Raw genomic sequence first — 288358 nt, 5'->3', positions numbered from 1 at the left:
TTGGGGAGGGAGGGTCTGGTGTTAGGGAGGGGGCGCACTGCACCGTTTTCAACGTACAGGGTGATCAGACGGTTGCACATGGCCGCGAGACACGCAAGTAACACCTTGTGGAAGGCTGACAAGTATAAATAATAAAACATGGACACAGACAATGTCAGTGTTAGTTATGATATCATATCCTCGCCCGTACCAGCAACTATTACACCATAATCTATGCATGTCGCAATATTAACTTATAATGTAATGTTTCAGCTTGATATTAATTTTCTGTAACCAATATAGCAGGCGTAATGATGTCTCATATCATCCTCTGGAATTACATCAAGCTTATTCAGAGGATAACAGTCGCGAAATATTAGTTCTATGTATTTGGCGTGGTCCAGTGGATAGAGTGTCTGCCCGGAGAGCGGAAGGTCAGGGTTCGATTCCCGGCCGCGTCATACCTAAAGGCCTATAAAGATCATGGAGGTTTGCATAAGGGAGGAAACAAGGACTGGTCGGATCGGAGACATTGTCCTGTTAACTTGTGACACGGTATCTTAGTGGGCTAGCACACACGCACGCGCGCACACGCACACGCACACGCACACGCACACGCACATGTGCGTAGTATAGTAGATTTACGCAAAGTGTGTACATCGGTCCATGAACGCAACACAGTTCAATTCTTCTCATAAGGAAATAGTTCAACAATAATAACTTCACAGACTGCATATTAAATCAGAAACACAAAAAATGTACACAACGATACGAAATCGGTGACATTCTTCAGCACAGCAATGCCACACAAGCCCCGGCCACTCTATTATCAACCAATCAAACAGTTTCGTGGCCTAATTCTTTTATTTTTATCGAACCGAAAACGAAAAAACAATTACTGGGTTAGCAGCCAAATGACATGGAATCACTTGCAATTTATCTATTATGTACATGTGAATCCAAGATTACCTTAGCAGCCAAGAGACAAGGTATCAGGTTAACACACGGCAGTCATTACGACGTCTAGACCATGGGTAAATGAGTACCAGGCTCTGTATCAGTGTCTCTCGTTAAGTATATGAAGCGTAATACAGTATCAGGCATGGCTGCGATAGACGTGATTATCTTATCGGCACCTAGGACATCTAAGAGACTTACGGTCGACCTGTTTAGGAACTGAACACGAAACTGGTATTATTAGAACCATGTGTTTCTTATAACGTCAGCCTCGAACACCTGTAGCAGCCAGAAGGCGCCGCAATCTCACTATGCAGACCGATGACAGTAATATTATTTATGATTTTACAGGTGAGGTGAGGTGAAATGGGGTTTAACGTCGCGTCCAAGATTATTGCACTTATATAGCAACGTGCATGCTCGTGTATGTATGTGTGTGGCTGCTTGTTCTAGTCCGGACTGATGCCGATTTATAGTGCTAGCTCACTGAGATACCATGCCGCAGTTCAACATGAATACCCCACTCAGGCATAGTATACTGACTCCAAGCCGACCAGTCCTTGTTTTAGCCCCTTAATGCCGAGCGCCAGACAGGGAAACAACAAGTACCATCTTTGAACGTCTTTTGGTATGAACCCCGGGAACTTTTGGGATAGAACCCCGGACCTTCCGCTCTCCAGGCGGACGCTCTACCATTAGACCACGGAGGCGGTCTATGATTTTACAGAAGTAAAACAGCAGGACAGAAGAAAGTATACACTTGGTATAAAATAAATGAAATAAAAGTATCGAATTGACAAAAAAAACAAGCTGAAAACTGTCGCCGAAATACTGCAAACTTAAGTTTCAAAACGCGCTCGCCGCCTCCGTTGTCTTGTGGTAGAGCGTCCGGCCGGAGATCGGAAGGTCTGGGGTTCGATCTCCGGCCGCGTCATACCAAAAGACGTTCAAAGATGGTACTTGTTGTTACCCTGTCTTGCGCTCGACATCAAGGGGCTTAAACAAGGACTGGTCGGCTCGGAGTCAGTATTCTGTGTCTGAGTGGGGTATTCATGTTAAACTGCGGCATGGTATCTCAGTGAGCTAGCACTATAAATCTGCATCAGTCCGGACTAGTACAAGCAGCCACAGACACACACGTGCATGCACGTCGCTATATAAGTGCAATAATCTTGGACGCGACGTTAAACCCAATTTCACCTCACCTCAAAACACGCTCATGATTTCCGTGTTCCCATCCAGTCACCATTTTGTGGTTGTGTAAATTTTAGCAAACATTGGTTTAAACTTTCTTTTTCCCGGCTGTTTATATTTTTGTCGAATTGTAAATGATTTCAAAAATGATTTAGTTATATATACTGTATATGTTTGAACCAGGATGGCAAAAAAGACATGTATTGGCGATCATTGGAGAAATGCTCTAGTGGCCAGTGGTCTAAATTCCACAAATCGCTGCGCATTACTGAGTTTGAGCCTGGATTTGTCTGTACCACTTCCGAAGATTTTACATAAGTAGTCGCATTCGTCACCACTCGCTCCTTTCCGTAATCTGCGAAAATACGAACCAATCAGAATGCGCGTATGACTTCAAGTACTTTGGTCGAATAATCCCTTAGGAATAATTTGTTATTTTACATATGTCTTGCATTTACAAACATACCCAAGATACAATTAAATGTGTTTAATCATAACTGTATAACACTGTAAATCCCGATGTGTTTGCAATAGCATCTTGAATATATATGATATATGGGGGAAATATACGTGAAACATTACGCAACGCGTTGGCAATTCTTTTGGCTATGTCCTTTTGCGCCTAGACGGAACCCAGTCCCAAAAAAGGGGAACGAGGGGGGCACGAGTCGCTATTCGGCTTGTCGCGGAATAACACGAGTTAGTTACGAATGAAGTAGTAAGCGTCTACTGCCTCTGTTCCGTCCCTTCCATACGATGCTGATGCGCTGTTGGATCATTGAATACTTTTCAAAGCGGTGTTAATCCACTTGGTCCTGTGTACAACACACAGATCACGCATCAGGTGAAGTTAAGTTGGTGGCGAAGAGTAGGTGGATGGGGACCGTGTTCGGTAATTTTACCCCTGAGAGTTTCTGGGGCTCCAGTGTGAGGTCTACTGGTGTGACTTTGTTCGAAATATGTCTCTGTTCACCCAGCAGTGAATGGGTACCCGGTAGGATGAGATGGTAATGTGACTGTTAACCTTATAGCACCTCACAGGCTAGCTTGGGTTGGATACTCCCCCAGGAGCTGAGAATAAACATCGATTGCCCACTGATCGACTGACTGGGGTAATGATGCTGCACTTGTGATGTGTGGTGTTCATTTAGCGCATTATAGATATGCACGTTATTATTATTATTAATAATATTATTATTAATATTACTATCATTATTATTATTGTTGTTGTTGTCAGTAGTAGTAATTGTAACTCATGTTCTTCAAATCTCAAAGATTTAACACACCTGTTAAGTTTTTAATATATGAACATAAAAGTAAATAATTATCAAAATTCATAAATCCCGCATAAAATCATGTATGCTACGTGTGTTTGTTATTCAAGGGAGCATATACCTCGTCTCACAATGGATGGGCATACTACGCGACAGTGTCCCTTCTAAGGTTCCATACATTTGAGATCAAAGACTTAACTCCGACTCTTTGGGACAAGGCAGGTGACGTGGTACCGGGAGTGATGATGGGTCTGAGCAGGAGACGGAATGGCCCTGGGGACATGTGTAAGTTGGACTGTTGGTGTGACAGACAGACAAAAGGGTTGGATTCCCCAGATACGAACTGTCAATCCAAGTTATGCCACCTTCGTCTGCGTGTGCAGGTTCAGACGCGTACCACGCAGATCACTTTATGTTCCTGTTGCGGCGGGGTCCTTCACGCCGGCAGCGTTGTAGTGGGTGGCAGCGTTGTAGTGGGCGACACTGTGGCAGGGACGACTGCACTAACGTTGAGGTCCTCTGAGAAGCTGAGGCTATCTGGCTACGAGACTAGTGCTTTCAATATATGGCTACCCAGGATTCGAGGCTGTTTTTTATAGGATATGGCAACCATGCTAGTGTTTATGGATACCGAAATACGAGGCTAGGTTTTACAGGATATGGCTACCAGGCTAGTGTTTATGGATACCGAAATTCGAGGCTATTTTTTACAGGATATGGCTACCTGGCTAGTGTTTATGGATACCGAAATTCGAGGCTAGTTTTTACAGGATATGGCTACCAGGCTAGTGTTTATGGATACCGAAATACGAGGCTAGGTTTTACAGGATATGGCTACCAGGCTAGTGTTTATGGATACCGAAATACGAGGCTAGTTTTTACAGGATATGGCTACCAGGCTAGTGTTTATGGATACCGAAATTCGAGGCTATTTTTTACAGGATATGGCTACCTGGCTACGAGAAGGTGCTTTTAGGAATTGGCTACCAAGCTACGAGGCTAGCTTTTTTCAGAATATAGCTACAAGACTACGAGACCACTGTTAACATGCTAGTGCTACGAGACTAGTGTTAACAGGCCAATGCTAACAGACAAGTGCCAACAGGTTAGTGATACAAGACTAGGACCAACAGGCTACCAGACTAGTGGTAACAAGTTACCATGTCAATGCCATCAGACTACCAGGCTGGTGTCACCTGGCTTGCCAGAACAACTCCGTTACTCTTATAAGGTTACTGCTGGTAAAAGGAGTTTTCATATTAATTACATACTCCGCCGATGTCCTTTGAATCAATGAGACACCAACAGATTACCCCTTGGGGATCCGACTCGCGTTCACTCTGCTGGATGTATTCAGCTGAGCAGTAATGGCTTGTTTTGTAGGAAAACACATAGAATTAATAGCTATTCCTCTCAATGGGAAGAGTGGATGGTATGTTACACGCAGACATATTGCACCGGTGCCTTTACTTCCTCCTGACAGAAGGCGTTGTGCACCTGGAGCCAGGTCCGTATATAACCTGGACAGACGACCCATTTCACCTGATACAGACCTGTCCTTAACCTGGACAGATGACACATAGTACCTGGAGCCAGATCTGTACTTAACCTGGACAGACGACACATTGTACCTTGCGCTAGACCTGTACTTAGCCTCGACAAATGACACATTGAACCTGGAGTCAGATCTGTACTTAACCTGGACAAACGACACATTGTACCTGGAGCCCGATCTGTACTTAACCTGGACAAACGACACATTGTACCTGGAGCCCGATCTGTACTTAACCTGGACAGACGACACATTATACCTGGAGCCAGATCTGTACTTAACATGGACAAACGACACATTGTACCTGGAGCCAGATCTGTACTTAACCTGGACAAACGACACATTGCACCTTCAGCTCAGATCAACAATGAACCCAGCAGACGACACATTGCACCTCCAGCTCAGATCAACAATAAACCCAGCAGACGACACATTGCACCTTCAGCTCAAATCAACAATGAACCCGGCAGACGACACATTGCACCTTCAGCTCAGATCACCAATGAACCCGGCAGACGACACATTGCACCTTCAGTTCAGATAAAAAATAAACCCGGCAGACGAGATATTGACCACTATGTAGGCACTGTTCATATGTCAGAGGGAGGAGTCATGACATATGTCACATGTATTTGAGGAAGGGGCCAGGGGCCAGGGGCCATTAGAAACATAAAGTGAGGTGTCGGCAAAATATGATACAGTCCTTAGACTGCGCCCCCATAAGCCCCTATACTGAAATGTTTGTTTGTTTGTTGTCGAACGCCGCACTCAGCAATATTCCAGCTATATGACAGCGGTCTGTAAATAATCGAGTCTGGATCAGACAATCCAGTGATTGACATGAACATCGATCAACCAAGTCAGCGAGCCTGGCCACCCGATCCCCTTAGTCGCTTGTTTGTAACACCTTATATATCACTTTATTGCTGGGACTGTCTGTTATTCTAGATGCTTCTCAAAGCAATATTTGCTTTCACAGACAACTAGGACGATTCCGTAGGATTTAATGACTGTCGCAAAGGTGCAATTAGACCATTAGAAATCCATACATAGACACAATCATTATAATGTGCAATGTGGATAAAAAGAGATATGTGTCAAATTACGCATCACCCTACGTAGAAATACTTTAACTAATCTAAACAGTTATATTCCTGGGCCTCGTTCCTTAAAGCGATCTTAGCGCTACGATGGCCGTAAGCCCACGTTAAAGTATACGATCGCCTTAACGCTAAAATCGCTTTGAGGAGCGGGGCCGAGGAATGTAACTGTTTAGTTTCGTGAACACGTGATACTAAAATCCGTCACGGTTACACTAAAACCAACCCCATTTCTAAAGCGAAAACGAATTGCAAATGACCAAGAAGACTTTAAATCCTCCTTGATCATCTGTCGAGATTTTAAAAACAGCGACACATCACTTTCCGATACATGGAAGAACACTCTCCGCTGACGGTGACCTACTATTATCTTCTGCCCTCATTCGGAGGGTCCGCGCTTGTCGTCAGGGTATCTAATTAAACGCAGGAACACCTTTGGACCATCTCTCAATGTCCAGCTCGATATAACATGATTATTCTATGCGCTTCGTTAAGTCTGTACATGTAGAGGGAACATCTAGGCCTCCTAGAACCAAGGTCACACTGAATCAAGCCTTGATGGACCAATGCTGACAAGGAAGTGGAGTACGGTAAGTAGACGGTCTCAGAGACACTCAACCGGGGCCAAGAGTTGAAAGAAAATGCCAGTCTATCGTTAACTGAGAAGCGCGGCCGTAAAATAGACCTATCTATTGCATCTGGCGGTAATGGGTGATCGATAACTATGTAGGTTCTACTGCTCCACCAGAACAACAAACAGACGTGTTCTTCAGGAGCATATTTTGTGCCAATTCTGAAGGCATCGGGTTCTGAATGGACCACGGTGTTAGGACTCTTGGTTGGAGGGTCAGGCATTACAAGCAATTTGGACGTACCTTGTCGGAGTACGTTTGTGGGTAGTTGTAAGAAACTGATCAAGTTGTAGTTTTGAGTCCTTTTGTAAATGACATGATTGTTTAACTTTGGAGTGTTGTACACGGTAAGAGGGGTATACAAAATTGTGGTTTATGCGCTCTTTGTGAAGTACGGATCTCCGTGTGCGTTATGGTGCGTATGCGTATGCGTGTGCGTGTAACGGCCTTACGTATCTTGGTAGATGAAGAAAACAAGCCTAATTTTACACGTGGAATGAAATACAGTAAACTACGGTTATAACGAACTCAAAGGGGCCACTTATTTTAGTTCGTTATAACCGTAGTTCGATATAAGCATATGTAAAACATATATATATATATATATATATATATATATATATATATATATATATACAGCAAATGGCCTGGACAAAGAATAAGTTCGTCATATCCGTCAGTTCGTTACAAACGTGTTCGTTATAAACGTAGTTTACTGTAACCGTAAGGCACTGTTGACATTTAAGTAACGTGTAACTCATTCTGTTTAACCACAGATTTAGAAAAGCTGTATCATTAACACCTCTTCGCGCCAGACAGATCATTAACAACTATTCGTAATGCATCACGATATCACAGCATTATTCTAAATAAATCGACAAATAATAAGATTTGCTTAAATGCAGATTGAAAACTACAGGTACAAGTTTCCTTGAAACACCGAACGTCAATTGTACTCTGTTCCATCGACACCCGTGAAGATTCCGGGGTAGATTAGGTCTTCAGCAACCCATGCTTGTCGTAAAAAGTGACTATGCTTGTCGAAAAAGGCGACTAACGGGATCGGGTGGTCAGGCTCGCTGACTTGGTTGATGCATTTCATGAACCCAATTGAGTGGATAGATGCTCATGATATTAATCACTGGAATGTCTGGTCCAGACTGGATTATTTACAGACCGCCGTCATACAGCTGGAATATTGCTGAGTGCGGCGTTAAACAACAAACCAACCAACCAACCGTTCCATCGACCGCAGCCATGTACCCCGTGCGAGGTATTATTTACTAGATATATCCACGCTCTTTAGAGCATTATTGAATATTAATAATTCGTCTCTCCAAGGAGCAATTTCCAGTGCACAACATGTGGATTATCAGCCTCTCAATGCAGAAATTGTCTTTATCTAGCGGACGTTTCCCCGGGGAAATGTCAAGTCTCGAAACAAGCTCAAGACATGAAAATTATATGTGTGAGCGGTCACCAGTATTCTCCCCCGAAGCAGTATTCGGTCTAAACAGTGGTCACTGTCAGTGGTCAAACTGGATTCAATAAACTATATTTGCTAATTCTCACATGAATTAACCTCGTGGTCATGTTCTACAGGCTGAGTGTGAGAGTTTAGCCACTGGGGAAGAAAGGGAATACGTATTTGTGGGTGACGTGCAACGTTGCCAGATCGTGAATCAATGGTTCAGTGTGATATTACTGACGGATAAACGGCAGAGATAAAGCAAACATTTGATCTAAGTTACCATCAGGCCCGTTCGATGAATTCACAATGGCGAGAGGACGGAGACAGGATAGTGTTTGGATATCATTCTGTAAATTGTATTCGTAGTTTTTTGACAATGATGACTCGTATCAGATGATTCTTCATTTGACCCCTGGCTGTCTTCAGCATTCAAACACTCGAGTGAGGTGAGGTGAGGTGGGGTGAGGTGAGGTGAGGTGAGGTGAGGTGAGGTGAGGTGAGGTGAGGTGAGGTGAGGTGAGGTGAAATTGGGTTTAACGTCGCGTCCAAGATTATTGCACTTAAATAGCGACGTACATGCACGTGTGTGTGTGGCTGCCTGTGCTAGTCCGGACTGATGCCTATTTATAGTGCTAGCCCACAGAAATACCATGCCGCAGTATAACATGAATACCCCACTCAGACACAGTATACTGACTCCGACCCGACCAGTCCTTGTTTTAGCCCCTTAATGCCGAGAGCCAGACAGGGTAAAAACAAGTACCATCTCTTAACGTCTTTTGGTATGATGCGGCCGGGGATCGAACCCCAGACCTTCCGCTCTCCGATCGGACGCTCTACAAGACCACGGAGGCGGTCCTCGCTCGTTGGGAGTAGCAATGAAAAATCATTCTCTTGTCCGTGTATGGAATCCAATTAAACTGTGTCAACGAGACAATGTCTCTTCTTGAATTCCATACCTTTAGGGTTTAGGTTTTCCTTTTGAGTTTTAGGTAAATAAACATAAATAAATATTAAAGGATATAATATACATAAGTTCAGCAAACGCCGATGTGTTTGAACTTGAAATTAATCATGTACAGTATATCAATATTATACATGGTATGTTATTGTGTACCCTAGATTTATACAATGTACTGCCCAATGGATAGGATTAGATTGGGTGGTCAAGTGGTCAATTACACCTCAATTCGACGTGAAGAGTTGTGTCCCTTAGGTGTCAGGATACGCGTATTGGGGGTTCGAATCTTAGAGTGAGTGTGATGATCACTGGCTTGTCAGCACCATACCCCTGCTCATTGGTTTCACTTAGTGGTTCCTCTCACATGACGCTGGGGGACGGTGGGGTCGCATAGAGGTTAAAGCGTTCGATCGTCGCCTGAAGGCCTGGGTTCGATTCCCAAATGGATACAATGTGTGAAGCCCATTTCTGGTGTCCCCGCCGTGATATTGCTGGAATGTGTCTAAAAGCAACGTTAAGCCAAACTCACCCACAAGACGCCGACATTAAACTTAAATATTGATAATTAACTCACTCAGGACTAGATCATGTTTTGAAAGACTCTGTTCTGCTGATCATCTGAATAGAAATCTTAAATCAGAACAGTCGAGGAAACCAGAGTGTTGCGCTAACAATATGATAAAACTATTTGACATCGTAATCAAACATGATAAAATCACCACCAATAATATATGCTTCGTGTTATAACCGGGGACACAAGGAGGCTCAGGCGTCAAAATTCACTAAACAGAGTAGTTTCCCTTTCTGCATGCGGGGCTCCGCTAATCATTGGTTCGAATCCCAGATTCGCCGCTTCTGTCAGTTCCAAACCCGTTGGTTTCGCCAAAGTAAAAAACGCCCAGCATCTGTATCACTTGGGGCTTGACCTCCACATCAAGATGACACGCCGAGATGTAACTAAAATATTTAAAAGAAGCGTTTTTAATTGTGGTAACACAGTCACTCTTGTAATACCTACCCGTGAAGATCCAGGTTAGAATTTGTCCCCAGCAACCTATGTTGGTCGTAAGATGCGACTAAATGGATCGGGTGGTCAGACTCGGTGATTTGGTTGATGGCATCCCTGACATCTTCCCGAGTCAAGGGCATTAACTGACTATAAACGTCCAATATCCAGCCTTGCCGAACTAGGCTGAAGTTACATTCTGGCTGGACTAACGAGTCGATGCATAGACCAATCACAGATTTTTTTCCAAATCTTTTCATGTTCTGTTTCAATGTGATCAAGTGATTTGAAACACTTCGCGAGGTAAGACCCTTTTTATCACAATGTAGATCTTAGATTAGATATAGATTATCGATGAGATCGTCTTGACTGGGCGCCGCCATTTTGTTTGAAGCAAATGCAAGTGATATGAGAGATGGAATCTGATTGGTCAAGAGGGGGCATTAAAGGGACATAACTCGTAATAGCCACTCGTGACCAACTCGTGTTATTCCGGAACAAGCCCCTCTCATGGCCATTTTTGCGACGGGGTTCCGCCTTAGCGCAAACGGGCATACCTAAAACAATTGTCAACTCGTTGCGTAATGGTTCACATATATTTCCCCATATATTGTATGTATTTCAGATGCAATTTAAAGCACATCGGGATATGCGGAATTATAGTGTATTATTGAACACATTTAACTGTGTCTTGGGTATATTTTTAGATGCAAGACATATGTAAAATCAAAAATTATTTCTGAGAGATTCTTTGACGAAGAACGTGAAATCATTTGCGCATTTTGATTGGTTCGTCGTATTTTCGCACATAACATTCATCGATAGGGGGACGAGTCTTCTTGCAGGTTACGGAAAGGGGCGAGTGGTAACGAGTGTAGAGGCGCTACAATCGAGCCTGGAACGTCAAGCGTAGTTCGGCAATAGTGGAAACTGGACTTTTACAGTCAGTTAACTCCCTTGCCTCAGGAAGATGTACCCATACGGCGTAGATTGGTGCTCACAATATCGATCACTGGCTTCTCTGGTCTAGACGCAGCCGTCATATAGACGGGAATATCGTTGAATGCAGCGTTAAACAGTAAACAAACCGATCATGTACTATCTGAACTGAACCTCATTATCCATGAACATATTCCCTCGAAATCAATGTCACATGACGTCATACATCATTATCAAAAAGACAAAATATACTTGTTAAACAAACAACTGACAAAAAACGGAACGCGTTACACTCCAAACATATTGGATGTATCACAAACACTGTCGAGATGTACTGTTTACAGTTCGTTACATTTATTCGGACAATTCGATCCAACCGCTGATGTGAAAAAAAGATCGAATGGAAGCGATCTGTCAGTGTCCAATACGTCACTTCCGGGTTGGTGTAGTTTACCCACGATCTAAACCAAAGCAGGGTCGAAACACCTAGCTAATGAACAAAAATATCATTTTGTCCACAACGGGAAACGAAATCGATGAAAATGGGTATGGTGTTTTGCCGACTCGTATTCAGCTCTGAAATTAAACAATGTCTAACGTTACACTTTATAAATCGATTTCGGTTAAAAATAACTCGGTTAAGCGTGATAGTACTCCGTTATTTGTATTGCACGCATTATTTTCTCCCCCAGCGCTATGATTTGACACGTCTTCTTCTAAACATAGAAATGTTTCATTAAAGCACGGTGAAAATACATGTAATTAATAATAGCAGAGATTGTTTTGTGTTTCTAGGCGATTTATTCATATTTGTTGGATGGTGAACTACGAAGAGAAGAAATGGAAGCTCCGTTATGTTAGTGGTAATGTGTGTGTATCACACATTTGTCAGCTAACTAACGTTCCCTAGTGAAGGAGGTGTTTCTCCCTCCCTCCCTCCCTCCCTCCGTCGTCGGAGCATTTCTTCATCCTTCTGTCTATCTCGCCGACAGCCATGTCAAATGGTGAATCTGTTGTAATCGGATAAAAAGGATAAGGGCTTTTGGCCCATTGGGGCTGTCAAATTTTTAAATTGTGAAACATTGATATGAGTGAGTGAGTTGGGTTTAACGCCGTTTTTAACAGTATTCCAGTTATGTCACGGCGTGTCAGCTTAATGTGGGAGGAAAGCCCGAAGTGATGCAGGTCTCAGACGTTTACCTCTTCGGTGAAACCAACGAGCACTACTGATATGAAATATGTTCAAATGGCTGGCAGCTATCCTTCTTTCCTTCTTTCTCTTGCACTGTGTGGACTTCTGACATGAGAGAATGAGTATGGTTTTACGCCGCTTTTAGAAATATTCCAGCAATATCACGGCAGGGGACACCAGAAAAAGGCTTCACACATTGTACCATGTGGGGATTCAAACCTCAGGTCTTCCTCCTACATTAGGCTGACACACAGTGATATAACTGGAATACTGTTAAAAGCAGCGTTAAACCCAACTCACTCACTCATTTTGGAATATCTACAAATTCCATCTATACTGTCAGTGTAAGTCTCAAATATGTCGTCTATGCTAATATTATTTCAGGTCATTCGGCAGTACGTGGAATCTATTGGAACTATTTGTTTAACCTCTTGGAAGTCAGGGGTGAAAAATGTCAAGCGTTGAATTGCCCAGTGTCACAATGTCATATTCTGTATCTGTGCGTATGGATATCACCCTGTATATCCAGAGAGTAATAAATCCTGGACGTCTGACTGTAATGGGTTTACTGTGTGACGCGGGAATTCTCCTACAGCCCTGCGTGCGTCATCACAGCGGCGACCACGGTCGCCAACCAAGCTTAATTGTCTCGCCTAACTATCGCTGCAGCTAACCCCCATTATCTCCTCGTCCCTACATCCATCCATCTATCCATCCGTCTGTCTGCCGCCCTTTTACCCTTCATCTATCGTCCATCTATCAAATTATTAACCTACACCTATCTAAAAGCAAGAAAAAGATATATTCGTCCGTCTGTCCTTCCATCTGTTTCTTCATGTCTCTTTCTTTGTCCGACCGTCTGTCTCTGTACGTCCGTCCTTCCTCCTGTCCGACCATTATCTCCGTCCGTCGATCCCTCTTTGCATCCGTCTCTTTCTGTCCCTCTATCCAACGTCTCTTTCTCTGTCCGATCATCTGTCTTTCTGTCAGTCCTTCTGTCTCTCTGTTCGACCGTCTGTCGCTCCGCCACGCCATGGGTTCATGTCATCCATCCGTTATTACTTCACCCCTCCATCTTCCATCATTCATCCACATCTCCATCCAGTCAGCTGTGCAGCATATAGTCATCCATCGCTTGTTCACTGCCTACTTCATAAAAGTGAACCCCGTTAATCCGAACGATATGGTTCAAAGCTATAAACCCGTGAAGACCCGTGGCAGAATAGGTCTGCCGTAATCCATGCTTGGCATGAAAGGCGACTATGCTTGTCGTAAAAGACGACTAACGGGATCGGGTGGTCAGGCTCACTGACTTGGTTGATGCATGTCATCGGATCCCAATTGCGTAGATCGATGCTCATAACATCGATCACTAGATTGTCTGGTCCATACTCGATTATTTACAGACCGCCGTCATATATTGCTGAGTGGGGCGTTAAACAACAAACAAACAAAGCGATTGGCCAGTTTCCGGATTACGTCACGGCTATAGGGGTCATGACCCCATGGGTATTTGTAAGCATACATAGTAAGGTGAGGTTTTGGACTAACAGGGGTTCGCTTTAGGTCGTATGTACGTAGTTTTCACTGAACGATACTGGAATGGTTCCAAAGTTTGATTTCCTGATGCCATTACGAAGAAGAGCAATATAGAAGAGATGTCATAACGCAGAGGTGATATAGATACGAGGTGCCATTACTAAGAGATGCAAAAGATACGAGGTGCCATTACTAAGAGGTACAATAGATACGAGGTGCCATTACTAAGAGGTGCAATAGATGCGAGGTGTCACTACTAAGAGGTGCAATAGATATGAGGTGTCACTATTAAGAGGCGCAATATAGAGGAGATTTCATAGCTAATATGCGCAAAAGATAGGAGGAGCCATTACTAAGTGGTGCAATAGATACAAGGTGCCATTACTAAGATGTGCAATAGATACGAGGTGTCACAACTAAGAAGTGCAATAGATACGAAGTGTCACTACTAAGTGGTGCCATAGATACGAGGTGCCATTACTAAGAGGTGCAATAGATACAAGTTGCCATTACTAAGAGGTGCAATAGATACGAGGTGCCATTACTAAGAGGTGCAATAGATACAGCGAAGAGATGCCATAACATAGCCCTGCATTGCATTCTGTAGACAGGAAACTGTAGTTTACGTTAACCTCTGTTCATCAATGAGTGTTATTTAAGTGTTATGCTTTCTGCACGTGGTGTTTCTATCAATGAACGTTAAGGTGGGAGTGAAGGGAGTATGTGAAGCAAATTAGACCCTGAACTTCATCATCTCCTTGGCTGCTCAACACATCTCCCATTTAACGCAGTTTATTTCAGGATCACACATTAACCCTAAAAAAGTCAAAATTATACGAACAGATGCGGTGGTTCATGTGTGTTCAGTTAAAGAAAGAGATCCAGGTCAAGTGGCCAAAGGTGTGCAGAGTTGCGTCCCTTGGCCGTGTCAGGATTCGCTCGTCATGGGTTGGTATCGCCATATGATTTTGTCAACACCATATACGTTTACTGTATAGAGGTAAACCTCTACACACTGACAGGACTTTTCCCCACATTAAAGCGCAGTTGGTTAATGGTAAAATCGGTACCTCGAATACTCTTCAAGGCAGCGCAACACACTAATATACTGGAGGCACTGGTAGCCCAGTCGTCTGAGGCTCCGCAATTCACTGTGCAGAGTTGCGTCCCTTGGGCAAACCAGAAACCTATGATCGTGGGTTTGAATCCCATTTCGCCACAATCATATTTCCAGTTTTGTCAGCACCAAAACGTTCTCGTGAGTTTCACCAAAGTAGTAAACGTCACAGATCTGCATCACTTTAGGCTTTCCTCCCACATTAAGCTGACACGCCGTGATATAACTGGAATACTGTTAAAAACGTCTTTAAACTCAATTCACTCACTCACTCACTCACTAATATTAACAACTGATCACCATGACACCATTGACATTTAGGAATGAAACCCAAGTTCAATTGCCTTTCTGTCATTTTCAAGAACTAACAAAAAAACGTTCTAATAACCGAGACGTCTAGGCGAAGCGTGGTGTTTTCATTTAATTATGATATCATGCTTTGTTTTAATTAATCTACATACAGCCACAACGGAATGAAAAAACACCTGTAGTCGTTAAACCGCCCCCGGGGGAAAAACCACGGCCTCAAAATCCCATTTTAATTACAAGTACAATGCTGTTGTACTGAGTCCGATGTAACAGGAGAACACGCCATTAATCTTTGATGCGGATGCCCTCCCCAGATATTAACGTGACCACCACAACACTCTATTTCCGTTTTTACCCAATTTCGGCTTATTGGGGTCAGGACGTTGGTTTGAACCCAGACTATAAGGCGAGAGCGGTTCATACTTTAAGTGGATGTGAGTGAGTATGGTTTTACGCCTCTTTTAGCAATATTCCAGCAATAACACGGCGGGGGACACCAGAAATGGGCTTCACACATTGTACCCTTGTCGGGAATCGAACCCGGGTCTTCGGCGTGACGAGCGAACGCTTTAACCACTGGCCTACCCCACCGCCCCTTAAAGGGTGTAAGGGTGTCCGATGTTGAACATACTGCCATTCTACATGTGCTTTACCAAAATAATATTGAAATTGCTAAAAAGTGGAATTTCTGAAAAAGTCTTTTCGCGCCAGGGTTTATTCGTCCATCTCGATCATCCCTTATCTCGATACTACGGTTAAATGGTAATACTCAGAAGCTTCTGTGATCTCCTGATTATCATTTAAGTCGTTCGTGTTAAAAGAATCAATATGAATCGTATTGAAATGAGAAACGACAGAGTTCGGTAGAATTACATCTACAAAATGTTGAGATCCAGAGTTCAAATAGGTCCCCAGTAACTTTTGCTTTTCGTGAAAGGGGAGTAAATATATCAAGCTCGCTGACTTTGTTGATTGCGTGTCCTCGTCCCCCGTGTTGGGAGTTGCTCGTGATATCAATCACCGGTTCGTCTGGTCCAGGTTTGTTGGGTTGCAGGTCGATGCGTTAAAGCTGAAAAAATTGCTGAGTGCAGCGATAAACAACAAACAAGTATATACACTTCGGATTAATTGCCTTCCGGTTTCATAGTTTGTTGTTTAATGCTGCACTCAGCAATATACCAGCAACATAACGGTCGACTGTAAATAATTGAGTATGGACCAGACAATCCAGTGAGTGACATCATGAGCATCGATAGACGCAATTGCGATTCGGTTACATGAATCAACCAAGTCAGCGAGTCTGACCCCCCGATCCCGTTAGTCGCCTTTCACAAGTATATTCGCCTTTTACGGCAAGCATGGGTTACTGAAGACCAACTCCAACCATCTTCATCTGATGTCATAGACATGACATTGTGATATATATTCATCTTCAGAATGAGTTTTGACGCCACTTCTTACAATATTCCTGTTCGTTTGTTTCTTTAACGCAGCTCTCAGCAATATTCCAGCTATAGGACGATGGCCTGTAAATAACTGAGTCTCAACCAGACGATCCATCGATTGATATTGTGAGCAACGAGCCTGACCCCCCGATCCGTTAAAACGCCTTTTACGACCAGCACTGGTTGCTTGGCACCCCTCATAATCCAGACACCTCATGGGGTCAATATCCTGTACTAGGGCAGGGGGCGGCGCGGGGACGGCACGGGGACCACGGGGTCGGGGGAGGGACTCGTCGGGACGATTGAACGCTTAAAATACAACCATAGGCTATCCAACCACGCTGATTATTCAGATGTTTTTTAACAATATTTATATTCACATAAGACAATGCCTATAAAATTGTATAGGTGTGATATATCTGTCACCATGACACAACAATGAACAGAGCAAACTCCGTGGGTGTCAGTCCAGGTTCAGTCGCCCAGTTTGTCACACCAATCATTATGTCTGTCCTTGGCAAAAACACACATTACATGATCAATCTATGCACGTCGTCAACTTGCGCAAGATACTCCATCTGAGACGGAATCCCGCCTCACACAATCCTTCAAAGTATCTGACCCCACATCAAGCTATCTCAATAATACCACCCATATGACGTCGCGCAGAGAGCTCCGGGAACCAGCTTAACGTCACACACTCCTCTGACGTCAAAATCTCGCACTGGCGCCCTGAAAACTGAAGATAATAAGAAATGCGTTGAATGGCGCGTTGAACGGAAGACTGACGCGCGGCACGATATGAAAACCCGTCTGTCGTTAGATCACCAGGCAACACTGTCAAGGGGTACGGGCCGACTTCTGAGCATTTCGTTAAATGGATTTCGCGATCAAATAAGGTACTGGAATGTAATTTCTGTTTGTTTAGCGGATCAAAAAGCGCCTGGTCACTTGCAGTCAGTAATCAGCGCTTCAAACGAAACGTGCCTAGCTTCCTTATGATATGTCTTTCGTGAGGAACATGACATTTCTTAATTGACCAAATTTAAAAGTTTTCTTACGAGAAGGAAAATCGAGTAAAATTGCAAAAAACAGCAAGATGAATGTGGCTTTGATTTAGACGAATATAAAGCGAGTTAGAAAATGTCACTGGTGGCTTTCTTTAGCGTTTTCCCGTCACGGAATTCCTTTTTTCTGAAATGAAAGTGAATTATTTAATATTTCCGTATTGCGTGAAGACACATACGCTGCCTTTGTTGAACGATGACAATGACCTTTGGTAGAAAAGTGCTAAGTTTGTATTATTAAAAACGTTTTATAGAAACACCGTTCCAAATTTTACAGACATGATTTGGTAATTATTCCAACTTTACAATCAGCAAATGTTTTTCAGCCTTATTCACAAAACCAATATCCTGGAACAAAATAGGATCAAGAGCGATTATCAATCATTCGTTATGATAAACGTACAGTACTAATAGGGTGCTAAGGCTTACTGATTGTAGATGATTGAGTGAGTGAGTTGTGTTTAATGCCGCAAAAATATATCACGAAGTGATGCGGCTTTTAGACGTTTACCACTTTAGCGAAACCCGCTGACAAACTTAGAAACGTAATCAGAGCGGATCGGGATTCGAACCCACGATCACAGGATTCTAGTACGCCCAAGGGACACAACTCTTCACAGCGAATTGCGACGACTGGGCCACTCACCCCAAATACTACATTAAGCGAATATTTTGTAATTTCCTGTTTCACGCTAAGTTGATAAATAGCTCTTCAAGTAGATTTAAGGTTATTTATGCTATGGTAATAGTTCACTTCTCGTATCGTGACATTCCCTCGAGTACCTGGGAGCGAATTCGGTTTAAGGTCGGTGAACTGTAATGAATATATATCACCGTGTGTCAGTTTATTGTGGGAGGAAATCCCAGGGGACTCAAAACGCACTGGTGGCACCGGTGCTGGCAGACCACGCGTTATAACCGGGGCATATCATGAATTCGAACGACCTGCTGATCCAGGCACTGCTAAGGGACACAACTCTTGCGCCGCCACCACCGGGCCAAGAACATGACATTGGTGAGTGTCCTATTTTCAAAAACAGTTAACAATAATTTGTAACTGGAAAGAAAACCGTTTTTTGTCGCGAAATATGTAGTCCGGGCTGAAATAGATATTCTCCTCCACGCCCACATCCATTCACCATTTTGTTTAAAGTAACCTATTTCCTTAGCGATGGTGAAGGCATACTGTAAAGTGTCCTTGATAATAATGTGTTTATGAATAATGCGCCAAATCAGTCAGTCCCAGGCAGTGGATCTAAGCGTTACATCATTATCCCAGACAGTGGAACAATGTGAACTCGATTTTCATTCTCAACTCCCTGGGAGGTATGCAACCCAAACAGCCTGTGGGGCGCCAGAAGGTTGACACCCATCTCATCCTACCGGGAACCCATTCCTGTTTGAAGCATGTTTTGAATAAAGTCAGTTGCCTGAGTATAGTATTATTGTATTTACTTTTAAGTTTGTTTGTTGTTTAACGCCGCACTCAGAAATATTCCAGCCATATGACGGCGGTCTGTAAATAATCGAGTCTGGACCAGACAATCCAGTGATTGACATCATGTGCATCGATCTCCGCAACTTGGATACGATGACATGCATCAACCAAGTTAGCGAGTCTGACCAACCGATCCCGTTAGTCGCCTTTTACGACAAGCATAGTCGCCTTTTACGGCAAGCATGGGTTGATGAAGACCTGATATAACCCGGATCATCACAGGTGTATTTACTGTTAACATGGAAACAATACCCACTGAAAGGCCTGTCCACGTGGCCCCGTACAGGGTTGTTGCGTCACGATGTCATGAAGACGCAAAACAAAAAGAAGAAATGTTAACCAATAAACTAAAAATCATGAGAACGGTACGATGATGACAGACCGGATATCCTAACAAGCGGATCCTGGAACGGCCACGCCTCAGACCACATGGCCCTCCTTGATCCCCGGACATTTATTCAGTGATGCGTCGTTACATATATATACAAATATATACTCTTCGGAGTATTTTCAAATACAATATAACTTTCATAAAATTATAAATAATGTTCAACATGATTATTGTGTTCACCAGCAATGCAATGCATTGTTAAATAAACACGGTATCAGCAAGAACAACCAACTCCTCTATCTCAGCTGGCAGAGTATCGATTAAGCGAAGACAGCTGCTATTATTACCTTACACATTACTTAAGTCGTATAGTGAGTGCGTTGTACTTCTACCGCCAACTGTATTTGAAACATATTAATTTCATTTTTTCTGTCTAATTTGACAGAGCGACCGTGCGAACAGCTCCCATGAGAGTAGCTTCAACGTCGATGGGTGCGCGCTGGTAGAAATGAATGAGGTTCCGCGTAGAACAGACGTCATCTTTGGTCTCTTCACCACCTGCTGGTGTGATGCAATGCACGTTGACCTCGTTGAATGTTACTGGGTCAAAAAGTTCTTGTCTTTACAACCTCGCTTCCACCGAGAAGACGATCCATAGCGTCTTATTTCACGTCGTGATTAAGTCTGTTAGCTTTGAAAGCATATTCGGGTCGGTGGCCCAGTGGTTAAAGCGTTCGCTCGTCACACCGAAGGCCCGGGTTCTATTCCCCACAAGGGTACAATGTGTGAAGCCATTTCTGGTGTCCCCCGCCGTGAATTTGCTGGACTATTGCTAAAAGCGACGTTAAGCCATACCAGAATATTTTAGATAACGTTAGTCCGGCAACACCAAATTAGCTTTTATTTAGAATTAATAATTAGCAAATGCCACCAGGTTTAGAGTGAGTGGGTGAGTTGGGTTTAACGCCGCTTTGAACATTATATCACGGTGTGTCAGGTAATGTAGGAGGAAAGCCCGAAGTGATGCAGGTCTCAGACGTTTACCACTTCGGTGAAACCCAAGAGCACGGGTATGGTGCTGACAAACCTAGAAACATAATCATGGTGAACCGGGATTCGAACCAACCATCATAGTTTTCTGTCGTACCCAAGGGATGCAACTCTGCACAGCGAATCGCGGCGCCTTAGACGACTGGGCCACCCGTGCCCCCTCGAGGTTTAGAAAGTAACATGCTGGTCACGAGGAATCAAGTTTGTTTGTTTGTTCCTATCGCCGCACTCGGCAATATACCAGTGACATGACGGTGGTCTGTAAATAATCGAGTCTGGACAAGACAATCACGTGATTGACATTATAAGCATCGATCCACACAATTGGGATACGATGACTTGCATCAACCAAGTCAGCCAGCCTGACACCCGATCCCGTTCAACGCCTTTTACGACAAGCATGGGTTGCTGAAGGTCAATATTCTAACCCGAGTCTTCAAACGAGAAAGTTTGTAACTTCCAGACGTGGTCAACATTAATTCTTGAGGGACAGATACTCTAATTCTCGGCTGCGAGAAGGTTATTCATGTGGGTATCCTGATCTGATGCGCAAACGCCAGCTGAAGTCTATATGACGTCACATTAAATCGTGACGTCAACAATGGGCAGCGTTATTCGTTCGTATTCGTTGACATAATAATGAGCCTCTTCTCAAACACTTAAAACAATGGCTCGAACTAAACAATCGGTATGAAGCAAAACGATATCCCGCTCAGTGAGAATATACAGAAAATCATTCAGCCATGTCCACGAAATCTAGTCAACAGGTCCAATTATTTTAAAATTAATTACAGTAAACTACGTTTATAACGAACACGCTTATAACGAACTGACGGATATAACCAAATGTGTTTTGATCCCGCCCATTTGCGGTATATTTGCTGTTTATATGCTGTATATATGCTTATTACAAACTACGGTTATAACGAACTAAAATTAATGGTCCCTTTCAGTTCGTTTACTGTATTTATTTAGTTTTGTTGACGTCATCTGTAATAATCAGCAACAGTTTCGTTCCTTGTAACGCCGGACTATTCCAGCTATGCATGTCAACCTTCGAGACCAGAAAATCCAGTGATTATCATGATGAGCAACGATCTGCACTCTACGTCGACCGAGTCAAGGAGTCTAATCCTGTGATCCATTAAGTCATCCTGTACATCAAACAGGTTGTAGCTAGGATGCCAATTCTAGCCTGAATTCCCACGGGGACGAACCATATGGTACAGTAGTGTCGGCTAGCCTGAATTCATAATTAAGCCGTTAAATAATCCACTGCAAAAACGGAATAGCATATTGAACAAAAAATATAAGCATCACAAATACAACATATTTATTACCCATTTTCCACCAAAAACACTAGGCCTCAATGATTTCAATAACGGAAAAGCAAATCATCGAATTTTTAACCTTACCATAAAGTTATAATGAATGACTTCGTTTAGACTTAATAATTTCGATTGATTCGTAATTTAGTCTCCACAAGTTATTTCTCAAGTAATACGACGATCGGAATGTGCTGCCATTTCCTTCATCCCGTTTCAAGGTTGAATTGTTTAATGTGAAAAAATATCGAGTGTTCATAACAAATTAATCAACAGTTCTTTTGATGTTTAATACCAGGCGGAGTGGGTCGGGCCAAACCAACAAAGGCAGTCAGTCGTGGCTAAATCGGGTGCTGTAAGCGGGCCTTCCCTTGGCCTGTAAACCACGAGACGATCTTCATCTGCTTTACAGCTCAGATCCTGGTGAGTTTATGTGGAGAGGAAACATCGACTTCCTCTGATGTCATCACCCGACACGAGAATTGAAATAAAGATTATGGCTAGATTACGTAGAGATCCACAACCACCACCCCACCCCGACCCCCACAACCACAACCACAACCACAACCACAACCACCACCCCCACCCCAACAATTAATCCGTAATTTAAACTCAACAAATCTCTTCTTTTTGTCCCATATAATACATGTTGGTACATAAACAATTTCAATGAGAAGATAGCACTGATATCGTTCGTTAACTGGTCTTTCAGCTGTCTTGAGGTAACCTATAACAGCAATCGTGTTCTTTTTATACGCAGGGGTGAGATGAATTGGGGTTTAACGCCGCGTTCAAGATTACTGCACTTATATAGCGTGTGTGGCATCAATTATGCACACTGGATAAACGAGCCTCCACTAGCTTGTATGAGCCACGAGAGGCCCTACGGTCTTGAGCGCCGCAATTCGCTGTGCAGAGTTGCGCCCCTTAGTCATGCCAGGAACCTATGATCGTGGCCTTTCCTCCCACGCTAAGCTGACACGCCGTGATATAACTAGATTACTGTGGCGTAACTGTTCAAAGCGGCGTTAAATCAAACTCACTCACGCACTCACCAGTCTCAGACTTGCTCGGAACAATATCAGAAACATTCGCGGTCCTTCTTTTCTAGAACGGACTGTGTGTCAAGATTAGACCCCTGCCGTCACGTTTTTACTAATATTGACCAGCCGTATTTGTGTTCGAAAATAGAACGAGACATCTTACACCACACTCTCCTTGTGAAGATATATGATGGTGTTTGATGCCTTCTCAGAGGTGAGCTATTATCGTGCTTTTCTACCGTCTAATCAAGAACTAAGCGAAATATCAGTCGCTGTAGATAAGAGCAACAGGCCGCGCCACGCAAACATTGAGATAACACAAATTAACACATACAGAATATGTGCTTGTATCAGAAGTCGATAGGAAAACAGTAGGTCGTTAGCAGTGCATATCGCTTGCTGATACTTTCCAAATGTTAGCCATGTTGATTATATCGGTGGCTGATAGGGAAATTACACCTCATATATGTTCTGTAACGATCCTGGGATGCAGTCCGCTTGTTCAGTTGGAACCCGCTTGTGCCGAATGAATGTCGGCTAATAATGATAACATTAGTCGTATTGTAACTCGTAGCATACATTGTACTTCAGTTTGACTTAATGGACATTTTCTTCTCTCATTTTGTTAGCGTGTCCATGTGGCATTTAAGAAATCAAGTTATTTGGTTGAATAAAGATTCCATTGTTTAAATTCTCACAAAATGCATGCATTGGTCGTGTAGGTTCGTGATATGTTTCTTCCAAATGTTTGGGATCGTGTATTGTCTAATGTTTGTGATAGTGTATTGTCCAGTGTATGTGGTAGTATATTGTCCAATGTTTGTGATAGTGTATTGTCCAATATTTGTGATAGTGAATTGTCCAATATTTGTGATAGTGAATTGTCGAATATATATGATAGTGTATTGTCGAATGTTTGTTATTGTGAATTGTCCAATGTTTGTGATAATGAATTGTCCAATGTTTGTGATAGTGAATTGTCCAATGTTTGTGATAGTGTATTGTCCAATGTTTGTGATAATGAATTGTCCAATGTTTGTGATAGTGCATTGTCCAATATTTGTGATAATGAATTGTCCAATGTTTGTGTTAGTGAATTGTCCAATGTTTGTGATAGTGTATTGTCCAATGTTTGTGATAGTGTATTGTGCAATATTTGTGATTGTGAATTGTCCAATGTTTGTGATAGTGAATTGTCCAATGTTTGTGATAATGAATTGTCCAATGTTTGTGTTAGTGAATTGTCCAATGTTTGTGATAGTGTATTGTCCAATGTTTGTGATAGTGTATTGTCCAATGTTTGTGATAGTGTATTGTCCAATGTTTGTGATTGTGTATTGTCCAATGTTTGTGATAGTGTATTGTCCAATGTTTGTGATAGTGAATTGTCCAATGTTTGTGATAGTGTATTGTCCAATGTTTGTGATAGTGTATTGTGCAATATTTGTGATTGTGAATTGTCCAATGTTTGTGATAGTGAATTGTCCAATGTTTGTGATAATGAATTGTCCAATGTTTGTGTTAGTGAATTCTCCAATGTTTGTGATAGTGTATTGTCCAATGTTTGTAATAGTGTATTGTCCAATGTTTGTGATAGTGAATTGTCCAATGTTTGTGATAGTGTATTGTCCAATGTTTGTGATAGTGAATTGTCCAATGTTTGTGATAGTGTATTGTCCAATGTTTGTGATAGTGAATTGTCCAATGTTTGTGATAGTGTATTGTCCAATGTTTGTGATAGTGTATTGTGCAATATTTGTGATTGTGAATTGTCAAATGTTTGTGATAGTGAATTGTCCAATGTTTATGATAATGTATTGTTCAATGTTTATGATAATGTATTGTTCAATGTTTATGATAGTATATTGTCCAGTGTTTATGATAGTGTATTGTCCAATGTTTATGATAATGTATAGTCCAATGTTTATGATAATGTATTGCCCAATGTTTATGATAATGTATTGTTCAATGTTTATGATAATGTATTGTTCAATGTTTATGATAGTGAATTGTCCAATGTTTATGATAATGTATTGTCCAATGTTTATGACAGTGTAATGTTCAATATTTTTGATAGTGTATTGTCCAGTGTTTATGATAGTGTATTGTTTAATGTTTATGATAATGTATTGTTCAATGTTTATGATAGTGTATTGTTCAACCTTTTATGATAGTATATTGTCCAGTGTTTATGATAGTGTATTGTTCAATGTTTATGATAGTATATTGTCCAGTGTTTATGATAGTGTATTGTTCAATGTTTATGATAGTATATTGTCCAGTGTTTATGATAGTGTATTTCCAATGTTTATGATAGTGTGTTGTTCAATGAAGTGTAATGTCTATGGTTCCAAGGATGGGTCTGAATTAATCACATGTGAGTCGGACAGTGCCAATTATGGTTTGTGTGTTCGGCCAATAATAGCCTTAACAGCAGAGTTTGCTGAATCCTAACACGATTACCAACACCAGCTGGGGAATAAGCAGATAACGTTGGCATATAGCATTGACTTAACCATAAATACTACATATTACACGTGTAATAAGATATGTATATACGACCTAACTGATACACATCTCGTAATGAAAAGGTTAATGTTTGGGAATGGAATGTGTTGCTGCAATATCAAGATATTTTCATAGATAGCACACTATGTTTACTCATTCGTGGGAAAGGGTGGCCCATGCGTCGAAGTATCCTTAATGCGATGTGTAGAGGTACGTCCCTTCCATGCTAGAAATCTTCTGATCGTGGTTTAAATCCATGATACGCCGCGATAAAAGCATTGATTTGTAAGCACCATATCCTGCTCGTGGGTTTCACTTAAGAGGGAATATCACTCTGGGATTTACTCTGCAAGCGTATGCACCTTGATTTAATTGTATACTGTTCAGAGCAGCGTCACACCAACTCACTCAACCACTCTCACGCCTACATTCACCGCGTGGGGATTCCGGGTTAGAATTACTGGCCACAAGAGGCGTCTAAAGGGATCGGATGGTCAGGTTAAGTGTATTGGTGGATTTCGTGTCATCGAACTCCAATGGCGCGCGTCGTTGCTCACAATATCAATCACTTGTATATTTACAGAAGGACGTCATAAAACTGTAATATTGCTGAGCGAAGCGTTACACGGCAAACACAAACGCATGCGCGCACAACACACACACACAACGCACGCACGCACGCACGCACGCACACACACACATTTCAGTGTATTTTAAGGGATGGGCGATAAAAGAACTTCGACATTTATAAGACCATCTTCAGGTTTTTAGTTTTTTAGTTTTTTAGTTCGATTCCAATTAAGTAAAAGGATAATTACACCCATTCCCCAATGGCTGACATTTAGTCTCAACTGCCACTGATTGTAACTGTTTCGTTCAAACGGGCATATTATTAAGGCGACGTGGAATACCACTGCTTCCCCTACAACTATCATTAAGCAAGACAAGAGGATGAGCTTGTCGTCTTGAACTGAATCAACATTTTCACAAGGTCATGCATTCATGTTTTTCAACCTTACAACGGTATGGCTCGGAGTACCAAACGTTCCGAATCAGCGTCATGCTACAACGAAGTGTGTAGGATGCATTCTTAATGCAATAGAGTATATCCGGCGTAAAACACGTGCATAATATATAAACTGGCACAATCAATTATGACTGAACTTTTGTTGCAATTTGTGAATGAGTATGGCTTTACGACGCTTTTAGCAATATGTATGCAATATCACCGCGGGGGACACCAGAAATGGGCTTCATTCATTGTACGCTTGACTAACATCTATTCTCTGAAATGAAAAAAAACCCAGTTGTTAAATGTTAGGTATAAAATATAATTAAAAGGAGCCTGGAGACTTTCTTCATTTTCAGATGCAGAAATCTAGACTTGCCAAATATCATAGACTTGTGTGGGTTGCCATTGGATATTTTTGTTTCAGGGTCTGTATTACAGATTAATTGTATCGAACCCGGAGCCTCGGCGTGACGAGCTATCGGTTTAACCACTAGACTATCCCACCGCCCCTTTAGTAGGTTATCACAAAAATTGCATATGGATTTTTCCGAAATTTGTCAATCAATTATTATCGTGAAAGCAAAGCAAAAACTTTTCACTGGTAATGAAAATAATTTTCACAAATACTTACACTCATTCGCAAACATGTCAATCAATTTAAAAGAAGTTATCATCTGAACGCAATCGAAGCTAATAAAAAAGAAATATATTTCATTAACTATTACGTTTATGAGCAAAATATTCTCGATTTTTTTCACATATTCAGTAGTCATTTAAAAAGGTGTATCGTCTTTTGAACCCACCAGGAAGGGTCAAGGCATAATTGACCTCAAGGTCAACAAGCGCGTGGCGATGAACGCTGAGCTTCGAAGCGTGTGATGGCGGACGACGCGGCTACTCAACTGTGGTGCCGTGTCCGTCTCGATCTTCAGGCTGGGCTGCCTCCACACATGAAACCTTCTTATTATGAGGCCCTGGGCTCAGATTCAGGTGGGTTATGTATGCTTCGGGAGTGGCAGCTTATTTATTATCCGATTTATTAGAATGTTTGCGGTATAAAGATTCTGATTTACGTGTCCATTGACGCAGGCAGTGGAGGGATCCGCGGAATGTCTAAACGCAGTGCGCCCAGTCGATGATCATTTGGAGACGTCCGTTAGATTCTGACTGTTTATGAAGCGGTTTCAATCTTACATCAAAACACTGCAATCACTACCATAGATCGTGTTGGAAATCAAAGAGAAGATGGTGTTTTGTAATAGGCATTTGAAAGAGGCCGCGGGAAAAGAACTGTGTGTAAGGGGAGGGGGGGGGGGGGGGGGGGGGGGGGGGGGAATGGAGGATGGGGGAGGGGTATGGAGGATGGGGGGGGGGGGTTGATGCAGAGGATGGATGTACAGTTTCATATATGTTATAACGCGAATTGATTCGGGCGGCCATGAATATGGAGTGAGGTCAGAATTCAAAGTAAGAGAGAGTTTGAATATGTGAGTTTGCTGTGTTGTACTAGACTGATGCCGATTCATAGTGCTAGCTCACTGAGATACCATGCCGCAGTTTAACATGAACACCCCACTCAGACACAGTATCCAGATTTGGAACCGACCAGTCCTTTCTTAAGCCTCTCAATGCCGAGCGCCAGACAGGGTAACAACAAGTACCATCTTTTAACGTCTTTTGGTATGACGCGGCCGAGGATCGAACCCCGGGCCTTCAGGCTCTCCGGGCGGACGCTCTACCACTAGACCACGGAGGCGGTCTCTGTAAGACAAGAATACCATAAGGCCATTTGTGTACTTTCTGCAAGAGAGTGATGCCGAAGTTCCCCACGCGCCTCTGTGTTTACAATGTCCACAAATATCATATGTCCTCAAATTTGCGGATGTTATTGGCTATTTGAAACGTGGAAAATTCATTTGAAAACCACCGGAGTCCATCTCCTTGGTCCATCTTCGGTGGTTCACAGGGAACAAAAAGCAGCCCGCTATCTGTCAGGCACTTGGCACCCGTTCTGTAGATGATTAAGCCATTATCTGGGGGATTTCTTTACTTTTACAAAACCTTAATAAAAGCTGAAACCTCTCATATCGATCGTGCCCAACTCGCCAGGCATAAGTCTCGATGTCAGTGCTGTTAACAAGTAGTCGAAATGCGGTGTTACTTCAGACCTACTTGAGTCAAATTAGCTCCAATTGAGACTCGTCATGAAGATGCTGTGCATCTCCCCTTGGCTCGTGTGGATTGCATTACGCAACGAAAAGTGTCCATATCTAAACTGGGGCTAACAGCTTCACGTCACTTCAAACGTCAAAATTCAAACCAGCAAGCAGAGGACAGAAGTCTCTCACGGGTGGAGAGCAGGGTGGGGGAGATAGGAGGGTCAGAGAAAGGTTTCAAAGAGAGGGTTTTTTCGGAGAGAGAGGTTCGGAGAGAGGGTTTAGAAGGGGGTTCAGAGAGAGATTTCAGAGATGGGGTTCGGAGGGAGGGTTCAGAGAGGGTTCAGAGAGGGGTTTAAGATGAGGAGGTTCAGGTAGGGGTTCGGAGAGAGGGGGGTTTCAGAAACGGGGGTTTGGAGAGAGGGGTTTTAGAGTGGGGTTCAGGGAGAGATTTCAGAGACGGGTCAGAGAGGGGGTTTTGATGAGGGTGTTCGGAAAGAGGGGGATTAGGGAGGGAGTTTCAGAGACTGGGCTCGGAGAGGGGTTTTAGAGGGTGGTTCAGGGAGGGGTTTGAGATACGGGGGTTTGGAGAGAGGGTTCAGGGATGCGTTTTAGAGAGGATTTCCGGGGTGGGTTCTGAGAGAGGGGGTTCAGGGAGAGGTTTGAGAGACGGGATTCGGAGAGGGGTTTTAGATGAGGGGGTTCAGGGAGGGGTTCGGAAAGAGGAGGATTAGGGAGGGAGTTTCAGAGATGGGGGTTCCGAGAGGAGTTTTAGAGGGGGTGTTCAGGCATGGGTTCGGAGAGAGGGGGTTCATGGAGGGGTTTGAGAGGCGGGGGTTTGGAGAGAAGGCTCAGAAAGGGCTTTCAGAGCGGGTTCCAAGATGGGGTTAAGAGGGAGGAGAGTGGAGACAGACAGTACAGACAGTTAGTTATGGGCATCAGGTCTGAAGTTCAATCAGATTGAAACGAGATTGTTGTCATCTATTGTTTTCTCTTCCCATTAGGTATCTGGGGCGTGGTGTGGCAGTGAAAGCCATGGCCAATTAGTGGGAAGCCGTTGTTGCGATTGTAAACAGTGTCCTACGTGTTTCTTACATTGTCCCGTGTGTTCAAAGTTAATTACATTCATTAGCAAGAAGGTCATTGGCCATAAGAACATCAACCCCTACAGGTCATACCTACTTGACCCAGGTCACCATTGTGAAGCCCAAACAGACACCGGATGTTACGTACTGTCCTAACACCCAAGTTTCCTCAGATCTGACAACAATCTACCTCAGGTCGGAACTCTCTCTTAAGATCTGAACACCAGGTTCCCCAGGTCTGAACACTAGCTTCCTCATATCTGAATACCATCTTTCTCACGTCTGTACATCGGTTTCGTCAGAAAGGACCACCTCATCAAACAAATTTAAAAACCCGCATTCCTTAGATCTGAACACCGCCTTACTCAGATCTGAACTCCGCCTTACTCAGATCTGAACACCGCCTTACTCAGATCTGAACACCGCCTTACTCAGATCTGAATACCAGTTTCATAGGATGCCAGGAAGAACCAGAGCCAGCTTGCACAAATCGATCTTATCACTACGACTATCCTAAGTCTATGTTAAAGTATGGGAGTTACGATCATCGAAGCTCTAAGAACGCTTTGTGCAATTGGGCCCAGGAACCTCTCCGCCCCACCCAGTCTTCCAGCCACCATCGTCTAGTGTTCCTGTAGGGTAACGGAAGACCTTCAGCTGAATACCCATGGCGTGTTAAACTTAGCATCTCGTGAACACCTTAAGAAAGCAGAGTGGTCGTCATTGATTCGAGCTGATACTGTCGCGTGTCGTGATGCGGACGAGGAGGGGATTTGCTTCATTCATCAGTTCCGACACTGCTGTCAATATGCAGGATTTATACAAGCCGTGGATGAGGTCAAGCTTCATTAGTCCAGCTACACCAGTGGGGGGCCGGCCGAGGACATTCAACCATTACAATCGTTGAAATTCGGTGATGTTCGGCTCAGACGATGATACTCAAAGCCGGCCTTTACTCTCACCATAGCCCTGTAAACGTGCTGTTCCATTAAGCAATATTAGGGCAAAGTCGTAGCAAAGAGTAAAGGGACTTTTCACCAACTCGATATATTAATGGCATCGTTTGGATGTATGTTAAGTATTAATCATGTTTTGTCCTGTCTTAAGGATAATTTGCAAAGATGTGAATCCAGTATCTTTCCTACACTTCCGTACGCGGGGACTTCCTTAGCGTCGGCATAATGGAACGTATCTATTCCTACGTACAAGTTAATGGCACATCTAGGGACAAGAAAACACGTGGACTTGAATACACACCACTGAGATACCATGCCGCAGTTTAACATGAATACTGGGGGCACGGCTGGCCCAGTCATCAAGGCGCCGCGATTCGCTGTGCAGAGTTGAGTCCCTTGGGCATGCCAGAAACCTATGATTGTGGGTTCGAATCCCGGTTCGCCCCGATTATGTTTCTAGGTTTGTCAGCACCATACCCAAGCTCGTGGGTTTCACCGAAGCGCTAAACGTCTGAGACCTGCATCACTTCGGGCTTTCCTCCCACATTAAGCTGACACACTGCGATATAATTGGAATACTGTTAAAAGCGGCGTTAAACCCAACTCACTCACTAACATGAATACTCCACTCAGAGACAGTATACTGACTTTGAGCCTACCAGTCCCTTAATGCCGTGCGCCAGACAGGGTAACAACAAGTACCATCTTTTAACGTCTTTCATATGACGCGGCTGGGAATCGAACCCCGGATCTTCCGCTCTCCGGGCGGACGCACTACCACTAGACCACGGAGGCGGTCCCTTTGGATTAAGAACTGCTTTTTTCATAAAAGGGTATTTGCTGGCGTGAATGATATGCCGCTTTATGTAAATATATATCATCACACGACACGAATTGTTATCCTATATGTTTCAGTTTTATCTTCAGGGAGATAAAATATATGACATTGTATATATTTGCCATCCAAGGAGGATTAGAATATCTGTCACATGTTGGGTCAAGATTTCTCACCTATGGGGGAACACGATGGTCACTGGTCACGATATCCAAGGATGGCCTCTTTCTGGAGTTGTCGGGAGTGGCCCCGAGGGAGTTCCTTCTGAACTGGTCCGACAACAACTGTCAGATACTCAGCTGCACATGAAATACTGGCTTGTGTGTACGGGCCACCATCTTCCGGGGCAAGACAGTCTACTAGCCTATATCAAAATCTAGTTTAAAGAGATTTATCATTACTCCTTAAAGAATCTAGCTATCTGACGGGCCTGGCGCCGACATGCAAATAAAAGTATCTTCCCGAGGCAAGGGTGTCCAAAGATCTAAATTGTAGTTAACAAGTCAGAGTTTTATCGTTACCTCTTAAAGAATCTACTTATTTTACTGGCCTGGTGCCGACTTGTAAGGAACGTACAAGTCTGCTGGCCGAACTGTCTAGTTTAAAGAGTTTTGTCATTACTTCCTAAAGATATCTAGCTATCTTACAGGCCTGGTGGCGACATGCAAATAAACGCGGCAAAACCCTTTCCATATTCATATGAAATCTCCATCGTACCATTCCGACTGCATGTATTTATGGATCACTATCAAATGGTGATGATATCAGGTGTCAGGTGAGCGTATCCTTCCCCACAGGTGGCAATCGGCACAAACACATGCAAAGGCAAGTAAATTGTTCACCTGAAAGAAAACAAGAACACGGGAACATATGGTACAAGTCAAAATAGAGCATTGCATGGGACATCACTGATTCCTCACATTCTCCACTTTACTCCGGCCTCAGATCTCTATTTCTATATCAGATATATATAAACACAGGAGAAGTAGAATATCTGTTACATACTGGGTCAAGATTTCTCACTTATGGGGGAACACGATGGTCACCGGTCACGATATCCAAGGATGGCCTCTTTCTGGAGGCGTCGGGAGTGGCCCCGAGGGAGTTCTTTCTGAACTGGTCCAACAACAACTGTCAGATACTCAGCTGCACATTAAATACTGGCTTGTGTATACGGGCGACCATCTTCCGTGGCAAGGGCGTCCGAAGTCTAGTTATTAAGTCAGAGGTGTATCGTTACACCTTAAAGAATTCAGCTATTTGACTGGCCTGGCGCCGACCTGTAAGGCGCATACAAGTCAGCTGAACGGACTGTACAGATATCCTGACGTCATTATATTTGACGTCATCATATCAGCTGACAATTGACGCTGTTCGCACCTTCAGTTACATATATACAGAGAATTAATGGCGGCCATAAGATAGAAATTATTGTCACAGATATTTCACCGAAAATAATTCTTTGTAACTTGTTTACTGGTAATGACAAATTTGTTAATAACGAAGTGCACGGGATTTTCAAGTGAGTGAGTAAAAGTTATTTAATGCCCCATTCTGCAATATTCCATCCTTATGGCGACGGACTGTAAATAATTGAGACTTGAGCAGGCAATTCAGTGATAAAAGGATGAGGAACATTTGTTCTAATGTAACTTTGTTCGCTGTATTTATTTGTCTATATGTGCCCTGTATATATTTGTCTCTATGTGCCCTGTATATATTTGTCTCTATGTGCCCTGTATATATTTGTCTCTATGTGCCCTGTATATATTTGTCTCTATGTGCCCTGTATATATTTGTCTCTATGTGCCCTGTATATATTTGTCTCTATGTGCCCTGTATATATTTGTCTCTATGTGCCCTGTTTATATTTGTCTCTATGTGCCCTGTATATATTTGTCTATATGTATCCTGTATTTATTTGTCTATATGTGTCCTGCATATACTGTCTACATACGAGTCTCGCAATAAATCCGGACTCGTCTTTAATTAAACCCCGCGATCAAGCCGAAGTTTACGTTATCAGCTTTTCGACTGAAGCCATAATACAAACGCATTTTTTAATTGTTTAGTTACAGTGATTGTTCGAGTTCGCTAAGCTTGAGGTCATGTACGTTGACGTGGAAACTTGCACGTGTATATTCATGACATTGGCTGGAACTTCTGAACGCTGGTCAACCTTTTAGCACTAGAGCACCACGAATCTCAGCCCCTGAGAATGGCGATCGTTACCTTCTATTGATCCTATAGCTAACCTAGTTCGTTTTTCACCGTCCATGATTAGGATGCGTTTATGCAAATATCGGGAAAACTGCATGTTGGTCAGTTTATTTGAGTGAGTGAGTGAGTGAGCATGGTTTAACGCCGCTTTTAGCAATATCACGGCGGGGGACACCAGAAATGGGCTTCACACATTGTACCCATGTCGGGAATCGAGCCCGGGTCTTCGGCGTGACGAGCGAACGCTTTAACCACTAGGCTACCCGACCGCCCAGTTTGTTTGAAGGATGAAATGAAAACACGCATCTTCCACTGAGATGCCGTGTGATAAAGGGTTGTCTCCCCTTGTCAGTCTCAGAGAAGCCCACGGTTTTGGATACCCAGTAAATTACATTTCATATTTCTCATTAAACTTCCCAGAAAAGCATCAAACGGATATTGCCACCTTCGTGCACATTCACGCAGTTCGGGCTGCTTGTCAACTGAGCAGATGAGCTGGTCTTTGAAAACATTTGACGCAAAGGCATGACTAAGAACCTTGCGTCATTGTTAATCTTACCGATCTGCTCTCACAGAATGATCCCAATATCTAGCCTGGATTGTCAGAGTAAAGATTTACCCGCTAGGCCACTGGGTGTATGTTACTGGTCAATAAATTGCAAGTGATTTCGTGGCATTTGATCGGCAAACAGAAAAAAATGCGTTTATGTTTTCATAACCCTTCCCCACCGACCCACCCCCCATAAAAAAATAGATCACACCCACATACGGACTATGGTTTCCTGATTGGCTGATAATATACTAACGGAGAAAAAATGCTATGCTTCATATAAACTTTTATAAAAGTACAATTATTCTGATATTAGGTAATGCATCTTTCAATACATATTCATGAAAACATCACCTCGACTTAAGGTCGTTATTCGGGGCACGGGTGGCCCAGTCGTCTAAGGCGCCGCGATTCGCTGTGCAGAGTTGAGTCCCTTGGGCACGCCAGAAACCTATGATTATGAGTTCGAATCCCGGTTCGCCCCGATTATGTTTCTAGGTTTGTCAGCACCATACCCGTGCTCGTGGTTTTCACCGAAGTGGTAAACGTCTGAGACCTGCATCACTTAGGGCTTTCCTCCCACATTAAGCTGACACGCCGCGATATAATTGGAATACTGTTAAAAAGTGGCGTTAAACCCAACTCACTCACTCACTTACTACTGAGTAACGGCGTTAAACTCAACACACTCACTCACTCGAAGCTGCCCTTATGTGCACCAGGTTCCTGTTAGTTAAAGAAGCCCTTCAATGCAAGCAGGCTTGACTCAATAAGAATCAGTGATAATCAACAATGTATGCATCTCCCGTCTGAGGAACGGTTGCGTTGTGTTGAATGTTCACACATGCGTTTCACATAAATCTTTCCCATACAATCCTATTTCCTGTGCCATTTGAGCCGAAGATGCTTCAGCGGAGGAAGTCCCTGAGGTCTTTACTCCGGCCTCAGATCTCTATTTCTATATCAGATATATATAATCACAGGAGTAATAGAATATCTGTCACATGTTGGGTCAAGATTTCTCACTTATGGGGGAACACGATGGTCACCGGTCACGATATCAAGGATGGCCTCTTTCTGGAGGTGTCGGGAGTGGCCCCGAGGGAGTTCCTTCTGAACTGGTCCAACAACAACTGTCAGATACTCAGCTGCACACTAAATTCTGGCTTGTGCGTACGGGCGACCATCTTCCGGGACAAGACAGTCCACTAGCCTATATAAAAGTCTAGTTTAAAGAGTTTTATCATAACTCCTTAAAGAATCTAGCTATCTGACGGGCCTGGCGCCGACATGCAAATAAAAGTATCTTCCCGAGGCAAGGGTGTCCAAAGGTCTAAAGTGTAGTTAACAAGTCAGAGTTTTATCGTTACCTCTTAAAGAATCTACTTATTTGACTGGCCTGGTGCCGATTTGTAAGGAACGTACAAGTCTGCTGGCCGAACTGTCTAGTTTAAAGAGTTTTGTCATTACTTCCTAAAGATATCTAGCTATCTTACAGGCCTGGTGACGACATGCAAATAAACGCGGCAAAACCCTTCCATATTCATAGGAAGTCTCCATCGTACCATTCCGACTGCATGTATTTATGGATCACTATCAAATGGTGATGATATCAGGTGTCAGGTGAGCGTATCCTTCCCCACAGGTGGCAATCGGCACAAACACATGCAAAGGCAAGTAAATTGTTCACCTGAAAGAAAACAAGAACACGGGAACATATGGTACAAGTCAAAATAGAGCATTGCATGGGACATCACTGATTCCTCACATTCTCCACTTGTCAACCATAGAAGCTTTTGAAAGCTTTACTGAGGCTTTGAATGTTGTAACTCTTGAGCAAGAGTCGGATGACTTGGTAGAACGAACATACTCGATTGAACCTCAAAAGTTGTGAAATGTGGACACCAAAGGGTTGAGCACTGCTCGACATATATAAACATACAAGTCGGCTGGCTGGACTGTGCGGATATCCATACGTCATCTGTCAAGGGACACTGTTCGCACCTCCAGTGACCACACAGAGAATTGATGGCGATCAAAAGATGGATCTTGTCACAAATATTTCACCGAAAATAAGTACTTGTAACTTGTGTACTGGTGATGACACATGTATTAATAGCGTATTTTCGTGTGAGTTAGTGAATGTTATTTAATACCACATTCTGCAATATTCCAGCTTTATGGTGACGGACTGTAAATAGTTGAGACTTTAGCAGGCAAATCAGTGACTGAAAACATGAACAACGATCATTATCAAGGCAAGACGACTGAGTGAGTTGGGTTTAACACTACTTTGAATAGTATTCGTTATATCAGGCGTCAACTTAACGTGGTAGGTTAGCCCGATGTGATGCAGGTCTCAGACGTTTACTAAGTCACGGTGCCAAACCACCCGCTCAATTTTGTAGCTTCTGAGGAACATCATAGTCTAACACCAATCCCTACTGGGGCCACAAGTACCATGTTAACCACATCTTCCCGAGGCAAGAGAGTTAACTGACTACAAAAGTCAAGTTTCCACCCTTGCTAAATTTCGTGACCCGATCATAGCGACACCAGCGGCTATTACGAGTTATGTCCCGTCCTAGGTCCCTCCTATTGACCAAATAGAATCCACCTCTCGTATTACTTGTTGTGCTTCAAACACAATGGCGGTGCCCAGTCAAGACGATCTCATCGATAATCAAGATCTTTATTGTAATAAAACAGGTCTTAGTTAGGGCGTCAGATCGTTTCAGCACATTGATAAAAAACATGAAAAGATTTGGAGAATATCTGTCAACGCCCAGTTGATAGTACACATGGTTTGCAAATCCTGCAGTCGACGGATATGTGCACGTTGAAATCCATGTTGTTTACGAACCGGGTGTCTCGATCGTTGTGCGATTTAGATAGGACTTAGTCCTGGCAAAATGTAACTACGTAATTCCCGCCTAGTTCGGCAAGGCTGGAAACTGGACTGTTACATTCAGTTAACTCCCTTGCCTCGGGAAGATGTCTGAACCAACCTTCCGTTCTCTGGGCAGAACCTCCACTCACTGTGCCATCACAAGTGGCCCAGGCAGGCTAAGAATACCAGTGATTGGTAACATTAACGATCCAGGCCATTGGGTCAGCAAACAGCTAAACCACCAGCCTGACCACACCATCCAATAGTGTCACTTCTTAGGACCATTCGTCACCACTCGCCCCTTTCCGTAACCTGCAAGACGATCTTCGGCTTGTCCCGGAATAACACGAGTTGGTCACGAATGCTCTTAGAACAAAAAATAGATTCCTGGGGACATTTTGTAACCCAATCCGCACTTCGACCCTACATATATATAATGGGTGACAGTGACTATATCATACAATTTTCATAAAAAAACAACAACAACAAAATCTGTTGTATATTTTACTTCTGTCAACAAGCACCACCAACAAAGACGTTTATGTCACAGACACTGAAAAGACATACGATACAAAACATACATGATAATCAAGTTTGGAATAAATCTGAATTGATATAAATAGATGAGAAAATTCAAGTCAAAACAACCATATAGTCTATGGACCCATATCCAACAACATCTCAGGATGAGGCTACATTTGACCAAGGAAAATCACAAAATTCCTTCAAGGGATTCAGATTGCTATGTTTTTACTAAAACAGAATGACAGATTTCTCACATGGGTGACCAATTCTGCCAGCAGGATCAGAATGTGCCATTACAATGTGAAGATCTGTCTGTTTCATATGGAATGTTGTGTCAACATGAACAGGTTAAACAGGGAGTCATATCAAGTGCAGTGGGCCACTAACAGTTTCCTGAAGAATAATGATTGATGCAAATGATAAAAGAATACTTTTACATTTTTAAACATATGAATAGAGCTTTTCCATACAGTTGCAGTTTTTTAAAGTACTTGGATAATTGGAAATCCAAACTTTGTGTTTGAACATAAATATATTCACTTTCTTCAGGGTTGCTTTACTAATTGCTGTTGGGACTGAAGTAGTGACATATGGGAAGGGAAGTAACCCTTTGACATGTATAAAAAGAAACTTTTGTGCTTGTTTTCAGCATTTCACCCAAACTATGATGTGTTAGATCAATTCAACCATTGGGGGGCAGGGGTGTGGGCAGGAGAAGGACCTTTGGCAGTAATAGGTCAGGATCTTGGAACAGTAATGGGGGCAGGGGCGGGATCAGGATCTTGGGACAGTAATGGGGGCAGGGGCAGGATCAGGATCTTGGGACAGTAATGGGGGCAGGGGCAGGATCAGGATCTTGGGACGGTAATGGGGGCAGGGGCAGGATCAGGATCTTGGGACAGTAATGGGGGCAGGGGCAGGATCAGGATCTTGGGACGGTAATGGGGGCAGGGGCAGGATCAGGATCTTGGGACAATAATGGGGGCGGGGGGCATGGGCAGGATCTTGGGACAGTAATGGGGGCAGGGGCAGGATCAGGATCTTGGGACGGTAATGGGGGCAGGGGCAGGATCAGGATCTTGGGACAATAATGGGGGCGGGGGGCATGGGCAGGATCTTGGGACAGTAATGGGGGCAGGGGCAGGATCAGGATCTTGGGACAATAATGGGGGCGGGGGGCATGGGCAGGATCTTGGGACAGTAATGGTGGCAGAGCCAGGGCCAGGATCTTGGGACAGTAATGGGGGCAGGGGCATGGGCAGGATCTTGGGGCAGTAATGGGGGCAGGAGCTGAAGATGGCTGGCATCAGGGGCTTGGGCACTACTGGTAGGGAATGGGAGCAGGCCGGGGTACGGGCAGGATCAGGAACTTGGGCCAAAATGGGAGCAGGAGTAGTGGCAGGAGTATGAGTGTGGATAGGGGCGGGGTAAGGTGCGGCTGAGGGGTGGAGGGGATTTGGTGGCAGCTGCTTCTCAATGAGTATCCCAATTGCTAACATTTCATGAACAAGAAACGTGTGTCAGCAACAGTAAGTGTCCTCTGAACCACACAATTGTAGCTACAGTTCTAACTAAACATGAACAACATGAAATTTCTGATTACATAATGAAGTCAAACTCTTACATATAAAACATATCTCAATACCATGCAGCTGGCAGCCACTGACCCTTCTCACAGATGTATTGTATTTCCCAGTATGATTACACCGAGTCCTGGCCTCATCAGCGATGCCAATGACACTAATCACTCCCATTAATGACTGCTTTAAAAATCATAGTTAATGAAATAATAGCAGATAATAAATGCTACATGACTGAAAGCACTTACCCAGGCTTGCACAGAGTCTGTTGTCAGATACAATGAAATGAACTGCTTAGATGGTGTCCCTGTTCAGATGGATCCTAAACAATACGGGTATTATCCTGCTCCCCTCCCACTGAGGGGCACTTCAGCATCCGTGAAAACTGCTGACACATCACATTTATAACAGTACAGTTGACCATTCCTGACATTTCTCATGTGAAAAAAAATAAATATAGGTCACAAATAAGCAACAGCTGCAAATGTTTGCAAAATGTTCGCTAGGACCAATCATCTGAATATTCACGCATATGCTTGTCAAACAAATGTCGGTTTTGATCACACAGTTCATGATGCATACAGTATCATGAACTTTACTAATCATTACGCATGCTTGTTAATTGAGTGGAATAATAATAGAGCTGAAACAAACATTTGTGAGAGAACTATTTAGTCCTTTCAGTAACAGTAATCAACAGATTCATCACTTAGCATAATAAAGGTCTCGAACACGCTCTGGTTTGGAACTCAGATTTATTTACCTTGACCTGGAATGGGAAATAGAGGAAAAGAAATAAATTGCCAAATAAGATCAAGGATGTTCAAAATATTACTGCCAAAAGTTTCTGATATTTGGGTAGAAAGTTACATTTTGAAATACATGATGGAAAAGTACTTTGTTACGAAAAAAACATGAGTATTTTTGTATTGAATAGTACAGGATATTAGTGATTAACAGCAAGCATTGTTTGTCATATGGTTCCAGAAGTTAGAGTGGGTGAGTCTGGGTTTTACGCTGCTTTTAGCAATATTCCAGCAATATCACGGCAGGGGACACCAGACATGGGCTTCACACATTGTACCCATGTCTGGAATCAAATCCGGGTCTTCGGCGTGACGAGCAAAAGCTTTAACCACTAGGCTACCTGACTGCCCCTCTAGAAGCTAGAAAAAATAAGACCTGATGATCTTGAACTAGTAGCCCTTGCCTGTTTCTTTGCTAAATGATAGATGGCCAAGTTAGTCTTCCGACCTTGGTTTTGAAGAGTAGAGTAGGATAATATAACACTATTTTTTAGAAAGGTTGAAATTCTTCACCACAATTTTAATTATGGTTGTTGAGATTAACTTATCCAACAGTGCTTGAAGTGTTTTACATTCAGCTAGCCCTTTGAACATTTTAGCTGGCTGAGTTTTACAGGATGAATGTGTCCCATGGGCTGAACAAAAAGTGTAACATTGACTGACATATATAGATCTGAACAGTGATATCTGGTTATACAATGTAACTTCCATGGTAGGACCTGGTTTGTAATAAATAACACAATTAACAGACCACAACTGGTTACATATCTTGTTGGGAAATCCTTTTTGTGTCTGGAACTCTTTAATAAAAAGATACAGAACAGGAGACACCTGCAAACAGACCATTCTAAATCACTAAAGGTTGCCATGGCTACATGTCTATCACTGGGATTGTTATTTTGAAGGTATTCCAGGATTATTTTTTCATTCAGATAACAAGTTTACGGCTTTGGTGACCCAAAAGCCCATAATTGTTGCTAGTTGGTTTAGAAAGACAAATAATACAAAATAAGAAAAGAAGAGACATTTGACAATTATTTTAAAGCTGGTTCTGTTTTACAGTTAGCTGCTGTCGAAGGAATGTGAACCATAATTTACATCTATATGAAGAACAATTACCATTTACACATTGATATGGCTCCTTGAACTGCTTTTGTTTGTTTGTTGTTTAATGTCACACTTGGCAACATGACAGTGGTCTGTAAATAATCAAATCTGAACCAGACAATCCTGTGATTGACATCATTAGCATCAAGCTACGCAATTGGGATAAGATAACATGCATCAACCAAGTCAGAGAGCCAGACCACCTGATCCCGCAAGTCGCCCCTTATGACAAGCATGGGTTGGTGAAGACCAAGTTTAACCAAGATCTTCACACGGAAGAACTACTTTTGAGTTGGCAATTAAAATCCTGATAGACACACAAGTTTATGTTCCTCTAGATTTTTACACCATGTGAGTGTGTATACAAATATGACAATCTGAGGACTACTTTTACAACCAACACTAAACTCAATGCCCTCCCAAGTGAAAACACTTTTTTCTATTATTTATTTAGAGTCAATTTGGGAATTCAAATAAATTAACAAAACAAATTTCCTACCATGTTAAATTTTGGGCCAAACATTTTGTAAACCAACAAAAGGCCTACACTGATGTTTTTCCCTTTCTTCCCAATGAGGTATCTTTTACAAAGAGGTTTACAGTGGCTGATAATGGACAATTTCTCTTCAATATGAAACCTCCTGCGATCTCTCGCAAATATCTGATTTCTTCCACCTTGTCTTGACATTACAATCACAACTTGCCCCAAACCACAAGTAAACAACTGCTGCATTCATGGTTGCAGTGAAACATTGCCATTTCCACTGCTACAAGTGGCCTTTTTTCGAACAAAACCTTGAATTAAAATCCTCTTTTTACATGAATGAACAGCACATTTAACATTCAACACCATTCCCCTTCACAACCAAAGCAGAAAATTCAAATTTATGTTGGAAGCAATCTTTAGAAATCAATTTCCCTTGTGAAATGTTGCACAGTCATTTATTTTGCAAGTTTTTTGTCTTTGGTTGGTTCGCTTGTAAGAAAGCTATTTTTTGGCATGGCTAAACCAGAGCTAAAATGAGCGTACGGCTAATTGGTAAAGACTCCCTTCTCTCAGAAGGAGGTCCTCAATCAATAGGAGAATCTGTCTTCCAGTTTATTATCATCAAAAAACCCACTGGTTGTCCTTGCTAATCAACTGAGAATCTTCAGGATGGACTACAGGAGTGACAAAAAGCTGCCTAGGCCAAACCGTGCTCAAACAAAATCACAGTTATTGTGTTAGGTATATTTCTGTAGTGGCGTACAAGGACTTCTTATCCTTAAGATTACAGAATATTTGAACTATTCAGTTCACTAATCTGTGCAGACTGCTTATAAATATGAAAAGGCCTTTGTCATATAAGGCAGTAAGGTGAAATGGGGTTTAACTTTGCGTTTCAAATATATTTCACTAATATTGAGATGTGCATGCACGTGTGAGTGTATCAGCTTGTACTCGTCTGGACTTACACCAGTTTTGAGCTAGCCCACTGAATTAACATTGATAGTCCACTCAGACACAGTATACTGACTCCAAGTCAACAAGTCCTTGGTCCCGTATCGCACTGATCGCTCTCCAAATAGCTGTGAGGCCCGTCCCTCAGTATATGGTTTCTTTGTTAGTTTGTTGTTAATGCCGCACTCAGCAATATTCCAGCTATATGATGAAGGTCTGTAAAAAATCCAGTCTGGACCCGTCAATCCAGTGAATGATATCATGAGCATCGATCCACACAAATGGGATACCCTTACATGCATCAACCAAGTCAATGAGCCTTACCTGATCCCGACGATCGCCTCTTAAAACAAGCATAGTCACCTCTTACGACAAGCATATATGGTCTCATATGATGTCTCCCGATGACCCAAATAGATATGATGTCATCCTGCTGTGATGAGTGAGTAAGTCTGGTTTTACGCCACTTTCAGCAATATTCCAGCAATATCACGGCGGGGGACACCACAAATGGGTTTCACTACTTGTACCCATGACAGGAATGGAACCTGGGTCTTCAACGAGCAAATGCTTTAACCACAAGTCTACCCGACCACCCCTCCTGCTATGCTGAGCTGATGACATGAAGCAATGCTGCTGTTATGTTTATTAACTGCTGTTGTCCTGTATTGTATTGTGAAACGGGATTTGAACCCACAATCATAGGTTTCTGGCGTGCCAAGGGGACGCAACTCTGCACAGTGAATTGTGATACCTTAGACGACCCAGGTCTTCTGCAATATGAGCGAACGCTTAACATTCCAGATATTAACCCCCTACATAGATCCGAATCCTAGCATGGCTCTCAACATTACTTTAAGATGCTGAGTAGGTACACTGAACATATACTATAGATCATTACTGTGCTTCTTTGAAGCTAAAAATAAAAAAAAAAGTGAAAAAAACATAAAAAGTGTGCAAATGTCTGCTTGCAATATTAAGATTTTGGGACACATTTGAGATTCATGAAGCTGCAGAAAGAGCAAGTGAAGCTGAGGTGAGGAAAGTCGATGCACTTTGACTACGCGGAACGATGAAGTAGAGCGACAGGAGTCGATGCACTCCGAGCACAAAGAATGAAGAAGGCTGGGGAGAGGGAGGTGCCACATCAAGACAACATCGTTCCATTTGTATCTAATTATCCTGACACAACATTTTTCATTTTTACGCCAGCTATGCACAAGTAATCGAACGCTGTGACAGGCTCCACTCATCTGTGAGCTTGCTCGGACTGTAAATGAACAAAGGTGATGGGCTTGTGTATGCCTGAATTGGGCAGAGATACTTAATGCTAAACCAGATCACCTCAGCTTCACTACATAATCAGTTTCACACATCGCTTTCCTCTGATGGGAATTCATCACACTAGAGACACTGTATGCTAGTCTTTCATTTTGATTCTCAAATCGGATTAAATCATTTCCACTGTGTTTATTTATAACTATAGATAGACTTGAGTATGAAATTAATCCCTAAAAATGTTATTAAGTATTCTTAAGGAATATTCTGATAGTACATTTAACATCAAAACAAATATTTCAAAAATTGAACTTTGTTTGATGATAGAATTATCAGATTGATTCTTATTTGTGGAGTTTCATGAAAGAATACTGATTATTTTGAGGAAGCAAAACTATGACAAAGAGATAGACATGCTGATCACAATAGGAAACACTTCTTACATTAAAGTACTGGACATAAGTTAGTCACTAAAATTAATATTTCAATTTCAAGAGAGTAAGTAAGTATGAGGAAGAGCTTTGAACAATATTTCAGTCACATCACAGCACATCAAGTGTTGAGTCACTCTAGTGTACCTCACCAGTATAGATGTGACAGTTCAAGGATCATAGTCAAGGGTGTTACAGTGCTGACAGTTGAAGGATCATAGCTTAGGGTGTTGCAGTGCTGACAGTTCAAGGATCAAAGCTTAGGTTGTTACAGTGCTGACAGTTCAAGGATCAAAGCTTAGGTTGTTACAGTGCTGACAGTTCAAGGATCAAAGCTTAGGGTGTTGCAGTGCTGACAGTTCAAGGATCATAGCTTAGGATTGTGCTGACAGTTCAAGGATCATAGCCAAGGGTGTTACAGTTCAAGGATCATAGCCAAAGGTGTTACAGTGCTGACAGTTCAAGGATCATAGCCAAGGGTGTTACAGTGCTGACAGTTCAAGGATCATAGCCAAGGGTGTTACAGTGCTGACAGTTCAAGGATCAAAGCTTAGGGTGTTGCAGTGCTGACAGTTCCAGGATCATAGCCAAGGGTGTTACAGTGCTGACAGTTCAAGGATCATAGCCAAGGGTGTTGCAGTGCTGACAGTTCAAGGATCATAGCTTAGGGTGTTGCAGTGCTGACAGTTCAAGGATCAAAGCTTAGGGTGTTGCAGTGCTGACAGTTCAAGAATCATAGCCAAGGGTTTTACAGTGCTGACACTTCAAGGATCAAAGCTTAGGGTGTTGCAGTGCTGACAGTTCAAGGATCATAGCTTAGGGTGTTACAGTGCTGACAGTTCAAGGATCATAGCCAAGGGTGTTACAGTGCTGACAGTTCAAGGATCAAAGCTTAGGTTGTTACAGTGCTGACAGTTCAAGGATCAAAGCTTAGGTTGTTACAGTGCTGACAGTTCAAGGATCATAGCCAAGGGTGTTACAGTGCTGACAGTTCAAGGATCATAGCCAACGATTGTGCTGACAGTTCAAGGATCATAGCCAAGGGTGTTACAGTGCTGACAGTTCAAGGATCAAAGCTTAGGGTGCTGCAGTGCTGACAGTTCAAGGATCATAGCCAAGGGTGTTACAGTGCTGACAGTTCAAGGATCATAGCTTAGGGTTTTACAGTGCTGACACTTCAAGGATCAAAGCTTAGGGTGTTGCAGTGCTGACAGTTCAAGGATCATAGCTTAGGGTGTTACAGTGCTGACAGTTCAAGGATCATAGCCAAGGGTGTTACAGTGCTGACAGTTCAAGGATCATAGCCAAGGGTGTTACAGTGCTGACACTTCAAGGATCATAGCTTAGGGTGTTGCAGTGCTGACACTTCAAGGATTATAGCTTAGGGTGTTACAGTGCTGACAGTTCAAGGATCATAGCTTAGGGTGTTACAGTGCTGACAGTTCAAGGATCATAGCCAAGGATTGTGCTGATAGTTCAAGGATCATAGCCAAGGGTGTTACAGTGCTGACAGTTCAAGGATCATAGCCAAGGATTGTCCTGACAGTTCAAGGATCACAGCCAAGGGTGTTACAGTGCTGACAGTTCAAGGATCATAGCCAAGGATTGTGCTGACAGTTCAAGGATCATAGCCAAGATTGTTACAGTGCTGACACTTCAAGGATCATAGCTTAGGGTGTTACAGTGCTGACAGTTCAAGGATCATAGCTTAGGGTGTTGCAGTGCTGACAGTTCAAGGATCATAGCCAAGGGTGTTACAGTGCTGACATTTCAAGGATCATAGCCAAGGATTGTGCTGACAGTTCAAGGATCATAGCTTAGGGTGTTGCAGTGCTGACAGTTCAAGGATCATAGCCAAGGGTGTTACAGTGCTGACAGTTCAAGGATCATAGCCAAGGATTGTGCTGACAGTTCAAGGATCATAGCTTAGGGTGTTACAGTGCTGACAGTTCAAGGATCATAGCCAAGGGTGTTACAGTGCTGACAGTTCAAGGATCATAGCTTAGGGTGTTGCAGTGCTGACAGTTCAAGGATCATAGCCGAGGGTGTTACAGTGCTGACAGTTCAAGGATCATAGCTTAGGGTGTTGCAGTGCTGACAGTTCAAGGATCATAGCTTAGGGTGTTACAGTGCTGACAGTTCAAGGATCATAGCTTAGGGTGTTGCAGTGCTGACAGTTCAAGGATCATAGCCAAGGGTTTTACAGTGCTGACAGTTCAAGGATCATAGCCAAGGATTGTGCTGACAGTTCAAGGATCATAGCTTAGGGTGTTACAGTGCTGACAGTTCAAGGATCATAGCTTAGTTTGTTACAGTGCTGACAGTTCAAGGATCATAGCTTAGGGTTTTACAGTGCTGACACTTCAAGGATCATAGCTTAGGGTGTTACAGTGCTGACACTTCAAGGATCATAGCTTAGGGTGATACAGTGCTGACAGTTCAAGGATCATAGCTTAGGGTGTTACAGTGCTGACAGTTCAAGGATCATAGCTTAGGGTGTTACAGTGCTGACAGTTCAAGGATCATAGCTTAGGGTGTTGCAGTGCTGACAGTTCAAGGATCATAGCCAAGGGTTTTACAGTGCTGACAGTTCAAGGATCATAGCCAAGGATTGTGCTGACAGTTCAAGGATCATAGCTTAGGGTGTTACAGTGCTGACAGTTCAAGGATCATAGCTTAGTTTGTTACAGTGCTGACAGTTCAAGGATCATAGCTTAGGGTTTTACAGTGCTGACACTTCAAGGATCATAGCTTAGGGTGTTACAGTGCTGACACTTCAAGGATCATAGCTTAGGGTGATACAGTGCTGACAGTTCAAGGATCATAGCTTAGGGTGTTACAGTGCTGACAGTTCAAGGATCATAGCTTAGGTTGTTACAGTGCTGACAGTTCAAGGATCATAGCTTAGGGTGTTACAGTGCTGACAGTTCAAGAATCATAGCCATGGGTGTTACAATGATGGCAGACCAAGGATCATTATCTGGGATTGGAATCCACAAACAGCAGATTTGTGCCGTATACCTTTTGAGATCCACGGGCAAAGGAAAAGACAAGGCATGACAAGGGCGCTTCTCAGGCCTCAGTAGAATTTGACATATCCAGAGTTCCAAAAAGGGCCCTGATCATCCTTCGTAATAACAAACCAGATACATACTGTATGTAGTCAACATGCTGATATATTCTGTAGCATATGACATATGTGAGGACAGCACTAGCACTTGTTGATGTCAGCAAATAAAAACTAAACTCCAGTCATGAGGTGTTTTCAGGTACATTTAACAAGGAGGTACATAATACCCTGCTATCCATCATATACTGCATCCTACAACAGTAGGTGAAAAATCGGGCCTTCAGTATTGCAGTTCTTCTCACTGACAGATCCTGAAACCAATGGCTCAAAGCAACCCTAATGCTGTGACAGCTGAAAGTGTCCTACTCCTGAGTGAGTGAGTAAGTGAGTGTTTTGTTTGTTTGTTTGTTGTTTAACGCCACAATCAGCAATAGTCCAGCTATAAATAATAGAGTCAGGACCAGACAATCAAATGATTGACATCATCAGCATCGATCCACACAATTGGAATACGATGACATGCATCAACCAAGTCAGTGAGCCTGACCACCTGATCCCGATGATCGCCTCTTAAAAACAAGCATAGTCACCTCTTACGACAAGCATATATGGTCTCTTGCGACTGAGTGAGTGAGTGAGTGAGTAAAGTTTTATGCCGGTTTTAGCGATAATCCAGCAATATCATGTTTGGGGACACCAGAAAAGGGTAGCACACATTGTACCCATGTGGCCAGTTGAACCAGGGATTGCAATAATCACTCGCTCACCAGGCGTGACAAGCCAACGCTTTAGTCATTAAGCTACCCAATCGCCCCCAAAGACTCTTGAAGCCACTGGCTCAATGTGAACATAGCACTTAGACCATTGTATCTGCCCTACCTTAACATAGACTGAAAGTAGTCGTATGGCTACCCAAAACTGTTCCTATATTTTATCCCAGGACATTAGCAAGGACATTTTTTGTTTTGTTTAATGAATTACACTCAATAACATCCCCAATTAGAAATACTGTATTCGACGTAACAAGCGCCCCGCTCTAATAAGCGCCCACGGCTGTATTTGCTAATATATTGGCTAGTGAACAATCCCAATTAGCACCCCTTACGATTGATCAATGTTCACAAGACTTATTTATTCGCATATAATACACACTTGTGTGTTATATGCAGCCTTAATTATGGGCAATTAAATTCTAGAAAAATATATCTGTCATACATAAACATTTCAGGCTGTCAGCATAAACCACGAAATTTATCTTTCAACTCCAAAATAATATTCTAATAAGAGCCCCCTATTTCTCATTTCGAGAGTGCCCTGGGCGCTTATTACGTTGAATACGGTAACCATATTCTTATATCTACTGAATCTACGCATATAGCCCTAGAAATATAGGTAACAATTGTGATTAATTTCAGCTGTGGTTATAAGACTTGATCACAGCATCCTTGAATCCATTTTGAATCTGATAGATAATGATCTTGTCAACGTCAATGATGCTTGAATTGATATACATTTTCACTATGACTGAAACTTTGGAGGCAAGAATGATTGTGGAATGTTCCTGTTCTGACAACTCTCCCATAGCCAAAGCTCTGTTCTAAATGCAGCCAATGACTAGGACTGTGAAACACAACTCCAACACCAAATAACACAAAATTCACATACAATGGCATACCTGGAATGTATTCAACAACTAGCATTGCACAACTCCTCAGTGTATGATACAGGTTCCCATCCTGCAATGAGTATATACAAAATTGCTATAAATAGAACTGGTACTTTGTGGAGAGCATCATGGGTAAGGGGAGATAATCCTCGCCACTAACACAAAGTCCCGTAACTCCTGCCTGTATAAATGCTCCATCTTGTATACTGGATCACTAGTTGACGTAATATTCATAAACATATACAGTGTTCTCCAATTGGGCATTAACAGATTAATTCCAGTTATTCCACCTTCCCTATCACCTAGAGGCTGCTGGAATATACAACCACTCCTTTGTTCAACTGATTTCAACCTAAATTCACGTTCAGAAAAAGCTTTTAAATTTCCCAAACTGACCTCTAAGATGAGGCCACATATTGTCTTAATGAGTTTCAGAAAATATTTTGATAGAACATATGATTTTAAGAATTTTGTTTGTTTGTATTTTTATGGTCTTAATTTTGCATTTCAAAAGCTTAGGAAACAAAAAAAACATATTTTCAAGTTACTAACTTTACAGTAACTCAATAAATGTAACAACAAATCAACCCTCACATTGCTATGTAGTTTCATTTTGTTTCCTGCATGAAATTTTCAAAACATGAAATAAATAACCCAACCCCAAAACTGACCTCACTCAATAGTATCAGAACGACATCACTTATTTCCAGAAGATATTTTCAAATGTATCCAAACATCACACTTAGATATCAAACTAAAAATACTGTCATCAAACTTTCATCATAGCCCCCATGGTTTCCACACACAATGGTGCACACTTGCCTCCTACACATGGACAATACTGTTTACATCAACACATCGTCATCTAGGTAGGTATACACATAACATGACACACTACAAGTTGGAGACATACATCAACCTAAAGAAGATATATATGGACTCTTAAAAGAGTAAAAAATCTATACAAACCTATGACAATATACAATGTTTCTAATGAATATGTGTGTGTGTCTCTCTGTCTCTATGTGTGGTGTGGTGTGGTGTGGTGTGGTGTGGTGTGTGTGTGTGTGTGTGTGTGTGTGTCTCTCTCTGTCTCTATGTGTGTGTGGTGTGGTGTGGTGTGTGTGTGTGTGTCTCTCTCTCTCTGTATCTGTGTCTCTCTCTGTGTACCTGTGTGTGTGTCTCTCTCTCTCTGTGTACCTGTGTGTGTGTGTCTCTCTCTCTGTGTACCTGTGTGTGTACCTGTGTGTGTGTGTGTGTGTGTGTGTGTGTGTGTGTGAGAGAGAGAGAGAGAGAGAGAGAGATAACTATGATATCACAGTAGCGTCTTTATACTTCAGATCCAAATGTACCTAGGACTAACCTAGTGCCCTTAAACATGCAGCATTAAAAAGGAGAATACATTGTTTACAGCGATGCTACAATATTTACATAGTTCTATGTACAGTGGCAGCAGCATGTATATCCACCCTGTTGCTGCAGCATTTACTACACACTGGTACTTGTGAGCATTGGATGATAACTTACAACGTACAAAACAGAGGCCGAGGAAAACAAAAATCTCTTTCAAATTCCATGAACATGTTTTACAATCAGCTCAATGTGCGCCATTGTCATCTTTGGCAATTCAGATTTTTACAATTTCACTTTACGAAGGAAATGAATATTTCATTTCAATACTTTCTAGATTTCTGAATCAGTTCTAATTTCATCAAATTTGAAGAAACATATTTTATTGTATATATACATACATATGTAAATATATATATATATATATATTTTAATATTTAAAGCAGGTTTTGCTATATTTTGGTCAACATTATTCATCAGCATGGTATACATGAGTGGGTGAGTGAGTGTAGATTTATTCCGTGTTTGGTGCCATGTAAGAGTGAAGGACACTAAGAATATCTTCAAACATTGTACACATGTTGGGAATCACACACCAAGTCTTTGTCACGATGAACGAAGCACTAGGCTACCGCACTGACTGCACATAAGCATAAAGAAATCAGTGTTATTATTCAAAGAATTTAACAACAGCATATGACACTTCCAAATAAAAGATCTTAAACAAGGAAGATATATTTCTACACAAAAACAGTATCACAAAAAAAATATTATCACAAAAGAATATTAAATACCCTAACTGATGCTGACAGGCAACAAAACTTGTAATGAATCACCATCACCATGGTGATGCAGGACACAATGGTCAAGTCTGCCTCTGTAGCGTAGACGGAAGATATGGCATCTTCTAATGCCAACATGAGCAAGAGATGGGCAAGTCCTCATGCAATCCCAGCTAGAATTAACAATTCAACAAACACAGTGTCATTTTCAATTGGTCTTGACAAGGTAGTCTAGTTCATCACGATTGCTGTATATTTCTAACTGAAAAAAAGACACCATACAAGGAATCCTTCCAGTCAGGAGTAACTTCCTATTTTGAGTGAGAGGGTGAGTGAAATAGAGAATTGGGTCACATATTCAAAGAATCAATGGACAAGGTTGTGAGTTGGGTTTAACACCACTTTTAGTGAGTGAGTGAGTTGGGTTTAACGCCACTTTCAACATTATTTTTGTTAAATCACAGCGTGTCAGCTTCCTTGTGGGAGGAAAGCCCGAAGTGATGCAGGTCTCAGAAACCCACGAGCACAGGTATGGTGCTGACAAACCTAGAAACATAATTCGGGGCGAAATGAGATTCAACCCACAATCATAGGTTTCTGGCGTGTCCAAGGAATGCAACTCTGAACAGCAAATCGCGGCGCCTTTGACGACTGGGCCACCTGTACCGTCTACACCGCTTTTAACAGTATTCCAATCATATCACGGCATGTCAGCTTAATGTGGGAAGAAAGCCGGAAGCGATGCAGGTCTCAGGTGTTTACCACTTTGGTGAAACCCACGAGCACGGGTATGGTGCTGACAAACCTGGAAACATAATCTGGGCAAACTAGGATCAGAGCCCATGGTCATAGGTTCCTGGCATGACCAAGGGACGCAACTCTGCACAGCATATTGCTGCGCCCTAGATGACTGGGCCACAGTGTACCTTATTTATCAAAGCAAACTGAGAAACAATACATCCCAAATTACATACATGCTATTTGTTCCCTCAATGTATTACCTGTATTTATTGAAAGCACATGGCTGGTTAGATTGCACACTAATTAGCAATATTGCACATAATGATACTGCCATGTAAATCAGACCACAAGGAGTATTCCTGATCATTCGGCTACTACCTTCTCAAGACCGCCAACACTGATAGTCTATAACAACAACAAGTTCTGTCACAATGTGCTAAGCATTGTACACTGTAACATGATAAAGAATGAATAACAATATCAATGGTGGTGTGAGGTGCTATGAGGAGGTGACATCTCCAGCATCAGTGATGTCCATGCCGTCATCATCGGGTGGGGTTTGTGGTGTTGTCTGAGAGTGACTGATCTTGCTGAGCCGGACCACTTCCTGGGACATCATCTCCAGATCCTGCAAACACAGAGTGAGTGAGTGAGTGATTGAGTCCTTGATCAGTATTTCAGTTACAGTGTTTTTGGTTAGTTTGTTTGTTTGTTGTTTAACGCCACACTCAGTAATATTCCAGTTATATGATGGCGGTCTGTAAATAATCAAGTCTGAACCAGACAGTCTAAAAATTGACATCATGAGCATCGATTCATGCAATTGGAATACGATGACATGCATAAAACAAGTCAGCGAGCCTGACACCCAATCCCGTTATTTGACACTTACGACAAGCATAGTCACCTTTAACTGCAAGAATAGATCTTCACAGGTTTAAGGCTTTGTCAGAGGAATTTTACACAGTTATGTAGGTTGTGGATGAAGTCTTTGATAGGCATTAAGAAGTTGGAAAGACATAAATACATGACTCTGTTTTATGGGTAACAACTTCTTGAATACCGATGTAGAGAGGCAAGAAGTAGCTCTGAAAAGATGTTACAAAGAATAACAGAAGTTGTTATCCATAAAAATGTGTCATTTATTTTAGGTTGTAGATGTTCACCAATTTATGAGGGAGTGAATATTGTTTTATGTCACTTGGCTTTTGTGGTTAGAGCCAGGTCACACTGTAACAGTGAGTGAGTTAGTTAGTATGCTTTTATGCCGCTTTTAGAAATATTCCAGCAACACCCAAATGGGGGACACCAGAAATGGGCTTCACACATTGTACACACAAATCGAGTCTGGGGCTTCGTCATGATGAATGGACGCTTTTACCACAAGGCTACCCTACCATCCAATTTATGAAAACAATGAACATAGTTAATGAATGTTGCAAAATGTTGTAGTCAGCAGCCTGCTGAAGAATGTTCCATAATGGACCAGCCAAACCAGTGTCTAAAGCATGAGTAACAACCAACACCATCCGGGTACGGGGACACAATCAATCAGTCACAGAGCCTGACCATGCAAATGGGCAGCCATTGAAACTAACAGTCTCAGCCCGCTAGTCCTTATAATGATATCATATAGTAAAACCCTTGAAAAGGGCAAACGTCTACTAGTCCTTAGGAGTGAGTGAGTGAGTATGGTTTTACGCCGCTTTCAATATTCCAGCAATATGACGACAGGGGACACCACAAATGGGTTTCACACATTGTATCCATGTCAGGAATAGAACCTGTCTTTGGCACGACGAGTGAACGCTTTAACCACTAGGCTACCGGACCGCTCCACTAGTCTTTAGGATACTTTAACTATTGGGCACTTTGGCAAGGACTACAGGACTGGTGCCACCCTCTAATGCTGGTGGGCGTATACTTATTTTGGCCTGACAGTTTAGAAGCACATGGTTTTGTCTCTAGTTCGTTGTTTAACACCACTTAGCAATATTCCAGCTGTTGGTGGACAAGGAAGATATCAAACCAGTGCTTGACACAAAGATCATAATCTAGGATTTGAACTCATGACAAGTGAGTCCTGGAATGCAAACAGAAGCAGCTCAGTGAAACATGGTTCATCAGGCTTTCGGGCCATCCACATCCTCCCTGCTCACGTATACAAACAGTAGCACACTTAGTCAGTTGGTGACTTAGTGACTTAGTGTCTGGAATTTTGCCAAGAGCGCTGCTAATTGACACAAATATCAGCAAAGCTGCCAAAGTGCTCCACGAGATTTAGGTCACCCTCATGATAAGGATTATCATAACACACTTTAGCCCACAAATCACACTCTATATCTGGAATGAAAAGGAAACAGGGAAAAAGCAATATTCACTTAGTGATTGCATCAACAAATGTGTTAGTTTTCAGATCAACTGTACTCAAAATAATTCCAGTCATCACTTCAACATGTCATAAAGCTCTAACAATGCAGACATTCAAAGGAGTGAGTTAAACTAAAAACCAGAGGTGTTTCAGTTACTTCATGACATGACCCGTGAAGATCTAGGGTAGAATAGGTCTTCAGCAACCCATGCTTGCCGTAAGAGGCGACTATGCTTGTTGTAAGAGGCGACTAATGGGATTGGGTGTCAGACTCGCTGACTTGGTTGAGGCATGTCATCGTATTTGAATTGTGTGGATCGATGCTCATGAAGTCTCGGAATTTTTCCACTTTTATCAACTCGTATTGATATATTTGATATCAAAAGACACTCGGGTGAGATTCTCTATTTATCATCCAATATCATTCTTCCAAATTTTTTCAGTTTGTAGATAGTAATAAGCAGTGTCTAAAGTGTAAAAAGTACTGATAACAGCTTCAGTAGCAGAGCCATTAGTGATGTCATTTGATTGTGATGTCATGGTAATCAATGATGTCACAATGGTCTGCAAAGCATTGTGATGCAGTTTCATTGCAGCAATATCTACAATGTAGATATCGCTTGATCTCACCCAAGGGATATCTCCTGTGGGAGCCACTTTTGGATAATAATTCACGATATATTGTAGAATTCAAAATTTTGAATTTAGACGCAATTTGAAACACCAGTGTATGAACTGAAGTTCATTAATGGAACAAAACAAGATGCTGGTAAAACATACTGTTTACTCATTCAATAAATACACACGGATTCACGCTCCAAGTATTTGGCAAGTGTATAACATTAAACACATGATGATATTTGAAATCACCCACTATATGAAGCAGAAAACATGATATTGTGACATTTATCATGGAAAGAATGAACCTCAATTTACTGATATACAGGTAATACTGCGCATCCTAAATCATCATCCCATTGTCTTTACAGCAATCTGGATAGAACAACCAGAAAATACACTGTGGGCGCTGCAAGGTTCTTCAAGCTGAAAAACATCCCTCTGAATGTCCTCAGAAGTACACATTATGTATTGGTTATTTCATCCAGATCCCAGTCAGAAATGCAGCTAAACGAAGTAATTTGTGGACCATGGATGTCAAGTTGATATACCATGGACCAAATTACAGACACCATGATGGATGCAGTGGCCCAATATTTGGCATGTTGGACCATCAGTAGAAGAAACAAGCAGCAATTAATTCCATGTTCTTACATGACAGGGCCACATTTGACATTTTACTCGAGGAACGCAGAACATTTAGTTCAGGGTAAGGTCACCATTGCAGTCCAGATACTCCCATTCTCCAGACAGGACTGTAATCAACCAATCACAGAGAGCTTTAACTGACAGTGGCTGTCAGAACTGCCTGTCAACTACCCCCTCAGCCAATAAGAAGGCTTGTTTCAGTTCTACCTGAGAAGTGGAAGACAATCGGAAGACAAAGCTGACAAGAGTATGTCAATTCTGGGTCATAACGCCCAAGGGAGATCTGCGGTGTTATCAATGACATGACGATTCTATCATGCAGACAAAAAGGTAATTGATTATTTTAAAATAATGAATCACTTTAACTCGCTCTACTGACAGAAAGTGTCACATTTGGAGGGGAATTTTATCAATTATTGTCAAAATCCACACTCCTCGGTGCAACAGGGACATGATTTGACAAGTAATGTGGGAAGTTAGTTCTTGCCTGGCATTTGCAAATCTTTAAATAGTTTTTAATCTGATAATCAATGCTTAAGTTCAAGGACTGAGGATAAAAACAGGAAAACCGATCATGAACTTAAGAGTGTGTATAAAAAGATATTTGTGAGAAAGATCTATCAGGAGACTGGAACAAGAAGTGGTACACCCTAATTCAGACAACAGGTCCTGTAGCTCACCTGGCAAAAGAACAGTCAAGATAGGTCAACTTGGAGACCGAGCACTGAGCACACAATTATAACGTGTAGACGAACATGTCACATATGAACCTAACACTGAATGGAACTTGCAACATGGCTCACAATCAACTGCATTTTAAATACTGGTCACACTTCATTGATGGGACAGAACATTGGCAGAATTGTCCTTAAAATGTAAAGGACAAATGTTGAAGAAGAACTGACAAGCGTTGGGAAGATTGTGAAAACTATTGGAGACATTTGGCTCAGGCAGTGTCTCACAACAGTCTAGCTGTTTTTTCATGTTAGCTTTCCAAGATTGTTACCGGTTTATTTCAGAAGCACTGACCCACTGACACATCCTGACTTGAATCACAAACTGCAAGTTGTGAGGTGAAATGGGGTTTAATGTCGCATTAAAGATTATTGCACTTACATAGCAACGTGCCTGCCTGCCTGCCTGTGCTTGTACAAATACTGGCTAATGCCAATTTTAGAGCCCACTGAGATACCATGCCGCAGTTTAACATGAATACACATCATACCGACTCTGAGCCGACCAGCCCTTGTTTAAGCCCTTAGGGTAACAACAAGTACTATCTTTTAACATCTTTTGTATGACGTGGCCTGGGATCAAACCCCTGACCTTCCTCTCCCGGGCAGACGCTCTACCACTAGACCACGGAAGCGGTCACAAACTACAAGTAACAGTACAATCAAGCCACCATCATATTGCTGGAATATTGCCAAGTGTGGCGTTAAACAACAAACCAAACAATCCCACTTCGTGACACCGAGACATATGGTACATATGAAATTCTAAACTGATTATATACAATTTAGGCTTTTACCAAAGTTCCAATAACCCGGGGGAAGTACATACATTCAAATGACAAAAATAGAACATCATTTCATAAAGATTTATCATTTCTACCGGTATATGCCAAAAGGAAGATTTGAACAAAAGACCTTATCGTTATATTTCCTGTTTGAAAGATCAGCTAGCATCTGTACTTCCTGAGTATGGAGATTTCATATTTGCTGCCGCCAGGATGAGGACCAGAAATTCATACAGCCACCCAGTTATCAGTGAGCATCATTATTACAGCTGTTGAGGTTCTTTTATTGGTCCCTTGGCTAATTCACAATTTGTCTTCTTCATTACAATAGTCAGCTTTCTAGGCTGCAGTTTAAAGCATCAATAACAGTCCAGGGTCCTGTGACAATAGGTTAGGGCAGAATGGCTTATAAAATATCTGGAAACACTCTGGGAAGGAATAATTGTACAGTCTATTCAACCATATTACAAAGTCGAATATTAAACTAAAAAGCTACAGGAGTGTATTGATAATGAAATAGCATTTTACAATTATTGCAGTATTTCATACACATGAACAGTTGCAATACCCATTATATTCAAAGTCTTTAAAAGGGTTTTGTTTGTTTGTTTGTTTGTTGTTTATGCCACAATCAGCAATATTCTGGCTACATGACGGCGGTCTGTAACTAACTGACCCTGGACCAGACAATCTAGTGATTGATATCATGAGCACCGATCCCGCAATTGGGTTACGAAGACATGCATTAACCAAGTCAGCAAACCTGACCACCTGATCCCATTAGCCACCTCTTATGACAAGCATAGTTGCCTTTTACAGCAAGCATGGGATCCTGCTTTGACACGGATCTTCACGGATGTATTTCTGTATGAAGTAATGGATATTGTGTGCAACAATCCACACTATCAGGGTATGATGACACGTAATCCAGTTCCAGTAACGTGTAATGCCTACTGGCATTTGCCTGCTGGACTTAATAGCGTATTGGTCGAACTCAATCAGAAATAACAAAACAAAAAATCAACACTAAGCATTGGCCTGAAATTTGTGAAAAGTAAATTTTCGACGCAACAAGCAGATTCTTTTAATTTTGATGATCGACCAAGCTGATTTTACTTACTTCATGAACACATACATAATCCCACATCTCTCACACATACAGATGAAAGGCAAGACTTTTAAAAAATATGGTTTATGACTCCTACCCACGGAAAAAATAATGGAAAGTTTAAAAGAACAAGGACTATTTTTTAATTCTGGTGAATGCATACATGTTCAACACACAGAAAGTGTGCATCCTTTATTTCCATTTAAGATCAAAGGAAAGGCTTAAACCAACACGTCACATGGCAACATATTCACAACACATTAAATTGTCTTTTTTCTTTTCTTATCTCATTGATTTTTCTGTCACTATGATTTTTCACCAAGAAACCAAGAAGTTGATTAAATCAACAAGCGGTTACCTAGTGCCTTAGGATTAACCTTCTTTGTACTTCCCTTTCAGCCATATGGTGTTGTTTGTGTAACATTCTAAACAAAATAACAACCAATAATATACATCAATCATCTATGCAGTATATCAGGTCATGTGATAACCTCAACACAATCACTCTATTTGTGCCAGGTGAGCTACAACGTCCTACAAACATCCCCCATCTTATCAATCTCAAAATTAGATCCTTCATCATCGTGTCCACAAGACCTATTTGTAACACTAAATTATATCCCCCAAAATATTAATGATCCCTAACTTAACTGTATCAATCTTATTCGTATACTATTCAACTTTTGATTAGGATATCCTCAGTGTCCAGGCAGGGACTAAATGTGACTGATCGTTGGGAGAAGTTGTCATACAAATACCATTGAATATTGCCTTAGAACTTATTCATTTACAGAACCAAAACAAATAGCAAGTAATTTATGTAACATTCCCTCAAAGCTGATGTTTTAAGGGTTGTAACAGTGAGAAATATCTCAGTATCCTATCCCAATTTGAGTACTATATAAAACACAATAAAAGCCATAAACACTCTTATTATGAATTGTACCAATATCTTATATATACAATCACAACAAAACCATTGTTATCACAAATTGAACATATATTTTTTTCATATATACAATCACAGCAATATAAATGTTATCACAAATTGAACATATATTTTATTATATATTCAAAGCCATAACATTGTTATCACAAATTGTACAGATATCTTATTATATATACAATCACAGCAATAACACTGTTATCACAAATTGGACAGATGTCTAAGCTTGTGTAAAGTAATGGCTGTTGATTGTTGGAATACCACATACCAGGGCTTGTTCCAGGCATACCAGGCCTGGGCATTCCAGTAATGTGAGGCACCCAGCATACTGTGCCACCCTACCACCGCCACAGTGCAGTGTTCATCAGGATCTCCACAGACTAGTGGTCCCAGAACACATCCTGGCTAACGTACATAGGAAAATCACAAAAAGTATGTGAAAATCTAAATCTAAATCAAATACCCCTGCCTCAGCTCTTCCAGCATAGCTTGTCCTGTTTCAACCAATCTCAGTCACAGATCATTCGACAGCAGATTCATTTTAACCACACTACAGGGTTAGAAACTAACAGTTTTTGTCCACTAGTCCTTATAATGATAACATATAGCAAAACCCTTAAAATGGGCCAATTTCTACTAGTCCTTATGATACCATTACTATTGGGCAGTTTGGTAAGGACTACAGGACTAGTGCCAATTTCTAACGCTGCACTAGATGTTTCAAGGGAACACAAAATGTTTGTGATGCAAACATACTTCCTCCTACACTGGGAGGAACCTGATTAGTTTTTTTATAGTTACATGATATGGTTACTTGATGCTGTCTTGTGTCAAGCTGGGCATAGGGAAGAACTCTGGAATGTCTGCTGACCACATGGTACCGATCTGCTGTCAGTTTGATTTCAAAATACCTTCTAGATCGGGACATTGCACTGCAGTAAACCCTTCCCTTCTTACGCCATCGCAACCCGGACTGCAGGGCAGTCATTCATGAATCTGCAATACACTATAAATACAGGCATTGGGAACGATCCAACGGAAACAGTAAATGAAGACGGGTTTAGCCAGGTGGGAATTCATTCGAGAAGGTAATACAGACAGTTTGAGTCAAGATCCTGAAGTATTTCACTGTAGAACAATGGAGGGGGTCTACTGGGGGAGAGAGGTTGTCGTGTGCTGTAGGTGGCACTGTGAGACTCCGGCTTCCTGGTTTGGGAAGAGATTGAATTAAGTAAATACATGAAGTTGGGTGGAAGTGCTTCAGGTTGTTTTGACATAATACTCCAGTGCAATACACAGAAAATGTCCGATCTAGACGGATCCTGTTTTGTAATAAAACTGTCAGCAGATCCGTACCATGTGGTCAGCAGATGTTCCAAAGTACCTCACAACTGCTCAACTTGACACAAGACAGTAGCATGTAAAAATAAACAAACTACGCTGGTGCCCACCAGTACACTAAGTTTGCACCATATTACAGGGCATACTGTAAAACCTAGGGTGGGGTTGGGTGGGGTGGGGTGGGTTGTGTTCTGGGTTCTTTGTGACAGCTCTGACAGTATTATAAATTATAATTATCTAGCTGTATCCTACACAGCTATGTTGGGTGTGTATGTCACCTTGTCATTCTCAGCTTCAGACACAAAACATACACTGTGAACCCAAACAAGTCCAAAACCCAACCCCATGACCCCACCCACCCCAGATTTTACAGTATGCCGAAAACATAAGCTGTGAACCCAAACAAGTTGAAAACCCAACCCATGACCCCAGCCCAAGACCCCACACCCCACCCACCCCTGATTTTACAGTATGCCCAAAACATATTGCATTCCCTTAAAAAATCTAGTGTGCAGCTTGGTGGTCAATCTTGACCTGCTGTCTAGTTTACTGTGAGAGGCACTGGCTGTGCACAGGACAGAGCTGTGCGGGAAGACTTAAGCTGAGGGTATTATATTACTTCATTTTCACAAACTTTCTGCAGTTTTCATAGGAGTAATAAGGGACAATAGGATGGCTAGGTTTGTATGGTAATTATTGAGAAGTAAGGCCAAAAGAAAAAAAAGGAAAACCTCTTCAGTCTTTCCCTGCTACTCTGTAACTTCACCTTCTGGAAGACCTTGTGGCAAAATATTGACATCATGAGCACCATGAGGCTGATATCATGAGCATCATGAGGCTGATATCATGAGCATCATGAGGCTGATATCATGAGCACCATGAGCATCATGAGGCTGATATCATGAGCATCATGAGGCTGATATCATGAGCATCATGAGGCTGATATCATGAGCATCATGAGACTGACATCATGAGCATAATGATGCTGATATCATGAGCATCATGAGGCTGATATCATGAGCTTCGATCCACGCAATTGGGATACAATGACATCAACAAAGTCAGCGAGTCTGACCAGCCAATCCCGCTAGTTGCCTCTTACAACAAACATAGTCGCCTTTTACGACAAGCATGGGTTGCTGAAGACCTATTCTACCCCGGATCTTCAGGGATTCTATGTCACATGTGATATTCCAGACCCTTTCAACTGAAAGCTATCCGTTTAGGGAGGTTTCACTTTACACAAAAATAACATAGATCTAATGTCAATGTACGAGGTGAGGTGGACCTTGGTGACATTAAGACTCCCTTTGAAACTATGTTAAGACATATCAAATAGAAGACACAGGTTGGAGAATGAGCAACTAAGGGGGTTTTATGGAGCTTTTAGCAACATTCCAGCAATGTCAAGTCAGGGGACAACAAGAATAGGCTTCACACATTGTACCCACGTGGGGAATGGAAGCATGTTATGAACACATTCTTCATCCTTGATGTTTGAATGGTGGATGCAGGTATGAGATGGGTAATAGGCCCAGTAGAATGGACAGTACTAATGAAGTGGGCTTGCTTCCAATGTTACAGCCGGCTCCTAAAAACTCAGTGCAGGAAGTGCAAGAGAGAATTCTTATCTTCCTGGAATACACATACCTAGAATTAGCAGTTGGAGAGCAGGTAATGGATACTGCACACTGGCAGTTTATTGCAACTGCACTTGCAACACCATCTTGGGCCACACTTCTTTTATTTGGTGGTGGGTGGGGGTGTAATAGTTTTCTGCCTAAAAATTCAGATTGGTAGGATGAAAAAAGAAAAGAAATAAAGAACTTCAAATTTCAAATATTTTTTATTTCCTCAAAATGTTAAGTAGGGGGGAAAAGAGTGGGGTGGGTTTTTAAAAATAATTTACCAACAGGTTTCAATTATAGTATCTAAATAATTTATTTCAATATATAATGGCTGTAAATGAGTTTGGAATTTGAAAATTTTACTTATTTCTTGTTGTCAGAATAAAAAAACAATCCCTAAAATAAAAAACTGCTTTTCACTAATTTTGTTCACATTTCATGTTTTTTTAATTGGTGGATGAGAAACCAAGTTTACAAAAAGTCTGGTCTTGGTATACCTAGGTTCAGGACCCATTCCACAAAGGTATCTTCACGCTCTCTTAACACCCATGATTAAACTTAGACTTATGATAAGACAACCTAAGGGAAAATGTCTGAGTGGTCTCCTCCTGTTGCATCATATCATCCTAAAACATACAATTACGGGAAAGACAACAGATTTTCATTCACAACAAAATGTTTATGGGTCACATAGTATCTACCAATGCCAATGCCAATGCAGTTTGCTGTGCAGAGTTGTGTCCCTAAGCATACCAGAAACCAACATTCATGGATTCAATTCTCAGATTCACCTTGTAAACATTCCAGGTTTGTAAGCACCATACCGATACTGATGGTTTCAGCAAAGTGGTAAAGATCAATGACCTGGTTCGCGTATAGCTTCCTCCTACATCAAACTCACATGCCATGATAAAACTGAAATACTGTGTTTAAACCAGCGTTAGAAACTAGCACTAGTCCTGTAGTCCTTGCCAAACTGCCTACTATTTAAGGTATCATAAGGAGTAGTAGAAATTTGCCATTTTTAACGGTTTCGCTATGTGTTATCATTATAAGGACTAGAGGACCAAAACTGTTAGTTTCTAAAGCTTGTCGACTTTACATAATAATCCAACATCATACAGTTAACAGACGGTAAGAGAGAAAACAATAAAAGTTTCAACAGGAACGTGAGCCTAATGTGACACCTTGCTCCCACAGCTTAACACAGTTAATCAAAGAGAAGCTTCCATGCCAACCCTATCCCTGCAGCCAAGATACCTGAGAGGTTGGCCAACATGTGGTTGAGTTCCTGACACAGATGCTACCACTTTCTGATGTGTGAGCCCATGTTCTGCAGGACTAGCCCAACAGGTGGGGGCAATCTAGCTGCCAGTGTTCATTTGTAAAAACCCAGCTTACCGCAAGTCCCATCAAGGCAGCTAATATCTCTGATAACAGTGGAACACACCATTACAATTATATCATGTACTTGGTCCCCTGGTTACCAGGTTTGGCCGGCTACTTGGAATGATACACAGTTCAATAAAGAACATTATTGATGACAGGCTTACTTGTGCCAGGGACAGGAGCATTACAAGGTTTTCTTTCCAGCAACCCAGAAGATTGGGAATTAACAAAGTTGAACAAAGACGTCAAAAATGAAAAGTTATCGTACCAAACACAAGAGGAATTGTTACATGGAGAATCTATGATTAATGGAACAAGACAGAATTAGAAAATACATGCTTGCAGGAATTGTAATAATTTGATGACTTTTTATGGAACAGATGCTAAGCCATTGGTGAGTTTTGTACAAAGATAAGGAAGATGGTACTGTCATGTTATCCAACACATCATATGACGTGAGATTATAGATGCAGTATGAATAATACTGCCTTGGAAAATAGTTCCCTTTCGCCTGCTTAGCGGCAGTTCTTTGATAACTTTAAGCTGGTCATGAATCAAGTCTCAGATGATGCACACCAACTTGGACAACCTAATGCTAAACTTGGAGAACCCAGGGAGGAGTTTGATTATAACCCTAGCTGTCAACCTGTCCTCTTTTTGTCAATAACTTATCAGATCACAAACAATTAATGCCTTGTTAGGTCCATCATTTATCATGTTGTTTTTTATAAGAAACTGTTAATTTCTGTTCCGAAATAGATGACCTATATCTTCAATTAACTCCAACAATGGCTGACCGACCACCAAACATGATACAAAGCTATTGAACAGGAGATACAAACAAGACTTTCTTTCTCAGGCACTGAACACATCATTGAAACATCCAAAGCAATTAATTTCCATTTTTTCAATAATAAAGATCACATATCTTCGAAAGTTATTTTCTGCTATATTTTCTAGATTGATCTGGGTACTGAAGCTCACCCTACCATACCTTTTCATATTAAAGAGAGAGAGAGGCTGGTTTAGTGTTTTGAACAGTGTTTTCGCTAAACTAGGGAAGATTTTCTTAAAATGAATAACATGAATGTACATGGTGAAAAGGCACTTATATTATATTTTTTAAGTGATATGTATGACACACACAAGACAAAAGATATCCTGCTAGCTTATATGAGGACACAATAAAGCTGGAGACAAAATACCCTGTCCTAATGTTAACAAAATACCATGATATACTTCATAAACATACATAAGAACCTGGCATGGAATGGACACAGCCCTATAGAAATTTGATCTGAACACAGACCATTGAACTGCAATAGAGCAATCTCAACTCCATGAGATTAACAACATTACCTCAACTTCATAATACGAATCACAACTCAGTCTCAATTCCATAACAACAAACCAACCTCAACACCATGGGAAAAACCAAACTCAACACCAGGGGAACAAACCAACCTCAACTCCATCAAAACAAACCAACCTCAACTCCATGAGAACAACAACCCTATCTCAACTCCATGACAACAACAACCCTATCTCAATTCCATGACAACAACAACTTTATCTCAACACAATGAGACAATGAGACAAAGTAAAATTCAGAGCAATATCCAGAGAGCTCATATGAGGATAGAGAGACCATTAAAGGAGGTACGCCTCACCATGGACATGTCATAATGAAAGCAACAAACACTGATGGATTTCTTGGCTTACATAATTACAGCCCAGTATGCTTCTGCATGATCCTGTCTGTGAACTGAGTTGTATCACTGATCATCTTACTGTTGATTGTTTCCATATAATGTACACAGTCAACACTTGTGAGACTCAAGTCTATCAACGTCATTATTTAATAACATCCTACGTGAAAGTGAGTCAAAATTTCCCAATGGTATCACTGTAGAAATCAATCAGCACACATCTACAAATTGCCACAGCACCCATTGGCCATCCATCCCTCTGAAGCTAGCCACAAATCATAACCGAAATGTATGCTCACTTCCACAAACCTATTCCCAAGCTGGCTGCTGCACCAGTCTGCTAGTGCCCACTTGGACATCTATCACATAAGACTGTCACTTGACACCAGACAAACTTATTGAACTCCTACACAGACCACAACATACATCAACTTGTCCACTATGCACGATCATGACCTCATTCAACATCAAGACATAGTTTCATACACATCCTAAGCAGCCAAGATCTGAGAGACAAATTGTTGGGAAGACAGGACAGTCAATTTGCTCACAGAAATGACAAATCAGTATATCCGAAACAGATAGGCCTGTTAACCATGTCCATAGCTGCACTTTCAGTGACCTCAGTCAATACCAAGGCATAAGTACACACACTGAAAGTAACTGAAAGATCAAAAAGACAAATAAGAACACCACATACTTCCATCTGATGCAGAACCTTCTGGCAGTGAGTGAGTGAGTTGGTCAGTCAACTAATGTAGGATGAAAGGTTTACAACTCTGGTAAAACCAGCCACCACTAGCAAGGTGCTTACAATCTTCCTGAGGCAAGATACCCGTGCTCATGGGTTTCACCGAAGTGGTAAACGTCTGAGACCTGCATCACTTCGGGCTTTCCTCCCACATTAAGCAGACATGTCATGATATAACTGGAATACTGTTAAAAGCCGCGTTAACCCAACTCATTCACTCACTCCTGAGGCAAGAGAGTTAAAAGTCCAGTTTCTACCCTTGCCAAACTAGGCTGGTATTATAGAGTTAGATTTTGGCTGGACTAAGAGTCTATGCATAGTCCAATCAAAATCGTGCAATGAAATCGAAATCCGGTTCATTAACTGTCATGCAGATTTCGGATGATTGCAGGATTTGTAAAGCATGTGCACGGCCAACTCAGTGTCAACCAATATTTCCCAAATCTTGTCATGTTCATAATCAAGGTGCTCACGTGATTTGATACACTTTGTGATGCAAGATCCGTCTTATCACAATATAGATCTTGATTATCGACCAGATCGTCTTGACTGGGCGCCGCCATTTTGTTTGAAGCAAATGCAAGTGATACGAGAGGTGGAATCTGAAGAGAGGCAAAGAAGGGGCATAACTCGTAATTGCCACTGGTGGCGCTACGATTGAGCCCAGGAATTCCAGCCTAGTTCGGCAAGGGTGGAAACTGGACTTTTAAAGTCAGTTAACTCTCTTGCCTCGGGGAGATGGTTGCCTACAGACCAAGGAAAACATTCAGGGCAAATCAGATTAGGCCCTGGAAGGCTTCGACACAACTCCACACAGCCAACTGTGGTTCTCAGACCACTCATGCCCCTGACCTTTCCCAAAGTCTTGAGTTAACTGGAATGTGACCTCTCAAAAAATCATGAGTTAACTGAAATGTGACTGCTAAAACAATCTTGAGTTAACTGGAATGTGACCTCTCAAAAAAATCTTGAGTTAACTGAAATGTGACTGCTAAAACAATCTTGAGTTAACTGGAATGGGACCTCTCAAAAAATCCTGAATTAACTGGAGTGTGACCTCTCAAAAAATCTTGGTTAACTGAAATGTGACTTCTAAAAAAATCTTGAAACTGGAATGGGACCTCTCAAATGTTTTGAGTTAACAGGAATGTGACTGCTACAGAAATCTTGAGTTAACCTGGATCTGACCTCCAGCTTGAGTTACTTCGAAGGTCAAAGAAGGCCACTATGGACAATAATCACTACATCTCCTTGGTGTGAGGAGTCAGGGCGGGATGTATGTAAAGCCCTGAGGGGCAGACAAAGACACACCCCACCTCTACAAATATTTGTACATGTCATAACATGGAATTCAGGGATAATTGATGGTATTGGGAAGTTGGGAAGGTGGTATATGGAACTGGCAAATATTTGCTCCAGTTACAGACATATCTCATCAGGCTTAATTTCCAGGTGTATCTGATGATATGAGTAGTCTGTGGAATGACTGTGCTAGGACGCATGACTGTATGATCTTCAATTATTTTACAGACTTTTTACAGTGAACTGTGATGCAGGTGAGGTGAAATGGGGTTTAACGTTGCGTCCAAGATTATTGCACTTATATAGCGACGTGCATGTACGTGTGTGTGTTTGTGTGGCTGCTTGTACTAGACCGGACTGATGCCGATTTATAGTGCTAGCTCACTGAGATACCATGCCGCAGTTTAACATGAATACCCCACTCAGACACAGTATACTGACTCCCAGCCGACCAGTCCTTGTTTTATCCCCTTAATGTCGAGCGCCAGACAGGGTAACAACAAGTACCATCTTTTAACGTCTTTTGGTATGACCCGGCCGGGGATCAAACCCCGGACCTTCTGCTCTCCGGGTGGACGCTCTACCACTAGACCACGGAGGCGGTCGCACTGTGATGGAAGATTCACTTGTTAGGTAACTTCTGAAGAGCAATTTTGTTTGGTAATTCAAACCAACAAAACATCAAGAATTTGATAACTAGCTTATGGTCTGAGCTTTAGCAACAACACACCTAGATTGTTTAACTGTTGTTGAAATCTGCACACACAATATTGCAGCTGTTTGACATTGGTCTATAAGTAATCGAGTCTGGGCCAGACAATCCAGTTATTGACATCATGAACATTGATCTAAGCAATTTGGATACAATGACATGCATCAACCAAGTCAGCAAGTCTGACCACCTGATCTTCTATCTCAATGAAATTGACAAAAATTAGATAAAACACCACTTTAATATTTGAAGATAGGAATTTGGTCAAAGGTGGAAGCTGTATTGACAACTCACAGTGTCATAACATACAGGTGGCATAATGCTTATTTTTTTTTTTTTAAATCTAGAAAAACAAATAAACACTGTATCATAAAATAATTTTTCAATGCAAAATTTGCATTATTTGATATCCTTCATAAATGCTTTGCACCAAGACTTTCATACCATTGCTACAGTCCGTGACAGAAATACCTATGTCTGCTAGCACAAACTTCACTCACATCATCATGTTCAGAACATTTGAGTGTTTTCATATAGATACTATTAGCTGAGGTTACTAGACCAAACATAATTTTACTAGACTCTGTCTTCGGATCAGTGACTAAAATTGCAGGCTGTCAAAACGTCTGGCAAACAGACAAATATGTCATACTGTCAATCATCGGTACAACTGTCCCTGAGTAATAACATGAAGGCACGAATTGATCACACATTTGTAGATCAAGCAATAACAAGGGATGTTGGACAGCTTAATTATCCTGGCCAAAACAACCCTATCATTGGACTAAAGCCCACATATACTGGACAATATATCTGGTACAGTGTAAACAGTATTATGCAGGCCTGGTGTGGTCTCCAATGTTTCCTAACACTCCTGCCACCACTGTCTGATCTTTCTATTTCTGACCAGCAGAATGTTGACTTTCTGTCTTCCTCCTTCCAGAAATATACCTCCCAGCTCGGCTCTGGTACAGGAGTGCTCCGGCAATGATAACAATGTATGTTATCAGGCCACTGCTATGCACGGGGCGGGCAGTAATGGACATCCTGGCATTCTGTGTTCATACAGAATTCCTGTCTTGACTCAATGCTGTTACAGCAATAGAGAAGGGTATCTTGGGGCATGCTTCACCTGCTGATACCACAGCTGGGAATAGGGGGAGACCACAGTAGAAAGGTTAGGGGCAAATGCAGTTTATGTCATTTCACAGTCTGGTCAGTAGTCTTGCACCACGACTGTGGAATTTATTTATTTTACGAAAACAAACCATTCTAGATATATATAAAAACAAGTCTTAACTTGAGCATTATTTGTTTTAATTTTAGAAGAAAAAAATGTATTGTGTAATAAAAGATTTCCTAGACTACATGTAAGTCTATCTGATCAGGTGTACATGCTCCAAGCAACATAAGCACAAAGACTGGCGCAGTATTTCAAATTAAAAGAAATGGGATCCTTATCACTATCCTGGTGTTACAAATTTAAGATTTTTTAGGTAGCGGCAAATGAAGCGTATTTAGAAGCCCTCTGTGACAGCATGTCTTGTTTTCCTTAGTCTTAAATTCATATGATCTGTAATGCTCCTTACAGTGGTTCAACTTTGCTTGTCATATCTCATTGGGTGTTTAGAACATTCTAATAACTTGCACTTCCGCTGAAGTAGGTGTTTACAAACATTATAATAACCTGATATCTGCCAAAAAAGATCTTTTCCTACTGCAGCAGGGATGGCACAGCCCCGGATTTACGATCGCTAATAGCTACCCCAGGTCTTCCAATCTCAAGGAAGAACTTGTCTTTTGACTTATGTTTTACGTAATTTCAAATTCTGTCATAAAAGTAATATTGGCACTAAGGGTATTACAGTGTCCATAATCGAAATGAAATTTAGAGGGTCCTTATAACATTCTTGTGTAAAACATAAATATTTTGCAACAGTGAAAAACCTTAACGATCCCAGGAATCTTGTCTGTCATACAGACCCTGAAACAGATATATCCAATACAGCCCAGGCAAGTCTATAATATTTGGCAACTATAGCTTACTGTAGTATCAGAAAACGAAGAGAGTCTGGGCTCCTTTTTATTATATTTCATAACCATAATTTAACAACCGTTTTTATCTGTAAAATATATTCATTTCAGAGACTAGATGTTAGTCTACAGGATCCCTTTAATTTGAAACATAGGCATTAAAAACTCCTATACCCTTGACTAAACTACCATGAGTGGCAGCAATAAGATCCATATCTGCACATGGTTTGTTGGTTTGTTGTTTAACTCCGCACTCAGCAATATTCCAGCTATATGATGGCAGTCTGTAAATATTCGAGTCTGGACCAGACAATTCAGTGATTAATATCATGAGCATGAATCCACTCAATTGGGATCGATGACATGCATCAACCAAGTCAGCGAGCCTGACCAGCCGATCCTGTTAGTCGCCTCTTACAACAAGCATAGTCACCTTTTACAGCAAGCATGGATTGCTGAAGATCTATTCTACCCCGGATCTTCATGGGTCATCTGCACATGGTGCTCCTGGACCAAAATGTGCTACTGACCTATTTGATGTCCATTAGGAAGTAACATTTCATATGTCAAGAACCTTATTTCATTGACCCATTTATATAAGCACCACTGCTCCAGATTTCCAAAGACCCTGGGTTATTGACCCCTGAAAACAACAACAGCCCATCAATTTCTCAGCAATATGGGTCAACTAGCCCTTCAAGATTAGGACATCCATATAATGGATCACTTGACCTCAACAGGAAACTAAATCTGATACTCTCAGTAATTTGCTGGTTATCAATGTATTTGGGATATTATTAGAAGCAGTCAATAATCGACAAAAACAATCGAGGTTTAGGACAACAATATGTAATATGAAGCTATAGAAATATAAGTATTTAAGAAAGTATTAAGAAAACACACCAGATTCCAAAGGTTTCAGAAGGAGAAAACACAACCTGTACGAATGTTGCATAAGAATAAAAACGGCTGAAGCACATATGTATGTATTCAGTGCCATGGATAAACTGCACTATTTGCAGCAAGTCTGACACTGTATGGAGTGATCCCTACAAAATGGTATTCTTCTTGTATATAATAAAATGGGTTGTCTCAGCATGAAAACATCATGGCAAATAACAAACGCTGTGTGGAATGGGTTACAAGAAAACAAACACTCGGAATCAGCAGCTGGGATGGGGAAGAAATGGCTCTCTGTAACACAGAATATACCGTACACTTTCTTGTATTGGGGAAATGAGTGAGTGAGTTTATATTTAACGTCACATCGAGAGTGTCAGCCATAGAGTGACGAGTATGGGTGACATAAACCTTCCATCAATGCAAACATATTTATTTATATGATATACTGTAAGCAATTCATTTACTTAATAATAGAATTGATATTTAAATTTCCTTAAATAATAAATATTTACTCATTACTAAAGACAATTCACAGTGTAACTATAGAATCTGTTTAACACCCAATAGTATCATAAAAATTACATATTTCTCCAAAAAAATAATTCAGTATTGGGAAATACATATTTACACGTGTCTCTTCGATCCTTAGGGTGAGTTGTGTTAAGGATAGGATAGGTTACTCCCAACTCTATCCTTAGCCCTTGGATCCTTGGATGAAAATAGCGGTGAACATATTCTATAGCAGCTCCCAACTCACAAATAGTGTTTAAAATGAAGCATGACAGTCAAATGGCTCTGGACTATAATTTTAAGAGTTCAAGATTCAAATCCACAGGAGTCCACAGGAGACCTCAAGGACTCCAGGATCTCCTTAAATTTCAATCACTGAGTTAAAAATATCTTGCTATCATGAGATGCATGTTCTGAATGAGGGAAAACGTGATTTTATGTCTGAGTCAGCAATATTCCAGTAATATCTTGGCAACCTGTAAACAATCAAGTCTGGGCTGACACACCAGGGGTGAAGAGTCATTGTATTAGCAATGATCCATGCAGTTGAGGTAACATCACACACTGTCATCCAGGTCCACCATTTTGTCCACCCAGTCCACATACTTCTATACTCTTATGGCAAGCAGGTATGTTACACATTCATACCCCGCACTTGTCCAGATACTCGTATCTGCTCAAATGCTGTTTCTTTATTTTCCAACCAGTGGTTCCGTATGCATTCTGGTTATCATTCTCAACTTCCTCGGGAGTATACAACCCAATCTCGCTGCCTACGGGTGCCAGAAGGTTTTTACATCCACCTCACATATCGGGTACCCATTCCCTGCTGGGTGAACAGAGGCGGTTGTAGAACCTAGTCACTTTGCCTAGGGTGACACAACACGTTTGGACAATCATGGGGTGGTCATGGGCCTAACCTGGAAACTCCACAAGGTCGCTGCATGTTCTATTGACTGATAATTCAAGGTGATCACAGCAACCGTTACATCATGAGAGCAGGCTCTCTTCTGACTTGACGACATCCAGGAGTGAGTCATTATTCAAAGGCTGTTTTTACCAACTTGCAGATGATCATGTAATCTTGCTTCAAGGGGAAGACATTTTTAATAACTGTGCTCAAACTCATCACTGCATATGTGGAAGACTTCATCAGCATAGCTAGCCAGTATCATTGGGCATCAGGCAAGTTTGATCCTGGGCCGTGTCATCATTCTCAGACTGTATGGCCAATTATGACTATTTCGTCTTGGTGAGTTAAGATGAAATGGATTTTGTTTGTATGTTGTTTAACGCTGCACTCAGCAATATTCCAGCAATATGACTGGGGTCTGTAAATAATTCAGTCTGGACCAGACAATCCAGTGACTGACATCATGAGCATTGATCCACGCAATTGGGATACAATGACATGCATCAAACAAGTCAGCAAGCCTGGCCGACCGATCCCGTTAGTCGCCTCTTATGACAAGCATAGTTGTCTTTTACGGCAAGCATGGGTTGCTGAAGATCTATTCTACCCCGGATCTTCAAGGGTCGAAATGGGTTTTAACGTCGCATTCAAGATTATTGCATTATATACCAACATGCATGCGCATGAGGGACCACACAACAGTTTAACCTGAATACCCCACTCAGACACCACATACTGACCTTGAGCCAACCAGTCCTTGTTCTGTCCTTGACACCGAGTGCCAGGCAGGACAACAACAAGTACCATCTTTTAATGGTGGGTATGATGCATTCAGGGATCGAACCACTTCTGATCTCCAGACAGACTCTCTATCCACTAGACCATGGAGGTGGCCTGTTCCAATGGGCGAACAATGTGGATAAATAAATAAAACAAAATGATACATTTTCTCAGCATCCTCCTCCCTCCTTCCACGAGGTTGTGTACATCACAAGTAGTGATGGTGATACCATCTGAAAGAGTTTCTCTTCTTCGGTCACAGGAATTGGTAGCTCATTTCTGTATATCATAATTTCGATAATTTTTACTTATGAATGCCAAAAAGATGAAAATACACAATATTTTGAAAAATGCAATACACAGGTATTTTCCAAACATATTGTGATGCATATTCATTAGTATTTCCTATCGTGGTCCACTGGTAATACAAGTGTGACTGGCATGTAAGCAGTGTTTTGTTGAGTGGGATAATGCAGATATCCTGAATCACTAGTTCCTGTTTTAAGTTGCAGTGTTTGCGTACACGGCGTCCCATATACACAAATACACACTAAAAAAAACTGGGACGCAAAAAAAAAAACTTCATGCGTCCCCTTCTGCCTTCTTCATTTTGAAAAAAGTTTACCTCACACCTAACATATTGTTGTTTTGTTTCGAGTTTCTCTTGCCTCCCAAAATCCATGTGTCGATGATGCACACATAAAAACAGACACTTAAAATTTTCAACCACACATCCCCCTAGATAGCTTCATGCCAAAAAATACAAATAATACAATATACGAATTCAGTTCACTCACTCACTCACCCACTCTTTCCATATCTTCATTGACTGTCTGAATTCAGGCATCACATATATATGAACTCACTGCTGTAAAAATGCAAGTTGTCTTGCTTATTGCAAGTATGATAAGAAATTGCCATTTTGAGAGTTCTTGCAACATAGCACACACTTAGACAAGAAGCAAATTTGACAAGAAGCAGCATTTTAAGCAATATAAACAAAGGTAAACTAATTGGTCACAAAGTACCCGATAGATGCACTTAAAGACATAAAAAAACCTGTTTGATTGGCATTCTAGAATTTGGTGAGCAAGTGAGAAAACATACAACTTTATGGACAACTACTTCTGGTTTACTGCAAATAGCAATGTTTGGAAGTAGATTCTTACACCCTTATCAAGCTGGAGTGACTACTACCAAGTGAAGAGCGGTATATATATACACACTTAATTGTAGTGACTCCAGTCTGATAACGGTGTAAGAATCTACATCGAAACATGGCTATATGCAATAAACCAGAAGTTGTTATCCATAAAGATGTACATTTTCTGCATAAAGATATCCTGCATACGCTCAATAAACATAAATACCCAAGTGAATGACGACATGTGAGTAAATACTGAGTGGTTCAGGAAAGTATCTTGAGCCCGGATTATGCCAAGGTGGGAGGATGAAGAGGAAAGAGAATCTTCTCCTGGCAACCACCCGGTGATGTTGTGTAGGCTTGATGGGCAATCTGCATCCCAGAAACACTCAGGTGATGATGGGCCTACTTGCCACTTCCTACACAGTGCTCATGTCAGTGTGGGAGGTCACTCCAGACAGCAGCCGAGCTGGGACACTACCTTGTCTGTTCTGGCAAAAGTACTCATTACCAACACATCCCAATATATTGGAACATTGGTTTCTATTTCTACCAGATAAGTGTTGCTGGCTAGAGAAAATCATACACTCTGATGCCGACATACATGTAGCAGTTTTGTATGGTTGTTGCTCAACACCACACTCATCAATAATCCAGCTTGATGATGGTGGCTTGTAAATAATCGAGTCTGACCAGACAATCCAATGAACGATCTTATGAGCGATCCATGTCATCGGGGTAAACAAACGTAATCCACCAAGTCACCGTGTGTGATTTTGTAAAATTCTGTTTGTTCTTCTTCTAAAATGATGAGTTGGTAAATATGTGATTAGAGTTAAATGGTGAATCTCACCCTCGTGTCTTTTGATATCAAATATATCAACATGAGTTGATAAAAGTAGAAATATTCCGAGGCTTTTCCACTTTTATCTACGAGTGTTGATATATTTGATATCAAAAGACACCTGCGTGAGATGTTATTTATCATCCAACATCATTCTTCCAACTTTTGTCAGTTTGGTAACCAATGATGTCACAATGGTCTGCAAAGCATTGGGATGCAATTTCATTGCAGCGATATCTACAATGTAGATATTGCTTGATCTCACTAAAGTGATATCTCCTGTGGGAGCAAGTTTGGGGTGATAAATAGCAATATCATAGCTATGTCAATGTAACTCCTATTGCATATTGGCAGCAGAAAGAAAACATAACACATAATCAGACAGGTTTAGATTTGGGAATTTCTGGCAGTCACCCATCAAAGTACGATGAACAATCAACATCCATTTTGATCATTCAATCCCCATTTTAGTTGTCACTTTTTACACAGAGTTCTCTCCTGCCCCAATTCTCCCAGTGTTTAAGGAGAACCTAATGATTGACACATGTCATCATGAAGGTGAACCTTGTAACAGGAAGAATTCATGAAAAAGACATTGAACAAATACAGGACAGAAGAGGCATACAGATAGACTGAAAAAGTGTAAAACCCGAGATATTCTCCGCAGATCCCCCTTTGCTGTGTTTCAAGTACACCCACTACACTGAGAGACACTTCATACCAGGGGAAATTAACGCCACAAAGAGCCCACAAAGCACATAATCTCTGAAAAGATGTCAGGCAAAAAGAATTGGAAGATGAACTAGATATTACAGGAATTTTCAAGTGATTATGAATAGAAAGGCCTCAACAGTTCCCGGTAGGCAAGAGGGGGATTTGGAGGCAAATCAATAGTGTTGAAATCAAATCAAACAAAGCTGGGAGTAGGCCTCAACTCCAGCCCAACTAAGACGTCCTGGTAATGGTCATCAGAGAAGGCATCTGCTAGCAACCTCCTGCCTGTGGCAAAGATTACCCATGACTACATCCCATCATTCAAACTTGCTCAGTTTGCTTGCTTTCCCCCCAAGATGACCTTTCTTGTGCATGTTTGAACACTTTCCACATTACTATTTTGGGCTGATCGATGTCCACACAATTCCTATCAACTTCTATGAATCTAAATATTGTTTTTAAGTGAACTCCAATATAATCAGGACAATTTTCAGCTTAAATTATCAATAGCCTGAAATAGTATCATCACAAGATATTACAGAAAATTTGATTTCAATTACATGGGGATAAATATTTCATTCATCATTTCGTTCTAAGCCATGTTGATGAATGATGTGACAAGTTTCAAGAAATAACCGAGTTGCATGGAGCCTGGTGCATTACACAGGGCTGGTGTGAAGAATGCTCAAAGACATTACCCAACCTGACATATTTTGGACTGAGGGGTGTACGGTGCTGACAAACCAAGAATCATGATTAGGGAGAACCTGGATTTGAACCCACGCAGGATTACGGCATTCTTAAGTCACTCAACTCCGCACACATCTTCCCGAGGCAAGGGAGTTAACTGACTACAAAAGTCCAGTTTCCAACCTTGCCGATCTAGGCAGGAATTTTGGAGTTATATCTTGGCTGGACTAACAAGTCTATGCATGGTCCAATCAAATCGTGTAACGAAGTTGACATCCAGTTCATCAACTGCCATGCAGATTTTGATCGATTGCAGGATTTGAAAACATGTGTAGTGTCAACTCAGTGTTTCTAATCAAGGTGCTCACTTGATTTGATGCACTTCTCGAAGTAAGACCCGTTTTTTTACAATGTAGATCTTGATTATCGATCTGATCATCTTGACTGGGTGCTGCCATTTTGTTTAAAACAAATGCCATTGATATATGAGAGGTGGAATCTAATTGGTCAACAGGAGGGACATAGAAGGAACATAACTCGTAATAGCAAATGGTGGCGCTATGATCGAGGCCAGAAATTCCACGCTTGTTCGGCAAGTGTGGAAACTGGACTTTCACTGGACTCACTCCCTTGCCTCGGGAAATGTTCTGCACAGTGAATTGACACCCTCACAAAACGTGGCCACAGGTGTATCCCCTATAAATTCAGCTCAGAACCCAAGGAAGACATTGTATGTGTCGTGCTTGTAGCAATGTCAATACAGTGGTTAGGATCATCATCTGAACTTGTTGGTCAGAATCAGGGGTCCGGAAATCGTCATATGCGCCGGACATGTCCGATTGGGAATCTCAAATGTCTGGTTTAAAATATTGCTTACCTGACATTTAAATTTTTCTGTCCGGACATTCTTAAATTTTGAAAGGACATGATCAACAGTTAGGACTGAGCAGTTTCTGTCTGCGGTTGTAACACAATGAAGATAATCTACACTGACAAGCTTTGTTTGTTTTGATTGCTGTAAAAATGCATCGTACCTACATGCTAGTCCAATTGGTCCAATTCTGACTCAGAATCATATCATTTACTTCCAGCTTTACGTAAATCTTGCATTATAATCTTATCTTCTGTAAACCTAACATAACAGTTTCAGACTGATGTAAGAAACGTATAAGTCAAGTGACCATCCATCTGTGGATATGATGGGCCAGTATCAGAAATATACGGCCTGGTGACCCATATTGCTCACAAATGGATATTTTTTCAGGTCAATGAACTGGGCAGTCTGCATCACTTTAACATTATCTAATAATTGCTGAAATATTTTACCAAATAGAATGATGTTTATTTTAATGATCTTTTAGCACTTATTATACTATGATGTTCATGACCCTGCTACAAGACAGACAATGTTTCAGTATTGCATATTCCTTTGATTAAATGCACCAGGAAAATGAGAATATGTTTTGTTAAAGCTGGAGGGCTTACAGACCTTTCAAGATAAGGTGAGGTGAAAGGGGTTTAATATCATATTAAGATTACTGCACTTACATAGAGACGTGCATGCAATTGTGTATGTGTTGCTACTTGTACTAACGGTTTGATAGTCCTAACCCATGGAGATACCAGTTTAACATAGATACCTCACTCAAACACAGTACACTAACTCAAAGCTGACCAATCCTTGTTTTAGCCCCTTAATGCTGAAACTCAGGCAGGGTAACAACAAGTAACATCTTTAATGTCTTTTTGTATAAGCAGCCAGGGGCTCAAACCACAGACCTTCAGCTCTTCGGATTTAGGCTCTATCCACAGCACCACAAATGCTGTCCTTTCAAGATAAACAGGAATCACCAATAACCAACCATGACTAGGTGCTAGACTGGTGGATTCAGAGTGGGTGCCCACAACCTGTTCTGGCATGCACCTGTCAACCTATCCTGTGTTTCTGTACACATCAAGACTCGGGCATACTATACACAAATGGAGAAATAGAAATCAGTCGAAAATGTGTGAAAAAAAACCCCACGAAATTGTGACGTTAACAAAAACGATAAATGTTAGTCAGCACCTTGACTCAAGATGTGTCAAGCATAATTTACAGATGAAAGGAAAATGTTTCTTGGCATAATAAAATATTCATCACTGGAGCCTGATCAACTCATGAGATTGAAATATTAGTTCATAGATCGAATACAAAAAAAAGTCACATATTAAAATTATTATCAGGATTTCAGTAAATTCAAGAAAAACAACATCTAATTCTGCAATTCATCTCATGTGATGTTCCTATAAAACACAACAAACTTTATCAAACTCCAAACTAGAATCCCATTTCTTTGAAAATTGCTTTATGTCCCTTCAAAATCCCCAAAACATGAACCAAATTCGAAACAGTTTTCCTATAAAAGCAAGTGTTTGCCGACACGCCAGTGTGAAGCAGCTGTACACGTTATTGCTCCATGTTGTGCATACCGTGAGGCAATACCGCGAAGGTTAAAAGTCAGGCAAGGGATCAGCACCTAGCAAACACAGGAACTGACTGAGGAAACACAAATGTTAGAGGAGGACGGACCATTTCCAGGGAGGTGTGATCTATTTCTGTGGACTGCGCAGATCTCAGCCTGGTGTCTGAATGTCTGTCAGAGACCATTTGTTGCCATGTTGCTCCAGTGTCCCTGGCTTGATACCCATGCTACAATGTTTAACAGGCACAGAAACCTAATCCCAACTACTGTTACCCCCAACTAGTCTCACTAACAATCTGCGCTCAGACAATAACCTTCTCAAAATAAACACCTTCATAAGATCCCATTAGGCTTTCAAACCCTAAGAAAATGGCTGTAACATGAGAAGAAGGAGTGTGCTCCGTCCCCCTCCCTCCCTCACTCCCTCCAGTGTTCCTCCCCCTCCTTTATTCCAGACAGGACTCTCCTGGAAAAATATTTGTAGAATATCACCAAATTGGTCAGGGAAATAGCAATCAATGCCATCGTTTGTTTTCTAATCATTAGGACTTACAAATCATCTTCTTCAGACTGTGTAAGTGGGCAGTCTTATCATAGCCGGAATCAACTTTCTGTAATCAAGGATGTATAAGAAATAATAGTTTAACTTGTGCTGCGTATTGATTCATGCTTGTGGGGTGGGATAAAGGCTTCTTCATTGATTATGCCTACAATGTCCATGATGGACCAAACAAACGCTTTTGTGGACATGATTAAGCGAGCGCAAAGAAAATATTTGGTTGATTCCGATTAGGCTCATCAGAATGAAGACTGTAATCTTGGACTGACGAAATCAGAAGTAATTTGTGATTTTTGTTGAGAGGTTTCAAGGAAATAATATGAATATCCATCAAAGATAAAGCTCATTTCTGGACCATTTGTTTCTAAATACAAAAAAACATTCACTTGCTTTGTATCTGAACATCTGTTTGTTCTCTTAAAACCCATTACTGTGACAGTTTCTGCATGCTCTTACCAATCTGTGTACATCAATGGTTTAATCCATACAACTCTGACCTGTTTACTCACTGATGGACCACCCCATTACATCGTATGTATACATCTATCTTCAGGCACTTCTAAACCATCCCCTGCCTCACCTTGGTTACTAATACACCATGCCAATTGTTTATACTGTCACCAAACACTATGCTATCCAACAATCACTATGCACAATCACTGTCATACCAAACAATCACCACGCACAATCACTGTCATATCCAACAATCACCATGCACAATCACTACACTATCCAACAATCACCACACACAATCACTGTCATACACAACAATCACCACGCACAATCACTATCCTATCCAACAATCACTATGCACAATCACTAGCATACCTAACAATGACCATGCACAATCACTGTCATACCCAACAATCACCATGCACAACCACTATCATATCCAACAATCACCATGCACAACCACTATCATACCCAACAATCACCACGCACAATCACTACACTATCCAACAATCACATGCACAATCACTGTCATACCCAACAATCACCAAGCACAACCACTATCCTATCCAACAATCACCATGCACAACCACTATCATATCCAACAATCACCATGCACAATCACTATCATACCCAACAATCACCATGCACAACCACTATCATATCCAACAATCACCATGCACAATCACTGTCATACCCAACAATCACCATGCACAATCACTATCATATCCAACAATCACCATGCACAACCACTATCATACCCAACAATCACCATGCACAACCACTATCATACCCAACAATCACCATGCACAACCACTATCATATCCAACAATCACCATGCACAACCACTATCATACCCAACAATCACCATGCACAACCACTATCATACCCAACAATCACCATGCACAACCACTATCATATCCAACAATCACCATGCACAACCACTATCATACCCAACAATCATCATGCACAACCACTATCATATCCAACAATCACCATGCACAATCACTGTCATACCCAACAATCACCATGCACAATCACTATCATATCCAACAATCACCATGCACAACCACTATCATATCCAACAATCACCATGCACAATCACTGTCATACACAACAATCACCACGCACAACCACTATCATATCCAACAATCACCATGCACAATCACTGTCATACACAACAATCACCATGCACAACCACTATCATATCCAACAATCACCATGCACAATCACTGTCATATCCAACAATCACCATGCACAACCACTATCATACCCAACAATCACCATGCACAACCACTATCATATCCAACAATCACATTGCACAATCACTATCATATCCAACAATCACATTGCACAATCACAGTCACACCCAACCATCTCCATGACAACATACCCATCCTACTTCACGTGGGACTCTGCACACAGACCTTGACCCTCTCTATTAGGGTTATGTTAAGATGTCACCCACTCACTCCTACACTGACAGTAGATCGATCAAACTCATTTTCCACATTCAGCCCCCTTGCCGGTTCTTCTTACAGTCTCCCTACAAATCTCCCCTTTCACATTTTGAACAGAACATTATAACCACTGCTGCAATATTTCATTGCTATGTAGTTTTTATTCTAGTTCTATTTCTGGCAGAACATGAGTTACACGATATCGATACTGCTCTCTCTACAAAGAGAATATCTTCGGACAGAGAGAAATGCATCAATGCATTAACAGCATTTGTTCCAATCAAATGTTTTTAGAGACAATATTACTGATCAAATTAAAGCTATGCCGACAGAGAGTACTATATGTTACATTTTAGTATGATTAATCTGATAAACTGCTACACCACTTCAAAAACTCAAACTCAAACTCATAAATATGGCCTTCCCTTTTCGGAAATATTCAACTCAAAAAATATTCATGACATCAATCATTGGACTCCTTTTCAACACATTCTCATGCCCCTCAGTCATTCAGACTTCAATATCTCTGCATATGTAAAACATTAGATGGCATCATAAATCTTAATCAACACAAGATGATGTTTTTCACGCTTCAGGTACAAGCTGTGATAAGTCTAAGGGAGACAACTTCGCATGAAGGCAGTTTCTTCACACTCAACAGAGGTGTAATCCAGTTCATGTTCAAATATCTTCTAATTTATTCAAGTACAATTTTTATTTCGATTTCCCTGTCAGTACATGTAAACATGAATTGACATATAAGACTAACCCCATGGGGATTCCAGGTTAGAATTTTCACAGCAACCTATGCAAGTTGTAAGAGGGAACCAAATGGATCGGGTTGTGTGACATCGTATCACGAGGACATAGATCTATGGTCACAATATCAATCAATGGATTGTCTGGTCCAGACTCGATTACCATATTATCACATACGTGTAGCTGGAATATTGCCAAGTGCCCTGTTAAACAACCAAACATGTAAGAATACATATATTTCGGTTGTTTGTTTGTTGTTTAAAGCTGCACTCAGCAATATTCAAGCTATATGACGGTGGTCTGTAAATAATCAAGTGTGGACCAGACAATCCAGTGATTGATATCATGAGCATTGATCCATGCAATTGGGATACGATGACATGCTTTAACCAAGTCAGCGAGCCTGACCAGTGGCCTCTTCTGACAAGCTTAGTCACCTGTTACGGCAAACATGGGTTGCTGAAGACCTATTCTACCCCGGATCTTCAAGGGTCAAGACTACAAACAGGGTATGAGGCATGGGGTGGGGGCTGGGGGAGAGGAAGAGGAAGGAGACAGCCTGGGAACAAATTATTATTTTCTAGTTTTGTTTAAATCCGAAGTCCCCCAAAATATTATCCACTTGTCTGTAGTCCAAGTCAAACAACATTTCATCATATTTGTTAATTTTAATTAACCAACCTGTGACATAATCCAAAAGTCTGAAGCCAGCATCTAGTAAAATTCTGTCTAACAAGTCCAGCTAATGCTATCCACATCATAATAGTAAAGTCTACTAAAAGTGATGCAAAGAGGCAAACCTAGCCAGCAGGATATTTGGGTACAGATTGACTAAAGATAGTCCATATATAATGCCATGACTAAATTCTGCTGAAAATTCTATCAGAAACAATAAAAACAGGTTTGAAAATGCCACTTCATCACATAGTTTAGATAGGCTTAAGATTGTCAAACATCTCAGTACTTATTCTTTTTTTAATCAGACTTAATCCTATCATTGAAATGAGTTACTATAGTTCATATATAGTTTCAATAGATAACATTTTCCACTGTTTCAATACCTGTGTTACAACTCTGACTTGGGATTAATTTTATTATTAATCAGATATTCAATGTTTTGAATATGAACCAAAGAATTAATTTTTTATGATAATGATGAAAAATCTGAAAAATGAAAGTGATTTTTTTTCTTTCTGTTGTGAAGTGAAATTGTTAACCTTTTCATGGATGAAAATTGTCACAAACCCACTAGCCCTTGTCAGCTTGTGTAACCTTATTCTTAGAAGTTTCCTAAGGCACACTAGAATATAGATTAATTAGTTTCCTTATTACTTATCACTGACCCCAGAACAACAAACAAACAAACAAACAAACTTATCACTATTCAGGCTAAAAAAGATGCAACAATCCCTGCTATTTTGAAAATTCGAAAACCCACAAACTGTTTGAAGAAAACACGTTACGAAAATACATGGTTTAATCTTTGTCATTATAATACAAAGAACATTTTGAATCTTTTTTAACTCAAACATGGAATTTTTATGGATAACAACCTTTTTAATGTTTGTAACAAACATAAAAGTTTAATGTCTTCATGCTCTTCCAGCTTCCAAATGCCCATCAAAGGCTATTTTAAACTGACTCCATCTTTTTAAGAGAGATATTGCAACAAAGTCTATGAAAACCACCATGTTTCGAAATTCCTGAAGAAAAGCAGAAAATCATCACTTGCATCTATTCCCCATTTAAATCCTCCTGCATTTCCATAGCTGATGACATTGACAGAGCAAGAAGTAAAATTCATCACTTTAAACATGCATGTCCAGTTCAAAGGTCTGCCAAGTGATATAATCTTCCAGGACAAAGCTGATGGCATACAAACTGCCCCTTTGAGCAAACATCCAGTGTTGGCCATCGTTAGCGACAATTTATCATTTCTCGACTTGTCCAATACATCACTGGTTAATGGCACCAAATCCTCAGTCTGTGGGTTAGGGGGAAACATGGACTGTGGACTGACAGAGATTGGGGCAAATTAAGCAGGTAAACAGCTTGGCATGAACTGTGCTGGACGCTGTCCCCAGCCTTCCATAAGCATGGTAATTAGGCCCACATTCTCTTCTGGGATTTACAGAAGCATTGGCAGTGGGGACAAAAAGGGCAAAATGACACTGAATCACGCCATATTTAATGAATAAATATTCTTCAATTTCAAAGTTTTTCTGAGGCAAAATATTTTAATCATCAATCTTTGAGGAAATACTTCTTGATTTTCTTAAATATCCATGTTTGAAAAAGTAACATTTAAATTCAACATCAGTGTGACCTTGTTTCAAAAAAGAAAAAGAAAAAAAAAGAGAAAAAAAAATCAGAGCAAAATGGAAAAATAATCTATATATCATGTTTAATACTTAATTCCTGTATTTACACATACCCATATGATTATGGAAAAAACCCACCCTTAATGTGTATTGTAAAGATAGGTTTTTGTTGAACACCATAAATACAGTGCTTCAACAGGTGATATGACAGTGAACAGTGCCATGATATTTGTCAGTCATCATCAAGCTCAGCTGTATATTGTCGCTATTCTCAGACATAATAATTTGGTAGCATATAACAGGCCGGCTCTACTGAAGTTGGTATGTGATACAGCTATTGATTGCATGACGAGAAATACTATTTGACGAAATGTTATTAACTTTCATTGCAGAGGAGATTGCATTACTGTGACGCTTTTAGCAACAGGGAGCCTGGATGAGAAGTGTCCTAACCAAATCAATTACTTGCACAAACTGAGTGACAGTCAGCCAAGACAGCAGCGGATGTTTCATGTTCACAACCTGTATGTAGATGAGCTGTGATTTCTGTGAGGAAAATGTCAGCCTGTCAGGCAAAGACATTATAACTAAGACAGGGGAGAGAGATGGGGGTGGGAGATGGAGAGACATTGTGGTGGAAGAGGATGTGGTGATGCAGCTTAGAGGAGGGGGTGGGGAGGAAAGGAATGAGGAGGGATGTAAGGTGTATTGGGTGAGGGTGGGGGTTGGTAGTGGACAAGGAGGGATGTAGGGTAGAGAGGGTGAGGGTGGGGGTTGGAAGTGGACAAGGAGGGATGTAAGGTGTATTGGGTGAGGGTGGGGGTTGGTAGTGGACAAGGAGGGATGTAGGGTAGGGAGGGTGAGGGTGGGGGTTGGAAGTGGACAAGGAGGGATGTAGGGTAGGGAGGGTGAGGGTGGGGGTTGGTAGTGGACAAGGAGGGATGTAGGGTAGAGAGGGTGAGGGTGGGGGTTGGTAGTAGACAAGGAGGGATGTAGGGTAGGGAGGGTGAGGGTGGGGGTTGGAAGTGGACAAGGAGGGATGTAGGGTAGGGAGGGTGAGGGTGGGGGTTGGAAGTGGACAAGGAGGGATGTAGGGTAGGGAGGGTGAGGGTGGGGGTTGGTAGTAGACAAGGAGGGATGTAGGGTAGGGAGGGTGAGGGTGGGGGTTGGTAGTAGACAAGGAGGGATGTAGGGTAGGGAGGGTGAGGGTGGGGGTTGGAAGTGGACAAGGAGGGATGTAGGGTAGGGAGGGTGAGGGTGGGGGTTGGAAGTGGACAAGGAGGGATGTAGGGTAGGGAGGGTGAGGGTGGGGGTTGGAAGTGGACAAGGAGGGATGTAGGGTAGGGAGGGTGAGGGTGGGGGTTGGTAGTGGACAAGGAGGGATGTAGGGTAGGGAGGGTGAGGGTGGGGGATGGTAGTGGACAAGGAGGGATGTAGGGTAGAGAGGGTGAGGGTGGGGGTTGGAAGTGGACAAGGAGGGATGTAAGGTGTATTGGGTGAGGGTGGGGGTTGGTAGTGGACAAGGAGGGATGTAGGGTAGGGAGGGTGAGGGTGGGGGTTGGAAGTGGACAAGGAGGGATGTAGGGGTAGAGAGGGTGAGGGTGGGGGTTGGAAGTGGACAAGGAGGGATGTAGGGTAGGGAGGGTGAGTGTGAGGGTTGGTAGTTGACAAGGAGGTATGTAGGATAGGGAGGGTGAGGGTGAGGGTGAGGGTTGGTAGTGTACAAGGAGGGATGTAGGATAGGGAGGGTGAGCGTAGAGGTTGGTAGTAGACAAGGGGGGATGTAGCGATAGAGAGGGTGAGCGTAGGGGTTGGTAGTAGACAAGGAGGGATGTAGGGTAGGGAGGGTGAGTGTGAGGGTTGGTAGTTGACAAGGAGGTATGTAGGATAGGGAGGGTGAGGGTGAGGGTGAGGGTTGGTAGTGTACAAGGAGGGATGTAGGATAGGGAGGGTGAGCGTAGAGGTTGGTAGTAGACAAGGGGGGATGTAGCGATAGAGAGGGTGATGGTGGGGGTTGATAGTGGACAAGGAGTGATGTAGATGTAGAGAGGGTGGGGGTTGGCAGTGGAGAAGGAGGGATGTAGGGGTAGAGAGGGTGCGGATGGGGGTTGGTAGTGGACAAGGAGGGATGTAGGGGTAGAGAGGGTGAGGGTGGGGTTGGTAGTGGACAAGGAGGGATGTAGGGTAGGGAGGGTGAGGGTGGGGGTTGGTAGTGGACAAGGAGGGATGTAGGGTAGAGAGGGTGAGGGTGGGGGTTGGTAGTGGACAAGGAGTGATGTAGATGTAGAGAGGGTGGGGGTTGGTAGTGGACAAGGAGGGATGTAGGGTAGGGAGGGTGAGGGTGGGGGTTGGTAGTGGACAAGGAGGGATGTAGGGTAGGGAGGGTGAGTGTGAGGGTTGGTAGTTGACAAGGAGGTATGTAGGATAGGGAGGGTGAGGGTGAGGGTGAGGGTTGGTAGTGTACAAGGAGGGATGTAGGATAGGGAGGGTGAGCGTAGAGGTTGGTAGTAGACAAGGGGGGATGTAGCGATAGAGAGGGTGAGCGTAGGGGTTGGTAGTAGACAAGGAGGGATGTAGGGTAGGGAGGGTGAGTGTGAGGGTTGGTAGTTGACAAGGAGGTATGTAGGATAGGGAGGGTGAGGGTGAGGGTGAGGGTTGGTAGTGTACAAGGAGGGATGTAGGATAGGGAGGGTGAGCGTAGAGGTTGGTAGTAGACAAGGGGGGATGTAGCGATAGAGAGGGTGATGGTGGGGGTTGATAGTGGACAAGGAGTGATGTAGATGTAGAGAGGGTGGGGGTTGGCAGTGGAGAAGGAGGGATGTAGGGGTAGAGAGGGTGCGGATGGGGGTTGGTAGTGGACAAGGAGGGATGTAGGGGTAGAGAGGGTGAGGGTGGGGTTGGTAGTGGACAAGGAGGGATGTAGGGTAGGGAGGGTGAGGGTGGGGGTTGGTAGTGGACAAGGAGGGATGTAGGGTAGAGAGGGTGAGGGTGGGGGTTGGTAGTGGACAAGGAGGGATGTAGGTGTAGGGAGGGTGAGGGTGGGGGATGGTAGTGGACAAGGAGGGATGTAGGGTAGGGAGGGTGAGGGTGGGGGTTGGTAGTAGACAAGGGGGGATGTAGGGTAGGGAGGGTGAGGTTGGGGGTTGGTAGTGGATAAGAAGGGATGTAGGGGTAGAGAGGGTGAGGGTGGGGGTTGGTAGTGGACAAGGAGGGATGTATGGTAGGGAGGGTGAGCGTGGAGGTTGGTAGTAGACAAGGGGGGATGTAGCGATAGAGAGGGTGATGGTGGGGGTTGATAGTGGACAAGGAGTGATGTAGATGTAGAGAGGGTGGGGGTTGGTAGTGGACAAGGAGGGATGTAGGGTAGGGAGGGTGAGGGTGGGGGTTGGTAGTGGACAAGGAGGGATGTAGAGTAGGGAGGGTGAGGGTGGGGGTTGGTAGTGGACAAGGAGGGATGTAGGGTAGGGAGGGTGAGGGTGGGGGTTGGTAGTGGACAAGGAGGGATGTAGGGTAGGGAGGGTGAGGGTGGGGGTTGGTAGTGGACAAGGAGGGATGTAGAGTAGGGAGGGTGAGGGTGGGGGATGGTAGTGGACAAGGAGGGATGTAGGGTAGGGAGGGTGAGGGTGGGGGTTGGTAGTGGACAAGGAGGGATGTAGAGTAGGGAGGGTGAGGGTGGGGGTTGGTAGTGGACAAGGAGGGATGTAGGGTAGATAGGGTGAGGGTGGGGGTTGGTAGTGGACAAGGAGGGATGTAGGGGTAGGGAGGGTTTTTTCCCCTTATCAAAAAACATTATTATTTATTATCAGATGATCTACATGAGCACGTAACAACGGAAATACAAATCAACAAATCTGTACTAAAGTACGCAAAAAATCCCATTATCATACTATCTGGTTACAAAAACGTGTTCATTGTACATCTGGACTTATGATTCTAAGACGTTTTATTAATTTTATTCAAAATTATATTAATATGTTGACATTAATTTCTGCGAAATCAAGTGTGATGTGATCGGTAGATCACACAAATCACAGTACAGACTTCACACTCAGATTACAGATATTGAAACATTATATATATTACACTGTATCAAACATAATCATCAAAGATCTCTTCAATATAAACTACTAGAGAACAATTGTAAATACATGTACTACAGACAAATTGGTGAAAATGTTGTAATCGTATACATTTTAGCAAATAATGCCAACTCCATAAATAACATGACACCATGCTTGTTTACAATCTAAGACAATAACATACCAAATCAAATCATATATCTAACAAATATGCATGTATGTGTGTTTATGTATATCTGTGTGTTTGCACATAAAAGAAAAAAGTCTAAAGATGATCTCGTCCAGTTTCACCATTGTGATGCAAGACGTCTATACATAGCCTGTATTCTGTTTCTCTTACTTCTGTTCTGAATATGCTCTAAATGCTACATGTATATTTATACATATTGATCGCAGAGCTCCAGATAACTTTTGGAGCAATTGAGTTTTTACTCAAAGGTTTCTATTTTAATTGGGCTATTTCATTTTTAATTGGGTAACCAATATTTTTCACTCAACTATTCATCACTCTTATTGGGTTTGTCCCAAAATGAGTAAACATTTTGAAATCTAAAACAAAACCATATAATGTTTATACATTTGAGTTTTTCATTTAATGCATTCATTTCTGTATGCAAGGTAATTCAAAGGAATTGGGTTAACATTTTTTTTTTGGGGGGGGGGATTTTACGCAAATACACAGCTTGTCTGTAGCTCTGTGACGTGTGTATGTTAACTATATTGCTTATGTTTGATAATGGAATGTTTTAGCAATAAATATCTTATCTTATCTTAGAAATATCCCACAAGGAGCATAAATCAACAGTCACGAACAGCAAATACTTCATCAAAATCATGACTGTTTAGGGAACATATCGCGAGGACTGTCAGTAGAACCCTGTGTCAATTACCCCCCAGATACTTCTCATGCTACAGCCCGTTTGTGTGAAAAGAATTAGTAAGGATTCATTGCAATTACAATAGAGTACTTATCTCCAACCAGTTCCCCCGTTGTGACGGCAGTCCATGAATACAGCCTCGCTAAGTGCCCATTTCGTCTACACATCACTTGAACTCAGCATCAGTATTTAGGGACAAATGAAGAAATTTCGACAGGGACATTTCCCCTCCTTAAAGTGATATGTTCTCACACTTGATCAAACTGTTCCACTCATTACCTGTTGCTATGGCAATGCCAAATATTTGCATATATTTGCAACATATCGATGACCCTGACTAGCCTAACATAACAACTCATATAACTCAATTATAAATTCTACAACTCACTACAAGAATTTCTCAGCTCTATCAAAGTATTATTTCAGTTCATAAATATTATCCAAAGCAATCTGAAGATGCTTGGCTAATCTTGTCAATCTATGTTATCTCTCTGCATGGCCTCTAAACATTTTCCAGTTTAATCAAGTGTGAAAATATTTTGAAAATTTTGACAAGCGGTGAGAGGAACAAGTTATATTAAGAAATAAAGCAAATGTAAAATTATTTTTTTTAAGTTTATGCCAAAATAAACCAATAAAATATGCCATGCCCACTGATAGACTGATGTTTCATGATTGATTGGGTGACAATAGAAAGAGCAGATCTTGAGTTGCATTATTGCGCTGTTTCACGTCACTGTTCCATATTGTTGTCTACCTTTTTGTGCGTGTTCATGACAAAATAAGCAGCCTGTGAAGACGACTTCAGTGAGTGAGGTAAGTGAGAGAGTGAGTGAGTTGTGTTTAACACTGCTTTCAGTATTCCAGTTATATTACTACAGGTGGGAGGAAAGCCTGAAGTGATGCAGGTCTCAGACATTTTCCACTTTCGTGAAACCCACGAGCATGGGTATGGTGCTGACAAACCTAGAAACTTAGGTGTGAACTGGGATTCAAACCAGATTTGACTTCAAAATGATTTTGCGTTTATAGAGTTATAAATGTATAACCACAATATGAACACATGGTGTAATTCCATGGATTTACAAAGAATGCAAACCATTTTTTATCTTAGTGAATATTGTTCTACACAATCTGCAATACACTAACTATTGACAGTAGTCTGTAAATAATTGCATCTGGGCCAGGCAAACCTGTGACTGAAAGAGTGAGCAACGTGATAGATGTGAGGTGATAGGGATAATCAGATATGTTTGTTTGTTTGTTGTTTAACGCCGCACTCAGCAATATTCCAGCTATATGACAGCAGTCTGTAAATAATCAAGTCTGGACCAGACAATCTAGTGATTGACATCATGAGCATCGATCCTCACAATTGTGATTCGATGAGATGCATCAACCAAGTCAGCGAGCCTGACGACCCGGTCCCATTAGTCGCCTATTACGACAAGCATATTCCCCTTTTACGGCAAGCATGGGTTGTTGAAGAACTATTCTAACACAGATCTTCACAGGTGTGAAAATTGCATAATCATAACATAAAACTTCATAACCACATAATGTCATTAGATACCAAATTATACAAATATTTCGTCAATATGTACAAGATTACATATTTTGTGCACCCATTGTGTGATTCAAACCCTTGGGTGATTTTTTTCCCCTTTCAGAAAAAAACAGAAGAGGATACATGACTATAGCATTTGACGCTATCTCCTTAGAAGGTAGATTCGAAATTAAATGAACTACACTTTTTCACCAGCTTTTGGTACCTGTATCAGATTTTACGATGAGAAATGATAGGGATATACCGCTCTAAATGTCAAACTGTGAGTCTATGACGTAAATTCACCCCATTCCCAGATTAAATCTTATTAAGACATCACACTGCGTACACAAACTCTCCTACAGAAACAAGAAATTCACTTCAAGATGCAAACTCTTCCTGCTCCGTCAACTCAGAGTCAATCAGATTTCAACAGCCTGTGGTAAAGGCAGTTAAACTGATTGTGATATGTCTTTGCTTTTTTCACTTTCCATGAGCTCGCTTTTCAATAACTTGGTATTGATCAAGGATCTATTTTGAGGCAGCATTCCTGTACATTGTGCTTGATAGCCTTGGTAGGAGTGACTGACTGTCAAAGGGCATGATAGAATGAAGGACAATTTATATTCGACGTTCATGAGACATTCTGGCAGGCATTATGAGCACATAGCCATTATTAGGGCCACTCTTCCTCTCACAGTAAACACTAATTCCAAGAATGCTGTCAGGACCTACAGATCTCTACCATGTAGAATTGGGGAGCAAATAAACGAAACTAGATTCATCCAATGGTGTAATTACAATGAACAAGTGCCGAGATGGCAATAGACAGCCTCCAACTCGTGTCATCAGCATCTCAACGTGGCGCTAGTGGTCCGAACTGATCACGCCAGATTTGTGTAACTTGCCTCTCTTGTCACTTATTCCGCGTGTGATGTTGAAAAAAATCACACTCTTCTCCGACTTAAATTCCCTCTCACAGAAAAATCTCCTTGTTTGAATAATACTCTCTATTAAAGGTGAGATGACTCAACTCAATCAATCGATTGATCTGCTGGGAAATACCTAATCTTGTTTCTGGCTATTTTACACTTAAATTGTTCCATGCCTACACCTTTTTCAAGTAATTGATATCCACTTATCAAGAGTAAAAAGGGCTCCTTGAAGAAGTCCCATTCAATTTAACAAGTCATCTATAATACCATCTAAGACTGTCAAACAAGAAAACCGTTTTTCAAAAGAAACAACTGAATTCAAAACCAGACATTTTTATTGACGGTGTTCCACGCTTTGAAGGACTTCTTTCTTCAGCTCTTTGAGATTATTTAACAGAAACTGGGCATGTAAAATAACGTAGTTTATCTTCGGCATAACAAGAAACATGTCTAGCATTGATCTCATGTGCAACTCTGCCAAAAATAACTGATAATAGACATAATGAGATTTACGAAAACTCTGAGTTAGAATTGGTCCCCAGCAACCTATGCATCAACCAAGTCAGCGAGTCTGATCATCCATCCCGTTAGTCAACTCTTACGACAAGCAGAGTCACCATTTATGGCAATAATGGGTTGCTGAAGACATATTCTAACCCGGATCTTCACGGGTTGAATGTCATCCTATCCCAATTGCAGCATCAGTGCTCATGATGTCAATCACTAGATTGACAGACGCAAGTCCTACCTCCAGGAGATGCATGTTTTCTCATAGTTATCACAGAGTATACAGATGCAAGTCCTACCTGCAGGAGATGCATGTTATCATACAGTTATGACAGTGTACACAGGCAGAAGCCCTACCTGCTGGAGATGCATGTTTTCACACAGTTATCACAGAGTACACAGACAGAAGCCCTACCTGCAGGAGATGCATGTTATCACACAGTTATGACAGAGTGCACAGACAGAAGCCCTACCTGCTGGAGATGCATGTTTTCACAGAGTATACAGCCACAAGCCCTACCTGCTGGAGATGCATGTTATCATACAGTTATCACAGAGTACACAGACAGAAGCCCTACCTCCAGGAGATGCATGTTATCACACAGTTATAACAGAGTACACTGACAGACGCCCTACCTGCTGGAGATGCATGTTCTTCGTGAGTGTCTCCTCCAACATCCGCTGGAGCTTCTTGTTCATGTCCTTCAGTTCCTGATCATCTCCCTTCTTGATCACCTCCAGGATCTTGTTGAGGGACAGCTTTTCATCATGGTTATGTGAATGGGATGGGCGGCGATCTGGAACACAAAACATACACTTCAAAATCAAATTCTTAAAAATAGGATCAAGCTCCTAGCTGCTCAACTTAATCTGAGTTTATTCGCTGAAAGAGAGCCATACAGCTAAACATACTGGGAGAAACACAGAGATTTACCGGCATACAGGCCTGTGAATATGGTTTTACGCTGCTTTTAGCAATATTCCAGCAATATCACAGCTAAGTAAGGATAAAAATTTATGGATTAACAACTTCTTTATTATTTATCCATAAATTCTTATCCACACTTAGTACTCCAACTTCTAAATGCCTACCAAAGAAGTAATATCACAGTTGGGGAAACCAGAAATGGGCTTCACACATTGTACCCATGTGGGGAATCGGACACGGGTCTTCGGCATGGCGAGTGAACACTCAAACCACAAGGCTACCCCACCGCCCCTATACACACCTGTGCAGAGGCTGATATGATGTCTGCAGCAATTGTCAGCACAAATTCCCAAATTGAAATTAAAAATGTCCCAATGAATGTTGTCATAGTCATAACTAATGTTATGGCGTTGTGGAGGTGACTTGTATTTCACTGATACGTGGCTGTTCAATTAGTATGTCCAACTTGCACGTCCCATGAAAATAAAGTGAGAAGATACAACTTAGTTGCCCTTGGGCAAGTATGAAAATCGGCGATGTTAACTTTGGAACTTTGAAGACGCATAGTGTGAATGTCAACTGCAGATGAAGTAGTTTGCTAGTCATTTCTCTATTCTGCACATCTTCAATTACCTGTTGCTTCAGTTAATAAAGTTTTATTTCTTCTTTTCTCTGATTTAGCAGGGAAAGTTGAAGGAGGACATTTTGGTAACCACTAGGCTACCCCACCGCCCCTTTTAGAGTGACTGAGTGAGTGAGTTGGGTTTTACCGCTTTTTACACTATTCCAGTTATATCGCGGCATGTGGGAGGAAAGCCCGAAGTGATGCAGGTCTCAGACGTTTAGCGCTTCGGTGAAACCCACGAGCACGGGTATGGTGCTGACAAACCTAGAAACATAATTGGGGCAAACCGGGATTCGAACCCACAATCATAGGTTTCTGGTGTGCCCAAGGGACGCAACTCTGCACAGCGAATCACGGCGCCTTAGACGACTAGGCCACCCGTGCCCCCTGACTTGAGTTGTGAAAAGTGATATTTTCATTGCAGTGAACATAACACTTGATATTTCACCGAAGTGAACATAACACTTTGATGGGACAATTGTCTTACAAGAGTTACCTCCCCAATAATTATCTCCCTTTATCATAAGTGTCTCACCCGTTCAAAAACTGTTGACTTCCTATTTACGTTAGTTACCTTAGTTCACATGGCAAAATAATGACAGATGGTGATTTATGGAGTTAATATTGCATCTTGCTGTTTGTTATTCTTTTGAAAATGTTTTGTCATAAACTGTAAAATTCTCATTTAACTCATCAATCAAGACTGTTCATTTTGCAAAGAGCCATTCTTTTACTTGTATTCTTTGGCTTCAACCAACAGGTTTGTAGATTTCAAGAATATTTTTGGTTGAAGCTGACTTTGTATATAATCATATCCAAATGTATGACAATTTTTGTATTGACATCAAATATCTTTTGTTACTTTTGTTTATTTTTTTTTAAATTTTGCAAACACAAAACTATATTTATATTTGTGCTGTCGCACATACAAGGGGTGGTCAAAGGTCCCTGTGTGTTAGTAGGGAGAATTTACATTTCAAGGATTTACATTAGTTACGAAATAATTCATTTTTCTGGTAGACAACTACACAAAGAGTATATAATAAAAATGGATATTCACGTGAGGGGTGAAAGTTGATATTTCGTAAAAATACATCCCCCCACCCCCTCAAGTCACTCTACATTTTTCAGTAATATATACTTAACTCAAGCAGCATGGACAAAATGCTACAGACAAGAAAAAGCAAAGATGATGAGGTGAGGTGAAATGGGGTTTAACATTGCGATCAAGATTATTGCACTTGAAGCATGTGTGCATGTGTGTGTGTGCTTGTACTAGTCGGGACTAATGCCGGTTTCATAGTGCTAGCCCACTGAGATATCATGCTGCAGTTTAACATGATACGCCACTCAGACACAGTATACTGACTCTGGGCCAACCAGTCCTTGTTAACCTCATCATGCCAAGCACCAGACAGGGTACCAACAAGTACCATCGTTTAACGTCTTTTGGTATGATGTGTCCAGGGATCGAACCACCAACATTCCACTCTCCGGGCAGTCACTCTATCCACTACACCACGCAGGCGGTCATTACAGGAAAGAGAAAACTCTTGGCCTTATCTACCAGCCCACTTGAAGCATAAAATACATCTCACTACTCCATCCAAAAGGGAGCCCTAACTACAATACAGAATATACCAATTATAGTTGAATTCCTGTGTCAACTTACCTCTATTGATTACATGGAGAAAATGACATTAACCTTTCCGCAGAAAATGTCATCAAGGACATCAAGCATTTGTTACCATTATAGTCCAGTCAAACATGCAAATAAAATGGAAGACATCAAAATGAATTAATCTGAGTCTTGTCCACCTAATGAGGTGACCCACAGTCTTCCCCTACAGCACTACACCAGCCATAGAATGGCGACGAGAATCATGGAAAATTAGACGTTTATCACAATCAAACTCTACTACAGCTCAAGAATATTCTGGGTACACGCAGGTCGGTCTTAATCAATTGCAAATGCTCTGCAGACTATTAGTTTCTGAAAATAACTCCAAATCCTAAATCACAAAAACTGAAAAAAGATTTTCTGATAAATCTTAATAGAAAGCGTCCTCATCAACCCTATAGGAGTACATTTTCTGAAAAGGAAAACTACAAACAGGTATTTATGACCTGCAATTTGCCTTAAGACAAAGTTCAATGAGTAAGGCATATCCTCTGAAATAAGACTTGAAAGAAAAAAACAGAATGGAAGATGATAAAATATTCGATGATCACCCATAAATAAGTAATGTTATGCATGTCAATGCTGGGATGATTAGATTGAAAGTATGCATCACTCCAGATTTTCATCCAGTATTTGAATTCAACTCCAAACATCAAAAGCGTTTGTAAGCTCTTTATATGTTCCCTTAGAACTGCAGTTAGCTGTTGTGTAATAATACAGGTTTTCATGTTACCAAGTGCAATCCATGTCAACTCTATGCACAAACCCAGCTCAAAAAGTAAACGACTTGCCTGTTGTTTTATCCAGCTTACAATTGTTTGTTGGTTTGTTGTTTAAAGCCGCACTCAAGCTATATGACGGCGGTCTGTAAATAATCACGTCTGAACCAGACCATCCAATGATTGACATCATAAGCATCGATCTACGCAATTAGGATACGATGACATGCATTAAACAAGTCCACAAGCCTGACCACTCAATCCCGTTAGTCGCCTCTTACATCAAGCATAGCCACCTTTTACGGTAAGCATTGGTTGCTGAAGGCCTATTCTACCCCGGATCTAGACGGGTCAAGGTTACACCATTCAAGGCCTCAGCAAAGCTTTCAAAACATTTTATGATGAATGTGGGGAACATTTCCAAATTTGATGCATCATTGACAAAATTATGCCCTTTTACAATTCCCTTTTTTGACTTGTACGGTATGTTCCCATGTATTTCAAAATGAACAGTTGATTAGCCTTTGCATGTGTTTGTGACACTGACACGTATCATCACTATTCGATAGAGATTCAAAAACACGTGCTTACGATATAATTTTCAAAAATATTAACCAAACAAATTTTATGCAAATTGGGCATCACATTTATATTGGTTGAAGATAAACTTGATTCCCTTTAATCCATTAAATTGTATGTCATATTTGAACTGACGTTTCATTTCATATTCTATAAGTCTCTGAACCATTGTTTATATATATAAAGCCATACAAATGAATAGAAAGTGCTATGTTGATGTGTGTATGAAAGTGGAAAAACATTCAGAATCTGTGTTCATCACATGGTTAATTCTTATGCAAAATGAGGATTGCACCTCCCTTTTATGTCAAATTTAAAAAAACTGAAATCAAACATTAGGTAACAGAAAACAAAAACAAAGTTTGACAAGTTCATGACATATCAAGCATGATCGCATTCATCCCAAAGAACATTTTCCACTTACCTGTGTTTACAAAGTTAACATGGCTACTTTAACTTCAAAACTTACTGAAGTGTTAAATCAATAAATATAATGAATAAGATTATGAAGGATGGTTTCATTTAAATATTGTCAGTATCAATAGACTTACATCCTCATTAATATTAAAAATGATGATTATATTGATCGGCTAATGAATACCATTAGGACTTTATCCATATATTCATATTACCATATTCGACGTAATAAGCGCTCCGCACTAATAAGCGCCCACGGCGATATTTGATAATATATATTATAATATATATATAAGTGAACAATCCCAATTAGCACCCCTTCCGATTGATCAATGTACACAAGACTTATATACTCGTGTATAATATGCATGCGTGTGTTATATGCACCCTTAATTATGGGCAATAAAATTCTGGAAAAATATATCTGTCGTATATAAACAGTTAAGACAATTCAGCATAAACCACGAAATTTTTCTTTCAACTCTGTTTTTTCAACCAAAATAATATTCCAATAAGAGCCCCTTGTTTCTAATTTTGAGAGCGCCCTGGGCGCTTATTATGTCGAATACAGTATTTGCAAGTTTTATCACATTTTCGACTGAAACGTTTCAACAATGTTGACATTTTGGTGCTCTAGACACACAAGAAAGACTGTCCTTGTAGTACTTTCTTGACTCGAACACAATCAGGCACTGTGTTAGCCCAGCAGCATACTTGTGTGTAGGTTCCTATCAAGTTACAAAATCAATATTTAATGCTACAAACCATCAGAAAGAAATTAGTTTGATTAAGAGACATATATACCTAGACATAGTCTGTTGAAGAACTGACAAGCTCAGTACATCGTTTGTTGTCTCAGACAAGACATTATGCCTTATTTTTGTTGTGTTTATTTGGTATAACCTTACTGGCTCTGTTACAGAGTCATATAAATGATGCCCTGAAGACATACTGCTAGACAGTTATATTTGTGTGACGGTTTCTGAATATTGTTGCTTTGTGGTTTGAAACAGATGGCATGAGGATTGTCCCGAACTCACTGAAAATAATTTCAGATGAACTGGGACTGGTAAAGTTGGAGCCAAGTGGCCGGGTGTCAAGTTGTTCTCCAAATTCATTAAATGTTGCTGCAGTACAGGTTAGCTTAACTTCACGGGGCAACGGAAAGACTTATATCAATGGACGTCGGTGAGAAAATGCTCGAGTTTTTTTCAGTTGTGATACTGATGTAAGCTATGTATGATTCAACAGTCCAATCAATATACAGGAATAGGATGTTTAACCGGGGGATTCTATGTTCCCTACTGACAGCTGATGATCTTCTGAAGTTGGATACAAACAATTGACAATTTCATCATGAGATTTGTTTGTTTGATTGTCTGTTTCGTTTGTTGTTTAAAGCTGCACTCTGCAATATTCCAGCTGTATGAATTCTGTCTGTAAATAATGGCTTCCCGACTAGGAAATCAAGAGATTGACATCAGAGGGCATTGATCTACACAATTGGGATACGGTGACATGCTTCGACCAAGTCCGTGAGTCTGACCACCTGAACCCAATAGTCGCCTTTTATGACAACCCTGGGTTGCTGAAGACCAGTGTTAATCCAGATCTTCAAGAGGGACAAGCATGGGTTGCTGAAGGCCAATTCTAACCCAGATTTTCAAGAGGGACAAGCATGGGTTGCTAAAAGGCCAATTCTAACCCAGATTTTCACTGGATTGCTGAGGACCAATTCTAGACCAGATCTTCACTGGATTGCAGAAGACCCATTCTAACCCAGTTCTTCAAGAGGGACAAGCATGGGTTGCTGATGGCCAATTCTAACCCAGATTTTCACTGGATTGCTGAGGACCAATTCTAGCCCAGATCTTCACTGGATTGCTGAAGACCCATTCTAACCCAGTTCTTCAAGAGGAACAAGCATAAGCTGCTGAAGACCAAATTTAACCCAGACCTTCACGGGCGACAAGCATGCGTTGCTGAAGATCTTCACGGGGGTACTATGAGAACAAGGCATCACAGCAGTGCACACAGACATGAACTTAAATCATCTTATTAAAGTATAGTCTCTATACTGGAACATGGCAGTATTGAAGGTGGAATGGTTTCAGGAAAAGGCTGGCATTGACATTACACACTTGATGAAGATGATGTGGAGTGTTTCATCCCATCAGTGAGACTATCCTAGCATTCCTTAATATTTCACAGTCTGGTGGTTCGCTAGTACAACTCATAGCTGTATGGATTATTCAATACTGCTGAGAGATTTAATAGTTGGGAGAGCCAAGGAGATGTACATCACGGCTGTAATCCCACTAACCCACTGAGTAAATACAGAAATTAGAAATTATGTGTTTAGAATAGTGTGACATTAAGAGATTTAGGAGAAAACATCTTGAACTCATGGCTGGTTGTAGACTTGCTACCGTTAGTCTCTGGGATTTCGCACAACATTGTGACATGGAATTTCCTTAATGATTGATTTACAATATATACCCATTTTGTTTCAATTTCAGAGGTTAGAAAAATATGATAATTTTCTTCACTGTTTACGATAGTTTAAGTGATGGAAGGAATATGCCTTTACACAATTTAGCTATTATTTAAACATTAATGGGAGGGTCTAATACATGTATTGAGAAGCAGACTAAACATCCATATACATGCTAAGAGGAAAAAAGTGGTGTCACATTTAATATTTTCATTGTAAAATTCAGGGATCATCAATTACAGACACACTTTTAAACGATAACTCATCAAATGCATTGCCACTGCAAAGATGTTGTAGAGAAAACAAAGACTTTTCAGAAGTTAATACATATACATACTACTGTAGAAATGCTACACATTTTACCTGAATTAGAATTTGTAAACGAGTTGGGTTTAAGGCCAAATTGAACAGTATTCCAGTTATATCACAGCATGTCAGGGTATGTGGGGGGAAAGCCAGAATTGATGCAGGTGTCAGACATTTACCACTTCGGTGAAACCTACTAGCATGGGTATGGTGCTGACAAACCTAGAAACATAATCAGGGTGAACCAGGATTTGAACCCCTAATCATAGGTTTCTGGTGTGCCTGAGGGACACAACTCCACGCAGCGAATTGCGGCGGCTTAGACGACTGGGCCACAACAGTTGCCCCCACAGAATTAGAAAATTTCCTTATTGAGTTAATACATATATACAAGCTGATGCAAATGGTATCAGTGTAGGAGTAACCATGTCTCCTCGAGATTACTAAAGATTGTAAACCCTCACATGAAGGAACGTCCCCAAATGTGAGGGTATACAATCTCTAGTAATCTCGAGGAGACATGGTTTGTCCAACTTATAAACCGACTCATCGCATAGACAACGTTTTTAATTAAATAACTGTAATAAAAAATCTCAAATGCATAACCTGTATCGGAGATGAAATATCGCCTGCAGTCGTGAACTCGGTTCAATGAAAACAGTGACCTCGGCACGTGGGTTTCGCAACGGTGCGAAATCTGCACGTGCGTCTCGCAATGGCACGAAATCTGCACGTGCGTCTCGTAGGCTGTTCATAGTTTTTGTTCTATCAAGGGTTTACAATGATTGTAAGCCCCCCTGCGAGGTGTTACAATCTTTGTAATACCTCCTACAAGGTGTTACCACAATTTCAAAAACTCGATATCGAGTTACACAAACAGCAAGTAGGTTTATAAATAGACTGACTCAGTATTCACTTCGTGAAGGATGTAAGAAATAGCCCTGAAAGGCCGTAATAGACAATAAAGAAGTTGTTATCCTTAAAAACTTTCATTTCTTATCAAACTAATTGGTTAGAAAAACTCAGAGCAACAAAATAGAAAAGAAAGGTTTGTGTATTAATCACATATCCATACCTCAAGAAAAAAAGCAGCCTTTTGAAAATTTAGTTTTAAAATATTCCTACTATTGTGACATCCTCATTTTTACAGACAAGCCCAAGCCTTGTGATGTTGGGTACAACACAGTACATGACAGCTAAGCTCCAAATGTCAAGCTGTTTTGATATGACAGAATTTCACAATACACTCTCTTTGGCATTGTCAAATTTTCTCTTGTTATTGCCACATAAACCTAAAATAAACAAAGAATTACAAGGTGGTATTTCACAACGCTTATTACGTAAAACTCAAAATTTGAAGTTGCCTATTGATTGTGTTTGACCCAGAAGAGCTTTCAAATACATATTTTCATTCGTGTGGATGTGGGTATCTGCAAATTGACTGTCTAAACTAGATGTGATACAGTTGGCGCAGACCGGAATTCACAGATGGCAGGTTCTAAAATGTCACGGTACAACCGATAAGTTTGGGCAAGCAAAGAAATTATTTTTTTCAAAACTGTTATTATTCAGCAGTAAATAATCATAACTAAAAAAAAGATTCACATAAATATCTCTAGAGTATTGACTGGTAATGTGTCTATAATTTGATTAGCTTCACATCTCTATCATAAATATATTTTTTTATTATTCAAATTTAACTCATTTTTTTTCAGATGGAAAGACGTTTTTAAATGACAACAAATACATACTATCAATAATTGAATTAAAAAACAATCATACTTAAGAGATACATATATATGATATTTATCTCCACATGTGTGAAAGAAAATTATTCACTTTGCATGTTTTTTCAAATGGAAAAAGTGAGAAAACGACCAAAAATTGAATTAAAATCTTGAAGCTATTTCACTAAAGATACCAAATTGTAAGAGATTAACTTTCAGTGCCTAAAAATTCATGGTGACAACATATGTTTTTGTTCAACAAGAAAATACATATGTCTCAAGAATGAACAGTCCAGAATTTGTTTTTTTTAATGCAGCACTCAAAAATGTTCCATCTGTAAATTTTGTTTGCTTGTTTCTTTGTTGTTTAATGCTGCACTCTGCAATATTCCAGCTTTATGACAGGGGTCTGTAAATAATCGAGTCTGGACCAGACAATCCAATCAATTCACACAACTAGGATAGAATGACATGCATCAACCAAGTCAGCAAGCCGGACCACCCGATTCCGTTAGTTGCTTCTTCTGACAAGCAGAGGCTCCTTTTTTGGCAAGCACGGGTTGCTGAAGACCTGTTCTACCCTGGATCTTCACTAGTTTCCATCCATCTGGACCAGACACTCACATGAGCATTGATCCACACAATTGAGATACGATGACATGCATCCACCACTTGATCCCCTTAGTTGCCTCTTATGAGCAGCATAAATTGCTACAGACAGATTCTTCATGGGGGCCAAGACTAGTAATGAGTGTGTAAGTATGGTTTTACGCCGCTTTTAGCACTATTCCAGCAATATCATGGCAGTGGAAATTTGGGTTTCCCACATTGTACCCATGTTGGGAATTGAACCTGGGTCTTCGGCGTGAAGAGCGAATGCTTTAGCTACTAGGCTACCCGACCACACCCTGAAGACAAGAAAATTCAGGAAGGACCATAGTGTCATTTCCTCAGGAAGATGGCAGCTCTTTCACAGATCATTTTTGGGGACAAGTGAAAATATGAATGAAGTCAGTAATATGTTGAAGTCTTATCACAGCAGCCTATAAATAAGAGTCTGGAACATGTCTCAGAAGTAATTAAGTAAAAATGCCCTGTTACTGTAAATCTGGAAATAAATGTGACTCCTAATTAATACGACTGCTGACCCCTAGCCAAAAATGCGACTCAATGTCAGTGCAACTCACTCACCCCACCCCATTCCGAGGGGAAGGATACCCCGTAAAAACAATAAACAGTGTTTTCCTAAAAACAACACACAGTTGATATGTTTACTCTGTTGACTGGCATTAAGGAACTTAAGGCAATAAAATAACTGAACCAACAACACTTCACTGATTGGTATGTGGAGAAGGTGTCAACAAGCTTGACATGAGTAACAAATGTTATATTTGGAATAACACTTTCTTAGTAAAGTACAGATTCTAGTACTTCTTTTGGGTTGAGTCTCGTCCGGGATTCGAACCCAAACTTGCCAGAGTGAGGCACCTAATTGCCAGCACACAAAGTTAGCGATCTAACCCACTCAGCCACCGAGGCTTCCACAAAAATGAAAGTCCGACAACTGGTAGTCTAGATCACGTACCTTGAGTATCCCTCTGACAAGTGTAAATTGGCACGGCTCCCATGGCCGAAAGCTATGAATACACAATACCATTTGGAAAGTGGTCAAATGTAACAAATGTGATATTTGGGATAACACTTTCTTAGTAAAGTACAGATTCTGTTACTTCTTTTGGGTTGAGTCCCGTCCGGGATTCGAACCCACACTTGCCAGAGTGAGGCAGTGTAAAGTCAGGTAAGAATCATCTGGAGAAGTGGACACTTAAGGTTTTTATGCAGTTCACCACATAGAAAGTTTACACATAGCATTTTCAATATCGATTCCCAAAATCGGCTTCTCCACACAATCATCCTCAGCATCTAGCCTCACCATGGGATAACAATAAATTCAGCAAAAAAACATCCTATTGCTTAAAATTGGAATTGGGAAGTGGGATTTTGGTATCAGTTTGGTTTAAGCTGTCGATCTACACACACGAAGAGTTTCGATATAGCACTCAGTAATAACAGCATAACAAACATAAGGCCAACAGCTGGTGAACTTGGTCAATAACCAAGGGATCGAAAGTCATTTCAAACTCAGTCATCTATGCTGACATAAGTAGGTGCATTATGCACACATGGTCAATTCCTGTCAAATATGGTTCGTAGTTATTGCAGAAAGCCCATTCAGATCACAACAGTCAGATAACATCTGTCAAAGGTACGTTTGAGTAGTTGAGCAAATATTTTCTTCATTCCATTACTCAAACATAAACTATTTCCAAACATGTCCTTGTGCTCGTGGATCACTGATTTGCCATGGTCAGGTGAGGTGAGGTGAGGTGAGGTTAAATGGGGTTTAACATCTCGTTCAAGATTATTACATCTATATATAATTCAAGATTATTGCATGTGTGCGTGCTGATTTACTAGTGCTAGCCCACTGAGATACCATGCTGCAGTTTAACATGAATACCCCACTCAGATACAGTATAATGAGAGAGTACATTTTTTAACGCCGTTTGGTATGACGCATCCGGGGATCGAAACCCCTGAACTTCTGCTATCTGGGTGGATGCTATACCTCTAAACCACGGAGGTGATTGAGTGAGTGTCACAACTGTATTTAGCAGTATTTCATTGAAGGTTAATCAAAATCTAACCACTAAGTACCAAATTTCATCAATCTTCTGCGAACATTTCTTGAGTTACTGTGAACAGGATACATTTTAAATGACCTTGGAGTAAATTTGACCTTCAAGTTACAAGTATCTCAAGAACCTTCCCAAGGGCTAGTACATAAAACAGATATAATGTACCTAAGCAAAACACCTTCTAACAATGTGAAATAGAATATGCTAGTCACTGAAACTGGGTCACCGTGAACTACTACTGATAATGGAATGACCTTCAGTGTGACCATGGCAACATGTAGGTCACTCAGAATCTTTTCAGATTTCAACCTTGCCAAAGGACGTGTACTAACTTTTAATGATGTACAGTATATCCTTCTTGAAATTGGCAGTTAAATATTGTTCAGGCTATGCTTTCAAGCATGACCTTGACCCTTGACCTGACTGATCAATGCGTAAAATATATATGATCCCCACCCACCACACTAGAAACAGCCTGCCTCAGTCAAATGTATTTACTACTTTTGTCACCCAAAATTAGAACTTTAACATTTTTCCAGTTATATCACAGCGTGCCAGCTTAATGGAAAGGAAAGCCCCAAGTGATGCGGGTCTCAGACGTTTACCACTTTGGTGAAACCCATGAGCACGGGTATGGTGCTGACAAACCTAGAAGCATAATCGGGGCGAACCAGGATTCGAACCAACAATCATAGGTTTCTGGCGTGCCCAAGGGAAGCAACTCTGCACAGTGAATCGCAGCGCCTTAGACGACTGGGCCACCCATACCCCTGATTGCCTATTGCTCATGTGAAGTTGGTGAACAGAAATTCCTGTGAAACAAGTGAATTCACCCATGTCTGTGAAGGTTGTGATCCTTAAAAGTAGATCAGAATCTAATAATTAAATTATTGTGACCTTAAATACTTTGCGACAATGTTAATCATAGTGATGAATGTATGTTCACACATGCAAAGTGAAAAACTATATATTGAAAGTGAGCTTTTTATGTATTTGATTAATGCACAGTATGATTCATGACAGACACCTGTAGATTCAGTAATCGATCCAGTTCAACAAAAGTAGGCGAGGTGAAATGGGGTTTAACAAGTTGTTTAAGATTTTTTTCAAACACATTCTAGCACGTGTGTGTTGCTGCTTGTCAGAGTCCAGACTTATGTCGGGCCAGGGGATCAAACCATCGATCTTATAATCTCTGGGCAGATGGAAAATCTGAACTAAATTTCAGCAATAAAAACATTTTACCGGACCAATGCTTGAGAACAGCGGTTAAAGTCTCAGACCAAGAAGGTTTTGTGCATGTTGTTAACACATTAACAATACTCCAGCTCTTTGACAGTGGCCTGTAAATAATCTTGTCTGGTCCAAACAATCCAGTGATTGATGCTGTGAGCAATGATCCATGCCATTGGGGTACAAGACATGCAATCAACTAAATTATCAAGTTGACAAGCCGATCCATATAGTTGCCTCATACGACCAGCCATAATCAATGTAACTGTCATCAATCAGTGTTTAAGCCAATTCGTTGCTGAGAATTTTTTAATATTGGCTAGTATTGAGCACAACCACCAATGGCTAAAGTGATGACGTAAATCCTGCTGGGGTATCGTGCAGGAAGCTGGGGTACTGTAAGTCCCCATGATCCCCAGCGAGGTGGCCCAGCTTTGATTACTTGTGGCCTATAGCCTGTGTCTTAAACTGTATAAATGACATTGTTATGCCCAAATATGTTTTAATAAACATGTTTTTAAATATACCTTGGATTCATGAATCACTCGTGTATATATCAACTTGGTCTTGTCATTATATAGCTGAAATAGTGTTAAACTTAACGCACTCACTCACTTACGACAAGCATAGGTTGCTGGGGACCTATTCTAACCTGGAATCCCCACAAGGCTGAGCTAATTGACCAGAGTTTGATAATAAGACAGGACCTGGGTTCCATGAGTTGTAGAAACCTAGAGACTCCCTTAAAGTGTTACTTATAGCAACATTAGGCTTAGCACAAGGACCACTGAACTTTCCTTCTCAATTTTGAACACTGTTGATCCTCAACATCAAGAGGTAGTGAATGTTGCTTAATGCCATAGTATGCAGCATTCCAGCCATACTACAGCTGCCTGTAGATAGTTGAATCTGGACCAAACTAGGTTTGTTTGTTTGTTTGTTGTTTAACGCCGCACTCAGCAATATTACAGCTATATGACGGCGGTCTGTAAATAATCGAGTCTGGACCAGACAATCAAGTGATTGACATCATGAGCATCTGTCCTCACATCTGGGATACGATGACATGCATCAACCATGTCAGCAAGCCTGACCACCCGATCCTGTTGGTCGCCTCTTACAACAAGCAAAGTCACTTCCTATGGCAAGCATGGGCTGCTGAAGACCTATTCTACCCCAGATCTTCACAGGTGGACCAAACTAGTAACTTACAGCAATGATCCATACCATTCAGGCATGCAAACAGCCAAGTCTACCTGTTACATTTAAGCTTTACAACAAGCATTTCCTGGGGAGCACATTTCACCCTAGAAAATCGGTGGCCTTAACATCAAATTACACTGATTTTTCATTACACCAAATTCATCACATCTGCATTTTCTACCATTTTGGGTAAAATGGCTTCCAAAAGGCATTTACATATTGGGACTGTGGAAAATTTATTATTATTTTCTTGATCATCTATTTAAAAAATTTGGTGCTAACTGACCCTTCCAAATCCAGAATTTTGAAAGTCATGGTAAAATGTCATGCTTGAATGAGATCCAGTGTAACAAATTTTAACATGTTCAGGGGGTGGCTGAGTCCAGTTAACATCCCCAACTGACTCTGGCTGAGGACAAACCTGGTGCTGACAAACCAAGGATCATAATCAGGGCAAATCTAGCCTCTTAATGCTGAGCACCAGACAGGGTAACAACAAGTGCCATATTTCTACGTCTTTTGATATGACAAGGCCGGGGATCAAACCCGATCTCTGGACGGACACTTTACCACTAGACCACGGAGGTGGTCCCCATGAAGAAAGGAAACATATGAATTACCTGATCTGCTGTCCATGACATAGTAGCTGATAATGGCAGTCTTTTTCAACAAGTCATCTGCCATACACGCATTGCTCATCTCCAGGTGAGAGACCTGAAACATCACAAGCATCATTCATTGGAGAAACAGGTACATATCTGTAAAACTGTTTTGATGGGTGTCCATTTTTAGGCTAGACATTTGATTAAACTTGGTTTACAAATACGCTGACTCCAAAAACTGAAATGTGAAAATTTAAAGAAAATTTAAATAAAAAGGGTTTCTTAGTTCGCCAACCAGAAATAGGATAAAATGTTTAATACATATAGATCATTACAATGAACCACCAATGCATCAAAGACATTAATGCTGTTTCTTTCCTTATTCCTGTTGCTGACACTTCTATTTCTACCAACCTAACATGAGGAAAGAGAAACATAATATTTATTATGTACCTACACCAACAGTGTACCTACCCCAACACACAGTGTACCCAACCCAACTCATAGTGTGTCCACCCCAACACACAGTGTACCCACCCCAACACATGGTGTACCTACCCCAACACACAGTGTACCCACCCCAACACACAGTGTACCCACCCCAACACACAGTGTACCACCCCAACACATGGTGTACCCACCCCAACACACGGTGTACCTACCCCAACACACAGTGTACCTACCCCAACAAACAGTGTACCCACCCCAACACACAGTGTACCTACCCCAACACACGGTGTACCTACCCCAACACACAATGTACCTACCCAACACACAGTGTACCCACCCCAACACACAGTGTACCCAACACAACACACAGTGTACCCACCCCAACACACAGTGTACCCACCCCAACACACAGTGTACCTACCCCAACACACAGAGTACCTACCCCAACACACAGTGTACCTACCCCAACACACAGTGTACCTAACCCAACACACAGTGTACCCAACCAACACACAGTGTACCTAACCCAACACACAGTGTACCTACCCCAACACACAGAGTACCTACCCCAACACACAGTGTACCCAACCAACACACAGTGTACCTAACCCAACACACAGTGTACCTACCCCAACACACAGAGTACCTACCCCAACACACAGTGTACCCAACCAACACACAGTGTACCCACCCCAACACACAGTGTACCTACCCAACACACAGTGTACCTACCCCAACACACAGAGTACCTACCCCAACACACAGTGTACCCAACCAACACACAGTGTACCTAACCCAACACACAGTGTACCCACCCCAACACACAGTGTACCCACCCCAACACACAGTGTACCCACCCCAACACACAGTGTACCCACCCAACACACGGTGTACCTACCCCAACACACAGTGTACCCACCCCAACACGCAGCATACCTACCCAACACACAGTGTACCCACCCCAACACGCAGCATACCTACCCAACACACAGTGTACCCACCCAACACACAGCATACCTACCCACCCCAACACACAGTGTACCCACCCCAACACACAGTGTACCTACCCCAACACACAGAGTACCTACCCCAACACACAGTGTACCCAACCAACACACAGTGTACCTAACCCAACACACAGTGTACCTACCCCAACACACAGAGTACCTACCCCAACACACAGTGTACCCAACCAACACACAGTGTACCTAACCCAACACACAGTGTACCTACCCCAACACACAGAGTACCTACCCCAACACACAGTGTACCCAACCAACACACAGTGTACCTAACCCAACACACAGTGTACCCACCCCAACACACAGTGTACCCACCCCAACACACAGTGTACCCACCCCAACACACAGTGTACCCACCCAACACACGGTGTACCTACCCCAACACACAGTGTACCCACCCCAACACGCAGCATACCTACCCAACACACAGTGTACCCACCCAACACACAGCATACCTACCCACCCCAACACATGGTGTACCTACCCCAACACACAGTGTACCCACCCCAACACACAGTGTACCCACCCCAACACACAGTGTACCCAACCAACACACAGTGTACCTACCCCAACACACAGTGTACCCACACCAACACACAGTGTACCCACCCAACACATGGTGTACCCACCCCAACACACAGTGTACCCACCCAACACACAGTGTACCCACCCAACACAGGGTGTACCCACCCCAACACACAGAGTACCCACCCCAACACACAGTGTACCCACCCAACACACAGTGTACCCACCCCAACACACAGTGTACCCACCCAACACACGGTGTACCCACCCCAACACACAGAGTACCCACCCCAACACACAGTGTACCCACCCAACACACAGTGTACCCACCCAACACACAGTGTACCCACCCCAACACACAGAGTGTACCCACCCAACACACAGTGTACCCACCCCAACACACAGAGTACCCACCCCAACACACAGTGTACCACCCCAACACACAGTGTACCCACCCCAACACACAGTGTACCCAACCCAACTCATAGTGTGTCCACCGCAACACACAGTGTACCCACCCCAACACACAGCGTACCCACCCAACACACAGTGTACCTACCCAACACACAGTGTACCCACCCAACACAACATACGGAGTACCCACCCCAACACACAGTGTACCCACCCCAACACACAGTGTACCCACCCCAACACACAGTGTACCCACCCCAACACACAGTGTACCCACCCAACACACAGCATACCTACCCAACACACAGTGTACACACCCCAACACGCAGCATACCTACCCAACACACAGTGTACCCACCCAAACACACAGTGTACCCACCCAACACACAGCATACCTACCCCAACACACAGTGTACCCACCCCAACACACGGCGTACCTACACTAACACACAGTGTACCCACCCCAACACACAGCATACCTACCCACCCAACACACAGCATACCTACCCAACACACAGTGTACCTACCCCAACACACGGTGTACCTACCCCAACACACAGTGTACCCACCCCAAAACACAGTGTACCTACCCAACACACAGTGTACCACCCCAACACACAGTGTACCCACCCCAACACACAGAGTACCCACCCCAACACACAGTGTACCCACCCCAACACACAGTGTACCCACCCCAACACACAGTGTACCCACCCCAACACACAGTGTACCTACCCCAACACACAGTGTACCCAACCAACACACAGTGTACCTACCCCAACACACAGTGTACCCACCCCAACACACAGTGTACCCACCCCAACACACAGTGTACCCACCCCAACACACAGAGTACCTACCCCAACACACAGTGTACCCACCCCAACACACAGTGTACCCACCAAAACACAAAGTGTACCCACCCGAACACACAGTGTACCCACCCCAACACACAGTGTACCCACCCAACACAACATACGGAGTACCCACCCCAACACACAGTGTACCCCTCCCAACACACAGTGTACCCAACCCAACACAACATACGGAGTACCCACCCAACACACAGTGTACCCACCCAACACAACATACGGAGTACCCACCCCAACACACAGTGTACCCACCCCAACACACAGTGTACCCACCCAACACAACTCTCGGAGTACCCACCCCAACACACAGTGTACCCACCCTAACACACAGTGTACCCACCCCAACACACAGTGTACCCACCCCAACACACAGTGTACCCAACACAACACACAGTGTACCCAACACAACACTCGGAGTACCCACCTTCTCCTCCAGGGTCCACTTCTGCTGCTGTACATCTGCCACCCGCGCCATCAGTTCCCCGTACTCCTGCTCCACTTCACTTGTGAAACTGAAGTTGGCCGTGTGGTTCGGTGACTACAACACAAACCACTCGTCTTGGAACCTACTGCACGGACATGACAACGTGCAGGGGACAAACACATCCATACACACATTTAACAGAATGCCAAGTCCAAAAAATATTGTGTCTCTAAAGGATTTCTTTTGACAGTATACTAACATCCAGAGAAATTTCAAATCCAAAGTTGGGTGCCGAGGTTTTACTTGACATAACACCAGGACACTCAACAATACATCCAGTTGTTAATCTGTTTCCATTATTACAGAACATGTTCTTTCTTTTAATCATTTCAATCATAATATCATTACCGTATACTGCCGTGTATAAGCCAGTTTTTTTAACCTTGATATAGGGGCATTTGAAGGCATCTTCCCGAGGCAAGGGAGTTAACTGACTGAAAAAGTCCAGTTTCAACCCTTGCCGAACTAGTCTGGAATTTCCAGGCTCGATCATAGCGCCACCAGGGGCTATTACAGGTTATGCCCCTTCAATGTCCCTCCTATTGACAATCATATTCCATATCTCATATCATTTGCATTTTTTTCAAACAAAATGGCTGCTCAATCAAGATGATGATTTCATTACATGATTTCGATTGGATAATGCATAAATTTGTTAGTTCGTCCAAAATATAACTCCATAATTGCAGCCTAGTTTGGCAAGGGTGGAAACTTGACTTTCATTATCAATTAACTCGCTTGCCTTGGGAAGATGGTTTGAAGTGGGGTCGCCCTATACACAGGGTAGAAGATCTAACATATTTTGCGAGCTGTACCACTTTCAGGTTCCACTGGCGATGTCAACTGGCGTTTGATAGCCAGGCCAGTACTGATGTAGTTGGACAGTAAAACAGCATTTTGTCCAAAATAACTGTTCCAAAACCTATTTTAGGTATCTTTATCCTTAAAGGTTAGTCCCTTCCCCTCCCAGTTGCAATACAGTTCTGTGTGTCAACAAGTTAACATTGAGCTACAGCTGCTTCTGCACAATCGGGCGGTCGGGTAGCCTAGTGGTTAAAGCGTTCGCTCGTCACGCCGAAGACCTGGGTTCGATTCCCGACATGGGTACAATGTGTGAGGCCCATTTCTTGTGTCTCCTGCCGTGATATTGCTGGAATATTGCTAAAAGCGGCCTAAAATCAAACTCACTCACTCACTCTGCACAATCACTTCTCTTTGTGGACTTACATATGTTGCAATGGTATAACTCAAAATAGCACACTTACTTATTACTACTCAAAGAAGTTAAAGAACACCCAAATCTTTAAACTACTAACTTCTTTTGAGAAGTATATATACTGACGCAAAGAAAAAAGGTAACAGCTGTAAAAAGTGAGTATTAATGTTGTTTTGCAATTTTCTACATTTTTTAATATCCTATATTTTAGTTTTTTTCATATTTTAGTGCTAATTTCCCTTGGGATCATAAAGTCTTACCTTATCATATCTTTTATCTTATCACAGCAGACTGTAATTCATCAAGTCTAATCAGTGGTTGATATTATGAGCAACACTTTCCAGTTCTGATGATTACTACCAAGTCACAGAATCTAACACTGATTCATTCAGATGCCGCACTCAGCAATATTCCAGAATATAAGCCAGTTAATAATCAAGTCTGGACCAGACAATGCAGTGATTGATATCATGAGCAACAGTCCACGTCATGGTACAATGACCATTCAACCAAGTCACTAGGCTGATTCATTTAACCCCCTCTTATGACCAGCACGGGTTACTGGAGACCCATTCTAACCCAGACTACACACGGGTAGTCGACTGAATAAATCACAAATTTGACTCAGTACCAACCTGAGGCCCACTAGCCATGGAGTCTTTGGTTCCTAATCCACTGGCCCCTGCGCTCCAGGATGACACAGAGCTGAAACAGAAGTACATCGGCATTCACTAACAAGGAGGCCTTGAGATACACTGAATAGAACATCAGAATCATTAGGCTATCAGTTGACATTCTGACATACACAATTATTCAAGAAAATAATTGACCTTCTGGAACAAAGTAATTCCTATTCAACATGAGTGAGTGAGTAACTTTGGTTTGCTGCTGACATGGCAGAGGCTGATCCAGGATTTTGAAAAAGTGGGGTGTACACCGAAATCACAAAGTTTCTCAAAGGTGCAGTTTACATGTAATGTGTCTGAATAAAAGGGGGGTTGGGGAAGGGGGGTGGTGGTACAATTAAGTCATCACATACATAACAATGCTGAGTGTGTTCATAAACTTAATACTCTGGGTATAATCTCTCATAAACCCTGACACAAAATACAAAAAGACTCACAAGCAAGTCTACAATACTTTGGCAAGTCTACAATTCTTAGTTCGAGGTCTTTGAGAGATTTTCTTGGCCCTTTCTTATTACCTATTAAACGACAATTCTAAAATATCGCAAAATATTTTAATTTCAGAGATTAAAACTTGGTCTGATCCTCATGATAATGCAATTAAAATTATTATTCTACCATTTGATATCCCCAGAAAAAGAAACACTAAGTTACAAATGAACATGATGAAAGAAAGGAGGTTTCCTACAACTCACCTACTGTCTCCCCGCAATGGGTCCGATGGGTCGATGGGTCGGAACAGATCCTCTATACCTGCAACAGAAAGTGATATAAAGGTTGTTCATGTTGGCCTGCAACATTTTCACCCATCCTCAATCCCTCCGACAAGTCAAGAGTTTAACAACAATTTTATGGCAGTCATTACATGGATATGAAGTCATGGCATTTATGATTTTACCGCTTTAATACACAATCTGTTACAAGGTGGATGAGTTGTCTAAGCCACTGCTTTGAGTGGTACTTCAGTCTCATCCTCCACATCAGTGAGTGAGTGAGTGAGTGAGTGAGTGAGTGAGTGAGTGAGTGAGTGAGTGAGTGAGTCGGGTTTAACGCTGCTTTTAACAGTATTCCAGTTATATCACGGCATGTCAGCTTAATGTGGGCGGAAAGCAGGTCTTGGACGTTTACCACTTCGGTGAAACCCATGAGCACGGTTATGGTGCTGACAAACCTAGAAACATAATCGGGGCGAACCGGGATTCAAACCCACTATCATAGGTTTCTGGCGTGCCCAAGGGACGCAACTCTGCAGAGCGAATTGCGGCGCCTAAGATGACTGGGCCACCCGTACCCTACCTCGACATCAGCTTACTAAGGGAGGACATCACCAAGTAATGCCGGTTGTAGCCATTTACCACTTGGGTGAAACCTACCAGCATGGGTAAGGTGCTTCAACAGCAAGGATTATAATCAGCCCAAATCTAAGATTCAAATCCATGGTATAACTAAGGGACACAACTCTGTTTGAACTTAGATCACATGCAACCTGTGCCTTCTACAACCCTAGGACCAGAGTAGAGACCTGCACATAATTCTTTGAGCCAGTGAAAGTTTACACATGTTATGATTTTATTTTGGTATTGATAGTCTTCTTTAGGAAGTTATTATATTTTTACTCCCTTCGGTCCAGTCTGTTGGGTATTTTTAAGCCAATGAGGAGACATTTTCGAAAATATTCCTGCCTAAAATACTGCTTGATGTGCCTTCTGATTTGAAATTGTTCATTATCTGCTACACACGTGTCGCATAGCTCACAACAATGACTCAGTGAGACTTAGCTCTACAGTATAAATGATGCCTTCGACCAGCAAATATATGAGAGCTACATGATAAATTGCTTGGAACAGGATAAAACATTGTTCATTCTTGACATGATTACTGAAGATACAGTAATCACAACTTGATGACGTCGTATATTGGAAGACGTTATTTTTTAGAGGGAACCATCAGGTGAGTTGTTCCCCAAAGATGTTGCTGGGCAACTTAGATAAACGCAATGGGCAAACAATAGCCCCTAAAGGTGGGAGAGATATGACAATCAGGATTGGGAGAAAAGGTACAGAAAAATAAAAGTGAAAATATCCGGAGAATACCAGACTTAACACCCCTGTACATAAAATGGACATGTCCGACATTGCCAAGATCAAATTGTATTCAAGGAGTCATCATTGTTTTAATACGGGTATATATTTTCAAAGCTAGTACATTTTATTAACATCCTTGAAGTGATTGTACATAATGTTCATATCTCATTTAAGCAATAAACGACCCGTGGTTTATTCTTCCTGCAGCGTCTTATTGTATGATACACAACCCCCACTCATTGTTTATTTCTTAAATAAAGATCTATGAATACAAATGTGTACAAAAGATGAACACACAAGAGTGGGTAGTTATGTACAGTTACTATACTATTGGAGTTTTGACATTTTTCATACTGAAGGCAAACAATAGTTTCTGATGTTTGCTGGGCAACTCTGTTATATGTTTGTCAATCGGTCAGCTACACCAGAATCAAATCAAATTTAATGCACAACATGTCAACCATGAATGGATCCAGTTGCAGTTTACGACAGATCCGTGTGAATGGGAGTAGAACCCAACATTCTATAAACTATGACCTCACTGCAATATCACTCTGACTATTTTTGGACTTTGTAGTCACCTTTGAAGTCCATTTTGCCGGAGAGGGGGGTGCAACCAGACTAGTACAAAGTACAAAGTACAAAGTACAAAGTAACATAGAAGCCTCTGTAGTACCATGTGAATTTGTAGGGGTAGGTAACATATGCACCAAGCACAACAGATTGTAGAGTAGCTCCCTTTCTTTTTCATTTGGACAGCTGGAGCAAATAATTTTAGTTCTAATAATACCCAACCTAGAAAAAGTTCAGTTCTAATGAAAACAGCCAACACTTGAGACAAATAGAAATTGGTTTGAATACAACAGAGTGAGTGAGTGATTTGGGTTTCATGCTGCTTTTAACAGTATACCAGTTATATCACGGCGTGTCAGCTTACCGTGGGAGGAAAGCCCGAAGTGATGCAGGTCTTTTAGACGTTTAGCGCTTCGGTGAAACCCACGAGCACCGGTATGGTGCTGACAAACCTAGACACATAATCGGGGCGAACCAGGATTTGATTCCACAATCATAGGTGTCTGGCGTGCCCACGGGACGCAACTCTGCACAGCGAATCGCGGTGCCTTAGACAACCTGACCACCCGTGCCCACGAGTACAACAGAACAGCAGATTAACACAGTGTGTGTATGTGTGTATTACATCAGAGACTCACTCTGCCTGTTCTTGGTATCAGACAAGACGTCCTGCAGCCTTTCCTGAAGCTTCTCCGCCCTCTTCCTCTCGGCATGGAGCTGTCTCTTCAGGTCCTTCAACTGAAACAAGGTCAACTGACCACTCAGCCAAGACATCTCACAGGTTGTGCTCGTCTCCTATGTATACACAAGCCCCATCACATTGATGACTACTGAACAATCCTTTATTTATAAATAAGTTTCCCTATGATTAATATTAATTGTATGACAGGAGTATGATCTACTGACAAAGCCTGTAGTAAAAATATTTAATGATGTTTTTTTCCAGATTGAGTGAGTTTTAACAGTATTCCAGTTATATTACAGCGTGTCAGCTTAATATGGGAGGAAAGCCCTAAGTGATCCAGGTCTCAGACGTTTACCACTTCGGTGAAACCCACGGGCATGGGAATGGTGCTGACAAACCTAGAAACATAATCAGGGCAAACCGGGATTCGAACCCACAATCATAGGTTTCTGGCTCGCCAAAGGGACGCAACTCTGCAAGCGAATCACAGCGCCTTAGACGACTGGGACGCCCGTGCCACCTCTTCAAGATTGAAGATAATCTTCATATCATATGGTGTCAGCACTGATCCATTCCACAAAGTTACAGCTAGAGAGCAGTTCAAAAGTTTGATATCAGATAAATATCTTAATTCCTTAAGTTTCGGGTGGGGACAAACAGGTCAAGAGATTTTTCATCAAACAATCACCATCGGTTTTCAGATGGAATAATTCACTCCACTTCAAGGGAAACATACGGTATCGGAACCTGTCCAGGAATTCTACTCCATCAGGGCTGTGTATTAAAAGCTTAGTCGACCTTTCCTTCACTATTGCCTATGATTATAACCAGTAGAAATTGACAACTCACCATTGTCATGCCTTTCTTTTCATGAATCTTCTTTTCGCCCACACTGTCTTTTATTTCCTGCAAGAAAAGGCACATCCAGTTTGTACACATGCTGGCCTCCTGATACTGATGATACAACTTATTCAAAGATTGTGATGGTGAAGTGGGTTCTAAAGCTGCATTCATGTTTATTGCACATATGTTTCAATGTGCAGTTTGGGGTGATCTGTGTCACAAGGGTATTGTCCAAAGCAAGTGATATAATGTACAGCTGTCTGAAGGATACAAACACAACCATTTACTAATAGCTAATGGCTCCAGAAACCATGAGTTGACAATTGAAATCCCGATAAACACACTTGTTGACTTTCGCCTAGACTTACGCTGCAAATATTTGTGGGCGTACACAAAGATGACATAACCTCCTTAAGTGAGTGTCACACCAACTACCAACACTACCAAACCTAAACTCAATGTCCTGCATTTAAACACAGAAATATTGCTCTTGTTCGACCACCTACAATTTTATCTTACCAAGGCAAGGGAGTGAATTGACTATAAAAGTCCAGTTTTCACCCTCGCCGAAGTACGCTTGAATTCTGGTGTTTGGCGGGACTAACGAGTATGCATAGTCCAATTTAAATCATGCAACAAACGAGACACCTGGTTCATAAACATGGATTTCAACGTGCAGATTCCGTCCACTGCAGGATTTGAAAACCATGTGTACTGTCAACTGGGCGTTGACAGATATTTTCCAAATCATTTCATGTTTTTAATCAAGGTGCTCAAACAATCTGATGCCCTAACTAAGACCTGTTTTATTACAATAAAGATCTTGATTGTCGATGAAATAGTCTTAACTGGGAGCAGCCATACAAGTGATTTGAGAGGTGGATTCTGATTGGTCATAGAAGTGACATGACTTGTAATAAACACTGGTGGCGCAATGACCGAATCACGAAATCCCAACATAGTTCGGCAAGGGTGCAAACTGGACTATTGTAGTCAATTAACACTCTTGCCTCGGGCCAGAAACTTAATGATCTAAATAATGAAAGTAAAATGCGGGGAACCGGATTCTGCACTGAGATCCCAGTTGATAAAAATCTTTACTCACAAACAACCTTTGGAAAGCCTGGCCATTTTATCTCTGATTTGGGGAACTGCCTTCCCAGATAATGTTTACCTGTTCTAAAGATGTAATCCTTTCCTTCTGGATTCCAATCTCTTCCATTAAACTCTCCTCCCTGGTTTGCCATTCCTGAAAAATATATTCAGTTAGAATTTGGTTTAATGGGATTGGTCTCAAAACAGTGTTTTCATTGGGTACCAGTATTAGTTACATTCCAAATATCAAACCATGCAGTAACAGATTGATCACACTATACACAAGCACCATACCACCATTCTCATTTTACACTGAAAACATGAAAATTATATATATAATTATAAATAATATAGTAACAGTAATTAGGTAAAACATAATTATCAATAATGTATTATCAAAAGCTGCACAGGAAAAACCTTATCATATTCACTAATGAGGGATATGTGAGTCAATGTTGTTTTGTGCAAGGATGCAAATATCACAGTAACATCCCAGCAGCCTGTGATTAATTTGGGCAAGAGAAACCAGTGGTTGACAACATGAGCAACAAAGAAGCCCCAGGGTTCAATTTACACAATCAGAGCTCGCATCTCCATGACCAGAACCTCGTTCTAAGACCAGCCTAACTCCCATGCTACAACATAGACTAATGACAGTCATAGCTAGCCCAACTCCCATCTTATAACACAGACTAATAACAGTCATAGCTAGCCTAACTCCCATGCTATAACACAGACTAATGGCAGTCTTGCTAGCCTAACTCCCATGCTATAACACAGACTAATGGCAGTCTTGCTAGCCTAACTCCCATGCTATAACACAGACTAATGGCAGTCTTGCTAGCCTAACTCCCATGCTATAACACAGACTAATAGCAGTCTTGCTAGCCTAACTCCCATGCTATAACACAGACTAATGGCAGTCTTGCTAGCCTAACTCCCATGCTATAACACAGACTAATGGCAGTCTTGCTAGCCTAACTCCCATGCTATAACACAGACTAATGGCAGTCTTGCTAGCCTAAATCCCATGCTATAACACAGATCAATGGCAGTCAGAGCTAGCCTAACTCCCATGCTATAACGTAGACTAATGACAGTCAGAGCTAGCCCAACTCCAATGCTATAACACAGATCAATGGCAGTCAGAGCTCTAAGAAGACTTTGTGAAACAAGTCCAGGGGCCCATTCCACAGAGCAATCTTTGCTCTACGATTGTCATAATGCAGTATTAAAGTATGGGAGATACGACCATCTTAGGGCTAAGATCACATGGTCCAGATACTCCTTTAATAAATTATCATACGACCGTATTCACCGTATTAAGTGCCCTGCTCCAAAAAACTTCCTAACCGACTTCAAGACCAGTTTGTCAGTATAGTCTTTGTAAGAGCCCCAACTAAGATCAAACATTTACATGACAGTCCATATTTACTCGTGAATAGTTAAGATTTCTTACAGTAAACAGCAGTGAAGAACAGGAATATAATTGCAGAGTTAATGTTATCAGAAAGGTTTTTGTTTGATTTAGTTGTTCTCTACCACTCAATCATTGACAAAAAATTAACTTATGTGTATGGATTTAATAAATCAGTTGAGGTGATTTCTGATCCGAGAATCCCCTTGCTGTCAATCACGGCAATACAGACTTACCCTAGTTTCTAGTTGTTGTTGTTCGTGTATTGCAGCAACCTCCTCATCGTGCGACGACCTGAGAGTGAGCATCTCCACCTCCTGGCTGGACTTCATTTCACTGATCACCTCCTCGTGACTCCGCTTGACCTGGTCCATGTTCTCCTGGATCATAGATGGCACAACAATATCATTAACTGCTAGACAGAAAATAGTCAATAGATGATATAAGCTGAGTGTGTTTCCGTATCTTACCGGTAAATATCAAATATTAGGAATTGTATAATATATTAAAAATTGTATAATGCAATCCTTTGAGCACAATACATATTATTTATTCCAAACTGTATTTGCAAATTATGTGCATTTTTCTAGAACTTGTTTGTCAACAAACTAAACTCTCCTTTTACAAGACGTTGTGTCTATAGATTCAACGCTTAATGTTTGTTTGTTGTTTAAACGCACTCAGCAATATTCCAGCCATATGAGGGCGGCCTGTAAATATTTGAGTCTGGACCAGACAATCCAGTGATTGACATCATGGGCAACGTTCCACACCTTCAGGGTACACAGACACACAATCAGCCAAGTTACTGAGCCTGACCATCTGAGCTTGCCTCTTACAACCAGCATAGTTTGCTGTGGACCTGTTCTAACCCGGAATCCCTTCAGATTTCAGCACTTCAACCTCCCCCATAACAAGCACAAAGTTCTATCTCACCTCTGTTTCCTTCAACCGTCTCTCCAACCAGCCTTTTGCATCTTCAAGGGACTTAACTCTTGTCTGGAGTTCATCACACTGATATTCATATTTCTCTAACTGATCACATCTTAGCTGGAATAGAAGAAAAATGGCACAAATCAACCAGTGAATAATTATTCCTTTAGACATGTGAAGGTGAGCTACATGTTACACATTACATGTGTATGTGAGCTACTGGTTACTTGTTATTGTGAACTACATGCGACATGTGAAGGTGAGCTACAGGTTACATGTGAAGGTGAGCTACATGCTACATGTGAAGGTGAGCTACAGGTTACATGTGAAGGTGAGCTACAGGTTACACGTGAAGGTGAACTACATGCTAAATGTGAAGGTGAGCTACAGGTTACACGAGAATGTGAGCTACAGGTTTCATGTGAAGGTAAGCTACAGGTTACATGTGAAGGTGAGCTACAGGTTACATGTGAAGGTTAGCAACATGTTACACATTATTTAAGAATTGACCTTCACTTTGTGTGAGTTCATTGGAGTATGAACCTTCATAGAGTGAGGGCCAAACTGTATGAACGTCGGAGCTTGCGACGACGTTCATACAATGTTTGGCCCACGCTCTATGAAGGTTCATACTCCAATGAACTCACACAAAGTGAAGGTCAATTCTTATAATTTTTTTATCACAATTTCTTACCTCAAAAGATGTAGGCCTAGATCTAAACACAATTTTATTTAGTACGTGTGACTTCATGTTTACACTGACAGCCATACAACAACCAGCTATATCGCGGAGTAAAATAGTTCCTCAAAAGAGAGGTGACATGGGCGTATGGATGCACAACTTGCTCTTCAGAAACATCTTACACAGCACATGTGTTCAATTCATATCCTCATTAGATGAGAAAGGTCTGTAAAGAACTACCTCAGTAAGTCAGTCACAATGACAGCGCGTCATAATACATTTACATCAAGTACAAGACGTTAAAATGGCCGACACGATAAACGTGACTGGAGAGATTTCCGAAGTTGTTGATGAACCTTTGGCGGTTACATGTGTTAGTCATCATTGATCAACTGGCCGATCATTGAAAGGTGAATAAAGATGCGTCAAACAGACACAAAGGTAAATTCATAGATTGATGTAGACGGTCAATGTCAGCCTAGGCACGGATCGAGTCGATACTACGATAGTTTAGATGTGCATTTCTTCGTTTGTTCATTAGGATGGGCCGTAGCGAGGATATTCGTGAACAGTCATGCAGTCACGCTATCTGACATTTCTCAAAGTATACTGAAACGCTGAGACCAAGAATAAAGGTTCTAAATGATCAGAAAGAACGCTTATGCATGTTTTCGTGCTAGGGAATTCCCAGGGGTTTCCCCAGGAATGTGGAAGTAGTCCGTCAGTGTTTACGTCAATTCAAGAACACGGTCTCGTGAAAAACGTATGAACGTCAAATTGTGTCGTTCATACACTTATGAACGTCAATTTCGCGGTCATGTGACCGACCTCTCGTCCAATTGAAAAGCCGTATATCGTGTAAACTTCAAATTAAAAAATTATATGGGAATGTGAGCTACAGGTTATATGTTATTGTGAGCTACATGTTATTGTGAGCTACATGTTATTGTGAGTTACATGCTACACATTACATGTGGAAGATGAGCTGCATGTTACACGTGAATATAAGCTACAGGTTACATGTGATGGTGAGCTACATATTACATGTAAAGGTGAGCTACAGGTTACACATTACATGTGAAGGTGTTCTGCATGTTACATTTGAATGTGAGCTCCAGGTTTCATGTGAAGGTGAGCTACAGGTTACTTGTAAAGGTGAGCTACATGTTACACGTGAAGGTGAGCTACAGGTTAAATGTGAAGGTGAGCTACATGTTACATGTGAAAGTAGTTACCCCGAGCTCCTCTATCTGTTTCTGCAGTGCCTGCACCTCATCCCCATGCTTCTCCTCCCCCTGCTTGATGTAGGCGTGGTGGGCGTCGCAATCCTTCTGGTACTTGATGGCCAGCTCATCCAACAGGGACTTCCTCTTCTCCGCAATCTGAGGAAGTAAAGGGTGAGTGAGTGGATGTGGATGCTGTCAGTAACATCTCCCATACATCACAGATACCCTCAAAGTTCAAGCTTGCCACTGGGAATCAACAAAGTCCCACTGAGAACTGGATTACAAGTTCTGTCCAGTCCCAGCACACATTGTGCCCACCCAATCCACACTTAGTCACCTTACAAGTGTCTCATACAATAGTGACCTACTCAGCCAAAGGGGTCAGCATCAGAATATGCCTCAATCTGACAGCTGTTTGTTCCTTTAACATTTCTTCATGAATATAATAGTGTCAACTCTATCCTTTCTTGATTTCAAACCATATAGTCTCCTATAGGACTATATCACTGCATTACAATGGAACACGAAATACATTCACAAGATATTGCGATTATTACAGGTGCTTGTGTTCAAATACTTCTGATATTTAGCAGTGAGCATCTTGAAAAAGGTCCTTTAAATACTACCTATGCATGTTTTATCTTTCAGTTTGTGCTGGTAATGAATGCATGTTGTACACAACACTAAATACAGCTGATCAGAGTCACCTGCCTGCCAACCAGCAGTAGAAACTAACAGTTTTAGTCCAGTAGTCCTTATAATGATAACATTATAGTAAAACCCTTACAAATGGCACACTTCTACTAGTCCTTATGACACCTTAGCCATTGGGCAGTTTGGCAAGGACTACAGGACTAGTGCCAATTTCTAACGTTGCCAACCTTTACTGAGATTGTAACCACATGATGAAAACACGTAAAAAACGGTGTACACAACAATATGTCAACAATAAGAACTTCACAGAAAGCTTATTTAAGCTTTAACACATCAAAAAAACTGTACCAAATCAGTGATATCATACAGTTCAGTAATTATCATCCACCCATTCTATTATCAGCCAATCTAAGAGCAGTAGTGGGCATGGCCTAATATGTTGTTAGTTTATGGAAACAAATGCAAAAAGTTGCTTGGTTAGCCAACAAATGCCATAGAATCTCTTGCAATTTATTTATATTGTCACTGTTTTGAGTGAGTGAATATGGTTTTACGCCGCTTTGAGCAATATTCCAGCAATATCACAGCGGGGGACACCAGAAATGGGCTTCACACATTGTACCCATGTGGTGAATTGAACCCGTGACGAGCGAACGCTTTAACCACAAGGCTACCCCGCCACCCCGACTTGTACTGACCTTGCTGACCTCCTGCAGGGCCTGGATCTCGGTGTCTCTCTCCTTCTGGGCAGCCTGGAGCTGGTCCAGCGTCTCCTGGCTCGCCTTCTGACTCTCCTGTACAAGAGGAAGTAGGATCTCAACCTCCACTTGGAACACATCTTACCACACTCTCTACTAAAGATATCATTCATTTCCAATATATAACTGGTCAGAACATGTTCCCGAGGCAAGAGAGTGAACTGATTTTAAAAGTCCAGTTTCCACCCTTGCTGAATTTGGCTGGAATTACTGGGCTCGATCGTAGCGCCACCAGTGGCTATTACCAGTTATGTCCCTTCTAAGCCTCTCCTATGGACCAATCAGATTCCACCTCTCGTATCACTTGCGTTTGCTTCACAGAAAATGGTGGCGCCCAGTCACGACGATCTGATCGATAATCAAGATCTATATTGTGATAATACGTGGTCTTACATCGCGAAATGCATCAAATCACGTGAGCACCTTGATTAAAAACATGATAAGATTTGGAAAATATCTGCTGACAACGAGTTGGCTTTGCAAATCCTTCTATCGACCCAAATCTGCATGACAGTTTACGAACCGGATTTTGATTTCGGTGCGCGATTTTGATTGGACTATGCATAGACTCTTAGTCCAGCCAAAATGTAACTCCATAATACCAGCCTAGTTTGGCAAGGGTGGAAACTGGACTTTTATAGTCAGTTAACGCTCTTGCCTCAGAAAGATGTGGTCAGAAGCAGTGGTCTAATAATGTTTCAAGTCAGCTTACCTAACAACTGTCCTTATATTCAATCCAACATCTAATGATGCCAATAAACAAATTCCAGCTGAAGCAACGGTCAACAAGGCCAGATCCAGCATTTTAAAAGGGAGGGGCCCTGAATATCAAATCCTCTCTCAGAAAATTTTACTGCCTACAACATACTACAACTGGTTTTCAAAAGGGGGGGTGGAGAGGTCTGGACCCACTGGACCCCTCTGGATCTGCCTCTCGTTAACACCACGATCCAGTGATTGATATTGTGAGCATCAATCCATGCAGTAGGGATATGATGACATGAAATGAACCCAGTCACTAAACCCAACCACCTAATCTACTTTGTTGCCTATCATGACCCACATGGGAAATAAAGACCCCCGATCAATTTAGTCCCCTCTTACAAACTGCATAGGTCGCCAATTTGGGGAACAAATCTATTCCAGATTCCCCATGTTCACATACATAATACGTCAAACACATGGCCAGACAACCAGCATTGTCTGACAGTCACACATATCTAGTAGATGATGTTGCTCTTCAACCATAGCCCTACCCTCAGCTGCAGCTGCAAGTCTTCCCTGTTCTGTGACAGCTGTTCCACCTTGTTCTGTAGCTCTGTGACCTGGTGCTCGTACTTGCTGCTCTGTTCCTGGAGTTGCTGGGTGCCCACAATCCCAGCAGCATCAACCTGATGTCAGAAGACAACAATGATGCAGTCAGCACCTTCACCGGCATGAAACCCATGTCTGCATAAATTTTGTCTCGATATAGAGTAACAAAATAAAATTACAATATCAATACCGCTCCTGTGTCACATGCTTCACTTTCAGAGCCGCAGAAATTAAACTGCCAGAAAGATAAGGCGTAAGCTCATCTCGCCTTTAGTCCAGGTGAGATTAAAGGTCTTAATGCTGTTCTCAGCTTGTAGTAGTGTGTCATCTACTGAGTTACATGGCGAGCAATATATCATAAACATTCACCAAATTAAAACTGCAAGTTTTTAACAAAGTATAACGTCTGTGAAATTATCCTTGTTCTTAAAAAATGTTGCAAATCAATAGTGCAATTATGGACCTGCATAAAAGTGACATAATCAATGAAGTAATAAAATACATCCTTGAAATATGACAGATACATAACATATGAAGCACAAACCTGTGACTGGAGAGTTTTTACTGTTCTTTGTAGATCCTGTATCTGGTGATCTGACGAGGACTGCTTACTCTCATCAAACTGTACATAGATTAAATTCTTATGGTCAATCATCCTGGATTATCCAGTGTACCATGGTGCTGTTGTACAAAACAACCTCAGAGCTACGTAAGTCTATGTTAAGGTATGGGTGTTACGATCACCTTAGCGCTAAGATCTCTTTATACAACGGCACCTATATCTCCTAGAATAATGTTTAGTCTCTGAACTTATTTTATTTTCATAGAAACAAGCAACTACATTTAACTTGAAAAGGAACCTCAGTGAGATGGAACCTGCTGTGGAAAATCTAGACTTGCATCATTTAGGGCAGAAGGGAAAATAATATGGTTAAGGGACTGTGCGACAGACCACATATCTCCTGTTGTGATATATACCTAGGATACAGTCGCAGTTTCAAACTGAGTCTAGTTCAGAAGAAACTACACTAAACGTAACTATCCAATCAAATCTTGACTGTCCGTGTTGCGTTCCATCTTAAACACAACTGGGAACATCTTGTAACTTTATCACCTCACTCTTGCTGTCTGAATACTCATGAAAACATCTTTTCTAGCAAAATGTTCAGTAAAAACATTCTTTTTTTTTAATAACTTAATGAAAGACTCATTCGTAATAAGCCACAATTTTGTAATAGGCTCACATTTAGAAGAAGCACTTTCATTAGTGAGTGAGTATGGTTTTAGGCCGCTTTTAGCAATATTCCAGCAATATCACGGCGGGGGACACCAGAAATGGGCTTCTCACATAGTACCCATGTGGGGAATCGAACTCGGATCTTCGGTGTGCAAGCAACCACTAGGCTACCCCACTGCCCCATTTTGATTGGTTCTAAAGCTCACAAGAGGGCAATTCTGTGCAATGAGCAATGGAGATGCTAACATCACTTCCAAGACAAAGCTGTAGCAGTGAATGGGTTCAGGGTATATATAGAATGGCGACATACCCAAGTAATCAAGGATGACAACAGCACTGTATTTTTTCCTAATGCTCAGTTGTGTAGAAACATAACAAAGGCTGACCTGAACCTACAATCCTACAGACTAATACAAATAGCCATGCAAAGTTTACTTCAACCAGAAGGACTGCTACTGAGTTCACCTACACTGGGTCATCCTGTGGTTGTATAACTGGACATGCTATTTCTACAACTTACAAGAGCATGAAAATCAATGCCTTTACTTAATCATTTCATTATGTTGTTTGTTTGTTGTTTAACGCCGTACTCAGCAATATTTCAGCCTTATGACAGCAGTCTGTAAAATATTCGAGTCTGGAGCAGACAATTCAGTGATTGACATCATAAGCATCGATCCACGCAATTTGGATCGATGACATGTATCAACCAAGTCAGCGAGCCTGACCACCGGATCCCGTTAGTCGCCTTTTACGACAAGCATAGTCGCCTTTTACGGCAAGTATGGGTTGCTGAAGACCTATTCTACCCCGGAATCTTCACGGGTCCATTTCATTATGAAAACTCTTGACATACTTTTTTGAGTTTCTCTATTTCCTGCTGCAGTTTGTTGATCTGGTCTTGATAATACTTCTGGTCTCTGTCCCTTGCTGACTGGAGCTCCTCTATCTTCTTACTGTAATCATGGTAACACACAGAATGTACAACACTGCCACTAATACACGACAGTAAGTTTTGTTTTGTTTGTTTGTTTGTTGTTTAACGCCGCACTCAGCAATATTCCAGCTATATGACAGCATTCTGTAAATAATGGAGTCTAGACCAGACAACCTGATGATGGATATCATGAGCATCGATCTATGCAATTGGGATATGATGACATGCATCAACCAAGTTAGCGAGCCTGACCACCCGATCCCGTTAGGCGCCTCTTACAACAAGAATGGGCTGCTGAAGTGGAACCAATAAGCAAGGATACGGTAAGGACAATACCAGCATCACAGACAACAGGGCTACCTGTGCCCCTAATAGATGCTACATATATCAGGGACTTTGAAGAAAGTGATTTCTCGGTGACCAAAAAAAGTTTTAAAAAAAGAAGTCAAATCTAATACCAAATCACTTACTTGCTTTCTTTGAATAGTTCTTCCTTCTCAGACTGTAAATTAACAAAGCTGAAAGAAGAGGATACACATGTGAGAAGCACAGCACGAGACCTCCAGAACTCCGGAACTCATTCCCAAAGCTTCTTGTTCCTTTTCAACTCAACATGCTCAACATAGACAACAATTAAGAAAACTTCCCAAGGACCTTGGAGGAAAGCCCAAAATGACCGTTTGAACATGTTCATCATGTTAAAGAATCGAGCATGAGTATGGCTTCTAACAAACCAATGTTTGTAATATGTGGAATCTGGGATTAAGATTGGATCCTGGCATGACTTAGGGAAGTAACTCTGCACAGAAAAATTGTTGCCAGTGCTCAAAACATTTAAATATACACTGTAGAAACTAGTTAATCACAATATATGTCACTGAGACATATTAATACAGTACAAGATGGCATGAAATAGAGCAAGCATATTCCTACCTTTCTTGTTTTTTCTTTAATTTTTCAGTTAGCTGAAATAAACAAACAACATACATATATTTTCATGAGTAGACTATACATCAGAACTTACTAAAAGCTGAATATTCCGAAACTTCTCAATCAATATTCAGTGATATAAACTGACATTTTAAATCCACTCGTCCTTATAACGATAACAGATAGCAAAACCCTTAAAAATGGCACAATTCTACTTGTCCTTATGATACCTTAACTATTGTGCAGTTTGGCAAGAATATAGGACTAGTGTCAATTTCTATCGCTGATATTGAATTCCTTGAACTACCATTACTCACACCTACTTGACCACTAAAACACTACACGATAAGTCGGTACCACAAATGGTTATCTTTCCTGGCCCAAACTTATGGTATCACTTTAACAGATCTTACTATTTACATAGGCAACATGCAAATTTAAGAAGCTAGTCCTCTCCACAAACAACAGCATGGTCATGTACAGAATCATAAACTCACTTTTTCAACTTCATCCTGGAGACTATTCAATTGATCCTTGTACTTTTTCTGAAGAATAATAAACATATACACAATGTATGGGTAAAACGTAAATGGCTTATCAAATGAGTAAGCATAGCTATTACATGTATTATCAAAATAACTTGAAAAAATGGATCATCTCTTTCACTGCCATTTCTTCAAAACTTTAAAATCTGAAAATACCATCATATACTTCCAGTCCAAAACATTAGATCCACACCTTGACCTTAAGATAACTTCTCAAGATCAAGCGATAACCAATTCTCAGAGTTGCAGTGCACCAACTGGCAATGAATGATACAACCAAGTATCACAGTAACCATGGTAGCCTCTAAGACGGCCTTGATAGACATTGCTGTGTATTTGTAGGACTGTATATCATGCTTGTGTACTTGAACAGCTAGCAAAAGACGTCTGGTTTGAACACAGATTTATTTGTAACTGACACAAGGTACATGGTGATGATGTCACCTCTGATGCCGGCGAACATGACAGCGTAATAGTATGTGCTCATTGGTGCTCACATAATGTAAACAAACCTAACACAACAGACATGGCACCAACATTTCAAGTGGCAGGATTTGTAAAGATGCAAATACATGTATAATGTTTGTGGGGGTAACTATGCCTCAGAAACTTACAATGATATAAGCATGTTTTCAGAAAACCTGATAGTGACATAGACCTTTGACCACAATCTCTCCAAGGTGTATGGTACTTTACATAAGTTTAATGACAAATGAATTTTTACTTATTTCGAAACTGTAACGACAAACGTTGAATGAGATTTTTCTACCTAGTTACCTTGACCATGACATGTGCCAAAAGAATTCCCCAGGTCAATATGGAGTACATCAATGAAAAAACAAAATCTCTCATGCCGGTAACCTTTGTAGTAGACAAGAACAATGGTGGGGTATCCATATTAACAATAGAACCACAAACCTCAAGGATTTATCTTGAATTCCAAACTAAGTGCCTTTGTCAAGCAAATCATAATTTTGTTCAAAATTTGGATTTTATATAAGTTCTTATTTTCTTAAATTCAGAGGTCATTTAACGTTGTATGTTAACATTACATTCAATATTGTAAACTTAGTTTTAAGTATACAGTATATATATACATGTATAAACATCAAATTAAAACTTCTGAATTTCTTTATATGGGAACTTTTACTGACATTTGCTGCAGGCTTTGGGCTGGATATCGACCTTTGAGCAGGTGTAGATATATCACTGAACCTACCTCACAAGATGTAAGTTGATCCCTCAGGATTTTCTTTTCCTCTGATTCTGTTTCAAGATTGAGCTTGAGTTCTGAAATGAAAAGCAGGAGATAGAGACGTATACATAATTCAAATACATACTGTGAGACAAGATAAAAAGGGTAGTTATCATAAACCTAAAAAACAAAACAGTGCCACAAGTGAACCCTCATTACATAACAAAATTCTCCTTACTGTTTAACTCTTCTGCTAGGTCCTCCACTCTTCTGTTTTCACCAGTCTCAGGACCTGGAAACAGACATCTCTTCATTAGCTTCTACAAAACATCAGAAAACTTCTTGTAACCTTGTTTTTACAGCATCAGCAGCAGGGCTGTAGGTTCTACTACACTAAGTCAGAACCAGTTGTGACAGTGCGGTTTTCGTAGGGAGCCTTCAGTGCAGATCAAGAGATATCTGCAGGCTGTGAATTAGGGCTGGGACGGGTAACTTGGGTACTCAGGTCGGGTGGGTACTGAGTAGAACCCACAGGACCAGCCGGACCAGTGGTTAGTCATATGATTATATTGTTTAATGGCAAAAATTATCTAGAACTCTATGGTTACACTATAAGTGACAAATGTTCACTTTTCTTTCTGACTATACACACATTCCTTCTGACTTTAAATGTTTGCATAATGATATAACTTCAGTGTATGCATGACCAAATCGGTTTATACGTGTATCTAAATATATTTTGACAGAAGTACGGTCAAATGTTTCCCAATTGGACATTTTGTACCTATCTCTTGAGACCTACAGTGGGTACCCGGGTAGGGTTGGGTAATAAGGGGATGGGTACCTAGGTAGTAAATTTGGACTCGTCACAGCCCTACTGTGAATGGATGATATTGTGTAGGATTTTTATGTCTTTTCAATGTACATCCATCCAGTTATTAAAACTTTTACAAACCTGTAGAGGTTATGAATTCTCTAATGAAATCCTCCTTGGGGCACTTATTGCATTTTCCTTGCTCAAGAAAATCTACATGACATAGTTGTAACCATTTTCCTTAATAAAAAATGTTACCACACAAAAAACTTCGTTTTTGTATGATATACGACCACCCTTGCGGGGCCTCACCCCCAACGGCGCCTCACGCCAGGGGGAGCAACTCTCACCCAAATCACTTTCCATATGTCAAATGCTGACGGAATGTGGGGAGGTGGGTGGCCGTGCCCCAAGGAGGATTTCATCAGAGAATTCATAACCTCTACAGGTTTGTAAAATTCTCTTTCTGATTAAATCCTCCTTGGGGCACTTATTGCATCAAGACAGACTCCCAAAGATAATCTAGGAAGTGGCATCCGTCAGCAACAGGCATAAATAAATACATCGTATTTGATTATTCAACAGAATAAAATATTGAGTTCAATAAATGGAACCAACCTTATCGTGAGGCACCACCGTCGAAAGGCGGGGGCTAGAGACAAGGCGTGGTCGACCATATATTATGATAAAGCCTGTTTTTGCGGCTTGTCATAAGTTGAGAACTCGAAACACCTCCCACACCCCCCCCACACTTTTTTTGAACAAGTGATATAGGGGCGTAGATCACGAGAGACCATAACCAGCGCTGAGCTAGGCCAGAGGGTCCCCGAGGATCGAAGGAGCGCGTGCGCAAAATACGAGTATTATCGAGTAGTAAGAGCTGATATTTATCGACCGCAGAAGATAAAATCCGGACCATTACTGAGCAGTATAACCGGAGGACTGTCTAAAATCTCGAATGGTCAATCGGCTAGAGATTAGAACTTTGCCCCGTTCGGAGAACTGACTGACCAAACCGAGTACGCTCGCTTGAGTGTTTGTCGAGTTGGTAAGGTTTGATGAATCGTGCTCGGCTGGCTCCAAATAGCCGCGGAGCACGCTTTTGACGCAGCCACTGCTCTAACCTAATGAGCCTTCAACCTGGTAGGGGGGTCCCTGCCTGTAAGCGTATACGCTGTACAAATGGTTGAAACTATCCACCTCGAGATAGATTGTTTACTCGCAGGTGAGCCAACCTTCCTACGGCCGTAACAGCAAAATAGTTGGTTATCCTTACGGACACCAATATTTCTGCTGATATAGGCCTTGAGAGTCGTGCGGACATCCAAGACATGAGCATGTCTTGCAGTGGTCCCCGACCAGGAAGGCTGTGAAAGAGCAGGTAGCTCAATAGGAGCCGTTCACGTGGAAGCGTGTGCGACCCTTTGACGGTAAGAGTCCGGTAGTCGAAAACTGACTCTGTCCCGGTGATATTTATCGACCGCATGGAAGACAGTTATTTCGGGATCGGCTGACATAACACGAATGTCGCCAACCCGTCTGCCGGACGTTACCACCACAAGGAACGCCGTCTCCCAGCTCAACAGCTGAAGAGAGAGAGACGACAGCTTGGTGAACACCCTCGGGGCCGTGGAGATCCCGAATGGTAGAACCCTGAACTGATAACACCTCTCGTCGAAAGAAAACCTCAGGTATTTCTTGAACTCGGGGTTTATTGGTATGTGGAGATAGGCGTATTTAAGTCTATTGACGTTAGCCATTCTCCTGTCTCGACAGGTGAGATCACTGTTTGGTGACTAGGAAACAAGTCGAGTAGAAGCTCCGGCTGTCGGCAGTTCGATTTCTTGGAGGGGACAATTGGAGAGGCCGGCTTACGCGGTTTAAACGCTTGATACCTCCAACAAGGCCTTATGAGTCTTAGGTGGAAGTATACAATTGAGCGGCCTCTCTGACCACCTGCTGAGCCCCAGGGAAGAGGGTGGCACCCTCTTATACGGCAAAGCAAGTAGGTCTTGGCGTGTGCAAGTCGAGTATTTAGATACCAACATCCACCGCCTGCGCATGCCCATAACAGCGCACATCATCTGCGAGGCACAGCTACGAATAGCGTCCCGTGCAAGATAACTGAACTTCCGTTAGTTGCACGGCCAACTCCGAAGAGTCGGCCGACCCCTCTCCCGCTAACTCCCTCTGTACAGTCGACAGATACGCGGAGTGTTCGGACACATGGAGCTGTTGGCATGCATTATGATATTGCTCCTCGAAGCATATGTAAGCAGCCTTCAACTCCGCACCGCACGCGGGAAAGGGGGGGCAACCGCCGGCCCTGCTTGACCTTAGTCAAGTTGGGTGTCTCCGACTCTGGCATGGGCGCAGCCACCTGAGGCAGTACCTGGACAATCCTGTCCCGCACGTGCCTCTGCACCCGACCCGAGGCCGAGTCCCGGTGCCGAGGTGCCGGAGGTTCAAGGGAACCCACCTGGCACTGGGCTAGGTATCCACTAGTGGAAGCCTTGACCTCGGAAGAGGCGTCTGGCTCCGCTAGGGAAAATTGTGCGTTGATAGTGCACGGGCCGGCGGCCGGCGCCCACCACCCCTCCACTGGGGAGCGACCTCGAGCCAGAGCCAGAGCTCGGTCTCGGATCGTCCCCAAGACAAAGGGAGCCAACCTGGCTCCGGGCTAGGTATCCACTAGTGGAAGCCTCGGCCTCGGAAGAGGCGTCTGGCTCTGCTAGGGAAAATTGTGCGTCGGTAGTGCACGGGCCTGCGCCCGCCACCCCTCCGCTGGGGAGCGACCTCGAGCCGGAGCCGAAGCCCGGTCTCGGATCGTCCCCGAGACCAAGTGGTCTGCCTCGGCCGACCACGGGCATAACACAGATCTCGAAGCCGCGTCCGCCGCCAACAACGGGTAAGGCTCAGCCCGTAGCTCCTGCCAGAGCCGAGACTTCACCTCCATCATCGACGCCATCGGCGACTTAAGTAACGCAGAAAAGTCTGCCAAAGACAGTGCAGGAGAGGGTGCAGTGCTTACTACAGGGAACCTCGAGCCTTCTCCCCCGGCCCCCGGAGAGGGAGCGGGGGAGACAATCTCGGCAGCTGTTTTACCCTTTTTAGAGGGGGAGGGGGGGATGTCTTAGTAGATCTGATATCTACCCCCGCCTTTAATAGACCTCTTTAAAGTGGAACAAGTCAACTTGTCTCTTTTTGGGGGCCCCGGGGGATAAAGGCAATGTCCTCCGCCAGACATATTAGGCAGCGTTCGTGCCAGTCTTAGAACAACCCGTACACAGTTTGAAGGTCTTGTAAACAAGACCGTAATTTCTGAGGAGGGCGGGAAGGGTATTAACGTGTATCAGTGCGATATAAAGATCGGAAAGATACGTGCATAAATTGTGAAACTAGAAGCAAAGGCGTAATGTAGAATGCGATTTGTAACGCCATACTAATAGCCAATGTCGTAGTATTATTAATACACCAAAGTGGCGTGTTACGCGCTAAGGTGTAAAACCCGTAAAAAAGGTAAGTGTAGTTTATGAATTAACACACCACCTTGGGTTTTGTAAAGAAAAAAATTGTAGACCAATGCTGTGTGATATAACAAAACCCCAAGCCGTTTCTTAATGGCCTTGGTGTTACATGTATCAGCCCGTGGAACTACAATATGGACGCCATTACGGCCATTTGAATTCAAAGGTACCGTGCACGTGGCGTATAATTACAACTCTATAACTTCACAATGCGAGGTATTACGCCTTTGCAATGAAAGAAATGTACCATACATACAGTTTGGTCAGCCATGGTTCTTTCGAACGATAGATTTCTCTTATTTTTGTCTTGTGTGAAAAATCAACACGTCTGTCTCTTACAGATGACATAAGGAAAGTGATTTGGGTGAGAGTTGCTCCCCCTGGCGTGAGGCGCCATTGGGGGTGAGGCCCCGTAAGGGTGGTCGTATATCATACAAAAACGAAGTTTTTTGTGTGATAACATTTTTTATTAAGGAAAATGGTTACAACTATGTCATGTAGATTTTCAAGGAAAATGCAATAAGTGCCCCAAGGAGGATTTAATCAGAAAGAGAATGACCATTTTTTTTCTATAGTTAGTACTGTCTTTTTCAACATGATGACTTATGCTGGATGTGACAAAAGATATTTTTAAGCAGGTGACATTTGGTGCGGAACTGGGGGTGGTGTGTTTAGCTTCCTGTACTCAGAAAAGGAGCTGGCTAAGCTAGTCACTATCTGTGCACACATGTATAGGTAATAGCTGTTGACTGCTTAATTATTTTAAAAACAATATAACGTTACTATAGAAGTCTATGGGGAAAACATTTGGTTGTGTGTAACCTGTAACAATTCACCGATACCTATGATATCATTGATACTAAGGTACAGAGATACTTGAATCGTCAGTTTGTGAGATCATGATATACTATAAATAGAAGGGCTGGAATGATACACCAACTGTGTGATCCGATATGTATCACGATGACTCACGATCAAATATGTATCACGATACTTGCATGTGCTCTTATCTGTGGTGCATAAGCCATGTTTTTCATAGAGAAGAAGACCAAATACCTGGCACACTGATAATTTACAGTTGGCAGTGTGAAGTATGGCACAACAAACGAAAATATCTTCTTTGATAGGTCAAGAGATATGCACTACTGATTAGTGTTTAGTGGAACAGTTATTAAAGCAAACATTTAAGGGCAAAAGTGTGAGACTGTGATCGATACTTGTATCGAGAAGTAAAAAACCACGATCCACCGATGCATCATCCCACCACTAATAAATAGAACAGAAACTGAAAGAGTTACCTCTCGTAAAGGCAGAAGTGGCATAGTGCAACTTGTAAGAATATGGAACACGAGGACATGCCTGCTTTTCATCCATTACATTTAATAACCATCCCTTCATTAGAACTGTTTTGTTCTTGTTTTTTTCGTTAACATTTTTTTTTGCTGAGAAAATAAGTAAATGAATGAATCCAGAGGTTTTAGAGTTAAATTTCAGTGACTTCATCATTTCCTACTATTTGTTGGTGTATTGTGATAGCAGTGGTGTCATCAGTCTGTATCTCATGATACGTATTGTATTGCATTATGACCTGACCCGAAATGGGATGTACTCAGATTATTGTTCAGGGGTTGCACGAATTAAGATCTGATTTTAATGACCTTGGTCCAATATTTTGAGATGGATTGTTTTTCTGAAATAAGGAAACATGGATAATAGCCATTGAACAAAGTTATTTTCTTATATTCAGGTCTTAACATTTGTATTTTAACATTACATTCAACAATCTAAAACTAAACATTAGATCACATCACATCAGTTTTAACCATACAGCATACAGAGAATACTATATTTATTCTAATTAGATACCATCTTTATGAAACGAGTGGACTTTCCATGGTATCTGACCGAGCGAAACATTTTTGTTTGTTGTTAATGTCTCACTAATCCAAATGCCAGCTATATGATGGTAATCTGTATAGAATCAAGTCTGGACCAGACAATCCTGTGATTGACATCATGAGCATCAATCTACCCAACTTCATATATGATGACACGCACCAAACAAATCAGCAGGTCCACCACCTGATCCTGTTAGTTGACTTTCAAAAAAAACATGGTTTGCTGAAGGTCTATTCTAACTACGAGTTACTTGGCCTGACGTTATAGTTACGATCTACTCACCATCTTGTACAGAAGTGTTAGCACTGCTATCTGTAGCATCCTGTCCATCCACCTGGATGTCCTCCCTGGAATACAACAAGTTTAACATGGGTTGTTTCAGTCATATCACTGCTGACAGTCTAATGTCGGAAGAATGGAAGTGCTGGATGTTTTCCAAGTTTACCACTAGGTGAATCCCACGGGCGTGGTGCTGACAGATCAGGGACAATAACCTGGGCCATAGATATATCAGCACAGTATCTGTTCAAGGTGACAAGAGAACTTTACTGACAATCTCAGCATAGAAAAATTTCACAAGCTGAATGAGTGAGTGAACACTATAACGGCATATATTTCAGTTGCACCAGTGTCACAATTTTATAATTTGTTAGTTCTATGGTCTGCATTACAAGGATCATAAGAATAGATTCAAATGATAAATGATTTAATTTTTATTCCAGATTGAAATGTATGGTTAATCATGAACTATTTATCTTGATGTTATTTCCAATTTTAAACTGCAAATAAGGATTTTCCCCAAAAAGTCATCTGATAATTCCAAATCAAATAAAAATACATTATTTGTTTGTTTGTTTGTTGTTTAACGCCGCACTCAGCAATATTCCAGCTATATGACGGTGGTCTGTAATTACTCGAGTCTGGACCAGACAATCCAGTGATTAATACCATGAGCACGATCTATGTAATTGGGATCGACGACATGCATCAACCAAGTCAGCGAGTCTGACCACCAAAATAACCACTAACACAAGAATGTAACACTCTTTAGTTTTTTAAATGACTTGGCAGAACATGGATGGTTGGTTACCTGTTGGCTTCATCGCCAGTTGGGGCTTCTCGCACGCCAGTCACATGGCTGGAATCTGACATCCCTTGACTCAAGAGCTGCTCATATTTTTCCTGGGAGGCTGGTCAAATATGGAAAGATACAGATGAAATATTTGTCTCACATTATGCAATAAAAAGAAAAAACATGAGTAAATATACTTCCTTGACATAAATCTGTTCTTAGATATCTGTATATTAGAGGTTGACGATGGTAAACTGGGTTGTCAAAACTGAAAACACTATGCAACATTATTTGGTTGTCAGAAATTTCTGCAAAGTAATATTGATATTTTTCCAATGATGAAACTTCAATTCAATACTGTGACAATATATGCCCACCCGTCAGATTCTTCTGCAGCACTGCATTCTGGGCCTGTAACCTTCTCACTTCATCTTCAAGAGCTGGATTGCTTTCCTGCTGGGTAGAGTTATCTCCCCCTGATTGTGTCTTTTCAACTGCTTCTTTCTCCAGTTCTTCATTTCTGGCTACCAACTGCAAACAAATGTAGTCACTGACTTTAGCCACTACTCCGAAGCCTGAGCCTAGTTAACAGTCTCAGTCTGGAAAGACCAGCTTATACTAGTCCATATGTTAAAGACTAAAATCTACTATAAATAATGGAACAATGCAAGTTCGGGCTTGTAGACTTAAAACGTTTTTGGCAGACTGGAAATGTATTACCAGTTTCTTGCACAGGAACTAAAGAACTTGTGTACATAGTACAGTCAAGTCTTGTTAATCCAACACTCGTTAATCCGACAATCGGCTTTATCTGACACTAATGATGGGAACCGATTAAATCAATGCTATTTAGACCTGTTAATCTGACAGACTTGCACTCGACTCCTACACACCTAATTTGCAATGGAATGAGGTAATCCAAGCGTGTGATTAATCCTGTTTTGTTTATTTAAAACATTAATTGTTTATTGTTAAGCAAATTTATCAGTTCCGCCGTTGTAATATGCAGCTACTAGCCGACTCGTCTCGCATCAAAACAAAGGGCTGTGTACTCGCATGCAGATGACCCAAGACTATGCTGATCCCTGAGTCAGATAGACTGATCAAAGAGCTATTTCAGTAATCTCATTAAAATCAAATACATGTTCTCGTTACCGCTGAGGACATCCCATTACAGGTCACGTCAAGATGACCTTTCACGAACTTTGACCGACGAACTAACAGGAAGTTGACATGAACCACTGAGAAAGCAGGTTTCTAGAACTTTGCGGCACTAGTTTTAAACTGGCGACTTCCATTCCAGACTATGCTTTATAAAGTATTACAGTCATACAGTCCGTAGCCGTAGTTTTGTGTTAAGCTTTAGAGGTTGCATGATTAGACAACACATTCCACTAACATAACATGAATATTTCATTTTTCATTTTTTTATTACGTGTTCATACTTGTTAATCCAACATAATCATAAGCAATCAACCATGTCGGGTTGACGGGACTTGACTGTATATATATTATTAGAAATACAGCTCAAAAGAAAATGTTTCTTTAAGTTTATATCTTGCTCTTTACATGAATCACAAGGTTATCAGCATTGTGTCAGACAATAAAATAACCATGGTAGATCTGAAGCAAAAAAGAGATTAGGGAAATAAATGCTGGAAATCATGGTAGTCAATGCAGAGAACAATAAAATTTGTTAAAATATGTGTATCCTCTTACTTAGTTTGCAGTAAGTAAAGTCTGATTTTATTATACACAGACTTTGTTTTAAAAACGTGATGTTCTGAAATATTATTCAGATCAATTCCTTCATACCAAGAGTTGACAACAATGACAAAAAACATCGGTATCTAAATTTTATTTACTGTGTCAATATTCTTCAACTTTTGAGAGATTAGAATTTAGCCCTTGTTGTTTACAAACATGACCGGCTTGATTGTTCGAGAAGTTTCTAGAAGTCTAACTATCCCTATATAAGACCGTCAAGATGACGATTCAAGGCCTTTTCTAACTGTGTTTTATCCACTTGCCAAGTGCGATTGGATTGGATATCTATTTGAAAACACTGAATTAAAGTCTGCTTCGAGCAAGATCCCAGAAGAGTGGAGACAGGCTCATCTGAAGACATTCCACAAGAATGAAATTCTGGACATTCTGTGTCTACTGACAAATATCATAGGGACTGCTTCTTTTTGCTTCTGTCACATATTGGACCCATTGTACTGCCTGTTTGGACTGTAAACCTAAAGTTGTGTATTTGAATATTATTTACTGATTATTCATTGATTTTGTCTGGTCATTTACTGATTCACAATTTAGTTTTGCGTAATGATAATCTGGGTTAACCTTTGGATTAGAATATGGAATCACCCCAAAACGAGTGTTAGTATTCTTCCACTTTTGCCCTGTGACACATGTCATTGCTGCTATGTAAGATTTGTTTGTTTGTTTGTTTAACACCGCACTCAGCAATATTCCAGCTATATGACAGCAGGGCTATAACTAATCGAGTCTGGACCAGACAATCCAGTGATTGACATGAGCATCGATCTATGCAATTGGGATACGACGATATGCATCAACCAAGTCAGCGAGCCTGACCACCCAGTCCCGTTAATCGCCTTTTACGGCAAGCATGGGATGCTGAAGACCTATTCTACACTTATCTTCACGGGTCGCTATAAGAACACAACACTTAACCCACTGTACACCTTATGAACATTCAAACATAGAGGATAAAGATACATTTTAATGTTACTGTATGAAAAAACATACTTGTGGAAAACATTGGCGGATTATGGCAGAGCATAAAGGAAGTGGAACAGAGAATTTAAGTTCAATATTTTACTCAAGCAGATATAGAATCAGAGATAAGTCTCTCATGTATCCTTGTATCCTTGGAGTGAGTGAGTGAGTGAGTTGGGTTTAACGCTGCTTTTTAGTTTTAACAGTATTCCAGTCATATCACGGCGTGTCAGCTTAATGTGGGAGGAAAGACCGAAGTGATGCAGGTCTTAGAAGTTTACCACTTCGGTGAAACCCATGAGCACGGGTATGGTGCTGACAAACCTAGAAACATAATCATTCAAACCCACAATCATAGGTTTCTTGCTATCCAAGGGACGCAACTCTGCACAGCGAATCGCGGCGTCTTAGACCACTGGGCCACCCGTGCCAACCTCGTATCCTTGGAAATAGCATTAATGAACATTGGCCACTCATACCACAACTGAAACTGCTTGACACCAGGTGCTTCTACACACAGTAGAGAACTCAGGCATGTGTCTGGTTCTAAAGCTGTTTGCTTTTACTTACCGTGGAGAGCTCCTGCATGAGAGTCTGGTTCTGAAGCCGGAACTCCTCTTCCTGACTCTGGAGCTTCCTCTGCAGTCCATCACTCTCCTGGAGAAGCAGCTCAACCTCCTACAACATCAACAGTACTCATTCTACACTCATCCTTTTCCTACATCGTCATGGTTATCAGCACATAATTTCTAAAATGGGACAACATTTTCAATACAAAAAATTATTACAACTGCTCCTTACAGGATATTCAAGGCAGCACCACTGGCAAAGATTCAGTTGTATTTATTAACAGGCCCAGCAATTTCAAGAGGTGATGGTGATACGTGGGTTGCTGAAGACAAATTCTAACACAGATCTTTATGGGGACAAAAACATCTGCTCTTTTTTAACAAGAAATATTGAGATGGGGTATTACCTTAGCTTTCTTGCTTTTGCTGATCGCCTGTCAAAGAAAAATAAGATATAAGATTAACTTATACTTACAGGATGGATACACACCTATTTATACACTATTTCTGAAATATAACATATGAGAAGTATCAGCTATGGAAAATCTCACCATATAAAAATGAATACATATTTCATTTAAACATTACCTTGTTGGCTTTAATCAAGTCTTTTTCCAGTGCTTCATTTCTCTCCACTGAATTTAAGAGCTCTGCAACACAAAACATATATTTCGTAACAGTTTCACAAGTGTTTTACCATGTTCACATCTGTGCCTCCTTGAATAGTAATGATTATGAAATATCATTCAACTTAACAAATAACTATCTCGACAATCTTAGAGGTAAATATTGAGCCTCAGGTTTAAAGTAAAAGTCATAAAATATTTCCAAATAAAAAATCATGACATTATGATAATTAATGGCATGGCTTTGAAAAGGTGACATGTCTCAAATATTGATAATGGGTCATTAATTCTGTAAAGTCTTATATATTTAGTTTCACATAACTGTAGCAAATAAGATCCGAAAAATACATTCCTAATTTCGAACAAAATAATGTCTTTTTGTTTTCAAAATTTGCTTGCCACTGTCACTTTGACTGGAATCTTAGATAAATCCCTTTCATAAAAACACTTAATCCTTAACTTACAGAAGATTTTGAACAACCTAAGAATTAATAAAAAATAACACTTTCAATCCATTAAATTCTTCAGGTAACACTTTAATGATAATGAACAGGATGTAGATACCTCTCTCTATTTTCTTCACTTTTCCCTCAAATTCATAGTTTGTGGTCCTCAGCTCTATCAGCTGAAGCTGCAATAGATTGATGTTGAATGTTACAGGAAGCATCATTTCAATAGTGGTAAACAAGGAGTGAGGGATGTTGAACTGTAACATTGATTTGAAAGGTATTTGCTTATATTACAACATGTCAGTTGAATGTGGAAGTCAGAGCTCCAGATAAGCTGCGTATCTGCGTAAAATACGCATCAGAAATGCAGAAATATGCAGTAAAATAAAATCCAAGCGTATCAAATACGCAACGAACATTACAGGTACGCTACAAAAAGATAACTTGTGCGTATCATCAAAATATTGTGAAGTAACCCTGCGTATTCGATTAGCAAATCAGCAACTTATTTTGAAATTATAAACGGGCATTCCGTTAACCTTGCCAAAGTCCAAGATGACAGTTACATCATGATCATTTGCCATCACACTTTCTTGTGGAAGTATCGTGGTATAACGCTCTCGAACCCACACGACACCAGTTTGCAGGGACTAGATATATAGTGGTTTTAAATATTTAACTTAAATACCCACATGTGTAAAAACTAGTGGGTAACAGAAATTTGAATACCCAGATAGAATTACTGATACCCAATGATTTTAAAATGCATGGGTAAAATACCCACAACACCAAAAGCTTATCTGGAGCTCTGGGAAGTAAAGCACAAGATGATGCAGGATTGCAGGTGATAAATATACGCCACTTTGGTAAACCCAAACAATGGGTATGGCGCCAACAGATCAAGAATGTACTCTTAACATGAATCTAAGATGGCATTCTCCTTAAAACTGCAACAAAGATGGCAGTATCCTTTAAAATGCAACAGGTTTTCTATCTGAAATCCTTATTCAGAGTTCAGTGAATGATGGCGAAAATTCATTGTTCCATAAATTTGAAAAATATATTTCGGACAAATGTACAGGTTACCTAGCTCTACTTTGAATGGAAATACAATGTGTCTCTTAAATGGATCTTGGGATATGACAAGTGGGAAATCACTGGGAGAAACATTACAGCCCTAGCATAAATGAACATATGAAAGACAGGAGTTAGGCCTATTTGTTGCATACATGTGTCTGTAGTTCACATTGCAGGGTTCATTTCTCAGATCTGTCATCTAAAATATCCTAAGTGTTTTATTGAAATTTGGTAATGAAATAGAAGAATGTCCCATCGAAAGTTGATAAAATGTACTAATGTAATTTGTCTCTTGCAAAATCACATTTTTGTGCTGTTTGACAGCTCATGCCACGCCTCCTCTAACTTCAGATGCTCAGAACGGGTATCTTTCTTCAGGTACCGTTACACGGAGTGGACAGGCAAAATGCCCAGCTAAGACAATTATAATAAAGGTCGACATAAGGACATTACAATGCGCTTGTGTATGTAACGAAAGCATATCAACAGTGCATAATTCAAGTCTACAGTCATCTTGCGATTCACAAAATAAACTAGATTTTCAGACATTTACAGAGGGAATAGGTTGAGATAAAGCATCAGCATCACGCAAACGTGTCCCTAACTAATGTAAAATGTTCTTGACAGTTTGGTCTGTTACTGTTACCACACACATTCGAAGAAGAAAGTAAATAGGGTACCTGCATACGGTGAAACTCCTCTTCTGACAAGGCAGACGCCATTTTGCTGCTGCCAATGTTTTCTTCTGAAACCGAGGCTACTGGTTTATATAAAATATGAACTGCAACTAAATTATACCCAACGCTGAATTATGAAAACGTTTATAAAAAAACAAGTGTTGGAATCGTTCACACATATTTAAACAAATATAAAAGCAAAATTCTACTTATAAATATACAATAGACATATGTGTATCGCTGTAATATCAATATATATATCTGTTTTATCAGCTGGTAATAATCCACAATTTTACTAAATCCAATATGTCTGCGCCCATAGCATGACTTTTTCGTCAGAGAGGGAAAAATCAATAACAGCTGCATTATCTGAAATGTGATTTATGTGTACGTGTATTTCTATATGTTGTGATGTAGCATCAATGTGAACTTCAGAAAATATTCAGAATCCTTAGATAAATGTGCCACGGTGTCATTGGTTCTGTCATTCTCCAAGACTCCTTCACGTCTGACACTAATTTGCATCTAGTCTGTTTAAAGGGGCACTGATCTAACGCAATTCCCCGGGACTGGTTGTTGCCTTTGTTATTGTTTTTTCCCAGTGAGTACCCGGATGTAGAGCAGAAATCTAGACTAGCTCGCGACCTCTGTTGCGCCATTCGTAAGCGCATTAGTCACTTTTATGGATACCGGTAGTAATAAGAGCGTATGGTCACATTGATCAACAAAATGAAATACAGTTTTCGAGATAATAAGGAAATGTAGGCATCTTTGTGGGTAGCATCGGTAATGGTGACGAAGTTTTGATAAGTCACTTGCTTGGTAATTTTGCGATTTTCGTTTAAACACTATTTTGACTTGCAACACAAAGTAAATATTTCACCTGAGCATTGCTTTTTTTATAGTGTGTATATTTTTTTACTGTCAAAATGTGTAACATATTTATTAAACGTCTAAATATTCAGTTATTTTACAAATTGACTGAAAAACATTTCCATCTGTATTATTATGATAACGAATTCCAAACATTTTGATGTTTAATGTCATCACCAAGAGACTGAAAATGTTACGTTACGTTACATTTCTATGTTGTTTGGCTTCTAATCCTACATAATAATCTGTTGTGATGTTTGTAGGCCCTTTTAATCGTCTTAATCAATCTGGACAGATTTTTTAGTCAAAATGACTGAAATATTTACACATTTTAAAAATTGCCTGAGAGAATCACATTTTACAAATTGACGGTAATCTATACACGCTTACAAAGGAAATGACCTGTGAAAACAACGTCTATCGCGCATTGAAGAATTTCCCAACCAAGACGTAGAAAAACAAGAACGAATCGGTTCAAATGAAGGAAAACAAAATGCAAATACCATAATTACATCTTACCAAATTTATGTGTATAAATAGGCAGCTTCCTTATTCGAGGAATGTATCCGTGAATATCCACACAAAGGAACAATATCCCACTTGTCTGCAGCTATACAAAATAACTGATTCGATGTCACGTGTCTCTGTAACTATCAAATATTCTAAAAGATATATATCGTTTCGGGTGTCAAGTCTCAAGGGTCGGCTGAGAAAGGCCACGTGACAACTATTTTCATTACGTCCACGGTTCCTAAAAAATCCATTGAGTTTGATAACAATGAGCAACCAATCAACGTATCATCAGTTAACCCTTTGAACTAATTGTATGTTGTTTTTACATCGGCACTTCACGCCATGATATGAGTGTATTCCCTTTGTTTTAGTAAACCTAGACATGTAAACACTCACTTTTGACATATCCACTGTGCAAGATAACAGTGATTAATCAATCAACGTATTTTCTGTTAATCCTTTGATGACTAGGAACGATCCGTTGATTTACAAAAAAATCAACTGATCATTCATTTCTTGCTGGGCTGCCACGTGCATATTACATAACCTCACTTCAAACCTGGATTTAGATTGAATAATTACCCCAGACACAATAAATGCCAAATGAGAACCTTTGTCAGGTAATCTAAGTGGTGCTACCACTAAGTGTACCTGTAATAAATTCATTAACTGAGCATCAAGTGAATGACGACAAATACACAAGTGTAGGGTTATACGAGAAAACGTGTATGACAACAAGGGAGTAGTAATCGTATTACACAATCCGAAATCCGAAAATGTTTTCACTGCATGGATACTTTTTTTAGTATTAAACTATAACCATCTGGGGTATTTCCAAATGACGACTTCCGATGAGCTCCGCCGTTCTTTTTGTCTGTTTGTTTAGGCTGAAGAAAATATTTAACATGCGCCCTTTGTCGAATCTTTATAGATCACAGTTAACCAATCAGTGTTTATGCAAAAATGCGTAAAACAAATATTGCCTCCAGCCTCCAAGTTTATTTAGCTGTCCTTGCAGACGGTAGCCCAGTCTCTGATCACGCTCAGTTGCGTTGTGTATCATCCGGGTACTCACGGGGGAAAAAACAATAACAAAGGCAACAACCAGTCCGGGGAATGGCGTTAGATCAGTGCCCCTTTAACACATGTTTAAGACGGAACGTAATGCGCTTCATCAGTTTTGCTTCTGCATTTCACTTGGCAGCTTATCTTAAAAACAATCCTGGCCGCTCTTTATAGCCTTACTTCCCAAATTGCTGGAGGAAAGCAGCTTAAATATTAAGCTTAAAACAGAACTATTTGAGTTGGTTGGTTGGTTTGTTGTTTAACGCCGCACTCAGCAATATTCCAGCTATATGACGGCGGTCTGTAAATACTCGAGTCTGGACCAGACAATCCAGTGATTAATATCATGAGCATCGATCCACGCAATTTAGATCGATGACATGCATCAACCAAGTCAGCGAGCCTGACCACTCGATCCCGTTAGTCGCCTTTTACGGCAAGCATGGGTTACTGAAGACCTGTTTTACCCCGGAATCTTCATAGTTCAGAACTATTTGAGACTAGTTGAGGTCCAGACATTGTAATTGTGAGGTGTAACACTGAGGTGATGTCTCTGTGTATTCAGTCAAATTAGTGCAATCGTCAACTGCTTGTAAAATTTATATATCATACATAATGAAGTTTGAGTAAGCAAACATGCAAAGTGGCTTTTATGGGGCTTAAAATTGAATCAAACTCTGCTTTGGAAACTAATATTGCTTGTAACTATTACCGAGTTTAATCAGGAGATCATCATGGTATAGATAATCTCTTATCAGTTAGGCTAAGAGTGATTTATTGAGTTTGGTTGTCAAAAAGTACAGTTAATTCACTTTACCTACTTAAAAATGGCTTTTATATCTGATCTCAAAATTACAAGAATTAGAGAGCTGAAACCTTTTGAAGCTTAATTGTATAGGAACTTGTCCAAGAAGATTAATTGCCATTCCTCAGGCATGGTTAACCCTCAGGTTAAATAGGCAAGAAAATGATTGACACACCAGTATGTAAATACTTTCACGAGATAAGCATAGTCAAGGTTTTCTCTGCATTAAACGGGGCACGGGTGGCCCAGTCGTCAAAGGCAGCGCGATTCGCTGTGCAGAGTTGCGTCCCTTGGGCACGCCAGAAACCTATGATTGTGGGTTCGATTCCTGGTTCGCCCTGATTATGTTTTTAGGTTTGTCAGCACCATACCCGTGCTCGTTGGTTTCACCGAAGTGGTAAACGTCTGAGACCTGCATCACTTCGGGCTTTCCTCCCACATTAAGCTGACATGCCGCGATAAAACTGGAATACTGTTAAAAGCGGCGTTAAACCCAACTCACTCACTCACTCACTCTGCATTAAAAATCTTGGTATATAATTTTGGTGTATAATACTCTTAATAATTTGTAGGTGTTGAATAAAGCTTCCTTAGACCTCTGAAATTGAAAACACACAAAAGAATTTTCTTTCTATGTCAGAATGAACACAAATATTTTTGTTATTATTTAAGAAGTGATGAAAAATGTGGTATCGTTTGAGTTAAAGATGTCAAAGTGTGTGATGGATTAGAACTAAATGTCAATCTGTAACTGAATTTCAAAATACTCTCCCTTAATCGTTATTTGTCAGGTTTTCTGTCAATAATATATGCCCACACTTTCTTTAAATAATCTAGGACCCACAGCATGTTTCTTGTATGATGTAACATAAGTAAGAAAGAAGTGCTTTCAGATAAATATTTTCCTCTGCAGTGATGTCAGCAAAGTCAGGGTCTAATGTAGAACTGATATTTTAGGAACACCTATTTCAATGCAAGATTCTAAAATACCATAAAAGCATGTGTTGTATGGTTATGTCTTTAAATTAGAAGATAAACATTATGAATTTTCAGATTTTTGTAGGTGTTATTGGGAATTCAATGCCCAGAAATTTCATCAGGAAGTCTCATCATTTATCATCATTATAAAATTCAAATGTTATCAGTATTGTTCCACTCTGTGCAGAGTTGCGTCCCTTGGGCATGCCAGAAACCTATGATTGTGGGTTCGAATCCTGGTTCGCCCTGACTATGTTTCTAGGTTTGTCAGCACCATACCCGTGCCCGTGGGTTTCACCGAAGTGGTAAACGTCTGAAACCTGCATCACTTCGGGCTTTACTCCCACATTAAGCTGACACGCCGTGATATGACTGGAATACTGTTAAAAGCGGCGTAAAACCCAACTCACTCATTCACTCTGTGATCACTGAACCTGCCTGGATGGCAGAATGCACACGAAAACTTCTAAATCAAATTGTTCTGATGAATATTTATCAAACTTAATCTAATTCATGTGGTATCCATTTTTACCAAGATGAATAACAAATTCTTTTAAAAAAAAATACATATCAAGAAATATGTTTATATATATATATATATTTAGTGAAAAGTCTGAACGATTTCTACGCTTCATGTTACAAAGTTTGTCCACAAATCTCACAGGACACGTTCCTATTCATATTACATGTTTATTGTTTCAGAACGACAGAGGAGGACAATGAGTGAGTTCCTAGTACCTCTCGTGATGGCCATCCATCTGATGATGTGCCCGTACACCAAGGTGGAGGAGAGCTTCAACATGCAGGCGCTGCATGACATCCTCCATCACAGACTTGACATTTCTAAGGTGAGGCCTGGAAAATTTGATGTTTTACATTTCATTTCAGAATGGGGAAGTTTGGTTGGCATTTCTATTTTTTTCGTCTTCTTTTTTAACACTGCAAATGTATTGGAAATCTATATCAAGTTGATGTGTGTTTGATATACTGGTGTGTTTTTGTGTTTGTTTGTTTTGTTTTGTCAAGAACAGTGAGTCCTTCTGAATGTGCTGAAAACAATTTTGGTTCGTTCAGGTAACTACCACCTCTTTTTGTGGCCAAATGCTGTATAAATATAATAACAGTGATAGGCCATTTATATTTCCACACAACTCACGGGCATGCTCAAAGCACTACCGGGTACCCATTCCCTGCTTGGTGGACAGAGGCACATTTCGAACAAAGTCACTTGCCTAAGGAGACACCACATGAGTTAAATGTGGGCCAGAACTGAAGCCCTAGAAACTCTCAGGAGCCAAGCTGCTGAAACACAGGCATGTCTTTCTCTTCTTCTAGCGACTGTTCGTGGAATATGCTTGTGGTTAAACACTGAAGACTCTGTAAGTTCAGACAAAAACTCTACAATAAATAAAAGCAGGATATGCACACAAGTAGGGCTGGGATGACGCCAAATTCACTACCAGGGTATCCGACCCCTTAATCCGACCACTCGGAGTGAGTATACTGTGTCTCGATGGGGTATCCATGTTAAATTATGGCATGATCATGATGATATCTCAGTGGGCTAAACTATAAAAACTGGCATTTGTCCGGACTTGTATTATTAATTAATGTATAATTAATTAATTATTACAGATAGACCCAGGTAAATCCTTGTTGTGCACAACATTTGTAATTATTACAGATAGACCCAGGTAAATCCTTGTTGTGCACAACGTTTGTAATTATTACAGATAGACCCAGGTAAATCCTTGTTGTGCACAACGGTTGTAATTATTATAGATAGACCCAGGTAAATCCTTGTTGTGCACAACGTTTGTAATTATTACAGATAGACCCAGGTTAATCCTTGTTGTGCACATCGTTTGTAATTATTATAGATAGACCCAGGTAAATCCTTGTTGTGCACATCGTTTGTAATTATTACAGATAGACCCAGGTAAATCCTTGTTGTGCTTAACATTTGTAATTATTACAGATAGACCCAGGTAAATCCTTGTTGTGCACAACGTTTGTGATTATTACAGATAGACCCAGGTAAATCCTTGTTGTGCACAACGTTTGTGATTATTACAGATAGACCCAGGTAAATCCTTGTTGTGCACAACGGTTGTAATTATTATAGATAGACCCAGGTAAATCCTTGTTGTGCACAACGTTTGTAATTATTACAGATAGACCCAGGTAAATCCTTGTTGTGCACAATGTTTGTAATTATTACAGATAGACCCAGGTTAATCCTTGTTGTGCACAACGTTTGTAATTATTACAGATAGACCCAGGTAAATCCTTGTTGTGCACAACATTTGTAATTATTACAGATAGACCCAGGTTAATCCTTGTTGTGCACAACGTATGTAATCATCATGATTCTCCTCTGTCTGCAGTATGATCATCTGGAGTTCCCTGGCGTAGTACCCCGCAGTTTCCTGGGGTCTTTGTTTGTGGCTGCAGTTGCCTCCCCTTGGGCTCACCTCTCCCAGCTCCTGAATGGAAACAAGCTTTTCTTGCAGTACCTTGGTGAGTTCAGAACAGTTTACAGTGCAGCCAGGTCCAGCATAATCTCACTCAACATTACAAGCCTTATTCTAATCCAGTGCAGCTGTTCAAGTAATGATGCAAAAATCAAATTCTGTTAAGTTTGTATTGGACAGACTTGATTGTAACTATGACAAAAGAAAGAGGATCTCTCTGATGCTTATAGGCTCAAAAGCAAGACTGTCATCATACAAATTTAGCAATTATTTGTAATAAATAAGATGATGGGGTCTTCCATCACAAATTTGGTAATGTGAGACTTAAACAAATAATAATTCCCTTCTGCCTTAAAGTATTTTAAGTTTAAAATTTTGAGTTTAAAACTCTATAGAAAAAGATATATTTTTTTAAAAATCAATGTTTTGGCAAAATTAATTCACCATTAGAACATGCCTGTATCATGTTTTTCTGTTTCTTTCATGAAAGAAGTTATTACTCATTCATCTGTAATTAAAATTGATAATGAAATGGATAAATTTAATTTCAATTAGAAAAAAGTTGTTACCGTATTCGATGTAATAAGCGCCCACGGCTATATTTGCTGATATATTGGCTAGTGAATAAGCCCAATTAGTATCCTATCCGATTGATCAATGTCCACAAGACTTATTTATTCGGTATAATACGCACACATGTGTTATATGCACCCTAATTTTTGGGCAATTAAATTCTGGAAAATATATATCTGTCGTACATAAACATTTCAGGCTGTCAGCACAAACCACGAAATTTATCTTTCAACTATGTTTTTTTCCCACCAAAATAATATTCTAATAAGAGCCCCCTATTTCTAATTTTGAGAGCGTCGTGGGCGCTTATTACATCGAATACGGTACATATTTTTATGTTTATGAACTTAAACATTTCATGGTTCTTTCATGTCTATATTTGTCTATATACAGTGTGTTATTTCAACAGTTTTACATTCCAGTCCGTGGTTGTCTTGGCTTTGTTGTGTCCGTGAGCTTCCTGACCTTCTGCCGGGCTGTCCAGACCCGGTTCGGTCCCGGTGTGAAGTTCTGGCTGATCGCTACAACCATCACCCAGTTCCACTTCATGTTCTACATGTCCAGGCCGCTGCCCAACGTGTTCGCCCTCGTCCTAGGTAACACAGACTTCTAGCTGTAGTCACATCTACCTCTGTGTACATGTCCAGGCCCCTGCCCAACGTGTTCGCCCTCGTCCTAGGTAACACACAGACTTCTAGCTGTAGTCACTTCTACCTCTGTGTACATAACCAGGCCGCTGCCCAACGTGTTCGCCCTCGTCCTAGGTAACACACAGACTTCTAGCTGTAGTCACATCTACCTCTGTGTACATAACCAGGCCGCTGCCCAACGTGTTCGCCCTCGTCCTAGGTAACACACAGACTTCTAGCTGTAGTCACATCTACCTCTGTGTACATAACCAGGCCGCTGCCCAACGTGTTCGCCCTCGTCCTAGGTAACACACAGACTTCTAGCTGTAGTCACATCTACCTCTGTGTACATAACCAGGCCCCTGCCCAACGTGTTCGCCCTCGTCCTAGGTAACTCACAGACTTCTAGCTGTAGTCACATCTACCTCTGTGTACATAACCAGGCCGCTGCCCAACGTGTTCGCCCTCGTCCTAGGTAACACACAGACTTCTGGCTGTAGTCACATCTACCTCTGTGTACATAACCAGGCCGCTGCCCAACATGTTCGCCCTCGTCCTAGGTAACACACAGACTTCTAGCTGTAGTCACATCTACCTCTGTGTACATAACCAGGCCCCTGCCCAACGTGTTCGCCCTCGTCCTAGGTAACACACAGACTTCTAGCTGTAGTCACATCTACCTCTGTGTACATAACCAGGCCCCTGCCCAACGTGTTCGCCCTCGTCCTAGGTAACACACAGACTTCTGGCTGTAGTCACATCTACCTCTGTGTACATAACCAGGCCGCTGCCCAACGTGTTCGCCCTCGTCCTAGGTAACACACAGACTTCTGGCTGTCGTCACATCTACCTCTGTGTACATAACCAGGCCGCTGCCCAACGTGTTCGCCCTCGTCCTAGGTAACACACAGACTTCTAGCTGTAGTCACATCTACCTCTGTGTACATAACCAGGCCGCTGCCCAACGTGTTCGCTCTCGTCCTAGGTAACACAGACTTCTAGCTGTAGTCACATCTACCTCTGTGTACATAACCAGGCCGCTGCCCAACGTGTTCACCCTCGTCCTAGGTAACACACAGACTTCTAGCTGTAGTCACATCTACCTCTGTGTACATAACCAGGCCGCTGCCCAACGTGTTCGCCCTCGTCCTAGGTAACACAGACTTCTAGCTGTAGTCACATCTACCTCTGTGTACATAACCAGGCCGCTGCCCAACGTGTTCGCCCTCGTCCTAGGTAACACACAGACTTCTAGCTGTAGTCACTTCTACCTCTGTCTACACATGTTGAAATAAATCTGCATCTTCATGAAATGTATGAGGCTAATTAAGCAGTTAATATTAAGACAATATTTGCGATCTCTGATTATTGATACAAGATTTTTTCAGGGCAATACTAGCACTAATATCGAACACCCATACACACCCATACACACCCACACCCATACACACCCACACTCACACCCACACCCACACCCACACCCACACCCACACCCACACCCACACCTATACCCACACCCACACCCACACTTAGCATACCCCCACCCCACCACCTCCACCCATAATCACCCACACATACAATGCAATTGCATTTTGCAAGTATACATAGCAAACCCTCTGCTAAGTGGCCCACAGATACAAATTTCATGTGTGTCTAACGTCACCCTGATAAATGGTCAGTAACCATGGTAATGCTTCAGTTCTCCAGGCACTGTCCAGCTGGCTGAGACAACAGCACAGTCACTTCCTGTGGTTCTCTGGAGCAGCCATTATCATCTTCCGTGCGGAACTCGCCATGTTCCTCGGCCTCATCCTGCTGGCAGATCTTGTCATGGGGCGCATGCCTCTCCGGAGGTTCTTCTCCACCGTCGCAATCGCAGGCCCAGTGTTGCTAGGTGAGTGTAGGTTTTGCTCCACCGTCGCCATGGCAGGTCCAGTGTTGCTAGGTGAGTGTAGGTTCTTCTCCACCGTCGCCATCGCAGGTCAAGTGTTGTTAGGTGAGTGTAGGTTCTTCACCATTGTCGCCATCGCAGGTCCAGTGTTGCTAGGTGAGTGTAGTTTCTTCTCCACCGTCGCCATCACAGGCCCAGCTTTGTATTAATGGCCCTGTGTTATGTGTTTCAGGCTTCACTGTGTGTGTTGACTCCGTGATGTGGCTTCAGTGCTGCATACGACTGTATTAAAGGCCCTGTGTTGTGTGTTTCAGGCTTCACTGTGTGTGTTGACTTGGTGGTATGGCTTCAGTACTGCATACGACTGTATTAAAGGCCCTGTGTTGTGTGTTTCAGGCTTTACTGTGTGTGTTGACTCGGTGGTGTGGCTTCAGTACTGTATAGGACTGTATTAATGGCCCTGTGTTATGTGTTTCAGGCTTCACTGTGTGTGTTGACTTGGTGGTATGGCTTCAGTACTGCATACGACTGTATTAAAGGCCCTGTGTTGTGTGTTTCAGGCTTCACTGTGTGTGTTGACTTGGTGGTATGGCTTCAGTACTGCATACGACTGTATTAAAGGCCCTGTGTTGTGTGTTTCAGGCTTCACTGTGTGTGTTGACTCTGTGATGTGGCTTCAGTGCTGCATAGGACTGTATTAAAGGCCCTGTGTTATGTGTTTCAGGCTTCACTGTGTGTGTTGACTCGGTGATGTGGCAGCGCTGGGTGTGGCCGGAGGGGGAGGTGTTATGGTACAACACCATCCTCAACAAGAGCTCCGACTGGGGGGTATCCTTGTCACAGTGTATTCAAACAGTCTCACATATGCAGACAGGGTTTTTTGGAGAGCGAAACTGTTCGCTGGCAACATAGTCATAAATTGAAATCGATATTCTTGAATTCATTAACAGACAGAATGTCAAGCAGTGTAGACATTGTTGACAACAGGAATTTGGATTCTGGCACTCATTTCAGAATCAGGTGTAGAGAACTCTTCGGGGACAGGGAACCCATTGATTTACGGTGCTGCAACTTGACTTGCAGAGTTGTGTCCCTTAGATGTGCAAGGATCTACTGGGCATGGGGTTCAAATTGAATTTGAAACTTTCAATATTAGATAATCCTAGGTTTATTCACATGGTGCTGTTAGTACCAACGCATGGGTTTCCTATGATATAACTGAATAGTGTTCAATGAGGAAGTATCGTAAGAGGCGACTAATGAGATCGTGTGGTCAGGCTGGTTGACTCGGTTGATTCATGTCATCATATCCCAATTGCGTGGATCGATGCTCATGATGTCAATCACTGGATTGTGTGGACCAGGCTCGATTGTGACTGCTGTCACATAGCTGGAATATTGCTGAGTGCGGCGTTAAACAACACACAACAAAACAGTGAGGCAGTAACTCTAAGAAAGGGATGCATTAGCGAGAGGAATGAAGCAGATGGACTCAATCCCAAACTTGGAAGTGCAGGGCAGGTCACACGTATGCTTCTAGAATATGAACAGTACTGACACAGCAGTCGGCCAGGGGAGACAACTCTTAACTGACTGTAGAGGTGCAATCATATAAACATAATGATGCCAACATAACGTAACAACAAATATTTTCTGTTTAGGTTTCCCAATTCCTTAAATTTATGCTCGTATGGAAGAGAAAATGCACAAAATAGGTTAGCAGTGTATGGGGCAACAAAGAACTTGTGCACAATTTAATGCCTTTTGATGCCTAGTAGGGTGAAACGATACAGCAAGGTCATGATATGGTACGTATCATGATACATTTATGCCAGATCGCATGGAAACTTCTTGAAAATAAATATTCCAGAGCAGGTTCAACAGAAAAGTGTATGGAAGTGTATGTCTTATATGAATACAGAGAAAAACGTATCGTGTATTGTATTGTCGCGTGAATACTCATGATGCACCTGTGCACCGATTAGGGCTGGGGTGGGTAACTCGGGTACCTGGGTTGGATGGGTACTGAGTAGGACCCGGGTACCCACAGAACTACCCGGACCCGTGGTTAGTCACATGATATATTGTTAACTGACAAAAATTATATTGAACTCCATGGTTACACTACAAGCCACTAATGTTCGCATTTCTTTCTGACTATGCACTCATTCCTTCTGATTTTTTCATATGGTTGAATAAAGATATAACTTAATTCAGCTTCAGTGTATGAATGACCAGATTGTTTAATACATGTATCTAAATACGTGTTGCCAGGGCTATGTTAAAAATGTTCCCAATCGGACATTTTGAGACATCTCCTGAGACCTACAGTGGGTACCTGGGTAGGGTCAGGTAACAGGGGGTACCTGGGTAGTAAATTTGGACTCGTCCCAGCCCTAGCACCGATGTATCGTTGCACCCCTAATGCGTAGTTTTGGTCCATTTTTTATTCATTGAATCATGAACACAGACATTTACCCCAATAGCCAATCAAATTGCTGGAAATTACGTAGAAGATGTACATAAGATTAAACATGATCACCGTAGTCTTCCTTCACTGGATCAGACATCCCCGTTTCTGTGGTACTTCTACTCCGCCCTGCCACGCGCACTCTCCTTCAGCATACTCCTCGTCCCTGTCGGACTGTACTTCACACGGCAGGTGTGGGTGCTCCTCTGGCCATCCTTGACCTTTGTGCTGCTGTACTCCTTCCTGCCCCACAAGGAGCTGCGATTCATCATCTACGTGTTCCCCATGCTCAACGTGGCCATTGCCTGCGCCCTGTCACGACTGTAAGTCACGTGTTGTGGACTTCGAAACAGCAAACAGGCAACTGGAATAACAGCTTTTAGACCCTGAGTTTTTCTCCTCCTTTTAGCAATATCATGGCAGGGGACACAAGAATAATCGTTTGTTGTGACAAGTGAACTCTCAAACAACAAGACTACCCCAAGAGACTTTTTGAGTAATTGCATGTTTCATTAAGTTTCGATACATGAAATTTGTAAAAGGAAAAGGAGGTCTATTTTAATGAAATTGAATATAGAATGAATTCACTCATCCCATTCTGTTTAATAAAATGTTCTGTCTCAATGTGCCTCAGAAAGAAAATGGTATTGAGCAAAAATACACAGTGATTAGTCCACAATATAGTCTACTTATTTTCAACCCATCAGATTTGCCCTATGCTGCTAATCATGTAACAAAGGACATACTATCAGGCTAATAGCATCAAAAGTTGACTCAAAACCTGTCTGCATGTCCCCTGATTCCCATTGTTTGTGAGTAATCAGCTGGTAGTAACTCTAATTTTCAGATGGCAGAACCAAACCAAGTCTATTCAACGGTCACTGTTGGCACTTGGCACCTCTTGTCTGTTGCTGGGCAACCTTTGTTCTACGGCAGGTTTCCTGTACATCTCCCGCCAGAATTACCCAGGAGGCCTAGCAATGTTGGTGTTGCACCATGTAGAGGTGGAACGTGGTATGTGCGTCTTGGGAGTTGATATACAGCTCAAAAGTGCTGATGTCACCAATTTTAACTCATCTATATCTGTTTCTCATTAAGATGAAATCTTTGATTCGGATGTGATGTCTCTCTCCACCAAGATCTGACCAAACCCTTCATAGTTCATGTCAGGCCACAGGAACTTGATGATAGCGTGTAGAACATAATGAATTCGTATAGAAAATAATCCCACCCCTCTATATACATATAGACAAGGAGTGACACCCGCCATCTTGGTCCTTATTCAAGATTTCGCACTCGGTTCGAATCACAGCTCAATATTGCATGAAATATGAATGTCACTTATTTCAACCTATTGGAATTTGCTAAAGAAACCATAGTATCCACAATCATGTTTATCTGTGGTAACCTTACCTTGCATTTATTATAACACAACCATACGTGACAAATGTTGGATACTGGGGTAATTTATGGCCTTATATGACAAATGTTGGATGATGGAGTAATTTTAATGGCCTTACGTGACAAATGTTGGATACTGGAGTAATTTTAATGGCCTTACGTGACAAATGTTGCATACTGGAGTAATTTTAATGGCCTTACATGACAAATGTTGGATACTGGACTAATTTTAATGGCCTTACATGACAAATGTAGAATACTGGGGTAATTTTAATGGCCTTACATGACAAATGTTGAATACTGGGGTAATTTTAATGGCCTTACATGACAAATGTTGGGTACTGGGGTAATCTTAATGGCCTTACATGACAAATGTTGGATAATGGAGTAATTTTAATGGGCTTACGTGACAAATGTTGGATACTGGAGTTATTTTAATGGCCTTATGTGACAAATGTTGGATACTGGACTAATTTTAATGGCCTTACATGACAAATGTAGAATACTGGGGTAATTTTAATGGCCTTACGTGACAAATGTTGAATATTGGGGTAATTTTAATGGCCTTACATGACAAACATTTGGTATTGGGACAAACAGTAGCTGCCCTGAAACTATACAGAAGCCTTTGCACAATTATTTTTCTGTTGGTTATTGTGTGAACTCATGACCTTGTTTCAGATGTGAATGTCCACATAGGTGTATACGCTGCACAGACTGGAGTGACCAGGTTCACACAGGCCCATGACCACTGGAGGTAGGTCATTTAGTGCGCTGGCCACAGGTGTTTCAGTGTATTACGTATGGGTTGGTATTTTTTGTCATTCAACGGCGACCTTTAACAAATCGGGTCTGGACCAGACAATCAAGTGATTGATATTGTGAGCATGTTCCCGAGGCAAGGGAGGTAACTGACCATAAAAGTCCCCATTCCACCCTTGCCGAACTAGGCTGGAATTATGGAGTTATATTTTCACTGGACTAATGAGTGTATGCATTGCCTCCCACATCAAGCTGACATGCTGTGATATAACTGGAATACGGCTCATTTCAAATCAAACTTAAGTTTGTTCATGTCTGTCAAACTTATAAATCTTAGGCCTCATAAGCCCACTTACTTGCTTCATACCAAACTCTTCATGGCCCAGTGTACAGTTGCAGTCGAGGGTATTACATAGACTGGCATTACATATAACAGTATTACATAGAATCGGTCAAACGCAACCCATGCTCTCTGAATTGATCGATGCATCTCTTGCATTCCAATTGCGTAGATTTATTCTACGTTGTTATATTTTGTCGTTTCTGTCTTTCCGTAAAGCGACTATGCTTGTCGTAAGAGGCGACTAATGGGATCGGGTGGTTGATGCAAGTTATCAATTTCCAATTGCGTAGATCGATACTTGTGATGTCAATCACTGGATTGTCTGGTCCACACTTGATAATTAACAGCCATCATATAGCTGGAATATTGCTGAGTGTGGCGTTAAACAAATAAACAAACAAAAAAGGACAGTCACTATTCATCGTATTGAGGTTTACAAGATGGCAACTGACCAATCAGAAAGCTGGATTCCTTAACGAGTGTTGATAAATCTTGTTCCAGGTACAATAAGACGGAAGGCCTGCAACCAGGTGGCGCGGTGATGAAGAGCTTCACCCATCTGCTGCTGGGTCTGTCAGATGACAAGGAAGAGCTGAGGCCATACAGAAACTCTCATTATAACATCATGGAAGTTTCAGCCTTTCAAAAAATTGGTTTTAAATGGAATCAGTTTCCTCCATTAGAGATTATTACCAAACCAAGAATTGCAATACTAAAACGAAAAACTTGATGTATGTATGAATAAACATGATGGTAGGAGTTACAATTGGTGTTCCTGAATGGCTGACTGATGCACATATACTATCAAGCAAAAGTTAAGCACCACCTCGACAGAATGTCAGTCTCACATTGACTGAGAAGTATCACAAATGTATCACATTGTATCACATCTGGATCACGCACAATTACTTCACATATTCAAGGCAGTTTGTATCACAGACGGAACTAGATGGTCTGTCTTGTGTTTTGAATCATATTTCCAGGGGGCACGGTTGACCCAGTTGTCTAAGTCGCTGCAAATGGCTGTGCAGACTTGCGTCCCTTGGGCATGCCAGAAACCTATGATTGTGGGTTCGAATCCTGGTTCTCACCGATTTTGTTTCTAGGTTTGTCAGCACCATACCCATGCTTGTAGGTTTCACCGAAGTGGTAAACGTCTGAGATCTGCATCACTTCAGGCTTTCCTCCCACATTAAGCTGACATTCTGTGACGTAACTGGAATACTGTTAAAAGCGGCATTAAGCGCATCTCACTCACTAGCTCACTGTATCATATCTCCCCACCAGTTCAGAACTGGACACATTCTAGAAGGACTAGCAATTTATTTCATATCCTGTGAAAATGAAGTAATCTAATACCCTCAGCCTAAGTCTTCCCGCACAGCTCTGTCCTGTGTACAGCCAGTGCCACTCACAGTAAACTAAACAGCAGATTCATTTTGACCACACTAAATCCTTCAAGGGAACACAAAATGTTTGTGATGCAAACATACTTCCTCCTACACTGGGAGGAACCTGATTAGTTTTTTTATAGTTACATGATATGGTTACTTGATGCTGTCTTGTGTCAAGCTGGGCATAGGGAGGAACTCTGGAATGTCTGCTGACCACATGGTACCGATCTGCTGTCAGTTTGATAACAAAATATGATCCTTCTAGATCGGGACATTTTGTGCAAATTGCACTGGAGTATATTTGTAGTACAGTAGCACCAAGTCCACTTTTGGGATGGCCGTACTGGATTCCCTCAACTTAACTGTAGTCTGGCTGTACAGATGAGGCTTCGAGCTCCAGCAAAGATGCAACGATGGCTTAATCACATTTTTAGGCCATCATGCTGTGGTGCACCGACAAACATTAAACTTTTCCTTTTGTCCCTAATACATTGTACTTACAATTGTAAGATGGTGTCATGTGTCGACACAAATAAATTTGATGACAGTTTATTTTGGTGTCTGTTCAGATATAACCAGACAAGCATTAGCACGTCATGTAAACTGGAACTACAGAAATACATCATTTAACCAATGAACCAATGCTGGTATTTATTTTTAAGATGGAGGCTGTGGCAGCCATTTTGAAATTCAGTTCACAAACTTAAGATTAATGTGTGCAGGTTTTCCTGCAGAGCTATATTCTGTATTAACTTTAGGATTCACCAGTAGTGAGGTGAGGTGAGGTGAAATGGGGTTTAACGTCACGTCCAAGATTATTGCACTTATATATCGACGTTCATGCACGTGTTTGTGTGTGTGGCTGTTGGTACTACACCGGACTTATATGACGACTTATGCCGATTTATAGTGCTAGCTCACTGAGATACCATGCCGCAGTTAAACATGAATACCCCACTCAGACACAGTATACTGACTCTGAGCCAATCAGTCCTTGTTTTAGCCCCTTATTGCCTAGCGCCAGACAGGGTAACAACAAGTACCATCTTTTAACGTCTTTTGGTATGACGCGGTCGGGGAACGAACTCCGGACCTTCCGCTCTCCGGGCGGACGCTCTAACACTAGACCACGGAGGCGGTCTCACCAGTACTGAAGGCACATGTCGGGGCATGAGCGTACCTAGGTTGGAAATCGAACACACGTCTTTCACAATGAGTGAATTTGGTTTTACATCGTTTTTGGAAATATGGTCTTCAGCATGACGAGTGAATGCTTTAAGCACTAGGAGGGGTGGTCGGGTAGCCTAGTGTTTAAAGCGTTCACTCATCACACCGAAGATCCGGGTTCGATTCCCGACATGGGTACAATGTGTGAAGCCCATTTCTTGTGTCCCCCGCCGTGATATTGTTGGAATATTGCTAAAAGCGGCGCCCACCACCTGGGGACAACAGAAATAGGCTTCACATATTGTACCCATGTTGCGATTCGAACCCGGGTCTTCAGTGTGACGAATGAGCGCTTTAACATCTAGGCTACCCAATCGTCTCTTTTTGACAATGAGGAGACACTGCAACCATGAGGCTACCACCTCGCCACATGGCCTTACTGACCAAGGGCATGGCTGGCCCTGACAGTAAGACACCTCAGCTCACTGTGCCCATTTTGTTGTGCCAGAATCTGATATATGGATTCTGGGATTTGGGGTTTGTCTGTACCATACCTGTGATTGCAGGTATCACCAAACTGGTCAACATTCAAGACCTGCATCACTTTGGGCTTTCTGCATACTTAATGTCGTCATGCAGCGAAACTAGAAACTACCATATTCAACGTAATAAGCGCCCAGGGTGAAAAAAAAACAGTTAAAAGATAAATTTTGTGGTTTATGCTGACAGCCTGAACTGTTTATATACGACAGATATATTATATATATTATCGCCATGGACGCTTATTACGTTAAATACGGTAACAGTTTTAGTCCACTAGTCCTTATAATGATAACAAAAAGCAAAACTCTTAAAAATGGCATTTTTCTACTGTTCCTTGTGATACCTTAACTATTGGGCAGTTCGGCAAGGACTAAGGGACTATCGCTGCATCATATGAATGAAATGCTCCTCAAAACGGTGTTAAACTCAACTCATTAAACAGTCTTAATCTTGCATGTATTGGCAACCAGAAAACCATCCAAACTATGTTTTACACAATGGAACATTTTATTGAATAATCTATGTTACACAGAAGAAATCCACCGATCTCAGAGATCAAAGTTGTAATTTCTTCATCTTTGTATGAAACGTGTTCATGCCACAGCTGAAATTTACACAACACATCCTCTCTACCACACAAGTCAGATTTACTTCTTGGCCGGTGACCAAGCCTGTACTTTAGGTTTAGCTGTACTGTAGGGAACGTATTCGTCTGATGTTGCAGACAGGTTCTCGGAGTGGTCGGACATCCACTTCCTCTGTGTGGGAGGGAGTTCCGTTGGGGGTTCATCTCCGATGTAGTGAAGCCAGCGGTGCCTGAGGATAAAATCAACACTTAGACACAGACATCTACTATTTGTTGTGAGTGAGTGAGTTTTGGTTTTACGCCACTTTCAGCAATATTCCAGCAATATCATGGCAGAGGAAACCAGAAATGGGCTTCACACATTGTACCAATGTTGGGAATCGAAACCCGGGTTTTTGATGTGATGAGCGAATGCTTTTACCACCAGGCTACCCGACCGTCTCTAATGTTTGTGGTACCAACGTTACAGGCTTCAACCATTTCTGTTAGTCCTTATGATTGCTTAACTATTGGGCAGTTTGGCAAGGACTACAGGACTAGTGCCAATTTCTAACACAGGTCATGAAGCATGAATATTGCTGAGTGGCCATAAACAAACAAACCAGACACCCATATCTACTTCTACCATACAGAAACCTATCCTACCAACCATACAGACACCTACCATCCTACACGACCTTATCTGCATGACATCACAGTAAGTGCATCATCTACAGTTATTATCCCACTTGATGTGCTTCTAAAGTCATACCTAATATACACCACACACACCTACCTGTCTACTGTTGCCTGTCTTGCCTATGTTTGTTTGTTGTTTAACGCCGCAGTCAGCAATATTCCAGCTATATGACGGCAGTCAGTAAATAATCAAGTCTAAACCAGACAATCCAGGGACTAACATCTTGGGCATCGATCCACACAATTGGGATATGATGACATGCATCAACCAAGTCAGCAAGCCTGACCGGCCAATCCCTTAAGTCGCCTCTTACGACAAGCAAAGTCGCCTGGCTTGTCTATGTTGATACTTGATACACAACTAATATTCTACGTGTACCTGACTTACAGACAGCCACCATACAGAGTCGGACACTACCATCAAGCCAGTCACCTGGTTTATACATGTTGTTTCCTAGTACAGTCAAGTCTCGTTAATCCGACAATCGGCTTTATCTGACACTAATGATGGGAACCGATTAAATCAGTGCTATTTAGACCCGTTAATCCAACAGTCTCGCACTCCGACACACCTAATTTGCAATGAAATACCGAAATCACTCATTAATCAGTCTCGTTAATCCGACACAGTGATCAGCGTACTCTGTGGTCATCTGCCCGTGTTTTGATGCGAGATGAGTCGGCTGGTAGCTGCATATTACAATGGCTGCAGCGATAAACTTGCTTAACAATAAACAATTAATGTTTTAAATATAGAAAACAGGATTAATCATATGCTTATATTACCTCAATCTCATTAAAATCAGATACAAGTTCTTGCTATCGCTGAGGACATCCCATTACAGGTCACGTCAGAACAACCTTTTGCCAACTATGACCGACCAATGAAATGACTAACAGGAAGTCAACATTAGCCACGTAGAAAGCAGCTTTCTTAAGCTTTCAAACTTGTGACTTGTGTTCCAGACTATGCTTTTTAAAGTATTTTAAATAAGTCATACAGTCCGTAACAATTGTTACGTTATTGTATCGTTATCTATCGCGTAGTTGTCCGATTTTCGATCACGAATTGGATTAACGGGACTTGACTGTATGTAGTCACTTACCATTCTGCTGGTATCTGACTGGCGTCGTAGTCCATGTTGACTGCTGGGCTGTATTCCACCCATCGACTCCGCCCTAGGGACACAAACATTCACGGCATCATGTCAGGATATATCTTCATCAAATCAAAAAAATCTTTTGTCAAACTATCAAAAATGAAATCTGTATTCAAATACAAATAAATCCATTACATCATTCATTTATGTATTGAATATTGGAGAAATTTGTTTCATCATAATCATTATTATCTTATGATCTTTAACTATGGTTTGATATGGCAATTCCCACTATCTTTTTATATCAAATATACCCAGCATCATTATTGAGGAGTCATGCAGATAAAAAGCAACATTTTCAACTTCAAAGCATGCAGTTCAGTTGCATCTGGAATGAACCAGTTTATACCCACTATGACTGTCACTTGTCATGCAAGGCAGGTGCATGGGCCAAACCACTGGATGCGTTCAGGCGCGTGTTGGTAGCTTTTGCCATCATTTTCAATCTTTCATTTTCATTTGTTTTAATAGTCATCGTCCATTTTTTTTCCAGTTTCAAAAATGCATCCAATTAGCATGATGAGTGTGATATTGACATAAAAAACGTTCTTCAACTGTAAATCACCATTCATGCTTGTTGGCATATTCGTAGTTGACACCCTACATACCTAGGTGACCCTTCAATAATGATCCTGTGTATATGTACTTACAGACAAAAGAAACACAAATACCATACATGCTGGTTAAACAGCTGTAAACAGCTTTATTTCTGTGCCGTTAAAATATTGCGAATACCACACCAAAGACAATACTGCGACACAATATTTTTGCGAGTCGCCTTGTTGATAAGAGAAGTGACAATGTGGATTTGAAGATCAGTGTCATGAAACCGATTCACGCAAGATGGCTTGTTTCCTGTGTGGACAAAATTGCAAAGGACACTGACGCAATCAAGCGAGGTTGGAAGAAGGTAGGATTACTGTGAGGTAACAGTGACACTAATTGGTCTGTTTACACTGTCATTTGTGATGTATTATGTGACCATTCTGCATTCATTTGTGTTTTTAACTTATTGAGTAACTTGTGGTTCTGGTTGATGATTTCAACATTTGATGACGTGTTGCAATGAATAAAGTATGTATGTATTATTTATACTTTTTTTTGCGTTTTTAATTTTTGCGATTGAGTCTCGTTCGCAAAACTCGCAATAATAAAACGGTCGCAAAAAATTCCCTGTTTACAGTATATGAAGAAATACTCCTATTCAAGAGAAATTAGATTGGTTTGATGCACAAACAAACATATTGGTATGTTGTGTGAACCAACGCTCATGAACGCATCACACATGACGTCATAGATCCGTGACTCCAGATGTATCATTTGTCTCGTGCAGGCTTAGCGTGTAAAGTTTGGAAGTCACGTGCAGCATATTGTGTTAGGAATAAAGTCACTCTGTGGTAACACTTGACTGACTGCTGGTTTTGTCATTAAGTGGTACACATAGGAAGCATCTCTTCTTATTGTACATACTTCTCTATATGTTTCTTTGGTCCGCGTTTCTTATAAGTAAGTAGTATATAAACAAAAGTCTATCAGAATAGCAAAACTCTCACATATCAACATCCGCTTCATAAGCAAAATGGCATCTATAGGATCGAGTGTACCATTGGCAAAGCATCAACTGGGTGTCAACAGATATTTTCCAAATCTTTTCATGTTTTTAATCAAGGTGTTCAAGTGATATTCACAAGGTAAGACTTGATGTATTACACTACAGATCTTGATTATCGATGAGATCATCTTGACTGGGCAACACCGTTTTGTTTGAAGCAAATGCAAGTGACATGGGAGGTGAAATCTTATTGGTCAGTAGGAGGGTCATAGAAGGGACGTAACTTGTAACAGCAACTGGTGGCCCAACAATCGAGCCTCAACATTCCAGCCTATTTCGGCAAGGGTGGGACCTTGCCTCAGGAAGATGATCGGATCATGCATGTTTTATAGTATTCCCTCAAAAATAATTACACATACTAAGCAGCAATGCTAATACTCACCCATGAAGTACATGTTGTTTTGAAAATATTTATTTCCAAATTTATCTTCCCCTACAAGTCTGCCGGTTTTCAGCTCATCATTCCTGCAAGTAAATAAATATGGCTACAATCATTGATTGGCATAAACTGGTAGAAGAAGAAAGTGAGTGAGTGAGTATGGTTTTACGCCGCTTTTAGCAATATTCCAGCAATACTACGGCGGGGGACACCAGAAATGGGCTTCACACATTGTACCCATGTCGGGAATCGATCCCGGGACGAACAAACGCTTAACCACTATGCTAACCAACCGCCCCAGAAGAAGGAAGACACAAGCTTGGTTTAATGCTGTTATGAACAGTATTTCAGTTATATCACTTTAAGCCTTAAGTGTGTTTGTTTATTGTAAACACCATATTCAACATGGGTGGCCCAGTCGTCTAAGGCGCCGCGATTCGCTGTGCAGAGTGGTGTCCCATGGGCACACCAGAAACCTATGATTGTGGGTTCGAATCCCAGTTCGCCCAGATTATGTTTCTAGATTTGTCAGCACCATACCCGTGCTCATGGGTTTCACCGAAGTGGTAAACGTCTGAAACCTGCATCACTTCAGACTTTCCTCACACATTAAGCTGACACGACGCGATATAACTGGAATAATGTTAAAAGCAGCGTTAAACCCAACTCACTCACTCAACAATATTCCAACTATATGACGCGGGTCTGTAAAAACTTGAGTCGACCAGACAATCCAGTGATTGACATCATGGGCATTGATCTACACAACTGGGACATGATGACATGCATAAAGAAAGTGAGTGAGTCTGACTACCCGATCCCGTTAGTCACCTCTTACAACAAGCATAGTCACCACTTATGACAAGCATGGGTTACTGGAGACCAATGCTCCCCCAGATCTTCACAGGTTTATTACTTTGGCGAAACCTGTGTGATGATGACAAACCAAGAAATACGAATCCCAGGGCAAATCTTGGATACAAATCTATGATCACAGTTTTGGGGCATGCCTAAAAGATGCAAATCTACACAGAAAATTGCTGTGCCTCAGAAGAGTGGGACCATCTTGCCTCCCAGAATCATAAGAATTTAATGTGGGCAATAAATTATCACATTAGTAGAAAGTAGAAACCATACAACCTATATCCATGATCAATGAACAACCCAGGGCCCTTTATTCAAGTTCTGATAATGAATTTGGATTTTATAAATAATATTAAGTCATCATGATCATAATCAGTTTATTTCAAATGATCAATCACAATCAATTGTTCTCCTTTTTATTTTCCATAAAATGTATGTTGACTTCGTTGACACTGACTTCAGATTTTAAATCTCATTCTGTAATTGACAAACTTAATTGGCTGAATGAGTGGACAGTATTCCAGTTATATCACAGCATGTCAGCTTAATGTGGGAGGAAAGCCCGAGGTGATGCAGGTCTCAAACAACTTGATTGGTTGCACACTGATAATAAATATGTTTTGAATTTTTGGACTACCTTTAGCATTCAGTGATAAGCTTTACAATCATGTCACAACACCCTTTGACATAATTTGAGAAATGTTGTTGCCAGATACACCAGTTAACAATCGTGATGCCCTGTGTATTTTCAATAATGGACACATTTTATGAAAGCATTCATATTTTCAACATATTTCCAGCTTGTCGGTTTCAAAAGAGACCATGAAATAGATTTTAGATCTGGTTTCAACGAGTTCACAGGGCTGAAGGGATCACAAATGGGAACTAAAATACAGGTAATATTTTTTCCATTCTGCAATTTTCGTTATTTCTCCGAGGAAAACAGTTATGGTTGTAGGGGTCGTTGTCGGCACTACATATATATATATACAGAAATATTCCCAAACCAGTATCAAAATACAGCTTTGTACGATAGGTCTGTATTTATTGATGCTGCACACCGACACGTCGCCGGTCCGAACACTATCTAAATGCCGCGGGACCACATCTATTGCAATGAATCAATTATTAAATTTGCGAAGACAAAAACTGATAGTTTTGAATCGGTGCCATCAGCTGGTGATCATGAAGTTGACAGTTCTAGTATACATTAAGTTTAGGCATCGCAACCAAGGTTAACAAGGTTATTATCCCGACATGCGCGCTACAGAGCTCACGCAATTTTAACTACAATACAGACTGAAATGTAAAGCATTTTCGGTTAGCCGTACTTGTAAATTTTAATGAATGCTGGTACGGGTCCACCATGTTCCTTGATTATTTGAGAGAGCCTCGCAAACTTTGCGATGTACTTCGACATCTTGGAAAGTTAGCATCGCAGTAAATGTACAATCATGTTTCATTTACTTAATTGGGTTAGAAATAATCAAACGTGTATAACTAGACTCCTCATAAATTGCACACATCATATGTGAGTCGATTCATTCAATGATTGCTCGTATTTGGTTTTACCTTATGAATTTCGTGAATAATATTTGCTCCGTTCCTGTACTTTAAAAATGGCGTCCTTCAGTGCTGCAGGAGAAGAGGAGGACTTTGATGAAGACGATTTCATCCTGGGAAATGAAGACGTGCTGGATGATGAAAAGCCAAGGCTCCTTGGCCCAGTTAATGAAGGCCCTAACAGTAATACGAATCGAGTCAGTGAAGTTAATGACAATACTTTGATATAGATAAAGTCATTATCTTATTTGTCAACAGCTGATAATAGTTTGGGGACCAAAGTTGACGTTTTCAGTTCTCTCGCTTCAGACTGTCAATACCAATATCGATTTTATCACAATCATGTCAAACATGATGACTTGACAGTCATCACTGAAGAAAATCATCATTTCTAAATTAAGTCTACATTCTGAAACAATTTGATATTTTTGTAACAATGCAGTTTACCGGCTCAACTTACAATATCGCTAAATAAATCCTGCTGCCGACTGTGGCTCTCGCTTCTCAGATCTTGCATGCCTGTTCTATCCTTCGGGTTAGGGTAAGTTACCCCTAACCCTATCTGAGGCCTTGGACCCCGTTTCTGATCAAACACCACTTTACGATCATTAGGGTTAGGAACCTCTTTCCTATCAAAAAACCCTTCACGATCTTAGGGTTGGTCACCACTTGCTAATCAAACACCCCTTTACAATCTTTAAGGTTAGGCACCCCAATGAACTCAATTTTAAAAACAGTTTGTGTCATGTTCATGATGTAGCTCTGAACTCTCTTGGGCCGAATTTTTTTTGATTTACAGACATAGAAACATTTTTAGTCAATTAGTCCTTTTGATGATAACATATGGCAGAAATAATGGAAAATTTCTCCTGGTCTTGATGATGCCTTAACTATTGGGCAGTTTGGCAAGGACTATAGGACTAGTGCCAATTTCTGTCACTGGATTTAGAAGAATGTCACATTAAATTGATAAATGTTCGGATGCCATTGGCCTCCAGCAAATCCACTTGTCATGCCAATCAATTCATCAACACAATCAACACCTGTATCCTGTATTTTTCCTATTCCAGAGGCATGTTCAAAATGGGTTTGGTGTCCCCCTTCCGTCACAAATGCCAAATAAGGACATGCGATCAACAGACGACTTCCAAGCTGCTGCCATGAGGGGTCATACTGATGTCGTGGCACAATGTCTCCAGCAGGGTTAGTGAATACTCAACAGAAATCAGGATTTCTATGTGTGATTCATGGGGACTCTCAAATATAGGGGAGTCTGGGTCAGGATAGGTTCCCAGCAACCTCTGCTGGTCTTAAGAGGCGACCAATAGATGAGGTGGTCAGGCTCAGTGACTTGGTTGATGATTTGGATCATTGTTCTCAATATCAATTGCTGGATTTTCTGTTCCAGACTCGAGTATTTACAGGCTTTGTACTTTGTTTTGTTTGTTTAACGCCACACACAGAAATAATCAATCGATAACATGTATAAGACGGTAATCTGTAAATAATTGAGTTTGGACCAGACAATCTAGTGACTGACATCATGCACATCAATCCATGAAGTTGGCATATGATGACATGCATCAACCAAGTTATCTGACTTTAAAAGTCCAGTTTCCACCCTGGTATTATGGAGTTACATTTTGGCTAGACTAACGAGTCCATGCATAGTCCAATCAGAATCGCGCACCGAAATCAAAATCTGGTTCGTAAACTGTCGTGCAGATTTCGGTCAATTGCAGAATTTGCAAAACATGTGCACTGCCAACTCATTGTCAGCAGATATTTTCCAAATCTTTTCATGTTTTTAATCAAGGTGCTCACGTGATTTGATGCATTTTGCGATGTAAGACACAAATCACAATATAGATCTTGATTATCAATCAGATCGTCCTGACTCGTGCAATCATTTTGTGTGAAGCAAACGCAAGTGATACGAGAGGTGGAATCTGATTGGTCCATAGGAGAGGCTTAGAGGGGACATAACTGGTAATAGCCACTGGTGGTGCTACGATCAGCCCAGTAATTCCAGCCAAGTTCGGCAAGGGTGGAAACTGGACTTTTAAAATCATTTAACTCTTTTGCCTCGGGAAGATGATACTCCTTTGAATTCACATAATGGAGGTCACAGGTGGTCCAGTCTTTATAGTCGCCACAATTCGCTGTGCAGATTCCCATCCCAGAAACCTATGATTGTGGGTTCGAATCCCGTTTTGACCCAATTATGTTTCTAGGTTTGTCAGCACCATAACTGAGCTTATGGGTTTCACCAAAGTCATAAAACATTGAGACCTGCATCACATTAAGTTGACATGGTAAGATATGACTGGAATACTGTTCAAAGCTTAATTAAAAGCCAACTCACTCACTCTCACAAAGTGTGAGTCCTTTCTGAAATACCGTATTTGACATAATAAGCGCCCAGGGCTCTCTCAAAATTAGAAATAGGGGGCTCTTATTAGAATATAATTTTGGCGAAAAAAACAGAGTTGAAAGATCATAAATTTCGTGGTTTGGGCTGACAGCCTGAAATGATACAAAAGAAAAGTCTGTGCGTATTATACACGACAGATATATTTTTCCAGAATTTAATTGCGCATAATTAAGGGTGCATATATTATATATAACACACCAGTGCATATTAAACACAAATATATAAGACTTGTGTACATTGATCAGTCGGAAGGGGCGCTTATTAGAGCGGGGCGCTTATTGCGTGGAATACAGTACTCTCCTACTTTATGATGGTGTGTTCAGAGATGATGTTGATCTAATTGTCTATTCTATATGTTACAGGAATGAATGTTGATGAAGTATTAAAATGTGGATGGACGGCCCTCATGTACGCTGCCAACTCATCGAATCCAAAACTTGTCAGGTTTCTGCTCGAGAAGGGAGCCAATCCAAATTTTGATAAAGGTATTCTTTATTGACTGTTATGTGAGTCCAAGGATCAATGTTTAATTGTTCAATTACTGAAATATTTTTGTATTGCAGGGTTTCACCAAACCTTTGCAGACTAAGAGTCATCATGACTCACTGCATATATTTTAAAGAGTCATGAGCACAATGAGAAGAGTAATGAATGACTTTATCTTTTAGTCTGCATGAAATTGATTATTGGTACAAAACAATTAGCATCATATTATTGATCGAACTGTGTTGTAATATAAAGACAATTTCTGTGTTTGTAGGAACAAGTACTGACATAAAAATATATTGCGTCAAATATGACTCATATAAAAAATATTTTGCATCACATCAAATGATCTTTTTTCAGATTTTTACACTGTGTTGATGTCTGCCTGCTCATCTACGCGAGAACTGAACAACTCTATCCTAGAGTGTGTGCAGGCTCTTGTTGACGCTGGGGCGGATGTCAATGTCAGAGACAGGTATGAGTTGTCTCCCTTCCCAACTGCATTCTCCAAGCTCCTTTCCTGCACGACCGCCTCCGTGGTCTAGTGGTAGAGTGTAAAAATCTTGGACGCGACGTTAAACCCAATTTCACCTCACCTCACCTTTCCAGCGCGTGACACCTTCGTTAGACTCTCAGTAACATCGCTGTCACCAGTGTGGGTGCAGCCATTACTAGAATCTTGAAATTTGCCCTCTAAACCCAAATGTAGTAGTCTGTATACTTTAGTTTGTCTTAGAGAATGCAATCATAGTGAATTTTGAAAAGGTTTCCGACTGACCGTATTTCCCAGATGAATTTACCTCTTTGTTTGTTTGATCGGATTGGTTCAAGATTGCAGACAAACAGAAAATCAACCACCTTCCCCCTTACATCCTTACTAATTCAAATAAATTATTGTTGTAATGAAACAGAAATTTATTTTGACAAAGAAAATAATTTAGCAGGAATAAGAGTTTTCGGCATCACGACAGTCATCATTTGTTTGTAAACATAACAGTCAGTCGGTTGCAAGTTCAGCTCCAAGCATGGTTGTTGCCACCTATCACTGTGGGGAGCTTTCACTGAGGGCAGTGATAGTTTTGAGAGCTCAGCGAATGGGCTACCACTGTGAGGAGCTTGATTCATTCTCATGTCATTACTCCTATATTCTTTAACAGTTACAGACAGACATTCAAAACTGCTTGAATCAGTTCACATACTTTATCAAGGCCATGCTTGCCGTAAAAGGTGATTATGCTTGTCCTAAAAGGCGACCAACGGGATAGGGTGGTCAGGCTCGCTGACTTGGTTGATGCATGTCATCGATCCCAAATGAGTGGATTGATGCTCATGATATCAATCACTGGATTGTCTGGTCCATACTCGATTATTCACAGACCGCCGTCATATGGCTGGAATATTGCTGAGTGCGGCGTTAAACAACAAACCAACCAACCAACCAACTTTATCAAGGATTTACAGGTTGCATGGAAATTGTAAAAGAAAGATTACCTTTGGTCTAGATCCTTATTTCCTTTCATTCAGGGATATTGCATTCAATGCTGTAATATAAAACTAAAGATTTTAGACTTTTCCTCATTATTGGTCCTGTTATCAAATACTCCTTTACAAACTAAGGCCATAATCATTCAATTACCAGATTACCCATACCTCTGTTCGTAATTGGTTAGAAAAGAACCAATTTGTTTGGACAATGTCCTTTGACCTAATCTAGGTCGTATGCATACTGATTATGCATAAGCTAAAACAGGAAGTGATGTCAACTACATAATCCACAAATATCACACCACAAAATAGCGATACCACAATAATATAGAGTTGCCCGCCCTTGAGTCGCTAATGACAGGTACTTTGTTTACCAAACTCGGTTAAGAAAATCAGAATTAATCCTTATTGATGTGTCATAAAAGTTGAACAAAGAACAAGAAAACTTTGGCGAATGAAATATTTAATAGGTTAGTAAGTGTTCGCCATTACAATCCATTATAAATTAACTACCTCGATAATATCGTACAATGCTACATGGCATGTAAGGAAAGGCAGTACAGGGGCTGCTTCTGTCTTTGTTTACTTCACTCTCTGTATTTCCTGTGTCGTGTCCAGGTACCACGTATCTCCGCTTATGTGTGCTGCACGGGAAGGTCATGTGACTGTCATGGATTACCTCATTGGCAAAGAGGCTGAGCTGAACCGTCAGGACTCTCGGGGCTGGACAGTAAGTGGATATCTGTAGACAGGTGTGGTTCTTTATTGTCTCAGTTGGTCCCAGTTTCCTCAAAGCTAAAGGAATCCAAAAACTATGAAAAGTATGTTCATTATTCATTACTGATTTGTAATTGTAAAAATAAAAGATTTTACTTTGTTTATGAACGACATTAGATAAAGTTTCTTGTATCTTGTAACAGCATTTTGAAATGATGAATGTCCTGGATTGTCCAGGGTATTATTGATTCAGAATCAAAGATTTACTCAAAATCACCCACGACCCATTTGCCCTTGTTTCGGAAGTGAGTTCACTATCTGCGTCTCTCATCACCAGGGATGGTGGGGTAGCCTAGTTCTCTCATCACCAGGGATGTTGGGGTAGCCTAGTTCTCTCATCACCAGGGATGTTGGGGTAACCTAGTTCTTTCATCACAGGGATGGTGGGGTAGCCCGGTTCTTTCATCACAGGGATGGTGGGGTAGCCCGGTTCTCTCGTCACCAGGGATGGTGGGGTAGCCTAGTTCTCTCAACACCAGGGATGGTGGGGTAACCTAGTTCTCTCATCACCAGGGATGGTGGGGTAACCTAGTTCTCTCATCACCAGGGATGGTGGGGTAACCTAGTTCTCTCATCACCAGGGATGGTGGGGTAGCCTAGTTCTCTCATCACCAGGGATGGTGGGGTAACCTAGTTCTCTCATCACCAGGGATGGTGGGGTAGCCTAGTTCTCTCATCACCAGGGATGGTGGGGTAACCTAGTTCTCTCGTCACCAGGGATGGTGGGGTAGCCTAGTTCTCTCATCACCAGGGATGGTGGGGTAACCTAGTTCTCTCGTCACCAGGGATGGTGGGGTAGCCTAGTTCTCTCATCACCAGGGATGGTGGGGTAACCTAGTTCTCTCGTCACCAGGGATGGTGGGGTAGCCTAGTTCTCTCATCACCAGGGATGGTGGGGTAACCTAGTTCTCTCATCACCAGGGATGGTGGGGTAGCCTAGTTCTCTCATCACAGGGATGGTGGGGTAGCCTAGTTCTCTCATCACCAGGGATGGTGGGGTAGCCTAGTTCTCTCAGCACCAGGGATGGTGAGGTAGCCTAGTTCTTTCATCACCAGGGATGGTGGGGTAGCCTAGTTCTCTCATCACCAGGGATGGTGGGGTAGCCTAGTTCTTTCATCACCAGGGATGGTGGGGTAGCCTAGTTCTCTCAGCACCAGGGATGGTGAGGTAGCCTAGTTCTTTCATCACCAGGGATGGTGGGGTAGAAGAAGGTTTATCATACATTGATGTCTGGTGTTTTCTCCGGTTATTCAATCTTTGGGATGGTGGTGTTTTATCTTCTTAAATCAATCCATTAAGAACTTCTGGCCAAGTTATCTGAGGTTCTGCAAAATGCTGTACAGAGTTGTCTCCCTTACACAATCTAGGATCCTATGATCATGAGATTGATCCCAGATTTGCTCTGATTATGATTCTTGATAGCTTTGATTGTGGGTCATGTAAATGTCTGAGACCTGCATCACTTCGGGCTTTATCCTGGTATTCTGTGATAAGGCTGAAATACTGCTCTAAGCATTAACCCCAACTCACTCGCTTGTGTTATTGTGGCGTCCAGGCCATGTCATGGGCTGCATCCAAGGGGCATCTGAAGGCCGTGAAGCTGCTGCTGGACAAGGGAGCTGATCGTACTCTCAAACACTCGGATGGTCAGAGGGCAGTGGACATTGCATTGAATGATGAGGTAATAAAGAAAATTATTTATGTTTTATGGGAATATTTGGTTCCATGTTAAGCGGGCTGTCGGGTAGCCTAGTGGTTAAAGCATTCGCTCGTCACGCCAAAGACCCGGGTTTGATTCCCGACATGGGTACAATGTGTGAAGCCCATTTCTGGTGTGCCCCGCTGTGATATTGCTGGAATATTGCTAAAAGTGGAGTAAAACTAAACTCACTCATGTTAAGCATCCAGGCAGTTGTACTGGTGTTGAAACGTTACAGGATTACAGGGGTCAAGTAACCAAATTAACACAGTGAGCTGCACAAACAGTTTTAGCTCACCCGGTTGGAATTGTCAAAGTGTACCGATAACTTCTTTCCATAAAATGCCTTCTTATGAAAATGATAAAGTAACTTGGATTGTAGAACGGTTTGTTTGTTGTTTTTTTGTTGTTTTTGTTTAACGCAACACTCAGCAATATTCAAGCTACATGACGGCGGTCTGTAAATAATCACGTGTGGTCCAGGCATCTTGTGAATGACATCATGACCATCGATCCACACAATCGGGATAAGACCACCCAAAGCACTTACTCACCTCTTACAGACCCGTGAAGATCCGGGGTAGAATAGGTCTTCAGCAACCCATGCTTGCCGTAAAAGGCGACTATGCTTGTCGTAAAAGGCGACTAACGGGATTGGGTGGTCAGACTCGCTGACTTGGTACATGTCATCGGTCCCAATTGCATGGATCGATGCTTATGATATTAATCACTGGATTGTCTGGTCCAGACTCGATTATTTACAGACCGCCGTTACATAGCTGGAATATTGCTGAGTGCGGCGTTAAACAACAAACAAACAAACAAACAAATAAACAAACAAACAAAAACACCTCTTACAATGAGCAAAGGTTGCTGGGGACCTTTAGCCTTATGAGAATCACCACGGATGCCTGGTCTTAGTAACATCAACTGCTATTCCAGATGGCCTGTTTGATAGAGGGCAAGCCCTATGTCAGGTCCGTCCCTAAGCCTGTTGTGACGAATGGGCACACTGTGGAAGGTGGAGAAGTACTGGTTAGGGAACAGAAGCAGAGAGTGAGGCCGCCCCCACCTGAGGGAGACTTGATCCCTGTAGACAAGTAAGTAAAGGATATTTGTTACATATAAATATATGAAAGCCACACGATACAGTACAAAGAACTGAAGAAAGAAGCACTGTTCTGTCATGATGTCATTTCTGGACATTCGAACATGCGCTCGCAACTTGATGACATCACAGACTAAACATGCATATTAAATTAAATTAATTAAATTTAGCATTTATATAGCGCTACTTATCCAGATATACTCCTTGCTCAAGATTGCTCAGTCGTGTGCTCTTTTGAAGAGTTTTGATCTGAAGGTGTTGACATCTTCAGATCCCCTGACATCAATGGGCAGAGTTAGTTGTGCCTGCTTTTCGGAAGGTTCCATCGCCATATGTTGTTCTGCTGGTTGGTGGAACAGCAAGCTGTAGTTGGTTTGCAGATCTCAGTGTTCGGTCAGGTGGGTAAAGGGCAGTGAGTTCCTGGAGGTATACTGGGGATTAACCCATGGATCGATTTGTAGACAAACATGATCAGCTTGAACACGATCCTGAGTCTCACAGGTAGCCAGTGCAGCTCTTTCAGGACGGGTGTAATGTGTTCACACATTGACGTCCGTGTGATGAGTCTGGCAGCAGTGTTTTGCACACGCTGTAGTCCATCCAGATGCTGCTGTTGGATACCATACAGAAAACTATTACAATAGTCAAGTCTTGATGTTACAAATGCATGGACTAGGCACTTGACTGATTCTGTGTCTACGTATCTTGCTATCTGTTCCTGATGTGAAAGTAAGCTGTCTTGCACATACTGCTTACATTGTTATCCAGACTGAGTGTTGAGTCAATGATCACGCCTACATTTCAGGCACAAGAGTTTGCTCAACCGTACAGTCCCCAATTTTCAAACCAGGAACTCATACTTCTAACTAAGCATGAACATATGAATATTTCGTTCTAGTATGTACTAATTTGTCTCCCTGTAGCAATATTTGGGATGGCTACATGGAGATTATATTCAGTATATATTCAGTATACTGGTATCATTTTTGGATAACTTTTTCTCTGCTTCAATGTAACAGCTAAAATAGTATTTGTATTGTACAGAAATTGTTGCTGCATGCTAAAGTAATATCAGACCACCCCAGTGATCAGTGGATGGAGCGTCTCAGTGAGAGTAGAAGATGAGTGATTCCATTCCCTGGCTGTGTCGTGTGGCATGGTATTTCATGGTATCTCAGTGGACTAGCACTATAGTGAACTTGTACACGGAGTGTCACGCACCCTCATCACTATACACGTGAAATGATCTTGATGTTAAACCGTGTTTCACCTCACCCCACCGAAGTGATATGGTTTGTTTCACATCTGAGCACATTGTATGAGTGCTTCTGCCAAGTGCAGTTTTTTAATTGACAATGTTAACACAAATGTAGTTATTGTCCTGTCACCATGGTTACAGACCTGTTGATGAGCGGTTCGGAGAGCTGGAGGTGTTTCTGTATGGCCTCGAAGTCGGGCACCTCATTCCTCTCTTTAGAGATCAACATGTCGATTTTTTCAACTTTCTACGCTTCAACGAACAAGATTTGATAATTGTGAGTACATTGTATGTTTCGAGATTATCATTTGAGTTTTTCCGTGAAGTAAATTAATGTGAGGAACACATATTGTATTTTACAAGCCATTGCTGATTTTATTTATGACCCCTAAGATTTTTATCTTAGACACGGTTAATAATCCCTTCAAATAAGTCATTTCTAACAACAACAACAACTATATTTATTTGAAACGTAAGCCAGTGAGCAAGCAGACATTGCATCCATGTCTAGAGCTTAGGCTTGCAGTGGCGTAGTATTGCTTCCATTTTCAATTTTTGTGTGTTAAACTGCTGACTGTGACGTAAAACAACATTCACTCCATCCACAGATGGGGATCACTCAGATAGGAGTACGCAAGAAGCTGCTGGATGCTATTGAGGTGGTTCACAAGAAGGAGTGGGACACGTCCAGCCTCATCTCCGTACAGTACAACAAACACATCGGGTGAGGACACGAACATACACATGATGATGATGATGATGATGATGATGATGATGATGATGATGATGATCATTTATATTATTGAATTTTCTGTCCCTTTTGACACTAATGTGATTGACAAGATTCAGGGAAAACATGGCAAATATGCACACCTTGCTTTCAAAATGTCACGCTTGCATCCAAAGTACCAAGTTTTCTGACTCTCCATTGTTCTCAGTACCTAAGATTTGGTACCTCCCAATCTGTTGACTGACATTGGGGGAGTGCCCTGGTTTGCTACGAGGAATACAGCCCTTCTGACAATATGAGTAATGCAGAAGGCTGCAGTGTTGATGAATCTTCACATTCTCCGAAATGGTCTGGGTGGGTTTTACTAGGCAGCGCTTCCTGGGAGAAGTCCCATTCACTGTCTGGGCTGCGTGTAGAGGGGGCAAGGGCCCTGAGCTGATGATGAGCCTAACCAGCCTGACTGTGCCAGGATCACCCAAACCCTCTTTGCTGCATTTTATTTTTTATTCTGTTAATAATAATAATAATAATAATAATGCCTTTGAGGTGCTAGAAGTTTAACATCCAACTGAGTACCCATTCACTGCAAAGCTGATCGAGTGGGAGGGTCCGTTGTATCACCAATCACCAATCCCACTCATCCCCTTTTGAAAAAAAAGTGAGGTGACCCACCTTTTCCTACACCCCTGTCTGGATCCATAAATACTGGTGCCTTGAAAGAGGTTGGACTCTGCTTGAATCCAAAATGGTGTTGGAAGCTTGCAGGAATTCGGTGTTTACAAATAGGTATCTGCAAGGAGTCAGGTGAAACAAGGCCTCTTTTCACTCTTATATGGGTACATCCTTCTAGAAACTGTCCCATCCAGAAACTTGTTAAACGAACAATCCTGCTATGTTCACGTAAACAATCAGGGACAGATAACTCCACTTGGTACAACCAACTTCTGTTCAAATCTGGCCACACCAGCACTTGATATTTTTTGTTAGTAGTTCATATTGATTCCACTGATAATCACAGCAAACATATTTACATGACCCATGAAGATTCAGCAACCCATGCTTGCCGTAAGAGACGACTATGCTTGTCATAGAGGTAACTAACAGGATCGTGTGGTCTGGCTCTCTGACTTGGTTGATGCATTTCATCGTATCCCAATTGCATGGATCAATGCACATGATGTCATTCACGGACCACCCTCATATACCTGGAATGTCGCTGAATGCGGCGTTTATCAACAAAGAAACAAACAAACAATGCTGTTAAAAGTTAAACTTTTGTGGGAACCCATCTGTGTTCCTCTGTTGTTTCTCTGCATGGTAGACATCAATAAATGCACTGGATGTGTTCCGCTAGTGGGGCCCAGTAGGCCTTCTAAGCTGCTACAACTACTGTGCTGAGTTGTGTCCCTAAATATTGTGGGTTTTAAATTCCAGTTTCGCCAGGATAATGTTTGTATGTTTGTCGGCACTATTAGTGAGTGAGTGAGTTGTGTTTAACGCCACTTTTAGCAGTATTCCAGTTATATCGCGGCGTGTCAGCTTAATGTGATGCAGGTCTCAGACGTTTACCACTTTGGTGAAACCCACAAGCATGGGTATGGTGCTGACAAATCTAGAAACATAATCGGGGCGAACCGGGATTCGAACCCACAATCATGGTTTCTGGCGTGCCCAAGGGACGCAACTCTGCACATCGAATTGCCCCCGTCGGCACTATTAAAGTAGTAGACATGATAGACTTCATGACATCAAGTTTTCCTCCCACATCTCGCTGACACACAGACACAACTGAAATACAGTTGAAAGTGGCGTGAAACAAAACGCACTTACATTATGAAAACTAACCTTCGTTTCCAGGGTTACATGGGAAAATCATTGTCGTGATTATGACTATGAGTAACAAACCCACATTACTCGGAAACAAAGGGCATCTGGCAGCCAGCAATTTACTATCGAGTTTGCTCAATCTGCAGAGTTCTCTCCCTTAGCTTGGTTTACTTGTAGTCGTAATTGGTGTTCAGTTGTGTTCCTTAGTTGTAGAATCCATGGTTTGTGTTCCTAGGAATGAGGGGCGTTGGGGTAGCCTAGTGGTTATAGCGTTTACTTGTCATGCCGATGGCCCAGGTTCAATTCCCCATATAGGTGCAATGTAATAAGCCCATTTCTTGTGTTACTGCTTGTGTTATTGCTGGAATATTGCTAAAAGCAGTGTAAAACCATGCTCACACAAGGAACCAGGACATAGAGAATCCATGGTTTGCTAGATCCTACCGTCTCTGGTTAGACCAGTGAAGATCTGGGGTAGAATAGGTCATCGTAATAGGTGACTAATGGGATCGGGTGGTCAGGCTCGCTGACGTGGTTGATGCATGTCATCCTACCCCAAATGCATGGATTGATGTCAATCACTGGATTGTCTGTTCCAGACTCTATTATCTACAGACTGCCGTAATATAGCTGGAATTTTTCATCATCATCATCATCATCATCATCATCAATCATCAATCATCATCTATGGTTATTATGGACAGTAAGGTTCTTGTAAGATCAGCAGGATTAACAAGTTCCCTGTGAGCTGAATCAAGGGTATGGAATATTGATAATTATGTCAACATTCACAGCAGGAGGAGTCGGGGAGGTGGGATTTCTGGATTATGAGGGTGCAGACAGATGAGGATATCCTACATGATGCAAAGCAGCTTATCCAAGTTCATGTTGATAATTGCAATAAGTGTTTGTCAGAAGACTAAGAGGGCTGTTAGCAGGGTCAGGTGGTCAGGTGGTCAGGCTTGCTGACTTGGTTGATGCATGTCATTGTATGCCAATTGCGTAGATCGATGCTTATGATGTCAATCGCTGGATTGTCTGGTCCAGACTTTATCATTTACAGACTGCGATTATATAGCTGGAATATTGAGGCATTAAACAACAAACAAGCAAACAAACAAATTGACAATCCATTCGTATGTTTCAGCTGCCCGGATGCCATCGCCATGGTAGCCAACATCTCCAAGCACCTGCGCTACATCGGCAGTACAGTGGTATATGTGCGAGAACAAATCAGGACCCACCCACAAATACTCAATGATGCCAGGGTAAGTCCTCTATTGCTGCCTCAATGATGTCAGTGTTAGTATTGCTGCCTCCATGATGTCAGTGTTAGTATTGCTACCTCAATGATACTGCCTCTGTGATGCCGGTGTTAGTATTGCTGCCTCAATGATGCCAGGGCAAGTCCTATTGCTACCTCAATGATGGACCCGTGAAGATCCGGGGTAGACAAGATCTTCAGCAACCCAAGCTTACCGTAAAGGGCAACTGTGCTTGTCATAAGAGGCAACTAATGGGATCGGGTGGTCAGGCTTGTTGACTTGGTTGATGCATGTCATCGTATCCCAATTGCCGGGATCGATGCTCATGATGTCAATCCCTGGATTGTCTGTTGCAGACATGATTATTTACAGACCGCCGTCATATAGCTGGAATAGTGCGGCGTTAAACAACAAACAAACAAACAACAAACCTCAATGATGGCGGTGCAAGCCCTATATTGCTACCTCAATGATGGCGATGCAAGCCCTATATTGCTACCTCAATGATGGCAGTGCAAGCCCTATATTGCTACCTCAATGATGGCAGTGCAAGCCCTATATTGCTACCTCAATGATGGCGGTGCAAGCCCTATATTGCTACCTCAATGATGGCAGTGCAAGTCCTATATTGCTACCTCAATGATGGCAGTGCAAGCCCTATATTTCTACCCCAATGATGGCAGTGCAAGCTCTATATTGCTACCTCAATGATGGCGGTGCAAGCCCTATATTGCTACCTCAATGATGGCGGTGCAAGCCCTATATTGCTACCTCAATGATGGCGGTGCAAGCCCTATATTGCTACCTCAATGATGGCGGTGCAAGCCCTATATTGCTACCTCAATGATGGCGGTGCAAGCCCAATATTGCTACCTCAATAATGGCAGTGCAAGCCCTATATTGCTACCTCAAAGATGCCAGGGTAATTTCTCTATTGCTGCCTACTGACAGCATTGAGGCATCTTCAATGGACATTCCTGGCATCATTAAGGTAACAACCCTCAGACTTATACTGGCATCATTGAGGCAGCTTCAAAGGACATAAACATAAATATGTCCTCAATAATTTTTTAATGAAATAATTCTGCTTCATATTGTTGGGAAAATAAGAAATAGTCTGCCCATTGTCACAATGTTGTTTTGAAAAAAAAGATTTTGTCTCATAGTTTAAAAAAAAATCCCAGTCTCCCCAGAATATCAATTGGTCGGTTGTAAGTCCTTTAAAGCTGCCTCAATACTGTAAGTTGTAAGTTGTAAGTTGCTTTGTGTCAGTGATACATTTTCTCAATTTCTAATGTTAAGGGACATGAGCCAGCCATGTGTTTTCAGGGAAGAAAGAGCATGACTGTCACTTGGGACAGTTAGTTAAACTGTAGACTGTGGCTACACAGTGGGGATGATAGCTGAATGACTGACAACTGCACTGGTTTAGTGTGAAACAACGTTAAACAATTTGAATTGTGATATGATACAAATGGGTCAGTAGATTGAGAGATGTGTTACCCAGGTAGTAAATTTGGACTTGTCCCAGCCCTAATTGATATATCATGTATCTGTGTAATAATTATGAATTGAAGCTTGTGAATTGTATTTTTGTGTTCCGATGATACTATCTTAAAATATAATTAAAAGTCAAAATGTGATTTTTCTCCCATAAGGTCCCCACTTATCATGCTTATCTCATGGGTCACATATGTAGTTACGTGTATTTCTTTGAGTTTTATCAATAGTGAAATAAATTGAAATCTTCTCGGTACAGCTAACCTCTGACAAATAATATTTCTAGTACACACTGCTTTGTGTCAGTGTGTTAACTCCCTTGATTAAGCATTTCCATGGTTACAAATGATGTCCAGTCCTCTTGACTGGGATGATTCCCAACAAATGGGGTATAGTCAACACATTGTGCTAATTGGTCTTTCAAACTAGGGGAGTTGAAAACAAACTTGTATGTTTAATGGCAACATTTTGCAATACATATGACAATACATTTAAGGGATGTCTATCTCCTTTATATTGCTAGGACTTTGTTTTGACATACTGATATGTCATGTTCAGGGTCAAGGTCATCCTCAAGGTCAGAGTATCAAATACAGTTCGTTCACTGCCAAGAGAAGGATTTACTGTAGGCCAATGAAACTCAGCAGAAAAGTCATGTGTGACCAACCTACAAGGTCAAGGTCACAGTGAAGGTCAATCATAAAATAATCAGTTTTCATTCCAGTGCCTTTTTCTGCAGATATCTTTTTAATGTCTTGTGCAGGTAGTGTTTATTAGTAGTGTTTATTTATTTTATTGAATAATGGTAGTTCTGCTTCTTTGTGCACTAGGGGCGGTAGGGTAGTCTAGTGGTTAAAGTGTACGTTCGTCACACCGAAAACCCAGGTTTGAATCCCAACAAGGGTATAATGTGTGAAGCCCATTTCTGGTGTCCCCACCATGATATTGCTGGAATATTGCTAAAAGCATCATAAAACCACTCTCACTCACTCACTCACTCACTCACTCACTCACTCACTCACTCACTCACTATTATTGTACTTCATTGGACCTGTGTTTCTGAAACTGGGAGTGAAGCCAGTAAACTTGAAATGAAACAACCTATTTTCTTTACAACTAACTAGACACAACAAAGACTTGATGTTGTAGTGTTCTTTACTGGCAGAGCTAGCATTCAACTTGGACGTGCATGTAACTTTCGTATTGATATAGCTAGATGCATTAGACTTTCTGTTTTAGACTTCTCCTTTGTCAGACATGTCTTTCCCAAACAGGAAGTGATGTCATGCGAGCAGAAATGCATTATGGTCCTTCATTTTCTTAACTAGAGGCAATGTCCATTAATCTGGTATGAGGTAGCCGGCATGCATTTCGCCTCACAGAAGGCAGTGGTATTACTGGAAATGCATGGTGTTAACAATTTCAGGGACCTAGAAATGGTGGTGAAAGGGCTGCTTGTTTTTGTGTGTATACTTGTGTGTACTCGTGTGTACCTTTCTAGTTGTTATTGGAATCTATACTATCACATCCAGCTCCAGTATGATTTGTGTAGTTTCTCATGTGTGAGCTTTATCCTTTCTTCACTTGTCCACACAGTGACATTCTAGCAGGTCTGTGTCATAGAGTTTCAGCTTGTACCATCAAATCCTGCACATACAGATAATGAAAGATGTCTCTTGCTTTTGTCACAACTTTGAAGCTTCTTGCAATATTTTATACAACCAAGTTGTGTTGATCACGAAGAAGACGTCAGACATCTGTCATCTGTCAGGGTAAAAATCTCAAAACTGACAACTTTCGACCTTCAACTTGCCAAAATAAAAGTGTCCCTAATATAAGTTTTCTCTTAGGGCCCTTTGCAATATTCCTTACTGTCAAGTTAGGTTAAACATTTGAAAATGCATAGCAACTCTGTATGTGTTACAGCTTTGGGGCTTCTTGCAATATTCCTGACAGTCGAGTTAGTTATAACATTTGGAAGTGACATCCATGTTTGTGTGTCAGCTCTAAGTCTTCTTGCAATACTTGATGACTATGTGTTTACTATCATAAGACTTTCCTACTCAGAGCATGTAGAAACTTTTGCTCACACTAATCTAACAGGTGTTTTCAAACCCTCTTACTGTCACAGAGTGGTTATGTATTATTTCAATGTATTCTATCTTGTCTAATTAACAGCTTTCTTAAGTCATTGTTTGACTATGACTTTGATAGCTTCAGCAACTCCCTTCCAACCAGGCTCTGTGAGTCAGGTGATATTCAACGCTCTGAGCACATGTGCTTTCTGTAACGGCTCTGAGATATTTTGCTATAATGTTTTCAATCTGACCACTTAGATCCGCGACAGGCGAGACATTATCCTACCTACACTGTGTGATCTACCAGTGTTTTTTGTCAGGGCGAGGGCTGTGGGATGTTTTGCTTTCTGTAGCTTGTTAACTGTGTGATAGACAGGTGCTTATTTCTGTGTTCTATTTCTCTCCTAGGATGGCACGGGGCCAAGGCAGCTTTACAAGCATACACAAGATGCCTCGAAAAATCTTGACGCCTTGGCAAAGGAAATTAGTCGATTACACAGTCGCCTAAATGTGGTATGAAAACAATTTATTAATCTTTTTAATGTCATTTGTGATATTTTCATTCCATTTTGTTGTAGACTTATTTTACACAAATCTGTTGATTTTAGGTTTAGGTTTAACATAGTTTATTATTTTTTGTAGTTGAAAAAATTATGTTTGTTTTCATTATTGTAATCATTAAGTGTTGGACGTAAAGCGTTGTCCTTAATTTGCTACATCTAGATAAGCCAAGTGTATTTTTAGTGCCTATCACTGTCAGCAGCTGAAGATGTAGCATTGGGTTTGAAAAGTGAATTTTTGTATGTGACAGAGATAAATAATCAGTTTGTGATGCAGATGGAGTTGCAGTATTAGAGCTGTTCAGATTAACTTGATATTATCATGAGTAATAGGGCAGACACTTCCTGGTTTATTACCTCAACTGGGTAAGAGTGTATACAATGGCAGGGTTTCAGATGGCCCTCGGTCACCGGTCATAGACCGATAAACTTTCTATTTGACCGATGGTTTGTTTAAGTTGTCGGACTTTTGACCGATAGAAATCCTAAGCAAGGCATCACACGTGTCATAATTTCATGATTAAATAGTAAATAGTAAGGATTATTCCACTTAGGGTATCAATTTGTAGCCATTTCTTTGTTCATTTGGCTTACTGTGACTAATGACAATAGATTTAAACCAAATTGAATTTGAATACACATTAAAGTTGGGGCTTTGGTAAACAAGTTAATTTTTATTCATTAAATCACTTGTTTAGTAAAAGTGGTCTGATATTTGTTACTGGACAGTAACTGTGACAAGTATTAATGCGTCTGGAATAACTTGCAGACAGGTCACAATGAAGCACAGGTCAAGGTCAATAGCAAACGTATAGGTCAGAAGGTCAAGGTCAATCATCTCACTTGCCAACAGTACAATCAGGAAGGTTTCCATGACAAGTTAGTTTTCACAAATGTTGATGAATTTGAACATACTTATTGTGTTATTTGTAAGCTCAGGTCAAATTTAGTGGCAAATCTTATTGGTTGACTTTGTCACACTAGGATGACAGTTTTGTGAAGATATGGGGGTTTTTTTACGCTTTTTTTGTAACACTTTGAGAGTAAATAGTTCTCTTGATTTAAATTGTATTTACTGGTATAATTTAATCAAGGTCAGTCACATCGAGGTCATGTTCCTGCGCATTATGACGTACCTGGCCTTTTTTTAGGTTATTGTTAATCACTTCATGATATACTCTCTGACAAAAGAAACTGTGCAGGTGATTTTATATGCACAGGATTTTATATGCACACAGGGGCGGTCGGGTAACCTAGTGGTTAAAGTGGTTCGCTCATCACGCTGAAGACCCAGGTTCGATTCCCGACATGGGTACAATGTGTGAAGCCCATTTCTGGTGTCCCCCGCCGTGATATTGCTGGAATATTGCTAAAAGCGGCATAAAACCATACTCACTCAATTATATGCACAGTTTTTTTGCTGCTTAGTGATGTAGATATACTAGACACAAAAAGTAACAGTGGATATGATAACATCCTATGATAAAATGTGTGCAGTTCTTTTGTTATTGAGTATACTGCTTATGGAATACAAGAAATGATTTGCAAATATTATAGCATTAATATGGAAATATTCTGGTTTGAGTTATATCATTATAAACATGCATCAGAGGCGCATTTCTTTCTTTACTGCATATATTTCATGTTGATTATTTCGTTGTTACGAGTATAAATAAGAGTTCAAATAGTGTCATGTATTGTGTGATAAGAGTACTTGTATCGATATACTGATGAATATCTTGGTTCTTTCAGGAGATGAAAAGATTGAATATAGATCCGCCAGATTTGGTACTAACTTCCTCCAAAGCCCGGTTAAGGTGCAGGTCACGCGCCATGCGGCTCATGTCTGTGTCAGTGGTGGCAACGGTGGCGGTTGTGCTGTGGTGGAAGCGAGATGTCGTGTTGGAGCAGGCAACGTCACTGTTCATCAAGACATCAGAAATAATAGAGAAAAACACATAGTCATGTTACTGGTATATTCCTATATCCTGATCGTGAAGGTATATGGGTATATATCCTATAATCTATTTGTGAAGTTATATGGATATATATCATATAACCTATTTGTAAAGCTATATGGGTATATCTCTTTAAGCTAATCGTGAAGGTATATGGGTATATCCTATAACCTATTCATTAAGGTATATGGGTATATCCCTTTGACCAAGTCGTGAAGGTATATGGGTATATCCCTGTGAACACTACCGCCAGTGTTCCCTATACCATGTATACTAGCGTAACTGTGATAGAGTTCACACAGACTCTCTGTACCATACAAGCATTAGTTGGTCTCGAACTATGACCTTTCCTGTACAAACAGGTTACTTTTTTTCTCTTGTATTCTAAACACTCCGACTTGGTTCTCAAGCAATGTCCATATTTTACCACTCCAATATGACAGATTAATGTCAACCTTTGTTCAGACCAACATTTTGTCTGGTTTTACAGGCTATTATTATACACAGACACAGAGAGCTAATTACACTGTAATTAAGAATAACAAATTTGTTTTCAAGGTTGATTTCAGATTAATTTCCTAAAGAGAAAGCCTTTTTTTTAAAAAAAGAAATATACATAAAATATACAAACAAAATTATGCTCAACGTGGCATATTTCTGATCGATTGCAACAAGAATATTTGTATTTTATTGTCTTTAATTTCATGCAAACTTAAGGTTCATTCATCAAACAGGCCGTGAATGTTTTATGCATAAATGTCTGATTCAACCTGATTGAAAATAAATGGTTTTTCACTGGTCTTTAACGGAAACTTAATATAACATGAACAGAACTATGAATCTAGGTGCTTTAATAGTCTGTCATACAGACACTGAAACAAATATATCCAATACAGCCCATGCAAGTCTATAATGTTTGGCAAGTCTAGATTACTGCAGTATCAGGCATCTGAGTCTCTGGGCTCCTTTTATTATTTTTTTATCAAGTTAAATTAACTGTTTTTTCTGTAAGATATGTTCATTTCAGAGGCTAGATGTTTGTCTTGTGCCTTAACTGTGCACTAGGTTATGGATTTGCAGGTCCAACCACACAGTCTGGCTGTGATAACTCTTGATAGTTGTTTGTATTTATCATGTTCAATTGTCAACGTCAAGGGAAAAAAGTCCAAAGGACAGATATCTAAAACTCAGGGAAAACTTAGTGTAATGGGACAATGTGACTCAGCTCTGTTTGAATAGTTAAACAGAGCAAGCTCAGAATTGTATTAGCAACATTTTATTTTTATGGTGATTTTGTTTTGATCTACGGTATACTTCATTGTTTTTACTGTTATTTTATGGCCGCTGTGTATGTTAAGTGTAACACTTAATACAACCACCACTAGTCAATGTCCTCTTTCATCCAACAGCCTTGCACTGCCTCAGCTTTGTGTGGAGGTGGAATTTGTCTCATCATTTATTCCAATGAATCCATGTAAGGCAATACTTGAAATGCCACTGGCAATTTATCCTGTTATTTAATGCCAAACGCCTTATGCCCTGTCCTGTCCTAGCAGATTGGTTATCCCCGATCAGCAAGTTACAGTGAAGTGCCATCAATTCTGACTTTTCATCTTGAGCAAGTCTTCATATAATGTCTCAGGGAAATGCCCTGTTGGCCAAAGTAAAAAACATGCATGAGAACAAAAGCCGAAATTTCTGCAAGTGGCTCCAAGACCCTGTTTCTGTGAGAAATGGTTCATCAGTTGGTGTGGACTTGTGCCAAAACCATATATATCTTACATGCATGTTGTCTGAATTGTTGAAATACTCTAGACCTGGACTGACTCCACAGAGGTCGTGTAGTGCCTTGTCATTTCTGAAGCACTGCAACTGGCATGTGATAATAATTATTCTTCATCATCTTCATCAAACATATTGTCATCATACGTCGTACACTTCATCAGACATAGAATTGAGTAGCTGTTATGCTTCATCAGACATGGTTTTCAGACATACAATATGGGTGGTCAGGCTCGCTGACTTGGTTGATGCATGTCATTGTCTCCGAAATGCGTGGATCGATGCTCATGATGTCAATCACTGGATTGTCTGTCATATAGCTGGAATATTGCTGAGTGCGGCATTAAACAACAAACAAACATACAATAGGGTAGCTATTACACTTCATCAAACTGGGTGATGGGGTAGCCTAGTGGTTAAAGCTGAAGACAATGTGTGAAGCCCATTTATGGTGTCCCCTGCTGTGATATTGCTGGAATATTGCTAAAAGTAGGGTACTCACTCACTCACTTCATCAAACATATGGTGGTCCTGAAATGCACATTTCCTTCATATGATACTAAGGTGTGACTTTGTGGAGCAGATCAAGGAGTTGATGTAACTTAGCCCTGTGTGTGTTGCATGATTGGGTGGGAGTCATCTTCCTGAGGCAAAGGAGTTAACAGACTACAAAAGTCCAGTTTCCACCCTTGCCGAACCATGCTGGAACTCCCGTGTGCGAAATACGCATCAGTCGGAAAGCGTTTGTTAAATCTCCAAAGTAAGTAAGTAAGTGGAATTTCCAGGCCCGATCGTCGCATCACCAGTGGTGATTATGAGTTATGTCCCTTCTATGTCTCTCCTATTGACCAATCAGATAACATCTCTTATATGATTTGCATTTGCTTCAAACAAAATGGCAGCGTCCACTCAAGAGGATCTGATCTATAATCAAGACCTTTATGGTAATAAAACGCGAAGTGCAATGAAATCACTTGAGAACCTTCGTTAAAAACATGAATAGATTTGGAAAATATCTGTTGCTGCCATCTACAGTGGAATCTCTCTGTCTCCAACCTGGAGCCATATTGTGGGCTTTACACTTTGTTAAATTTGATATCTACAGCAATTTGCTGTGAAGAGTTGAGTCCCTTTGGTGTGACAGTATTCTGTGATCTTCACCCTGATTATATTTCTTTGTCGGGTTTCAATAAACGTAGAAAACATTTATGACTTGTAGATGATGATGATGATGATTATGATGTTTGTTTTTTGTTTGACACCGTACTCAGTTCGAGCTCTATGACAGGACCTGTTAACAATTAACCCAAGCCATTAACCAAGTTACCGTTGCTGACCACCTGATCCACTAAGTCATCACTTTTGACCAGGATAGATTGCTTGGGAGCTTTTTATCCAAGAATACCCCTGGAGAAAATACTGTTCAAAGTGGCATTTAACCCAGCTGAAGAGAAGAGATAGGAGTAATTAACCCATCTCATACTTCAAGTCGACTCATGAAGATCCGGGATAGAATAGGTCTTCAGCAACCCATGCTTGCCGTAAAAGGTGACTATGCTTGTAGTAAGATGTGACTAACGTAATCGGGTGGTCAGACTCGCTTACTTGGTTGATGCATGTCATTGTATCCCAATTGCGTGTATCGATGCTCATAACATCAATCACTCGATTGTCTGGTCCAGACTCGATTATTTACAGACTAATGTCAAATAGCTGGAATATTGCTGAGTGCGGCGTTAAACAACAAACAAACAAATAAACAAACTTCAAGTCTTCAAGGGATTCTGGGTTGGAATAAGTCCCCAGCAGCCTGTGCTGGTTGTAGTTGTCACCAACTGGGGCAGGTGGTCGGGCCCGGTAACTTGATTGTTTGTGTCATCATGCCACAAGGGTGTGGATCGTTGTTCACAATGTTGATCACCAGATTGTCGGATCCAGACTCGATTATTTACACGGCACCATCCTACAGCTGGAATATTGCTGAGTGTGGCTTGCAACAACAAACAGACTAATTAAGTCGGAGGAGTCCTCTGGCATCTGGTTTTGAGACTTTTTCCCACATGGCAAGGATGACAATAAAGATAGTTTTCTGAGAGAAGTTTACAACTTGTTTAAGTTTTGGTTCAATTCATTGAGGTTTCCAGTCTCCAATTATGATTTTGATGTCACAGTTATGATTATCAGCCTTTATCAATGCTTGTCTTCCCCCTAATTACAATTATTGTCATTTTTTTACAAATTATTTCCATGCCTTAAATATCATAGAAAGCATACAGTTAATGCACTAGTGACATGAGGCATTCTACAACAAGACTTTACTGACCAATGAGATTTGTGCTTTCAATTCTCATTGTGTTAAAATACCCATTACCGAGGGATTGCTTAAATCTCAATCAAGTAAATTTTCGATCAATTTTATTTTTGCAGACAGGGACCAAATTGCATGTACACTGATATAATGTCAGAACTCATAACACCAATTGGTTTCTGAAAAATAGTTAATTAGTGTCACATGAGGAATTTTATTAATGTGTGGAGCTTTGACCATGGGTTTCACTTAAGTCTAGGTCTAATGAAAAGGCTGAAGCAAAAAACCACATCACGGTACTTTTAACATTACTCTTTTTCACATGAAATTAAGCTTCTTTGCTCAAATATTCAGGTAGGGTTGGCATCTCTGTATCAGGAGTCAAATCTCTACTTTTCACCCTGTGACATCTTCCCGTGGCAACGGTGTTAACTGACAATAAAAGTCCAGTTTCAGCCCTTGCCGAACTAGGCTGGAATATCTGGGCTCTATCAAAGCACCACCAGTGGCTATTAAGAGTTATGACCCTTCTCTGTCCCCTCCAATTGACCAATCAGATTCCACTTGCATTTGCTTCAAACAAAATGGCGGCGCCCTGTGAAGACGATGTAATCAATAATCAAGATCTATACTGTAATAAAACGGGTCTTACCTTGCATCAAATTACTTTGGCGGTACCCTTGCTTTGCAGATCCTGCAGTAGACCGAAATCTGCCCTTTGAAATCCATGTTGTTCGCAAACCGGATGTCTAGTTCGTCACATGATTTTGATTGGACTATTCATAGACTCATAAGTCCAGCCAAACTGTAATTCTGGAATTCCAGCATAGTTCAGCAAGGGTGGAAACTGGTCATTTATAGTCAGTTAACGCCCTTGCCTCGAGAACATGACCCTGTGCTTGCGTTAAGCGCCCTCCTACAAGTGCAATATTTGTACCCAGATCTCATAGTTATCACCTATACATGTACATATTGCACTAACAATCTCATTAATACCAGATCTTGTTCTCTGATTTGATAACACTCTGTGTCAAGACCAGAAAAACCATCCACAATAGGTCACATCGGGACCCTAAGCAAACTTTTGACAGCCCAAGGATATGTGAGTTTTTGGTCCAATCCTATTTAGCTAAATGCTTTTCCACCTCTGTCCATGATCACAGAAGTTTCAGTCTCAAGAAAAGAAAATCCACAGAAAACAGTACTTGCTAGTAGACTCTTTTGGATGTTAATGCCATGGCATCAGAAATGACAGTTAAAAACAATAGACTTTTATTAACCTCCATTCAGAAATGCTACAAATGCTTTGAGGGGCGGTCGGGTAGCCTAGTGGTGAAAGCGTTCGCTCGTCATGCCGAAGACCCGGGTTCGATTCCCGACATGGGTACAAAGTGTGAAGCCCATTTCTGGTGTCCCCCGCCGTGATGTTGCTGGAATATTGCTAAAAGCGGCATAAAACCATTCTCAATCACTCACTCCAAATGCTTTGCTTGCTTACACCATGAATATGGAAGCCTTTGTGCTTATTGCCTGGTTAGAAAGTATCTCTGACATGAGTCTGACAAAGAGAGGTATCAAATCATTTAAACGATCTGATTTTATTGACACTTTCACACATACATGTTGCATTGTGTGAAATATTGGCATTTGCTGTAAGGATCAATGGACCAGTTGCATTAAAAATGGATTTATATTGTATGTGCATGTATTTGTTTAGCACTATCATCTAGTCATTCAGCTCACTACCATTGGTGTGGTGATTTTATCCCAGATTGTTGAAGACAGCTTCATGACAGCATTATGTAGTGATGTAGAGATATGATTTGCTCACACAGATTGTCAAATAGTTTATATTATTTATATCATTGTGTATGACAGAAGTCAAGATGAGATGGGATGTTGATTTTGAGTGAATGAGGAAACTGGATTTGTCACCCAGTTGTCATGTGTGGTATGGAAAAACTATTAGCCATGACTAGAGTAGAATGTGTAGCAATTATCGTATGGATGGGCATCAAACACCAACAATTATGGCAGATTACATTTAAGAATTTTACTGTGTTCAAAGAACATGTTACAGCATGGCTGACTGTTGATACTAAAAGTTAGTGTGGGGAATTAATCCGAATACGGTTTTTGGGTAACATATAAATTGTGGACTGATTGAACTAAAACGAAATATGAAGCAATGGCCACCATATGTGGCATACGAACCCCTTGTTTCAACAGGAACTTCAAAACACTGCAGAGTTGTCTCCCTTAGCTGTCAGGATCTGTTGTTGGGTGTCATGGATTCACTCTCATTCTGTACCTTGATCTTCAAGCATTGTCTGCCTGGGTTTCACAACTGTAAACTGTTATCTGCATCTCGTCTGGCTTTCCTCCCACATTAAACTGAAATGCTGTTCAAAACAGTTACAATCTTGATTCATGAAATACCTGTACGTCTCAAACTAAAAAACTCAAATGTTAAGACCCAGATAATGAACAGACTTTGAGTATTAATGGAGCTGTATAAGAGAGTGTTCGGCTGTAATCCTGACTAAAAGAGTCTTGAAGGTAGTAAAAACAATTTATCCTTTTGAAAAAATGTAACTTAATCATCAGAGAGTGTACATAGTTTTCATGTCGCCAAATCCAAAATGCCAAAAATGAGTTTGCATTAAATATTTGTAGTTGGCCTAGAGTAGTATGTATAGTTAGCACATGTCTGTGTATTCAGACAGGATTTCAAACAGAGAGAGGCTGTAAATTCATTTATCTTTTTGTACACCTCGACAATGTTTTTTTATTAATATACCCTTGGTAAGCATCCTATTAGAAATTCCATTTTGTCTATGTGTTGTGTGAAAAAGCACATATCCTTTGAAATTTGATATTCCTTGTATTTGAGACTGATGGACGTGGATTTGGTAACACTGTCAAACACTGGCTGCTATAAGAGATGTCTGTACTACTGAGGTGCCTTACCCCATATTTGTTCTATATGCCTTGAGCTTCCCAGTCACTTGTTCTCTGTATGCAAATGTTTCTAGTTGTTGTCATCGGAGTGGGATAGTGTTTTTTAAGAAACATGGTTTCTTATATTAGTCAAATATGTCTTTAATCGATATCATTAAAACCAATCATGCTCCAGAGACCAGAAGTATTTTAGTGGTTTGTGAGTCCTCCTTGTTGAGGTGGTTCTATATTTCAAACAATGTCAAGTCAGAACCAAGTGTTAGGACCAAAGGCAATAAAATGCAGCAATTTCTAGAATGTATATGTTCATACATGCTGTCAGGGACAGGGTGATGTCATTGAATCCTGACCGTGATATTTGTTAATATGTTTGTCATGTATTCATTTTTCAAAGACATTTGTAGGTTACCTGGTGTACATATTACTCAACATTTGTTTAGGGTAGTTGTTTTTAGTCAGAGGTCTGTTCCTTAGCAAATGTAGAGTGGTATATGTAAAGTGCCTCCTGGTAATATTTGTTTGATTTGAATGTTGTCATCAAGACCTCTTCCTACAAAGCAGTCTTGGGGTTAGGATGGACACAAGACTCAGTAAGTTCGGGCTGGGACAAGCCCAGATTTACTACCCAGGTACCCACCCCCATATTATCCGACCCTACCCGGCACCATCTGTTTGTGTCAAGAGATACATGTAGGTACAACATGTCTCATTGGGAATAGTTTGACAGTAGCACTGGCAAAATGTATTCAGATACTTGTATAATAGGATCTGATCATGCATACTCTGAAGTTGACTGAAGTTTTATCTCTGTTCAATCAATATAAGTCAGAAGGAATGCATTTATAGTCATGAAGAAATGCGAACAGTAGAGACTTAATATTGTTGTGTAACCATGTAATTTTAGTGAATTTTTGTCATGAAACAATATATCATGTGACTAACCAGGGGTTGGGGTAGTCCTGTGGGTACCCAGGTCCTACTCAGTACCCGGCCCAAGTACCTGAGTTACCCGTTCCAGCCCTAGAGTAAGTGTATTGTTTTGGTATTTTTGTTTCACTTCGCTCTTGGCAATATTTCTGAACAACAGTTGTTGTGTAAAGATCGCTTTGTGGAATGAAGCGGAGTATTTTATGGTCATGTTTACACTGGCATTGAGGCGTGCGCTGATTTCTGGAGTTTGGGAGACGTGCATGTCACATGCAAAAACACAATTACTGCGTATAGTTTTAGCTTGAAATCATCACATGTTTTTTAGATATGTACACCATTTCAAATTTGTATTTTTGTCCATTACATGTTTTCCTTTAAATTCTTTGCATATTTCACATATTTTCAAGTTTGTTTAACTTGGTTGTGAGTTCCTGTTCTGACTGGTCAGTTCAGTTGCAACTTGAGTTACCTCCCTTAGCTGCACGATCCACAAACTCTTCACAGTGATAGCTTGATCGTAGAGCTGTCTATACTATTGCTGCCACCAGTCAAAGCTCCCCACTGTGATAGGTGGCTACAACCATGTTTGGAGCTGAACTTGCTGCCGACTGACAGTTATGTTAACAAACAAGTAATGACTGTCGTAATGTTGGATACACTCCCCCCAGCTAAATTATTTTGTTTTTTTGTCAATTTTGATTTCTATTTTATTTCAGCTATCATTTAATTGGTATGGTTAGAATGTAAGGGGTAAGTTGGGTGCTTTTCCGTTAGTCTGCAATCTTGTACCAATCTGATTAAACAAACAAAGCGAAAATTCATCTGAGAAATAGTAAGTCAGTTGTAAACAATTTCAAAAATCATTATGATGGAAATAGACAGTATATGCATTGATTTAATGTTAAAATGGTGCGATGTTAGGTGTGTAACAAACAGATTACTGCACTCATGCCTGTCATATACCTTTTCTCTCACTACTTATTGTAAGATAAATGGTATTTGACAGACACTGGTGTCATAATCTCTATATCTCGAGTGAAAACAAAATTGATATTTTTCTAAATGTTTGTTATTTATAAAATGTTATTTTTATAGATGCTAAAATGATGCATATTTAGGGTGTGTAGGAAACAGATAAATCCACTCAAGCCTGTCATATTCCATTTATTTTACAACTCATTGTAAGATAAATGGTATCTGACAGACACTCGTGTAGCAATTTCTATATATCATCGAGTGAAAACAAAATTAGTATTTTTCTGTGTGTCATGTTATTTATAAAATGTTATTTTGATAGGTTACAAGACGACATAATGTTGTTTTTTGACATGACAAGACAAATGTTTTACCTGGTATATATTATGTAATTAATACTGATCTTGCATGTGTGTTGGAATAGTGAAGCAGATTGAAAGTAATCTTGTGTAAGGTGTCATTCAGCAAATGAAGTAAGATGTTTTGGTTGTGTTTTCAGATAAATTTGGTATTTCATAGCTAAATATGTAATAAATATGACACTGCAGATAGACATGTTTAAGTGAGAGGCAGGATGGGTCAGTCAAGATTTTCCTGGAGTAATTCAAGAAAGACACTGCGAAAGAAGGGGGTCGCCAAAATTTATCACAATTTAATAATCACCGATTTGTTTTTCAACAAAGTTTCACAAATTACGTCAAAGGGAAATGTGGCACGTTTGAATACTTTGGTGGTGCTGGCTCCTAAAGGTAGGCCTCTTTTGATCATGTCTATTATGGTATGAAAAAGTGTTTTAAAATTAGCAAATTTTAGATTGGGGGAGGCCATTTGTGTGTGTGTGTGTGTGTGTGTGTGTGTGTGTGCGTATGCGTGTGCGTGCGTGCGTTCACTCCCACTCCCACTCCCACTCCCACTCCCACTCCCCTCCCACTCCCGCTCCCACTCCCCTCCCACTCCCACTCCCACTCCCACTCCCACTCCCACTCCCACTCCCACGCTGCACCCCAATGATGAACTACCAATCCCTTAGCAGAGAAATTCAGAGTGTTTGTGCCAAGTTGACTACTGTTTTGACATTTATTTACAACACAAGTGATTTCTGGAGAAAGCAACATGATTTGGATGTATTACGTACATGAACCCATGCATTTGCCATGAATGTCCATTTTATTATGATGTGACTTTTTACATTTTGTATTTAAATGTCAATGGGTCTAAATGACCTTCACTTAGGAACATTTTGGGGTATTTTTTAATCCTTTGTCAAAGTTTTCAGTCTTAGCTTGATAAATACTCAGGGTTCATGAGAGGCCTGTCATCTAAGGTGGCGGAATTTGCTATGCAGAGTTCCCTCCCTTAGATATGCCAGGATCATATTGTCATTACATGCCATGATTTCAGTTAAATATTGGTCAAAGTGGTGTTAAAGTTTAACTCACTCACTCTACTGTATTGTTCTGTCAAGAGAGGCTGTGTGGCTGATGAGTTTTTATGACAAATGAGCTGTGCTGCATTGCTGTACTTTCATGTTTAATGGCCTAATGACTTGTATTGAATGACCTCATTGTGGAACAATTTGTGTTGATGACATTATGCAGAATGTGTGTTCAATACCTAGACTGAAATATGTGTACAGATCATGTATAGATGAACATTGCATGTTATATTTTATATACAGAGTGTCAGAACTTCAGTTTACGTTTGAGGGATGGCCAAAATGATCATTTTGACAGATTTGTTAAGAACAATACCTCCTTACTCTAAAATTACAATCCTGTTAAAGGTCTTTAAACAAGTCATTGTATAAATCACAAAGCTAAGATGGCACATGAGTCAAGTAGAATGGAAACACGATGTCGTCTAAGGTGCCGCAATTCGCTGCACAGAATTGTGTCTCTTCGCAAGCCAGAACCCTATAATTGGGTTCACATTTTGGTTCGCCCGATTTGTTTCTAGGTTTGTCAGCACCATGCCTGCGGTCATGGGTTTCACAGAATTGGTAAGCTTCTAAGACTTGCATCAATTAGGGTCTTTTCTCCCACATTAAGCTGTTATGCCATGATAGAACTGGAATACTGTTCAAAGTGGTTTTAAACCCAACTAACTCACTCACTCACTCCCAACAGAACTGAGATCTGGTACACTGCCTGGTAACAGTCTGAGTTATACATTCCTTATGGTTCAGTGGGGTGGTGGGGTACCCCAGTGGTTAAAGCAGAAAGCAGCATAAAACCCAACTCACTCACTCACTCACTCATATGGTTCAGTGGCTGCTAATTACCCCCCATCACACAGAACTGAGCTACATGATTTGAATATTATGTTCCATAAACCCTGATGTTTCCTCATAAGTGTGCAAATGTATAACATATTTTATGGTGTCTGAAAACAATATCCAGCCTTTCTTGTTAACTAATCGTCCTTATGAGTACAGGTGAGGTATGTAGGAACTGTCTAGGGACTGTCAAGAAAATGTGTATATTTAAGTAAAGACCACCATTTTGAAGCCCATTTCTGGTGTCCCCACCATGATATTGCTGGAATATTGCTAAAAGCGGCGTAAAACCATACTCACTCACTCACTCACTTGTGTGTCAGAACATCTCAGAATCTCTTCCCCGAAATGACCGGTCCCTCCGAACTTGATCTTCCACCCTTTTTACAATGTAAATATATATATATATACTGCCCAACCTAATTTACAGTTACTTAATGTGTATGATGTTTGTTGTTTTTCAGCCATATTCAATCTTGTTGAGGAAGGACATGGCAACATAATTACTACACTGCCAAAGTTATTTTCATTAAAGATATTGGGAGTTAGAGTCACAAAAAGATAGCATGTTTTATAATGATTTGACAGGGAGAACACATAAAAGGCAATATATGTTTCTCAGAGAACAACTAAGAAACTGTTTTCATTTAAATAGGAATGTACATAGTGTCCCAGGGTAAATAAACGATGGATATTATGTGAGAGAAGTTTACATTCTACTTTTATTTCCAGTTTTATCAGAAACAAATATTACAAATTATTGAATTTTCTTTGCCAAATATTTACATTTTCGGATATAGTGATAACTTAATTGTTCAATTAGTTATTTTATTACAAGCAGGTTTTGCAAGAGATTGGGTGTCCTCCCAAAACCTCTACATGCCAAAACTTCTACAACTTAAAACAACAAAGTTTATGGTCCACTGCACCACTAATCTCCTGGCTATTACCTGTTGGGCATTGATTGGAACAGTCCAATTAATTAAGTGTACAACATACAACAAAACAAAACAATTTGAAGACAACATGTCCTTAAGACGTCTCAGGCGATTTTCAGTCTCTCTGTAAACTCTCTTCCTGCTGGGTGGGGCCGAACCAAAGTCTAACTGTGCGATTTTTTACTATACCATTATAACAATAGGTAAACTCAATCAGCCATGACAACTCTCTGTAGATGTTTTGGCATGTAGACATTTTGGCATGTAGAAGTTTTGGGAGTGAACCAGAAATTGTATTCATTCTAATACATATACATCTATCTTAACAGTTATCCGAGCAGTAGCCTCCAAGCGGAAGTAGACATGTTTGTCTTGATGTTTTTCATGAGAAATGTTCATGAAATGTTTATGTTGAATTAACCATATGTTTGAAAAGGTGCAGAAACTTATTTGATTCCAAGATAGTATTGGTTTTTTTATGTTGAGTCACTGTGATGTAAAAAACGCATAGATATGAATTATTTGTTAATTAATTTGTTTCCCCAAATTTCTTGAGATATGTCTAGATATTTACCTCCTCCGCTGAGACGAAGATGTACATTGTCATGATTCCTTGATGTGTCATACTTGTACTTGGCGATAATATGATACGATATGATACAATACGACTCACACGACATGCCTACTCATGCATTGATTCATCTTTAAATTCTATGTCAAATTTAAAAAAGAAATAATTACATAATTTCGCAATGACCCGACCCGATATATAATGAGACATGTTTTAACGTCTATTATTAAAATGATAAATCTCATTGCATAATGACATCTTTATTATTACAGACTAGATTAACCAATCAAACACATTAAACAGAAACTGGATTATAGGCCTTGTGTTCAAGGTTGGACATAGGGACTTCCTATTCATGAAGATCTGGGATAGAATAGGTCTCCGGCAACCCATGCTTGCCATAAAAGGCGACTATGCTTGTCACAAGAGGTGACTAACGGGATTGGGTGATCAGCACTTGGTTGATCAGGTCATTGTAGATCAATGCTTATGATGTCAATCACTGGATTGTCTGGTTCAGACTCAATTAATTACAAACATATATGCCGTCATATAGCTGGAATATTGCTGGGGACTTCCTTACTAACACAGTGAACATAATGATCTTGTTGTGTATCATGTCGTGATATGTATCGATACGTGAGGAAGGTGTATCATGACTCCCTGAGAAAGGTGTATCATGACTCCCTGAGAACAGTGTAGACGTTGTGCTAGGAGACACAGCTCTGCAGTGCACAAGTATGAATGTGATGATTCATCAGATAAATAAAAAAAATGATTTTAGTTGTTTTGTTTGGTTATGCCATTATTTAGTGTATGAAATGGATGTAATGGATACAGAGCATTGGATGGTTAGACTTGGTGACTTGGTAGCAGACAGGTGCAAACGCTGCATGGTGACAGACAGGTGCATCGCCGAGTGGTTACAAGACAGGTGCATCGCTGCATGGTGACAGACATGTGCATCCCTGCGTGGTGACAGAGAGGTGCCAACACTGCATGGTGACAGAGAGGTGCAAACGCTGCATGGTGACAGAGAGGTGCAAACACTGCATGGTGACAGAGAGGTGCAAACACTGCATGGTGACAGAGAGGTGCAAACACTGCATGGTGGCAGAGAGGTGCAAACACTGCATGGTGACAGAGAGGTGCAAACGCTGCATGGTGGCAGAGAGGTGCAAACGCTGCATGGTGACAGAGAGGTGCAAACGCTGCATGGTGACAGAGAGGTGCAAACGCTGCATGGTGACAGAGAGGTGCCAACACTGCATGGTGACAGAGAGGTGCAGACGCTGCGTGGTGACAGAGAGGTGCCAACACTGCATGGTGACAGAGAGGTGCAGACGCTGCGTGGTGACAGAGAGGTGCAAACGCTGCATGGTGACAGAGAGGTGCAAACACTGCATGGTGACAGAGAGGTGCAAACACTGCATGGTGACAGAGAGGTGCCAACACTGCATGGTGACAAAGAGGTGCAAATGCTGCATAGTGGCATGGTGCTGCATAGTGACAGATGCGAACACTGCATGGTGATAGAGAGGTGAAAACGCTGCATAATGACAGAGAGGTGCAAACGCTGCATGGTGACAGAGAGGTGCAAACACTGCATGGTGACAGAGAGGTGCAAATGCTGCATAGTGGCATGGTGCTGCATAGTGACAGATGTGAACACTGCATGGTGATAGAGAGGTGCAAACGCTGCATAATGACAGAGAGGTGCAAACGCTGCATGGTGACAGAGAGGTGCAAACACTGCATGGTGACAGAGAGGTGCAAATGCTGCATAGTGGCATGGTGCTGCATAGTGACAGATGCGAACACTGCATGGTGATAGAGAGGTGCAAACGCTGCATAATGACAGAGAGGTGCAAACGCTGCATGGTGACAGAGAGGTGCAAACACTGCATGGTGACAGAGAGGTGCAAATGCTGCATAGTGGCATGGTGCTGCATAGTGACAGATGCGAACACTGCATGGTGATAGAGAGGTGCAAACGCTGCATAATGACAGAGAGGTGCAAACGCTGCATGGTGACAGAGAGGTGCAAACACTGCATGGTGACAGAGAGGTGCAAATGCTGCATAGTGGCATGGTGCTGCATAGTGACAGATGCGAACACTGCATGGTGATAGAGAGGTGCAAACGCTGCATAATGACAGAGAGGTGCAAACGCTGCATGGTGACAGAGAGGTGCAAACACTGCATGGTGACAGAGAGGTGCAAACGCTGCATGGTGACAGAGAGGTGCAAACACTGCATGGTGACAGAGAGGTGCAAACGCTGCATGGTGACAGAGAGGTGCAAACGCTGCATAGTGGCATAGTGCTGCATAGTGACAGATGTGAACACTGCATGGTGACAGAGAGGTGCAAACGCTGCATGGTGACAGAGAGGTGCAGACGCTGCATGGTGACAGAGAGGTGCAAACGCTGCATAGTGGCATAGTGCTGCATAGTGACAGATGCGAACACTGCATGGTGACAGAGAGGTGCAAACACTGCATGGTGACAGAGAGGTGCAGACGCTGCATGGGGGCAGAGAGGTGCAAACGCTGCATGGTGACAGAGAGGTGCAAATGCTGCATGGTGGCAGAGAGGTGCAAATGCTGCATTGTGGCATAGTGCTGCATAGTGACAGATGCGAACACTGCATGGTGACAGAGAGGTGCAAACGCTGCATGGTGACAGAGAGGTGCAGACGCTGCATGGGGGCAGAGAGGTGCAAACGCTGCATGGTGACAGAGAGGTGCAAATGCTGCATGGTGGCAGAGAGGTGCAAATGCTGCATTGTGGCATAGTGCTGCATAGTGACAGATGCGAACACTGCATGGTGACAGAAAGGTGCAAACGCTGCATGGTGACAGAGAGGTGCAAACGCTGCATGGTGACAGAGAGGTGCAGACGCTGCATGGTGACAGAGAGGTGCAAACGCTGCATGGTGACAGAGAGGTGCAGACGCTGCATGGTGACAGAGAGGTGCAAACGCTGCATGGTGACAGAGAGGTGCAAACGCTGCATGGTGGCAGAGAGGTGCAAACGCTGCATGGTGGCAGACAGGTGCAAACTCTGTTTGGTGACAAACCAATACCTGGTAACAGGAGACACTCCCAAAAAGTGGGGCGGTGTAATTAACAATGTCAATATCGGATTTGACCACCAGCTGTGCTGATGCAGGCGAGGGAGCAGCTGCACATAGAAGACACCAGATGATCGGTCCAACTGGGCTTACATTATGAGACACACAGAGACAAATATCTTTAGCAAAATGTTTCAATTCACCTGAGTAGCATTTTCTTTCATATGAAAGGTTATGAAAAAGGATTAAAAGGTGAATACAACATCACAACATACGCTATGAAGGTGTTCACTACAACATACAGAATAAAAATGTACACTACAACATGCAGAATGAAGGTGTACACTACAACATACAGGATGAAGGTGTACACTACAACATACAGGATGAAGGTGTACACTACGACATACAGGATGAAGGTGTACACTACAACATACAGGATGAATGTGTACACTACAACATACAGAATGAAGGTGTACACTACAACATACAGATTGAAGGTGTACACTACAACATACAGGATGAAGGTGTACACTACGACATACAGGATGAAGGTGTACACTACAACATACAGTATGAAAGTGTACACTACAACATACAGATTGAAGGTGTACACTACAACAAACAGGATGAAGGTGTACACTACAACATACAGAATGAAGGTGTACACTACAACACAGATTGAAGGTGTACACTACAACATACAGAATAAAAATGTACACTACAACATGCAGAATGAAGGTCTACACTACAACATACAGGATGAAGGTGTACACTACAACATACAGAATGAAGGTGTACACTACAACACAGATTGAAGATGTACACTACAACATACAGATTGAAGGTGTACACTACAACAAACAGGATGAAGATGTACACTACAACATACAGGATGAAGGTGTACACTACAACATACAGAATGAAGGTGTACACTACAACACAGATTGAAGATGTACACTACAACATACAGAATGAAGGTGTACACTACAACAAACAGGATGAAGATGTACACTACAACATACAGGATGAAGGTGTACACTACAACATACAGAATGAAGGTGTACACTACAACATACAGAATGAAGGTGTACACTACAACATACAGATTGAAGGTGTACACTACAACAAACAGGATGAAGGTGTACACTACAACATACAGGATGAAGGTGTACACTACAACATACAGAATGAAGGTGTACACTACAACACAGATTGAAGATGTACACTACAACATACAGAATGAAGGTGTACACTACAACAAACAGAATGAAGGTGTACACTACAACATACAGATTGAAGGTGTACACTACAACAAACAGGATGAAGGTGTACACTACAACATACAGAATGAAGGTGTACACTACAACATACAGAATGAAGGTGTACACTACAACATATAGAATGAAGGTGTACACTACAACATACAGAATGAAGGTGTACACTACAACATACAGAATGAAGGTGTACACTACAACATACAGAATGAAGGTGTACACTACAACATACAGGATGAATGTGTACACTACAACATACAGAATGAAGGTGTACACTACAACAAACAGGATGAAGGTGTACACTACAACATACATAATAAAGGTGTACACTACAACATACAGAATGAAGGTGTACACTACAACATACAGAATGAAGGTGTACACTACAACATACAGAATGAAGGTGTACACTACAACATACAGGATGAAAGTGTACACTAAAACGTACAGGATGAAGACCTACGCTACAACATATTATTGCGCTGGGAAGTTTAGTTTCTTGGTTTCTCCGCACTCAGCAATGTTCCTGCTATATGACGGCGGTCTGTAAATAATCAAATCTGGATCAGACAATTAAGTGATTAATATCATGAGCATCGATCCAAGCAATTGGGAGACGATGACATGCATCAACCAAGTCAGCGAGCTTGACCACCCGATCCCGTTAGTCGCCTCTTACGTCAAGCAAAGTTGCTTTTACGGCAAGCATAGGTTGCTGAAGACCTATTCTACCCCGGATCTTCACGGATCTCGCTGGGAAAGGGCACACTGCAACATACGCAATGAAGTCGTACGCTACAACACAGTAATACGCTGGGAAGTGGCACACTGCAACATACACAATGAAGTCGTACGCTACAACACATTAATACGCTGGGAAGTGGCACACTGCAACATACACAATGAAGTCGTACGCTACAACACAGTAATACGCTGGGAAGTGGCACACTGCAACATACGCAATGAAGTCGTACGCTACAACACAGTAATACGCTGGGAAGTGGCACACTGCAACATACACAATGAAGTCGTACGCTACAACACAGTAATACGCTGGGAAGTGGCACACTGCAACATACACAATGAAGTCGTACGCTACAACACAGTAATATGCTGGGAAGTGGCACACTACAACATACACAATGAAGTCGTACGCTACAACACAGTAATACTCTGGGAAGTGGCACACTACAACATACACAATGAAGTCGTACGCTACAACACAGTAATACGTTGGGAAGTGGCACACTACAACATACACAATGAAGTCGTACGCTACAACACAGTAATACGCTGGGAAGTGGCACACTGCAACATACACAATGAAGTCGTACGCTACAACACAGTAATACGCTGGGAAGTGGCACACTACAACAAACACAATGAAGTCGTACGCTACAACACATTATTACGTTGGGAAGTGGCACACTACAACATACACAATGAAGTCGTACGCTACAACACAGTAATACGCTGGGAAGTGGCACACTGCAACATACACAATGAAGTCGTACGCTACAACACAGTAATACGCTGGGAAGTGGCACACTACAACATACACAATGAAGTCGTACGCTACAACACAGTAATACGTTGGGAAGTAGCACACTACAACATACACAATGAAGTCGTACGCTACAACACATTATTACACTGGGAAGTGGCACACTGCAACATTCGTAATGAAGTCGTACGCTACAACACATTATTACGTTGGGAAGTGGCACACTGCAACATACACAAGGAAGTCGTACGCTACAACACAGTAATACGTTGGGAAGTGGCACACTGCAACATACACAATGAAGTCGTACGCTACAACACAGTAATACGCTGGGAAGTGGCACACTGCAACATACGCAATGAAGTCGTACCCTACAACACAGTAATACGCTGGGAAGTGGCACACTACAACATACACAATGAAGTCGTACGCTACAACACATTATTACGTTGGGAAGTGGCACACTGCAACATACACAAGGAAGTCGTACGCTACAACACAGTAATACGTTGGGAAGTGGCACACTGCAACATACACAATGAAGTCGTACGCTACAACACAGTAATACGTTGGGAAGTGGCACACTACAACATACACAATGAAGTCGTACGCTACAACACAGTAATACGCTGGGAAGTGGCACACTACAACATACGCAATGAAGTCGTACGCTACAACACAGTAATACGCTGGGAAGTGGCACACTACAACATACGCAATGAAGTCGTACGCTACAACACAGTAATACGCTGGGAAGTGGCACACTACAACATACGCAATGAAGTCGTACGCTACAACACAGTAATACGCTGGGAAGTGGCACACTACAACATACACAATGAAGTCGTACGCTACAACACAGTAATACGCTGGGAAGTGGCACACTACAACATACACAATGAAGTCGTACGCTACAACACATTATTACGTTGGGAAGTGGCACACTGCAACATACACAAGGAAGTCGTACGCTACAACACAGTAATACGTTGGGAAGTGGCACACTGCAACATACACAATGAAGTCGTACGCTACAACACAGTAATACGCTGGGAAGTGGCACACTGCAACATACGCAATGAAGTCGTACGCTACAACACAGTAATACGCTGGGAAGTGGCACACTACAACATACACAATGAAGTCGTACGCTACAACACATTATTACGTTGGGAAGTGGCACACTGCAACATACACAAGGAAGTCGTACGCTACAACACAGTAATACGTTGGGAAGTGGCACACTACAACATACACAATGAAGTCGTACGCTACAACACAGTAATACGCTGGGAAGTGGCACACTACAACATACGCAATGAAGTCGTACGCTACAACACAGTAATACGCTGGGAAGTGGCACACTACAACATACGCAATGAAGTCGTACGCTACAACACAGTAATACGCTGGGAAGTGGCACACTACAACATACACAATGAAGTCGTACGCTACAACACAGTAATACGCTGGGAAGTGGCACACTACAACATACACAATGAAGTCGTACGCTACAACACAGTAATACGCTGGGAAGTGGCACACTACAACATACACAATGAAGTCGTACGCTACAACACAGTAATACGCTGGGAAGTGGCACACTGCAACATACACAATGAAGTCGTACGCTACAACACATTATTACGTTGGGAAGTGGCACACTACAACATACGCAATGAAGTCGTACGCTACAACACATTATTACGTTGGGAAAGGGCACACTGCAACATACGCTATAAAGCCGTACGCTACAACACATTATTACGTTGGGAAGTGGCACACTACAACATACACAATGAAGTCGTACGCTACAACACATTATTACACTGGGAAAGGGCACACTGCAACATACGCTATAAAGTCGTACGCTACAACACATTATTACACTGGGAAAGGGCACACTGCAACATGCACAATGAAGTTGTACGCTACAACACATTATTACACTGGGAAAGGGCACACTGGAACATACACAATGAAGTTGTACGCTACAACACATTATTACACTGGGAAAGGGCACACTACAACATACGCTATAAAGTTGTACGCTACAACACATTATTACACTGGGAAAGGGCACACTGCAACATACGCTATAAAGTCGTACGCTACAACACACAGTATGACGCTGGGAAGGTGCGCACTGTTTTATGGCGCCTATCATACCAGACGCAACCCGATAACTCCACAGCAGGGTGACCAGGGAATATATTTTTTCCATAAACCCGTGACATTATATTTACATTTATAATCCTCCCACACTGAAGATGAAGCGCACCGTCCCACCCTACGTCACCTCGTTTAAGAGGCTTCCATTTACCGTCAGCTGGTAACGTTGTAAATCTTGGCATGCCACGGGCTCAGGTAGGCAATACATCAGTAATTATACACAGTAATGCAGACTGTCGCCCACTAAATGAACTTAGCTATGTTCTCACCTGTCAGGGGTGACCCACAAACAGAGGAGTAGACTCAGAGATGGAAAAAATAAACGTTTGTCGTCTTACAGTGGTTTGCGTAACCTGGGAATGGTCCGATTTGACGTGGACATGTGTGAGTTGTCATGTTTACTATTAATACATGTCCAGTTGAGGAAATTAATTCCATTAATCTCAAAATTCGGTCAGAGACGTACCATGTGTTTAGCTTACGTTAGAAGAGTTTAGTTTACACCGAATGAACTCTTGGGAAGGAAGAGCACAGGTTATCTCGCCACCTCTACCATGGCGGAAGAGGAGGGGGATACTGAAGACAGAGATGTAAGTTCATCATGGGAGGGGGGCTCGCAACGCGCATTCCTGTTCCCCCTAGCAACGTCACAATGACTGACAACTACATACAGATCAGGTCGTCTCGGACGTCGTTTCTCACTTCGTCGTCACTACTCGAGGCAACGATGCGACGGTGGGCAAAATACGAAAACCAATTACCCCGAGGTTAAAGTCGCCGAGAGCTGTTGCTCAAAGCTTAGCAATATCCCGTTTCAGACGAAGCAAGGTTTTCCCGGCCGGTGACATCCAGAGAAAACACTGTCGTCTGCCTTTCAGTCGTAATCGCCGTGTCAACATGGCTGCTGCCCGGCTCGAAGATAGACTCTAGACAGGTGGAGCCAAGACCAGAGAAGACACACCGACACCCAAATCTCCTCTAATTCTCAACGCTGTCAATATTTACATATTCGCAGCAATACAGTGTTTCAAAAACCGCGACTTGGCGAGCGTGAGAGGAGAAAGGAGGATTGACAGGAGAGTCGAGAAAGACAACTCGCACGCGACGCGAAAGATAATCCGCCATTCTTTTGATGGAGGGCCCTAAGAATGAAAGGGCTGCCAAGGGATTGCGGCGCGGACCTTTTAGGGCGCAAATTAGAAATCGGGGCATCAAATAGAGAAAGGTTAATACCCCCAAAGTCCCGAAAGGTGAGCTTCACAAAGACAATCTGAGCTGGAGTCCCCAACCCAAGTTTGGACAATAGGCTAGTCCGCCCCTCGTGGCCCGTGGACAACTGCTGCTATGTCGAAGGGAGGAAAACATGAAGTGCCACGCCCACATCTCGCCAACGTGAAAAGTGCCAGGGTGACCGACTATCTATACCCTACAGTGACAAAAAAACGAAGTTTATTTCTTTGTCCTTGTAAAACATTGACTGCTATGACAGCTTTGTTATAAGGAAGTGAGGGAGGTGTGGGGTATAGATTTCTATTAATATAAGCTGTCAGTCTGTCGGTTGACAAACAACTAGCGTTTTTGGTCGTATAAATGACTTTTTGTAATCCTGGGTAACTTAGGGCCTATGCAGCTTACGAAAGTCGTAATTGTGAATACATGGCGATTGGCTGGCGACTTTATGAGTACACATGTACCCCGACGATGTCAATCGTTGTTCACACTATCGTCCACTGGTTTGATGAGTGAATGTTGGTTATTGCCGCAGTTCAACAACCAAGCTGTATGACAGCGGTCTGTATATAAGGAAGCCGGCGACTGAAGCATGGGCATCGGTCCATGCAATCAAGGAAGAATCCTTTTCAGTCCATTTCAGCTGGCTCCGAAACAAGCATGACTTTATTGTCCACGTTGAAGGGTTAGTGGCAGCAAGGATTTATAACATCCAGTGGTAGCAAGGATTTATAACATCCACGTTATTTTACTGATTACTATATCATAATCACAATTCACTCACTCGCTTATATTTCTGACGAATGAGAACAACTTGAGATTTAGGCCTGCGAAGGTTCAGCTTTGATGGTGTTGCCACTATATGTTTGTTTGTTTGTTTGTTTGTTGTTTAACGCGGCACTCGGCAATATTCCAGCTACATAACGGCGGTCTGTAAATAATCGAGTCTGGAGCAGACAATCCAGTGATTGTTATCACATCGATCCACGCAATTGGGATCGATGACATGCATTAACCAAGACAGCGAGCCTGAACACCCGATCCCATTAGTCGCTTCTTACGACAAGCATGGGTTGCTGATGACCAATTCTAACCCGGATCTCCACAGGTCCATGCAGTACTGAGATGCATTTCATACTTGTATACTGAGTGAGATTTTATGCCGTTTTAGCGTTATAGCAGCAGCATGACGAATGGTCTTGGCACAGTGTACCACGTGAGGAATCGAACCCGGACCATCGGCGTTATGAATGAATGCTTAATCCACATTACTAGTGGGTGAGTATGGTTTTACGCCACCGGAGCACTATTCAAACAATATGAGTGAGTGAGTGAGTATGGTTTTACGCCGCTTTTAGCAATATTCCAGCAATATCACGGCGGGGGACGCCAGAAATGGGCTTCACACATTGTACCCATGTCGGGAATCGAACCCGGGTCTTCGGCGTGACGAGCGAACGCTTTAACCACTAGGCTACCTTACTGGCCCTCGAGCAATATGAAGGCAGGGACACAAGAAATAGCTTCAGACATATAACCACGTTGGGACTCGAACTCTGGGCTTCTACTTAACGGACGAACGGTTTAACTACTGGTCTACCCAACCGCTCCTGTCAATTTACAGTACATAATCATTTCCGTGTGTTTCAAATTTAAGAAGTTCTCGTCCAATGAAATCTTCTGAATTATTCATTTCTAGATGAACCTGCAGCACGTGCGTTCCGTTCCATTGAAGTCAGTGACGAAGTATATGCGCATGCGCATCACTTCCAGTGTGTCAATCGTCAGTCGATATCTATTTACGTTTTTATGAATCTGTCTTGTGACAGCGTGAAAATATAACCGATAAATACTTTAAAAGACTAGCCAAAAGAAGACTCTATCACCAAGCACACGCATAATGGATAATATAACATTAGGCAAGATAGCATGCATTATCCTTAGACTGTTATTACAGTTTTAGCACCACACGCGATGGATTTTTAATTCGAAATGGAAAACCTTTTCACCAAATACTCTCACCTACAGGCAAGCTTTCAATTTAATATGGTCCTTTAATATTGTTCATTTGTTGTGTAGTCCGGTACGTTTCAAGGCTTTATACACCAAAGATTTATCTCTGCTTTACTGTAAGAACCAAAAGAGCAGCCGCATGAACTAAATGCATCGCTTAGGGGTACGTAAAACGTTGCAGTCGATTCTGTTTATGTTAACATTAGATACACAATTTTCAAATATCTCTATTTTTGTTTCATTAATTCAAGAAAAAAAATACCCAATAATATTGCTACTTTGTGAGACATTCCGCCTTTACTTTGGAATATTCTATTGCTTTGAAGCCATATTGGTAATGAACCCACAGCGTCACTTTAAACACGTCACAGCGGTGATGGCCTCAGGCTTGTTTGTGCTCGCTGAAAAGACGGGCGCGCATCAAACGAGAGAAGAAGAATTTATGTTGGATATTCTCCGCTTCAAAGCTGAAAGTGTCAATATTATCCCACTTAAGCATTACTTGTAATGTGGACGAGGAAATCCGACTATATTCGCTATAGAATTGGGTGTAGAAGCAGGCATGGATCTAAATGACTTGGTTAAAACGATCAAAGATTTATAACACGAGACTATTTCTCGTATCACTGGGACAAGCGGGCGACGACAATGGTAGCATAACAAGCAAGCAATGATACCAGTGGGAGGTAAATTATCGCCATTTGCTGAAAGACCCCGAGTTACGAATGAATTTGCTTTAAAGCAAATCGTCCAATAATATTTGCCGTGTCCAGTTTTGTGTGGCCTTTAACCAAGAGCCAATGACCACGCGAGTGACGCTCCCTCCTTCAATGGGATTACTCTGTTGAGGGAATGAAAGAAGCTGTAAATGTATTGGTTTTGTAAGCTGGTGATTATTCATTTTATGGGGAAGAATATTTCTTAGACAAGAAATTGCCCGTTTTGCTATAGACTGTATTGAAATTAAATCTATTGATAACGTGTGTTGACCTTTATGAAATCAGGGCTCGGTAATGAATAATTCACGATGGTTTTAATGATATGGCTGCAGGAGCTAGACTTGACATGAAACATTCAAACACTAGGACGGTTGTGTTTGTAGTTATGATGTATTACGTCATCAGTGCTGCGAGCGATGTTTCAAATAAATAATCTACAATGGGCCAACATCTCCATATGATCCTTATCGTTAATAATGATAATACTAATAATTATTATTAATATTATTATTATCATTATCATTATCATTATCAGTAGTAGTAGTAGTAGTAGTAGTAGTAGTAGAAGAAGAAGAAGTAGTAGAAGTAGTAGTCAAACAGTTCCCACTATCATTAAGCTGACACGCCGTGATATACCAGTATACATGTACTCTGAAATTATATTCAAAGCCCAAATTGCACAATTAGTAGTAGTAGTAGTAGTAGTAGTAGTAACATCATCATTATTACTTTATTTTGTACAAGGGTTAATTTTATACATTATATTTCAAGTTATATCTTTACTATTATTATCATCATTATTATCAACACGATCAACAGAAATAAAGGCTAACGATTTTTCATTATCAATACATGGAAACATCTTTTATGACGATGTAGCATTATGGTCTAATCAGAATCAGCATATAATATCGATACTCTGTTTGTCTCCAACTCTGGATAACTCGACATATTTCCCATGGTCCCAGTGACTTTGTTAATGAGATTTCACCGCCACTGCAATCCACCTGTGAAAATAATCTAATCATTTCTAAAACACCAACCATTTCTCACCATGGACGCGCGAACGTAATTCTGCTCCTTTCTGTGCAACGCTCTTGAAGTTCTTCACCTGGCGTGAATTGTCTGAATAAACACGGCCTTTAATGGACTGTATTCTAACCCCCAGCTTTAACATAAGGGGGTAGTTTGGGAGGGGCCATATCCCCAAGGGGGAGAGACAGAACAGAAATGTAAATGTTGCCGTAGCCACGTTTTTGTGTTGACGTGGATACAATTTCAGATGCTTGTCATTTCTCCACCTGTAGGAGGTCTAGCTAGATACCAGGTCGGGTTGTTACCGGCCTGAGAGACATACCCCAGCAATGAACCACCGTGGGGGTCATCGACTTACAGCTATCAAGTCAAAGGTTAAATTCTACAGGAAGTCCCTGGATTCAATGTTAATACAATACAATCCGAACCAGTAATTGAGATTAATTCCTATCTGTTGAATCTATGTACTATAGGTGTATCCATTTGACCTGAACTCTTAAATTCTATATATTCCTTAAATAAGACCTTCGAATTTCTCTTCCGGGCAATAAGATAATTGTCTTTTATGAATCCTTTATCCAGGCACTATCTACTTCATGTGAATTTAACTGTTATCCAACAATCTGGTTTATTGAGTTTATGTCGACCTAAACAAAAGACTTTATTACACATTGATATAATAGATTTATCCGAAACGCACACATTTGTTACCTTAATCTTAAATGGGGGATAGCCAACTATATTATAAAAAAAAACATAAAATAGCAGATTAAAGTCAAATACCCCATATAGAATATAAATATCAAATAACCGATTAATATATAAATAGCAAAATTACAGATAAACGTCAGTCAACCGTTATAAAAATATAAACGTTTGTGACGGGTGCCACCGGTGGAGCAGGATACACTAACCTTTTCGCGAACACCTGGTATCATCACTATTTGATAGCGATTCATAAACACATGCTTATGATATAGTTGGAATCGAAAATGGACACTGCTTTATGCAGAGAGTTATATTGATATGGAAAGTTTTTTTTGTCGCTTTATTTAATACCGATTAAACTATAAATGTCAAAACACCGATGTCAGAATCCGCACCTGAGATATCAGGTTTAACATTTCAAAAAGACTGTAAATAACATACATTGTCAATCCGGCTTCAATCACACAATCCGGTATAAACAGATAACGGGAGGAAAGTGGACTAACGGTTTGGTCGTCATGGAAATCACGGCATAGCAGCACTCTCTGAAATCCCAACTAGAATCTCCAAAGTGAGTGAGTATGGTTTTACGCCCTTTTAGCAATATTCCAGCAATATTACGGAGAGGACAACAGACTTGGGCTTCACAACAATGTGAGGAATCGAACCTGTGTCTTCGGCGTGATGAGCGAACGCTTTCGAGTGGAACCACCAGACTACCTGACCTGTGAAGATCCGGGGTAGAATAGGTCTTCAGCAACCCATGCTTGCCGTATAAGGCGGCTATGATAGCCGTAAGAGGCGATTATAGGGATCGGGTGGTCAGGCTCGCTGACTTGGTTGATACATGTCATCGTATCCCAATTTCGTAGATCAATGCTCAGAGTGTCAATCACTGGATTGTCTGGTCCAGACTCGATTATTTACAGACCGCCGTCATATAGCTGGAATATTGCTGAATATTGTTGTTAAACAACAAATAAACAAACAAAAACCAGACTACCTCACCAAAGTTCTTCAAAGACGTACCCACATGTAGGTGTGTGAACTAGACATTGTGTATTTCATACCAGAATATTATTCACGGTTTTCAATGACAAAGCAAAATACAGACATTACGTTTGAGAATGGATTTAATAGAAACGGGTCTGACACGCATCTACACAGGTACATTTGAAAAATGTCGAGTCTATGTACATCACACAGAGCCTCAGTAACAAAGGACGCCTAACAACTTGCCAGCATAAATACACTGCATTCACATCCATGGCATAAAACTCCAAACATTATTTCATTTTCCCCCTTCAAAATTAAATTAAATAACCGAAAAACACCACCCAACAATGCCGTCTTACAGGCAGGTTAACATAACAATGTCTAAAATGTAACGTCTTTTGATAAACCAAAATGGCAGTTACACATATTCCACAATCAAATGACGTGTTTTTGTAATACATTTGCTAAAATCTGATTAAAATTAGTTTAAACAATGTGAAATAAATCTTTACTTAAGATATAACTATTTATTTAAAGAAAATGCATACGCCAAGTCTTTTTTTCGTTTCTAAACTTTGGACTCTCTGTTAGATTCTATCTTACAGAAAAGTATTGTACAAGTAAGCACAAAATCAAACACAATGCAAATGAAAGCACTAAAATTCTTACCACACATGGCCCATTCAATTCAATATACCATTCGCACAGGGATCTTTAGTACTTGCAGGAATGGCAGCAATAGGTATGATTCGCGCCTTAGTGTATTAAACACCTTTGCTATCACATTTTCTAAGGCGCCAACGTATTGCTGCCAACCCCGCACAAGATTGAAACATGTTCTTTATGCATATTAGGTAAGATCATATTCAACTATACTTAAAGGCAAAGTACAAATAAACCTTAGATCATAAATAAGAACAGACGATTCTACATAAACACTAACATCGTTCATCGTCCATTCCGATTCCGTATGACGGAAAGTCTTGCTTTTACGTCAATCCAGTATACGTTTCCCACTGAGAACCGACACCCCGTCACGCCGAATCTCCCCTCCCCAAAACACATACAAAGACCACGAGGACCACCATCACGAGGGATGAAGATGCTACACTGCCACTATTTTCTTTCAACAAGCACTGTTTTGGGGACAAACACTCTGTATTTTGGCAATGAGGGGCACGGACCTGTTTCAGAAGGTGACGAATCAACGAATGCTTTCATTGTCAACACAGGGCGATTATCGTCAACCTTCCTCCCATCCGTTCCGTGATAAACACGCTTGTGTTTGCTGAAGTTTGTGTTCGGACACTTTCAATTTCCTCCTCTCTGTGTCGTCGGTCTGTATCGTATGTTCTCACAGCCTAGGGTTCTAAGGTCACAAAACAGTAACAGTAAGCTGCAGCCACCATATGCGTCGCTTCACACACATCTATCAGCTCACATAAAATAATAAATCACATATATGTAGTCGTGCATGAGCATGGCTTTCCTACGTAAACCTCCCAGGTTTTGCAAGGTCACACACCAAACACAGGAGTCTAAACACTGCGAGAGAAGCGAACATTAGGTTGCACTGGAGAATATATCTACATGAGCCCGTCTGGTCTAGACATGAAACAGCTTATTTCAAGCATTCGTCTGTCATTTCTCCATTCAATACTTTGCTCTGACAACCGTTCTTCATCCTCAGAACAGCCACAGCGATCTGGTTTAACATCCGTGCAGTTGTATCCGTCGCTGTTCAACAACGTCTGGAAGTCGTCACGTCGTCAGCAACGTCTTCATCAACTTTATTAAAGAAGAACACAGCGTCTTATCTGCACAGCAGATGCATGCCAACGTTGCGATGAGTCTAAAAGGTTCCAGGTCTGGACTAAGTGTTGGCTAGAAACGTGTCTTGCGACTAGCAGGGGGTGGCGTTGGATTGGGACCCTTGCACGTGTGGACGTCGACCATCTTGTGACACTCTTTACATCGGACGAAACAACACCAGTGAAATTTGCACTCACACTTTTCTATTTTTCTAACCGTCTTGGTGTCGTATCCACGCCCACAACACATGATGTCACAGCCATCGGTGCCCATTGAGGACCTATTGCACACACGACCAGCCGTCCCAAGAGATCCTGCCAAAACATAAAGAAACGTTGTACAAATATATAACGACACACGTAGTGAGTGAACATTATTGGCCGCTACCTTTGGAATTCAGTAGCGATAGTTACCTCCGCCATCATGTAGCTGGAATATTGCTGAGTGCGGCGTTAACAAACAAAAGTTAACCACTAGGAAAACCAAGAAATTACTTTTAATTAATACTCATTTCAGCAATGTGCCGAACAGAACCCGTACGCCTGCATATATATACTGCTGGGCAATAGGAGTGACCCTCGTGGACACGTCATTGACAAACGATGGTCTTACTAATATCTCATTCGTGACCAACTCGTGTTATTCCGGGACATGCCGAATACCGACTCGTGCCCCTCTCGTGGCCATATTTGCGACCGGGTTCCGTCTTAGAGCAAACGGGCATACCTAAAACAATTGTCAACTCGTTCCGTAATGGTTCACATATATTCCCCCATATATTATATATATTTCAGATGCAATTTAAAGCACATCGGGACGTGCGGAATTATACGGTATGATTGACCACTTTTAACTGTATCTTCGGTATATCTTTAGATGCAAGACATATGTAAAATCAGAAATTATTCCTGAAGGATTCTTTGACGAAGAACTTGAAATCATACGCGCATTCTGATTGGTTTGCCGTATATTCGCACATAACATTCATTGATAGTGAGGACGAGTCTTCTTGTAGGTTACGGAAAGGGGCGAGTGGTGACGAATGACTAATATATGTCTCCTCGGGCATGCTCGATTGTCCCGTGTATCATATTACTGTATAACATGTTATTGTATTGTGTAATGTTATGATTTACACCCTGGATCTATCTGTCCCCATAGCTTCGGGACGTTACCACCTGTCCCCTATAACTAAGTTAGAATAGAACTGTTCTCGCTCGTGAGAGTAATTTGATTGGCTATGGCCTTTCGAATCGGGTTCAAAACGAGGCTATGGTGGCGAATGGGTCAAGGATAGCATCATGGAATTGTGATATGATGCACTGGATAATCAAGAATTCCCGGCCATCAACTCACGAACACCTCATCAAAGCATAATACAAGAACCATGATATATATGAAATTTGCATTGACACATTGTGTTCTAACACCCCAAAACCTTGCCTTGTCATTCTCATGTGATCTTCATTTCAGAGTATCAGGCCTAACTATATCTAATATGAAGGTTTATGCCAGATTGGCCAGGCGCACCGACGATGTCGTTTTGGTCCTGATAGCATCGTTGTGTACCCAGGGATAAAACGACATATCAACATATTTTCCTTATTGTAACCCGTCGATGTATCACTTCGATTTGCGGAAACGGATGTCCCGAAATTCGATATGTACATGAAAATATAGAGCAGGTATAGATGAAGATTTATCGAAAGGTTCCCTTGGAACAAAATGCGGAGAAAAAACAATCAGCACCACAAGCCCTAAAAAGGTTGAATATTCATCCTCTTTTGAATATCAATGTTTAAATCAAGAGACTGAAACCTTTGCGGAAGCTGATTTGGAAAACTGATACAGAATATTGTTGAAGAATTCATTACTAATAATCGTTGCATAGAATACTCTTTCCTTCATTATATTCTTTGGAAAGGTCAAATGACTACTCAAAGCTTAATACCATGTATGAAAGTTAATTTGTTGGAATTTAGCGAATGTTACCACAAAAAAAACCCCTTCAAAGCCGCCATAAATGAAAAAAAAAGTGAGTTAGGCTGGGTGGTTCAAAGTTCAGATTTTCAATCTATCCTGTTGCGTATGACAGTAAATGTTGCCATTAATCAACGCCGCTCCTCGTCTGCACCTACACATGCCAGCACCAACCACAGCTGCCTACAAATCAACGTCTCTATCTAGAAATGTGTGAGGAAATATCGACGGGTACATTTGTGCTTTGTTTTTTATACGACTGCGTGTAGACAAACAGGTCCTGGATCAGTCGGATGCAGCGCCGCCGAAATAGCTCCCAGAAATCACTACTGAGTCTAGTTGCATGTTCATCTGTCTCGCTGTAAACAAATTCCCCGATTCCAACCAACACTTCGTCTGTCTGGGAACCTCTGCCAAGCGTGCTGGGGAACCTACTTTGTGCATGATTAAAGACTTTTACCTTTGTATTTGCGCAAGTTGGTGGGCAAGCGATGTGTTTCCTTGTAATGGCAAGCACTTGTGCCAATGGTTTATATCAAAAGTTCCCATCCCGGTGCTAGCCTGCCCTGGAAGTTACCCCACAGACTACGTCGACAGGAACATGTCTATCACTGGACGATTTTAATTGGAATATATCGGTAGTATTTTCCTACGAATCAATTAGCATTTCAATGACCTTTGCAAATGAAGGCTTTATCTGGCCAAATGACTCCGTTTTATGTAGTTTCAAATTACTACCACATTTCGTGCCTGTTTATTTATTTACCAATCGCTTTAATCTTCCGCCACTCTTATGTCGTTTTAGTTGGCTACGTATTTCATAGGATTACTGATAAGTGCTATAAGAAAGGGTCTATTTAATGTTAATTGATTTCTGGTGTGTTTTTACCGTACTGTGTGATTGAATCATTAACGAAAGTATATGTTTGACTAAAATAACAGTATTACTTCAGGGATCCTTGAGGGCACGGATGGCCCAGTTGTGTAAGTTGGTTACACAGAGTTGCGACCCTTGATCGTGCCAGGATCTTAGGATCGTGGGTTCGTATATCGGATTTGCATGGTTATAGGATTATCAGCACCATACCCGTGCTCGTGGCTTTCACCAAAGTGCTAAACGCGTATTACCCGCATAACCACGGACTTTCTGTAAACTGGAACACTGTTCAAAGCGGTGTTAAACCCAACTCACTCTTGAATCAATTTAACCGGACCGCTAACATGCCCGAGCCTAGACCCCCTTTAAGACACGACCGTATGATGACGATCCCACTGAAAGCACCAGATTGAGATTATCACCACCTCCTGTGTGCTGCTACCCCCCGGGCTATTGCCGTGGTGAGAAGAGTGGTGGGGGCTGGGGTGTTGGTTCATGTCATGGGAATCGAGTTCCGGCGCTCGGAGCCTAAGAGGAAGTCAACAGGGCATTTCAGTCCTTTTGCTGCCCCCTGGCGGGGGTTATGTGCTGGTGACAATTGTGTTTCAAGCTGTTTTCCTTACAACTATCCACACTATTGCGTCTTTATGTGAGTAGATTACCGCGATCATTCAAATTGAATTGAGCGTATATACAGTGTTAATCCTTACCTACTGAAGAGAAAATATTATGGTAGCGATATGAATGATCTCCCGTACAACACTTAGCTTATGGATAGCGAATCTACATGAGTTTAGATGGTCTTAGCTCCGCCCTAGGCAATGTATATTGAGCGTGAAATTTCAACCAAGGTCTGGACTCCGAACAATTGGTGGAAGCCCGGGTGGGATGGGGAAATGAGGGGGGCCACGGCGTTATTTGGGGGTCACAATCTGTACTTGCAATGACGGGGGCGAACCACAGGAGGGGATTAAACGCGGATGTCGTGTTTTCACACCAAATCATTCGGAAAATGGCGAAAGTTTTACCGGAGTCTGCCCGTGAATTGAACAGCCCTAGGCAAAGACGGAACACAATGAAATCCTTGGCTGAAAACATTTCAATTACCCGGCCAGGTAGAGTCGTGTATGGATGACTGAACACCCCAGTCCTCCAGCTACGCTGTTGTAAAGTCGATGGCAAGATCGGTTTCCTACTCGTGTTGTTCGGCCCCTATCTCAATCTGAAGACACTCAGCAAACAATTGAAGGATATCGTGTTAACAAAGATGACACTTGAAATAATCGCAGCTGGCTCTTTAGAGGGGACGAAACACTCGATTCGCGTGGGTCGTAAATTTAGATACCTTGGGGCTGCGGCTAATTGCGATAGTCAAGCAGGCATTCTTAACTTCGTTACGGAGAATTACTTAGGTGATGTTACTCGACACGTCATGCCCGGTTTCACGTTTATTTGGCCTGTTACTTTAGAGGAATTTAGAATTCAGTGATTCATTGATTCAACAACAAGTAATTTTCTTGAGCACACATTATTCCCACCCTGTCATGACTGAATCTTGGTAACGATAGCTGTTTAACTATTAATTAGTTGTAAGGAAAGTCCCACGGTGAGGAGGAAACACAGCATTCATTTGTTCACTTAAGGCTCAGAAAGTTGCAATATTGGCTGAAAGAAATATATAAGATACGTAGATAAGTAACGTGTGGAGTGAGTAGGGTTTTACGCAGCTTTTAGCAATATTCCAGCAATATCAGTGCGGTGGACACCGGAAATGGGCTTCACACATTGCACCCATGTCGGAATTCGAACCCGGGTCTTCGGCGTGACGAGCGAACGCTTAAACCACTAGGCTACACGACCGCCCCTATAACGTGTGGAAATTCAGTGGACCTCCAAATCACTGTTCCAGAATCATTCATGTTCGGATAAACAAGAGTCGGATATTGGGACAAAGAGCCTAGTGAAAAGATTAATATATCACGAGGTTTTAGGGACATTATAGTCCTCTCTGTTGTATTGCATGCTTGTCGTAAACGGGGACTACGATTTCGTAAGAGGTGATAAGCGGGATCGGGTGGTCAGGCTCGCTGACTTGGTTGATGCATGTCATCGTATCCCAACTGCGTGGATCGATGTTCATGATGTCAATCACTTGATTGTCTGGTCCAGTCTCGATTATTTACAGGACGCCGTCATACAGCTTGAATATTGCTGAGTGCGGCGTTAAACAACAAACAATGAGTGAGTGAGTATGGTTTTACGCCGCTTTTAGCAATATTCCAGCAATATCACGGCGGGGGACACCAGAAATGGGCTTCACACATTGTACCCATGTCGGGAATCGAACCCGGGTCTTCGGCGTGAAGAGCGAACGCTTTAACCACTAGGCTACCCGACCGCCCCAAAACTACAAACAAACAAACAAACAGCATGACACAGAGACACAACTCTTGACAAGCACTGGGCCACCCGTACCCAGACCAATCAGGAACTGACAACTAAAATGATTTATGAAGAACCGCTAATAAAATAGGCTTTAAACATTCTCCTCAATCAATATGGCCTACATGGTGTTTTGCACGAGCTCCATGTTACATCCAAGTCAAGAACCATGACTGAATATATACATTATAAAAATGAATGGCGAATGCCTCGTGCTGTGGCCCACTGCAAAGTTGCCATCTTGATCGACTCTGGCACGGAATACATCAGTGATGGCCGGTGATGGACACATTCTGTCTGAACCTGCGGCAATGTGCAGTGCCTAAACCCTACTTAGTTCACATCTCGACAGGCAGGGGGCGCTGAATCTCACGTGAGACGCTGAGGTGTTGGCATGGAGCAGACACCTCACTTTTCACGCAGTTAGCAAGAATGTTTACTGAATGGGAAACCTCCCCTGTATAACATGTCTCAAATAAAATATAATCTGACATTTTCTTCAAAACTCAATCTGTTCCCATTTGCGATATGAAATCTTAAACATGTTTGGTGCACCCAGGCACACGTCTTTTCGGACATACCTCTGTAGATGGTAACTCTAGATTCGTTGTGTCATGGAATTTACCCGGAAGAATTCAGTTTAAGTACATTAGATTACAAATTATTTTATCATTGCATTGTATAGCGGAAGACCGATGTTTCTATCCCCGGCCGCGTCATACCAAGCGACGTTAACAGATCGTACTTGTTACCTACTTGGCGCGCGACATTAAAGGGACAAAACACAGACTGGTCAATATACTGTGGGGTATCCTTGTTAAAACTGTGGCATGCTATATCAATGGCCTGGCACTATAAAACACACATTAGTCCAGACTAGTACAAGCATCTACACACGTAAACCTAATTTCACCTCACATTATCATTTCATGAATATGTTCTTAAAGTTCTTGGGAGAAGGGAGATTTCATTTTCCATTCAAACAATATCGGCAACAACACATTACGTGGAACTGGACAGGAGTACGTTTTCACGAGTTGTCGCTACAGATGAAACGTGACATTGAAACCTAATTACATTCCAAGGTTGACAGTTTTGAGAGGTATCGACTTTCTCAAGTTTCAGTGTCTTCGTGGGGCTTCCGGGTGGAGGACTCCCAGCATACTTGTCGGAGAAACATTTAAAGCGAACATCCGTGGCCAGTGACAGCAGGGTGCGGGTTGAAGTCAGTAAAAAGACGTGTTTCTCATGATTGGACAAAGGTTTTTTAACTTCCTTTAAAGGTTGCAAATCACATAAAGGATTTGACTCTTATGTGCAACTTGACCTCTTTGGGTCAGGCTTCTCTTGGGTCCAAGGTCATGGTGACCCCGAGTAGGTTCCAATCCGAAACCTGACACAATATCCACGTCAACGCCAAAGAATAATCAGTCTCGATTATCTTCCGAAGTAGATTCCATTTGGTGTAAAGGGCACAATACTTGGGAATATTTTGTGAATAAATCACTGAAAATCAGTGATGACACCTGGTTTCAGTCCTGCTCTACCGGTGAAACCTGCCACAATTTGCAAAAAGCATGGCGTGTTCAAAAAGTGTTCCGGCGCAAAACCGAACAAATGGTTTCTTTAAAGTGTTTAAAATAAAATAAACTATTTTGGACAGATTGTTGTAGGGTCGGTCGGTTCATTGGAAGCAAGAACTTATTTTAATAGGTTTTTTTATATAGGATGAGTAATTTGTCTTGATCATGTGTTTCAGCGCAACGTTATCAACCCTTGGGTTGCAGATACAGATCACAGTGTATAACATGATCTGTTACTGATAATGGAGTAAAAACCATCCGCTACAGCCTGCACTGCACTTAAAACATATTTGAAAACTAACCACAGCCAAAGGACGATTCCAATAGAATAGGGTCATCTGATCAGACGATGTACATTTATACACAGATGAACCTCAGACAGTACAATTCGTAGCACGTGCATCTCACGCAAGATCTGATATAAGGCTCTCTGACAGTAACAAAACTGTTTTGTAGGTTTATAGTCTATAAAAGTTAACCTGAAACTTATGCACCATCAAACTTATGCGTCCTCTTTAGGACGTACCCCTTGTGACCCGGGATGTAAAAAAGTCGGATCCGGTACAAACACGAAATTTGAGTTTAAACATCGTTTTTTAACAGTGCTTAAAAATAAAAATATATTAAGGACAGGTCAAAAGATTATTTTTTAAAAATCTTGATCGAAATGTAAAGGCTCTACCTCAGGAAGAATTTTCCTGGCTTCGCCATACATTATTTTCAGCGGAAGTTCATTTCATGCTTGCAACGTGCTGTCACTCGTCGTCTATCCACTACGATGTAAATGTACTCGACAACAACTGACAGATTCCATCTCAAGTCTGTTCCATGTCGACGTCTGACCATGCACACACCACTGCAGCTATATCTCGACACGGGGATCACACACCTAAACAATCTGCCTCCATCGGCGGCTCATCTTGACAGGTTGAATGCTACAGATTGACTTGTTATAGTCTTCACCGCTTGGTGCCGTCTCAGGGTATGGATCGCTTATACGATAGCCTGCCTTCATTCACACGTGATTAGTTTTTATATACGGCAATACCTACAGCAGTTGCATATAAATAGATCATATGACTGCATATTACATGTAACTACGTTTATAATGAACACTCTTATAACGAACTGACGGATATAACGAACTGCCATTTGCTGTATGTTTTGTATATGTGCTTATATATAATTACTAATTTTGTACTTGTATGATTTAAAGTGTTTTTACAGGAAATTAAATTCTGCGTGAGGGCGAGTGAGTGAGTTTGGCTTAACTCCGGTGATAACTGTATTTCGGAATGTGGGAGGTAAACCCGAGGTTATGCAGTTCTTAGATGTTACCTATTTGGTGAGTGAGTGAGTGAGTGAGTGAGTATGATTTTACGCCGCTTTTAGCAATATTCCAGCAATATCACGGCGGGGGACAACAGAAATAGGCTTCACACATTGTACCCATGTCGGGAATCGAACCCGGGTCTTCGGCGTGACGAGCGAACGCTTTAACCACTAGGCTACCCAACCGCCCCACCTATTTGGTGAAACCCACGTGCACGGCTGAAGAGTCCATGACCGTCGAACTATAGCGAGTAAACCGAAGTTCGAGACAAGGGGAGCGACGCTTTATGCAGTGCCGAAAAGAATATTGCCATAACATTACCTTGTCTTAAAAGAAGGGATGCGAGTTAACGAGATTTTACTGTATTCAGAATGAATCGATAATTCAGTATTGAAAGATAATACAACTGTTATTAGTCACCTATTTTTCAATTTACAAGACAGCCTCTGTGGTCAAGTGGATAAAGCGCCTCATAGCGGCAAGTCGGTGGTTCGATACCCAGCCCGCGTCATACCAAAATACCTCAAAAGATGGTAGTTGTTGATTAGTACTGGATCCGTATTACGGGAATAAAACAAGGATCGTATACTGTGTCTGAGGTAAACAGCGGCATGGTAACTCAGTAGGTTAGCACTACCAAACCGAACTTGTACAAGCAGCCAAACACACATGGTTGCACGTCGCTAATAGATTTTCTATATAAGTGCAAACATCTTGAACGCGACGTTAAACCTCACTTCACCTCACCAATTGACAAGTTCACGTACATGTGTTCAAGTATTGGGCTATCTATTTTCGTGATTCATTACTTAAACTGAAGATGGATACTCGCTCTAGCCGGGCATTTTAAATGGAGAAATTCTGTACAGTTTGCGAGGAAGACAAATCAAATTACACACCGTCCCGCAGATGCATCTCAACGTAATATTCTAGTGAGAAACATAGAGTGTCCATTTTCAAACAAGATAGCTTTCCTGACATATACATTATGTTTTAATAATTGCAAATCGAGTAAATATATAACATCAACGCCATAAAATAATCAGAAATTACTAAGTTTGTTCATGTATAAAATTCTAAATAGCAAAACTTAAATTCATATTTTCCTTTTTTTTAATTACAATAAATATGAAAAAATCGAGTTAATGTGTATCGTCAACGCCAGAGAATAATCAGTTTAGACCATCTGCAGTTACTACGTTTATAACGAACATGTTTATTATAACGAACACGGTTATAACGAATTGGCTTCTTAATCCCGGCCATTTGCTCATAACGAACTACGGTTATAGCGTACTAAAATTAGTTCTTTATAACCGCATTTTACTGTAATTTACTTTCTCGATTTTATTTGCAATAAGTATGGAAGTTGTATTTTTATTCAATGAAACAAATATTCGTCGAGGTGGAGGTTTATTTATTCTCAGAGACAAACCAAATAGTTAAAGCACATATGTTGATTAAACGGTCTGTTCCTTTACAAGAGTGCAATGGCTGTTTCACAGACTGTGACACTAAAGCATTACTGTCACTTAAACAATACCGTTAGCACTAACCCCTTATGTTTGACAGGAGCATATATATTCTGGGTTTTTTCTTAATTAAGACAAAATATTATCTTAATTTAAACTTTTTTCAGTTCCTCAATTTCGATATTTTTTATTTTCCGTTGACAAAAACTTACTGGAAAATTGTCTTAAATTTGGGTGTAAAAGCGTTTCTGTGACATATAAAGGGTTAAAGACGCCCAGCCACGTGTATTCTAAGCGCAATAACCCCGGCCCAGTATGAGAATAATCTCTTATAGAATCCGACATATTTGACAGTTCCGAAAACACAGTTTATAAAGGACATTTCCACGGTTCAGACGACAAGCGTCCCGGCAATATAAGCTGTACCGCGCTCTAGGCGATCCCTTCTACACACAACAAAACCTATTATTCGGAAAATTAGATTTTGTTAATCATAACATACATGTTTACACGGTGAACGCGGCTCTCGTACATAGTAGACTTAGAGGTGACAAAGGGCAGATCGTCGTCAATGGAAGTCGGTCCCCAAAACAGGGGAGGTAATTCTGCAGCGTTCGACCCGTATAGTCATGAATTAAACATTAAATTTTAAACTGCAAACTGTAGAATTTAATTAGTGTCACTTTTTCCAGGCAGCCAATGTATGGTTTGGAAAATGTCATTCAAAACCGCAAAAGCATGTGTGAAAAATACCCTTCTTTGTGATATGGCGACGGGGACTATCGGATCTAGGTCCAGTAGTGTTGACAAGGGTAGTGTACGTTATGGGTTAATCAGTGTGTACAAACAATGTATGTGCTCATCTTTCACCTAGGAAAAATAGCCAATGTTCACGTGACGAAGAACACGCCGCTCCATCCTCTTTTTTAACAGGCTCAGCAGGAAGGAGGATAAAATACGATGAGGTATATTTCAATAAGTATTTTCATACATACGAGACAGAACCAGACACATCCATTCAGATTTTGAATAGACAATGAGCCAGTAACATCGTGTCAAGTTTTCGAGACAAAGACATACGGGTACACTGAGGTGAATAGTTTGTAGTATACATACGTATGCAGTATCACTGAATGTAATATGATTAATTTTAGAGAAAAAAACAAATTGAAAGAATGCAGGCCGGGTTTCTAATACATGCTGATCTACGGTAAACAATGAATAAAATGTTTCCGTTTGGGAACCCTGTTATGAATTTTGAATAACCCTCATACAATATCTCTATCGAGACGGGTAGCCACGTAAACTACGGTTATAACGAACACGCTTATAACGAACTGACGGATAAAACGAACTAACTTTTTGGTCCCGACTATTTGCTGTAGTTATGCTGTATATATGCTTATAACGAACTATGGTTATAACGAACTAAAAATAGTAGTCCCTTTGAGTTCGTTATGACCGTAGTTTAATGTATTGAGTTTCGCACTTTGGGTGATCTTGAAGATGAGGATGAGTTTGAACCTCTTTGTCCATTGTAAGTGGAGAAAACTATTCTAAATGAATACTTTTTTCCTGACCTTATTCATCAATTCTCACCTGCCGGGCTTAAGAAGGATATTGTTATTCGATGGTGATGTATCTGATATTGGCATCAAAGATGTGTTTTGAACCTGAAGTTTGCAGTGTTTGGCGACTGTTTTCAGTCAAGTAACGTTTGTAATTTTCAATTTTCAAGTATATGCTTTCTTTTGCCTGGCTCTTTATATAACTTTTAATGACAACCGCCAGCGTAATTAAAAGAAAAAGGTCCATGTACACGAATATGACAACATCGATGCAGTGTTCATAGTGTGTCGGTATCTCAGTCAAATATCAGTCAAATGGGCACTCTCTACAACATATTTTATAATTACCGTATATCCTCTATTAGACACATGGACGTGTACTAATTTCGCGCAAGATTTACGGAATCCCAAATTTTGCAGTCATCTTTAGGGTATATGCCGTTTCAAAAGGTGAGGTGAGGTGAAATTGGGTTTTACATCGCGTCCAAGATTATTGAACTTTAATAGCGACGTACTTGTGTGTGTGTGTGTGTGTGTATGTGTGTTTGTCTGCTTGTACTGGTCCAGACTGATGTCGAATTATTGTGCTAGCTCACTGAGATACCAAGCCGCAGTTTAACCCCACACAGACACAGTATACTGACTCCGAGCCGACCAGTCCTTGTTTTAGCCCCTTAATGCCGAGCGCCAGACATGGTAACAACAAGTACCATCTTTTAACGTATTTCAATATGACGTGGCCGGGGATTGAACCTCGGACCTTCCGCTCTCCGGGCGGACGCTCTACCACTAGACCACGGAGGCGGTCCCGTTTTCAAAGACACGGGAAATACCGAAAGTGAAAGCGTAAGTTCATGTGATATGCATACTTCACTTCATCAGATGATGGAATCGTATATTGGTTTTCCAGCGTCTAATAGAGGAAATACGGTAATATACTATAGGCTTATGACATTCTCGAGTATCATGAATATACATAGATTAGTATTAATTCGTACCAACCAACGCAGTGACTGACACGGGACTGAATCCAAGGACTCCACATTACTCCTCATGAAGTGAATCGAACACACGTTTTATGCGTCACGAACGAACGCACTACCCAGTGGGCTAAACCACTGTCACGATAGTAAAATAGTACAAATATAACTCACCTATTTCCAAATCCCGTAAACAGTAATCCGGTGACATTTCAAAATACACTAAATCCGATCTGGTGGGCCTCTTGTGGTTTTTGTTGGCTACTATTAATCCCGTCCCTTCTTGATTCATCATCACTTGTGTGGCGCCATTATACTTTGTCTTGAGGTAATCACCCACGCGCCGAAAATCCTGCATCGCTAGCCAGCACGTGCGAATTGCACACGACCCGCTAACTCCATGACATTTGCACTCTAACTTCCGGAATCGCTTCACGGCCTGAAAATTACAAATTACAAATGAACTAATTTAACATGGCAGTACCTTTCAACATTGATGATTCAAAAACATAAATGTGAACATAATTTATCTTATTTTTTAATGAAGTTCCGACAGGGCACGTTTCCAAGCTAGTTCGGTTTTGAATATGGCGCTCTCCAAACTTAGCCTCTGTTAGTTCGACACATTGCCACGGTACATTCAAAACAGCAATGGAAAATATAAAATATTAATGTATATATCACTCCTTACCCTTCTGCCCGCCCTGTTATTATGCAAATTCATAAGGGCACGTGCATCACGAACTTTTCTCTCCTTGGCGTCAATGAACATCCGAGAAAACTTGCTTCCATATTGGACCCAATCGGAACATCCTCCCCAGTCGAATTCGCCTCGGCTGTCGGAACTCGTCCCTTTCTTGCTTGGGTCACACGCGCAGTCGTGGAGCTCGCCCTTGCTGCATGCCCGCGTGATGGCGTGAACCACGCCTGCTGATGATATGGCATAGACGAAAGCTGCTTCGCGGCTTCCTACTTAACATAGCGAGACAAAGCTGCAATTATTACTTGTTATTTGACATATTTGTAACATGGCGATGTCAACATAAGAATACCAGGGTGCTGACATTCAAACGAGGAAACATTTGGAGCAAAACGGAAGGACAAGGTTGAAACTCATCACCAAGTACTTTTATCAATTTAGGATGCCCATGTGAAGATCCGGGATAGAATTGGTCTTCAGCAACCCATGCTTGTTGTAAGAGGCGACTAATAGGATCGGGTGGTCAGGCTCGCTGATTTAATTGATGCATGTTATCGTATCCCAATTGCGTAGATCGATGCTAATCATGTCAATCACTGGATTTTCTGGCCCAGACTCGATTTTGTACTGACTCTCGTCATATTGCTGGAATATTGCTGAGTGTGGCGTTAAGGGGAAAAACAATAAAAAAACAAATTTAGAATGAATGGGTGTTTCCCGTTGTGTGCAACTTTGAACACTTTTCAGCAAAACCGGCAGGGGTTGCACAGGTTGCACCTGTGTTGATATCCACCCGGATCTTCAGCGTGACGAGCGAACGCATTACCCACTGTGCTACCTTCCCCCACTTCTGGGTGGAACTTAAATACAAGTGGCAAAGACTGACTCAACCCCAACAAGGGTTAAGAAACATAAATGTACGTTTATGATTCTAACGAATTTATATTAATAATCATCAATTTTAATATTTCTTTATAAAACATGGAAAGGAGTTTGGGTATAAGGACGAACTTTCGAAACATTAACACTGAAATTTCAATTTGATATTAAGAAGGATGTTTTTAGATGGACCACGTTCAACTATCCAGTGTCCATTTACAATCCAGGGTCTAGTGCCACAAAACGATCTTAGCGCTCGCTAAGAAGATCGTAACTCCCGCACGTTAACATAGAGCCACTGTAACGTATAAACGTCTTTGCATAGACTTACAACTGTAGCGCTAAGACCGCTTTGCGGAACGGGGCCCAGGTCCAGACAAGGAAACTCGTGCCATGTGTGAATCTGGGATATTCTCGGTATAATTAGTGGGCCATCATTAACACTAGTTTGAAATAAATCAGGAAACTGAGTTAGCTGACCACCAAAATGGCCTTGATAACCTGACTTTCTTGGCCTGCCAATTGAGCCCATCCTATGGCTCTTTAAGCTTCTGTTTTGTCGGCTATAAACCCGACGTCGTAACCACCAACACATCTGTGATAACATTGACGGCATGTAATACAGTGTGTACCCCCTATCTCGTATGCTTAAGCGTTATCATCCCAATGTTATTAGAGTTAATACTATGGGGATCTTGTCACGATAAATTACTCTACGTTTCCTTCGTGTCACGTCCTCTGTGACGTCAGTGCATTTGGCTGCGGTACTAGCACGCACAACTGATCTTATATCGTTCGGAAACGAGAACCAGTAATTGCAAACACAAGGGTTTGTTCCTATGACGTCACACGCCCACCTGACGAAATACCACTCTTAGGGTTTACTCAATAAGGCTTACCTTTTATACAGGATTGATGGCGGTAAATACTACAGAATATCGGAAATAACTTTTTTGTATTACACGAAACACAAATAACGCACGTTATCGACATTCTAGCTTCCGTCCGTGCGGATGAAGACGGGATGAGATGTTTTTTAATGTTTATGCCGTAAGTATTAGGGAAAAACAAGAGGATAGGTACCATTTTTACGATAGTACCTTTAATGTAAGGTATATGTGATAAAATCGCCCCAAACCGACTTCGGTATCTCTACACTCTCAATGGCGTATCATGTTCCCATAGTGTATCAGGGGCTAGGCTCCCAGCGGGACATAACATTGTCTTTACATAGTACAACTATCTCGGTATCGTGTTAAAGACTGTGCGTTATCTCGCGAGAGCCATTGCATAGCCAGGGAGATTTATTTTATATACTTAAGTGGCCCTATTCATGATGCGGTCGGAGACTAAACTGGCTTAATTTCTGGTTGGTCGTAAATTATTTTTTTATTTATTAAAGGTATTACTGTTTGTATGGCACCCATTTTTTATAAAGTAAATTACTCAAGGTTGTTAAACTTGTTTGTATATTAAAAGATATCTTGTGGTTATAAGATATTGTAAGTTTAATATTTCAGTTGTCTGAGCGTCTGGCATTTAAAAAACGAGTGTAAGAATGGTAAGTAATAACTTCACTTAAATGATCACAATCTTTGTTTGGGGCTAAAGTTTCTCATTAAGAATTTTAAAATGTTTCAAAAACAATAAAGTTTAGGAATTTTTTTTTCAAGAAAACGAATATTTACAGATAACAAGAACACAAACAATGATGGCCCTGGGTTTCCAAGTGTCAGCTGATGTAAGGTGGTCGGTATTCATATATGTGCAGACTATCCCGCTAAATACACATTCTATTCATGGGATACTCTAACAAGAAATGTCCATGGTGGAAAAATGAAACATTTCGAATAAACCAGAAATATGAAAAAAACAAAACCCTGCGTTATCGCCGTTCTCTCAACACGTAAGTGCAAGCAGACGAACCGGAAACACATTTAGAATGAATACTAAGTGCATGTCGGGAAAGATCTGATACGGAGCCAAGTTCGCCACCATTCGTATGCATTTTTAAAGACGCATATTCCACTTGTTGCATTTGGCTGCGAGTGGCATCTGATTGTCTTGTCTGCCTGAGTTATTGATTCTTTCGGGGCGTCACGTTCCGTGAGGTGAGGTGGGGTTTAACGTCGCGTTCAAGATTAATACGCTTATATAGCAACGTGTGTGTGTGTGTGTGTGTGTGTGTGTGTGTGCGTGTGCGTGAAGGCGCACGTGCGTGTGTCCGTATCTTTTTGTACTAGTCCGGACTAATGCCGGTATTTTTGTGCTATGTCACTGAGATACCATGCTTCAGTTTAACATGGACACCAACCCAGACATAAAATAATAACTCCCAGCCGACCAGTCGTTGTTTTTATCCCCATAACGCCGAGCGCCAGGCGGGTTAACAACAAGTGCCATCTTTTAACGTCTTTTGGTTTGACGCGGAATTGTATCGAACAGATGACGGAGGCGGTGGAGTTAGCGTGTGTTGGGATTTGAGGGCGACTGTTTGATATTCGCGGGGCTGGGAGTTTATTGAAAATAGTAAATTGTAAACGAAAAGTCTTGAAAGACATAATTATGCTTCATATTGTTGGAAACAAATAATTATCTGCCACAAAAATTACATTGTTTGCTCATTTTTTTTCTTAATCAAATATCTGGTTTTGCAGCTGTTGCTGAAAAAATATTTGGTCTCAATACAACTCATTATACTCAACATCGAACACGACAGTGAACTTTGTTTGCCATTTCTTGAGTGTCCGGTTTATGGAGTGACCCGGACTAACAAGGTTCAACTGTTTGGAGCGCTTTCATTTCAGTCAAATGTTATATCCATTATCCAGGGCACTTTATGATACGTTCTGTTTTTAATAAGCTCTGCTCAAGGACTGTGTATGTTTGGAATTATAAATAATAATTTCCTGAAAATTTGGTACTGTATATAATTTTACAATGGTTGCTAATTTCATTAAGTATGTTATTTAAAAATCAAACCATTTCTGACACACACGGGACATCGAAACGTAATTATTTTTACGTAATTTCAAATTTCCTCTGCATTCGTCAGATAACTAATGGATAGAAGGAATCTGAACAAGCGCGAATACCTCGAGTGCCTTAAAACCCGTAGCCAGAGAATTCACCGCCCTGAACAAATCGTCTTGGGGGTCCTAGTGAAATATGGATTGGACAAAAACGGAAGCGGACCAGGTAATTAATCTTTCAGGGGACATAAAAACGGGCGGGGATATTTCAACAAGCTTGTTATGAGCCGAGAATTACTTTCGACTTCGATGTTGTTTTTTTAAACTGTGAAGAATCATTACAAGTTTTTTCATTCCAAATTACTTGTGATCACGTGTCTGACCTTTCCTCGCCCACCAAATACCTTTGTACGGAGCCCAAGACGAAGAGACCCGGGGTAATTATTTAACATGTGCGTGTCAAGACATTTGTTAAGAGCGTAAGCTGCTTATAGCTGAGGATCGAAAGCAATTAAAAGTAAACAAATATCTGGCACGAATAATGAATAATATATGTAAATGAAAAATATATTGTCAATTACTGATGATTGAATTATGAATTATATACAGTGACCTTTGTTAAGGCCATGCTGGTCTTCAGCTGTGCACATGTTTTACGCCGCAATCAGCAATATTCCAGCTATATGACGGCGGTCTGTAAATAATCGTGTCTGGACCAGACAATCCGGTGATTGACATCATGAATACGATCTACTCAAATGAGATACGATGACATGCATCAACCTAGACAGCGAGCCTGACCACCCGATCCCGTTAGTCGCCTCTAACCACTAACATGGGTTGCTGAACAATTCTAACTCGGAGTCACGTGGTTAGCCTGTATGAATAATCAATGATTGATAGATAAGTATCCATGACTCGTTAATCCGGAGGATTGTACTGTCAACTGTACTGAACGGAATAACGGGCTTCCACTGTACAGTTTCTCCTCATCAATGTTTGTTCATTGAAAGTTGACACCTCATTTAGCACATACAGTGTAGAACAAGACTAGGAAGCACCAGATGTACGGATATATCTTCAGCATTGTATCACACACACACACACACACACACACACACACACACACACACACAAACACAAACACACGTAGTCACAATAACACACACATAATCACACTCACACGCACGCTAGAAACACACTCAAAAACAATCTCATAGAACACGCCAAGTCACCAACACACACATCACACTACAAAGCACGTTGTCCCTATATTATAGCTGAGATATAGCCGGTGTTTTAACACACTAATCAAGCACCATCGACGTCAGCTAAGGCCAAACACGCAGACAGTGTCTTCCCCAAATGTCATAGCTTGAATATTTAATCCAAATATTTTGAAAAGCCACTTAATCTTTAATCAGATTACCTTTAACACTATCATATTCTGCAAGTGGGGCAAGTCATTAATCTTAGTGTTTTCATATTGTAACTGAATAGCTTCCCAAAGTACCGCTGTCAAAACGCTCGTTCTATCATAAAGACTGTCAGTTCCTTATAAAAGTAGAACTAAGATTTGCAATCTGATCATTGGCCCTGAAGCGGAACGATTAAAGTTACAATACCGTTCCCTCCCAAGTTAATGGCTTCCCTAACATACTGGAATTTGGTCTGTCAGTCATCACTGGGCGGGGTGACGATTGGCGACAGGTCAATTTTAACCGTGACACAGGTCACCAGAGGTCTAGGAAATCAATTAGAGAGGCAGCCCTCTGGAAAGCAGTATGAGGAGCTGAGTACTACACGTGCAAAACGAGTTACTGATTAAATTATTTTTTTAGTTAACCCTTTATCTTTGGGAGCGTATTTAATAAATAAAAGAATGGTTAAATACGCACAAGTACGAGTGATCAGGGCCCTCGCATATCGCGGGTTCGCATCCCTTCCCATGTCTACGGCCCCTTGACAGGATTCAGTCTCTGTTTGAAAACATAGCTGACTGTTTTGTATTTTTCGTTTCGCGTCATTGGTGTTCCCAAAGCTTTAAAGTCCTCTTTTCACAAGTTTATGTCTGAGCGAGGGAGTAGGGTTTAACGTCGTTATATACAGTATCTCAGTTAGGAACGTCGGTCTAATGCTGGAGGATAGTCCAAAGTTACAAAAGACTTACGCGTTTACCATTTTGGTGAAACCCGGACACCTCGAACCAAGGAACATAATCGGAGCAGACCCTGGATTCGAACTCAGAAAGTGCGAATCTTTGCGTCTCTAGTAGATCCGTATACACATGGCCGAACATGTATATACTACTCAAAAGAAGTTAAGAACATCCGATATTCTCACATGACTATAGGTAATCTGTCAAGGCCGTGACCCATAACATATAGTCAATTGAAAATACTCGGATGTTCTTTAACTCTCCTTTTGTGTAATATATAAGCGTAATACAGGGCGTTTCATATCGGCCCCTTGGCTGTGTCCATGCCTATACTATTGTTAAGAGAGGGGTATTTTTTAGATGAAATAAACATACAAGTAATAACTGGACATCCCCCTTTCGTAAAAAGTGTTGGTCTGTATATAATCGATTCTGGACCAGACAATCCAATGATTGACATCATGAGCATCGATCTACGCAATTGGGATACGATGACATGCATCAACCAAGTCAGCGAGACCGACCACCCGATCCCGTTAGTCGCCTCTTACGACAAGCACAGTCGCCTCTTACGACAAGCATGGGTTGCTGAAGACCAATTCTAGTCCGGAATCCTTTCGGAAATAACCCGACCCATTGCCCTGACGATTAGCTGCACTCCATCCTGTTGTTTTGACTGACTCAACTCCTCACCTTTCAACATGACCTTTCCAAACACCGAGGCATCCCGGTCGAGCGTGCTGCAGTTCCAGCGCTGGGATTCGAACTGGTTCTGGCATTCCTCTACGCCAAGCCGCGCTCCCTCTCTAAGGCTGACCATTACATCCGGGTGACTGCGGCAGAGTCGTCTCTGCTTCCCCACCAGCCCAGGGATGTTGTCGCACAGTACCCCAGCCCCCAACACCTGCAGGGGCAGCTGACTTATAAACCTGCAAAGTAACAAAATAGATGCAAGTGAGTGAGTGAGGGGTTTATTGCTGAATTGAACAGTATTTCAGCTAAATAAAGACATGTCAGCTTGATGTGGGAGGAGAGTCCGAAGTGATGCAGGTCTCAGACGTTTACGTGTGTGTGTGTGTGTGTGTGTGTGTGTGTGTGTGTGTGTGTGTGGGCTAAAAAAAACGGTAATTTCACACACAATATCTTTTTAATACACTGACACGTAAAGCACCAATATCTTCTTATTTAAATCGGGGCGGTTGGATAGCCTTGTGGTTCAAACTTTCGCTCGTCACGCCGAAGACACGGGTTCGATTCCCGACATGGGTACAATGCGTGAAGCCCATTTCTGTTGTACCCCGCCGTGATATTGCTGGAATATTGCTAAAAGCGGCGTAAAATCAAACTCATTCACTCACTGTTACACTGTGCTAATTAGCTTACGCCAAAGAAGGAGGAATAATAATAATAATAATAATAATCTTGTAAAGCGCATACCTCCGCAGGCAGTGTATTTCAAAGCTCTACATTATTATTATCCTGGTCAATAGATCAGTGTGCGCTAGATGTTTCGTCCTCAGCTCCCTAGGGAGTATACAACCCAAGCTGTCTGTGAGGCGCTAGAAGGCTAACAGTCACATTACCATCTCATTCTACCGGGTACCCATTCACTGCGGAGAGAACAGAGGCATATCTCGAACAAAGTCACTTTCCCAAGGAGCCACCACATATGCTACATGTGCTTCAGTATGGGGAAGGGCCGAAGCCCTAACACTCTCCGTAAACGTCGTTAATCTGGATGGCACCGTTCCTCGTGAAATCATCAGGATTAGAAACTGTTCGGTTTAGCGAGCTGTGGATGCTAAGTAATGTCATTACTGTACTGTTACTGTATATTGACATTCAGTAAAAATCGTCCGGAAAGCGAGGTTTCCGGATTAAAGGGGTTCGACGTTCTCGCTATCACTGTATATTATTCTAGCAATGACTGGGAACAGTGCCGAGTCAGTGGCTCAGTGGAATTGGACGCCAATTTTAACAATGTTCTTGTAATATCACGGCGGGGCTGAATAGTCGTCACATATTGAAGCCATGTGAGGAATCAAAGCCAGTGATTCAGAGACAAGATAGCACATCCATTAACTCCTAATATCCCATGGTGTTAATAACACCAGACATAGAGTTTACGTGTTGAAAAGTGCCATAATCCATTTCCTTGGTGGTTAATTTCACATAGAAAAATGAATCTTTTTTGTTTTATAAACAAATATCTTCTGTGTGTATTTTTTGTTTTGTTTAATGTAATGTCAATGGTGCAAATGGCAACAGAGTTGTATCTTTATTTATGTATCTTTATTTATAACTTAAACGAAACATTCTTCAAGACAAGGTGACATATATAGCCATTTTTATCTTGTATCCATCTACTCTAGAGTAATTTATGTCTTGAAAAATATATAATATATACTATTTAAAAGAAGAACACCCGATTTTTGTTTCATATAACCCATAGTTAATCTATCATGCCATGTCAAATTAACTATAGTCATATGAAGAAAATGCCTTGACAGATTAACTATAGTCGTATGAAGAAATGTCATGAGAGAGTAAATAAAGTCATGTAAAATAATGTCATGACAGATTAACTATACTCATATGAAAATTGTCATGAGAGAGTAACTATGGTCATATGACATAAATGCCTCGAGTTAACTATAGTCAATGAAAAACAATTTTGAGTTGAATACATTTAGGTACGATAACACAGGAGAATGAAGTTAACACATTCATTGAGTAACTATAGTTATAAGAAAAATATGCCTTCACAGATTAACTATTATATGAAAAGAAATGCCTTGACAGATTAACTATAGTCATATGACATTAATGCCTTGAGTGATTGACTATAGTCATATGAAAAACTATTTTGAGTTGAATACATTTAGGTACAAAAACATGAAGTTAACACATTCATTGAATGGAATAATTGTGAGAAAGCGTACCATATTGAATAACAAGGAAAGTAAAATTCCTACAGGTCACGGAACGCACAAAGTAAAACCCATCTTATTTAATAAATCTATCTATAAGCTATATGTCTGTCTGTTAATAAAGCTCCAATTGCTATCCCTCCACAAAGTATTACCGCCACAGACCTGACTCTGGTGTGGACAGCGTGGAGGCCAAACTATCTATATTTAATGCAATTCTGCTCTCTGGGATATTAGTAACCATTAAAGTTTAATCAGAAACCTTTGAAGTACGGCGGTAATCAATCAAGACTGCAAACGACTCACATATCACGGAGTGAACCACTGTGATTTATCCTCAAATCCGCACCAGACAAGAAAATTGGAAACGTCACAACCTTGTGTAAGTTTAGAAGTTCGGCGTGTAAACCTTTAATTACACGCGTTGAAATCTACTACAGGGATCGTACAATTATGTGAAAAAACACCAGGTTTGTGAACTTGAGAAGTTCCAACTGCTGAAAATACAGACCGGGACAAGTCTTATGAATAATACGATTCATTTTTTACTTCAAATTTAAATTATTTCCGGATATCCTCGGTAATGAGGATAAGCGGTCTCTTTGCCCATCACGAAACTAACACCGATATACAGAAGTATGGCAAAATGATGAATATATTTTCGGTGATATATTTTCCTGTATCACTTCATTATTTCTACAAAGAGTTTTAAGACATAGCTATAACCCTGAAATTCCAATTGTTCTAAGGATGTAAATATTTAAAGGGACCGATTGAACATACATTACCATGAATAGCTTTGACTGAGGGAATCTATGAATAAATCAGATGTGCTAATCGAATAATGGCGACAATCAGCAAATGCATGGTATTACATGACTAGATTATCAAATATCTCTCTTTATTTATTATTCAGCTCGCTTGTCTCTGGTTTCTCGGGCTATGTGATATTCGTTTTTGAATGTCACGAACTTCTCCTGACGGAATCGTTATTTTAAAAAAAAACATCGATTCTCTCATGTTCAAAATGACTTGCCTCCACTTTATGATATATTTTATAATTGAGGATTTTATACAAAACAGTAAAAATGATGAAACGCTTGGTGTATGAATTGTTATACTTATTTAATATCTACCTCTACTAATCTAAATGCCTAAATTTCGAATGCAACCTTCAGATGGTGTACATGTATGTATATCCAGTTTTATTGCCATTTTTGTATTTTCCAGTACAAGAAGAAAATCCGTATCTTTGCAACCAGGTACAAATGCTATGATGCTCTTGCACAACATGTTACTTAATGCTACTGTTCAACTGTTATTCTTCGAACATTCATCCCAACACAAAAGTTGAAGTTGTGTCATATAGGAAATATTGCTTTGTAATAATTAAACAGAGTATTATTGTTGTTAGATTTATATGAGAAAAAAGTTCTTAAAACAAATACTACACTTTCCTCTACCAAAGAAGCATTTGCTAAAACATAATGATTTCAGTATCACCTGGAAAGGAATAATGCAATTTAGGAATACATTTTACGGTATATTTTATTACTAAACAATTTTCAAAAGTGGATAAATTTAATGTTATAAATTAAAAAGCGTTTTATATAAAAACCTGATAATACCAATAAATAATAGGTATTATTTTAGGAGGTAAACTATTTCATTATAACACCGAATCGATTATTTTAACTCCGGGATTAAAATAAGTTCATGTTTGAAAAAGGCTTTTTCAAAACATAAAACGTTCATTAAACAAATATGAAAATAAAAATGAATATATATATATCCAAGTTTGTTAAAGATAAATTACCTGTAAGGCGTTGCATTTTAAAGATAAAATAATTCCCAGTCTCCAAATCGAAACTGGTGAAAGTTGTGAAGATAACTTCGTGAGTGATATCCTAATAATGATGTAAACGTCTACTCTGCTACAGTGGAGTTTTGACGTCTCGACTATGTAGTGTACATCAGTGTGTCAGCGCAGTGGGGCCAACATGTCACCCGCGCCACGTTGTAAAAAACAACCCTTCTTTGGGAGAACTTCGTTCGCACGGGGAGATAAATTCTACTTAGTTAGAACAAGCAACATCACAGTCCTTAAGATGACATATCACAGTGTCTATATTCCGGCATACCGTGCTGGAATGTATATAATTCTTTTGATACCATTTAGATAGTCACATGGACGTTTGTGTTTTACAATAATTTAAAATAGTTCTTTCATGCAATAAGGTCAGATTTATCACACCTATTTGTTATATTTTCATATACATATATTGATGACTTTAAAATATCAATAATAATTTTCTTTTGCGATGTTAGGTGATTGAGGTTTTTCAATGTCTTGCGAACACCTGGTGTCATCACTATTTGACTGAGGTTCATAAACACATGCTTATGATAGAGTCGGAATCGTATAACGGACTTTGCTTTGAGTCGAAATTTCTTATGATTATGCAAATGTATTTTGTCGCATATTTGACTCAACTTATTCAGCAAAACCTTTATTCAATGAAACCCCCAATGAAGATAATATTCTAATTCATTTTTTTATGAACCAGTGATAGAACATTCTCGTAAATATTTTCAAACACCCTCCTGTATATTTCTTAGAAAGATCATAACGGAACAATATTAGTTAATTAAATAGTACTATCTAAATGTTCATATTCTTCAAATAAGTAACCATTATATGCCCGTATTACAAAGACAATCCGACACTAAGAAAACTGTTAGAAATCACAATGTGTATTCTGCACAATTAAACCAACAAAACAAGAGCAGTGTAACTTTTAAAACTGTTATCATAGAATCTTAGGTTTAAATGTCTGGTCACCATACAAGAAACGAACAAAAAAGAATATATACATAATCAATATAAACTACAATTCCACAGTCATATCTTGTGAAACACTCAACTGCGTTTATAGTAACATAATAGGCTAAAGACAGAGGTTCATGTTAAGGTATCGCGTAATTAATCACGAAATAATAGCGATTATACAATTTAATTACAGATATAATATATGCATTTACAGTTCATCGGTATTATTTTTTTATCTAAAATATCAAAGTTTTAATTTGCAGCCTCCTGGTTGTCAAGTTTTGTCTAGCAGCTGGTTGGCTGCATTCCTCGGTGTGGACAACAATCCCTTCCTGACGGTACCTAGCCCTCACCACGTGTTACAGGACTTGCTTCACGTGTGTATATTCACATGCTTCTAGCGACGCTTAGACGATGCCAAATTCGATAAGTGTTTACATCAACAGAGAAATGAACGTCCATTCGTACACATATTACATCCAGTTAATCCGTTTTAAAAAGTGTCAGTTATTACAATTAACACTTAAAATATATGTCTTGTGTCAGTTATTACATTTAACACTTAAAATATATGTTTACATCTTTTCAGCATGATTAATGTCTTTGATGTAAAAAACATGACACTTCTACATACACAATTATGAAATATGTATATGTGCATGTGCAGATATTTACGTAATAGCATAATGTCGTAGAAGACCAATAACACCACAGTCACGATAATAGTATATAAACATATTGTCAATTATATTTTTTTATAATCTTGCTGTTAAAAAATATCAAAATGAAAGGTAAAAAAGCTTTTACATCGAAACACAATTTGTACAAATGTAAAACAGTAGTTTCATAGGATGAAAAAACAAACATATATTAGAAACTATGTATACTAGGACGGCTCAGGAAACTGATGTTAAGTGCCGGTAAAGCGGTCTCCTCGTTATCAGATAACGACATGTCATTTATAAGATTAACCTGTCGTCCCCTACATGATGGAGCAAGCGAGCACGCTCGCCACAGCGCCGAGACGACATGGATGAGGTGAAGAAAGAAAATGAAAAATATCTTACCACCAAGTTGATCCGACATTGGCGACGGAGACGACAGCAAAGATTGTCAAAAGGCGTGTGACATACAGCGAGGTGGACGCGGCCATATTAACGCCATTGACGAAACGCAACAACGCAGGGATTAATATCACTCACGTTTCCCAATCTTGTCAGAAACACATTCAATTTGGTTTGGAACATTCCGGTGACACCTCACTTCCAACAGTTCGTGGGGAAAATAAGAGAAAAAAATATTTCCCGTGCGAAAATATTGGAATAAGGTGGCGCAGTGCTATATTTATGTTGTGAGATGGGAGCGGGTATATATCCTCCTTAACGGTGCTATCTTGTCCGTCTCCTGCCGTTTATAATGCAAGATATAGTCCCTGTGTACGGGGTATCCGCCCTCTAAGGTCGGTCGGCCTGTCTTGAATCAGTCAGTCACTGGTATCGCTATACACTCTCGCTAGACAATACCGCGGTCCTCTCGTTATTTTAACCACCAATCGCCTTGGCAAGCGAAACACAGATTGAGTTTTGCCACTATAAAAGCCCAGTGAACTGCTTGTCTCAACATACTGGACAGATCATACAAAAACAACAAAGTTAGGCCCGAGGTTAAGCTTGGGTTTGAATGGGCATTTGACAGAGGACGTTACGCCGGTCCATCACGCTAGATTGCTCGGTAAGTGACAGAGACTTCTTCGCCTGGTATGTCCAATACTGTAACAACCAGTAAGACGATGTCGGGTAGGAAAGGAGAGTAACGCTTTCACGCCGACATCTTCGACGGCAGTGAACCCCGGCGGCCGTATCACGCTAAACAAAGACTCAGCGCCTGCCAAGAGTCTCAACTCCTATTGGAACTTAGTGTTAAATCTCGCAACACCAGGCAACATCAATTGTCACCATACGGCCCCACATACGCTTGGATCAAGTGCCCTGATGAAATATACCAATCAAGGGATTAAGCAATTATAAAATTAGTTCCACCTCACTCTACTTCACACTGTGTCCATGACAGGGAATTAAGTTGTTAGGAAAACTTTATCAAGTATGAGCAGGTCTGTTGCGTCATACGTGAAGCATTGACCCCAGGGTTCAATTCAGGCATTGGCTGCTAATTTACCAACTGGTTCTTTATTTATGTGCCGTTTTTTACACTATCCCACGCTCAATTAGCATGCACACTACACATGTGACGACCAGCTGTTTTCGAAATAAAAGAATGTTTTTACATAATAGTAAGTCACATGTTTAAATGAGACAAGTGCATTGTTATTTTATGATATGCAAATATCATTTAAAAAGTGTTGTTTTTTCTTAGTGTTTTAAACATATTAGCTGCAGCTGAATTTATAGAGTAGATTACTCCCTTTTTCATTGATATTACACAGATGCGACGGGTATTGAATATTACAAATGGAAATATTGTAACTTCCAGGAAAGCAAGCATAATGTTTCCCATGTCAAATCTAGGCACTCTCACTATGTCAACACGGAATCCCTGTCCCCTTACAACTATATTGATGAGGCTACCATTGATCAAAGGGGGAGATTGAATTGTGGAAATCGACTAAATGCGATAAAAAATGAATATCTTAACGCCGTATCTTTCAATTGAGCACGTCTGAGATATCGATGGTAAAAGTGGCCATCGCATCTGACTTGAATCCTGAAGATTTAGTGTCTGTCCAGACAGCATGGTTCCATGACCATCATAATGTATTCATCATAATAATCATCATCCATTGTGTTGCATTGGTGGTTCTAGATACATCAAACGTATCCACATATGTAGTCCTGAGATTGTATCACCACTTGTGAATCATTTTCCTCATATATGAATACTCCCAAATGATCCTTTAACGAATATTCTGCACATGAACCTTAAAGAAATGAACCTTCTGTGTTTCAGATTGAATACAAAATGTACCGAATTCCTCCCACGGCTCCATGTTGGACAACGAATACACAACACACATAATCCACATGTAGGATATAAACATCACAACAACGTTGCTGTTGTCAATAACGTTGACTTTTCCAGTTGACATTGAAACAAAAACAACCTCTTCACTTCGCCCAGAACTTTACCACACATGATGATATAGCCCCTACCAACAACTCGACAAGTCTGTGTCAGACTAGACCTACATTTAATGCAGGCCCTTGGTTAATGACCGTGGGTCGCAGCAGGTCATTCCATCCCTGACCATGCATAGACAAGGAAGTCATTTGGGTCTTTTGATAAGAAAACTCTCTTGGTGTTTGTGTGGTCAGACACTGAGCTATGCTTGTACGCAAAGGCAGACATTAATTGTTGGCCATGCATATTCTGTTCGCTACAGTAACAACTTGAACCTTTGTATGACAAGCAAAGATATCCATTGGTTGAAATAGAATGTGTTATCAATCTGTCAGCATTCTGATACAGAAGATCTGGACCAATGTTCAGGTAGATGCTTTTTTCATTAATTGCTTTATTTGAATTAGAACATGCTTACCTTTTCGCGAACACCTGGTGTCATCACTGATTTTCAATGATCCATTCATATAAATTTCACCGCTATTCCTTTTACGTCCAATGAAATCTGTTTCCACGGATAATCGAGACTGGTTATTCTCTGGCGTTGACGTTTAATATTTATATTTATTTGAACATCCAAGAGCCTAGATCCAATAGAAACATTTTGTCTAAATGGTCGCGCAGGACGGACAGAATAGTTGTTTCAATAGTAAAATATAAATATCATCAACGATACATCACTTACTTCATACACGTAAATACAGGTTGCTATACCTATACAAATTGTCAATACAGGTGAGCGGTTGACTTGCCTCTGCATGTGTTTGTGACGTGCACCAGAGGTGGGGCGGGGTTCGCTCGCCATTTCACGAACACCTGGTGTCCTCAGTATTTGATAGTGATTCGTGGAAGCATGCTCGTGATATAGTCGGAATCGCGCAATCGACTCTGCTTTTGGCGGAGATTTCTTATGAATGTGGGAGGGATTTTGTCGTTTTATTAATATCTAAATCGCACAAAGGTCTCTGCTTTTGGCAAATATTTCCCATGATTATTGAAATTGTTTTGTCGCAATGAATAATGTTTCCACAAATTATTTGTTTTTCCTATACATATTTAATATTTACTATATATTCTCATTTAAACTATTTCATATTCTTTGGGGCTGTTTTTAATATAAAAATATTCTTGTTTTATAAAATATAATAGTATACAGAAGAGATATAGAGAATACTGGGTCTTATGATGACAGTGTGTAGGAATAACACAAGTTACAGAATATTTTATCAAACTTTCTGTAGTACCGGTGCAAATGATAGATGGGTTTACATTTTCAAATATTTAAAGTCTTTTCAAATTTCACCTCACTGTTGACTGAAGCCATTCACAGGGCAGTTGGAGGCCGGAGCATTACATTATATCTGGACTTACAAAGGAGAGTTACAATGCTGTATAAACACAGAGGATGGAGACAAGTGGCGGGGAGCCAGTTATCGCCCCAGTCGAGGGGCTTGTATGCACCGGGGTGGGGGCTGGGTCACTGATGGGTGCGCGAGCGTGTTACTCCGGGTGTAAACAGGGTGTTGAGGAGGGTCGGGGGGACAGGGGGCGGGTGTGAGGGTGCACGTTTGTAAGTGTTGTCTGGACATCGGAATTTCAGTGTAAACGAAACCATTTTAACCCGACGATCTTGCTTCTGTACAACTGTCCTAATTATTAGCTGTTTCGTTGGCATTCTAGAAGTGTTGATTCAATAATAAAACGTATATCTTTATGGATAATAACTTCTTATTTATTACACACAGCGACGTTTCTATGTAGATTCTAACACCGTTATCAAACTGGAGTGACGAAAACCAAGTGTATATATATGCCTCTATTTTGTTGGTTGTTGTCACTCCAGCTTGATAAGGGTGTAAGAATCTACATCGAAACGTCGCTATATGCAATAAACCAGAAGTTGTTATCCATAAAGTTGTACGTTTTCTTGGTTCTGATTAGGTTTAACTGATTAAACATGTGCTGTGTTGTAGTGAATGGAAGCTGTGTGCGGTAAGTGCAGGTTTCCGGGCACACGGGGGTCTTACTTAAGGGTTGGGACTATTTAGCCCAGATTGTCGGGATTCAGTCTATATGGGTTTACAAAGGGAAAGGTACCTGAGAAAAGGGGATTGAATCTGGAATAACAGGGTTCAGATTAACAAGACGGAAGTTTGCGGGTTCCATACTGACAGGGTCCAGATTAACAGATGTCCATATATACTGAATCGTTCTACAAGGAACCATATAAAAATGGTGAATGGTGATTTTTTTAAGAAGAGGTTGAGTGGGAGCGGGGGTAACGATGGTGTCACGCAAACAAAAAAGGTTTTAATACCCATACCCCACAATACCCACCTCAATACCTATACCCCCGCAATACTCCAACCTCCTCAATAACTACACCCCCGCAATACCCACCTCATTTGAATACCAATACCCCGAAAAGCCGCGCCTTCTCAATACTACCATCCTCTCAAAACCCACATCATCACAATACCCCATATCATCTGACAACAGATGGTCTTTGATCTTGTTGACTTGTATTTATTTAATCAGCGAGCTTTTGATGAATGGATTAACTCCTAAATCCCATAATCTGTATTGATAAAATCCAAGCTAGATCCGGCTTTTGCTATACGCCATCATAATGGATGTGATGATATATTAGGTAACACGTTATAACACACTCAGTAATTATCAAAACATGTTCACGTGACTTTACGATTCCACAATGACATGCATCAATTCCTCTACAAAGCTAAACCCTCGTAGAATTAGTTTTACGGATTAATAAAGATGGATATCCTACTATTTGACTACATATACAACAAGTGTTTGTAAGGCAATTAGAAGTGAGGCACATTAGGAGAATTAATGGATATCAAATTCTTTATTATGAGAAACGAAACATTTAGGAGTATATGCTTACTCGTTTACCTGAAGGAGTAAGCTCATACTCCGAAGCTAAAATGTACACAGTCCAATATTAAAAAGAATATCCATTTTAAAATAAAGATAAATGATTATTAGTGGCATTAAAAGCCTGTGTTTCTCTTCTCATAATAAAGAAGTTGACATACACAACTTTTTTCTCTCTCTCTCTTGGTCTCAACGTTGCGTGACATGCTATCTCGCCCTCAGGCATTAATGTATTATTGAATGTAAGTTTTACCGAGTCCCTTAAATCCTTGAATTTTATACCAGCATATTTTAAACAGATACTTTTACTTTCATATTGTGAAGAAATGTGTGGTTTTATAGTGTATATACTACAGTCTCTAATAATCCTACAAGAGTGTCCTATGTACATATGAATATGTTTGACCAGTTTATACCATTGCTATACATAAGATGAGACTATCTGTCGAGTCTTTGAATGGCATTTAGGAGTGATACACATTAGGAACAGAATGTCAGTTTCTTTATTATGAGGAACACAACCTTTCGGAGTATATACTTACCCCATCAGGTGAAATATGTCTGTTTGTTTTAAACTGACAACAGGACAAAGCGAGATGAGCTTCTTCGCTACTTAACATGGACACATCACAATCGATGAATCTATATAATCTTATATAGAAATTTGCTACCACTGAATGTAGAGCGGGGGACACGGGTGTATTTAGGGGGTTGTGGGTAGGGGTGCGAGGTACAGGGGTATAAGAATGCATTAAGGGGTTGTGAGGTAGGGGTACTTTTAGATTCGCAAGACAATATACAGATTTGAAAAAAATATATAAATACCCACCATTCTGTAGGGATATTGACTGTATTGGTATTGAGAAAATAGGGATACGAGGTAGAATCATCAATATGCGGGTGTTTTTAGGGGGTGTGTAGGGTACATATTTGCTCAATAGGATGATACACATATTTAAAAGTAAAACTTTCCTGACTATTGCAGTTGCGTTTTTACGCAGTAGCAGTCATGATAATGATGCAGATGGTTTGTTTAAGATCGATTGGTTTGCTATGTAAGTAATTAACGTAATTTAATTTACGTTTTCAAAGCAGATTTTGCATGTATATACAGCTAAATGCATGTTATTACACAGACCCACGCGTTGCACTAACACAGACACGCGCACCACTCTTCTGCACCGACGATGCCGCGTGTGTTGTCTCAGACACCGTTCATTCTGTGGCAGACGAATGCTTGATCGGGAAGAGTGGACCTCTCATTACCAAGTGTCCACCTCTCGACATTGAGTCGCCCCTCACCCCCTGTTGTCCGTGCTCAGCTGACCACATCGAGCACCTGTATTTAGAACAGCTGGACATCCCACTAGACAGACCATCTAAAACTGCTGTAATTGATGCTTGTAAACGACAAAAACCTGCGACTTATTTCGTTTCAGCGCATATGGGCGAAGACTGGGAATCTCCATTCTTTTTGTTTCTCATTTAAGAGCGAAACGCTTTCTTAATTTAGTATATTTCCCTTTATAAACAAAACTATATCCATTTTTAGCTTTTTATATCAATTAATAGAGATTGTTTACACAAATCCCCAAAAACGTTATTCATGTTTACTGTTTATTTGAATTACGCAACAACTTCATGCCGAGTATTTCAGTACTTCAATAACTGATGTATAAGGGACCAGCCAAACAACAGGTAATAGGATTATTGTTTAATTCAGCTATAACTGGTTAAGAAGAAAACGAAAAGAAGAAGAAAAAGAAGAAGCCGATAACAAAGAGAGAAAAAAGAGAAAAAGAAAGAACAAAAAGAAGAAGACTAAAAAAAAGAACAAAAAGAAAGAAGAAAAGACAAAAAGGAGGAAAGGAAAAGGAAAAGAAAATCAAAAGAAGAAGAACAACAACAAAGAGAAGAAGACGAAGAAGCAGAAGAAGAATATTTCAGTGTCACACAGTAGATGGATGTTTCATGTATTTTCTATTTTACACGTGGAGCAGGTACTGGCCGGCTAAATAGCCCACTGGATACTAGTTCCAAAGTAAAGTACCAGTTAGGAGCACTAAAGTGCTTAAATGTACATAAAGTATCAGGTAAAATACAGGTTAAGAGCACCAGAGTGCTAAGATATAGATAAAAGATATAGAAATAAAATACAAGTTGTTAAGATGTAAGTAAAAGTTCTATATTCACTACATTCACTGCATTCAATATAGATACATCTTCATATCGTTATAGGGAGACGCGTGTTTGTTAAGTATGCTATTGGTTTATGAACTGTAAAACTTTGTCATATGTGCCTGTGTCTTACTGTCATAATAGTTTATCAGAATGTGTACGGAAGGACATTTAGTACCCCTTTACCGAATCAAAAATATTTTTGAACATTTTACTACGTATCAGACTAAAGAAAATACTCAACAACGTATCATTGTATCAACTAACAATATGTGATAAATATATCCATGCACTACTGTTCTTAATCACCTATATAGAAATTATGTGTATCTTTCTTCAACATACAGACTAAAATAACAGAACATGAAACTGCTCATTGGCACACGAGTCTGCGAGATCACCCTGAATTAAACAGATTTATTAAAATTCACAGTAAGCTTGAACCTCATAGACTGTGGAATATGTGTATTTTCTACAACATATCAACTAGACCTATGCATGCACTCGTGAAGCTAGGAACGCTACCAATAACACCAGCTGGACAGTGTTTAATGTGTGATGACGAGTGCGATGACACAATAAAGCACCAACTGCTATGTTGTACAGCTTTAGCTGATGCAAGGAACACCCTCTATGAACATCTATTTGACACTTTAAACCTCGAACAATACATATGTATTGAGGACTGTGCAGATGACGAAGTCAAACTTGTGACATTGCTAGGTGGTTTAACCCCTATTGTAGAGGATATGAGCCTTGACAGCTGGGCTGAATTCATACCTTCTGTATCACGAGACATAGGTTCCTGGAATCTGCGATCAATGATCTATCTATAGACAGTATATCTAATACCAGGACCAAGACACGTAAATATTCAGAATTGCCAATTTCTCTGCATAATGTTCTTGTAAATATGCTGTGTTACCATGATTCCAAATGTATATCACTCTCCGAAATTAATGGAGGAAATAAAGATCATTCATGGGACACTTGCTGTCATCATACACTACTTGAGTCGAATTATAGACACGTCATTGTATTATGATATGTAAATATAAAACGTCAACGCCAGAGAATAACCAGTCTCGATTATCAGAGGAAAAAGATTCTACTGGGCGGAAAAGGCAAAATAGCTGTGAAAATTAGATGAAAAACATGACGACACCAGGTGTTCGCGAAGTGGGTAAGCATGTCCTGCCCTAAGAAATTATTTAACTCTCAAACAGTGTATATCATACAACCATTATCATATATTACATACATAATATGACCGTATGCTAATTTCATATGCATTATTAATATACTACAAACTCTATATGGTACTCTAGAAGTATGATACATATATCAATATAGAAAACAGCAAAACATACATATTTTGTTTCGAAACGGGTTTATTCAAAATTCGGAATTCGAAAATATTTACCCAAAACCATTCATTATATGAATCAAACTTACCATATAATGACTGCATAATAACTTCATAATGCTTTTCCGCGTTATAAGCACCAGCCAATTAATGATCAATCAAAAGTCATGTTATTTGAACTTAACGCTTACGTTATTAACCCCTAAACACAACAATATCCCGTAAGAAGGTTAAGAAACATTTTGAAGTCATCATGACTCAATCACTTCAACACTAAACCTCCTCGCATCCCAACACTAGATAGCTTATAAAACATTCTTAAAGAGTGAACAATCCTCCGTATTAAATCCCCCCGTTATCTGAAGACAATCAGGCGATATAAGTGTTCCTCGGGCTTGTTAAACAGCGAGATTGTCGCTTGGAGAGGTGAATACAACGGGGAAACGATTAAGCCAAGCAATGAGACAAGTAACTATCCTTCGTCAGAAATCTCACTGATGTCTAGAGCCGTAGAGATAAGAATATCAGTATTGGGGAGGTACTAAATAGAACACAAACATTGTAACGACTCGAGGGGTTTCAGAGGTAAGCGATATGTCTGCATCTAAATCTCAGCCCGTAGACGTTGAACAAACAAGTTTGATCGCAGCTGATTCCCAGTAAACGTTAATACATGAAACAGGGAGGAATAACGTTGGGAGAGCGGATGATCGATGTATTGCAGAGAAACACATTGCCCCCGGATTCATGTGACAATCTTGAATGTTTTGTGGAGAAAGTACAGATACAGCGAAACCTCGTTAATCTGGACTGATGTTGAATTCGTCGTAATCAGTCGGATTGTAAAAAATTACGTATGAGTTACCATTTAACCTTTCAAAACTGCGATGTCCGGATTGACTGGGTGTGGAATAGTGAGGTTCCGTTATATCGAAATAAACTAAAATGTGCACAGTCCAATATTAAAAGAATATGCATATTAATAATAATGACAAATGTGTTAGTGGCATTAATAGCTAAAAACCTTTTTAATGTTTTAAATTTGTTAAAAACAGATATTCGGTTTTGAGAAAATGTACTAATGTCCATGAGTCTAATACATAAATGAGAAAAGAACGGTTACATAATAATAAGAAATAAAAGCAGAGTTCATTGTACGATTCCGACTACAACACAAGCATGTGTTTATGAATCACTATCAAAGAGGGATGATACCAGCTATTGGCGGAAAGATGTGCGTATCCTGCCTCACAGGTACTCGTCACAATATACAATTATCAGTGTCTAATTATTTGAATATACAACTATCAGGGCCTATGTACAGGAATATACAACTATCACGGCTTATGTACAGGAATATACAACTATCAGGGCTTATGTACAGGAATATACAGCTATTAGGGTCTGTGTATAGGAATATACAATTGTCACGGCTTATGTACAGGAATATACAGCTATTAGGGTCTGTTTATAGGAATATACAACTATCAGGGCCTATGTACAGGAATATACAACCATCAGGGCTTATGTACAGGAATATACAGCTATCAGGGCCTATGTACAGGAATATACAGCTATCAGGGCCTATGTACAGGAATATACAGCTATCAGGGCCTATGTATAGGAATATACAGCTATCAGGGCCTATGCACAGGAATATACAGCTATCAGGGCCTATGTACAGGAATATACAGCTATCAGGGCCTATGTATAGGAATATACAACTATTAGGGCCTATGCACAGGAATCTACAACTATCAGGGCCTATGTATAGATATATACAACTATCAGGGTCTATGTACAGGAATACACAACTATCACGGCTTATGTACAGGAATATACAACTATCAGGGCCTATGTACAGGAATATACAACTATCAGGGCCTATGTACAGGAATATACAACTATCAGGGCCTATGTACCGGTATATACAACTATCAGGGTCTATGTACAGGAATATACAACTATCAGGGTTTATGTACAGGAATACACAACTATCAGGGTCTATGTACAGGAATACACAACTATCAGGGCCTATGTACAGGAATATACAACTATCAGGGCCTATGTACAGGAATATACAACTATCAGGGTCTATGTACAGGAATATACAACTATCAGGGTCTATGTACCGGTATATACAACTATCAGGGTCTATGTACAGGAATATACAACTATCAGGGTCTATGTACAGGAATATACAACTATCAAGGTTTATGTACAGGAATATACAACTATCAGGGTCTATGTACAGGAATACACAACTATCAGGGTCTATGTACAGGAATACACAACTATCAGGGCTTATGCTTAGGTATATACAACTATCAGGGCATATGTATAGGTATATACAACTATCAAGGTTTATGTACAGGAATATACAACTATCAAGGTTTATGTACAGGAATATACAACTATCAGGGTCTATGTACAGGAATATACAACTATCAGGTTCTATGTACAGGAATATACAACTATCAGGGTCTATGTACAGGAATATACAACTATCAGGGTCTATGTACAGGAATATACAACTATCAAGGTTTATGTACAGGAATATACAACTATCAGGGTCTATGTACAGGAATATACAACTATCAGGGCCTATGTACAGGAATATACAACTATCAAGGTTTATGTACCGGTATATACAACTATCAGGGTCTATGTACAGGAATATACAACTATCAGGGTCTATGTACCGGTATATGCAACTATCAGGGTCTATGTACCGGTATATACAACTATCAAGGTTTATGTACAGGAATATACAACTATCAGGGTCTATGTACAGGAATACACAACTATCAGGGTCTATGTACAGGAATACACAACTATCAGGGCTTATGCTTAGGTATATACAACTATCAGGGCATATGTATAGGTATATACAACTATCAGGGCCTATGTACAGGAATCTACAACTATAAGGGCCTATGTATAGAAATATACAACTATCAGGGCCTATGCACAGGAATCTACAACTATCAGGGCCTATGTATAGGAATATACAACTATCAGGGCCTATGTATAGGAATATACAACTATCAGGGCCTATGTACAGGAATATACAACTGTCAGGGTCTATTTACAGGTATATACAACTATCAGGGCCTATGTACCGGTATATACAACTATCAGGGCCTATGTACCGGTATATACAACTATCAGGGTCTATGTACAGGAATATACAACTATCAGGGTCTATTTACAGGAATATACAACTATCAGGGTTTATGTACCGGTATATACAACTATCAGGGTTTATGTACCGGTATATAAAACTATCAGGGTTTATGTACCGGTATATACAACTATCAGGGTTTATGTACAGGAATATACAACTATGCAATATGTACCACGTATGTTCCAGGGCACCTAGACATACATATACGGAAATCAACATCACGTTAAAGCCGATGGGTGACTTGTGTCTGTGTGGTTGGTTGGTTTGTTGTTTTACGCCGCACTCAGCAATATTCCAGCTATATGACGACGGTCTGTAAATAAACGAGTCTGGACCAGACAGTCCAGTGATTAATATCATGAGCATCGATCCACGCAATTGGGATCGATGACATGCATCAACCAAGTCAGCCAGCCTGGCCACCCGATCCCGTTAGTCGCCTTTTACGACAAGCATAGTCGCCTTTTACAGCAAGCATGGGTTGCTGAAGACCTATTCTACCCCGGATCTCCACGGGTAGTCTGTGTGGTGGTGTGCTCAGGTGGCTCCCGGCGTCTCAGTGTTTCACTGTGCTGACATCGTATTCACAAAGCTTCTTAAAATGTTCTCGAAGTTTCATTCTTACTTTCACTAATCGTATTAGTAGTTTTCACGTTAAGTGGCAGGTGGTTTTTTTTTTTAAAAAGTAGTATGTTTTTCCTTTATTTTGTTCTTAACTCATTAATTTTTTTACTGTCTGAACCTAGGTCATATATACGAGGAGAAATGGAAAATCTCGCCAGAAGAATATTTAACCAGATGTCCTAACCCTACCCCCTGTACGTAATAATTACAATGTACGTACAATTTACCAACATTCGTATTACGGCATTGTGTTGGTGTCATTAAAGGGGGCGGTGAGTGATTATTGTTTTATGCCAGTTTTAGCAACATTCCAGCAATGTCACGGCGGGTAACCATCGGAAATGGACTTCAAGCATTGTACCAATGAGGGGAACGAACCCGGGTCTTAGGTGTGACGAACGAACGCTTTGACCACTAGGCTATCCCACCGCCCCTTGTAATTAATATCACGTGTGGAACTGTATCATTGTATCTCTGTGAAATTGTGACAATTAGTGACTGTTAGGATGATATATATCTTGAAACATGGACCCACAGACAAAGTTGAAAGAATAATGCTGGGGCTGCTAACTATTCAGAGCCATGTCTCCCTTCAACGCCTTTACTTAACTTTACTTTACTTTGTGAATCCAAAACCATATTTCCACATGTGTGTTATTTGCCGTTTCACACTGAAATAATTAATAAACTAAAAGCGACACAATCAATTAGTGATACCAGGTGTTCGCGAAAAGGTGAGCGTATCCTGACTTCCTTCACAAACACACGCAAAGGCAAGTGAATTGTTCACCTGAAAATCCACGGGAATATATAGTACAAGTCAAAAGAGAGAATTGCATCGACACTATTTTGGTCACTGACGTCAAATTTGTAAATGTTCTCCACATGTCTACAATAAAACCTTTTGAAAGCTTTAATGAGGCCTTGAATGTTGTAACCCTGATCAAAGAACTTTGGAGAAAGAATCATATGACGTTATTTGAAATCTTCGTAGAAAGAGTATGATTGTACCTGACAATTTCAACATGTGCTGGAGCTGCTGGACTCTTGCTGGACATACTGGGAAAGTTGACAGTTGGAGAGTTGAAGTCCTCCCTCTTGTCCTACAGTCTTATGTACAGTTTCGTCACTCCGAATCCTTATGCATTGGCCTTACACCAAGGGCGTGGTCACGTCATTCCGGGAATTGTAGGGTAAACATTCAGAGGAATTTACTTAATATGACATGTTGTTTGTCAACATGGCGGACAATGCTAGCCCATACTATGACCTTTACATGGAGTTTATTTTAAATGTCGGGCGGCCGGGTAGCCTAGTGGTTAAAGCGTCCACTCGTCACGCCGAAGACCCAGGTTCGATTTCCCACATGGGTACAATGTGTGAAGCCCATTTCTGGTGTTCCCCGCGGTGATATTGTTGGAATATTGCTAAAAGCGGCGTTAAGTCATACTCACTCACTCACCCTTTTTAATGAGAAGTGTGAGTGTCCGGTGCATCCGGGAAAGCCGGATGTACTTTTTCTTTTCGAGAACACCTGGTGTCATCACTCATCTTCAGTGATTTATTTATATATTTTTCATCACTACTTTGACTTAAACTCCCTAAGGAATCTTTGTCGGCACTGATGCAAGCCTGATCATTGTCTGGTGCTTGTGTTTTGAATTCCAATGTTTCACACTGTCTTTGGACCGTTTGAACTCTTTTATTTTATTAAATCGTTTCGTTTGTAGATCTTGCGCTTCCATTAGTACTGGACGAAAATTTGAAACGAGGTTTAGTGATAAAATATGAATAAAAAACCAAATAAACAATGACTAATTCAGAATAATACTGATGTGAATATGGAAATAGCGACACACGAAAAGAGATAATAAATGTCTATGAAGTATTACTGTCCATTTCAGAGCACTACTGAGTCATTCACACCGTTTTCCCAGACAGTTCACAATATGTGTGTCTCAACCCTTCTGATCAGCATACCACCGATGCTCACAAAACATGCGTCAAAACTATTTGTTATCTAGAAACGTCTAAATATGCAATTTATCTTTCATGTTGTTGAGAAAGGGCATTTGAGGAGAGAAACACGCCATAGTTCATGTTAGAGGAGTAACCTTCCTCCGAGTAGCCTTAGTAACTGTAGACGCAGGTTACTCTCTCGCCTAGAGCTGTACTTCAGATTGACAGTGCATACATGGCATTGTTAAAGCGCATTACTTCATTGCTAACACGAGCCCAACCAATAAGTAATGCAATTCTGTGCACACAATGTTCGCGTAGCTGAAAGTTAAACTTAATACTTTAAATATTTGGCTTTTTGTTTGAAATTTCAAAGCAGTTTTCGAATTTGAGTCTCAAAACATGCTATTTAAATGCCCGAGTGGCTTAATTTTGAAAGAATGAAATTACAACCTATGTCGTCATATCAGGGCGAAACCAGGCGGCAGTACAAAGGATGTTATTTTAAACACCCTCATTTCAGTTCGGGTAAATGGTTTAGCTTTCTATCCACCACGTGGCGTGTTAAGCGGGTATGTCTAAGCATAGCAAGTGCCTACATTCTCCAGGCACACATGCTGTAGTAAGATGGTATCGCGCTATGACGCACTTCATCGCTCGACCCCTTCACCCAACACTCTATAGCTAGGAGTGCGCTCTTTGGAAGTAAATGATATTCGGTGACATCATTCAAGGACGTGGAGACCAAAATTGGACGTACATTATAGGGTAGTTCTTTTTTTTCAATTCAAAAAACGAAAGTTAAAAATATATGAGAAAGGGTATATGTTAGAACTTCAATTTCTTTCGGTTCTTTGTGACGAATGACGTCTTCAGTAGGTAGGGATACATTAAGGGATATATTGTGTTTTTCAATTTAAAAAAACCCCGAAAGTTCAGAAGGGTTCATGTTTGAAAATTCAAAACTTACAAGCAAGGGTTTAAAGTATAACTACATATTAATTCTGCCCTTAGGGCATAATGACAATATAAGTATACTGATATAAATTAATAAGGGAACACTTTGTTTTAGACACAGTAAAAGAATATGCTATCATGTGTTCCCAGCCTTGTTTTGTTCGCGTTGGAAACAATGCACACAAACACATCTCAAAATTTGATTCTGACATGTGTTGAATTTGTGTGCGCGCTGTTTTCAAATGTACTGACCGAACGCTTATTTACCTATATTAGTCATTGCTCCTTTATTTGTTTCCACCAAATTCATTATGGAGATATTGTATATTTTAATCTAAAAACCAAAGTCATTAAAAGTTCATGTTGGAAATTTATAAAGATACGGGTAAGGGTTTAAGGTAGAACAGATTTGATAATCTTTCCTTTGTAACGAATGATTTTGTGAGTATTTAGGTACCTTAAGAACATTTTGAAGACTTCTGTGTTCGATGTGTACTTTTAAAGTCTTCTTCAAATAGAGTCCATCTTCCAGTCACATAGATCTTTTATTTGCTTGTTTCCTGTAAGCCATTATCCAAGGGTGAACTAATTACAGAATGTCTCTCTTGTTCACATTCCTAGAATGATTCAGACATGGATTCAATGAAACTGATTCAATGAATGGACAATGTTAATTACAAGTCATTTGTTAATTTGACGCGGTCTTTCAGTTCATTGTTGGACAACATTCCGACAAAGACAGAGGCATGTTAAGTATTGACGTTTTCGTTAAATGGGTATGTTGGGGGATGGGTGTAAGGTCTTAGGTAGAATGAAGAGAAGTTGTTGGTTTAAAACTGGTATCTGAGCCGCCAGTCACGGCGTAGTGGGCGACATTACTCGCCCAGTGTGTTCAGGGGTGGCCGTACGTGACATCGAATCTTTGGAGAACATTAGTGTCCGGTAGACGAACATATTCAATTATCAGCTTCCAAATACCACTCTCCCGGGGACAAAACTTAACCCCTATCTATACCACCCCCATGTCCCTTTACGCTTCCCCCATCACCTGGGCCCCTCCCCCACCCCCACCTCACCCATCTCCTCGGCTACAGGTCGTTACGGTTTGATGGACCCTCTGACCCTACATTGATTCTCAACTGACCGTTGGTTTTCAAAAAGTGACCGATTTGCTGCCCGTAGTGTAAAATAAACATTCCCAGTATAAGCTATTCAATTCGGAAATCCTTCTTTTGGGGACACTTGGAACGTCAGCATTAGTGATTAGTTAACGCCGAGCTCGGAAATCTGGATACTTTCACCGTCCGGATTAACGGGGTGTCACTGTTTGTAGTTTATCAAATATTTGTACGAAAAATTAAGATGTCTTAACGTAAAATGACTTGGAATCATTTGTACTCGATACTGTGACAAACAGCCGGTTTTACAATATTCCAGTTATCTCGCGGTCCGGGACCAAGGATGGGCTTCATTATTCTTAATCCTAGATCCGGGGCACAACATACATGGACGTAATAAAGCTTCCAGTTGTATGGTAGACATGTGGAGGACCAAATTTGACGAATGTCCGATGCAATTCCCTATTTTGACTTGTACCATATTTTCGCTTGATTTTCCAGGTAAACAGTTGACTTGCCTTTGTATGTGTTTGTGACGCTGCCAACGGTGGGTCAGGATACGCCCACCTATTCGCTAACACCTGTTAACACCTGTTATTTGACAGTGATTGATTAATACATGCTAATGATATAGTCGAAATCGTTCATCGTTTTGTAGCGATTTCTTTTGATTATGGAAATGTTCTCTTTCCCTTTTTACTTATGTGAGGAATCGAACCTTGGTTTTCGACGTGACGAGCAATTGCTCTTATATTTATATTTGTATTTAATCTAAGGCTATTCCACCGACCGATACTGCCCGAAGATACATTATATTAATCAACAAACATCACTTTAGTGTAAGAAAACACCAAGATAAGAAAATATGTAAATATACTATAAGCTATAGGTAAGTAAGTAGTCAAAATCAGAGGCTGCTATCTTAGGCCACTCACTGTTAGCCAGCCCCGCACGACAGAGTGTTTGTTTTAAATATAAGAACTATTTCGAAATCCTGCAAGAATATTTTTCAATACTGGATTAAAAATCCGCCTTCCGAATCATTAAACAAAAGTCGTCGTCGGGAAACAATCATTTTATTTACAGGGATTACCAAGGATTACCAAGGCGACATTGTACATTTCATGAAAGAATCCTGTTGGATAAACTAGGTTACTAATGTCTTCGGTAATGTAGATATTAGATGGAGGAGACTGGCGTGTGCGTGCGTGTATGCGTTATCAGGGATCTGTGCATGCAAGCACAACAAAGCAAACATCTCTCATACAGAGACGTTCATTCACATCCAACACATCGTCACACACAATATCATAGTCGCACACAACACTCAGTCACACACAATCAGACACATCCACACACAACCACACAAAGTCACACACAACCACACAGTGTCAAACACAACTACCGTACAGTCACACATTCACACGCATTCACACATAATCACATATAGTTACACACATCTACACATAGTCACACACATCCACACATAGGTACACACATCCACACATAGTAACACACATCCACACAGTCACACACATCCACACATAGTCACACACATCCACACACAGTCACACACATCCACACAGTCACACACATCCACACATAGTCACACACATCCACAAATAGTTACACACATCCACGCGCAGTCACATACATCCACACACAGTTACACACACAGTCGCATATACATTCACATACACCATGACACACACGTGATAACAATACCTGTTATACTGTCCACCCGCTGTACGTCACACTTAGCACACTGACGGTAATTAACTAATGCCGAGCGTCATCGTAAGCTGAGAACATTTACACCCAACTGGAAATTAATCCAATTACTTTTATTTATCAGAAACACAAGTAAAGATAGTGGCCACCTGCATGGTAACACATGTGTACAATGCCTGCAGCATCACTGTCAGATGACCCGAGGGCGGGGACACGGGATGGTCAACTTTCATTCACACCTCTTTCATAAATTCACTTGTCATTTACGTATAGGTGTCTGATGTATTTGTAGATTACATATACAGATCGTATAATTGTGGGATAACACCTGCCCGAAGATGAATCTACAATAAAGTCAATTAATCAATTAAAATAAATAAACATAAGCAGAGGCGTTGATGAAGGAATATTGTGCAGAGTGCAATTAAATACAGATAGCACTCCGTATGTCCACCCGATTATGTCGGTTAACCACCCCCTTATTCCAGCTAACATTATCATATTGTGACAATGGATGCTAAATATGTTCATAGAAATCCATCTCGAATTCTTGTGTTTGTAAAAGTGAAACATGTTCACATTAATCCCTCAATTTCGAGGTATTGTGTGTATCACCGTTGGACCAGGGCCCCGTTTACAAAGCGATCCTAGTGATAAGGTGGCCCCATACTTTGATATGGGCGTACAGCAGTAGGAGCACTACGAAGGTTTGGACAACGGGTCCCCGGGCCCTAATTCCCTCTTACATTGTGCACATACTCCCTCTCTGAAAGTACGATGCATATCGAAGTGAGACATTCATATTGGATCCGTGAAGATCCGGGGAAGAGAAGGTCTTCAGCAACCCATGCTTGCCGTAAAAGGCGACTATGCTTTTTGTAAGATGACACTAACGGGATCGGGTGGTCAGACTGGCTGACTTGTTTGATGCTTGTCATCATATCCCAATTGCCAAAACGATGCTCATGATATCAACCACTGGATTTTCTGGACCATTTTTTACAGATCGCCGTCACACACAAACAAACAAACAAACATTCATATTGACTCCTTTATGTCGAATGAACCTTTGGGGCCAACACAATTTAAATGTACGGTTCTGTCCTGCAGTTTGGAGAAAACGAGAGTCTCAATTCAGTTCGATTTCCGTCTTATAAGTCTGATCATAGAGTTGAGTAACGATAGAATGAGTATGAATGCGGGCCGCGTTCAGCAATATACCATCAATAACATGACGACAGACGCCAAGGCCTTCTCAAATTGCAGTGGAGAATCGAACTCGGGCATCATCGTGACGACGAGCGAACGCTTTGGCCACTAGGCCACTACGCCTCTGAAGTATACAAAAAAAACTTGTAGCCATGTACAATGAATGTGCAACCTCATGACCCCTACCATGTTTGAAAATTTGTGCCAAAAAAGCAAATATTTTTTTAAAATAACTCGCTTACTTATGATATTTTTAATTAAAAATCAAACATATGATAAAAACAGCTATATTCGTTTACTGCTCAGTTTACCCCACTGTTTTCAGATAACGTTTTGAAACTATCGGTAACACCACATACATAGTATGTGATTAAGATAGTTAAGCTGAAATGGGGTTTAACGGTGCGTCCAAGATTACTTATATAACGACGTGCATGTACGTGTGTGTGTGTGTGGCTGCTTGTACAAGTCCGGACTGATGCCGATTTATAGTGCACTGACATACCATCCATGTTTAACATGAATACCCCACTCAGACACAGTATACTGACTTCGAGCCGACCAGTCCTTGTTTTAGCCCCTTAATGCCGAGCGCCAGACAAGGAAACAACAAGTACCATCTTTTAACGTCTTTTGGTATGACCCGACCGGGGATCGAACCCGGGACCTTCCATTCTCCGGGCGGACGCTCTACCACTACCACGGAGGCGGTCTTGTCTAAGTAGGACCTTCTAAACGGGGTATATCGTTTACATATAGGTTGGACTATTAATTCATACCCAATAAACACATTTGGTTATGCAATATACGGTTAAATCAAGTGAGCATCTATGATCTAAGATCCAAGGCATTGTGCGTTGTCCGCCGCTTTTCAGTCCGTTTGTTAACCTCTTCTCCGAAACGGCTGACGGGACACGCCTAATACTCAAGGAAGATGTCTAGATTTGATCGCGATTGTCCATGGTGTTAAAATATAAGGTTCTGTTTAAAATGAAAATTCAGACTGTGAAAAAAATATTGATGGTCTTATGATAACCATCAAGATTTGAAAATCTGAAAGTTTGTGTAGCCATATAAGGTCAAATAAATCAATCAAGTCGGAAAAAATGAAACTATGAAAGTCTTTAAGAATCGTGTTTTAAGAAACCATAAGCTACAGAGAGCTGAACTGTGTATGTCCATAATGGGACCCTGACGGCGTGGAATTAAAATACCTTAATTAAAGTGAATAAACATTTTTTAATTATTGAAAATGGTAAAGTGTCATCTTTTGTTGTCATGATCTGTGATTTCAAATTCCTGAAAAGGTATTTATTTATTTATTTATTTATTTATTTATTTATTTATTTATTTATTTATTTATTTATTTATAGAAAGTTTGTGGAGATTATGAAGATGCTGCCCCTGCATCTCCTGCTGCACAAATAGCAACCATTGTTGGAGATGTTGAGAAAATGGGAACATTTTACATCCCTGAAACTGTATGGCAAATACTGGGATACTTTACATGAATGTTAAAAGGTACAGAATGTGACACTGAGATTAGTCTGTCCACTGACATCATCCAGACCACACTGCAGAGCCACTCATTCCTTGATGGCCTAAGATTTCACTCCATATAACATCCGGCCCACTTTGAATGAAGCAGTGAGCAATATATATTTTCATGTGTCTAACATCGACAACCACCCAAAATATACTGACTCATTAACCTAGTCTTGGATAAATTGGATTTTGCAGAGGAAGATCTGTCCATTTTCAAAGTGATTTGAAATGTTTGTACAGTGAAGTATAATGAAAACGAGTTATTAACTTTAACTCGAACTGTTTTTGTCCTCAAGTCCATCTCCAGACACATCGAATGAGATTCGAACCCATACGAGGACAATGTTGTGTTTGATTATCTCATGCCTAAATACCCAGAACAACTTCATTTGATTTTGGTGATCATTTTAGCAAATATTACAAAAAATATCGAATATGCGTTTTCAGTATAGTAAACAGACTGTGTCGACATTTGCCTGAGGTTATCAAATATTCTTTATATAATTGTAATGGTGAATGGTTTTGTATCCCCAACATCTTGTGCCAGCCGAATTTACCCACACCGCACTTTAAATATCATAAAAGTAATCTATGTAATTTTATAAATATAAAATGGGGCGGTTGGATAGCCTAGTGGTTAAAGCGTTCGCTCGTTACGCCGAAGACCCGGGTTCGATTCCCGACATGGGTACAATGTGTGAAGCCCATTTCTGGTGTCCCCCGCCGTGATGTTGCTGGTATATTGCTAAAAGCGGCGTAAAACCATACTCACTCACTCACTCACTATAAATATAAATAACCAAGCTTATATATCTGCCGAAACAGATTCCATCGGGTGTAACAGACAAAACAGCGGAGAAAATTATTACATGTATTTAATGAACGGATTTCTGAAACATCAATGACACCAGGTGTTCGCGAAAAGGGTAAGCATGTCCTGCTCTAGCAGTAGCACCCGCCACTGACACATTTTGCATAAAAAGGTAAATATGTGTTGCCATCCAAATTCATCCAGCACCATATGTAACATATATGTTATAGCGATGGTAGTAAATTCTGGTTTCATTCAACCGCAGCAATCTACGCCAATATTTGACAGATACGGTTGTGTCGAATATCAGGAGAGGGCCTCTGCTAAATTCATTTTAAAATGCATGTAAACATTTTAATTTATAGATACTAATAACTGTGTCAAGTGTCCATCTTCCAGTGACAAGGGAGTTAACTGACTGTAAAAGTCCAGTTTCCGACCTTGCCGAACTTTACACTTTGGCTGGACTAACGAGTCTTTACATAGTCCAATGAAAATCGCGCAACGAACTGTTCGTAAACAATATGGATTTCAACGTGCAGATTTCCGTCGACCGCAGGATATGCAAAGCATGTGTACTGTCAACTAGGCATCGACAGATATTTTCCAAATCTTTTCATGTTTTTAATCAAGGTGCTTAAATGATTTGATGTACTTCGCAAGGTAAGAAAAGTTTTGTTACAACATCTTGGCGCCGCAATTTTATTTGATTGTTCAATAGGATGGACATGGAACGGACATTACTCGTAATAGCCACTGGAAATAGAAACTGGACTTTCGCAGTCAGTTAACAGCCTTGCCTCGGGAAGATGTGAGTGTACGTCTGAACCATAACACAGTGTCGGGGCTGTCCTTGCTGGAGATATCACAGCCTTTGGGACCTGTGTACTGTCCCCACTGTGCTACTACAGTGTGCAGCTGGACAGCCATGCAGAATAAATCACTTGAGTGTGAAGACAATACCTGAATCTCTATAGAATGAGACTACCTTATAATGAAGGATCAGTCATAAATGAACAGTAGGTAAACGAGATGAAGTAAAAGATAGATCGTTGGAACCAGTTTACCGCCAACCCCCACCCCTCTATCTCATCCGTGTGGTGGTGTTGCTGCGCCTCTGTTAACATGCTTTGTTTTAAATCTGACACTTCGCTTGAGTCTGTCAACAGTTTCACAATCAAGATTTTAGGGGGTTATAAAACTTCATCAATTATTTTGTTTTGTGTGATATCGAAATTTTGAACAGTTCAATTAATGTCACTTTATTAAAAGACTTTTCGTTTCCAAAAACAATGCTTGTTGCTTTCTTAAAATTTGCAAATACAAGTAAACATAACTTACAGCTATAATTGAAGCGATAAACGCTTTTCATGATCATAAAACAATGCTAAAAGAAGGTCTATTGTACGATTCCGACTATATCATGAGCATGTGTTTATGAATCACTATCAAATAGTGATGATACCACGTGTTCGCGAAAAGGTGAGAGTACCCCTCCTCACCGGTGGTAAACGTCACAAACACATGCAAAGGCAAGACAATTGTACACCTGAACAAACACGGGAAAGTGTTGTGCAAGTCAGCATAGGGAATGGCATCAGTTATCATTTTTTTTACTGATGGGTTACAAATGGCCACAACAGGTATACCATGAACCGTTTTGAAACTTACAAAGGCTTTAAATTGTTTGACAGGCATTACTTAGAAGTTGACGGATGACAAGGTAGACACAGTGTTATGGATAACAACTTCTTTAATACTATAAAAAGCTGGACAACGGTAAAAGGATCTATACTGAAACGTCGCTTTTACAGTATGAAAAAAAGTTGTTATCCATAAAATTGTGTGTACCTTACAAAGGCCGGCCTTGAATGTTATAACTCCGATCTAAGACCTATTGAGCAAGAGTCGTGTTGCGCATTTTGAAATCGTAGAAAGGGCATGTTCGATTGTACGCCAGAAGTTGACTATTGGAATGTTGCACTCATCCCTCTTGTCATACATCTATAAGTAATATAAACGGTGTCCCTCATACTTTCTATAACCAGTTTATTATTAATACTCAGGGGTGGTTGAGTAGCCTAGTGGTTAACGCGTTCGCGTCACGCAGAAGGCCTGGGTTCGATTCCCCACATGGGTAAAATGTGTGAAGCCCATTTCTGGTTTCGGCGTAAAATCATACTCACTGACTGTTAATAATCACAAACATTTGTAGGCTTCTGATGCACCACTTACAAACAGCATAAATTATGTTGGTAATTCACACAGAGATAGAGAGAGTGTGTGTAGGAAAGGTTTTTAAGTGTACATATGTAGGAAAGTTGGTGACTTCTTCTCGATGGATATACAGATTACTAATGATTGCGTAACTCTGTACATAACTCATATTCACATGTTATTGTCATCAGGGTTATTAGCGTTATTTAAAATAACTGACGATGGGATAACCTCTTCATAGCAAAGCGCTGCTCTTCAAGCCGAACGTCGCTATATAAGTGCAATAATCTTGGACGCGACGTGAAACCCCATTTCACCTCTTCAAGCCGAAAGACGGTTCGATTCACCACATTGGTACAAAAGGGCCCATACAATATACAAGACGGCAATATACAACGTTAGTCAGAGAATCAGACTCAGGTATCTACCGGAAACCATTGGGCGTTAAAAGCAAAAAGCAGTGACAATTATATGAATGGATCACTTGAAGTCAGTGATGACACAAGGTGTCCGTGAAAAGGGTGAGCATGTCCTGCCCTACCGTTAGCACCCACCACTCACACAATTTGCATAAACAAGTAAGTCCTTGTTTGTTCCTTCTGCCATGAAACGGCGGCCTGTAAACAATTGAGTACGAACTAGACAATCCAGTGAGGGACCAGACAATCCAGTGATAGACCAGACAAACTAGTGACAAGAAAGTGCATTTACTGATTATGTTGAAACTAAAAACGTTATGCCTATTTGTAATTACGTGAGTAATCACACAATTTGCATGCAAAAAGTAAACGTTTTTTTGTACGACGGGGGATCTTGATCAGACAATCCAGTGATCATTTCTAGTGTTCCTTACTGATACGACTGGCATATTGCTTTAAGCCACACAAAGACCTAATCATTCATCACATTAAATGGGGATTGTTCTTATAGAGTTGCGCGTAGACGCTTGCTTATAATACACGAACGACTAATACAGACTGCTGTCTAGACAGAGCCAGTAATTAAGTGTCAAACGAATCCGATTTAAACATAACTGTTACGCTAATATCAAACAATAACAGCCAACAAGCTCATGTTTGTTTTGTTTGTTTGTTTTTGGTTTAACGCCGGAAACTGCGATACTCCAGCTATATGCGGCGGGCTGTTAATAATCGAGTCTGGACCAGACAATCCAAGGGTTGACATCAGGAGCATCGATCCCCGCAATTGGGATACGGTGATATGCAAGAACCAGGTCAGCGAGCCTGACCACCCAATCCCGTTAGTCGCCTCTTACGACAAGCATTGGTTGCTGAAGACCTATTCTAACCCCGAATCTTCACGGGACGAACATAGTTAAAGTTCACATTTACGAATAGCCTGTTTAAAAATTGCACTAGCGCTGGTTCGGTTAAAGGGGAACTGGGCTGAGGTAATTGACAGCCCCAGCAAATTTGATTAAAGTCTTTAAAAAACTACTTTCACAGTCAGCTGACTTACATGTTATCAACTTAGCAGTAGATTATTACCCTTATTACATAGGAACAATGTCTGAACATCAAACAAATCATTTATACCAGACATTAATTGATAATCTAGACCTGTAGAGGAAATGGAAACCGTATCGTTAGGCGACCGCCACCGTGGTGTAGTGGATTGAGCGTCTGCCCAGAGAGCGGAAGGTTCGGGTTTCGATCCCTTGCCGCATCATACCAAAAGACGTTAAAATATGGTACTTGTTGTTACCCTGCCTGGTGCTCGGCATCAAGGGGTAAAACAAGGACTGGTTCTTGGAGTCAGCAAACTGTGTTTAGTGGGGTATTCATGTTAAACTGCGGCATGGGGTCTCTGGGCTAGCACTATAAAACCGGCATTAGTCCAAACTATAACACACGCATGCTCGCACACGCCCGCCCGCACGCACAATCACACACGTGATGCGCGTCGCTTTATAAGTGCAATAATCTGTCACGCGACGTAAAACCTCATTTCACCACATCTCATCGGATCTTAAAGAAAAGGGCCCCTTTAAGGATAGCTAACTGGCCTGCTGTGAAGGCAACAAAGACAGCACATTATGACGCTACAAAAAGACTTACATTATTACAAGACGCACACGAAGGCTGAACCTATTGGCAACACTTCGCCACACCGTTCCATGCATTGATAGTGCTCGGACGAAATGGGCAACTCGAACATGTGCAGATTTTGTGCACATTTAACTGAATCGTTTGTAATCAATTATTTATATCATTATGTAATCCGACAAGCCAGTACGAGATCAACCGTCCCGGGGTCGTACGGCAAGGCATAAATATGGTGTTCTATGGTGACATAGAAAAAGACAGTACTGCGGAACGATATAGAATTTCGCATCGTGGCTGCTTTCTGGGTTACGTTTTGGCTCACCAAATGTCCAGGGACGATGGGCGGTGATAATTAAGACTGATTATTCTCTGGCGTTGACGTTTTAAATTTGATAACTTTATCTTTGCTTTTATAGCTAACACACCTTTATAGAGTGCGCCTGCCTTCAAGTACGAGAGGGGGCAAGGGTGGCCCAGTCGTCTAAGGCGTCGCGATTCGCAGTGCAGAGTTGCGTTCCTTGGGTACGCCAGAAACCTATGATTGTGGGTTCGATCCCGGTTCGCCTCGATTATGTTTCTAGGTTTGTCAGCACCATACCCGTGCTCGTGGGTTTCACCGAAGTGGTAAACGTCTGAGACCTGCATCACTTTGGGCTTTCCTCCCACATCAAGCTGACAAGCCGTGATATACCCGAAATACTGTTAAAAGCGGCGTTAAACCCAACTCACTCACTCACTCAAGTACGAGAAGGGACGGTGGAGTAGTACAGCTTTCGCTCGTCACGCCAAAGGCCCGGGTTTGATTCCCCACATGGGCACAATGTGTGAAGTCCATTTCTTGTGTCTCCCGTCGTAATATTTCTGGAATATTGCTAAAAGCGGCGTAAAACCATACTCACTCACTAACTCAAATACGAGTACATATATTTTAGATCGGGCAACAATATGTTACTGATCAAGTTGGAAACCGGACCGGTGAAGGTAAGTGTCTTGGGAAGTGAATCAATCATGTTGTGTCGTCAGATCACGAGTGAGTGAGTGAGTTTGGTTTTACGCAATATTCCAGCAATATCACGGCGGGGGACATCAGAAACGGGCTTCACACATTGTACCCATGTCGGGAATCGAACCCGGGTCTTCGGTGTGACGAGCGAACGCTTTAACCACTAGGCTACCCGACCGCCCCTGTTAGATCACGAAGCATCAATGTGGCTGAAGCATATGAAATGCGATGCAGATTGGTATCGGAACGTATTAGAAATGCTGTGTGTGGAGACAAGTTAATATCAAAAAGTCTATAGGGATCAGGGGGCACGGGTGGCCCGGTCGTCTATGGCGCCGCGATTCGCTGTGCAGAGTTGCGTCCCCTGGACACGCCAGAAACCTATGATTGTGGGTTCGAATCCCGGTTCACCCCGATTATGTTTCTAGGTTTGTCAGCACCACACCCGTGCTCGTGGGTTTCACCGAAGTGGTAAACGTCTGAGACCTGCATCACTTTGGGCTTTCCTCCCACATTAAGCTGACACGCCGTGATATAACTGGAATAATGTTAAAAGCGGCGTTAAACCCAACTCACTCACTCACTCACTATAGGGATCAGCACAGGGATACGGTTCCAGCAGCTTGTACTGTGTCCCTTTTAATAGTTTTATTGTGGAAGATTACGATTATGAATATATACTTAACTCAATGACATATTTCAGTATCGATTTCTGGTAAAACACAAACACACAATTTCAATACAAGCACCAATAGGAATGTGCCTCTATCAACACAGGTACAGTTTTACTGCCTTAAGACAAATCTCTGGTTTGATTGCAGTGTTTTGTAAACACAAATTTGTTTGTTTGTTTGTTTGTTGTTTAAACCGCACTCGGCAATATTCCAGATGTATGACGGCGGTCTGTTCATCATCGAGTCTGGATCAGTGATTGACATCATGAGCATCGATCTACGCAATTGGATACGAAGACATGCATCATTCAAGTCAGCGAGCCTTACCACCCGATCCCGTCAGCCGCCTCTTACGACAAACATAGTCGGCCCTTACAACAAGCATGGGTTGCAGAAGACCTCTTCTTACCCGCATCTTCACGGGTTCTGAACACGATTGAAATGTATTGTAACTGAAGATCATTACAATTTAGGAGATAAAACCGTGTTTTGAAATTTGAGGTAATCTAACTGTAGATTAGATACCTCTTACTTCACACTGGAACCGAACGCTACCATGACGACAGGAGCGCTTTGAAAACATTCTTACAAATGGGCCAATAACCATTCTTCAGAGTCATGATAAAATACAGTTCATTGACTCAACTTCTATATATATTATATTCCCTTTAATGAACCATGTATGGTACCTGTTATCGGCTCTTTTTGCAGTAATTAAGGACAAAATGACGAATTTACATACCTAGCAGTAGTTGAACATGTTGCACCAATATTAGGAATAGAGCGCGATATTTACAGTGTGACGGGCGAACGCCTTCACCCCTTGCTAATTTGCTATCGCCTTCTGATGGATCTATGAAGTGAATAACTGGCTGATGTTAAATACAATTAATGATATGGTGTAGTGATGGGTTTAATCTCTTCGTGAAGATGGAACTTTACAGCAAATATATACTGTTGTATGAAGGTATTTATCTTCATAGAGTTATGAGTGAGTGAGTGAGATGGGTTTAACGCCGCTTTTAACAGTAGTACAGTTATATCACTTCGTGTCAGCCTAATGTGAGGGGAAAGCCCACGACCACGAGCATGGTGCTGACAAACCTAGAAACATAATAGGGGCGAAACGGGTTTCGAGCCCACAATAATAGGTTTCTGGCGTGCCCAAGGGACGCAACTCTGCACAGCGAATCACGGCGCCTTAGACGACTGGGCCACCCGTGCGACCCTCATTACGTTCTGACATATGAGTGAGTTTGGGATAACACATGATCTCAGTTGCGCTGCAGCATTAGCTTGGTCTGGGAGGAGTGGGCGAGTGAATGTTGCTTTACGCCGCTTCAGAAATCAACATCTTTTCGTGGCGATTGATAAGGGAGCAAGGCTGAAGTGTCACAGGTCCGAGATCATTGCCACTTTGGTGAAATCCACGAGCACGGGTATGATGCTGACAAACCTTGGATCATAATAAAGGAAAATCTTGGATATGCACCCATCCTCATCGGATCCTGGTGCGACTAAGGGACGCTACTCGGTTAATTGATTTTTTAAAAACTGAATTACCTCTTTTGTGTCTATGAAAAAAAAAGTTTAAAAATGTGAAACGGATACTCTAACAGTTTCATTTATTCGAGTATACATTCAGGTTTTTAACAAATCTGGCTGAATCATATATCACCTGTAATCAAATATTAACATCATTATGTAACCTGACAAGCCTGAGTGAAGATGACTACAGCAGACAGACCAGCCACAGGTATTTGGTGCAGGATGCACAAAGAGGTTAAACTAGGGTCAGCTTAAACATGATCACTAATCAGCTTTTATCATATAAATAGTAGATCATTATTCATAAGACAAATACTTTTGTTACAATTATGCTTAGGAGACGCATTAAACATTGAGTATTGACTATTGAAATAGTGCATAATACATATGGTTTTTATGTCACGTTTACCAAGACGTGGTGCTCTCTTGCTTGTTCATAAATAATGTATTGTTTGTTTGCTGTATAACGCCGCACTCAGCAATATTCCAGCAACATGGCCCATGTCTGGACAGTGTGTGTGTGCATGTATCTGTGTGTGTGTGCGCGCGTGCGTGCGTGCGTGTGTGTGTATGTATCTGTGTGTGTGTGTGTGCATGTATCTCTCTCTCACTGTGTGTGTGTATGTGTGTGTTTGTGTGTGCATGTATCTGTGTGTGTGTGTGCATGTATCTCTCTCTCTCTCACTGTGTGTGTGTGTGCATGTATCTCTCTCTCTCTCACTGTGTGTGTGTGTGTGCATGTATCTCTCTCTCTCTCTCTGTGCGTGTGCGTGTGCGCGCGCGTGTGTGTGTGTGTGTGTGTGTGCGTGTGCGTGCGTGCGTGGGTGGTGAAACCCGTTCGATCACCCGGTCGGTACCGATCACATAAAATGCGTCCGGAAATGTAAACTTAACGAATAATGTGTACGTAGTTTATGTCGCTATTCAAGAACTGCATTTCATAATTTTATAGTAACGGATACAGCATCGATTGGAGTAAAGAGGATCTCCTAATATCCTTTCATAATCAAGATCGCGGTAACTCTTGAGACAGTAAAGATGTTGCGCAGCTTTTCCATAATAAAGGCTGTTGTATCTCATGAAATAATTATGACGTGCTACAGCTGTTTCATATTTAAGGCTAGAGTTTCTCAAAAGCAATATGGATCGTAAAACCAATTTTAATGACAAAGACTGTTGAATCTCATGGAATATTAAGGCCTGTATAACAACATACATAAAACATCTTTTACTATGAAATATTTCTAAGGATTGTCAAAACATCATTCTCGAGAATGTAAGGATTCTAATCTTGTTTAGTTGGTGTATGAGCTAATAGCTTAGTCGCCGGTTCCCCTTTGTAGTTTAGGCTTATATAAAATAGAACATTGAATAACAAAATATTTTACAATTTAAATAAGGCCTTTATGCAAATAAAAGCGTCCAAACTTTTTCAATAATGATACGAGTGAGTGAGTGAGTGAGTATGGTTTTACGCCGCTTTTAGCAATATTCCAGCAATATCACAGCGGGGGACACCAGAAATGGGCTTCACACATTGTACACATGTCGGGAACCGACCCCGGGTCTTCGGCGTGACGAGCGAAGGCTTTAACCACCAGGCTACCCGACCGCCCCCATAATGATACGAAATATCTGCTAAAAGATGTGTTCATTGTACGATTCCGACTAGATCGTAAGCATGTGTTTATGAATCACTCTCAAATAGTGATGACACCAGGTGTTCGCGAAAGGTGAGCGTATCGTGTCACACATGCTTGACATGTTTTTACATTTTGGCCCTTAACGTTTTCAGGATTGTTTCCAAATCCGGAACCGAGCAATGGTTGAGTGCGTTATATCTTACACAGGAAAGTGGCTCAGATCCTAAACAGGTTAGGCTGTATTGTGTTAAAACTCTCTAAGCGCTAAGGTGATCGTAACTCACATACCATAACATAGACTTACGACAGCCGTAGTGCTAAGGTTATTTTGTACAGCAGCACACTGTACCTGTTTAGGCAAAAACAAAACGCTTTTATATTATGTATTATATTAAATTACATATTCCAGACAAGGAACGTTCTTCGGATAATGTTTTCAACGTAAATATGTTTAGCGTGTTGACACGTTGTTTGAATGGTGCATAAAAGGCATAGTTATCATATAGTTGGTTTGTTTGTTTTACGCCGCACTCAGCAATATTCCAGCTATATGACGACGGTCTGTAAATCACCGAGTCAGGACCAGACAATCCAGTGATTGTTATCATGAGCATCGATCCACGCAATTGGGATCGATGACATGCATCAACCAAGTCAGCTAGCCTGACCACCCGATCCCGTTAGGCGCCTCTTACGACAAGCATAGTCGCCTTTTAAGGCAAGCATGGGTTTCTTCCTGATGATCTATTCTACCCCGGATCTTCACGGGTCTGTTATATGGAGAGAGTCTGGTGCGACCATTAAAAATACCTCGGTTAATACAGGTGCGTGTAGGATGACACTGATACTTGTTAAACGTCGTTATAAACCTGAACCTCATAAACTCAATATATGCAAATATATGTGAAGTTGAAAAAAAAATGTGTTTCGAAATAAGGAGTGAGTGAGTGAGTTTCACGCCGCTTTCAATAGTATTCGAGTTATATCACGGTGTATCAGCTTAATGTGGATGTATAGTTCGAAGTGATGCAGGTCTTAGACGTTTACTACTTTGGTGAAAATAAAACGACAAAACTCTTTCCATATCCAATAGAAATCTAGAAAGCAGAGTCGATAGTACGATTCTGACTATATCATGAGGAGGTGTTTATGAATCATTATCAAATAGTGATGATACCAGGTGTTCCACCGGTGCACCCGTCACAAACACATACAAAGGCATGTCAATTATTCACCTATAAAACACGGGAACAAATGGTACAAGTCAAAATAGGGAACCCACGAGGGCGGGTATGGTGCTGACAGGCTTCCAAACATAACTGGTGCGCCCTGTCGAAATATGGGTACCACCCAGAACTTAGAATGAAGGAGTTTCGCCGTGTTCCGAGAGAGCATGTCACCGAGAGTCAAAGTGACAGACGAAGAGATCAGAAAATAACAGCAACGAGAGGGCAATAAGTGGGTTTTTTAAATTAGTTATGTAAACGTATTTAAGTTTGTTTTGTCCAAATCAATACAGATAAATACACGTTCAAAACTTCACAATATATTTCATATTAAGCCGATAGTTAAAGTTGGTATATTTAAATGAAAATATCGGACATGTCCTTTTCAAGGACAAATCAATGGTGTCTCATGACGTAAATATTGGACAAGGTCACATCACGGTCATTGGTAACTTTGAAGTTTGTCATTAAAATATATTGTATGTGAATGACAGTTTTTCTTTTTTAAAGAGTAAGGATTGTAAACGATAAAGACATAATATAGGATATCAGATTGATGAAATAACGAGACAGTATGGTATCCCATGAAATAACAAGGGCTCAATACTACATGGTGAAATAAATAGTGAACACTCACTCCACCATAGCTATATACGACGGGTCGAACCTTGTTGTGTGTCGAACTCGAGGGGACATGAATTTTATGCTTAATTTGGATACTTGGGACTCCATATTGAGTTCGAGACAACCGGCGATGCGATGAGGTTCGACTATATTTGTAAATGATAAGCATTCTCCAAATCATACTATGTAAGATTTTCACATTAATTTAGTTCATATGTTTCATATCGGACGTGGAGTAGCCTAGTGCTTAAAGCGTTCGCGCGTCACACCAAAGACCCGGGTTCGCTTCTCAACACCATTTCTGGTGTCCCCAGACGTAATATTGCTGGAATATTGTTACAAGTGGCTTAAAACCATACCACTCACGCACTCACTCATATTCATATTAAATAATCCACGTCAGTTTTGTTCCCCCGACAGAGCCCACTGATTTACTTCTATGGTTATATTAGACTAAAGGAGTTTCAATTTTTCCAGTGCGTCTAACAGGAGCTTTAAGGAAATTCTTTGCCCTAAAGAGGTGAGGTGAAATTGGGTTTAACGTCGCGTCCAAGATTATTGCACTTATATAGCGACGTGCATGCACGTGTGTGTGGCTGCTTGTACTAGACCGGACTGGTGCTGACTTATAGCGCAAGCACACTGGGATAACATGCTGCAGTTTAACATGAATACCCCACTCAGACACAGCATACTGACTCCGAGCCGACCAGTCCTTGTTTTAGCCCCTTAATGCCAAGCGCCAGACAGGGTCACAACAAGTACCATCTTTTAACGTCTTTTGGTATGACTTGGCCGGGGATCGAACCCCAGACCTCCCGCTGTTCGGGTGGACGTTCTACCGCTAGACCGAGGAGGCGGTCTTAATACATGCGTACATGCTGAGAGTTTATGGCGGCACTGCACACACACCTCACAAACTGAAGGCATCTTTCAAATGGTATTTCTGTTTCCAAGGTACAATATTATCAGCACATTCAAGAAATGCATCTTAGATCACGCCAAAATTATTAATAAACATGTTAATATTCAGTGAAACCTCGTTAATCCGACATGATTTTGCAAAGACATATCATTTCCAAGTAAAGTGACGGGCAAAAAAGAAAGCATACACTTGAAAATTGGATTTGACTAAATAATTGCAGATGTTATGGAATCGTTATCTGGTTGAACACAGACGCCGAAATTCTGTAACCTGAAGGTCAAAACCAATTGTGATACATCATCACCAAACATCCAGTTCTTGTTTGTAGCCCCAAGCAAACATCGGTGTATACTTTCTTTTGCCTGGGGCGGTGGGGTAAAGCGTTCGCTCGTCACGCCGATAACTCGGGTTCGAATCCCCACATGGGTACAATGTGTGAAGACCATTTACGATGCCCCCCGCCGTGATATTGCGGGAATATTGCTAAAAGCGGCGTAAAACAATACTCACTGACTCACTTTCTTTTGCGCGGCAGTTAATGTTAAGGTTCCTGGCTGAAGCGCCCGGAAATTGAAGTTTCCAGACAAACGAAGTGTCGCGGGTTGAAGAAAAGCATATCGCATTTCTTGATTTTTGTTTTGAGATCACTTAATACTGAAATGCATGTCACAGACAGGTCTATAAAGAGTGAGTGAGTATGGTTTTACGCCACTTTTCTAGCAATATTCCAGCAATATCACGCCGGGGAACGCCAGAAATGGGCTTCACACATTGTACCCAGATGGGGAATTGAACCTGGGTCTTCGGCGTGACGAGCGAACGCTTTAAGCACTAGGCTTCCCCACCGCCCCTAGCCTAGGAAGGCGTTTACTTGTATCCAACTCGATAAAGCTGTTTGTGACAATGAGGGATTATATTTGACGAACGATTGGTATCAATGGGTGCTGCTTTCAGCAATATTCCATCAATAACGCCAACGGGGCGGTGGATGGGGTTGGATGGTCAACATTTTACCCATGGGGAAACAAACCTTACTCCAAGCCTTATGTCCATTTTGTGTATGTCAAGACGTTGGGATTAGTGTCCAGTGCACAACTGCGCGTTTTAACGGTAGTAACGGTATTAACGCATTTACGGGACAGTCGTATTTAACATGTTTTTGATGATTCAGAGTTATTTTTTTTATCAATGAATGTAACTGTTCCAAAAAACCGGGCGACAGGATAGCCTAGTGGTTAAAGCGTTCGCCAGTCACGTCGTTCGATTCCCCAAATGGTTACAATGTGTGAAGCCTATTCCTTGTGTCGCCGACGTGATATGTCTCGGGTATTGCTAAAAGCGGCGAAAAACTTGACTCACTCACTTATTCATTCTAAAAAAGAATAATACCCGTGATGATCCGTGTTAGAATAGGTCTTCAGCAACCCATGCTTGCCGTAAAAGGCGACTAACGGGATCAGGTGGTCAGGCTCGCTGACTTGGTTGATGCATGTCATCGTATCCCAATTGCGTAGATCGATGTTGGTGATATCAATCACTGGATTGTCTAGTCCAGACTCGATCATTTACAGACCGCCGTCATACAGCTGGAATACTGCTGAGTGCGGCGTTAAAGAACAAATAAACAATAAAAACGAATACATAATATAAATAAAGGTAGATGAATCTGTTAAATATCTATCAGTACGCTATGACGTTCTTTTCCTCAATAGGAACAAGGAAATGGCACCAACGAGTTGCCATGGTCACCCATCACAAATGGCGGCTGATCAAGGAGGTACAGTTTGAAGTGCATGGATATTTTAAGACTACTTCGAACAATTTCAAACATCCCCTCACATCCCCTCAATGGCACTCAAGCCATTTTTCAAAGTTGGCGTCTTAACGCTACCCACGTTGCAGAATTCACATCCGCTAAAAGAAAGTTTGTTTTGAATAATAACGTTACACTTGAAGACAGGGGGATTTCGATCTTCATAACGAAGACAAATGATCGTTATGCACCAAAACACATTGAACATATGTCCACATGTCCGCATTTAACCATGCCCAAGGTGCCTTATGGAGGGATGTACTCCCTTCAAACAAGGCATATCGAATAGAATGGCTCCAGACATGGATGATGTACGTCCTGTCCAGGGAGTCTACATGCATGCAATGAAAAAGAACATATAAGAGACATGAATAGATGGAGTTAGGGGAAAAACGACAGGTAAATTGACCCTATCTCTGACTGTGTCAGTATCGTGTTCTGACAGGCGGTCCCTCGAGCACCGGGGGGCTTGCAGACAATGTCTTTTAGTATTGTGTGAAGATCATTCAGATAGCGAGGGAGATATCATTGTGTCAAGAGTTGACAGCAGGGAGATATCATTGTGTCAAGAGTTGAAATGATGGACAAAATCAACGTGTCAATATATGACAAGATGCATGAAAAAATTCTATATTTTATGCATCATTTAAGAAAGGATTATTTTGAAATATAATTTTTATTTGGGCTGATTATTGATGATTGAGTCGTTATTACCTGTGAAGTAATAATGGAAATATAAATCTTGAAAAAGTACTTAACCACCAACCCTTTAGTTGTCAAAAGTTGTTGGATCAGGGTTGCAACAGTCAAGGCCTCATTAAGCCATTCAAAACGTTTTATGATAGATATATGTGGAGGACGTTTCCAAATATGACCCACTAGTGACAAATATGATGTCCGATGCAATTCCCTATTTCGACTAGTACTGTATGTTGGCGTGTTTTTAAAGGTGAAAGACTGACTTGCCTTTGCAAGTGTTTGTGACGGGTGCCACCGATGGGGCAGGATAAGCTCACCTTTTCGCGTACACCTCTTATCACTAAGTGATTGTGATTCATAAATACATGATCATAGTATAGTCGGAATCGTACAGTGACCTTTTAGTGTAGATATCTTATGATTATGAAATAAAATCGCATTTATGTAGTTTCATATGTCCAGAACTACCATGTAGCTTTAGGAAACATCTCCACGTGACATTGATCTAATTTTGATAAACCACCGATGCCAACAGAACGTTGGTACAAGAACACTGTTTGTTTCTCCAGATGGTTGCAAGGACGGAATCATGTCATATGACACACGAAGCGGTGGAAGCAGATGAGACCCATGAAGACCTGGCCTAGAATAGGTCTTCAGCAGCCCGTGCTTGCCGTAAAAGGCGACTATGCTCGTTGTAAGAGGTGACTAACGGGGTAGGGTGGTCAGACTCGCTGACTTGGTTGATGCATGTCATCGTATCCAAATTGCGTTGATCGATGTTAACGATGTCAATCACTGTATTGTCTGGCCCAGACAGACCGCCGTCATATAGCTGGAATGTTGCTGAGTGCGGCGTTAAACAACAAACAAAGGAAAAGAAAGGAAGCAGATAAAGGGTTATCAAATATCTACGATTACCCTTTCCACGAACACCTGGTGTCCTCACCGATTGTCAGTGATCCATTCAAATATTTTTGACCGCTATTTTGCCTTTTACTCCCAATGGAACCTGGTTGGTGGAATTAGTCCCATGTAGGCGACTAAGTTGCTTTAAATGCCTGTGCTTTAAAGAATCGGCTAATTTGAATTGATTGGAGGCTTTGTGACCCGGCTAATTGTGTGGTCGACGGCGTGGATCGTTGTTCGTGCTTTCAGTGACTGGTTTGCCTGATCCAGGCTAGATACTAAGATAAAGCTGGAACAGCGTTGACGGCAGCGTAAAACAACATTCACTCAAATCTCACATAGTCTCCAAATGGACGAATTTGTGAACATTTGAAAATGTTATTACGGCGCATAATTGTACAACAATGAAGACATCAATTCTACGCGAAAGAGGTGAGTTCGCTGACTTTGATACATATTTTATATATGAACTAATTTATTTACCCTTGTACATGAGATATATGACCTACATATGATAATGGCCTTGACCTTGAACTTTGACTTTTGTCAACCCGCCATCCGCCATGTTAAGCTTCTCGTGCTTGGCAACAACAGGCATAGGTTTACACGGACATTTTGCTTCCACATAAACACCCGGTTTTCCATCACCCTCGATCGTCTTGTGTGTATAACATGTGCATTCACATGTTACCTGAAGACTGGAAAGATGGTTGGTCAACCTCGCGTACAACGAGGATGGAAAAGGCATCGGTTATGACCTGATCAATGGTACTACTTATTATTTAATTTACTATTATTATTATTATTATTATTATTATTATTAATAGTAGTAGTAGTAGTAGTAGTAGTAGTAGTAGTATTGTCCACAAGGATACATACTTCTCATATCAGAAACTGAATTAAAAGGTTCCAGAGACCGGAAAAGAGTGGATGAAGGTCAATGCTGAAGGGAAGGTCAAATATTTGCCACGTCAGCACGTCATGAATCACTGAGTGGGTGATGAATTTACGTCTGCCTACGACTGGAGTAAAACCGAGAAGTGATGCATGTCTTAAACGTTTACAACTTTAATGAAACAAGCACGAGTATGGCGCTGACAAGACCTAGAAACAGAGTGAATGCAAGATTTGATCTGGACTTAGACAATTGGGTACTTATGTCCTCATGAGACAAAGACATTATCCAATGTCATGGAAATGCCATGGAGGAACTAGCGTATATTGGGGCACAAATACTCTTCTACAAGATATATAAAGCGAGCAACATGCGTGTGGAACATATCCCCACAAGCAGGTAAACACGTTGCGGTATATGCTGCATAAATACAGGATGTGTCCGAAATAGGTTTCATATTGCACCTGTTTCAGTTTTAAACGTTATTCACAATATAGAGGGACGTTGGGGTAGCCTAGTGGTTAAAGCGTTAGATCCAGGGCCGATTTTCCACCCCACATGGGTACAATGTAAGGAGCCAATTTCTTGTATCGCCCGTCGTGATATTGGTGGAACATCTTTAAAACGGTGTAAAGTAAAACCATACTCACCCACTCACCATATAGACAATCTTGAACCCCCCCCCCCCCCCCCCCCAACCACCACCACCAACTCCCTCACCACCACTCACGCATAATAATTTTTAGATTGAATGATACATTTCAATCCACATTTAACCGACCAAAATAAGGGAACTAATTATATGATTGTAGCTATCATTGTTTGTACATATACAATAATGTGGCGTTGCATCTGAACGCAACATCTAATTACACAGACGCCAAAGTGTGTGCACCTTTATGGGAACTCACAAAACACAATCACTATCACAAATGCAGTTGAGCTGAGCACACGCTTAAAAATGACTCTCATACACTATCTCAATGAACATGGCAAATTGCGAATTCGACAGAGGGGGCGAAGTCAATATCCCAATGTGCCTGACTGTAGGGCAAAATCAAAAAGTATAATTTCCCGACTGTGGGATAACTACCGTCAAACGGGTGGGGTTTGAAATGGGACCTGGGCGAAGCATGGCCTAAAAAACGAACCTAGATCGCCTCGTTACATTAATTCCACTACGCCATGTATTCAAATCATGTTATCAATAGGTAATTCCATACAATAAAAGGAAGGCGAATTTCAACATCTACCGTCAAAACCCGCCTCTATGTAGCCTGCCAAAAAGCAAGGCGTCGTTGTAAAGGGTGTAACTCTAACAGCTTATCATAGGCGGCAAAGATGGGGGTGGGCTAGGCAACACCAGGGACGGACTGTGTGCCAAAAGCGTTACATCATGTTTACAGACGAATCAAGGTTTTTACCTCGGATACACAGATGACAGAAAACGTTGTTGGTGACGTAGCGGCGAGCGGTATGCCAGGGCAACAATTCTTGACCATGATCGGTATGGGGACGGTAGTGTTATGGTGTGGGGCGGTATAGCACATGACAGGCGAATTGATTTGGTTATTGTCAATGGATATGTCAACGCAATTGTGCGTCATGTCGTTGTTCCATTCGCTAGAATTATCGGCAGAATTTTTGAACTTTTGAACATTGTGCCCAGGTCGTAACCGATTACCTTCCATGAGAAGGCATACGGACATTGGACTGGCCCACTAAGTCCCCAGACATGTCCCCAATAGAGCATCTGTGGGATGTGCTCGGGTGGAGAGTGTACGCGAGGGACCCAGCACCGTCAACGTGGCCAATCTTCGGGTAAGCTCTTCGGATGGAATGGCGGACAATACCAAAGTCAACCATACGCAAGTTAATCGACAGTAAGCCATCAAGGTGTCGTGCATGTATCGCCCGAAATTAATTTTACAGACATATATCGTCATTACACCTTCTTTTAATTTCATCAGTTCCCTGATGTTTTGTCGGTAGTACATATAGATAAAATCATGAAATTAAACCACAACGTCAGTTATAAAGATCCCACCTGATTTTCAATATATGCTCATTAATCAAACCGCACACACAATATAATGTTTAGTCACATATGAAACTCATACAGTTATTAACAGACATAATCGTTATTTAAACTCCTGGAACAATCGTTCAACAAAAAAGTTCAAGAGCAGTTAAAAGTCGGTTGTATTTATCTCATCGAGAACGGCGTAAAAGTACATCATTCACTTTGTATTAAAGAAACGTGAAAATCCTGTTATATAACAATATCGTTTGGAGGAAATTCCCCACAAAACACAGGAGCCTCCTCCCAGCAATGTTTATGCATTTCTTTCGTCGATGGCGTTAAAATAAACACACTCGATTATAAAATCTTTTATTTTCCACATCTGTTTCTCCTAGCTAGCGTATCACGTGATTTAGCTTGCACCACCTTGGATCATTGGGCCTTGCAATTTAAACAATCCGGCTTGAAGTTTCCAAAACTAATTACTGAGGTGCGTAGCATCCACGAAAGCGTTGCCCCCCACCCCCCGGACGCGGACAGTAAGCGATATTTTTCAGTCTTCCGCAGCTTTCGCGTGTAATTACGCCTCTGATATTTAAGTAACCGTTAGGAAATGATGAACGACACCCTCTGAAGCCAGAGTGGGTTGTGCGCGCGCATTGACAGATGAATTACCCGGGGACTAAATATAGACTGGTTTTATTACGAAGTAAAGAAAGAATTGTTTCAGGGTTTTTTTAAACAAGGTAATAGCATTTATTTAAAGATGTTAATAAGACCATCTCGATTGCTCTAGAATTTATGGAGTCTTACCTGCGTTATTGATAAAGGAGGGTGTGATGTGGGTGGTGTATTCTGTTTGTGGTGGTGAAGGGGAAGGGGAAGGGGAGGGGGAGGGGGCAATAATGGGAGATGGAATGTCAATGGAATGCGATAAAAAGACGAAGCTAATACTGAGAAGTGGGATGGTCTGTGCTAAGGTAATTATGACTGATCAACCTCGAAAATGTCTTTCGCTGTTTGTGTGCATCTCTGGTCAAACGATTTGAACCTCAAATCTTTAACCTGGGGATGTTCTGATCGCGTCATGAGTGCGTGGACACTTTGGGTATTTTTTCTTCCTAGTGTCATGTGAATTAAGGACGAGTTAAAGGGCATTATATGGACGTAAATGTACCACTTCTGAAAACAATGCAAGAAACAAGGTGTCCTGTTCAGATGTCATATGTGACTTGTGTTATAACTACAAGGAAACTCATGTGTCATGTTTTGATGGCGTCACAGGTGGCCCAGTCGTCTAAGGCACAGTAATTCGCTGTGTAGTGTTGCGTCCGTTGCATGCCAGATTGTGGTTTCGAATCCCGGCTCGCCCGATTTTGTTTCTAGGTTTGTCTGCACCATACCCGTGTTCGTGGGTTTTACCAAAGTGGTAAACGTCTGGTACCTGCTGCACTTCGGGCTTTCCTTCCACATTAAGCTGACATGCCGTGATGTGACTGGGGAACTGTTCAAAGCAGTGTTAAACCCGACTCACTCCTGTTTAGATGTCATGTGTGACGTGTGTCATATCTGTATGTTAGATACTGTTGTCATGGTTTGATGTTTCGATTTAATAACACAACACCGGATATACCCACGGATTCCCATTATACACCTGTCACCTATTTGTCATGTGTAGCTTATGGGGTCAACATCCAGTGTGGAAGGGCTATCGGGAATTGAAATCTGTTTTGTCTAAATCTGCTTTGACCATACATTAGTTATTTCATCAGCTTGATGTCTGAAGAAAGCCCGAAGTGATGCAGTTTAGTGACAACCATGATCACGGTAATGGTGCCGACAAACCTAGAAGATTCGAACCCACGATCATAGGTTCCTGGAACACCTTAGCGACGTAAACTGTGCATAGACGACTGCGGCGCCTTAGACGAATATTGAGCCATCTGTGTTCCCCGGTCAAGAGTGAGTGAGTATGGTTTTACGCCGCTTATAGAATATTCCAGCAATATCACGTCGGGGGACACCAGAAATGGGCTTCATACATTGTACCCATGTGGGGAATCGAACCCGGGTCTTTGGCGTGACGAGCGAACGCTTTAACCACTGAGCTACTCCGTCGCCCCTCCCCGGTCAAGAATTGAGATAGAGAGAAGTATAGAGAAGTGTCTAAGGGTTTGAACTGGGTTAGGCATCATGCCAAGGCGTGCGAGATTTGAAGGAGTGGTATCGCTAGTGAATGTGCTCGTCGAGATATTGACGTACGGGAGAGTGAATGTGACGGGTGGCGTCCAGGGTCCAAAGGCGGGGTGTGAACTGATGTGGGTGGAGTAAAGTATTCACAGGTTGACGGATTCGTATCAAGAATTGGGTGTGGGCGGAGACAAATCTAGACACGTATGTCAAGCACTGAACTGCATGATCCTCAAGGTGGCGGGGGCAGATTGAGGCGGTTGGAATCAAAATAGGACTGGCATATCAAGACTTGGGAACTGAGGGATATTACCGTTACGTTGCTCCCGCCCATACTTGATACACCTATCTCATACCGCCCAACACAGGTATCCAAAACAGGTAACACGGAATTCATAAACACCCCTACCCCCCACGCACAGAGGCAGACACACATTAGACTCACACGCACACATATATGCTCTTTATACACAGCCACACATATGCACATTACACACACTGGACACACACACACACACACATGCACTTTACACACACATACACTAGACACACATCACACACACACACACACAGGCACACACTCACACAACGTGAAACCCGCTTAAACCGGACGGGAAATTGTCCGTATTAACAGATTATGCATACATCCAACGGGATGGGTCATTCTAAAGTGTAGATGTTCCAAGGAACAATCGCCCTGAAGATTCGCATTAACGAGAAACATGTTATTACGCAGGTTTAAAATCCCAATTTCCTCGCCTTGCAGGAGACCAGGATTGACACAAAGCACTACTACATGCGTGCAACACAGCGACTGATTGATGCTCCACGCGTGCATGTCTTATCTGTCATCAAGCGCAGAAAGGAAAATCATATTACTGATTCATTCTGATGAAGCGGAGTGTGATAACATGTTTACTCTTTTAAAATACCTTCTAAAAAGTATACATAACGTGATAGAATTACTCCATGTCCTTCGCAACATGTTAAAACATGTCTGGAATCTCCTGGTCTGAAGACGAAGCATTGTCGACAAGAAGCCATGTTATAACGTTAATGCACGTCACTGCATTGTGGGGTACTAGAATGGGCAAGTAATTGTATCAGTGTCTAGGGTTCTGAAAGCATTCAAGTATAGAAACTTACGTATCATCACAGGATAAAAAGAGAGACTAGAATACAAGGCTAATGCAAATATTCATTAACAGCTAATCAGCATATATACCGCTGTCCAAAACTACTTCAAAACCACATCGAACATAATACAAAGATCTCAACGATAAAAAAACAACATATTTATGAAGGTTACATTCTGTTTGCGATGTTTACAGTTCTGTAAGATGTGAATAAACAGAACAAGGAGTTTGTTGATTGTGTTATGGAACCCACTGAGGCCAACATCGGGAGGACATGTGTGCGACGTGGACATATGTCCTCAATATGCCGAGGACGCACGTGAGAGAAACGTGAGGACACAACATCCATGTTTACATTGCGCCATGAGAGCATATGCAAGATCCTATTGCAGCAAATATTGTTATATTAATGAGGTATGTGTAACATAAGACTGCAATCCTGCAAAAAGTAAGAAACGTATACTTTCCTTGAGTAATAAATACACATATGAGTAAACTTTAAAACCGTTAAACTAATATACAAGAAAAACGAACAAAACAGAGAAATGTATGGAAAAGCGTACAGTTACACCGCATTATAATACTTAAAAGAAGAAACGGTTGTACAGCAATATCATAATCAGTAATTAAGTCCAACTTACCAAATATGAGTAATTCATCATTAAAATCCCGGGATAAAGAACAACGTTAATCCCACGCCTTTCGCGAACGATGCTTAACATGAAAATGACCAGGATCGTATATTTCAAACTTTAAACTGCTGGAGTATATCTTCCGCTGAGCCTCTTGGAAACATGAAAATAAATAATGGCAAAAAACTAAGGTATAGGCTGTCAAGTTGTTCCTTTGATCGTAGATAGCAGGTCTAGGCGCCGCGCAAACATCAAAGCGAATCCCAGAGTGAAGATAACGGGCTATTAAGCTAACGCAGACACATCTGGTTTTAGGGTGCGTTTTTCTACCTGTGAAAATATACACATCAAATGCTAGGCGGCCATATACTGCCGGTTTATACGAATATATTGATATAATATCCTGACCAAATATGAAAAGAGGAATGGAAAGGTATGTGTTCTAAATATGTAGGACGCACAAATTGAATCATGTGAAAACATATTTGCTTGTAGGAAACCTTGAGTGTTTGTTGTAGCAGCTAATGCCTCAAGTGTCTACTGTGCACGCAATTCAACATAACCGATATGTACTTTTAATTTTTGTAAAGGTACCTGTTTATAGGAGATGTTTATTCCTATGACATTGTTAAATACAGTTTGTACCTTATAAAAATGATGTCAAGGGATAGTGCAATATGTTTAGTTTTCGGAAAATTCACACTGTTGGTTGTCTCGAATCCCGGATAGCTCGATCTGTTTTCAAGGAGTTCGACATAACGAGATTCGACTGTACTTTGGAAGTATAATACATATCTTACCAAATTGTAAAACAAATTTCATCTAGAATGGTCAGCTAAATAACATCTTGAAAATCAGCTTGCAAGTTTAAACCCTTATTATGTTATTATCAACAGATCAAACAAACGTTAATATCACCAATATTCACTTCCGATTTTATAAGACGACAAAAACGACGCCAACACATCTACAATTCAAAATAATAGGAATTCTGACTTTATCTCAAGAAGCACTAAGCACGACACCTTCACGAAGCAAACTTTGAAACGACTGAAAAAATACCTTAAAAAATGTATTCGTGTGAAGTGCGAGGTGACGCGTTCAGTTAAACATACCAGAAGAGCGAAGGAGTCTTTATTACAGCCAACGTTTGATGTAAGATACATAGACCCCGGCTGCTGATTGCGAATGTTTAGACGCACGCTTGATTATGTAAGTAAAACTTATTTCATATTGATTTTGTATCGTATGACAAGAGAGATCTGGTTTCCGATGTGTCTCTGTTATCAAAGGGCGTGCGCTGGCAGTAAGATGTTGCATCGTTAAGATCGCCAGATGGTATAGATGTAGTGGTCTTTGAACTGATCTCCCACATTGGGCGCGCATCACCAGGCTTCAGCGCTCCCTTCCTGTTGAAGAACGCTGTAGCTCTAAGGTGCTGCTGAGCTAACTCTGATCATCTATTTCCATCCTTCATGTTTTATTTCGGTCCTTACTAACCTATGGCATCGTCAGCATTGCTCTACACCTGAGACACTCTCCTTGGTTCCGTAAGGGCTGAAGTTGTCTTGAAGTTGGTAAACGAGAGAAACTTT

General features: G+C 41.0%; 5 protein-coding genes across 7 annotated transcripts; 2 read left to right on the top strand and 3 right to left on the bottom strand.

The window, feature by feature from the left end:
* Positions 1-51877: 51877 nt before the first annotated feature.
* On the bottom strand, positions 51878-144006 carry LOC139445107 (GRIP1-associated protein 1-like). The gene is made up of 29 exons (XM_071226199.1): positions 143949-144006; positions 142307-142373; positions 141705-141766; positions 141524-141550; positions 141118-141225; positions 138180-138333; positions 137821-137920; positions 137013-137077; positions 130729-130782; positions 130515-130585; positions 129248-129295; positions 128754-128785; positions 128291-128338; positions 127740-127839; positions 126191-126268; positions 125589-125723; positions 124273-124368; positions 122930-123076; positions 121016-121129; positions 120316-120459; positions 118742-118816; positions 117574-117630; positions 116678-116777; positions 114078-114135; positions 113332-113401; positions 111421-111534; positions 107735-107828; positions 93140-93300; positions 51878-52598 (listed from the first exon to the last, which is right to left on the bottom strand). Exons 1-29 carry the CDS (start codon positions 143988-143990, stop codon positions 52470-52472), a joined length of 2550 nt encoding a protein of 849 aa, XP_071082300.1. The 5' UTR covers positions 143991-144006; the 3' UTR covers positions 51878-52469.
* A 240-nt stretch (positions 144007-144246) lies between these two features.
* LOC139445177 (dol-P-Man:Man(7)GlcNAc(2)-PP-Dol alpha-1,6-mannosyltransferase-like) lies at positions 144247-160648 on the top strand. The gene is made up of 10 exons (XM_071226300.1): positions 144247-144332; positions 148882-149027; positions 150567-150699; positions 151649-151822; positions 153555-153749; positions 154471-154574; positions 156313-156539; positions 157064-157230; positions 158299-158374; positions 159224-160648. The coding sequence occupies exons 2-10, from the start codon at positions 148899-148901 to the stop codon at positions 159450-159452; spliced, it is 1434 nt and encodes a 477-aa protein (XP_071082401.1). The 5' UTR covers positions 144247-144332; positions 148882-148898; the 3' UTR covers positions 159453-160648.
* Positions 160649-162314: 1666 nt separating this feature from the next.
* On the bottom strand, positions 162315-168534 carry LOC139445564 (probable NADH dehydrogenase [ubiquinone] 1 alpha subcomplex subunit 12). The gene is made up of 4 exons (XM_071226720.1): positions 168437-168534; positions 166245-166327; positions 164197-164269; positions 162315-162642 (listed from the first exon to the last, which is right to left on the bottom strand). Exons 1-4 carry the CDS (start codon positions 168523-168525, stop codon positions 162474-162476), a joined length of 414 nt encoding a protein of 137 aa, XP_071082821.1. The 5' UTR covers positions 168526-168534; the 3' UTR covers positions 162315-162473.
* Positions 168535-168724: 190 nt separating this feature from the next.
* Positions 168725-187838, top strand: LOC139445424 (ankyrin repeat, SAM and basic leucine zipper domain-containing protein 1-like). Its single transcript, XM_071226570.1, has 12 exons — positions 168725-168865; positions 169739-169871; positions 171465-171587; positions 171949-172063; positions 173692-173803; positions 175407-175532; positions 176493-176650; positions 178058-178193; positions 178525-178640; positions 181621-181741; positions 185725-185829; positions 187629-187838. The coding sequence occupies exons 1-12, from the start codon at positions 168725-168727 to the stop codon at positions 187836-187838; spliced, it is 1596 nt and encodes a 531-aa protein (XP_071082671.1).
* A 27610-nt stretch (positions 187839-215448) lies between these two features.
* Positions 215449-286842, bottom strand: LOC139445054 (protein Wnt-2b-like). 3 transcript variants are annotated; one of them, XM_071226123.1, is made up of 5 exons: positions 286773-286842; positions 236753-236988; positions 230042-230322; positions 229525-229789; positions 215449-217429 (listed from the first exon to the last, which is right to left on the bottom strand). In XM_071226123.1, exons 2-5 carry the CDS (start codon positions 236877-236879, stop codon positions 217188-217190), a joined length of 915 nt encoding a protein of 304 aa, XP_071082224.1. In that variant the 5' UTR covers positions 236880-236988; positions 286773-286842; the 3' UTR covers positions 215449-217187. The 3 variants fall into 3 exon arrangements, with proteins under 3 accessions (XP_071082224.1, XP_071082222.1, XP_071082223.1); XM_071226121.1 differs by lacking the exon at positions 286773-286842 and adding an exon at positions 242887-243702; XM_071226122.1 differs by lacking the exon at positions 286773-286842 and adding an exon at positions 242887-243701 and having other exon boundaries at positions 230042-230319.
* Between the last annotated feature and the right edge of the window lie 1516 nt (positions 286843-288358).

This window comes from Haliotis cracherodii, unplaced genomic scaffold, assembly GCF_022045235.1.
Source record: "Haliotis cracherodii isolate W230 unplaced genomic scaffold, xgHalCrac1.p SCAF_6, whole genome shotgun sequence".
In the NCBI taxonomy this organism is placed as follows: Eukaryota; Metazoa; Mollusca; class Gastropoda; order Lepetellida; family Haliotidae; genus Haliotis; species Haliotis cracherodii.
Note: the sequence above shows the minus strand (reverse complement) of the source record. Positions and strands in the feature narration are given on the sequence as shown.

What these genes read in the sequence shown, in the direction of transcription:
- LOC139445107 (XM_071226199.1), bottom strand. Translation starts at nt 143,990, where the DNA reads ATGGCGTCTGCCTTGTCAGAAGAGGAGTTTCACCGTATGCAG. An exon ending in ACTTGCAGCTGCAGCTGAGG is followed by an intron (nt 124,369 to 125,588) that starts GTAGGGCTATGG and finishes CCTCTTGTACAG; the next exon opens with GAGAGTCAGAAGGCGAGCCA. An exon ending in AACAACAACTAGAAACTAGG is followed by an intron (nt 118,817 to 120,315) that starts GTAAGTCTGTAT and finishes TATATTTTTCAG; the next exon opens with GAATGGCAAACCAGGGAGGA.
- LOC139445177 (XM_071226300.1), top strand. Translation starts at nt 148,899, where the DNA reads ATGAGTGAGTTCCTAGTACCTCTCGTGATGGCCATCCATCTGATGATG. An exon ending in GCTTTTCTTGCAGTACCTTG is followed by an intron (nt 150,700 to 151,648) that starts GTGAGTTCAGAA and finishes TTTACATTCCAG; the next exon opens with TCCGTGGTTGTCTTGGCTTT. An exon ending in GCCTGCGCCCTGTCACGACT is followed by an intron (nt 156,540 to 157,063) that starts GTAAGTCACGTG and finishes TCTAATTTTCAG; the next exon opens with ATGGCAGAACCAAACCAAGT.
- LOC139445564 (XM_071226720.1), bottom strand. Translation starts at nt 168,525, where the DNA reads ATGTCGAAGTACATCGCAAAGTTTGCGAGGCTCTCTCAAATAATCAAG. An exon ending in GCATTCATTAAAATTTACAA is followed by an intron (nt 166,328 to 168,436) that starts GTACGGCTAACC and finishes ATTTACTTGCAG; the next exon opens with GAATGATGAGCTGAAAACCG. An exon ending in AGTCAGATACCAGCAGAATG is followed by an intron (nt 162,643 to 164,196) that starts GTAAGTGACTAC and finishes TTTTATCCTCAG; the next exon opens with GCACCGCTGGCTTCACTACA.
- LOC139445424 (XM_071226570.1), top strand. Translation starts at nt 168,725, where the DNA reads ATGGCGTCCTTCAGTGCTGCAGGAGAAGAGGAGGACTTTGATGAAGAC. An exon ending in CAATCCAAATTTTGATAAAG is followed by an intron (nt 171,588 to 171,948) that starts GTATTCTTTATT and finishes ATCTTTTTTCAG; the next exon opens with ATTTTTACACTGTGTTGATG. An exon ending in ACGAACAAGATTTGATAATT is followed by an intron (nt 178,194 to 178,524) that starts GTGAGTACATTG and finishes CTCCATCCACAG; the next exon opens with ATGGGGATCACTCAGATAGG.
- LOC139445054 (XM_071226121.1), bottom strand. Translation starts at nt 242,972, where the DNA reads ATGGCCGCGTCCACCTCGCTGTATGTCACACGCCTTTTGACAATCTTT. An exon ending in TGGAAAGGTCATGTTGAAAG is followed by an intron (nt 230,323 to 236,752) that starts GTGAGGAGTTGA and finishes CGCTATGTTAAG; the next exon opens with TAGGAAGCCGCGAAGCAGCT. An exon ending in ATAACAGGGCGGGCAGAAGG is followed by an intron (nt 229,790 to 230,041) that starts GTAAGGAGTGAT and finishes TGTAATTTTCAG; the next exon opens with GCCGTGAAGCGATTCCGGAA.